The sequence below is a fragment of the Calypte anna genome, chromosome 2 (assembly GCF_003957555.1).
Source record: "Calypte anna isolate BGI_N300 chromosome 2, bCalAnn1_v1.p, whole genome shotgun sequence".
Lineage (NCBI taxonomy): Eukaryota > Metazoa > Chordata > Aves > Apodiformes > Trochilidae > Calypte > Calypte anna.
Window position 1 is genome coordinate 24,866,090 of NC_044245.1, and position 288,358 is coordinate 25,154,447.

Here is a 288,358-nt window from a genome sequence, read left to right on the forward strand (position 1 = left end):
TTTTTACTCCCTTTTTAATATCCGTGGCATAGTCTAATAGCTATGAAGGTGTTTGCTTCTCTGTGAAAATCTCCCTGTGCAAGAAGAAAATTGTCAACTACAGTTTTTGGTGATGTATTTTTTGGTTAGGTGTGTGTAAATGTTATATATAACCACTTAAGACTCAGTACCATGCAGTTAGCAACCTTTTTTTTTTCTGGTGATGTACACTCAGCTTTCCATATTCTGTATATTAGAGTGGTCCCTATACTAGAGCTACATGCAGAACCACATATAGAGCCATGCCTGCTTTTTTGTATTATTTAACTCATTATTTAAACTTGTAATATCTTAAGGCAATTACGCATGGGAGGATAGATTTTTTTTGAAAATATTTTGTAAATTTGTTGCTGTATAGGATAGCATGAAAGTACATTTAAATAGGAACAAGGCTAGGATGGAGAGCTGTGAAATATTTACTTGGAACTGCATAACTTGCAGCTGAAGATTTTGCCTTCCACGACTAAAGCCCGAGCTCAACAAACAAGATATGTTTCTATTTTTCTTTTCTTCTTCTGGTGGGTTGTTGTGTTTGATATTTGCAAATTGCACTAAATCTTCCATTATCCATGGAAATGACCTTCTGTCCTTTGTTCTGTATGGAGAATTTTTGTTTCTTATGAAATGTCATAAGCATTTCCACACTTGTGAGCCAAATGCACTTATGGAAAATAAAAATAATCGTATGCTTTTGAGGTTTGGAAGGAAGAAATGTTATCTGGCTTGCTCAAATTGTATTGACCCCACTGCAGTCTTTGTACGTGCGGGGAAAAAAGCTGTAGAAGACTTTACCCTATCTGGCTTTAGCCTTATTACAGCTTTCAGTTTCTATCAATCCATCTCAGGAAGAGGACTTTGCATAGTAAGAGGCTCTTTAGCATAGAAGTTTTGACTGAGCCCAAGGTGTAAAATACTGTGGTGTTCTAATTGGCTAGTTCATGATCCTAGATAAAGGATTTTTTAAAAATTCTCTTTCCACTGAGGCTCTTTCAGAATATATTCACGTTTTTAATTTGACTAAATAGATACTTAAGACCAGAAATCACAATCCTTCACTTACCTGGGTCTGGAAGTACTCTTCTATTTCATAGCACTTTATAATTTTGAGTTGTCCTTCTTCCATTCTCATGCTGCATGTCATTTTTTGATTCATTCCCTTATGGAAGTGTACAAAGCTGTACAGCTGCAGCTGTGCAATAGCTGCCTCAGATAGCTCTCTCATCCTGTGATGGTAATATTTAGTCTAACAAGTGAGAATACTGGTAGCTTTCCAACATTGTCATCCTAGCAAAATGTCTTATTTTTGTAAACATCTGTTATGTTATCCTTAAAATTTACTTTCCATGTAAAATGATGTTGAAATGTTATTCCTAGAGATGCTATGAAACTGTCTACATTGATTTTTTGGTTTTGTTTTTTTTTTAATGTAGAAGCAGTGTAGTAGTGTTCAGTGCTATGCCACGTCTGCACAAAAAGTAGGATACCTTAATCTAAAACATGCTTGTGAGATTCACTGTCAGAGAAGAAATGGTTATGTGTCATTGATATGTGCCACATGGTCCTTCTTGTCCTGCTGCTTCCTTCATGCCAGGCTCCATGTGGGACTGAGTATCTGGAGGTTTTGTTAGTCATATCTTGAGTCCAAGGCAAATCAAAGGGATTCCATGGCATGCAGCACTGATGCAGCTCTGCAAGACTTGCCTGAGAAACTTAAGGCAATGCTGTGCCCTTCTTAAGAATTCTGTCCTTATGTTCATAAAATTAAGTGATATGAACAAAGCAACTTGTTTAAATCAGCTACAAATTATTTGATATTGGTTAGAAATACTCCCTCTGTGAATATTTCTTTCTCCTAGTACTGTAATTTAACAAGCTGTAACAGAAATAAATGGAAAGGGACGCAGTGATGAGACATTCTTCAAAGAAATTGTTCTGTATTCCATATATAGTGCATTTGCTTTGGTGAGTAGAAGAGCTGACTTTTAACACTTATTACAAGAGTATTTAGCTAAAATATTTTTAATTCCAGAGTGTAAAAACCTCATTTCTTTTAGGGATGCAATCGTGACAGTTACTGCTTCCCCACACATCCTGCAGACTTGGTTCAAAGGTTTATTTTATTCTTCAGACATGTTTTGCAGACCACTCATGTAGAAGGAATACAGCCTAATCTTTTTGCCTCCTTTGTCTTTCACAGCACAGGTGCTTCCAGCTTGATCTTTAGAGATACTGACTGCTTGCAAGTGTTCAGAGCTTCTGAAGATCAGCCCTCCCACACAAAAGAAGAAAGCATAGTCTTTTTTTTTCCTCCTATTTTAGGTACTCTTTTGGGGAAAATACTTGTATACCTGTGTATAACTTTAAGTAGGGTTAGCAACGATTATACCAAGTTATGTAAGACATGAAAAGAACAACCACAATTCTTGGTCTGGTTTGTATGTCCTGAGGAGCTGATAACACCACCTTCCATTACATTCCAAAGATCTTATTTATTTTGTATTTCTGTCTTTCTAATGTTTACTGGAAGCCTTTTGGCATATTAATGTGGTTATTTTTGACTGTAGTATACTACTAGTTTTTATGCAGTATTTATCTATGTTTCACACGCAGGAGTGCTACAGGACACTATGTACAAAATAAATCTTCCAAAATAGGTTTTTAAGAATTTTAATATTACATGAAATGCAGCCAACAGATGCTTATTGAAGCAAAGCACATTATTCAAAATTAACTTCCAGAGTGGAACAGAAAGGGATCTTTACAAGCTGTGGTTTTAGCTGATTTAGCCCCTGTATTTTATCTTTTCCTGGAATTTTAAGTGGTTGAGAGAAACTCAAAGGATTGAATTATATAATATAGTAGTTTCCTCTAGATTTTGGCATGTATTTTGGAAAATACCATGTATTTGGAGAAAGAAAGTTATATTTGCCCAAACATGGAAGTGATAAACAAGAACAAATTGGAAAAAAAAAAAAAGAAAAAAAAAAAAAAGAAAAAAAAGAGGAAAAAAAAGAAAAAAAAAAAGAAAAAAAGAGAAAAAGAAGAAAAGAAAGAAAAGAAAAGAAGAAGAAAAAAGAAAAAAGGGGGGGAAAAAGAAAAGAAAAAGAAAGAAAAGAAAAGAAGAAGAAAAAAAGAAAAAAAAGGGGGGGAAAAAGAAAAGAAAAGAAAAAAAAAAGAGGACTTGCTTGGAGGAAATAAGAAGTTCACTGTAAATTAAAACGGCCCCCAGGCGACTTAAGTTTTCAGAATCAGCACTTGGATAACCTGTGGCCCTGCGTCACTGACTTTGGCCTTATTGGAACAGTTACAATTTCTCATGTCTGAGTAGTTCTGTAGCTTTTCAGACATGCACTTCAGGACCTGAAAAATTGGTTCTTGTCAATGTCATAGAAGAGCTTTCACCCTTTTATATAAATTAATATCCCACATTTGCTCCTCTCTCCTGCTTTAGGGCACTGTCAGGCAGCAGTGAGTGAAATCATATTGGAGTGTGCTTTTCTTTTATGTGAGATTTCAATTTCTAACATGCTTGCTCATGGCTATTAATGGCTAATAGCTTGAAAGAAAAAAAAATTGGCTGTGATATCTGTCAATAGCTGATACTTTCCTGTAGTTTAGAGAGCGTGTTGGTTCAAAGAATGAGTATGTTTCTAACTGCTATTCTTGAAAGATACAAAAATACCTAGATGGTGGTAAGCAGGATTTTTCTCTCCTTGCTCTGCATTGGGAAAGGCTGTGTCTTGTAGAATAACGCTGAGAATACATACTGAACATATAATGATTTATAATGGGGGGGGGGAAATAGTACCAGAACCAATATCTGAATCTTCTAAATGTAGTACAGTAGGATCAGTCCATTATAAGTATCACTAAGTTAATATTTTCCTTATATTATTTGTGACCTCTGTCATTCCTAAATCTCTAGGCTTTAATTTAATTTAAATTTTAATTTAATTCTTGTAAATTCTGCATAGAGAAATTGTTATCATTACTAAACTAGTTCAAAATTCCAAACTAATTTTTGTGTCTTCATTTCTCATTAGTTCTTAAGTTAAGAAAATTCCTTGCTTCAGCCTTTTTTGTTATTCACATCAAGGCAAAACTCCCCCACCTGGGAAGGTAAGAGTGGGTGTCAGCTCAAAAGCATATGTGAAATACATTATCAGAGTTAATGGCTGAAAAATGAGAACTTACAAATTCTGCTAATGTGTGGCTGTGCAAATCTCTGTACCTTTTGTGGATAATGTAAGTAATGTCCTCTGCACTCCAGAGGTTCTGCTTGTGGAAAGGAGAATAGTTCTATTTTGAATTAACTTTTGGGGGTTGTTTTGTTCGGTTGTTTTTTTTTTTTTCTTTTTAGCACAGCATAAGCCCTGGAGTGCAGCTGCATGAAGTTTTTGATAATGCAGAACTTTATTAGTATACATCAACTTTCTGGATTTTTTTTAATTCAAAAAACTGACTATTTTAGATTCTTACAACATCAGGTAAATAAATCTGATTACTAAACATCTTTAGCACCTAACTGTCCTGGTTTCACAAATGCTGTCATGTAGGAGTTCCAGGTAGGATCTCTAATGGATTTCTCTGGTTTTTACAAGAATTCTTTTGAGCATTTGCATATTATTTTCCAGTAGACCCTATCTGTCTTTTGATTTGAAGTAATGTGCAAGAGATTGAAAATAAGCACAGCATTATTACAGGTTTTTAAGTCAAATTGTGGTCGTGATCTGTCAGTTCCATAGTTTTTGTATTGTTGGCAAATTTGGATTTTAAATTAGTTTCAGTTTCATTGTTCTGGGGTGTTGTTCTGCACAATAAAAATCTTGATCTGTGTCATTTTCTCCTACAAAACAAATTCTAAGGTGAAGGTGACAGTCACATTACAGGCTAAAAGTTAATAACTATCAAACAGATAACTTTTCCAATAAAATAATGAGCTGTACACAACCTGTGGAATATTTTGGAAGTCAAGGAAAGCAGTGATTGCAAAACTGTTGATTTCAGTTTTGTTTTACAGGTTTGTAAACGTCATCCTAAAAATAAATGTAGAGGCCTAGATACTCTGAAGCACATCAGTCATTTCTGCAAAGCCCAGGATTTTGCTGCCTATTGTTGTAGTGACCATGTATGCTGAAACCTAAGGAGTGCACACAGCTTAGGAAGCCAGAGCAGTGAAGTACTCAGTGATGTGACTTGCATGAAGTTGCAGTACATGAAGTTGCATGAAGTTGCACCAGTCCCCGACTGGTGGATGAGGGGAGGGCTGTGGATGTGGTCTACCTGGACTTCAGCAAGGCCTTTGACACCGTCTCCCACAGCATCCTCCTGAAAAAGCTGTCAGCCCACAGCTTGGACAGGGGCACTCTGTGCTGGGTTAGGAACTGGCTGGAGGGCCGGGCCCAGAGAGTGGTGCTGAACGGGTCTGCATCCAGTTGGCAGCCGGTCACTAGTGGTGTCCCCCAGGGATCAGTGTTGGGCCCAGTTCTGTTCAATATCTTCATTGATGATTTAGATGAGGGGATTGAGTCCATCATCAGCAAATTCGCAGACAACACTAAGCTGGGGGGGAGTGTGGATCAGCTGGAAGGCAGGAGGGCTCTGCAGAGGGACCTGGACAGACTGGAGAGTTGGGCTGATTCCAATGGGATGAGGTTTAACACAGCCAAGTGCCAGGTCCTGCACTTTGGCCACAACAACCCCATGCAGAGCTACAGGCTGAGGACAGAGTGGCTGGAGAGCAGCCAGACAGAGAGGGACCTTGGAGTTTGGATTGACAGGAAGCTGAACATGAGCCATCAGTGTGCCCAGGTAGCCAAGAAAGCCAATGGCATCCTGGCCTGTATCAGGAACAGCGTTGCCAGCAGGTGATTCTGCCCCTGTACTCAGCGCTGGTGAGGCCACACCTTGAGTCCTGTGTCCAGTTCTGGGCCCCTCAGTTCAGGAAGGAGATTGAGGTGCTGGAGCGGGTCCAAAGGAGGGCAACCAGGCTGGTGAAGGGACTCAAGCACAGATCCTGTGAGGTGAGGCTGGGGGAACTGGGGCTGTTCAGCCTGGAGAAGAGGCGGCTCAGGGCAGACCTCATCAGTCTCTACAACTCCCTGAAAGGAGGGTGTAGCCAGGTGGGGGTTGGTCTCTTTTCCCAGACGACTTTCAACAAGACAAGAGGGCATGGTCTTAGGTTGTGCCAGGGGAAGTTTAGGTTGGATATGAGAAAGAATTTATTTACAGAGAGGGTGATCAGGCATTGGAATACTTCTGCCCTGGGAAGTAGTGGATTCTTCGTCCCTGGAGATATTTCAAAAGAGACTGGATGTGGCACTCAGTGCCATGGTCTAGCAACTGCAACGGTGGTTCAAGGGTTGGACTTGATGATCTCTGAGGTCCCTTCCAACCCAGCCAATTCTATGATTCTATGATACATTGTAAAGGTCCAGGCAGGGAACAGAACCAAAGTATTTTCAACTCCAGTCCCGGTACAAGAAAGTGACTTTGTACACTGAACATTTTTTTTGCCATAGTGCAGGGTAACACTCCTGCTCTTCTTCTCTAAAGTTGTTGGATCCTTGCCAGCCTTTCCAATCATGGCAGTTTTAGGGCAGTGCAATATAAAGAAGATTTTTGGTGTGTGGGTTTGGGTTCTTGTTTGGTTGTGAGGGGTTTTTTGGTTTTTTGTTTTTTTTAAGTAAGGCACAAGTTGCCTAGGTTGCACCTACAAGCTTGGTTAGAATGGAAGAAGATAAATTTATATTTTATGGCATGTACACAATTTTATAAAGGCTAGACCACTTCAAATTGTCTATCTGAAGAACAAATTTGAGTCTTTTCCCTGTAAAAGTAACTTTCCATTTTAAGTATGTATTCGCCTCTGAGTTGTCAAATTATTGCCATCAGGCAAGCTAAAAATTCAAGTCTTTTAATTAGAGGTTTGTCGATTAGCTCCTTTTTATGTTTGGTTAGGTTTTTTGGGTTTTTTTCTTGAAGGGGTAGGGAGGATAGTTTGTATTTTTGGAAGGAAGAGAAAGGCAGGGAGTTATTTTGGTTTTAGAAGGAATAAATGTCCTATATTATATAAACTAAAGACATGTATGTTCTCAGCAAAATGTCAGAACAAAGACAAAATCTCTGCATGAGAGAGCTTACTGTGTAGGAGGACCTTTATGTAGCAGATCAGCTGCATTAAGCTAGAAATTACAGTATTTAATTCACTGTGAAGTTCTAATGTGAGCCTGTCCCACAGGCTCTGTGGAAAGCTGTGTGCAGAAGTTCATGTCATTTGGTTCAGGCATACTTAAAACACAACTTTACTTGGGCAAAAAAAAAATATTTCTAGAAGGATGTTAGTAGAATTAGCATTATTTCTGGTAGTGATACATTTTGGGAAGGAGACTGGAAGTTTGCTGCAGGGGATGGGAAGTGTCTTTGTATTACCAATGCCAGACTGAAGTCAGATTCAGTTCCACTTGAATGTGTAGGATCTAAAGTAAAAATGGAAATATCAGAAAGAATAGGATAAACAACACTGAAAGTATTTGCTTGCTGGGGTGGAGGAAGCCAGTGAAGTGATTCATGGTTTGTAAGAAGGAATGCTTCTGTGGAAAGGGTTTTTAGCAACTGTGGGAGTACCAAGTAGGAATTAAGAAAAGCAACAGAGGAGGTAGGAGTACTTTCAGAGCTTCAGAAGAAGGACAATCAGACAAGGGTTTCAGCCACAGGGAGTAAGAGAAAGGACTTGTTCTTTTTCAAGGACGCACTGCAAAGGGAGTATCACCAGGACTTGGCAAAATAGTCAGAGTGGTGAGAGAGAATGACTACAAAATTATAGATGTGTTGTTCTGAGAAACAGGAGATTGTTGGAGCTGTAAAAGCACAGAAAAGTGATTTTGAATGTGGACAACTGCTGTGATATTATAAGGATAGTCAAGTGGTGAGTGTACTTGAACACAGCTGAATATTCCCATTGGAACTGCCACACTGAAGATTTTGGTATTTAAGTAGGTGTGATATAGCAAATTTTGGCTCTTCAATTGCATTTCTGCCTTTCTCTCTTGTTTACACTTTGAAGCTAGGTACAAAGAACCTTTAACAATCATGTGGTTTTTTAGTATAAGCCAAGTGCACAGTTTTTGTGAAAGCAGAAAGTCTATGAAAGTTGCATAAATGTGACATGACAGCCCCTGCAGTAATAGTAGCATCTTACTTCAGGTATTGGTAGTGTGACTGCTACAATATGGCTGAACTTAATCTGAAATACTGGGATGGGAACACTGACAGAATATGGTGGATTTTCTTTCTAAAAGATCTCATTGTTTCACAGGCCTTTAAAATTACTAAATAAATAAAACGAAGTAATTTTCAGGTTGACTTCAGCTGCCTACTTTGACTAGCTATTATTCATGAGTATATTATGCCTTTTTTCCAGAGATTAAAGACTTCGTATCACCACCTCCTTTTTAATGTCTTTAACTTGAATTCTGTCTTGAAACAGTTTGTTAAAGCTTTATAAAAAGTTCGTATCAAGAAGAACATAACATATTCCAAAATGAGATTCTTTAGAGTAATCTTGAGTAGTGTTCTGCTAGCAAACCTGTCCCCTGATTTTAAGATGATGCTAAATCTTGTATTGATATTTATACTTGAAAGCCTACTTGTTTAGTTTTTCTCCTCTACATTTACTTATGAGGAGTTTTACTCTATTGTAACAACTTAAATGTTAGGATCACTATATTTAGTGAGTAAAGTCGTGCTTAGATATGAGTTAGAGCTGCTGAAACTGAACCTAAATCCCACTTGCCCCTTTTCCCCTCCTCCACCCATTAAAAAAATAATGAGGTATAATCTTTCTCAGTGGTGCAGTTACTTTATTATAAACTTTAAAAAGCATAAAAAAATGAAAAATTAATTCAGTTTCCTTCGAGTAGCCCTGGAGATAACTGTATATCCACATAGGAGTTTTTGCACTGTTTCTACCAAAATTCAAATACAACTTCAAATCTTTTGAGCTCATAACCAAGATTTTGCACATCATTAAGTGAGCAAGCAAGGCTGCCTTGGCAATCATCACAGATGCTTCTTTTTTCTGCGAGAATAGTAAACACTTGTTCTCTCTCTGCATGACTGAATTGCACAACAAAGAAACAAAAAGGTCTCTCTCTCAATCTCTTTTACTCAATATTAGCTGCAATTTTTGTCAGACACTGCACAGCTTTGGCCAGCTTGTTGGGGAAAAACAATCATTTTTCTCACTATCACTGTGTAATTTAAATTGTATTGGAAAGGCAGGATGCATGGCTGTATAAATTGTTAATAACAAATTGTTGGAGTTGAGTATTTTCTCTATCACAACAGTCATTGATTATTCCTTCTAAAAGGCTGTTTCCTCACCCAGATATGTGTCAGAATACCGAGTGCCATTTCCAGGAGCACTTTATTACCAGAACTATTGGATTTACTCTAGTAGTTCTTTTAGAATCCTCAGCAGAATTTTAGGTTATTGGTGCCACTTCAGTCTAAGTTGCGAAGCATTTAAGTATCTTTTAGGAATGCCTAAGCAAGATCTTAAGCATGTTTAATGGAAACTTGAACAGCTCCGTTGAAGGCCTTTTTGTGTTTCATAGCAGCTTTACAGTCTGTAATGAGAAAAATGCTTGTTTTCTAAAAAAACAGGATTAGTGCACAACAAGAAGTAGATGTACACTGGAATATCCTTTTGGCTTTTGGGAAGTAAGCCTGCAAGTAGTAAAGCATAATCTTTTAACTAAATCACATAAATTATGTGTTATAAGAAATCTCTTCCTGCCATTCATTGGGGGAAAGAAAAAAAAAAAAAAGATGGCATTTTGTCCAGGCTATCTTAAACAAACATTTTCAAAGCTAGATGCTTACTGGTGGTATATAGATTCATGTCTAGTCAAAAGATTGTCTTTTTGCATAACCTTAGCTGGCTACATTTTTATCTTTATGGAGAAAGGCAGATCACACCAGGCTGAGGTAAGTTTCTGGAGATAAGCAAGATGAATGTCTTGCTGATGATGCTTATGTGTTTCCTTGAGGTCTCTCATGGTTAAATGCTAAAGTTAAGTGAAATTAGTATCTTCCATGATGAAAGCTTTCTTGAACAAACACCTAAAAATAAAAGTGATAGATAATGTGCTTTCTTAAACTTGTGTCAATAGATCAGTTTTATTACTTTTTGCTTTTACCATAATATCTAGGAACTATAGGTATGCATGAAGTGCTTGAGGATGTATGACCACAGAACAAAAAGCCAGTCCTAACTCCAAGTACAACCTAAGTATGAAACAAGATGACAGAAGAATACAGAAACACAGAAGGCTTAAAAGGGGCAGTGGGAGTGCCTGGGCGGCTGTAGTCACAACCCATCAGCAAACCAAAAATCATGATTTAGTTTTGCAAACATCACAGCAAAAGTGGTTTGCAGAGTGGAGGCTGGATAGCATTGTAACTTTGAGGATGTTTCAGAGGAGTGCCTCTGAGGGGGAAGAGGCATGGAGATGAATGTTTGGAAAGCAAATCCGTGGCCACTGCAAACAGATGGGAAGTTTAGACCATGGTTTAGGGCAAGGTCACCTAGAGTAGGGTGCTTAGGCTGTGTCCAGTTCTGTTTGTAGTATCTGAATTGATGGAGACTTCAGCCTCCGTGGCCAACCAACCTGTTCCAGTATTTGGTTACCCACATAGTCAAGAAGTGTTTTCTTATATCTAAGTGGAATTTCTTATATTTCAACTCATGCTTATTGCCTTTTATCCTCTTTCTGGGTACCACTGAAGAGAGCCTTGCTTCATTGTCTTTACATTCTCCCAACCAGTATTTGTACACACTGCCAAGATCCTCCTGAGCTTTCCATTCTCCAGCCTGGACAGCCCCAGCTCTCCCAGCCTCTCCTGATATGACAGATGCTCCAATCCCTCAATCCCCTTTGTGGCTCTGTATTGGAATTACTTCACTTTGTCCATATTATTCTTTCAGTGGAGAGCCCAGAACTTGACTCAGCTCTCTAAATGTGATTCACTAGGGCTGCGTAGAGGGGAAGGATCAACTCTCTCAGCCTGCTAGTAGTGATCCTCTTAATTGAGCCCAGAAGAATGTGCTCTGTCTTTGCCAACATCTTATGAAGTTTGGCTTGATGAAAGCCAGAAAACTGAATTAAAGGATGAACATAGTTAACTTGGGATGGTACTGTCCCTGTATCCTTCTTATTCCAGTTTTCTCAGTCACCAGCTGTACTAGGCATACCCACCATGAAGTGTTAGTAAGAAAAGTTGCTTTACATAGATATTATTTCCATCACTAAGGTGGTGCATATGGCTTTATATAGTATCTTCAAATGAAAATCTATTTAATCTGCTATCAGTTTGTGGATCTTGAGCTGTAAAGCGGGCATCTTGGCCAGGAGAGGAAAACAGACTGCCTGTTGTCTCATCTGCTACACACTGGATGACAGAGAGCAAAGATGGCACCTTCTTGGGGAGTAATACAAGTTGCACAATTAGGGGAGGCTGGAGTGCAGGGTGGGAAGGGATTAAAGAGGTAGCACGAACCCCATATCAGGAGGGAGATGGAAGAACTGCATGAGTGCTGTGTGAGCTTGCCTCCAGGATGATGATGAGGAGACTTTAAGGGGGCTTGGATGGGCTAACAGGGTGGATGTTAAAATGGAAAGCCTTTCCATATGCTCCCTTCATGAAACAGATGATGTAGCATTTCCATGTAAGGCACAGGCTGATTTGAGGTCCTTCACTCTGACCTGTAGAATCACTATTAAACTTACCTAGGTGATGTAGGTACTAACAACAAGAAAAGCATGGAAATTTATTCTGAAGTTGGGTGCTACTGCTGATTAAAATACTTTGAGGTAAAGACTTTTTAGCAGTAGAAACCATTTGTCTGATCCAAAATTTCTTTCACTAAGTTACTGATGCTTCCTGACCTCGTGCAATGGCACTGTGTGGGAGCAACACACTTCACGTACATTTCCAAAAGATGGCAACCTTAGGCTTCCAAACTGGGGCCTCCACTGAACAGCTCTGCAGCTCTTACCACAGTTCACAGTGGAGGCTGTTAGAAAAATCTGGGTTCTCACAGACTGACCTTAATTTTATCCATCTATCCTATTTCCCATATTTTTCTACATTTAAAATAGAATTTATGTGACTCGGTTGAAAAATGGGCAATTACCCAAATGTATTTCCATGCCTAAAGGAAGGGGAGGATAGGAAACCTCATGATCTCCTATCTCTGGGTTTCATTCTGTGACTTCTTATCTACAGGAGAGAGGCTCTGCTAGCAGTCTGTGCTGAAATGAGCCTCCTGTGGTACACTGATAAAGCAGAGACAAAAGCTTTCAGCAAAAGCATGAGAAAGGAACTGCTTAATTTGATGAACTGTAGTATATTTACCCTTGTCTTACTGAATTACTAAGACTTTATATACACAGCCCACTAGTCTTGTCTGTATCAGTGTACTTTAAATGGCACTTGCTACCATTTTGAAACCCTGTGTAAATCTGGATAGATACAGTCTTTCACTTGAGATGCCATAAGGTACTTGGCATCTTTCTAATGCATTCATTTTTATTTCTTCACAAATCCTTTTTTTTTTCTTTGTTAGTATTTATTTTCTGTTTTGCTTTCTGTTCAGTTAAGCAATTCTTGCTTTTTTTGTGGTTTTGTTTTCATCAGAAATTTTTCTTGTGAGTAGGTAAGGACAGAAACTTCACAGACCATTTCATCAAAAATATAGTTGTTTTAGAATGTTTTGTCAAACTGTGTAGATGTGACTGAAGCTGCATTCATGAAAACAGAAAATTCTCATCCTAAAGACTAAATTCTATGCTTTTATATTACAGGATCATTGCTTGATGGAAAATCAAGCATCTTGCTTTTTTTCCAAAAGTCACGTTTGGAAACCATTAGCTTGGAAAATTCCATCTTGGTTTGGTTTCAAGCCAGATTTTGAAATCCCAGCTTTTGTGAAGCAGAAATGTCTTTCTCCAGGCAACCCTAGCAGCAGGGTCAAAGGCTGAGCCCCACTTCATTTTTATGCCAAAGCTTTTCACTTCTGCAGTTGTTCCTCTTCTTCTTCCCCTTCTCAGTCCCGGGATAAACCTCATTTTGCTTGTTCCTTATGATTTCCTCTTGCATAATTGAGCAGCATCACTGTGGAGGGGTGAGCACTGGCCTAGGCTGCTACAATCTTTCGTGGGCAGCAGAGCTTGGAGAGAATGTTGAGAGTGTTTTTGCTGCTTTTTGCTTTTGTGCAGAAACGTGATTTCAGTGTGGACCGTAAGGATACTTTTCTTCCACAGTGGTCAGTCTTTTTTAACCAACTCATTGTAATCAAATGGTATCACTTCATATTACTCTTTTATTCTTGCTTAGGTTTGTTGCCTGCATAGATGCAATTTCAGACTGGGATCTTATCTCTGTGAAGTTTATCCTGTGCTTCAGCACGCGTCACTGCAGTGTCTTAGCATCTCAGTGTCCAGTATGTTTTTCCTTGCCACCCCTGTGGAATAGAAAATTTATTTTCTATCTGCTTTTAACAATGAAAACCAGGGATCTGAGGAAGCTGAAGGCCAGATGGAATAGAATGGAGAAAGGGAAAGCAGCTCCCATGCATAGTTTTTAGGTGTTTGGCACCCTAATTACCTCTGTTAAACAGTTGGGGTGAAGGATGTTGCATATTGAGAAGGGTGGTCTGAAAGAGCCGGAATTCTCAGCGGGAAGCCACGCTGAGCCAATTAACAGGAACAGGGATGTCTCTGAAATCCTGCCTCCTTATGCAGCTTTGGCATTCAGTTTTCTGTGGGCAATAGGCACCTCCTTCCCTTGGCACTCCTGCCAGTGTATGCAAGGCTTGTTCCCTGAGCTTTGGGCTGTGCTTTTATCTCTTTATGTCTTTTATTTTGGGAAAAAAAAAAAACCAAACCAACACCACCAAACCCGTGGTGTTTTCCATCTTTTTCACAACCCTTATGTGTGAATCAGGAGTTTAAGCATTTAACCTGAGCAGTTTCTGAGGGCTTGCTGCTCACTTGGGCATATTGAAGTAGCATCTCCCAGGTCCTGGGGGAGTGCCCAGCTGAGTGGGCTGCCCAGGAGGCTGGACCTGGGGAGGGAGCGGTTCTGCCAAGGCTGCCTGAGTCTGCTGGGAGGGATGAGGGGAGTTGGAGGAGGGGTAACTTCTGGAGTTGGCTTTCATCTTCCAGACTTGTTCGTGCGTTTTAATGTGACTCCAAAACTAGTCCAAGGGGTGTGTGCAATCTGTATTTTTGCCATTCATGTGACTCAGGGGTAAACAGACTGTCCTTCGCATCTTCTGTTCCACTCCCCCTGCTCAGTCTACATTCCAGACTGGTATTTGAGTGAGTTTTGGAGGCAGAAGATGAACATCCTCTTGCTGAAGAGACCTTTAACCCAGGTGTCTCCTGTTTTTTCCATTGAGTGCTCTAACCAGCAGGATACTGTGTGAAAATGAACACTTGCAACAATTTCTTCCTCTCTGGCTGATTTTAAAAGAAAGTGTTCACCCTTTCATTTTGTGAAGAACTCTGAGCTCCTGCTGTAGGCTGGGTATGTTCCAAGTACAGGTATTAAGCTCCTTGGGGGCCAGAATGAAACCTGAGGAGTTTGAATCTTCAATTACAAGAGGCAAGTGAGATAGCTGCCAAGATGCTTCATTTTCTGCTTATACAGAAGCAGAGTTTTTAGAAAACTTTCAGGTTTAAGTGAGAGGAGTCCCATAGAACAGGCTCTTGCAGCTGCCTGGATTATGGTTTTGGAATTGCTATACAGTTATGTAGGTGTTAAAGTTCCTTGTTGAATGTAGCCTCAACTGAGTAGGGCCCCATGTTAGTGCCCTTGCTTTTTTTCCTATCTTTTCATCTATTCTATTTCCAAACCTGTTAAAAAGAAAAAAAGTTGCTAATCATAATTTCTTTAATACTTTACCTGATAATCATGTCTCTGTATTATTGCTCATCATTCTAACTACTTCTTTCAATCATCTAGCTTGTTTTAAATCCGTATAACTTCTTTCTAGAGAAGATAATTAGATTTAATTTTAAGCATTGGATTTTTTTATAAAGTGCTGTCATTATTGAACCTACTGCTTTTCATTCATCAAGGATCAAAATTTAATGGATTTCTCATACATCATTTTACAAAATTTTGTATTTAAGCAAACACTTTTTTTCCCTCTCACTTTTAACTGTATTTTACCTCTGTATATTACTGTATATTACCTCTGTATTTTTCCTTTGAGGATGCTGGGCCATTGCCAACTACAAGGCATTACTTCTTACTCCATCATATTAATTTATAGTACAGGTTGAGGGAAGCAGTCTCACTGTTCAGGATAGACTGTAGATCTCTGGTGACAGAATTTTATCCATACACTTATATACAAAATATCAGAAAAAATGTCTGTTTTCTGGACTAATTCCAGTCTAATAGTGTATTCTTTATTTGGGCTGATTACATTGGTCACAGTTCAAAGAAAATGCACATGTTTATTCCAATACCTTTTCCCCTGAAAAATCTCGGGAACTAAAAATTATCATGGTAAAATGTTCATTTCTACCTTTGTATTTGGCAAGAAAGAAACTAGAAGATGATTTGCCATTCAAGACCTGAACAAAATTTGAAAATTACTTCAGATTTTCCCAGGCAGAAACTTAATTCTCTCCATTATGACTGGCATTTCAGCTGCACACATAGCCCCTCTCAAACTTCACTGGGGATAGTTTCCATGGGAACCAGAGAATGAGAACTGATGAGTCTTGAAATAATAAATAATAATCTTGCTTTTCACCAGTGGGCAAAGATTTACTTCTCCAGTGTTGAATGGAAGGCACTAAAGCTTATGTTTTGCAGAGTATAAAGGAAAAAAAAAAAAAGAAATTTTTGGGAGGAGGCCAGGGCTGCTTTGTATACATGTAGGGTTCATACTATCTGTAATAAAAGGGAAAACCACTGCGTTCTCCTGTCCTTGGAGACTTTTTGAATGACAGAAAGGGAAACTCTCTGTTAAAACAAAACACTTGTGGTCCCAGAAAGATGAGGGAGCCATGGTCATGAAGAGAGGAACAGTGCTGCATGCACCTTACCATGACTGAGGATCAGTCACAATGGGGTGGTTTATTGTGATTCCATAGCAGGAAGCAGAGTCCCTAAAGAGTGATGTTAGGTAGTGAATAAAGTCACCCTTGGCTTGGACTGACCAAGAAGGTGCTCTGCTAAGTCAGCCATCACTTGGTTGTCAGAGTCATTCGGATTATTTTCCTCAAATACTGAGAAGAGATGGGAACACTGTGTTTCACTCTTGCAGAGAAAAAATATGGAAAGGATAGAGAATATCTGTCCTTTTTTAGATCTGTGATATCTGTTACAAAAGACGACCTTCAAAATGAGAAGAAAAGCAGGTTCCATGAATCTTACAACAAAGTTCCAGTAGTCTGAAAATGCCAGTGCATAGAAAAGACCAGAAATGCATTCCTTACAGAGACTTAAATTTGATCTTGTAGTTTTAATGTAGTGCATGTCACATTTGAATTATAGGAGGGTAAATGGCAAGATTAATTTTAAATAAATGTTTTTTTCTCTTAAACTCATTTTTATATTCTTTACCATCATCTGATTTGCTGGTGATTTTGAGCCTAAGTATTTAATTACACCTTTGTGTAATTATTTTGATCTCTCATCATTACATTGGTGGAAAAACCTTTTTTTTTTCCTTTTTTATTTGCAATTAGTTGAAATAATAGATCCTGAGGGATAATAGCTATTGTTATTTTCGTATTGTATAATATATCAAACATGGATGTGATTAATCATTTAATCCAGTGATTAAATTAAGAAAGCCCATTTCTGTCCCTTACCAGTAATTAGTATAAACACTGAAGACAATTACTGTATTTAAAAATGAGGACTCAAATTTGAACATAATTATCTTGGCTTGTGAATGATACTAAAAAAAATCAGATTCTTGCATTAAAAAGAAAACCTGTAAAAAGGATTTTTGCATTAAAGAAGTATTTTGTTGGGCTTACGACATACAAAACCAGTTATATTACTGACAATACTAAAGAATACCTAATACAGGAGAGGGATGGAGTGGCAGATTAAGCACAGTTATGGCAAATTCTATATTTGGGTCACTTTATTTGGGCACCCTTAGCCATGCACACAGACCCTGGAAGCAAGAAGTAAAGTAGTAAAGTAGTGCTTATTTTGTTCCTGAACTGTAATACCAGATTTACTAGTGTATGGTATAGAAAATGTCTTCATGTTAGATTACTGCCCTGTAAAGGTCTGGTGATCAAAGGTAAGCAAAAGTGAAGAGTATTTCCATGTTTTTAATGTCTGGAAGAGTTTATTCACTTCTTTCTGCTTTACTGAGACAACTGTTTACTCAGTTCTTAAATTTGCTACTACCTCTATACAGGATGCCTGCCTCGACTTCCAGGACATCACCAGGCTTCTTCACTCCTGTGACCAGCTTCCTTAACTGAAGTTATGCTGGGAGAGAGACTGCTCCTTCTTTTCTCTACATTTGGATGTGGAAGACAACAAGCTACCAAATGCTAACATTGGTAGGTTGCTTAACACTCTGTTTCCTACTGTTCTCTGAGCTAGATCCCTAATTGCTGACCACAGACGCTGTGCAAGATGACTGCTGAGAAACTGTGTAGTGAAATGAGGCAACCAGGTGCCACTAATTCCCAGGGAATGGCATGAGCTTGTGTTAAGCCCACCTGTGCCTGATTAGGGCGGGCCCCCACTGCGCATGAGCAGAGAGGTCAGTTGTTCTTGGAGCAACAGCACCAATCCAGGCTAGTCAACCCTGAGGGCTATAGGCTCAGAGTACTACTCGTGAGTCTCTGCTGGAACACCTGGTTGGGCCTTGAAGCGCCATGCCCTAAAAGAGAGAGAGGGTGAGGCTTGAGTCGCGCATCCGCAGTAACAAGACAAACCCGAGCAATGCTGAGGCCGAGGGTCCGAGACTCAGAAGCCTCACCTTGACGGCGATGAGCTCTAGTGGAGCAATAAAGGTAGCGTGGTGCTGAAAGAAGCAGTTAAAGCCAAGCATGCTGAGTTTGTGATTCAGGCCTTACCTTTTATTGGCCCCCTAATCCTGCTCATGCACAGTGGGGGCCCACCCTAATCAGGCACAGGTGGGCTTAACACAAGATCATGCCACTCCCTGGGAATTAGTGGCACCTGGCTGCCTCATATCACTACAGACTGAATCCTGTTACTACTGCTGAATCATAAATCCCAAGCACTTCCTCTTTTGGAGGAAAAGGCATCAGGGCTGCTGCTTAAGCTGAAGGTCTGGGTGGTGCAGTGAGAGTGAATATGGTGATGATCATATAAGAACAGCAGAAATGGTGGTGGTTCCTAAACATCTGATAGGAGACAGTGGAACAAAAGATAAGGCAGATAAAACTGCCATTTCATCACAACGTGCCCAAATCAAACTGTTTCCTGGGAGACTGAACAATGCTGCGTGCTTATTAATCACAAGAGAAGCTCTCTGCTGTTCTTAAAAGTCCTCCAAAACCTGTCTAACTCAAGTGGGCGAGGATCAGCCCACCCATGACAAACTGCTGTGGCTTTATCCTACATACTGTATATTATCAAAAATGTTATGTCTGCTCTGAACAAAACGCCCAAGTGTGATAAATGTGGGCAACACTCCAAGAAAGTGGGCTTTTCTTCATGAGAAAGCTGAGTTAAAATCAAACTTTAAGTTGGTTAATTAATTTTAATTAGACTAATCTAAAGACCTGCATGAGACACTCATTTTTTTCTAAATGTTGCTGTCACGCTCATGGAAATAAATGTTTTGTGCAGCTCAGTGGGCTGCTAACTAAACTGGTCTGAAATCACATCAATCTTGCAGGGACTTTCTCTTGTAGCTATGACTATATGCTGTGGTCTTTTCTATACTGGTCCTTTGATTCTGTTTTTTTGTACGACTGTAGGTACTTTAAGAAGCCTTTCACTGAAGCATCAGATGTCTTCTTCCTCCAAAGAGAGCATGTATTTCTACTAGGTTAGAGAAGAACTTTTGTAGTCCTGACCATTGACTGTACAGCCATACTCTTGAACTGCATGTGGTAGGTCCCACTGCTGGAATTTTTCCTAGTTTGATATAATGCAAGTCAAAGTTATTGATGCAGCCTTTTTTGTTCTTGAAAATCTGGGTAGAATGATACCAATAGAAAATTCACCTTTTTGTAAAGTGTACTGTCCCAGCAGAAGGCAAAACAATCAGATAAACTTTACCCATACAAGGAAGGTTTTCTCAGTAAGGAAATTATGATCTAAGATTCTTTGGAGAAATATAAGCATGAGTTCGAATCACTAGAAGTCTGTTTATTGTGTACTTAGTCATGTATCATGCTTGATTATCAGTCATCTTTGGTTTACTGTGTTTTACTATTTGAACTTCATTATGAGATGAAAAACTTGAAGAAGCTTTTAAAATGTAAACTAGGTTAAAAAAGGCACTCTTCAGAACTTTGCAAGAGTCATTTAGAAACAGCTTTTTACTATGATGCTCACGTCTAACATCAATATACTGGGGCAAGATTTTATCTGCTGGAATAACAGCATTTTAAATGTTAAAAAAAAAAATTATTCTAGTGAAGGACAGAATCATGAAAATAGAATTATTTTAATGATCCAGCCAGACAGGTCTGCCAGCAAAGTCTTCCATAATTTTTATGTAGTCTTGTAGTCTTTATATATTAAAATAAATAATATTTTGTTTATTTAAAGATTGCAATGCATGTTTTATGTTGTCTTTTCTGATTATTCAGGCTGAATATATTTTACCTACACAAACCTTTGATAGAATTATTGATAAATTTGGCAAGAAGTAACTTAATGACTACTAAGAAGTCCTTCAGACAAGTCTGTATTTTTGAAAGTTGTTAAATCTATGAAATGTAAACCTACATGTGTAAGTATAATGCTGAAACAGTTTGATTTCAACTTCGAAAATGGTGGAAGCAGCTCAAGAATGACAACCCATTTATCATTATTCCAGCTAATGCTTGAACTGTTACTTTCCTTTTTCATATCTTAGGTAGATACTACAATGTGTATGACATATACCAGGATTATTTTTAATACATAAGCATCATACTGCTTGTATCTGAAAAAATAACAGGTCCTCTCTTTGCCATACCACTTCTTGAGTTAATCTCGCTGAGGGCTATTTAGAAAAAAAGGAAAAGGAAAAGAGGAGAAGGAGAAAAGGAAAAGAGGAGAAGGAGAAAAGGAAAAGAAAAAAGGAAAAGGAAAAAAAGAAAAGGAAAAGAAAAAAGGAAAAGGAAAAAAAAAAAGAAGGAAAAAGGAAAAGGAAAAAAGGAGAAGGAAAAAAGAAAAAAAAGGAGAAGGAAAAAAGGAAAAGGAAAAGGAAAAAAAGGAAGAGAAAAAAGGAAAAGGAAAAGGAAAATGAAAAAAGGAAAAGGAAAAAAGGAAAAAAGGAAAAGGAGAGGAGAGGAGAGGAGAGGAGAGGAGAGGAGAGGAGAGGAGAGGAGAGGAGAGGAGAGGAGAGGAGAGGAGAGGAGAGGAGAGGAGAGGAGAGGAGAGGAGAGGAGAGGAGAGGAAGAGAAGAGTAAGAGTAAGAGTAAGGGTAAAGGAAGGAAGAACTAGACCAAAACATCTTGGAGCAAGTGGCAAGGAGTTTATTCATGACCAAGTAAAAGCAGCACCCAAGACAGAATTTCCATTCAGTATGCTGGAAGTTTAACCTTCCTCAGGACTGATCTGTTTCTGATTTCACTGAAATTAAGGGTTGTCTTCTGTTCAGTTTTTTTGTAGCAGAAGACTTAGGCTCACAGGAACTTGGCAAATACTCTGGTGATATGGTAGTTAAGCTATTGCAGAGTGATTTGAGCAATGCTAACTTAGCCTGAAAGAGGTAGTCTCATAAGTAGGGTTACATTTTTGTCCTTGGTAACATGTCTGTGTTACACAGCAGTCTGCTAGGGATTTGTACTGTGCTCTTTTAAAGGAGCAGAATGTTCTGACAATGTGTTGGGTTTGTGTGGCAAGGTTTTTTTAGGGGGTGGGGAAGGCTACAGGGGTGGCTTCTGCAGCCCATGGTGAAGACCACAGTGAGGCAGGCTGTTCCCTGCAGCTCGTGGACATCCATGCTGGAATAGATCTCCACCAGCAGCCTGTGGAGGACCCCAGACCACAGCAAATGGAATCCAGATGGATTAAGCCATGGGAAGCCCTTCCTGAAGCAGGCATCTGGCAGGACCTGTGGAGAGAGGGGCCCGTGGTGGAGCAAGTTTGCTGATAGGACTTGTGATCCTGTGGCTGCCCCATGCTGCAGCAGTCTCTTCCTGAAGGAAGAGACCTGTGCTGGAGCAGTTAATGAAGAACTGTAACCTATGGGAAGGAGTCATGTTGGAGAAGTTTATGGAGGACTTACATGGAAGGGACCCCACACTGGAGCAGGAAAAGAGTATGAGGAGTCCTCTCCTGGAGGAGGAAAGTCAGGCAAAGGCAACGTGTGATGAACTGGCTGCAACCCACATTCCCTCTGTGCTACCAGGTCTGGGGAAGGGGTAGAGGATCCAGGAGTGATGTTAAGCCTGGGAAGCAAGAAGGGATGGGAGATGGTGTTTTGAGATTGTTTTTGTTTCTCATTATCCCACTTTGATTTGATTGGGAATACATCAAACCAATTTCCCCAAGTCAAGTGTGTTTTGCCTGTCTCGGTAACTGGTGAATGATCTCTTCCTGCCCTTATCTCAGCCCACAAGCCTCTCATTAGATTTTCTCTCCCATGTCCAGCTGAGGAGGGGGAATGATAGAACAGCTTTGGTGGCCAGCAGTCAGAGTTAACCTGCCACATCCAAGCACTCTCAGAAGAGCTCTAGAGAAACTGAGCCCACGACTGTGTTTTGGGTAACTTGAACCACTATGTGTCAGACTTTCTTGATGTCTCAAAGCAAAGGCCCTGGGGAAGAATGCTCTGCTCACTTCTCCCCTTCATCAGCTCATCCCTCAATGGCCCTGTGTACTTAACCCTTGTCTGTGTGCATGGGCAAAGAGAACAATACTGGGAGCTCTGCACCCTCTTGTATAGGGCAAACACAGCTATAGGCTCTACAGTCAAGGGGTACAGAGGTGACCTCCCCCTTGTTTTCTCTGGATAAACACAGTATCCCAATGTGGGAGATGCAGAAGGTTTTCTCATACTGCTCTCTGCTCTGTAACCATGAAGAGCAACACAGCTGCACCTGCAGTGGAATAAAGATTATGCTTAAGAGGTGCTTAATATTTCACTTTCCCCTCTGGGTCTATTACAAGCTGTGATGAGCTCAACTAAGAGGTAGCAGGGAAAAAAAGGAGAGTTTCTTCACCTGCCTACTGTGAAGATGGTTATGTCTTTTGCTGATGGGGTTTTTGCCATCATACTGTAGCTATCTCCATGGGTACAGCCCCTCAACAGAAGTCCTGATTTTGGTCTATATCCTTTTGCATTCAGTAATTTGAAACGAGTTAAAAATTCACATAGGATTCTGGTCTGGACTTTACTGAAGTTGTTTGTACAGGCTTGGTTAAACAAAGAAATAAGCACCAAAAAATTAGCACCATCTCTGCAATTTCCTACTGCCTGCCATTGGTTAAACATGCAAAATCAGTTTTCAAAGTGTACATTGACATAATTATGGCATAGTCAAATATTTAAGACTTCTGCTTTTTAATAATCTTTTTACTTCATAACTTAATTTTGCACAGGTTTGAAATAAAAGAGTGGACTACACCTAAATAAGGTATGTTACATAAATAAATAAATACAAAATCAGTTCCCTTCTACAAATGCAACAAAGAAAAAGCAGTAGTGCATGAGAGTTGCACACCTCTGTCATTAATGTAAATTTTTACTTTTACAACATTTTAAGGGTATATAGTCTGCAACAATTACTTTAAAAACAGTCTCTGTTCTGTGATGAGTTTATGGTCTGCTCTCAGAAGGCTAAAAGTTAAACATTCTATTAATCATGCTCAAGATTACCACACTAATTTAAAAAATCTAATTTTTCTCTGGGGCGTCTATTTTTCTTCTGCAATTTCAAGCCTTCCATGAAGAACACAAACTATTCTGTCTGTGTCCTCTTTAAAATTTCTTGTGTTACAGATGAATCAGTTAGTGAAGAATTCATGACTCATTCTTACAAAATTTCTTGAACTTCCCCACCTATGTGGCCTGAGGATCATAACCCTACTGACTTACCTCCTAGCAAACTTTCTCATTTCTCCAGGAAAAAGTTAGCTGTATTTTAGAAATGGTCCTTTTCCATGAGGACCTTGTTATTGACATATTGCTGGAATGGAAGGCATGATCAAAATCAAGATTTCCAACATTACAGTCTCTGACTACAAGGATGTCTGGTATGTATTGTGGGTAACCCCATAACTTGTGGTGCACTGTGGCCTCTTCTCTCAAGTAAATAATGACAGGACCAGAGGAAATGGCCCAAAGTTGCACCAGGGGAGGTTTAGACTAGATCTGAGGAAGAGATTTTTTACAGAGAGTAGCTAGGCTTGGAAAGGGGATGCCCAGGAAGGTGGGGGAGTCACCATCCCTGGAATTATTTAAAAAACGTGTAGATGGGGCACTTTGGGACATGCTGTAGTGGGTGATACAGATAAAGATACATCCGTTTTGCTCAGGGTGGATGTTTACAGGTGGATGTGGTGATCCTAGAGGTCTTTTTCAACTGTGACCATTCTGTGACTGTGATTAGAGGTAATCTGAGAAATAGTGCATATCTCAGTAATGGTATTCATTGCACATGGTTAGATATTTGATTTCAAGCTTATGCTTTTCAAGCTCACTACAAATGAAATGGAGAAGCTTGCCTAAAAATAAGTAGTTTGGGCTGTATTGTCCATATTTCTTCCTTTACCATATAGGTCCAGAGTCTTAAACTCAGCTATCAAACACTAGTGCTCTCTGCATTTTGATAGTTTTACAGACATTTCCTTTTCTAGTGATCAGGGTGGTTTGATATAGTCAGACGTTCCACATCTATTTACAAATTCCCAGTGTTTCTGCATGTAGAACATTTTTTGAAACAGAATGAATTCAAGGAAGTTGTAAAATAATTTGATGATTAATAAGCTTAATCCTGATAAAAACCAGAAATTGGTGCCCTGGTACAATGTAAATTTTCAGTAGCTGAGAGAGCAGAATTTCATGAACAGTTTTCTCTTTGCAATGGAAAAGATCTTTTTCTATTATTTTTTTTTCTGATATGTTGTCTCAGTTGCCCTTTTAAACTTAAAACAGTCAATACACCAGGCCAACTTGACACTTAGGTTTTTATAATGAAAAGTCACAACAAGGTCCTTCTTAACAAATAATCCACCCCTGATAATGCCACCATCTGCTGTCCAGGGAGGAAAAGGAGCAATGGAAACCAGAAAAAGCAAAATCTAACTCCCTTACTTGGTGCAGACTCCCTGTAGTAAGCCACAAATCTTATTCAGGCATCTGGCAGGGACTTGGCAGATTTGCAGTTGTGGGAAGTGAAAAATGATTGTAGTTAGACTTGTGCCTATCATTCTCTTATTTTTTTACAAAGATAGTAAAATAGTAACGTGGTACCCGTTTGCAGGCATGCATCTATGTATAGCTTTAGATGGCCTCTCCTAAGCACTTACAAACTACATAGAGCATCATGCCTGGGTGAGCTGTAGTGATAGGGAATTTAGGTTTGAGCTAAACTCCCACTCTATCAGCTGTTTCTGAAGACTTGGTGCACTGTGTTCTTTTTCCTTCTCTGAATGGCACTGTGCATTACTAGTAGTAGCACCAGGAGTTACAACTACCTCAGGCTATATTAAATATCCATGTACTTCTTCCCTATCAGGGAAATACTGAAAGAATTTCTTTACCTGACAAGATTAGTCTCTTGGCTGCTGGTGTCTGCTCTTGTAGAGCATTTTTACAAGGCTGATTGAGCAGGTTCTTAAACACAAGAGGCTAGGAAAACCCCCTTCCCCTTCTGCTACCCCAGTTACTTGCCTGTTGTTTCTGGGATTTTGCCCTTTGTCAGTCCTCTGCAATCTGGGAGGAGCATTGCCATGCAAGCTAATCATTCCCTTGTTGCTCTGCCTGAGCTGCTTCCTTCCTTTTTCTTTTTAAAAGCTTCTTTCCCTGTTCCAATTATGAGACAAGCTGGAGTTCCTGAAGTACAAAACAAAGCTGTTTACTTACAGCTGGGGCTTTGGGGACTGATTAGATGGTGTCTTTACCATACAACCTACACCAAGCAGAGTTGGTGATTTCATGGCTGATGAGAAAGTAAGGCACTGGTAAGAATATTCATGTTCTAGACAAAACTTCTGTAGAGGTATAAACATATGTAACTTGCCTTCTTATTAGTGGAATCTACATAACATCAAAACACTTACCAGGTAGTACATGATGCATTTCAATATTTTATTGTTCATGTGCCATTACTTGCTAGGCTGCTTTTCATGGTCATATAGTCAAGGCATTGGTGGGGCTCTTAAGGCTGCCTGTGTGGAGGCAGACACATGCAGCTACCTTATCTTCTTTTGTTTCCTGTCTGAAAATCCAATTATATCCAAAAGAGATAAATAAAAAGGGTCAAGTTCTTTTGCATACACTTCCCTCTTCTCAAATCTGACATGTTGCTGGTAGTTTTGTACCCATCTGTATTTCCCTTCTGCCTCCACCTCCTCACCATCTATTCCCAAACACTGTTTTCTCTTTCACGTGGCACAGCATGAAACTAATTCAGACTGCTGGGTAGTAGGTCTAAACTAGCTTAAACCCCTGTAATCTCTCTTTCTTTCACCCTTCAGTCCAGCCCTCTCACCCCCCCTTCTTTATGACCATTTTTCTCAGATGACAAGATAGTGCTTAGAAGAGAGGTTGGTCACCTGTAAAAGGTGATTACATAGAGCAATGCCAACACAATACAGAGGAAAAAAATCACTTATATGACCTCATTATAAAGAGTTTTACTGTAACTGTTGAATGTATGCAAAGCACTTAGTAAACCAGTTAAAATTTTGCATCCTAGTTCTTCTTGGTTCTGCATTCACTTGCTTAGACTCCTGATTTTCATGTTTCCTTCTATTAAGCTATTGAGCAGCCTGCCTGTCATACCTGCTTTAGCTGCTCTGACAATAGTTCCGAAAAATATTTAGGTCCAAGCACTATTATATCAGTTTATTTATTACGTGATGTTGTCATTGTGCTGAAGTGTGCATGATGCCATGCCTGAGTGAATGAAAATGGTCACCCCTAACAGGAGGCACCTGAATAGTCAATGCCCCCCTCAGACCTGAGTGCCACTCATCAGATGAATCCTGGAACTACTCAGTCTCTTTGCCATTTCACAGTGAAGTTACAAATGACCAGATCAGACATGTTTGGTGAAAACATATGGGTGGGTTCTGTGTAAATATGCCTTTCCTTGGTAGGAAGAGTCCTGCTTCCCTCTGTTTAGACATAACCAAGGATCTCCTGGAGAACCAAGGATCCACTGCCTAAAACCATTGTGGAGGTCTATTCCAACACTTGATGATACAAGTTATAACTTCTCAAGTTCTTCTACAGATGGGTCACTTCCTTTCTGGGATAGCATGCATCTACTTTGCTGTTACCAGAAATATGTATTGCATCAGAGTTATCATTCCGTAACAGCTTTCCAGAATGCCTCCCTTTTCTTGAAGGACAGGAAGCAGAGCTTCTAAACAATGGAAGTTTTCATTTTCCAGCTGCCTTGCATTTCAGTTTGCTTTGCACCTACTGAGCATGTCAAATGAATTTTTAGTGAAGAAGCAAAGCCCTTTTGTCATTGATCTCAATTTTTATATTTAACCTCCAAATTAAAAGTGAAATGACAAGAGTTTCCCCTTGTGTAACAATGAACCTTTTCATTTGTACTTACAGAGCTAATGGAACATAATTCTTCAAAGCAATAAAAAAACACGTTGGTTTGGGATTTTTTTTCCACTCTAAACTTTCTCAGAAAGGCATTGAAACACCTGCAATGGCAAGTTGCATTGCCAGCAAGGCATTGCCCCTTTCATCCCTTAGGGAGAGCCAAAGAGCTTCTCTTCACTGACCTTGACAGTGATGTTTTGACTTTTTTTATGTATTTCATACCTGACAGTTTAATATTACACATGTTATTTGGCATGTGGAGGTGTGAGCTTTCTTTTCTGTTGTTCTGATGGGTATATGGTGTTGCTTCTGCAAAGTGGGATACCTTATAGCAGCTATTGCTGGGTATTTTTGAGTTGGGCAATGGCCTAGTTCCTTCAAAAGCTTTTCCCTTCTGCCTCATGCAAATGCTTGTTCTGTTTTATGCAAATATTTATGTAATCCTATTCCTTTATAATTCTTTACTGATTAATCTGAGCGTTCCTTTCCTTTCTTAAAGATGTCATTGAAAATGTGTGGACTTTGACTCATTAATTCTTTTGTGTCTCAACATGATGGCAGTATTCTCATTTTTCGTTTTAATGGTGTGAAAAAGTGGTCACCCTTCTTTATTTCTCTTTTTTATACAAGTGGTTTATTATTAACACAGAGATCTTACTTATAGAAATGTCTTACTGGTAACTTGTATTTCTGCAGTGACTGCAACACCACAACATATTTTCTATGCAAAGAGCATAGAAAGAGCATAGAAAGAGCATAGTTCTTCCAAAATAACAATATTTTCAGCTGGCCTATGTTTGTTACTAATGTGATATAGAACACAGTAATTAAGTATTTAATACTTTTGTACTAAATTAAACTGACTACCAAATCTAGCTTTAAGAGAGAATTTTCACTGAGGGTGTATTAGCAAGACAGATACTGTAAGGTAGAGGGAAATGTAATCAAAGTACACAGCAGGTAACCAAGGTTTGGTTCTGTATCCTTTGACAGATTATTGTTTTCAGCTAAACAGCTGTTTTCTCATTTGTATTTATTCTAGTTACTAGAGGTTTGTTTCGGATAAACAAATCCCAGTAATGCAACCGTAACCAGCCCACATTCAAGTTACCAGGAGGGTTTAGGATATAGATTACTACTGATGTGAGCTCAAATAGAGGTATGTGCATCAGCTCCAGGGGGGAGCAATCCAGACAAATATTTTTTCCTCCCTGCCAGTTATTTGTGCACTGCAAGGCAGTTGTGGGCTGTATTTTGGGAACTCTGGCCCCTGTTTTGCTCTTCAAGAAGTCATCTGTTGCTATTTCCAGAATGGAAGTATAGGCTTTGAAATGCCACTGAATTTGAACAGTCAGCTGGAAAAGGTGAAAGCTAAACTTGATGTCTTCTCTTCTTAATGGCACAAAACATTACCTGATTTGGAAACATACTGAGTACTGAACTCAGTAATCAGATTTTCTTGGGTGTTATATCCTGACAGGATCAAGTGTACTTATAAGCTCTGAGCATCAAGTATACTTCTCCCTCTTCTCTAAGTGTTCTTTAAGAATAATATTGGATTTTTACTGCACAAGAACTACTCTTAGATAATTCTTTTGCACAGAATGGAAAAGCCCATTCTTTTCTGTATTCTAGATTCTAACTTTTAGGAAATATTTTATTTTCAATATAATGAATATTGTTATAAGTATTTCCATTAAGAAATACTTATACTTTCCTTTAATTATTATATTATTGTGAGGCTCCCAACCATCTCTTTATTCTGCTTTTCTGGTTTAAAATTAATTGAATTAGTAACATTTCCAAGTCTGAAACTTTCTCACAGATGCTGGATGGTTTTCTATACCATGTATCTAGACATGATACAGATACAATAAATCAAGGTATGTGACAGGTACCATTCACCTGGGAATACTTTACTCATTTTGTCAACTAATCTGGTCTTTGGAATGTTTCCTAATAATTTCCCCACTTGAACTGCTTAATATGAAAGATGTGCTAACAGACCAAACATTAGTCTATTCCTCTCCCATGAGAGGAGTTTCTGGTTTCTGCAACCAGCTGGCATCATTTTAGCTAGGCTGGTAACTAAGAGTTGTCTGTGTTACGCTATAAATTCAGAGTTCAGAGTTTAGGCTGATGAGAGAAATCTGTGTACAACATAGCTCTTTTGGCCACTCTTAAGATTTCTAGCTTTTAACATAGGCAAACCTACTCCTTCAATGGAAATAGTTTTATGCAGTCTATAATTAATATCTTTCCCTTTTGAAAACCGTATTTTATTCTAGCCATATATGTGCATTTCTTAAACAATATGAAAGCAGAATGTTTAAGAATGAATATGACAGTCTCCTCATTATAACTGAGAAAAGGCCATTACTAGTCTGGGTTTAGGGTTTCATAATGCTAATATTTGCCTTTCTGATAAACTGCCAGAACATGCAGTTTTGTTATCATTAGCAGATACTTCCTTCAGCTCTTTCAGGACAAAGTACCTTTTTTGATGCTATTCTTGAGTTTTCAAGTAGTTTGACATGTTCTATGTAGAAACAGCACGATCTTCTGAAATTAGTGATATTAATGAGCTTCCATTTTTAACTATTAATGGCTTCCTATATAAAGGAACTACACTTACTGCAATCACAGACTTCTAATGTTTGGAACTCAATGTTATAAGCTTATTATTACAGCTGTTTGCTGTTTATTTTAGTCCTGTAACACCGCTATGGGGGAACACTAACTTGAACATTCCTTATCTGCAAAAATACATGTATCTTGTTCAGACAAGATATTTTTCTTTAAACTGGATTATGCAATCAAAATTTATGTGTGAGTGTGAAAAAATAGAACTCAATTCTGTTTATGCTGTGTGAGGAAGGAAAACCTCCTCCCCATCAGTGGTTTGGCAGGATAGCAGATTGAGGCTTTCTTAGCCAAAAATCAGAACAGGTAAATAGTTTCCATTTGTACGTGTACATACAGATATTATCTTGCAAGACCTGAAAAACACTGACAGGAGACAGATGATAGAATGACTTTCTTCTTTTGCCTGAGCCATGTGGAAAAACTTGCATTGCTGCTCTGCTGAGCAAATAAATCGCTATCTCAGAAACCTGAGCGGCTGAGAAGCAGAGAAGTGACACAAAACAACCCATCACTGACATCCAAATAGTACTGTTTGTAGGTAAATACAATTCAGGCACCTAGAATAAGCAGAGAACCCATTATTTTCAGTGATGCAGGACTGTAGCAAAACTGTTTTAAAAAGATACCGACTATAATTCAAAGTGATGCTGTCAGGTTAAACATCTTGGGTTTCTCTCCCTATCATATGCACGAATTCAGAAGAGTTTCAACGGAGCTGCTGCTCTGCTGCAACTGTAAAATGAGGATCATGCTCTATCATATGCAAATATTAAGCTGAACAGATATGAAATTCCCATTGGCTGGGAAACAGAGAAACTCCCTAACTTCAGTGAACTTATTCTGAATTTAGACTAACATAATAGGACGCCCTTGGTCTCTTATCTTCCCTAAAGTACGCTGAGCAGCATTTTAATGTTGCTCAGGAATTAACAGAAATGTCAGTCATGCTTTAGCAGAGCCTAAAAATACTCTCTAGTCAAACGGATTGTCACAAATATTGAAAATGTAAAAGGACACACAATTCTGATTTTTACAGTTAGCTGCATGGCCATGCTTATATACAAAGAGCCTGTCTTGAAAAGTGACATACCAACTGAAACAAAATACAAGTTATTATCCTAGAGACTACAGTAATATCCCTTACCATAGGCACTGCATAAATGAGGATGTTGATTGAATTTTTTTTAAGTGATTAATAAGCTTGAATGTCTTAGATGACAATGACTAAAGCTGAACTTCTAAATGAAGCCCAAACTGTCTCTGAGCAGCTAAAATTGACAATAGTTTCTACAGCTTCTTGGATGTTCCTGAGGTGGTATTGAAGGAACATGAAATTGCATAAATTAATTTTGCAGTAGATTCTGAGTCAAAGCTGTGTATTGTCTGCTTGGATGTATATGGTGCTTGCTTGCAACACAATTAAGGAGAAAATAAATGTAATATATTCTCTCATCATAGAAAACCTGAATGTTCTTGTGTGGTACTTCTATCAGAATCAATGAGTTGTCCAATTTCCTTACTTTCTACTAAAGTGTAATATGAAGATAGTTTGTATTCCTCTGCCATGAAATAATACCATTTTTTTCTTGGATACATCAGTTAAAATATATATATTATGGGTCAGAAGTGACCATTTTAGTTGCAAAACTTCTGGTAGAAAAAGGATAATAATATTTTTAGCTCTGGCTATGTGGATATGGTAGTGAACATTTTCCTAATTATTACTACATAATTAGATGCAAATTAGTCTATTTAAAATTGTTTCAGTTGTTTCATAGATTGTTAGTGTTTGCTTGTGTCCTTTTTTTTGCTTACGTATGTGAATTATAAAACTCTTCCAGATACATATCTGGTACATGCTAAGGTCTTTAACCACTCTGCATGCTTAGCCTGAACTGACAAAGGAAATAAAATACTTGAATTTCTGCTTCATGTCCCTATTCTTCTTCAATTACACTTGAAGTTCTGTTAATGTATTTTTGTCTTCAAAAGTCAAGCAGCTCTCCAAGTGTTCTTACAGCTTCATGTCTACAAAACGATACTGATAAAAAAGCACAGCCAGAGAAGTTGGGCCTCAGATCTGGAATGCTATTTGATGTTTAGATTTTAATAAGGAATGTCCTGATTAGCTGCAGGTTTTTTTAGTCATTGTGCAGGGGAACACCTGTAGGACTCCTCATTGCAATCGGCTCTGAAACAGTGGTTCCCTCATTCTTCTTTGGGAAACAGCCTCAGAAGGGGAGCTTTCTGTAACTGCTTTTGATGCTCAGGTGCTGCCTATATCCTCCCTCATTACGTGCCTCCTCTGATCTCCTTTTCTCCCTGCTGTGCTAGCACTGCAATGCTCAGCACCCCGCAGTGCATCCAGGTTCCCCCTCACCTCCTCCTGTGCCCCAGTCCTCAGGCAGCACTGGCCGGAGTGGAGGCCACGAAATGCACCAGGACGGGCATATTGCTGGCAGTGGCAAACCCCTATTGCAGCATCCTCACTGCTCTTTCTGACCTCTTGCATATGTGTGTATATATATATATATATATAATTATCTACACTCTGTTTTTCAGTCTGTGTTACAGGATTGATTGTTTGCCTGTCAATGCGCTGCTTATCTAAACTTTACTGAGGCAAACATTTTGAGCTGCATGTCCTTGGTGCAAATGAAATTAACTGGAGATAGACAACACCTGTGACTGCTTGTAATCGTATAGATTCAGTTTCATTCAAACTAATGAATTAAGTATGTGAACATATATACCTAATGTCTTTATTTTTCAGTCACTGCAGTCTTGATTCTGTATGCAGCTTAGAGCCTCAGGCCATTTTCTGGCTATTTATGTTTAATGAACTTTGCTTAGGAATTCCTATATAATTATCAGCCCTTAGTTTCTCCGATTGCCAATTTTACAAATTACCTAGAGATTTCATGTTCCGCAATTAAGTTTTCTTAGTCACAACATAAAACCAAACACATTTTTGTGGCGAACTGGCTCAGCTAGCGCACAATAAAGGTATGCTGGCTGCGGTTGAACTCTTAATTCACTCATCCTTCCTCCTGTCAGCAATGGCCGGAAGAAGTCACGTTCAGCGAGTTGTGTAGCGGTCTGCCCGGGTGTGTTACCAGCACGCTGCTCTCTCATGTCGCCTGGGTTAAATGGCTTCACACCCAGGGAGAGAGGGAGCACGCTGCTGGGTCTTGATCTGTACCGTTCTCAGTGCGCCCGCTACTACCCGCGCCCCACAGGTCTCCCGGAGCGGTGGAAGCGGGGTTTTCCCGGCTGCGGGCCGCCGGCAGGATCGGGACCCTCCCGCGCGGAGGCGGGCACGCTGCCCACCTCAGGAGCGGGAGCGTGCCGAACCAGCGCGGTCCTCAAGGGCCGGGCTAGAACGAAGCGTTTGTCGAGGAGGAAGGGGGCGACCTGGGGCAGCGGGAACCGGCGGGGCTCAGTGCTGGCACCACGCTAGAGCGGCGCGGGCGAGCCCGCCACCCGGGCGCGGACCGGCGTGGCCGCCGCCAGGCCCGGCCTCCGCCGCTCGGCGGTAACCGCCTGGGGCCGGACTGCAGCGGGAGGGCGGCTCGCTGCCTCCCCCGCCCCCCCGGCGGAGCGAACCACTGCGGCTCGCCGAGGAGGTGAGGCACCTGTCACCCGCCGGCTGTAGCGGCGGGCGGCCCCGTGGCGGGCGGCGGCGGCTGCTCGGGGCGCGTCCCGCGGCGGGGGCGCGGCGGCCGCGCCGTGACGGAGGAGCAGGCGGCGGGCTGGAGCGCGGCTGCGGCGGGGCGCGGCGGCTCTCCTCCCCCGTGCTGCCGCCGCGGGTGTGCGCGCAGAGCCGTGTCGGTGCCCCAGCCGCCGCCGCTGTTGCCTGCAATGGCGTTGAGGCGCCGCGGCGGTTGCTGGCTCCTGTCAGGAGGGTGGCGGCAGCGGCCGTTCCCTGGAGAGGCGCCGAGCCGCCGCGGGCTGGAGTAGGAGCCGGGGCAGCGCTGAGGCGGGAGAGTCCGTCCGCGGCTCTCGGCTGGGTAAGGCAGCGTGCGCGCTGGGCGGGAGAGGCGCCGGGCTCCGCGGGGGAGCAGCCCTGTCACCGGGCTTTTGTTTCCCGGGGATCGGCCGCGCGGGGGCGGCTGCCCGGGCTCTGCCCCGCCGCAAGGTGCTGCCGCGCTGGGCCCCGTGCCTCCAGCTCGCCGGCGCGGTCGCCCGGGGAGGAGCCGCCGCAGGGGCTCCGGCAGTGGCCTCTCGGGTTAAGTTTACTGCCTTCTGCGAGACCGGCAGGACCCGCGGGTCTCGCCGTGAGCCGCTGCCGTCTGGGCCTTTTCCATCGCCCGTGACGATCGGCACCCCTGGTCGAAGCTCAGAGGTGCGCGGAGACGGGCGCGGCTCTCCCGCCGCGGCGATAGGGTTCCCCGCCTCGGCATGAGCCCGAAATGAGGCGTCCCCGTCACGGCGGGAGCGGCAGGGAGCGGGCTGGCGGAGCGAGGGCTGGGGAGGGAGAATGGACGGGAAGGGAGAGAGTGGGACTTGGCTCTCGGTGGGCCCCGTATTGCCTTTCGCAGGGGTTTAGGGAAGGGGCGCATCCGAGGCCGGGGAGCTCCGCTGCTCCGGCACGGCAGCTCCTCCGAGCTCCTGGGCCAGGGAGTGGGAGCGGATTCCCAGGCTCTGGCTCCCTTTCTGCAGCTCATCCTGAGGCATCTCCAAGCTCTTCCAGGTGCTAAAGCCGTTGCCGGTGACAAGAGGCAACCAACTTTTCTCTTAACTGGGTTTCACTTCCTTTCGCCTGTCAACTAAGGATGCTAACTTTGGGTGTTCTTTCTCTTATTCCCTCGAGCTGCTGTTTAATTTGCCTTTCTAAGTGTTTTGTATTGGATGGTGTTTCTATGAGAGAGCAAGGGATGTTTTGCAGTTCCTCAGGGAAGCAGAACCATCATGTTTGTGTGAATTACTTTATAGTTAGATGTAAGTAACTTAGAGGTTTGATTTGGGGAATAATTTTTAGGTTTTTTTTAAGGAAAGCTCAGTAACACACAAGTAGCATTACTTTTTTTGTCACGTTTCTTTACCTTTGCATGCACGCTTGTGGCATGACATGATACTTTGTGAACAGTAAGATGTAATAATCCATTCTTTTACTATGGAACGATATTGTAGATTTCAAATTATACATCGTTTCATTTGAAAAATTTTGTGAAGTTACGTTTTCATTTGTCTGTGCAGTGTTAGGTTGTGGTGGTTGTTTTTTTTTCTTATGAACACCTGAAGAATGAATAGAAATTGTGGCTTAGATTTAAAGAACTGCAAGTACCTTTGACGTGATTCAGAAAACCTTCCTTTCTGTTGCAGGTTAAATCAGCGGTTTTGAGAGTCCTCAGTTGTGCTGCCTTGTCATAGTTGACTGCATGTGCTTAGATATTTGCCTCCAGATCTTCTGTTGAGTATGGCCCTGCTGAAGGGCAGTGCCCCTTGAGGAAAAACACTCCTCAAGCAGAATCTCAGCAGTGACAGACTACTGAGAGAGGTGCTGCAGAAACTATGTAAGCTGTTTTCGCGCTTCTGGAGTAAACATGATGAAAACGGAGTCTTCAGGAGAGAGATCAACCCTGCGAAGTGCCTCTCCTCACAGGAATGCTTACAGAACTGAGTTCCAGGCGCTGAAAAGCACCTTTGACAAACCGAAATCAGATGGAGACCAAAAAACGAAAGAGGAAGGAGAGGCCTCGCAGAGCAGGGGAAGGAAATATGGCTCAAATGTCAATAGGATTAAGAACTTATTTATGCAGATGGGCATGGAGCCCCCTGAAAGTGCTGGAGTTACCCCTAAAACCAGGGGGAAGGGTGGCCCTCCATCGCCCCAAAGGCGAGTTAGGCCCAAGGAATTTGTAGAAAAAGCAGATGGTTCAATTGTGAAATTGGAATCATCTGTCTCAGAAAGGATCAGTAGATTTGATACTATCCATGATGGTCCTTCCTATTCCAAGTTTACTGAAACTCGGAAGATGTTTGAGCGAAACGCTCGTGAAATGGGACATTCCAATCGCTATTCCCCAAAGAAAGAGAAAGTCCTTTCCAATGAGCTTCCGGATGATTGGTGCAGCTCTAAATCTCACAGGGGCAGCACTGATTCACTGGACAGTCTTAGCCCAAGGACAGAGACTGTCTCTCCAACTGTGAGTCAGCTCAGTGCAGTTTTTGAAAACACTGACTCCCACAACGTAATTGTTGTAGAAAAATCAGAAAACAGTGAAGAGTACTCTGTAACTGGTCACTATCCGCTAAACCTCTCTTCTTCTGTTCCAAATATTCCCTCCCCGGGGGCAAACCTTGAGGGTTTCAGTCCTTTGAAAGATGCCAGCACATGGTCTCCTGAAGCCAAACAGAGTACAGGTGTGATGTCTGTGGAGAGCTCTCAGCAGAATAGCACACCTTCCACACCGAGGCAGAAGACATCCACAGGCGTGTCAGCAGGTTCACAGGCCTCTGGAGAGGTAAAGAAGAGTACAGAGGCAAGTTCTGATTGTGTTGAGAGCTCTGCAGTGAGTCAACAGGATTTGGTCAGCGTGCTTGACAATGAGAGATCCGTGGACAGCTGTGCTAGGAGTAAGTCAAAAGCAGAAGTTTTGTTGCAACAAAAGGAACGCTCAGAACCTGCAGAGGGTATCTTTGATAGACCTGAAGCACCAGAATTAAAGAGAAATACAGCTACAGGTGGTGATTTTGCCACAGATGCTGTCTCAGATGCTGCTGAGTCCCATTATGATGAGGCAAGTGAAAAAGAAGTGCATGAAGATGTGAATAACTTGCAGAGTTCCCATGTGTACATGCATTCTGACTACAATGTGTATCGGGTACGATCAAGATATAATTCTGACTGGGGAGAAACAGGTACAGAACAGGACGATCAGGATGATAGTGATGAGAACAACTGTTATGAACCAGATATGGAATATTCTGAAATTAATGGATTGCCAGATGAAGATGAAATCCCACCTAACAGAAAAATACAGTTTAGCCGTGCTCCAATTAAGGTAAAGTTTCCCATGTTCTTTTCTGCAGTTTGGTTCATTTTCCAATGCTACTTCGTTTAGAGTAGATTTTAGCAGCTGATCTTGGCTCTGAAAAGATTGCAGAGGATCTTTTGGTACAAGCCTTTATTACAGTCAGCCAGCAAGTGTAATCTTAAATGAAGTAGGGAAGCTGAGCTCTTGAGATTGCAATTTCCCAGTCTAGTTGATGGCTGACAAACCCAGCAGAAATCAAGAATGACAGCTGGGTTTGTGAAGTTTGAGCATTTTAACATGCATATTTTCACTTATATGACTGAACTGTAATCACATGGTTACGTGTAGAAGTGGGTATTTGGTGGCCTTTGTACTGTTTTTATTTGTATTTTAAATTACAGCTTCTTTAGATCAAATGGCTTTTCTTCAGCTCTCACCAGCTGTTCTTTGAAGTCCCTGTAGTTAAATACTGTGTCATGAAGTACAACATAATTCTGTCTCACTAGCAGAGGACTGCTAATATTCTCCGTCTGAATTTGTGCCATCTTTTCTTGTAGCATTATCACTTTTTAAAAGCTTTAAAACTTTATTATAGGTATGTCTGGTATATCCCACTGCTACAGAAAGGCAGAAGTCGATTTGAAAAATCTAATGAAGGGTGGCTTCCTTGCAGAGCTTTTTAAATTTTTTTTAAGTACCTGGAAATTACAGCTAAGAATGCTGTTTCAAGTGCTTTCAGTTGAGAAGGAAGTAACAAGTCAGGTTTTGTTGTACCAGCTTTTCACTGCTGAGCTGCAGGGTAAATATAGAGGTGTTTTACTTCCAAATTGTTTTTAGTATGTGTGGTCTCCAATGGACAGTTCAAATACATAGCCATTTTTCCAGAAATGGCACCTGAAATAGCCATATGTCAGAAAGTAACTGAAATCTAAAAATTTTAAAATATTTAATTGAAGTGGACTATATTTTATTGTGTGACTTTATCAATGGAAGTTACTAAATCAACAAACAGAAGTTTCATTATCAAACTTGAAGTTACATGATATACCACTTTTGCATTTATGCTACCTGTGGTTTAAGTTAAGTAAGGTTAAGATGTATAGTTGTATTAGGAAATTTCCATCTGAATTCAGCAACCAGGTTTTCACATCTGTTTGCTGGGGAGTGAAGGGAGGGAAATGCCCCTGTGTTTTTCATGCTTTGAAAAGATTTTTTTTTTTTACATTGAAACCAAGTATTCCAAGCCAAGATAATGGATTTTTAAAATTTTGTTTTGTTGGTGTTTTATTCGGTCTTCTGTCATGGAACAAAAATTCTAACAGTGTTTGTGCTCCCTCTAGATTATTACCATAACTAAACTAGCAAGTTTTCTGTGACTTTTGTTTTTGTTTTAGATGAAATAGATAAATGTTTTATGATACAGGGTTATGGAAGCTGTCCCCCCTACAACCTTCCTCCTCAGGCTGTACTAATAGGCAAGATGATGTTTTCTCTTCTGAAAGGTCTACCAATTATCTGCAGAGCTTTGTTTTAACATACTTATGGTTTCAACAGATAAGAATCCAGAAAGTGACTCCTCATTTTACTGTTCAGATGACTGGATTTTTCTGCTGTTTCTGTTTTGAAAGAGCCAACAGTGAAATCTTTATTTCAGAATATTGCTGTCATCTATCTGAATCATTATGTTGTGCCAAGTGCTTTAAGAGTATTCTCTTAATATTTTTCTTTTCCTCTCTGGTTTGTCATGCTATGTTTATTTCAGATTGCGTATCATCAAGTAATAATAACAGGCCATCAGGAAAAGTCATTTGAGTGAATAATAAATGAATACATTTGTCATGGTTTTAAGCATAAAGCACTCCTAACAAGCTCATCCAAAGTAAACGAATTGTTGCTTTAATTATTTTAGCATCTTTATTGTAGGTAGGAAGAAAACAGAATTGTGAGCAAACAGTGATGGAGGGGTTGAGAGGTTTGGGAGATCCCCAGCTTTCTGTCCCGTGTGCTTCCAGTGCCTGGGATCTGTTTAAGTCATGTGGGGAAACAGAAGTGAGACCATGTGCAAGGCTTGCACTAGGAGGAAGAAGTGCAGCTGAAGTTGTGGAAAATTAAAAGCTGTTCTCTGGCCTTCCTCCAGTTTGTGTGTGCAGATTTATCTAAGTTCCTCAGTGGTGTCAAGCAGTGTAATCCTGGGCAGGCTGCCAGCAGCATCAGGTCACTGCCCGGCCACACTGCCAGGGGCAGGGACTGGGGAAGGACAGCTGCAGAGTCCCCTGGTGGGTCCTTGGAGGCTGCTGAGGCTCTGGGCTCCTGGGCTGCCTCTGACAGTGGTGCCAATTCAGCACACTGGTAGGATGTCACCAACTGACTTGGGATGGTGGTTTCTGCCCAGCAGGTCTGTAGCAGTGAGCAGTGCAGACAGCCAGGGAGGACCTGTGTTCTGTCCCCTCACCCAGTGTTAGCATGCAATTTTACCTATTAGGTCCGTTTACCCATTCTTTACTTGAGGATGATGCTTGTGAACTGGGTAGACAACTTAAGAATTTAAGGATTTTCCTATTCTAGGCAATTTTGTGTGTCAGTGGACGTAACTGTTTTTATTAATACTTTCCCTAATGTCACCTCATGCATAATGTAGCCAAGAGAAAAATAAAAAGCAAAGCAGCAGTGTTTTTTTAACTGCTGAAAACTGACTTATCTTTAGTAAAACGAAGCAATTTGTATTGAACTGTTCTGTTAGATAGTGGTGCAACAAGCTCAGTGCTGAATTCACAATGTCATACCTCCACTCTCCTTTTACAGGTGAGCTCTAAAATAATTAATAAAATTGCATTTGAATGTGTAACCTGTGAAATAAGTGGGTAATTATTACCATAAAGTTGTTACTTGAACATCTTAGCAGGTTTAAATAAACATCTCTGAACTGTCTTTCCAAGGGATTTTCCAGGTGCCTGTGTAAGGAGTAAGTAAGAAGTGTGCTGAGACTGACGAGCAAAGAGATTCAGTTGCCTCCAAGGGGAATCCTTTCTGTCCCTTAAGGGGAAATGCATTGGACTGTGAGAAGTAATGAAAACAGGAGGAAGAAATAAAATCTTATTCATCAAACTGAGAAATGTTGAATTCTGCTCATCTCCCAGCAGGAAAAAGACTCAGTTATTGAGAAACTTGCTATAAGGGCTCAAGTCAATGGATGAAGAAAATTCTGCTGTTACAGACTGTAATTTCTCTGTTGCAGCTCCCATGCTGCATGGGCACTCTGCTCTATTTTGAATTATGGGATATGTTTGTGTATCTCATTTCTGTTGAAAATTAGTCCCTTTAGCAGTAGGTGGCTGCCCAAGGGCCATTGCAGGCTTGGAATGTTTCTAAGTATTTGAAGCTTGGCATCACTGATGTGAGCAGTTGTGTGTGTCTGTGGGAGCTTAGGTTGGGTTTGCACTGCTGGATAAAAATTATTCTGAAAGGGCTCAAGAGGCAATGGTGGTACTGGGAGTGGACATGAGTGTGTATGTTGCTAAACAAGACATATGCATATGGATATACCAGGTGTTGTGAGGGTTTATATGGTGATAAAAAGGCCTCCATCAGCAACAGCCCATTCTTGTGTTCAGACATTGTGTTTCTGCTCAGGGGTAGAACTGAAATTCCAAGGCAAGTGTAAGAGGTGAAAAACTAAGTAAAGGTGAAGAAGAATACAAGGAATAAAATAAATACCCATCCTGTGCAGAAACTCCTTGATGTAGAGTTTCTTTTTGGGTTTTTTGTTTGTTTGGTTTTTTGTGTGTTTTTTGTTTGTTTTGTTTGTTTGTTTGTTTGTTTGTTTTTTGGGTTTTTTGTTATTTTTTTAGGGTTTTCTTAAGATTTAGGCTATATGCCTCTTCTAAGACACTGTGAACTAATTTGTCATTTGCTTATAGTGAAAAATTCATCAGCTTGTGGCTTTCCACACTCCAGCAAATGGCAACGTATTGCTTGTCCAAATCATAGTCCTTTCTGAGCCATGTTTTGTCCGTTCTGGGTAGAATTAGAAGAGGTAACATTCTCCTCTCATCTCTCCAAACCCAGTGTCTGGTGTCTTGTTTGCTGATGGCTGCATCTTCAGTTTGTGCCCTACTTCTGGAACATATTAAACCATTTATAGTTGTTAGCAGCAATTGGCATCTCCTGCTGAGCCACCTTTTGCAACCTTCTGCTCCACTGACTTGGCCCCTGCCTGTTTGTGGGGCTGGAGGGGGTTGTGTAGGATGTGGTCAGACCATATGGCAGACAGCAGGTACTGAGGGCTCCCAGCCCAAGCTGCTGCTGCTGCCACTGCTGCTGTTTTCAGGGTGCCATAGAGCTTCCTTAGGATGCAGTGGTGGTGGAGGGATCTCTCTGCAAACCTCTCCAATTTTTAGAGGAGGTGGGAGAGAGTGTAATAGAAATGGAACTGATAGAGCAAATGGATCTGCTATGCTTCAGCTATTTCCATGTGAAGGGATTATCACTGCTACTGCCAGTGCCTCCTATATTGTTCCTCTCTCTTGCCCTGCAGCATGACTGAATCTTTTACCCTACACCATTTCTCTTTCCTAGATTGTGTTTTGTTCAAATGGTCTTCAGGAATTATAATTTTTGTTTCTGTTTTTCTCCCTCACACTCAAAAGTGTGAGCCTTAGACAAGTATTTACAAGAAGTGCTGTGACTTTAGGCTAATATACAAATGATGCTTGTATTTAAGAGTTATTTTGAAATTTCCTATGAACTGTATGGTGATTTTTCTTATTAAAAATCAGCTCTAGCAAGTCTTTTAGTTATTCCTAATTTCTCTCACTAACATGTACCTGGGAATGTAAATAGTGGTGAAGAAAGTATCTGAAGCAATCTCATGCTGCAATTAGTTTGGAAATTTTCAGTCTCTAAAATATTTTTTTTTCTGATAAGCATCAAAACTGTGCTGGAAACATTTTCAAGTTTTAGTGTTGGAAAAGAAACTATTTCTTTGCTTGATTCAATGTCATTTGTATTTATCTGTTGTTAAAATGTTGAGGAACTACTTTGGATCATAGAAAAGTAAGTGAAGTTTACCCATCCACGGTCCCTGGCTCCAAACTTGCCGCTGCCTATATTAATGTTTTAATTAAGTGAATATGATGTTGGATTTAAGGGACCTCCAGATCTCCCAACATCAGTGAGTCTGATTTTTTAAGTGAAGTAATCCCAGGAGGTGTTTGGACACTTGTTGAATGCAGGTGTGGAATGCACAGCTCACAGAAAGATCCTGAGGCTGTATTAGATTTAAAATGATTACAGAAGCTAGGTAATTAATCCACTTTCAGATGGGTTTATTAAGAAATCTTGCAGTTGAAGAGCAATATGTAGCTTACTTTCAAAAGCCCTGAAATGATATTTTTCCTCCTTAAATTTGGTTCTCTAGCTTCTTGGGTCCACGCTTTGTTTACGACCTTGGGAGTGTGTGGTAATTTAGGCTAAAGTATGAAACTAGGTATTAAGTAGGCTTAGGCTCTGTCTCCTGTAATATTGAATAAAGCACTGAACCTTTATGCTGGCATTTGAATTCTGTAAAATGGGCAGCAATTTGGTAATTAATTCCATTAATCTTGACTTGCAAAGTAGTTTGACATGCTGAGCTATTGCTTGGGTAGCTTGAAACCTGTTTCAGATATTGTGAAGCATGGGAAATTCTGCAGACTTAAGTAGTAATAAAATGTGTTGTACTGTAAGGGCTGTGATGCTAAATTACTGTTTCTAGAAGTTCATGATGTAAAATCAAGTTCTTTGGTGTGGTGACACATAGAGAATTTCTGGGACCAAGTCTTTTATTTCAGTTAAATTTGTTAAGAAAGATCTTGTTATAAAAGATAGAAACTTTTATATATATTTATAAGGGAAAGGAACAAGAAAGAAATATTTAGGATTCAAAGACTGGATGCTCTGAGATAAAGAACAACAGTTAAGGGATAAAACATTCCAGAACAAGATGCCAATTTGATTATTAAAGGCAATTGTGTCCAACTTGGTTATTTCACATGTGAAGTATATTATAGTTGGAATTATATACTTTCATTTGAATCTTTGATACCAAATAATTTCAGATGCTTTCTTGTATTAAGAGTACATGGAATTACTGGAATACAGTAAATGGAATAAAGTTTTTTTCCTGCCACAGTATGATGTGGAAACTCTTGGATAGGTCATAATTTCACTGCTAATTCTAGGGACTAGATGCAATCTTCACATGCAGTTGTTGAGCTAAAAAGAAATCATCTTACTTTAAACTGTGTTTTATAAGCATTGAGGACATTCTAGAAGAGCTGTTTGTAGAAACTGAGTTTGGATTGGGTAATTTCCATCAGAGGTTTATGTGGTTTAGATTGAAAGAGGTTTCCAATTAAAGGTTTTGGATTTCAAAAATGCGGGCAGAGAAACTGAAGGGAAATAGTTTCAAATTAATTGAAAGAGCTGAGGGAACTGATGCTGGGATTTCTGGAACCAATTTGACTCGGAATTAGAAAAAATGTGTCGGATTTGCATCCCAAGAAAAAAGCAGAATATACAGGCAGAATAATTGCAGGCCTAAACAGAAGAAAAGCCAGCTAAAGGGAGTATCAGAAGCTTGCCAAGAACTCACAAGGAGCGGCAAGTGTGGTTGTTCAAAAAAATGAAGGCTGTGATAAAGGTCAGAAGTCTTAAGTATGAATAAGATGTTGCCAGAAGTCAAGCTGAGTTTGACCTTGTAAAGAACAATAATCTAAGTAGTTCAAAGATATTTATCTGTTAAAAATAAAATAAGAAAGGAAGTTGGGAGTTATGCAGTGAGCACGAGGTCACAGCTATCATCCCCAGTTTATATTAATATTTCAACTTCATTTTTGGTGCAGCTGGTCATGTTGAACATGAAATTGCAATTAAGAGTGAAATAAATTTATACAGGCGGAATCTCTTAGAGTAAAATGAAGATGAAACCTAGAAGTTCTTAGTGCTCAAGTTTGTGGAGGGCTGGGTGAAGAAAGCTGTATTTAAGAAGTCTCGTAAGGAAACATTTGAAAAACAAACTGGACACTGTCAAAATAGAGAGGGTGTTTATAGAAAATGTGGTAGTATTTTTATTTTTTTTTTTAGGAAGAGTAGAGAAGAGGTGGTTTTGGCAGCTTGAAAATTACTAATATTCTTTTTCCTATAGCAAAGCAATAGAAAAAACTCCAAAAAGAATCAAAGGCAGGGAGGCAGATGGAAAACTGGAATACATGTAAATGGGTTTATAAGAGGTAGCATATGTCAGACTAAATTAGTTCCTGCTTTTGATAAGCTTGAAGACCTTATTAAGAATTTCAGTACTTCTGTCTCAGAAAGTTGGAGCACACTATTGACACTTGCTTTTGAAGGGGAGTGGAAAAGCCTTATCATTGCATAGGATTGCAGTAAAATGCAGGTGACTGTATGAGTAGTGGGGATGGGTTTCTGATTTGAGAAGTCTCGTGGCAAGCTAGGGACTTATTTGTAGGAGATGATAGATAAAGAGAAAGCCAGTCTGTGGCTCACTCACACAGAATGACAGCAGTGGTCCATGGTGCAGTGCAGCTGTGAGGAAGAGAAATGGCATTCTAGATGCATGAAGCAAAATATTTTGGTAGCTGTAGGGAATTGTGTCACAACTAGCTAAGGAGACTTCATCTGGAATGTGTCTGGTGAATTCTACTTCAGGCAAGTGAAGTGAAGCAACTTGCTGCTCTTATCTTTTTCTTGTTTGATTCTATCATAAAACTGGGCATAAGAAAATTATCTTCCTCAGTGCTGCAAAAGATCATAATTGCATCTCTGTTATATTAATAAAGAAAAGGATCTGAAGACTAAGGGGCAGTGATCTGCTTTTAAGGTGAAACTGAGCATTTTGCAACTAAGACTGAAGATTTGCAATAGCAGCTGTATTTCCTGGTGTTCCTAATAGACTAATTCACTATTGTCTGACACAATTAATTCTGTTAAGGGTTGGAATTCCCTTCAGTGCTGTTGAACTCGCAGGCGATAAATAATCTATTAAATAAATACCTGACATTCCTGTAGTTAAACATTAAAGTGATAGCTTTTATTCTGTGGTGTCTTTTATTTATATAGGAAGTATTCTAGTGAGAGCAGACTAATTTTACTCACTGGAGTTGATTGAAGAGACCTGACAGGTCACTCGGATACTTCCCCATGATAAAGTCACTGGAAGGTATGAATGCAGAATGAGACCCATTTCCCTTGCCTTCTTACACATAAAACTCCACTTCTTAGTCTATGCACATATGTAACTTTTTATGTTCCTCTCTGCAGTTTCCATCTGCCTTAGTATTCAGTGCATAATCTCAAGGGCATACAAGGCTGGTTTGCATTGAAAGGATATCTTTTAATGTTCTGGCAATGCTGCATGTAGACTTAGGGCCTTTTATTTGATAAAATACCTGTATTTCAAATTTATTGTTCACATTATTTGCTTAAAGTCTATAAGTTATAGAGGCTTTTAAAAGTCATGCTATCAGACTCCTTGTCTAACTCATCTAGACCATGGCCTTTATGGTAAAAAATACCCACAAGGTTTTATCCAGCTTGTAATCAATCACCTTTACATTTTTATAAGCTTGCAGTCATCTTTACGGTGGACTCTGACATATTTAGATTCTGTAGGTTCTGACATGTTTAAATATCAATCACCTTTACATTTTTATAAGCTTGCAGTCATCTTTACGGTGGACTCTGACATATTTAGATTCTGTAGGTTCTGACATGTTTAAATATTTACCCTGTTAGCTCTGCTTTCTTAGGTGCCCAAAGATACCTGTTCATTAATGTCTAGATTTTATTGTGCATAGATTGCTTAAGCAGAATACAGATAATAATTTAATACTGTATATTTTCACAAGGGCAAACTGGAGGGAACTCATGACTCTAAAAAGTTAGAGGACTTTTGAAAAAGCTGATAATTTAAAAGTGTGGCCAAATGCACTAATGCAGATGAGAATGTTTCATTAGGTGTTTGGGAGTGTGAGGCTACCAAAACAGGTAGCTCTTCATTCCTCCTTGTCCAGTCTTTTTCTCTGAAGTAGTTGCTCAGTTTTAGCTGCTATATATTAATCTGGTAGGCTGGCTAACAACTGACCCCTTGGTATTAGTTTTGCACATTTTTTTCATATTGATATTTGAGATGGGAGTAGGGAAATACCATTAAACAGAGGATTCTTTTCTTTCCTGCCCTAACCCTCTCCCCGCCTCCTCTTCTCTCTGTACGGCCACTAAAGCAATTTCAATCTTCACAGCTGTGGGTGAAAAATAACTGATAAGACACTGTGGTCGACTACAAGTGCCTGACACATTAATTACCAGTAGATGTTGACCATTAAAAATGGGAAGTCATGCTTGACCAACCTCAAAACCTTCTTCAGTGAAATAATTGGCTTGGTACATGAGGGGAGGGCAATGGATCTTGTCTACATTCACTACAGTAGGACTTTTAACTTCCTCAGAGTAGCTGATGAAGTAGGGGCTGGGTGTGCATTGTCAAATATTATTTATAAGGTTAGGTCAATCTGCTTATGCTATAATACTAAGTATGTCCAAAAGGTGAATTGAAACATGGCTGAGCAGAGGGCAGGCAGGAACCTCATGAAGTTCAACAGAGAAAAGTACAGAGTCCTTCACCTTGAGAAGAAAAGCCTCATGCACCAATAGGTGCTGGGGGCCACCCAGCTGAAAAGCAGCTTTGCACAAGAGGATCTGGGGTCCTGGAGAGAACCAGATTGAACAGTTAGGGGGAATTTTGCCAGGGTGGTTGAGGGAGTTGGTCTTTTCCTGCTGCTCAGCACTGGTGAGGCCACAGCTGGGAGTTCTGAGTCCTGTTCTGGGCTCCCCATGTCAAGAGACTTGAAAGAGTCCAGTGAAGGCTGGTGAAGATGATGAGAGGTCTGGAGCATCTCTCCTATGAGCAGAGGCTGAGGGAACTGTTTACCTTAGAGAAGATGAAACTCAAGGGTGATTTTATTAATGCATATAATAATCTGAAGGGAGGATGCAGAGGGTGCCGGGTTTTTTCTAAGGGTGTCCAGTGATAGGACCAGAGACAGTGGACACCAGCTGGAACACAGGAGGTTCCCTCTGAACATCAGGAAATACTTTTTCCTTGTGAGGCTGACTGAGTACTGGCACAGGTTGCTCAAAGAGGTTTTAGAAATTCTATACTGGGAGATATTCAAAAGCTGTCCAGACATGGTCCTGGGCAACCAGTTCTAGGACTCCTTGCTTGAGTAGAAGGGTTGTGCCAGATGATGTCTGTAGGCTTCTTCCAACTTCAACCATCCTGTTGTTTTCTTCTCATTTGAATGGGAAAAAAGAGTATTTTTCTGACCATGACCTTCGGCAAAGAAAGCAGCTAAATTACATCCAAGGTAAATTTATGATTTGTAAAATATACAAAGTCCCCTCTTATTTATCAAATTATAAGAGTGCATGGTTTTGCACTCGGAAGGGGGTGCAGCAACTCCAGTAGGTTCTTCCTGTTTGTAATCATTAACTTTGTGTAAATATATATAAATACACTAACAAGCTTGTATTTTTACATATCATTATAGATGGTTAAGTTTAGTTTAAGGATTAATAGTAGCCTTTGAGTGTTTCCTGATAATAAGAACATAGACCCACAACTGTCAATTGAAGTAGCTATCTAAAAAAAGGATTAAAAAGGTGTTTTTTGGACATACTTTGTATTATAGCATAAGCAGATTGACCTAACCCTATAAACAATATTTGACAATGCAAAAAAAAAAAAAAAAAAAGAAGAAATGTTTAAACAGTATTCATTTGCAGCAGAGGCAAAGCCCACTAACACTTTGTATGCAGCAGCAGCAGTCTGTATGGCTGCTGTTCTGCCACAGCTGGGAAAGCCCTGGTGTGAATGGGAACATGAGCTGAGCCCTTGGTTGAGGCTGAATACTGAAGAGCTGCAGTCACACTGCTAACTAATGTCATGCTGTGCAGTCCACCTTCAATTCAATCTTCAAATTAACTTGCTTTGTAAAATGTACCAAGCTGCTAGCATTGTTTGTTTTATCTATTAAATCCGTATGATAAATAGACATTTTGCTGATTTTGTAAAGTTCAAGAACTCCCAGAGGAGAGGCAAATGTGTATAGCTGAAGCTGACCAACAGTGATCTATAAAGCATGAGAGAGATTAGTGGGAAGTTCTTTGAGTAGCACTTTGAATAAAGGGATAAAAACTGAAAGATAGTGAGTGATATAAAATAATTTTTTCTTTGCTCTTTTGGCTTAAAAGTGGGTCAGTTAAAGCAAGCTGTTTATTTTTGTAGTGCAGAAGGTCACATTTCTGTGAGACCTGGAGAACTTCTGTGATCAATCCATGCCATTAAGAACTGCACATTTCTGAACCTCAGAAAGTTGAATTTAGCCTTCAGCAGTACAGCAGTGGGCACCGCAGGGGCTTGGCTGGGGTGCTGGTGGAGCAATGGGGGTCTCCTACCCCAGTGCTGGAGCACAGGCTGAGTTGGAGCACCCAGCACCCTGCCCTGGCTGGGGCTTGTCCCAGCTTTCATAAGCAGCTGCAGCTGGTACACAGTACCATGACACTTGCAGCATTTGGAACTCAAAGAAGCCGTAGGGCAGCTTTCTGACCTCTATTTAAGAGCTAAAAACTTAACACTGCACCATATTCCCACACTACAGCATTATCTGAAACAGGCAACTTGACCTGTTCTTCACCATTTTGCCTCAACAGACTGTGTGATGTTATCTGATCTGAACATTGTTGCCTCCTCGTGTTGGTTTTTTTTTTTGGTTGTTTTTTTTTTTTAATGTAGTCTCTGATTGCCTTGTTGTCTTTTCTTCCATCTATTGATTCTTGATACTTGTCAGACTGCAGTTATTTTGTTGAAGGTGTCTGACATAATTTTTTTTACCCTCATTTTTCTTGTTTTCTAGGGCTGCATTCTTGATACTTTGCATTACATTAAAAATAGTGATTTTTAATGTAAAAAAAAAGAAACTTCTTTTTTAGTAGTAGTCTTATGAAATTTTGTCATTGTTTTACACAGATCATATTAATCACTTGAAAGATTGAAGAGTGAGGTGCCTTTTTTCATTTGAGTTTCTTTTCCTGCAAAATTACCTGTTGATTGTCCGTTGTGTTTTAGTATTTGTAATAAGGATATAATGTGTGAAAGGTATAGTTTCAAATCCACAGAGGCTTTGCAAATGCTGTTGGTTCTCTGGTTGTTCTAGTTCCCTCCACAGATCTTTCTCTGATCTCATTCTTTTTACTTTTGATAGCTTGCTTCTTTATTGTGTGAGACAAAAAAATCTAAATGTGCCACATGTTTCATCACAGTTTTCCATAAAACTGTGGCTGACAGGAGAGGAAACATCTTTGGGTTATGTTGCGTTGAGTATCTGCTTCCCCTGGCCAACTTACAGGTGGATCTGCTGCCATCCCTTTCTAGAAGATATTCTTGTACATCTAGAAAATGAAAAACTAAAAGAACAAATTAATTTGTGTATGCAGATACTTGACTAATAAAATATTGTAGTGGTAATTTATCAAAAGACTTTGAAAGAGAATTTTTTGTCTCAAAAACTTTAACTTGTATGATGAACATAATGCTCCCAGGTGAGTGGGGCTTACTTTGGCTGCAAGCATTTTTGCAATGCAAGGTAAACCTGCCAGGAGGGTGTAGCAAAAATTTCTGTTAAGGTTAAGCATGGCGTGACTTCTCTGTGGTACAAGGTATTTTTTGTTCTCTCTTTAACAAGAGTGGTACTATAATAATGAAATACTAGATAGAATGCTTTGTCTTTTATTAGCACTGGAATTCTAAGATGCAATATCACTTGGTGACTTGCTGCATAATAGTTGTCTTTTAATGACTGGCTTGGATTACTTTGAAAATGAAGGTCAAAATTTTATCTTTTGTGTCACTACCTGAAAATAACACCAGCAGCAGAAGAAAAGGAATACTGTCCCTTACCCCCCTTTCAAACTTCAGATTTGATTAAGTTCCTAAAGTGAAAAAAATGCAGTTGTAGAATAAATTACATTTACAATATCTTACTTTGGATAAACAGCTTGTGCTAAAATCCCTATCTGTATATTTGATGCAGATCCCAGTGCTACCATTAGAAATAAGATATTTTGGGGACTCCCTGACATTGTGCATCCCTTTTGTCAATGCTGCCTTTGTGAACTTAATCAGTAAACCAGCTTAGTACTGATAGCAGAATTTGAGGAGTTAAACCACCTGCTCTGATTCAGTTCACCGAGCTTGTGTGCAGGAATTCCTGTCAGCATATTATGGGGTGTCAAACCAAACTATACTCTTATACTGCTATATTTTACAAACTGTACTGTACAAGCTTGGCAGATGACAGTTCTGGAAACCATCATTATACCACCACTGAGTCACGGTGTCATCTTCTGCAACACTTGGTTAGCACATAGGCAATAGAAAATCAGGGGGATAACAGGGCATCTGGACAGATACAGTGATCCCAATGAGCAGAAGAAGCACACAGATACTTATTCTTCTGAGCAAGTAATCTCAAAAGAAGAATGTGTGAATGGGAAAGTTTGGAATGCAGAAAACTCGATAGAATGTTTTGAGCTTTTTTTTTTTTTTTTATGTGTGTTATCACAGCATTGTGGATATGTCCGCATTGGTGATTTGGCAATATTTTACCTTAGTCTCACTTTACTGGTAGTCACTACAAACACACTTCTTAATTTCACATCATGGTTAAGGAAAAGAAGTGTAGCTTTGTCTACATCCTGATTCAGTAGCTCATCAGCTAGAAGAGAGTGAACCAAATAAAGAAAGCGACAGCAAACTATCTGTGATGAAAAAACAAAATCTGAGAATACTGGGCTTGACTCTTTCCCTAAAGCAACCACCCATGGGATTGCACTCTGTTCTTCAAGGATGCTAGAATGTGTAATCTGCTGAGTAATGATACTGAATACTCGTGGGATGGTCCCTTCATCCCAATACCAGAATTGTGTCAGAAAATGTCTAATTCAGGTGGATCTCATAATGAAACCATGAACTGATGCTTTTCTGGAAAGTTTCAATATCTGGTAGTTTTTAAAGAAACTATTTTAATAGGTTAAAGAAAGCTATTTTAATATGAAACAAATGGCTCAGTTAACTTTAAGTACTTTTAATGTATAACTAAAAAATTCTTGCCTTTGTGGGTGTTCGCCTATAACAAATGGCATCAGCTTCATCAAAGAGAGTGTTGTGCCCTCAACTGAAAGCAGTTCTGAATTCCTAGTCAGAAGGTCTCCATTATGTGATCATATCACAAGTCTATAAGCTGATCAAGGAGGTGCTCAGAAAACCTTTGCTACTACTTAATAGGGTTTCTTACTGATCTTGAAGTGTGCATGTACATCATTTCATGAGGGCTGGTAGCTTTGTCACATGTGCTGTGGCACAAATTTTATAAATTCAAATTTTATGTTTTCATAATTTCAAATTTTATAGAAAAACTTTGGCTTGTCCATGCAGTTAATGAAAGAGCTTGGAGAAGGAACTGCCTTTGGAACATGTGCCTAGGAAGGGGATTCTGACCTCCCTCCATACTTTTCTAGGAGAGCATCTATCTAAAGAATATGCTGTAGCTTTGTGTGCTTTTACACTCTTTCTGTTGAACATAGCACAGAATAAAAAGCACCATCTATACAGGAAGTATTTGCAGGCCCTGGCATTAAAAAGAATGGAAGGGCAAAACCAGCTGCGTAGCTTAATATTTAGACTGTTTCCCTTTAGCACTGAGGGCAGATTTGGTATTTCAGACATTCCAAAGGACTTGTTAAAATGGAATAGGTAAGGAGCTATTAGATCTAAAAAGAGATTTTTTTGACTTAAAGGGAATGGAATTTTAACTCCTACATGGAAAATGAGGGCTATAGCTACTTGGCCTTTTATATGAAGTGCACCACAGACATCTCTTCCTCTCCTGGATAGGCTTTCAACAGAGAGAGTTAGATCTTTTCTGCTTTTTTGATCAAATGTGGCAGCCTCCTGCCTTCAGGAGGCAGTTGTAGGTTTTGCGCCCTGAGTCAAGGGAGGCATCTGTTTGCAGCTCTTGCTAGGACTGTAAGCTGAAAGAAGTCAGAGAGACTGCAGTACTCAATAAATTGATTCTTGACTCCAGGCATGGTCTTGATCGATGTTTGTGCTTATTTTGTGGAGCATCACCCCTCAGACAACTTAATTTCCCTTTGGATTTTGTGGGGGCTTGAAGTGTTCAACTCTAGGTTTTTAATAGTCAGTACATAAATGTTGTGTTTTCCTTTGATGAGCTGTGATAAGACCATAGATACTTAGAGCTGTGATAAGACCATTAACTGTAGTCCCCAGTTAATGAACAGTATTTGTTTCTCAAATCAGACTCCTCTTCTGGATGCCTTTCCATTCTTTTTTCACAATATCAGTTGAAACCTGTTTATTTTTTTTTCCCCTCCTATTATGCTATTTGAAAATACTGCTGGGAGGTGACAAAGATACTACACTTCACTGCTCTAAAGGAATTTGAAGGTGGAGCAAAATCCCAAGAGAGAAAGAAAGATAAACAAACCATCAATGAATAAAGCAGCTAGAATAATTTAAAAACCAGGATAACCAGGATAGGCTTTCTTACTCACGTCTTGAAGCTGCCCTGGTTTTGAATGCCTTATTGAGGTATTCACACTGTGGCTAGAATGTCTCTTTGTCTGCATAATGAATATAAATAAGCCTAACAGATAAAATAGTAGGGAGAGAAACAGAGGAGAGTGAAATCATGCTCAGTTAACGCAACTGCGATGACTGAAAGAGAGAGGAGTAAAGCTGAGACCTTAAAATTTTAATGGAAATTAAAAATTGTAAAATTTAGATAATTTCTTCTTGAGAATCTTCTGATGAATCTGATGATGTGTCATAATACTACAGTTTAGAAGGAAAAAATTTGCTGTTTATGATGTATGCTCACTGATGTACATGTAAATGAGGTGGAATCTGAGCAAAGACCCAAGAGTTGCAGCTGTGTTGCCTCCTACCTGCACTGCTGCTCTGCCCTTCCCCAATTTGATCTGAGAGAACTTCTGCATGGTCTCCCAACATTTCTGAAACACACCTCCTGCACTGTCATAGCTCTTTACTAACAGTGAAATCAGGTTTCAGAAATTAAAAATGGGTGGGCAGTGCTCTGTGGATAGAGTTGTAACTCACACATAACTCTGGCCGAGGAGAGTGAGTTTGTTGTCAGTGGAATCTTCAGCAGAACTGAAACTGAAATTAATATAGAGGAAGGAAAACAAAACTGCTTCAGCCTGTGCTTTGAATCCTAGTGTTTTTATGATAGTGCTTATTTTCTTCTCTGCTGCAGTCCATTGTGACTTGATATTTCCTTGGAAATATTATCTCTTCTGGATATATTTATATTCTTGGCCAATAGAAGTTGGAAATAAATAACAATTCCCAGACTCTGTACTTCGTTCCTATGTATAATGATACCAAGCTGTGCTCAGGAAAAGAAAAGAGATTTTCAGGTGACAACACTACCATGGGGACTATGTGTATATATTGCTGCAGACAGCAGTATAAATCAGGTATACCTGAATTAAAATTAAACAATTTGGATTGGTACCCAAAGTGGGCTAGTTGTAGCTGTTTGCTACTCAATAAAAGACTAATTCTCTTTACAATGGAGGAATTTATTTATGATAATTTAAGGATGTAGTTTAGAAAGCTTCCAGTTGAAGACAAATTTGATTTCATGATTGAATTGAGTACCTAGGATCCTGCATGCAGCTAAATAAATGTGTGTTCTTCTGCATAAACCAGAGGATGCAGGCACGAATTCATGGTAAACTTTCTTTCCAAAGGCAACATTTGTAGAATCAAAGACTTCTTCTTATGCAGGTGTGGGGGGTGGCTGGTTCATTTTTCTGTTACTCTGTAGAGGCAAGCTGTAGGTTGTTCTGTCTTTTACAGATGACAGTGGCCTTCTGTGGTGTTTTAAAGCTTGTTTATACAGCAAGTACAGTGACACTTGCAGTGCTAACCTATGACTGAAGGTGCTGGGAGGCTTGGTGCAGAGATGCAAGATAACAAATTATTCCATCCCATTGAGAAGCTCTGTTGACTTCCAGTCTTTTAAGTATCTTACAGGATGCTAAGGCTGAGGGATTATGTGCTGTTGTGTGCCACAGACTTCTATTTGATTTTTTTGTTTTGGTAAATTGTGGGCAGATATAGAAGGACAGTAGAAGCCTGTTGTTAGTGAGATGCAAATTAACACCTCCCACCATTGCAATGAATTTTCCTTAGCCAAGCTAAAAGTTTGGGGGTTGGTGCCTTTTTCTTCCGTTCTCTGGATATCTTAAGAAAAAATATTCCTTACTGAGTTCTTTAAGCAATTTTCAGAGTCATTATATAACATGGAGGGTTTTGTGGTTTAATCTGCACTAGATATTGCCATTATGTGGAGTTATGTTGCTGCGGTATCAAACTTTTTTCTGGTACTGCAAATTAAGAAATCAGTACGCAAGGAGTATATGATTTAGGACTATTTGCATTGAGTGAAAAGCTGTGGTAAAGGAACTTCAGCTTATATTTCTACAAAAGCCCCATGAATTTTTGCAGTAGTTGATAGTATTTCTAGCTGAGAAGCAGCTTACAGGATTGACCTCCTAGAAGTATTTCAGGTATCTACTGGGAAGTAGTAGATTCTCCATCCCTGGAGATATTTGAAAAGAGACTGGATGTGGCACTCAGTGCCATGGTCTGGTAACTGCAGCGGTAGTGGATCAAGGGTTGGACTTGATGATCTCTGAGGTCCCTTCCAACCCAGCCAATTCTGTGATTCTATGATTCTCTTATGAGCCAGTCTTTTCTCTCTCAGGTCTTTTCAAAAGCTTTAAAAAGTGCTCTTTGGAGCACTGAAAAAGAAAAATAATGTATTTTCCCACAGTATAGAAGAATAGAAGTTAATCAAATGCATATATATGCTATGATGATGTATTTAAAATAAATCAAATGAATGACCTAATTTAGGCCCTGACACAAGATAGATTTTGTCCCTCCCTCACATGCCCTCTGTCTTGTGGCCTTGAGATCTGACTGCATGTCAGGAGTTTCTGCTCTGTCTTGGAAACAGAAGATTCTTGTCAGGAGCTTACTACATTTTCCAGAAAGCCCTTCTCCCACCTCCACAGAAGAAAATGGTCCCCTTGTCTATGCACTACCAGTGGGCCCAAACTGGGAGGAACTTCTGCTGTTTTGCATACAAAAGCACCTTTTCTTTTTTCCCAGCTGTGTGTGTGTATACGTGTTTGCTGTTAAAAATCTTACCTGCCAATGTATATTGTTCATGTTATGCCTTAAATTCAGATTGCGATGTAGATTGATCTTGCAAACTGATACATGTTGTGCAGTCTTTGCAACACGGAAAAAGCAATACCTAGAAAGCACCATCTAAGGCCAGCTATTTTTATTTTCTCTGTTTAGTTATAATTTGCTCCAAATGATGGGTTTCTGTGTGGCTGAAACACTTGTGCCTTACAGTTTGCAGTCACATTCCAGTCAAATCAAGCATTTGCTAAATCAGGGCATCCAAATAAAAAGTTGCAAATATCAAATACTGTATTTAGTAATACTTAAGTCTGCACATATGAATTAAACAGTTAGATAGGAAAAATATTTTGCTGTGTTGTTATCTAACTGTATTTCCAATGATTGCATTGCCTAACACACTGGAAAAAAGAATGCCTGTTAGGTTTCAGAAGTTCAGTGTTGCAGAGCTCACCTGATTTCAGCAGCATATTTTGTGGAACTTTATAGAGGGTGTGTGAAGGGCAAAAACTCATGCTTCATCTATCTCCATTTTATTAAACACTTATCAGATTTCCAGTTCCTGCTGGGGTCCATGTCCCTGATTTACTGTAACACGTGGCGATGCAGCAGAAACTTGGGGGACAGCTTGGGTTGCATGAGCACTGATGGATTTATCTCCTCTTGGTACTTGTAGTGTCCAGTGGGAAGTGCCCCTCTCCTCTGGCCCCACCTCAGGTTTTCTGGCACAGCTCCTGACTTTGCAGTTTAAGCAGTAGAAACACTGTTCTAAATAATCCTTTTCTACTTTGTGAATAAATAAAATAAGTAAATCTTAGGCTTATCTGAATAGCTACAGTTCAGCAACTTCTGTTTCTGTGTGGTACCTTCTACATTTTTTAAGATACTTATCGCCCTGATGACTTCTCTGTGGTTAGCCTGGTTACCTTGGAAACTAGTTTAACTGAACATCTAATCTTTGAACTGATGAAATAATATGTACTGCTTGCAAATCAATTTGAATAAACCTTTCTCCTGTCTTAATTGAAGAATGTTAATCTCTTTGTTCCAAAACTATCAGAATGTTGCAGAGAGATTTTTAGGTTCAGTTAGAAGCTTATGCTCATTTTTTCATTGTAGTCCTTGAAGACGCAACAAAGAGGATTAACCTTATGGTATATTTTGAAAAAAATATGAATACCTCTTATGACCCACTGCTCACAAATACAAAAATTAAAAAATGCAGACACACACAAAGCTGTTTGCTAATGGTTGAGGCAACAGTTGTTGAATCAGTGTAACAACAGAATTTAACTGCAGAATGGCAGCTCAGAAATGGCTCCTGTGGTTGTGGCATAGCTCTTGCACCATGTCCGAAAGAGAAGTTGAGCAGGTAAAGCTCCTGCCCTGGCATTGGTGAGGAGAATGGGCTCTGCCACTGCTTTGTTATGCACGCCAGTCCAGGCTTCCACAGAATGGACTGTCCTGAAAGCAGTATTTTTCCTCTTTACAATGAGGTGAAAAAAAAACCCCACAGCCCTAGACAAAAAGGTACTGCTTTTTTTCCCCTTTAGCTTTTCCTTTAGTGCTGGGTAATTCCTGGTCTTGTGTTCATCTCTGCACTTACAATTTTGTTTTTTAACTTAGTTGCAGATGGACACCAAAAGTTATTTCCAGTTTTATGGGTATAACATAGAAAGACTGATTTTTCTCTTTATGTTCTGGTACTTTATTTTTTTACAAGATAAAAATTTACTGAACTGTTCTTCAGATTTTGTCTGGAACATGGAAGTTGAATAATGTTATTATGAAAAGCATAATAATTGTTTATTTTCACTGTAAACCTATTTATCTGTTTTTTCTGGGGACCTCTCTTGAAGTTAAAACTATTGATAATAGAAAGCTCTGTCTCCCACCAGACTTCATTGTGTTGTCAGGCTTCTTAATCTAACTATCTATGCTTTTGTCATCCTGTATATATGAGATAATACTTTTTGACAGTTTATATAGCAAAATAATACATTGTGTGACTCAAATGGTTTTTGTGCAGGTAATTCATCAACTGTAAGCATATGCTGAAATGAGGGAAAAATATTTTTTTTTTCAATGGTACAATAAATAGGTAATTACTGTTTTCTCATTCATGTTTCTTTTTAGACTATGGTAATCTGCTTCTCTCACTTTTTGACACATTTGGGTCATTGAAGCATTTCTTGAGGGTGATCAGGCCTTTCAGATGTTGTTAGATATGTTTATTACAGAATTCAGGTAATGAAGTTTCATCCTGAAAATTTATGTTGAGTTTTCAAAGAATTTCTAGAATTTTTAAAAGGATTTTGTGTACCAAAAACTTTATCAAGTTTACAAACTGCTTAATTGGGAGGAATAATATTAGAAAGTAGGATTTATGTACTTAGCTGGAAAGAAATGCAGTTTTTCTTGTTTGATTAGTCTGCTTACGGTTACCCACTAAGATTCTAATAATTAGAAACCAAAGATCTGGGAATAGGATTTAAGAGGGAATTTTGTTAGAGTTCATAGAAAATCTCTTGAAAAATTAAGATGTTGATGGAAAGTGTGTATAGAATCTATTAAGATGAATCACTTCATTTTCCTCATTACTCTGTGAGAAAATCAATATGTGAATTGCATGACTTGTACTTCTTTGTTATTTGAAAAAAGATCAGGATGCCTGAAATCAAGAGAAAACATCCTCTAGATTGAAATGATAGATTCTCAGATGGAGCCAAATTACACTTGAGCAGATTCAACTGTTACATTAGCTGTTATCTACTAAAGCCCTGATTACTTATGTCCAATATTTCATGTTTCAAAGGCATTTAAAATAATTGAGAAGGTGATCAGGAGCAGTCAGCATAGATTCACCAAGGGGAAGTTGTGCTTCACCAACCTGGTGCCACCTACAATGAAATTATTGGCCTGGGTAGACAAGGGGAGATCTTGTCTATCTTGATTTCATTAAGGCTTTCAACACTTCTTCCCAGAATGTCTTCTTAGAGAAGTTGATGAAGTGTGGGCTGGATGAGCAGACAGTGAGGTGGTCTGAAAATTGACTGAAGGGCTGAGCTTAGAGGCACAAAGTCTCTTTAGAGAACCCAACCAGTGGTGTACCCCAGGGGTCAGTACTTGCCTCAGTCATATTCAGCATCTTCCTTAATGATCTGGGTGATGGGTCCAAGTATTCCTGATGACACATATCTGGGAGGAATGACTGATATGCCAGAGGGTCGTGCTGCCATCTGAAGGGACCTCAACAGAAGAAATGTGTGGACAGGAACATCATGAGGTTCAAACAGAAGTGCCAAAATCCTGCACCCAGGGAGGAGCAACCCCACGCACCAGTATATACTGGGGGTTGGAAGTAAAGCTGGAAAGCAGCTTTTGGTGCTAGAAGGCACCAACTTGAGCATGAGCCAGTGATATGTTGTTTGTTTGTACATAAAGAAAATGTGTTTTACTGTGAGAGTCACTGAGCACTGATACAGGATGCCCAGAGAGACTGTGATGTCTCTGTCTGCAGAGGTATTCACAGGCTGTCTGGAAATGGTCCTGGGCAACAGGATCTATGTGGCTGTATGACTGACACCTCCTGGAAGTTCATCAGAAAGGAGGAAGTACCTGGATTCACTGTGCATCATAGGAGGAGCAGAATTAGCCTATTAGGACTATGTAGCATTGTGCAAAGCAAGTGTGTATTTAGAGAGATACAGTGAGGTATTTTTAGTACAGGTAAGTGAAGCTTTGGGAAAACCTACCCTGAGTGACTGTTTACAGTTCCAGTGTTTTAGATTTAAGAACTCAGCACTGGAGTGAACAGCTGGGCAGGGCAGACAATACTGGGAAAGAGACATCAGTTAATTTAAGGTGGAAAGAAGAGGACAGCTGTTAACACCAGACCAGTGTGCCTTGAATCTTCATACTGGGGTAGAAGGTAGACTTCAGTGACTAGTGAAAGAGATTATAAAATCTGAAGCAGGGAGTCTGAGAAACAGAAGGGACCTTCTGGTTTCTGTTCTTGTTACAATGTCCTAAATGAAATGTCTTAGGTTATTTCTATGTGCTGGATCAGGTCAGTGACAGAAAAAAGTAATGTTTGCAGAAGCATGATTTTCCACTTCATTTTGGTAGGTTTATCACCCCAAAGCTATGGGTTTTTCTAATGTGTTAGAATTGACAAACTTCTCTGCTGTAAAATGCCCCTGATATTGAGTAAAGTTCTGTTTGCACAGTGAAGTTAATCCTCTGTGAAAAAAATACAGTAGAGCCATCCTGGCTCCAGCAGAGAAACCTGGAACTGGAGATTGCTGATGTGATTGCACCAGGGGATGCTGCCTCAAAGTACAGGGCTGAATACTTCAGTGGACAGCTGGGCACCTTGCCATCTTCTGCTGCATTCTTCCCCATATGCATTTCTAGGCATCATGAGCCAGCTTTCCATTGTGAACAGCTGATTCACAGTCTTTCCAGGTCACAGACAAGCCTGAATGAGAAGAAGAGACTCTGTTATTAGAGAAGGAAGCTTTTCTTCTTCATTGATATTTCAGAGTTTTCATTTATTTGTGGGTAGAGGTGAGTAAAGTGTCTCTGAAGTTTATCCAGACATAATACCTCAATTTTTGATTGAGATTGTTCTAAGCCTCACCTAGGTTCATATTCTGGATTGAAGTGCAGAAAAAAAGCCTGACAAATTGTTAAACAATCTGGGTGCTACCTCACTAAGCATAGCTACAGTAGAAAAGTAGATAGAAACTATTGTGAGGTAATCCCCTCAAAGTTTATGGTCAGTGACAATGAAGTTGGTATAGTCAGTGCAATTAGTTAATATCCTAAGGGAGATACCTGAAACAGATAGGTGAATTAGTTTGCAAATAAGCCTGTGTCTTCTCTACACTGCCTATGAGGTGTATCTTAGCTATTAAAATAGCTGAAGGTTAAAGAAAACTGAACTGCAGTGGGACAGGTCACCTGAGATAGACTGAAATTACTTTGCAGATAACATTCTGCAAGCCAACCTTCAGATACATCAGGGCTCTGTTTTTAATAGCATTTGTGTCTAAAATGGGTTGCAGACTGTAGCGACACCTTCTTTCTCCAGGGTTATTAGATTCAGTACCTGGATACCTAAGAACTCAAAATTAACATGGACTTTTTCAAATTACATCATCAACAAGACTGAGCCTTGGTTTGGGGTCTTACTTCACAGTTGTGTTGAAAGGGTAGTTTACCTTTCCTTGTTCTTGGTTCTTACCTTTTCTTGTTTTCTTGTTCTTGGAACCTATTAAATTCCTAGGTTCTTGTTGGAAAATTATCTTTTATTATTTCTCTTTCTAATTGATAATCCGGTATGCACAAGGAAATGGAAGTAATTTTCTGCTGGACTTTTCTGAGTGCCAGTTGCTTGTCAGAGCAATCACAACAGTGAAGTTACTGTACATGGTATTTAATGCTGTATTTTTGCACAGCTTCAGAAGTTTGGGGTAATTGGAATAGCTCATCATTTTTATTTCAGCAACACATCAAAGTAGTTGAACAGGTAGTATGTAAATATACATTCTGAAATTAAGAAACAGTATTTGAGAAGATAACCAAAAATATGTAAATCAGTCTTAAAAATTTGGGAGGTTTTTTCTCAAGTATTTCACAAGCCTTTCCTTTTCATCAGAAAATTTAAATTATTTCACTGTACTTTAAGAATGGGAGAGAGAGTTTTTTCACCTATTGGTATCTTCTATTACATTATCGCATACTTGCATTTATTTTTCCTTCTCTTGTAAAATGCTATATGTATGAATAGATTATGTACTGAATTTTCATAGAATCATTATGTACTGAATTTTCGTAGAATCTTGAGATTCCAGGTTGGAAGGGCCTCAAGGGTAATCTCATCCAGTGTTTCTTAGCAAAGTCACTGTCTAAACAAGATTGCCCAGCACACTGTTCAGCTAAGAGTTCCCAGTTCCCTTGGGAAAGTATTTCAATGGCTGATGGTTCTCATTGTGAAAAATTTTCTTCTTGTGTCCAAGGAGTCACTCCCCAGGAGTAACTTCTGCCCATTACCCTTTGTCTTTTCCATGTGATTCCTTGTAAAAAGGAGTCTCCATCTTCTTGATAGCTGCTCTTTAAGTACTGAAACACGGTGATAAGATCTCCCCTAAGCCTTCTATTCTCAAGGTTGAAGAAATCCAGTTCTCTCAGGCCTTCCTCATTTGGCAAGCTTCCCAGTCCTTTGATGATCTTTGTGGCCCTTCTCCAGATCTTCTCCAGCCTGGCCAAAGCATTTTCATATAGTGAGGACCAAAACTGAACACAGTGTTCCAGGTATGGCCTGACAAGTGCAGAGTAGAGTGAGATAATGACTTCTTAATTTTAGGTGGCTCTGAGGTCAAGCACAGGTTTTCACTCAATATAAATAGTATAGGCATTAGAAGAAAAATAAAAGTTACATGAAAATATAACCCAGATTTGGTATATTTAAATTTTTTTTTTCTTCTGCATGCTCAGAAAGGCTAAAAATTCTGCATATAGAACAGTAAAAGCCCTAATACTTCCTAAGCTAAGACTATTCATGCCAGTTAATAACGTGATCAATCTAGAGGCAGTCTGGAATAGTCTGTAAATTGCTTGTAGGTTTGTGAAGTGTCCAGGTTGTGTTCTTTCAACTCTTATCTTCTGGTGGACGACAGATTTCTTCTGACAAAGTCCTCTTTTGCTTATTGATCGTCTTAATCAGTTCTAGTTTTGAAATGATGAAGCATTCATCTCTAGAAGATGTTTGATTTTTTTTTTGAAGTATGCTAAATCTACTTTTAGATTATGATGTAAATGTAACTATTTACTGTGCATAAAAAACCTCATAGTTTTGCATTGTAAAGTGGCATGGATTATCATTCTTATGAAATGTTATATTTTTTTTGCCAGTAGCATTTCCTTTCTTTGAAAAATGGAAACTACTTCTCCTCAAAAAATAACCTCCATTCACTTGGTTTTGGTGAAAACAGTGTACAGCTGAAAAGAACTGTCTGGAAGACATAGAGACATTCAGCTGTGATTTTAAGTATCAGAGTATTTTATTAGTACCAGTTAAAAATCTTTTGCATCAGTTTGGCATTGAATCAGCCTTTTCAGTGTCCCAGGAGAGCTGCAGTTAGATGCTTCATCTCTTCTGTTGCCTTTACGGGTTAGGCTACAAAGCTGAACTACATGTATATTAATTTACCACTGCCAGATGATTCCTAGTTTGGTTGTGTTGAATCAAGAAGAGGAAGACTAAGTGCCATAGGAAATTTTCTGACAAGGAATATTAAATTTCACATGACGTTTTTTGAATTTTTCATTTGAATTGTACGTGGGTGGAAATGAGTATTTTTTTAGCCATGTTTTGCATAATCTTCGCTAAGGAATTTTTGATATTCATCCTTTTTCCCAGAGCTCAAAATCCAAACACTGGAAGTTTAAAATGTTGTTTTGGCTCTACACACCATTGGCTATATTAAATAACTAATAAGGTGCAAAGACATTTCATAAAAATAAAAAATACACTTTCTCCCAGTTCTATAACCCAAACAATCTGACAGTTTCTGTAGCAGCAGGGAAGTAAAACCAACTCAAATCACCAGGAACATTCTTACATTTGCTGTAGACTTAATGGCTTTGTCAATGACATATTTTGAAGCTGTGAATTCATAAACATCGTAATGTCTGCATCTTATTTTACCTCTTTGCAGTTATTTGAAAGGCACGCTCTCCTTTTCAGTGACTGAAAGTTCTGGCCTCAACATCGGAATTCTTGTCATTTTCCTCGTTTAAGCTTTTGTTTGGATCCTTTTCCTGATGGATTAAGCAAGCAGCTGCTCTTTGATCATAGCATCTGTGCACCTTATTTTGACATGAAGTTTCAAAATGTGCAGTTCATGAAAGGTCTTAGCAGATGGATTTCTTTTGTTTGTCTTGTTCAAAAGAAAGCAGTTTGAAGACTATTAAGGATATTACTGTGCTACTCACTACTGTCAATGCTGTTATAGTTTAGAATGTTTCACTGGTTTTCCTTGTCAGGATGTGGATGCAGGGTTCTTGGGAAACAGCAAGAAATATCGCTACCTGAGAGAACTAGTGTTCAGTTGCCTACTAATGAGAGGGCTTTGAAGTAATTTTTCTGGCTAGAATGCCAGTCTAGATTGGTCTGATTGCTAGCTGAGAGTGACAGAAAATACAGGTGAATTGTGATGATACCATTCTTTTGATAAGGACAGAAGAAACAAGAAGGAAAAGAAAAACAGCAGCCAAGTCCAGAAGATGGTGAAACTGAGGACTTTGCAGGCCAACTGTTATCACCATGTATGCCATTACTTTTTAATGTGTTTTTTTTTTATGGTCCAGACTTATGTCTAAGATAGGTACAATTCTGCAGTTTGACACCTTAATTTGTACCCTTAAAAGGTAGACACAAGCAAATGTAGTTGCTGGTGCTTGTATTACACAATGTACTAGCTTTTAGAATAAAGACAGTAGTTCTAACTTCATACTGACATCTAAGGGTTCACATTTGCAAGCTCCTGGGTTTGATTTGTTTGGTATTGTTGCCAAAAGATAGCAGAAGATGCTGAATGTTGGAGCCTTCACTTCTTTCTCATAACAGAACTGTACCTCTCAAGTCCTGACACTTCAAGAGGGTGCTGTCAGTGATCTCTTCATCCATTTTTTGCCTACATCTGAAGAAAGAGGCAGTTAGAGGTTTTTATTCCTTCCAATGTTTTTAATGGGTTTTAGGCACCTGCCTGACAGCTACAGTGGGCAGAACTGGGGAAGGCCCCAGGTACCCAGGAGCTTACAGGAAGCAAGCTGTCCCTCTGGTGTATGCTCTGTGCCTGTAAACCAAACGTTTCCTGCCTTTCTTTTTGTATTCAGTTTGCCTTGGTGGTCACTCCTATTCCTTTAAACATGTTACTAATTGTCCTGCACATTCTACTTGCGCTGCTTCAAAATTCACCATGTAGTTTGTTCGTTAAATATTTTTATTGACAAGTAGAAATTTCTTTTTCTGTTTCTTTCCTTACATCTGTTAAGAGATGACTCTGGAAGCACAGCGAGTAGGAGGAGGAAGTGCATCCAACCATCCACAAAACGGGGCATTTACTTCTACAATGAAGTTTCACATTCACCCTCTCCATTTCTAACCTTGATGCCAGTTCAAGTCAAATCAAGCCTGCATTTATTGACTTGCAGAGTTTACTGACGGGAAACATTACTCTTGGCAAATTACAAAACGGACAGGAGTATCAGACTAAATAACTGACGCTTCACTGCAGTAATATAAATGACCTAAATACCCAGTTCTAGTGGAGTCTTTTTGGTATGTTAAAATGGATCTTTTGTTGAGTACAAATTGCACATAATATAGGAATGCCACCATAAAAAAATACTTAACAATCTTAGAGCACTACTAATTGAAAATGTTGAAATAAACATAAAGCGGTTGCAGTTACTATTTTGTTGACAGTTAGTAGCGTGTTATCTGTGTGACCCCTTTGGAAGAATGTTATCTTTTATCTTTTCAACATGTTGGCACATCCCCCAGGCTATGAAAGATGGAGAGTCTGGGGATACAGGAATGAAATGCATTTGCAAATGTTGCTTTTTCCCCCTACGTTTTCTTTTGAGTTAATATCTTTTTTTATTATTATTAATTTTTGTTTTTTTTAATTCCAAGATCTTTTTTTTTCCCTACATGTTTTCTATAATTGGATAGTACCTCCTAATTGTAAGTGATTCAGTTTTAACATTTTTCCATTGCAAAAGCAGTGCCATGGCTTGCTGAGATGTTGAGCACCCACCTCACTTGCAAGTTTCCACAGGAGCTGGAAATGTTCAGCTCGCATGGAAATAGCACACAATATGTCTCAAGTGGAGGACTTAAAAGCTGTTGCTCCAAAAATGGCAGGAGCTTCTTTTGAAAATACAGTCCTATATTGAAGTGGGTTTTTTTCTGCATCTATTTTCTCCGTTTTAGTTTATGCTGAATTGGCTTCAGCTGAGAGAACTGGGGTTGGGATAGGGAGTGGACTCCAGGCATGGATGCATTAAGGGGGACATGGAGGACAGGGGAAAGATGAAAGCCCAGGGCCAGCACCAGGGGCCACAGCTGCTTTGATGTGCCCCCCCCATGACTCTGTGCCCTTGCAGTAATCTCTGGATGTGGCTGCTCAGATTAATTCAGCACAGAAGGGCTTTAATATTGGTCGTACATTCAGCAGAGATGATCATGAAAATCCTATGTTTAAGATCCCAAATGTTAACGTGGTGATGCGTAGAGGGGAGAAAGGTTCAGATTTGAGTCAGCCTTGGATTTCTTGGTGAATTGGCCTCATTGGAGGCCCTGTGTATATTAGGACTATTTGAAGCAGGTAATTGTGCAGTAGAGCGATTACAGGGATGAGCTCCTTGGGCAGATTGACTCTGTCAATGCAAAGCAATGTTTATTGAGCCCTGCAGTACAGTAACACGCAAGGGAATGACACTGCTTTAAAGCCCTGCCTGGTCTTGCAGTAGCGTGCCTGTGTGAGATGATCTTTTAAGGCAGTTGTTTGAGTTACCAAAAGGAGAGTTTTGGCAATGGAGACAGGGCTGCACCTGTCTCTTAGGAAGGTGGATGAGCAGCTAATGTCTAGGTTGTTGTGTTAATACGTACCACATTTTCAGTAATTAATTGTACTGAAGAGCTACTGAGCAAGAGCATACGTCTGCAAATGTTGTTACTTTGCTACTTAAATAATATGTTTAGATGTCATTTGAAATAGAACATTTTAAGAAAGAAAGGAGGAACAAAGGGAGAGTACTGGATTTAGAATTGAGAAACATGACATTAGGGATGAAGTCGATGCCAGGGAAGTCAGTCTAATATACTTCTGCTTTCCTTCCTGCTTGAAGGTGCAGTGGAGAGGAGGTAATACAACCAGTACGGCATCACTGCTGTTTTTCCCTCAGAACATTTCTGAGTCATAAACTGAAGCGGTAAACATCTGTCAATTTTGAAATAATGGGACAAGAATTTTTACCAAAAAGGTTTCACATGGATATTGCTTTTCAGTTGTACTTCAAATTTCAGGTTTTTCTAAAGAAAATTTTCTGTTCTATTTCTAGGATTAATGTATACCTTTAAAGTCTTATTTGTAACCTCTCTTGATTCCTGTTTAAACCATACATCTTATGGAAATTCCTTTATCTCATTACTTGTGTAGAGTTGCATATATGCCACTCTGACGGGATATTTAATTTGCTTTCCCGTCTGCTCTGCTCAGCCAACCATAATACCATGGAGAAACGTTCTGTCTTGAGGGCAGAAATAAAATTTATGGAAATAAACTTGATATCTGAGAGCTGTTCTTGAAGGTCATCCCTGCTTACATCTGCTCTCTGTTTACTGTAGTGACAGGGATGCGTACCATTAGAAAGGAGGGTGAAATGCCATGATTGCATCTTTTCCTGGCAAATACTATTTAACAGCATCTGTCTGACTTCTAAAGGCCTGCTGAGCTGCAATACTGAAACTACAGGTCACAAGTAACAATTATGCAAGTTAATTACTCTCTCCTCAATTGTGAAAGGCTTATGTAAGGGTTTCTTTTTAAAACATGTATAATTGCCTTGAAGAAAAAATTGCTATTATTTGCAGGAGAACACATCATATAATAGAAGTCAAAGCAGGAATCTACCCTGGAGGTTGCTCTTACAGAGGTGGTTTAGCCTAGGTGCCCTAAAAATAAAGTCCTGAGGGGCAGGTTCATACGTACTTTGAATTCAACAGCTAAAATAGGAACTTGTGCATTTTGAAACATGTACGTTTTATTTACAGAATTTGATGTAAGGAAAAAAAAAAGTTATTTAGATATCTAAAGCACTCCTCTTCAGCCAAAAATGGTATTACATTTGTAGAGCAGTTGGGAATATTCCAGAGTCACTGGAAAAATTCAAAACATGGCTGCTGTTAAGCATCTATTTCAGTATAGCACAAATTGTTTAACATATAGTTGTTTCCGGGCTCATTTTTGAAAATGTAAAGTGATTTAAAAAGCACCACTAAATTCAGTACATAAGCAGTAATTGCATTCCCTCTGGAGCCAAGCTGGTGTGTAACACAGCTCCTTTTGACTCTTACTATCTGTGGGTTTTAATGTAGGTGGAAAACTTGCCACAAAATGATAATCAGATAGTATTCGACATTTCTAAAAAATGTTTTTTTTTTCCCCCACCAGATTTGCAGCCTACACAGTGAAGTTATGTGCTGGTATCATGAGAAAATGTAATTTAGGAAAAGAGGAATTCACTGAATATAAAGTCTCCAATGACAGAGGGTAATACCATTTTTATAAAAGGAAAATGTTTTTAATCTCTTATTCATGGAGTTATGTCTTCAATATTTACAAATTCATGTGAAATAGAATTCAGTACGCAGTTGTATTTTTCAGTAGAAAGAAAGTAGGTACCAAACTCATAAGATGAAGCAGAATAGAAGTAAAAGCTTTTGTGATCTACATAGAGAAAAGTCCTTTTTTATGATAAAAGGGTTCTGAAACAGGCAGCAGTAGAAAATTGGCATAATATCACAAAATGTTTTCATACCCTGCCTTTTAGCTGTAACGACTACAGTGGTAAAGCTACTTTTAAAATCTAAAACAGAAGAGAAGTGTACAGTTTAGAGAAATCCATGCGTATTTAAATATAATGTCTTAGAATCGAACAGAATTTTGAGGGAGTTTTTTTAAAATAAATGGCATTATTTTAGAAAGTGCCTTATTAAGGCTTCATATTTTGGAGTATTCAGCTGCTTTTAGTTTGGTTTGGCACATGTTTGAGTTCAGCTTATCTATTCTTCACAGAGTATATCAAAAACCATTTTATTAAACTTCAGACTGGCTATTCTACTGATAGGGAAATAGGAGATGCAGATTCCTTTAAGCTTGTGCAGGATAAATGCATTCGCTGTGGTCATTATAAACATTTTATTAGGTGTTATAGATGAGGATTCCATGATGATGTTTACTGAACTTTTATGCTTCTATAGAGCTAGTTTACTGGTACCTTTGTCTCATTAGACCAGCATGCTTGCAGGTTGTCTCCATAGAATAGTAAGCAATTTTTGAATTTGGTGTATATGAAAATAAAATAATGGCTCTAAAATGTTGCATCATGATTTTGTTGTTTCAAGGAATTCAGAACAACAGAGACTTTGAGGAGTGAAGTGTGTAGCTGCATCTTGCTGCTCTTTGCATCTGGTAAAGAATGACCCCAGTTATGAGTACAGGTTGGGGTCTGAGCTGTTGGAGAGTGGCACAGGTGAAAGGGACCTGGGGATGCTGGTGACCATGAGCCAGCAATGTGGCCTTGTGGCCAAGAAGTACAATGGCATCCCAGGCTGCATAAGAAGTGGGGTGCTTAGTAGGTCGAGAGAAGTTCTCCTCCCCCTCTACTCTGCCCTGGTGAGGCCACATTTGGAATATTGTGTCCATCTCTGGACCCCTCAGTTCCAGAAGGACAGGGAACTGCTTGAGAGAATCCAGTGCAAAGTGACCAAGATGATGAAGGGAGTGGAACTTCTCCCTTGTGAGGAAAGATTGAGGGAGCTGGGGCTCTTCAGCTTGGAGCAGAGGAGAATTAGGGGTGACCTCATTAACCTTTGACTTGATAAATCTGTAAAGGGTGAGTGCCAGGAGGATGCAGTGAAGCTTTTCTCAGCGGTGACCAACAACAGGACAAGGTGCAATGGTTATAAACTGGAGCACAGGCAGTTCTGTATAAATATAAGGAGGAATGTTTTCACTTTGAGGGTGACAGAGCACTGGCACAGGCTGCCCAGGGAGGTTATGGAGTCTCCTTCCCTGGAGACATTCAAAGCCCACTCTGTGTGACCTGCTGTAGGAGACCCTGCTCTGGCCAGGGGCGGGGGTGGACTGCATGTTCTCTTGAGGTCCCTTCCAACCCCTAACTTTCTGTGATTCTGTGATTCTATGATTCCGTCTTATCTCAAAGGTAAAATGGAGTAAAAGTTCATTAAATTCAAGATAGCTATAAAAAACCTGAAGTTTCATTCATGTCTTGTTGGAGGAAATGCTGCAGGAAGCAACTATATAGCCTCAAGTTTTGTGTACCTATAATTACCATTTAGTATCTATCATATCCCATATGAAATGCCAGCTCTCAGAGCTCTAGAGTGCAGTGACAGCAGCATTTTTTTTCCAAGCACAGGACAGATACCATGGATTTATGTTAGCAGAAAGTAAGTACATCTTCCACTACTGCCAGTAGTATATTCTGGACAATTTGCATGAATTCCACTCCCAGGTGTTGCCAGAAAGAGAAGAGAGTTATACTTTTACAACATTCTTGTGTTTTAGAGCTCAGTTTAAGTTGAGAAGTTAGTTCAAGTTGAGAACTCAACTCCTGTTAACATGCATGTTTTGATGTTTTCAGGTTTATTTGCAATTCAAAGCCATTCTAATAGAATGAGCTTATTTAACAGTAATGTTTCTGGTATATTAGGAAAATTTTGTTCTTTCTAGACATCTTGTTAATTTCTTGGAAGAATGTTTTTAAATACTATCTTAGATGACCACTTAATACTTGAACTGTCACATATGCCACAGCTTTTTTAATTTCTTTGATTTGTTTGGGACTGTGTTGGTATCAGAATCTTGATCAAAGTTGTATGCAGGAGCTGTAAGGCCACGTTTTCTGTCTTGAAACCTCCCTTAGAAGTTTTAAGACGGGTTGGTGACAACTCCTGATGGTAACTGTGCAGCTGTAGTTTGCCAGAAATTATAGTAGGTAAGCTACTTGCACTTGCTCTCTTGTCTCCTAGAGGTGTTAAAGCAATCAGGACTCCAAGAGAGAACTAGAAACATCAGTAACTAAGAAAAATATAAGTATATTTACTATGTCCTGCTTCAAAGGTATTGCCTCTTTCTTGCAGCAAAGTGTGAGGAAGTAACTGAAGGTATTGAAGCCAGCTCAGATTCCTAAACTGCAGTAGTAGATCAAGAGTTTCAAAGGCACCTTGCTGGTTTTCAAGTTCTGTAATTTATCTCCAGGTAAAGTCATACTTCTCTCTGAATCTCTGGTATCTGCTCACATGATTGCATATTTGCCAGTTTGAATGCAAAGGAAAGTGGAGAGAGAGAGAACAGAATCCTTTTGGAAGCAACCTGCAGGTTTCAGCAAATGTTCATCAAGTTTGCCTGGAAGCATCACCCAAGCTTAAGCTTCAATCTTTTGCATAATAAGTTTGGGGAGGAGGTTGCATTCTCTTTGTTGAATGCTATCAGAAGTTCCTTGTGGATTTTGTTGGGGGGGAAAAAAAAAAAAGTGAAATCACAACAAAGTTTTTTTTGTTTTTTTTTTCTTTAAAACTGCCTTCTACTTTCTGTAAATATCTGTTTTAAAAGAAAGGTAGCTCTAAATCAAACTTTCACTTCTAAAAAAAAGGCATTTGCAAGCAATGAGCAGAAAATTGAGGGTAGTTCAGTGTCATCATGGCTTTCAGGAGGTGAAAAAAAGACAAGTGTTATGCAGACTGCAAAACTAATCTCAAAGAGTAAAGTGCAGCTATTCATAATTTTTAAGGTTTTATATCTGGTTTTACTATTGATAATTCAGCTAAATTAAATGAGGTCTGCAGTGTTCTTTTTAACCATTTGGAAAGAAATCCTTTTAGAGTATTTTTTCTTCCAATAATGGGAAAAATAAAAATAGATCTGGCTAGCTATTTTTGTCCAAAGCAGCTCTTTTATTTTAAAATGAAAAGTTGACATCTTTTATTCTTTCTTTGAGAAAATCTTGGATTAATTCTTCAAAATTTATATAAAAAGAAGGAAGAATTCTGAACTTTTTAATTTCTCATGAAGTCTACCCAGCCTATTTTAGAATACTAGAGTGACTCTTGGTATGAATCAGATGTATTTCCCTGGCATTTGCTACTTGACTGCTTCATAATAGCTTCTGGTAGACACTGTAATGATGTACTGTTATCTTGATCTTGATATCTTAATTGTCCTAAAAGGAAAAATACTTTAAATGCTGTGGATGGCACAGCGGGAAGCAGAAGAAACTCCTTCACTGACGTTTTTCCAAATAAGGATTAACATGGCACCAGTTGTACCACATACTCTCCTGAAAGTATGTAATGCTTTTTTCTAAAGCTTCTGGTGGTGAAGAAAGCCTTCAGGGACATCCTCTGTGCTGTGAGGCAGTGCTGAGCCCCCCCTCAGCACCCATGGGTGTGCCAAGGACTGGAGGGAGGTTGATGAGTGGGGTGTTTCTGGCCAGAGTTGTGGCAGTGCCATCTTTGGTGGCTGTGCTCAACTGGTGAGATGCTGGAATGAAGCAAGGGTACATTAGAAATACTATGTCTGATAAGATCCTGTGTTTATTCTCTGTCCCTGATACATTTTCTTAACTGAACATGGAGATACTAACACAAAGAGCCTGTGTTAGAGAAACAGGTATCAAAAGAAAGTGATGCAGTCCTTGAAAAGAGAGGTAAGAGGAGTTTGTTGCTGCAAAGCTTCCAGGCATTTTGGAGAACTGTAAATTTCATCAGATACTTAGGTGTTTAGGAAAAAAAAAAAAAAGCTAAATAACTATTTGAGGCCTTGTGTGTAAGAATATTGCCCGAGACAATGAAAGTTTTCCTCTTTAATGTTGGAAGACTTAATTGAAATGTGAAGAATTACATTGAGAAATTAGCATAGAAAGTATGTGCTTGCTTATGCAGACAAAGAGTTGTATATTATATGTGAATACCTGGAAGGCACTGTAGAAAAAGTGTATTGAAGCATTAAGTAATATTTAAATACGAGAACAATATGTGAGGGCATCCTTCAGGCAAATACAGCTTCTGTTAGAGAACTGTATACAGCTTATGCTTTAAAACAGGTGGAAAAATGATAAAAGGACCTTTCCAGATTCTCTGCATAGCTTTAACAGAATTCTCTGCTTTAAACTCAGGCCTGAATATTTACTGATTTTTATGGTATTCAACCACGATGAATACCATACTAAGAGCTCCTGACTGTTCTGTCCTGAATGACTTTACATGTAAGTGCATGAAGAGAAAATGTGTTTGGGCAAGGCCAATAGCTTCAATACTTAAATAATAAGCTCTAGCTTGAATGAAATGTGACCTGTATGCTCCACATAAATAGTTGTATATACCACAAGATAATTTTAAAATAACTTTCTGTGGGGATGATGAACAGAAAAGGATGTTCATTTTTACTTTATTTCTATTACTTTTCACATTGCTAGTACAGGAGAAAAAGTCATCATATGGAGGAAAATATTTTACATTTTTATTTAAGATATTTCAGTATTGAACTGTAAATCTCATGTTTAGTATTGTGGAAAACCTGTCTTGGATTGTCTGTGAAGACAATATGCTTTTTCTCTCGTTTATTACAAGCAAATTTGTCTTTAAAAGTCTCAGAAGCACATTACTGGTAATTAGGGGAATGGTGCTGTTTAATTTAAGAACTGCTTTTCTGTGATGGTAACCATCTAAAACTAGCATGTGCAGCCTAAACAGGGTTTAGAAGTCACCAGGCATTGAGAATATAGTCAAAAGTGAGAGAAAAAAAATCAAATGTAAGCAAAGACCTTGCTGAAAGGCTCAGGTGCTGTTAGAACTTGGTATTTATGCTGTATTTCATGTCAGGTTTTTCCATTTTAAGTCCTGTCTGGGAGCTATTAATTCAGATGTGAGAATTTTCTTCAAGCAGCAATTTTTAACACAGTATGGCAAGGTAGAAAACCAACAGAAATTGGCTCATCAGCTTTTGAGGAATCTTAAAAAAGCTGCTGAGATAAGGCCTGACTGACACTCAGTAGAATCAGACATTAAATGGATTATAGTTCAAATCTCTTACAAAAGAACAGATGAAAACTGTTTTTGACTAAAAATTAGGTAACATATTTCATAAGATTTCAGCTAAATCTTTGGAGCAAATGCTACACTATAAAAATACTATTCTAAGGTCCAAGTGTGAGGTGCTCCACTGCTTGTTCAGCACGTTCTGACAGAGAAATAAATTGGAAGGCATCATTACCTTTAAATTAGTAGTCCAAGAGTCCAAGTGAACTCATCCAGTGAGCTTTGATGATGGTTTGGAAGAGTCTCAGTTGCTTGTTATGGACTGGACTTAATAGGAACTGTTGTGATTGCTTTATAAATAAGACTTTGAAAGCAGTCTTTTAAGTTGTCCTGAGTAAATTTTGGACTGGTCAGTTATGCAGTCTGGTGCAGAGCTGCCATAATATCCTTCCAGTGTTAATTTGCATGCAGATCTCAGACCATAAGGAAAGGCAGCACTTGTTCAGCCAGCCCCTGTCTGCTTCTGGGCAGTGCAGAGGGGGTGAGGCTGTTGAGTTAGTTCTTCATTGGAAGGGTTATACAGCAGTTAATAATTACTTTCTTTTTCAACAGTATTTCCCTTTTTAGATGTTATTTGTTCGAGAAGATTTAAATACTGCTGGAAGAGTAGGCTTGGAGCGTGGGAGGGAGGGTGCCTGCCTGGCTGCCTGCAGGTATCAGCATTGAGCTCATCTGCTTGCTGGGCTGGGGCTGTGTGACAGCCTCCTCTGGGATGTGGGTTTCCACTGCTGCTCCTCATGAGGTTTCTTTTCTGAGCTGTGGGGTGCAGATGCTGCTGCCATTGTTTAAATAGGAAAGCCAGCTTCCTAACCTGAAATTATGTGGTGTGAAAACTCTGCCTCTGTGGTGCCATGTAAGGAGAACAGGGAAATGTAAGGCAAAAGAGGCACGAGGACTTGAACAGGGTTGACTGGTGGAGGAGTCAGTAAAAGTAATGCAGATGAAAGCAGGAGGGGGAGAAGCAAAGTAAAGTGGTTTTCACAAAGGTCTCCCTTTCTGGGGTCCTGTCACACTAACATCCAAAAATGTTACAGCGAGCCTAGGAGCAGCTTTTAATTTCAAAAGTGATGTTGTAACACTGATTCACTGTTGAAATTTTTAAAAGACAGCTCATCTGAATAATTAGTTGTTTTTTAAATGTCATGATCAAAAAGCTGAGGAAATCAATACTTTCCAAAGGGATTGATATTTTGACTAAAAGTGAGAGGAATAACCTGTGCGTGATTACTGCTGTCAGGAATTTCACGTATTCCTGGGATATTGTCTTGACTTAGATTTTGTGTGGTGTTGATTGTACAGAAGTCAATTTAGCATTGTTCCTCTAAATCCTGTTTATACATGGGTTTGGATAAATGCATCATCATCTCCATGTTATCATTGTCGCTATTATTTTAGGAATCAAACACTGTGTTGAGTTGTGAATGTAGCCTGCTGCAGCATGGCCTCTAAGGCTTAGTCTGTGCTATAAAAAGCATTTTCCCTGGTTCTCCAAGCATGCTGTAGCCCACACCACTGCAGACTCTGAAGCAGATAATGCAACTGATAAGAGTGTTGTGTAAGACTTCAGTAAGTATTCCAAAAATAGCAACTCTTTTAATGGAGCTAGGTCTTCCCAGTGGGAGCCTAGGACTCTGGAGGCACTGCTTGAGTTGCTCTTGTGGATGCAGTGCAGCTGGTATGGTAAAAAGGATCTTCTCCTTTTTTTCCCTTCACTCAGGTAACCATTTCAGTCCACCTTTGCCTGGGCTTCATCTACATCCTGTTACCTACCATCATGAACCTGAGAGACAGGACTGATCTGGCTTAAAGTAGTGCTGGAAAAACAAAAAAACCAAAACCAACAAACTACTAAAGTACTTGGTTATGACAGACATATAGAGATCAGTTTACCTGGTATGAAGTAGCAAATTCCTGATCTCTCAGGCTGTTGAATGGTTCTTAAGATTCAGCTGCAGAAATCAGGTGGTGGCTGTGCTCTATCTGCCGGAAACACACAGGAGCAGATGCTGCCAATATTAAAATCACAGTCCCTTTTCAGGAAATCTGACTTGGTATCCTTCCAGACCACCAAATGCTATTTAAGGCACAAACAGACAGGAAAGAAAAAAAATCAAAATACTACAGTAATGAAGGAAAATATCCTGAGTTAAAAGCAAAGTTAGCAAACTTTAGGCTTGTTCCCATTAAAATAAAACAGTGATTTTGAAAGCTGTGCTAGAATGCATTCCCTGAAGATGTTTCTGTGGCTTTCTTTCTGTAGATGATTTCTTCCTAGTAAGATTCTTCTGCAGCTTTATATTCGTTAATTCCCTCAAAGATTGAAGAGATGGTAGTATAACTGAAGGTGTTGTAGTTATTACTCTGTAGAATTTCTATCTAACCAAGCCCCTTCAGTTTCAGAAGATGAATGTGGCTTGAATTGTTTTCTTTATAAGCTACCATGATACCTGTGGATTTAACAGAACCATTAGAGAAGAGGAATGTTGAGTGCATCTGCTTGCCTGTTTTCTATATGGAGAGTCCTGCTTTGTTTTGCTTTCCTGCAATAACTCCCACTTCTCAAAAACAGAAGAGCAGAAGCCAAATGCAGGAGGATCTACAGGAAGCATTAGAAAGTACTGTTTTTCTGCTAGAGATATGATTGCCATTAGTAAATTGTTGTAGTAAGTTTTCACAGTTGCTTTTGCAATGAAGTTTGACTAATCATTAAGAGATTTAAACTTCAGAACATGAAGAACATTGTATGGCAATTAGCTGGTAAAAAATGTCATTCAAGAACAGCAGCAGAGGCGATGGCACATCTCTGTGCATATTAAGAACAGTCAAATATGTATGAAATCAATTTATTCTTTTCAAATTAGGAAAGAAGTACTCTTGCTTGGGAAAATAAGAGGCTCATGTGCATAGCCAAAGCCAGATATGTAAGATCTTGAAGGTACGTTGTATGGGAAGTAAGCTCCCCAAAATGGTTAAATCTGTTTTCTGCTGGAAATTGATTTTCTAAATTAGCTTCCAAGTGTGCCATTATTATTTCTTTGACATAATGAAAGGTATAGGATTCGCCTGCACCAAAGTAGGCACAACTCAGAATTTTATTTAATTTAGGAATGGACTTAAACAGCACCCAAACCCCCAAATGATATGTTAATTAAAACATTTGAAAAATAAAAGCCATTTTGGCAACTGTTTTCTAGCTCCACTTCTGAGTATCTACAATGCTAATGTGATTGCTATAATCTTGTGACAGCTGTCACAAAGAATTAATTATTATTTGTCTTTTTCAGTATTTACAGTGTGTAAGTTACTTGTTAATATAATTACTCATGTTTATAAATTCTACTTGTCTTCCTGCCAAAGGTTTAGTGGCATATTTTGTTTTGGCAATGATATCTCAGTCTTGCACTTTCTGCATCTAAGTTTATACATGATGGCTTGGTTGTCTTGTCATCTCCTTAAATACAAGTATAGTTCATTGTTAAAGATTTTGAGGTGTCATTGCTGCTTTGCTTCCTTCTGTTGTGCATTATACTTCCTTGTGCTTTTTTTAGCTACCTTAAAAGACCAGTTACATCCTTGTCCTTCTCTGGGATGTATTTCTGGGTTTGAGAATTTTTTTTTTTTTTTTTATTTTTATTTTTTATTTTTAGCCTTTTTTTAATGTCTAACAATAGAAGGAAAGAAAATGTGGGGTGTGTAGCCTCAGCCACCTTTCAGGAGTTCTGCAGCATTTACAGTAATACAAGTGTGGGCTGCTTCTCGATGCTTTCACATGTCTGTCAGTCTGGTTAGTGAGATGTCTATTGCATGACTGTTCTGGCTTCAAACAGCAAAGATGTTAAAAGAAGAACGTGTAGGGAAAATGGTGAGTAAATCTAGGGCTTTTCCCAGCTACTTAAGTTTATTATGATTGTGCCAGTCATCAGACTTTGATAAGCTGGAGCACTCTGCTGATATACTGAACTGCTTGAGAAAACTTAGAGCCTGTAAAGCAACTTTGATGGAATAAAAATAGCTCTTTTCCTGAGTTAAGATATTAGTGATTGTGCAGAGCCCTTCATGGTGGTATCACTAGCTTGCTGAAGTGGAAAGGATGAGCTTGATATGGGCTTTCAGTGAAACAGACATGCAAAAGCTTTTTCTTTCAATCGTATGCTTTCTTGTACCACTAAGATTGAACAACAACTTTTGGAGACATTTAAAAGCAGTTCTTACCCATTGGAGGATGGGTAAGTCTGGTCACTACTGGAAGAGCAGTAGCTCAGATCCATCCTCAGGGTGGCAGCCAGCTGTATGGTGTCCAGGTGTGTTCCCCAGCATATACCTGGTCATCTTCCAGTGCACCAAAAGTCACTACAAGAATTTTGCTAAAAGTCTGATGCTTTGGGGTGGAGGAAAGCATTAAAAGAGAGCAGGTGATGAGAAAATGGAGTGTGAGGAAGAGATGAAAAGAGAAGAAAAATGAAGTGAAAAAAATGGGAAAACTGCAGTTCTCTTGTTGAATTTTTCATCAATTCCATGTAAATGGGGTCCTTCTTACACTGTACTAAGAGACTGCCAAGATCCTCCCAACCTGTGTTGTTATTTCTGGTTTGTAGGATACCACTCTTTGTTGTTCTGATATTCAGTGAAGGTCTCAGTCAAGTGCAGTTAATGTATATGGCAAAAAATACATTTGCAAGGTTTAGTGGTTCAATACATAAGTGAGGATTCTTTTTAACTGTGGTTTGTTTTTTTTTAAATAGTGAACTGTCATTACACCTCTGAGACACAGTATCTACTGCTAGACTTCAAAAACAGTCAATGAACTTCCTTTACTTCTCCATGCTAAAGGGAGCAAAGCATTCTGAACTTGTGATGTAATTTAGAATAAACAGGTTAAAAAAAAACAGAAATCAAGCAACCTTTTCTGAGATGTTTCCCATTGACTTCAAATGGAAGCTGGATTGAATTCCTATCAGAGAAGAAAATGTACTTTACAGGTGTTTTGTCTCTTTCAGTCTTCCTGAATTCTCTTTCATAAGAAGTTATTCTGCCTCCTGTGGCCAGCAGCCCTTCTCCATTGATAGCCTTCCTGCCCAGGAGTATGAGCACTGCTCTCAGCAGTTTGTAAGGATAGGCTTCTTTCTATGAGAAAGAACCAATAATTCATATGGGAATTTTTCATTACAGTTTTGCTTTTTTACAATGTACATGTTGCATAAAGTAAAAGCAGTGCCCTTATTCTTCCTGCTCATTGCACTAATTATTCTGGAAGTCATAACTGGCTATTGTCCTGGATTTGATTGTGATGTGATATAGCCATTTAAAATACCTTGACTGCTGTTTACTTCCGGACTTTGAGTGTTAATTCTTATGTGCAGAGCTTGCTATTGTCCCCTTAGAAGAGGAAATGAGACCATGCAGGCTCTTCTTTGCATTCCAGATGTTTAAAATATCATAGAAAGGGTTCTGGTCAGCCTGACACCACAGAGTAGCAACTCAGACTGGTCTCCCTATGCTCTGCCAGAAAGGATTTTTCATCTGGGCAAAACATATTAGAATTCCATATTAATTTTAGCAGATGTGTTCTTCTTGTCATGGCAGAAACTGTGTAAATGGGTCTACCAAGTGATAGCCACTTTTATTTTGTCATATGAGATCCAGTTGCAAATCAAGTATATGTTTTATTTCTGTCCATGCTAAGTTATGAATGTATTAATTTTAGAATAATTTGGCATCTAGATAGTAGCTCCTGTTACAAGTATCAGGCCAAGTCTTCACCATGTCTCTGCTGATGCCAGTCAGTAATATATTGCCAGGGTGCTATACATGTTGTCTCTTTCATTGTTTTTAATGGGAACTATAGGAAAGATTAATTGAGTATGATGCCAGATGGCATTCCAAGGTGTCCTTCCTTTACATTGGAAGCCTCCAATTAACAGTAGTGGGTTTTTCTGGTGTTGTTACCTTTTGATCGTTCAAGACTGTAAACTGTACTGTTTCATTTAAAACAAAGATTCCTAGGCTTGCCTTAAATGTTACTTCTTGAAGCAAAATCAGAATAACTACTACTGAAACAGGAAGGGGAAAAAATAATCCTGTAGTAACCTACCATTTTCAGATGTTAAAGCATCCCTGGGAAAATACAGCCTTAGGATTACATTTCTTGAGCTCGTTCTAATACTAGTGATCATTTATTTGGGTTTGAGTTCAAAGTGAATTATTTTAACATCTTAAGAACATTAAGAAAATTCCAAATAAATCAATTTTCTTGATTTAAATATCCAAATAACAATTCAGATTTCCAAGAGCGTAGGTACTTTAGTCCATATGCAATGAGAGACAGTTACCTAAAGCCTCTAAATTCGGTTAATATATGCTTGAATAAATGAAAATTTTTTAGGTTTGCTTCCTCTGATGAATTTTAAACATGATTTTAAAGTGTCAGTTAAAAAGTTTTGCAAATAAACCTTTATAAGCCTTAAACATAAAACCAACAAGGCATTTCTGTGTGAATTTCTATATGATGAATCTATCTTAACAACTCTTTCCAAAAAGCATAAAGAAATACCAACACAGTATAAGTGTGCCCTTGCTTTCTTGCAGATTACTCCTGGTTAGGTTCTATTAAAGTAACACAACAAGATAATTTCATAATATTTTTCTCATGGCATCTAAGAAGTTTGCTAAATATAGACTGAAGAAACAGAATTATTTGATTCTGAAGTGCGTGAAAGGGAAAAGGAATGAGAACACTCAGATTCCTCTCATATACAGGAAGTTCATTTTATATTTATTTATTTCAATACTGAAAGTAATGATGTCAGCTCAATAAATTATTTTCATTTATGGTTTCCAGTAAAGTTTTTCATGCAAACTTGAGTTTCTGAAGCACTTCTCCGCTGTCCTCCAGGTAGCACTGGACTGGCACTCAGCACAGACTTGTGTGAAGGAGAGTTCAAAGAACAGCTATTAATCTGTCTAATGAATAAAATCCTTTGTAAGCACCATAACATTTTGAAACAGAGCAAGTTCCTGTGTACTCAACAGATCTGATTACCATGTGACAATTACAGTAGAGTATTGTAGAGGGTGAAAAGGCCTTCAGAGACACCGAGGCATATAATAATGTCCTGGAAGTCAGCTTTAGTTTTTTTGGCAGTATTCAGTTCACTTTAGTTTACTGTCAATCTTCAGTTCAAGGTTATGTTTTATGGCACCTCTTCTGAGTGTGTTCAGCTCTTGTTTTATCTTACAGTGCGAGCTTTTATGAAAGTTAATTATATTTAATTTGACTTTTTGTCCCATCCACTCGTTTTCCTTATAGCAAGTGTTAAACAGACTTCTGATGTCTCTTTGTTTCCTTTAGGTTACTGTAGCCTATTTGATGTTCCTAGGAGCATTTCTCTACAAAGCTATTTCTGCCCTAGAAAACTGAGCAGAGCTGGTGTAGAGGTGCAAGCAGTGATGTGCAGGCATCCATACTGTTAAATTGCTAAGGTTAGTTATATACTGATATAGATACAGCCTTAAATCTCAGCCCTTTTTAGAGTACCTACTCCATCTACCATGTGTGGCAATCACCAGTGGCATCTGAGGTTACTGGCCTATTTTTGTAGTGGTTTTTGGAGATCTGAGAGATAGGAAAAAGGGAATGGGCTTCGTGTGTCTGGCCCAGAAAGAAGTATGGAAGGGTACAAAGAAAGCTTTTTGAGAGCTGTCTTAAAGAAGGAGAGTTGATGTATCTACTCATAAGGTGGAAACTCATGAGGGTAATGGTTTTAAACTGAAAGAAGGTAGATTTATGTTAGACATTATGCAGAAATTCTTTAGAGTGCAGGTGGCAAGACTGAACAGGTTGCCCAGGGAAGTTGTGGATGCCCCTGGTAGTATTCAAGGCCAGGCTGGACAGGGCTTTGAGCAACCTGACCTGATCTAGTGGGAGGTGTCCCTTCAGGGTGATTGGAACTAAATGATCTTTAGGGTCCCATCCAACCCAAACCAGCTATGATTAACAAATTGATGCTGTTCCTTGCCCAAAGATACATTGTCCTATGGAGTGCATCCATATCCTCTCCTGGCATTCTTGTCTTTAGACAGTCTAAATACATCTCCACCTGCTGTCCCCCCAGCCTTGCCTTAAGGTGGAGGTAGTGTAGGAATGCAGCACCAGCCATGCTGGCTGCAACTTCAGCATTGATTCAAGCAGCAAACCTGGACTAGACACAAGTCAGGTAGCTACAAATACATTTTGATTTTAGAATAGGCAGGAGTTTTGAAAAACAGGGGTAGTCTGATTTACTGCTTTCAGACCCCTTTATTAGAGGATTTGGGTGTTCTGCTGGTTCTTCAGGAGATCTGGCACTCGCAGTCAGCATTAAGACTGCCAGGGTACAAAACACTGGGAGGACTTTTGCTGAGACTGCTCCTAACTGTGGCCCAGTGGGAATCTCATTGCAGGACTGCAGATTTACTCCTATCTTTCTGTTATTACTTTAGCAAGAAGAGAATACTACCATCACAAGTATAGGGAATTTTGAATAAAATATAAAACTTCCATTAATGGGTCAGGATCTTAGTTACATCCCATTGCACTCTGGTCTAGTGATGTATTTTTTGCAGGTCTTCATGAGGTCCAAAGAAGCAGCTGTATTAGCTATAACCTGGGTTATTTATGTTGCTTAGTATCTGCATAGGATGGTAGATGCTTCTTTCCATAAAGAGGTTTGGTTTATTCTTCTGAAATTAGGTTTAGGCAGACAATAAACTCTGACTTGCTCCTTTGTTGGATAAGAAAGTATTTGAAATAGGTACTTTTTATAGCCTTGCAAAAATAACTAGGAACACTGTAAATGGAAAAAGTGACAGATACAGTGTGAGGACCTGGGTTTTTTAGGAGCTTTTTGCTCTCCCCATGAGAGGAATTGAGAGGAATCGCTTCTGCAGGTTCTGCATGAGAAGAGGTTTTGCTCTGAGAAATAGTTGGTGAGAAAGCTGTTAACAGTGCAAGGAGCAGAAGCTCCATTCTGAGGGACTTGGGAGACCTGCATGGGAATGTGTATGGGCACTTAGCTAGTGTGTGTGTGTGTGTGCTAATGACTTTTTAAAATGAAATAATATGCAAACATTGGGCAAGTCGAAAATACTGCCTTTGAGCTTTTCTAGCTGCTTGAAGCAGAGAAGTCTGCCTACAAGATCAAAGTATCTTACAGGGAGAATCTTTCCATTACCATACGATCTCAATCTGTTTTTATAAATGCCATACAGTGTATTACTCTGTCTTCATTCATTGTCCAGGTTTTTTTCATAGTTTTCACTTCCCTTTCTACTTCTCAAGAAAAATGCCCCCCACTGCTTACCCTACTATCTACTGTAAGGTGTCTTGCTAACATTTTTCTTTGCCTGTGAGTTATTTTCAGATTAAAGCAGGGAAAGGAACCACTTCAAGCTCATGTTCTTCTTCTGTGTGTCTCAATGACGATGCAAAATAAAAACTTAAAAAACCATAGAATTCTGTGTGAAACACTTGACCCCCCCGAAGGGGCTTTGAGGACAAGCTGTGAGGGGAGCTGCCAGCCGTGATGATGTTTGTAAAGGCACAGTGTTTCTGTGAGCAGTGATAATGTAAAATGCAGATCAGGAGACTGCAGAAGGGTGAGAAAGAATCCTGGCACGGTGCACAACCTCACATAGCCCTGCTCTTCCAAACAGCCAGGGAAGGCACAGAAGTGAGGGAAATACCTGCACTAGGTAATTATATAACAGTGTTCTGAGTTGTTGCTTTTCTTCCTCTTTATATGTGAAGACCAAGAATAAACGTGAGAAAAATCTTTCTTTACATTTGTTGGCAAAACTTGATCTGTAGTTTGGATAACTCTTTACTCAAAATTGTCATAAAGGAATAGTGCTATTTATAAACAGTGTAGTGCTGCCCTTTGTTGAAGGAAGGGAGGCAGAAGCAGGCAATGCTTTCAGTCACTTACTGTCACTGAGCTTTCAGTCTTAATATTCTTGCAGTCTAGTCATCTGTTAGTGTTTAGGAAAGTGCCTCCCAAAGAGATTATCCACTTCTTTCTGTTTTTAGCTGGATTATAGATCATTAGCAATCTTCAGATTCCTGTGTATAAGGCGTTGCAATGAGAGCTGCATACAGACACAATATTTAATACTGAGCTGGTAGAACGAGCTAAGTTGCTAAGCCACTTAGGCACTCAACAGGTGGGGGGAGAATAGGTTAAGTCTTTCCTGATATATCATAGCCTTTCACTGGACACAGGGGGCTCACTTCATTCTAAAGATAGGCTTCTGTTTATTATGTGTCAGATTAGATCACAGTAAATTATGGGACACAAATGCAAATTTTTCTAGTGCTGATCTGATCAGTCTTCTGATTTGGGCAGTATGCTGTCTGTAATTTTGAATGTTCTTTCCTTGAAATGCTAATATGTTGTGTTTTTTTTTTTTAAATACAAGACTATACTCCTCCCTTTTTTAATTTGTCATTTTTAGTAAGTTTAAATTGTTATGCCACTCTCTAAAATGAGTAAATTTTCATTCCAGTAATTTCTATGCAAAAATAAAAAATGTACTCCAAATACTGCTTTCTTTAATAGAATTTCCAGAAAAAATTAAAAATAAAAATACAAAATTAATGGAAGATTGTCTTTTTATCAGTAATCATATTTCTGTCACCTTGAACTTAGAGATGAGGAGGTGAATTTTTATCATAAAATCTTACCAAAGTCTGAATTAAGGTTTCCTGATGCATGATGTTGAAGAGTTGTGCTTGGCTCTTGTGTTTTAAGAACTGCTTGTGTCTTACAGAATGCTGTTTAAAAACAGCTAAGGTACAACATTTCTGTGATTAGGAATCCATAATAATATTACATTTAAAATACAGTATTACCATAAAGGATTGTCCAAGGGAGCTCACAGTTGGAAAAGTGGGTCAAATAGGAAATCCCTATACCTATTCCACTCATCACAGCCTTAAATGTTGTTGAAAGATGTGCATTTTAGGATATCATTGATTATAGTATGAGGACTGTGCATGTTAGCTGGTACATAATAATGGGAAGAGAAAATAAAATACATGAGTAAGTATGAAGTTTCTTAAATTAGAAGCAATAATAACATTTACTTTCATGAGAAATTGTCAGGTAGGAATTGTGCAGTGCAGAGAATGCCACTTTTTTTCTTACTGAAGTCTTTCAGAAACACTTGAAGTTATTCTTATGAAAGGACTTCACGTGTTAAAGGTACAAAATTGTTTTCCAAGTTGCACCAGGATGATACTTACTCTGTTTGCTTTGTTTCCCTCACAATGGGAAAACAGGATACTCCTGTACCTAAATCTGTCTGGTTGTAGCAAATCTATAACAGAGAAGGCCAGCACCAGGGGGTTGAAAATTACCAAGTTCTGGAATAGCCACCATTGCAGAGTGGGGGCCAAAATGCACGTGTGCTTTAGGAAGCAGGACAGAGAATCAAACTGCACCAGATTTCATCATCCTGATGCCAGAAGTAGGAAAGAAGTTGTAGGGACAAGGCCATGGAGGAGGTAGGGAAAACTGCACCATGTGGCCCTGTAGTTTTAGGAAACGCTTAAGAAAAAGGTTTTAAAGTTCTCATTTGGGGATTTATCTCAACCACCAGTGTGCTTAGCCAGGGAGAATCCACAGGCTTTCTGAACACTCTGTTCCTCTGTTAGAACATCCTCATGGGGAAGAACTTTTCCTTATTTCTAACAAAAATTCCCTTGTACAGTCTTGTGTCCGTGGCCTTTTGTCCTTCCCCCTGGGAGCTCTGATCCCTCTTTAATCCCTTCTGTAAAGCAGCTGAAGGCAGTGGTGAGGTTCCCCCTTGCCTGCTCTCAACCATTGCATGGTTCAGCTGTAATCCCACGGTAGGAGGGATGGGGCTCTGGGTGACACCAGCCAAGGTCCTTTCAGCACAGCTCTGTGCCTCTGACCTGCTGGGAATGCACCGTGCTGGCTGAGAGGGATCATTATTGTCCATCTTGGAATTTCCTTGGACTTTCTGGGAAACTCCTTGAACGATCACTCTCTAAGAAAAAAAGTCCAACAAAATGAAAGAACTCAGAAAATCCATCAGGGAGGAGTATGGCATCTTCTATTTTAGATACATTATTGATTTATTAGTGTTTTAGCCAAATGTTCATTTACCTTGAAAGTTTGTTATATTTTATATGTGATGTGTAAATATTTACTACTGACATCTGATATATTAATAGTAAATATAAGGATGTTAAATATTGATACATAATATATACATATACAAAATCTAAATCAAGGCAAAAAAGAATCCATCAATACAAATTATTTAACCATTCCAGGGTTTAATACAATAAACCTTTATTATATTTACATAGATTTGGTAAACTTCATTTGCTGAGGAGGGAGGTTATTTTTATAATTTAACACGTTGAATGTAGTTTTTCTTCTTCCACTTAATAAATATGCTATCTCATGGTTCATAATGTAAGAGAGCTAACTATTGAACATGAAATCAGAGTCAAAAATCGGTCAATGCCATGAAAGAGTTACAGTTTACCAGAGGGTTCTCCCTGGTGATCACACATTTTTAAGATACAAAAAAATACAGTGTATTAGGAAATAATAGGATTAGCTGATGTCTGATGCCTTAGAAAAGGATACAGGTCTTATTCTTGAAGCCCTCTTCAATAAAAATATGGTGGAGGAAGCTTAACCAATGTTCACTGTAGAGAAGAGTGTTGAGGAATGGATAATAGAGCTCTAAACTGTTACCCATATGAAGTCTAAATAAATACCCTATTCACAACAGGAAATGTTGAGAATATTTTCTATAATGTATGATTATGTACTGGTGCCTTGAAAAAAAGATTTTCCTTAAAAGTTTATAGAGACAAAAATGGAGTGGGATGAGATGAGAACTGTATTTTGAAGAACGCTGTGCAATAGAGATCACTTCAGTGTTCAGTTTGCTGTACGGATACATGATACTTTTTAAATAAAGGATTGCCTCACCCACTGGTGTTTTGCATGTTGTCTAAAAGTTCTTGAATAAGGAGTGGGAGTGCAGGGCTCAGGATATGAGGGTTATTTGCTGGTCAGCATTTAAGCTTTTGCTGTCTGAGAACATTTGGGAATTAGTTTCTGCTTATGACTGTGAGTATAATATTATTTACATAGTTGAGAAATTAAGCTTGTTCCATCTGCAATACATAATACATATAAAAGATATAACACATACAAACACAGTGAATTAAATATGATCTCATAAAACATCTTTGCATTTAATTGTTTTTTGAGAATTGGTACTGTTTAAGTCATTCTTTAATTTGTTTCAAAAGTCTTCATGAAAAAAATACAGCCACATAGGTTTTATGGTCAATGTTCCAACGCACCAGAGTAAGTAAAAGCAAAATAACAAAGTAGAAGAGTATGTAATTAAAATATAAAACCAGTTCTGAGAGTGCTGTATGCAGCTATTTAATGAAGGGATTATTTGGATAACTAAAGAACAGAAATAACATCTCTTCTAAAGTGCATAACATTAATATTAACTTATGCTTCTTAAATGTTTGAGAGAATTGTAGCGGGAGGAGCCTTTCTTGCTCCTGAGGCTCGACAAGCTGCTGGCCTCTCCATTGCCTCGCACGAGAGTGAGCTGAGGTGCCTTCTGTAGGTGTGTGTCCCACCTTTATTGGCCCCCTGGTAATAGGGGGCCTGCCCTAACCAGGCACAGGTGGACTCACACCCACTCTTTGGCAACTCGAGGCACCTGGTTTATCTTATTTCTCTACAGAGAATGGTTAAAAAAAAAAAAAAGAGAAAGAAAGAAAAGACAAGGAAGTGTTCCTTTGTCAGACTCTAAAGGTGGAAATCACATGGTTCTTTGTAAAAGAGTAACTTTTCCCCTTTATTTATTGACCTAGATAATGAACAGTCTCATAACCTTAATTACTCTTTGCATTAAAATACAGAAAATAATTTTGAATTGGAAATCGCTAATAATTTCAGGAATATGTTACTTGTTCTGGTCCCTTTGCATGTTTGGGTCAGGTAGGAGGACAGAGCAAAAAGGAGTTTTCAAGGTCTTTGTACCACTCCTGTTCGTATGTTCGTAGATCAACATTATTTCCTCCCCTGAGCATCTGTTGCCTGTTTGCAATTCGTATATTAGCAGCTGGGAAGTTAATGAGCCAGCAAAGCCTGATTGCACTTCAGAAGAGACATTCCCTAAAAAGAGGTACAGCAATGCCCTAGCTGGGAAATTTTGGGGTATTTTCATTTTACCAGGTGATGAAACCCTTGGAAGAGCCTCAGAATTTTCCAATTCAGCCTTTACCTGTGATTCCTGAATAGGAATTTTTTATGCTAGAGTAGTAGACATTTTTAGCCACCGGATATTGGCCTGATATTGATGGTGTGGAATTGAACTGGGGATGTCTCCCTGTTCTGTTTGGAAAGCAGCTCTGAGTGCCTTTGAACTTGCCATGCTGTTAATGGCTTTTCAGCACATTGCACTTGTTTCAGTGTGCTTGCATTAGTACAGTGGTACAAATGTGGTTTGGGTAGGGAAAGAAGTGGTAGTCTGAGTCTCTTCTTACACCCCCATCACTATATCAGCCATAGTTTCTATATTTTACTCAGATATTGAGAGCCCCAAGGGCTGTAAATAGGAGTGATTCAGCAATGTTCAGTCAAATATCTGATTCTCATTTAAATTTCATATGTAGAAAGAAGATGTGGGCCTGGGAGTGCCCTGGTGGAAAATCCATATGGGCTGATCGGGTTTTTTTTAAACCAGTTGCTTGATAGTATCTCAGCTCTCTGGTGTATTGATTCTTCTTTCATTTTGTTTCCTGAAAAGATCAAGTCTGGCTAATGAAAACTCTCCCTCATTTTGTTTCAGTGTTTTTTATACCTCTTCTCATGGTAAGCAGAATGAATTGAGAAGGAGCAAAAAGGCAACAAGTGGAGATTACAGATCCATGAATTCTTGCCTGTTTTATCCATGTCTCCTTGCCTGTGTCCATCCATCACCATACTGCTTAGGGCTCTGATGAGATCCTCTGGAGATCACTCTGGCCCCCTCCAGCTGAGCCTGGAGCTCTTCAATAACTACCAGTTTGTCAGCTGTCCCTCAGCAGAGGTGTGTTGTTTCCAGATACCTATACATTTTTTTAACAAATATGCAACACCTACAATTTGCTTTTAATTTAAATTTGGGTTTTGATTGTTTCTGTTAATTCTGTTGCCTCAAGTTCTAATGGTCTCTCCTTTCTGGGCACCTCACTTACACCCTGTAGTTTCAGGCTGCTTTCATTTATTTAGTAGAGGGATTTTGAGAAATGGGTGATGTGTTCAGTTGCACTGGCTTTTTTATGTTCAGGAGGGCCTGTATAACAAAATGTGGTATTAGGCTATTTGTGTGTATGTTTTTATGTAGTTTAAGCTGTACTTGAGTTTACCTTGGAACATAGCAGATGAGTATCTTCAGTCTCAGTGTGCCTTGGTGACTTCCAAAATCCCTTTTCTCTACTGCTTGTTTTTCTTCAGTTGTCTTTCTGTTGAAAGAGCTTTTAGACAGTCATAGTTTATACCAAAACTTCTTCAACAGGATGTCTGGCACTTGAAATTTTGTTTTTAACCAAGGCAAACTTGTATCAACTATATTCTTCTATTTATATTTATATAAATAAATAAAATTACAATATTAAATTCTTGCTAAGGCTTTCTGATATCATTTTACATTTTTAGGTACTCAGAATAATGACTTGGAAGGGGAAAGGAGAAAAGGAGATTTGAAAAAATCTGATTTTTTTTTTCTTTTTTTCTAAAAATAATTGTTTTGTCAAAAGAAAAGAATCTTTTAAAACATTGGTCTTTTAAAGACTCGAGATATGCCTTCATTTTACAGACCCAGAGATGTAATTCCTTTTTCTACTACACTGTTTGACCAGCAGCCACATTGAAGGCTTTAAAAAGTCATGCTGTTGCAAAGACATGCTGGCATATTTTTTCCTTCTTATGAAGATACACCAGCACGCCATCTACTTTTATTTCTGTTCACAGCAGCATTAGCAGGCAGACATGACTGAGAGAAAAGTTAGGTTATCTTGGAGGTTGTCTTGGGATGGACGTCCAGCAGCCCACCTGCCCGGATCTCTTTCTGTGCAGCACGGGGGTCATTGAGCACATCACATCCCTTGTGGATGCTGGCAAATGCTTCTCTCCAAAAGGGAAAGATATTTGATGTTAACAGCTGTCTCAAAACAGCATCTGAAGTATAGTGCCAGGGTGAGATTTCAGATCCATTTTTTCACCACAGTTCTGGAAGGAGGAAAGTCAGAGCCCCAGCAGCAGGACTGGTCTGTGTCTTCTGTCCCAGTGCAGCTCAGAGGTGAGCTTGATTACCTGGAAACCGTATGCTGGGGAGATAGCAGTTGTATCACACAGGGATCCTTAAAACCAAATGAAACAATAGGTTTTAATATTCTAATGTTAACTGTAAGTTTAATACCTCTCTATTTGGCTTTGTCCTTTCTGGCAGCTGTTGTACCCCTATATGAAGATGCTTCTACATACATACCAGTAAAATCCTGCTAAGAGTTGAAGAAAATATGTGATATTTTATGTTAAGTTTGCTGGCTTTTTTTAGTGTTTTGAAGATATCTATGCAACAATGAAAAAATACAGATGTTTTCATAAATTGCTGAATGTCTCATGAGAGAGAGAATTGCTTTTTGATGTAGAAAGTGCTGTCTTAATTTAGACAAGAAATCACATTTTGGGAAGAAAAATCTTTTTAATAAGGTCTTTTTAATTGATGGCTAAAGGAAACATTTATGTTAATGTAGAATTATATATAATTAATATTCAGACAATTACAGAGGCTTCTTTTTAAATACTACTCTACTGGCTTATTACTGTATAAGTTTTCTTATACATCAGCTGTCAGAGGATATCTACAGAAATGTTTTAAGAAGGATTAATTTGATTTTTCTGTAGGAAAGAAATATCAAAATCAGTTTTGTTACATCCATTATGCAAACACATCACAAATGAGGGGAAACTTCTGATCAGTTCAGTTTGATACAGAAGACAAGAAGGGATATGATAATTTTTCCATCTACATTTCTTTCATCGTGTAGAAAAATAAACTGGTATGTGAAACTTACATCCTAGAAATTGATGCTTTTCATTTCATTACAGTTGCAGGTGATTACAATATAATGTGCAGCTGCTTTAGCACTGAAACTGTTTTTCATAGGTCATGCAGCCAAAATGATGGTGAAAGAAAATGAAATCATGCCTACTTAGCTCTGCAGGTAGTCTCACTGATTGACCAGTTGGAAGCATGAACAAAATGGGTTTCTGCATTGCAGGTGTAATGGATTGCTTGTATGACACTGTGTACCTAACCTTGCTTTCTGAAGTACTTTTATACAATACAAAACTTTGACGGCTCTAATATTTGATCATATTTCAGGTTGACAGAGCTCCTCGCATATTAGCATTTTTTGACACTTATTTAAATAAATACAGTGGATTTGCTTGCCTTCTGTATAAAGTTACTCAGAATCATAGTTTTGATTTTGTTTCTTGGGTGTTAGGGAGGTGAAGTGTCCCCCCTGCACTGCCTGCACTGGGTGCCTGGGGAGGGTCTCCTGCCTGCAGGAGAGGTGGGTGCTGCCAGCTGAGAAGAGCTCCCTGGGGACCTTTGCTTTCCTCTCCCTGCTAGCAGCCTGCTTGCTCTTTCCCTCAGCAAGGGGTGCACTGAGTCCTTCCGCAGCCAAGTACAGGAGTGTCTTTGGGCTTTGTGTGTGCTTGAGCCGTGCCTTAGTTAAACCAAAGCTGTTCTGTACACCTTCTGTAACCAGTGAATTCCTTTCCATGGGTAACAGCCATTAGCACCTTCGCTGGATTTTAAATAACGGCTAATACAATTAATTTAATATTTAATTTGGAAATAATCTTTATGTATTACTTTCCTAAAGCTGCTTTCTTTTATTTGAGCTGTACAATTTTGACTTAGAATACAAATAACCATTGATAACCTTACATCTTTGCATCAAGATGTTTCTGTATCTTTCACTCATTTTGCCCTTAGATAATACTCAGTGTTTTTATCTGCCAGATTAACTTAGCTAGACATATATTTTTTTTCCTACTCCCTTTCTACTATGAGGATTTCTAAATCTCACTAAAAAAACCTCACTGATGTTCTTCTTTTGAAGTTGTGATTTTGGCTTTCAGATTACAAGCCTCATGCAGCAAAGTGAGCCACTACATCCCCTCTGGCCAAAACCAATTTCTGCAGCTACGATCTTCACTTTTCTCTGGTACTCAGCAGTCATGCAAGGTGTACCCTGCAGTTACTGTCAGTCTTCAGTCTTGCTGTTATCTGGTAACCCAGTTACTTATTTGATAGACATGCTGAATCTCTCTTCACTCAAATTTCTTGTGTGGCCAGGCAGAGTTTGGAAGGCCTTTGGAAGTAGGGTTTTTTGGGGGGGTTATTTTTGGTTTGTGTTTTTTTGTATTTTGTTTATTTAAAATATAATTTAAGGCCTTAATGAAGACAAACAAATGGGATTGACTCCACAGAGAATGCTGGTATTTCTCTCTCTGTTAATCAGTACTTGCAAGCTGCTATCTCTTTCACCATAACTTAGTGTGTATTTTATTTGACCTTGTCATTGGTAATAGATTAGAAAGTAGTGAAGAGAAAGGTTTCTTGTAAAATTATTGCTTCGTTTTACTGCCTGATATCATAGAGGGTTTTTTTCATAGCTATTACTTGAAAAGAGCTTTTTCTAGACTTTAGCATTGTTTCTAGCTCTTCAGGATCACACACAGTTGCTATCCTGAGTGCATTAGGGTCACCACATTAATTCTTCTTGAGGTGGCTGCATTACCAGATTTGGGCTCTTGGTTTTGTATGGTGGGATTGTCAAGATTTAAAGAACCTCATGAGGGGCTTCAGCCATAGAAGAGGGGACAGGTAGTCTGGCAGCCTGCATTAAGGCTTTCACACATTAAAGTCTTGCCATGGAGATTTAGGTAAAGGATTTATTTTGTTGTAACTGGTAGTGGTAAGCCCTTATGGAAGTAGGACAGCAGTTTGGGGGTTAAGAAGGATTCAATCATCTGGCATTGCGCACAGAGGGATTTTCAACCATGTGCTTATTATGTGGCTGCAGTCCCTTGCTGACTAATTTCTGGTTCCCTACATAGCTCCCTAGTTAATCAAGCAGTTTTTTGAAAGGCAAAGTGACCACCTTATGTTGTTCTTACTATTCAGTGGAAGCGTTTTTGGCATGATGTGTTTTGGAAGAAATCAATGCAAGGCATGAGACAAAGATTTGGTAGAACAAGGAAAAAGCTTGAGTATGAGGAAAGACTCTTGTATCTCTAAATTGTTGTGTTTGCATGTGATGGAGCCCATTTTGTGCATATATTTTTCAAGCAGCTGTCTTGGAAAAAGCTCAGAGAGAAGTCTGCTGGATTAATAAAATGCAGGTTCTTTCCTAAGGAAAGACAAGATGAATTTTCCATATATCTGCCTCTTGCTAGCTTGGAGTAATAAAGACTTAATAATTACAGTTTGTATTTTTAGTGTGCTTTTTTATTGAGTTACATTATGACATTATCAGAAATAAAATTAGTGTATATTCACCATCCAAAAACTTGAATTTCGGGCAGATTATGACAGTTGCCCTTTTGGCAAAACAGACAGGCTTTCAACCCAAAGGTAGATAAAATAAGATTGCTTTAATACTGCTTTTATGAAGCCTGCCCAATCAGATAAAATAATTTTTAAAACTTGGATTGAAGCAATGTCTCATGACTTTCAGGATACATAAGCAAAGCTATTCATGATATGTTCAAGTTGCTTTTAATTCGAAGTATTGTCAGACAGGTTTTGGCTGACGTAGGATTACCAGTTTTCTGCATCATTTTTTGTGACAGCCACCTACTGTTTATGTTCTCTGTGGTAACAAAACTATTTAGTCATTTCAATTAAAATGTAATTTGGAAAGGTAAAGTAAAACGATAAATGCCCTACACAGTCCAGTGTTACAGTTGCAATTTAAAACTTGACTTTAATACTTAAAACTCCAGTATTTTGGGGGCTACTTTCCTGTCTTTTTGTGGTGACTCCATGCTTTTTGTCATGCTTCTGGAGATTTTTTAATTCTAAAGAGACAAGATTTTCCTTTTTCTTTGAAAAAAAGTGGAGGGAATCAATTTTAGATTTGCAGAATCCTTTTGTCAGAACTGTGTGTTATTTGGTGCAGAAACAGGAGGGGTGCCTGCATGACCTGCATGAGGCTCTTCTGCCCAACTTTCTCACCTGAGTGTGGATGGACTCTTGTGTTCAAGCAACAAGTATGTGATCATGCAGCTGCTTTATAGCTTTGGCTAATCCTGTTGGCCTTGAGCAGTAAATATGTTTGGATAAATTTTCACTTTCTGGTATGCACTTTTAATGGCTTTACTCTTGAATAATCTGTGAAAACATTTTTTTCCTTCAAGATTAAAATGTTTGATAGCATCTTTTTAATCACTGTGGTTTCTAGTCTTACTTTACTGCAAGGACGTGAAAGCTAAATCTTGTGCTGACTTAGAGACATAACTATGTTTGTGGTTCTTCAGTTTACTAGTACCACAGAAAAGACCACTTATAAAAACAGTCATTTCAGGCTATGTTTTCCAAATATTTTAGTTGCAAGCAAAAGATGCTCTTTCCTTACCTTTGTTTTAGAATTTCAGAGTGTTTAATCATTAGTAGTAAGGTTAAAATGAAAGTTTTCAAGATTAAAGTTTTACCAGCTTAGCAGATTGGTTTGATGTGCAACCACATATTTGTTTACCCACACTACCTGTATCTAATGAACTCCCTTCATCCAAGACAATGGTTTTATTCTCAGTTGGTTATTCAGGAGTATAAAGCAGCCAGGAGTTAGGCCCTCCTTGTACCAACCCTCTGTTGTGAATCTCCCAGTGAGTGTTAACATTACTGCTTCTGATTTGCTTGAACCAGCACTACCTTTTTTTAGTAATACTGAAGGAGTTGCAAAGACTGCTTTGAATTGTTTTGTATTTTTTTCTTACGTGTGATCTACAGAAGCTTGATTAAGAATAGTAGTAATTCCCAAAAAAACCAATCTTGCAGTATTGATGGGAATTCTTGAAAACATAACTGTAAAATAATATTGTAGAAGTGCTTCTTAAAAAATTGGATGTGTGTTGTTTGGTTTTTTTCTTAGAGATTCTTAAAAATAGCTAAGGTTGTATGCAAAATGTATTTTAGCAGCATTTTGTAAGATTAGTTTTCAGTCTTCCTCTGATAGTTTATTCACAGCCCTTGGTTTAAGCAAGAGTCACAGCCTTGCTGATTTCTTCAAACAAAGAATAGTAGTTGACTTAATATTTGAATGTCAGGATTTTGAGAGATTTTTGGGGTATGTTCTCTTTCTCATTTATATTAGACAGAGGTAGCTATTAAAGCGATGCTAAGATTACTGAGAGGCTTACTGTGTTGGGTTTATAGTCTGTCATACACAGATTATACCCATTTTAATTTGTTATCTGGAGCATGGCCAGCTTCCACTGAATGGTGTCTGTTTTACTTCTAAAAGAAATGTGCAGCTGTTTGTAACCAGAATACAGTTACTGTGAGTGACAGGGATACCAGCTGTGTGGGCTGCACTTCAGCTGGGGCAGAAACTGACCAGCACTGGGGTAGATAGATGCTCCTGCTCTGTTCAGGACATGGACACAACATACAGAGAATGTATTCTGTAGCTTTTACAGGTGCCTGTATCTCCAGATGATAAACAACACTTTCTCCTTCCCTGCTTGGGCAAACCCAAACAGGAGCTAAGCCTCACATGTCAGTTTCTCTCACAAAGGTGGAATATTTGTGTTTTGCTTAGGTTATTTCTGTCTGAAGAAGGTCTAGAAGTTGTGTGTGGAAGACAGAGAGCTCATAGGACTCAAATCAGGTACAAAGACCAGGGAGTGTATTGGCCATACATCTGCTTCCACGGCCACCACCACTGCCAGGGACAGCACTGGACTCACATCTAACCCCACGCCTGTCTCCATGTCCAGTAAGGGACTCATATGGACATGGTACCTCACTTACCTCTCTGCCCACGTGTGGCCATACATGCTGGGGATATTAAGGACAGGCACAGGAAGATGCTTTGTCAATCCAGAATAGTAAAGCAGGATAATCCTGGGGGGAAAAAAAAACCAAACAAAAACCCTTAAACAAACCACGAAACTTCTTCAAGAAAAATAAAAAACCAGACCCCAAATGGACGTGTACAAGTACATCCTCCTCATTTCCCACAGCAGCCAGGCTGAAACCGATTTCTTTCAGAAGAGAGAGCAGGAAAGCTGTATGTATTTTCCCACTCTAGATTGATTTCACTCCAGTAGCTCACTAAGTTGTATTCCTGCATGTTGAGTGACAGGAGCCCAACGGGATTCAGGGCTGTGCTGTACCATCAAGTGTCACTGGAGAAGTTTAATGTTCACTCTTCAATGTAAGGAGATGGTATTGATGGGGCCAGCAAAAGTCCTCTGCTTTGATTTTTTTTGAGCACAGTAGCATTAGCCCTTCAAGCAGCTTCTCTGAGCCTTACCTCAGTGTCTTTGGCAACTTGTGCCACAGACACAGGTAGGCTGGTGAAGGAAAGGGGGAATCATACTGAAAGCTGGGGAGCTCTGCATAGAGCTACACAGACCCCTTTTTAGCCTGGACAGCAGTGGGTGCTACACAAAGAGTAAAATTTTGTAAACAACTTAATGCAAGCAAAAGTTATTGTAGTTTCGATACTGATTTACTTTTACCATTCTCTGAGAGATAAAGTGCAAAACTGTCATGATATAGACTCCATCTCTTCCTCTTGGAGCTTTACTGTTGATCTCAAGGGAGTAATATCAGACTTTGTGCCTGATGTCACCGCAAACGTTGAAGTTGAAAAATGTCCAAAAGTAGTGTTGACTTGAGTTACTTTAAATGTATTTATCTTGAATCCCCACTTTGTGGCATTATTGCTGTAGTCTCATCCCGAGCTAGCATTATTCATTAATACCAGCTTATCCCCATGATCCTTCTTTCTCTTTGTCTGTCTGTTTGGATATACCGTGCACACACTTTTGCAGCCTCCTGTTTCTTGCTCTGTTAATACAGTATTTCCAATTGCACACAGGGCTGGTGCATTTGAAGCAGTTATGCAGTCAGACCAGGGAACCCCTATCCCTGGTTTGTGTTAGAGTCTCTGTTACCTTGTGTTCCATATTAAAAGGCATTAGGGAAAGTGAATTCCTCTGGAAATACAGACTGTCTGATTTTTGAAGCATTGGTATGATTAATTGTGGCGTAACACGCTAGGCATGAATGTGTAATGGATAAACATTCTTTTGCTTACTCTGGGCAGTTTTACATCTTACTAACATGCCATTCATTGTGCTAAACAATGCAAATGTGAAACTCTCATTAGAAAAAATGCAGTTGGCCAAAATGAATTCTGCCTGCAGGTGCAATTAAGGGATTGGTAAGTCTACAATATGAAGTAATTGAATAGTCATCTGGCACTGCAAACGCTGCATTGCACTTTCTGTTTTAAAGATGTTTACAAAACACAGCAAACCTTTTGCTGTATTACAGAAGCTTTTCCTTTAATCCTCTTAGCCTCTACTTGTTTGTCCATTTTTGTATACAAGCAGTGGCATTAACAGGCTGAACTGATGGGCTTTGGTGGGAGTGGGTACAACGTTCCTGCTATGTCTCTTTTATATCACTACATGGTGATGTTAATGGGAATATAGTAAAAGGCTACCAAAGGCTTCAGAGGCCTTAGAGTCACAAGCATTTTGGTGGATGTAGAAAAATACTGTTTGTGCTACAAATTGTATAAATACCCTCTGTAACATGTGGCACCTTACACTGGGGGATTATGTTTACCCTGTACAAAAGGCCAGTTGAAGGGCTGCCTGGTATACAGTGTCATGCTTAAGCTATGCTTCAACTCCTAAGCTGTGTACTTAAGTAATGAATAGTCTGTGTGCTGGTATTCTACAAAGAAAAATTTTGCAACATCTCTGAGTTTTTCTTAATTAGACTATTTCTTAACAGAATATAATGGAATTTTCCACAGTCATCTTGGACTGTGAAACTGTATTTAATAACTCCATCTCGATTAAAGAATTAAGAATTTTTCATTAAAAAAATCCAAGCACTTATTCAATTAAGTTTTTTATATGAACTTAGTTATTGTGAAAGGTGATGGTGGGGCAACTTTGGAAATTCAGAGAGGCTCCCATCACAGTCTAGTGTGGAAGTGCATTTGCTTATTGGTCCTTGGTCTGAGGCAAGGCTGTAAATTCTTCTGGTTTCTGGTGATGGAGATTCTTCTCCCTGCCTCACTTAGACTTTGCTGCATCTGTAGCAGTATTGGTAAGTCTGCCAATTAGTACCTAATGCAGAAGCTACTAGGAAAGAGACAAGGTATATGAAAACGTCATTAAAAAATAGAGTAGTTGCAACTTTTCACCTCAAAAAAGCAGAATGTTTTGTATTGATGATGTAATAGTGAGAAAATTGGCCATCAAGTCAGGCTGTTGCCACTAATCTCTTCTGCCTCTGCTCTCTTCTCTGTCTTCAATAAAGGTGTAAATAGCAATGGGTACTATTTATAGGGTGTTTATATATATAAAGTATTGCATTAATTTTTGTTGAGTTTATAAAGCGTCATTTGCAATACAACTAATGCTGGATGAATTATCTCTATAATTTTGGGGGCAAACCATCTAAATTGATGCCCATGATCACTTCTTTGTGCCCTTTTAAATCCTTTGGATTATTTTCTTAACAGTTATGAAATCTGCAAATGAATAAAAGGAATTGCCTGTGAAATTTTGGTTTTGTAGATTTCTTTTTAGTGAATATGCCAGTTATACAATTATCTCTACTAAGATTCTTTTTAAATAGAAATAAGAAGTGTTTTGTTCAGGTGGCATTTGTGCCATTTCTACTCTGTTTGGACATCGTGACTTGTGGGATGAAGAAGAGTGGGATTGCTGGGAGAAGGGATATATAACGTGTTGATTCATGGTGCCATTGCTACTGCTGTATGGCACTCTGTACTAATTGGTACCAGAAGCAGCATTTAGTCTTGCCTAGCTCACGTGTCACACTCTTGAAGGCAGAAATAAAATAGTACCCTCAGTTACGATGTAAATTGGCAGCAGTGCAAGGATCTGGATGAAATACTGAAGCAGATTCGCAAATAAAATGTCTAGGGACAGAAATTGCAACTTTGCTTCGTGCTCTCCTGTCAGTTTAAACTTGTTTAGACACCAAAGGTCCAGACTTGAGGTTGTACTGTATTATAATTAATTTGTCAAACCGAGCTCACTGCAAACATTTTCCTTTGCCTACTTATTTTCATGCTCAAAGATACAATGAGTTCTTGAGCATGCTAGTTTGTTACCTTGGCAATAGAAGGGCTTGCCAAAAGAGTGATAAAATAAATCTGCTGTCACACTGGAAACAAGTTTTTTTCTTAAATATTCTTGTTGATATTTTTATAATTTTTTTTCAAAGTGTGACTATTGATGTGCTCGTGTTGCAACTGCTCCTTCGTTCTGCTGGATAGAGGCACGCTCAAGGTTCAGGCAAATGTTTTTGCTTTGCCCTGAAACAGAACTGCAGTTCTAGTTAGCCAGAACCTTTCCAATTTAAAGGTCAGGACTGTACTGCTGTAGGCAGTAACGTGTTACATTGCTGTACCCAGATTTCTGATCTGTCTGGGGTCTGGGAAAGATGTCTGGCGGGAGAGACTGTCTGAGGAACCCTGAGCGTCATGGAATGCAGTAGAGTGGAGCTTCTCTCTTGGCTCTTTTCCCTGCAATTGTCAAGCTACAAGGTTGTTGGGGTTTTTTTCCTGATTTTTTTTCTACGTTGTGGATGACTGACCAAAAATAGACCGCAAAAGATTTAAACAACCGCAAAGTAAGTATTGGTCAGTCACTTCCAGTAATACAAAGCAGAGATTAAAGAAAGGCAAGGTCAGGACAAAGGAATGAATTACCTATGAAGTGTAATTCTAAAGTACACAAAACTTAAAAAGTCTTCTTGGGCTACATATAGGATCAGTAAGGCTCAGGGGAGTCACCTCACTAGTCATTTATTCATGTCATTATACTGTTGCTTCCAAACTGCTACATTATGAAAAAACAACCAACTGCCCAAGAAGTTTTTAGACCTAGGTGTGGAAAACACATCAGACATAATTCAGGGAAAATTAATTTAGCTGTACCATTAATGTAAGAGCAAAGAAGCACAGTTTTGAAGTTCCCATTTGTGATAATGGCTATGACAAAAAAATAGTGAGAAGGATGGAAAGAAAAAAACCTCACAGAATGGTAACCAGTTACTAGATGCAACAAAATAGCAGAAATGTTCAGATAAGACTATTAAGATATCTTTGTCAAATCCAGGTTTCAATGCACCATGCTGTCTTATTCACTTGCTAAGACAAACCCGAGACACAGCAACCTTAATAGATGTGAATTCTGTGCAAGCTGAGTTTCAAAAGCAGTAAATCATTTTAAGTCTGACCAGAGTGACCCTTTCAGGATAAGTTAAGTTGAGTTATTTAGATTGCCTTCCAGCAAAAGGTAAATATAATATTCAGATACTATACAAAGGGTCACACACTAAAAGCTTTGAAAATTAGTTTAGTAAAAACAGAGCAGAGAAATACTTTCAAAATTCTTCATATTAGCCAGTGAGCAAACTGTTTAGGGTTTTAGGGTTGCCATGGGAAAATAGCAGAAATATCTCCAGGATTTGTTAAGAGGCATATTTGCCCCTCAGCGACCTAGAGGCCGTAATTTATTGCCTGTGTAGAAAAGAATGAGAATGTTTCATGTATTCTTTGTTCCTTATGACACGATGTTCCTGAAGTTTCATGTGAGAAGGATTGCTGCTCCCAAGGGCAAGTGCCATCTACAAGCACTCACATCCATGGGAGACATTTCAGTCTCCACTTTTTGTTATTTCACTTGTCATATTTTTCCACTGTGTGCTACAGGTAGTTTGTGAACAAGGACACTAGATGTTGCACAATGAAGATTCCTCAGTGATTATGAGACCACCATTGCTTTTTGTATAGCTTCTTAAGTATATATATATACTTATATATACTTATATATACTTATACTTATATATACTTATATATATAACTATATATAGGTGATAATTTTTTTTCAAAAGAGCTTATCTTGTTCTCAAGACTCTTGAAAAGTATAAGGGATGGTAGTGCAGGACTATGGTCCTATGTAGCAGGCTTTGGACTCTCAGTACACCCTAAGTGGATGCAGAATGGGAAAGTTAATGTTCTTCCACTGCATAGTTTATTTTAGTCAAAGTTACAGCCTACAACAAATTCCCTTTCAACAGTAGTTTGCTTTCACTGAAAGCAATTGAATAACTTATTCTTGAACTGCAGGACACCTCCCTGGTTTTGAACTGCTGTTGGCAGGAGTGATGGGGAAGGCTACATCTTGGATGGCTTTGTTTTGTTACATCTTTATTGAAGTATTGTCCCAGGGCTTGTTGCTTTGCAGAGATCTCATGTTCCAAAGTCTCTGAAAAAAGAGCGTTGCTTGGCAATGAATTAGAGTGTAATTAGCAGCTGACTGGAGATTATCTGTGTTGGGGTAGCCTTAGACTGTGGAGTGAGGAGGCAGAGGCTTTGAAAAATAATACACTACATTAAAAAAGCACAGGTGAAGGCAGAGGGGATATGTGTTGCTCCCTGTAAAGGAGGCAGCTGGTGGAGTCAAAGAAGAGCTACTGGCTGGAGGAGTTTTCCAGAACTCATCTCTTTTTTGTAAGACTTGAACTGCTGTTTGTTTCTTTTTTCTTTTTTTTTTTTTTTTTTTTTTTTTTTTTTTTTTTTTCTTTTCAGGCTGGCTATTTACAGAAGGGAAAGAGTCCCTTCATAAAGAGTGAGGAAAACTAGCCCTAAGAAAAAATCGTCTTTTATCTCCTCATTGATCCTCCTTAAGGTAGCACAGACAATATAGGATGTTTTGAGATGAGAGAGTATTACTTACTATTATACAATTTTTTTACCTAGATAAAAGTTAGACTTGCCTTCAAGGAGAAAAATTTTAGATGACACTAATATGAAAACCTAGTATTTTCAGGAGATCCTAATCTTGTTTGTCATGTAACATTCATCTTTAATGACACGATATAAGCCAAATAATGATCAGGAGGTTTTTTTATGTTCTCAGAAATTACTCTGTAAGAGCAGATCTGTATTAGTTTTGGTTTTTTGCTATGAGGGCTTATTCTTACTTGCTAATGACTTTTACTTCTCAATTAAGAGTAACAGCATGAAGCTTTCACATGGGACACACACCTCCTTTCCAGCAAGCAGTGATTTTGTATTTTTCTGCTATGTGGACAAGTAGCAATGTAAATTGCAACAAAACTAGTACATTAGCAATAAAACAAGTACAAACTGAATAAATAATAAATGTTAGGGTAATTGCCTTTGCTTTTTCTAGGAAATTGCTTCATGAAAACAGGCATTTTGAAGAAATCACACCTGAAACTAAGCCAACTATTAGGAAGCCAGGGTAAAAATCACTTCTGTACACATAAAATATGAGACGACAGGAAAGAGAAATCTGAATATTTGACCTCCTGCTTAATTTAAGGTGCCAGAAGGCCACATTTTTATACCAATATGTCAGTGTTAAGCTACACAGAGTTTGAAGGGCTCAGGCAAGGGATTCATAGTGGCAGAGCAGTTTAGTGCATTGCTATAAGCTGGTGCAGCATTCTTGGAAGGACTCGAGCATTTTAGCTGGGTTGCTTTCAGTGCCCGCAGCCTCTCTGAGCTGAAGCATTCAGACCTGATTTAACACTGATGAATGCAGTGGAAAAGTCAAGGAGAGCAAGCAGGTGTGTCCTTTCATTGTTGCTACCAGGAGATGACCCATCAGTACAACCAAAGCAGTTTTAGTTTCATGCTCTATTGCAGGGTCTGAAACTGAACTGCAGTTTCAGTGAAATGAGCTTAAAATTGAAATCTGGTTGTTTAGCTGATTATACTGAGAAGCAAAACTTACTTGTGTCACAGGCCTAGTGGATGTATTGTGATTAGTCCACACATTTTAATGCATATTTTCCACCAGGCAGGTGACTGTGGCATGGTTTGGTGTTAACATCAGTCGGGCGCTTCTTCCCATAGACAGGCCAGATGCAGGACAAGCTGAGATGTGTTGGTGCTGCTGCAGTCAGAGGCATTGTGGGTTTTTACTAGACATGACATTTATGACTGTTCCAAGAGACAGAAGACTGATAGTGTGTGCTAGTTACCTAAAACAAGAGAATCCAAAAGTAATACTTGCATCTTCTATCAACAAATGGAACAGTTTGGTTGTGCATGGCAGCAGTTGCTCCTGGCTCTGTTGTGTATCAGAAAGGGTCTCTCTGGGATGGATAAATCTAGAGCCCAGGTACTTGTAGTATTTCAGAAACTAAAATCTGCTTCACAGTTCTTTTTGCCAGAGTTTCAGGCCACTTAAAACAGATCTTTCTCCTACAGAGCTTTCTGAGGGAAACCCCAGCCTTCATCTTGGTGTTAGATGATCAGTTTCATTCAATATTGCAACTGTCTCAATTCCCATCTGTATGTCATCCCTGCAATTGCTTCTTGGGAAGATTTGTCTCCGTGGTGCTTCTGCTACTGAAGCATTAGTGACAGCTGATGCCCACGCAGACTTTAGGGGAGTGCAAAGCCAGGAAAGCTGGAGGAAGGCTGTGGTGGCTTCTCCTCACTGACTCACTCTCTTTGAGTGTGACAGTGACCACGGAGCAGGGCAAAGACACTTTAAAAGAGAAATCACCGATTTTCAGATTTTTTTAGAGCTTCCTCTCTTCCCTAAAGCTATACTGTAGGGAGACTTTCAAGCAGTAGATGATGAGTGGTCAAACTGATTTTGTATTTCTTTTTCTGTCAGTCTGCTTCTTGAGCAGAGCTAGAGAGATTATCCTCTCAGGGTATCTCTGCAGGGTGCAGTGCAGTAGTAATAATCACAACTGCGTGTGCTTCAAGTGCAACATTGTAGGTCAGTGTCATGTCCCTAAACATGTCTAATTCTCCTGAGAATTTTTCATAGTGAAGGAAGCCCAGCAATCCATTTTACTATATTCAAAACAAGAGTTGTAAAGCCTTGTTTTACAAGTTAAAAACCTTGGTTTTACCTGTAACAAGATTGTAAAACCTGCTCTGAGTAAATTGACGGCTGACCTGCAAACGTGTCTGTTCCTCCTTACAGAGGAGGAGGGTGTGTGCCAACCTAGGCTTAAAGTCCTGAGAAATTCCTGACGTTGTCATCCACAATTTGCACAATTTGTAATGTTTTCTCTGAATGCCCTATGTCCAAATGACTTAGCCACTATATTTCCTTCTTTGGATTCTGCTTTGGATAGTGCTCTGTCACTGCTCTCTCAAAGAGAAGCAAATAGTCATGTGTCTGGATGTGTTTTTCCTGGGGCTGTGTCATGACCCATGAGGTGGGTGCAGCACTGTCACATCTCACAAGGTGAGAGCAGCTCCCCAGATGTGGGGGGCCAAACCAAATGCCTCATCCCACAGAGTGGGTACAGTGTTATGTCTCATAGAGTGGGCATGGGTAGAGTTCCCCAGAGTGTTGATTGACCCAGGGAGATTCAGACTGAACCCCCTTGCTTTCTGAACTCCTTCAGAGAGGAGCCTGGATGCTGCTGGACCCAATCCTCCTCTATTAATTAGTATCTCTTAACAAAGTATTTGGCAAGATTAAGTTTGGGAATTCTCTGTACGGTACTCTAGGAGTAAGATTATTACCCAGAAAGTTTGTATAATAGCGCAACTTTACTTAAAGGTAAGATTATAAAGCATGTTAGATTAAATTAGAAATGATGATACTTTCAAAGCAATGGATTACAATTTAGCAAAATTTAAGGTAATTGTCAAAACAACAGTATACAACTAAGAAAACTTAGCAAAAGGATGGGTTGTAAAACTTAACAGTTAGAAAATGTGTTACCCTCATGTGCCAAGACAGTGTCCTGCCATCAGAGTGGCAGATGTCAGGGTGGCCACTAAACAGAGCTCCCATTGCAGGGACAGTGTTCAGCTTGCCAGGATGGCCCCTGAAGGAGGGGCTGCTCCTGTGAGAATAGGGCCCTGTCAGTCAGGGTGGTTCCCCAAATGAGGGTCTCTCCTTGAGAGAAGAGTCCAGGTGGCTTATCCAGTGATGCCTCCACTGGAGTGCAATGTCCATTTTGTCAGGGCAGCTGTTCTGAGACAAATATTCTTTTCAGGATAGCTCAGAAGACTTTATTGTAGTGGGTTCTTGGCCAGTGTGAGGGCAAAACTGAATCTCTCAAAACACAGGGAACAGGAGAACTCCTGTAAGTCTGCAGTGCCACCCAAGATCTAGAAAGCACAACAGCTACAGACCTGGTGAAGTAGGTCTACTTAAATCAAGTTGAACATACTTTGAGGAAAAAGTTTGGACTTAATTTTATTTTAAGCAAGATAAAATCTTGAGTGACACTTCTCATAGCTGTACTGAGGAAGCAGTTTGTTACTATGGTGTCCAAACTGCTTCACAAAGAAAATTTCCAAGCACAAATTTTATTTTCTTTCTTCATCTTAACCCCCAGATATTAATTTAATAGAATCAGTCAGCCATTAAATGTGATCGTGCAAAATGAAGAAAATGAAGTATAAGAATATCCTCCTTCTTCCCCTAGTCAAAATGTATGTTGGAGGGAAAATCATGACCAATGTACAAAAGACAGTGGGCTAATGCCAGGTAGGAAGCATCCATTATTTTACTTTGATACCATCAGTGATCCTACAAGCTGAGATTGAATGCTCAGGTAAGATACTACAGAAGAATAGACTAATACCTATGATAACTCAGATTGGACAGGAAAAAAAAAAAACGTCTTCACCTAAAGAGTGGTGAAGCATTGGAATAAGCAGCCCAGGGGGGTTGTGGAGTCACTGTCCCTGTGGGTGTCTAAAAAAAGGGGTAGATGTTCCTCCTTTGGGAGATGGCTTAGTGGTTACAGTGGTGTAGGGCTGATGGTTGGACTTGATGATCTTGAAGATCTTCTCTAACCTTGATGATTCTGTGGTTCTATTATACTATGATTCTGTGATATATAGAGAGATACCATAACTGTGCTCACCACCAATAGTTCCATTCTCATATGCAAATCTAAATATTTCCCAAAAAGTGAGCAAGATCCAAGAAGCCATCAGTTCTGTCTAATCCAGTTCAAGAAGGATCATCCCAAAGAAGTCAGTATGATCTGTAAGCATATCCAGTCCCTTTGCAACAAATCTGAAACTGCTGCCACAATATACTAATACCACTCATTAAACAAAAGGAAAACAATGGGACCAGTTAACGTGATGAAAAGGAATCAAGAGATAAATATCCTCATTTTGTGACATAATTTTTCCTCACGCTCATCTATCTGTCTTCATCAAGCAATATTTATCTTCCTCTCTTCACATCCTTCCACAGCTAGTGATTTGTGTCTCCATTTGCCTTGATTACATCCATCTCTGTTCCACGGTAGAAACACAGGTTTCTCATCATGTTGATAAATGAGACAATCCAAGCTAAATTCACAGATGTTGTTTTTAACCTGTACTTTCTTGCATGGCTGCTGCATTTCAGACCTAAATGTTGGTGGTCAAACCCTAGCTCAGTAATGTTTTAGTTGGGTGTATCTCTACTGATTGATCTTTACTTTGGCTAGTATCAGCATGAATGAGCTTAGGTTTGGCTTTGGAACCCTTAGTGGGCACAATCACTTTGACAGCAAACCAGAGGGAAGGGGAGCTGCCCGGGGAGGTTACCCACCAGCAAGGCCACGTTGGTGCTGCTGTGTGGGCTCTTCTGACTGGTTTGATCTATTCTTCTGTCAGGGTAGAGATGGTTGCTGTCAGCTGTATGTCTCAATCAAAAGATAAATGGGATGGCCTTCTGTTCTGTACCTTCTTTTTCACTATATGAAAGTGTCATTACATCTGCAGGTTGTATTCTAGCTTGATACAGCCTACGTGGAAAATTATTTTCATGGTTCTTAGTATCTTGTGTGTTTTCAGAAGAAGCAGGCAGGGCTCTGTAACATGGAAGTGGCTTTAGCATATGTAAAAGAGGTCTGTGAAAAACATGGATTAACAGAATACTTTTCAGAACTCCTCTGGCAGGCTGTTAAGCAAGTATGGACACGCTCCATTTTGTTTTAGCATTTTAACTGGGAGTTCCACCCAATGGGGTTAACAGCAGCAGCAGAAATTAATTCGCTGTTCAAGGCCTTCAAAATACTTCATGCAAATTCAGTTATGGCATCCAAGAACAGAAGCTTAAGGAAGGAACTGAAGGTGATTCCTTACATTTTGAAGGAGCTATCTGTTGCTGTTGTTGTTTCTTCATTTTTGTCTTGCATGGCCAGAACTTGCACGTAGATATTGCAGATTATTTTAGAACAAGTAAATTGCTACATTTCTTTATGTTTATTTTTGCATCAGAGTCTTTTCTTCAATCTTTCACATACCGAAGCAGCATAAAAAGTTCAGCAGCACTGAACAGCATTTGGTATGTGATCGATTTTAATTAGCTTTTGGACATACTTATGAAGGCTTCTTAAGAACCCGATTTAGATAAAACAGCCCTTTCCTTGCCTCAGTAGCACTTAAAATCAGCATGAGATAGGGTTGTGGATTTTCATGAAATGTTTTATCATCTGAGTCTTCTTGGAAGAGGCAATTTATTTTTTCATGTTTATGTAAAGTACAGGGGTTAGATTCCCAAAGCGACTAACATCTTTTCTTGTTACTTATATTATGCTGGGATGGGGCTTTTTTGTAGTATTTTACTATGTCATGGTTACCACAAATATGCTTCCAATAGTATAATTCAGTATTTTTGTATTGCAACTTTAATATCTTCACTATTTAGAAGAAATTAATCTGGACTAACAGCTTTTTGGGTAGTTGAAAATGAGCCTTGCTCCTGGGACAGACTTCAAGCCAGGCTGTGGGAGAGCAGCCTTCTGAATATACCTGCAGCGTAGGTGTGGTGGTGTGTGTTGTAAGAGAAACAGTGTTATAGAAACATGTGGATACATAGCTCTATCTCCTGTAGTGTGCCTGTAAAAGAGGAAGAGGAGATATGGGAAATTGCTTTCTTTTCTTTGAAGTAATGAACATGATACACGTGTGGGACTGACATTTGGTAAAATTATTAGAATTAATAATGCATGCTCTTTTGTTACTGTCAAATGTGGACTATTAAGTGAGTTAGTTATGGCAAACTGACCTTTAAAATATATTCTTGATTTTTTGAAGTTGCTGAAGGTCTGTATAATCTCTGATGGAAGGCCATGTTTATGTTGGAAATCTGATAGAAATTAACGTAAATAATACAATTAGGTTAATGTAGTCAATGTTAAATTACGGCTTTAAAGCTGAAATAAACCTGAAAAGCTGGTTAGTTTAAAAATACCTATATATATGTATATTACTCTTCTAGAAAGTTCATACATAACATGGAGCATTATTTCTTATGGTATCCATGGGCAGTGTAAATGTAGAGTAGTAATCTTTAGATTTAGCTTTGGTTAGATTAATGTAAACTGGAATTTCATGTGTAGGAAGGACTGGAAGGCTGACAGGAGGAAATCAGAGACTGTGTGCAGATCATGATTTCAATACATTTTTTTTTCATGTATGTGAATCTTTACTTATAGTTCATAATGAGTAGTATTGAGTATTTTGACATGTATAGGCCAATGTAGTCATTCAGGATCACCTTCTGCATTTATAATAGCAAAAACTGCAACTCAGTCATTTTTGCTGAATTGACTTTTTCAACCATATTGTAGCTTACTTTAATGAGGAAACATAAATTTAACAACCTGAAGTTTAAATGAACAGGATAAATGTCTTTGGAAAGCCTTTAAACTCTGCAACATGACAGGACAAAAGCAGCAGCTAATTTAATAAGTCGGAAGTCTTTTTGGAGTAGGTAGCTGAGTGATTTTTGGTTTGTTTCCACAGGTTTTCAACACATATTCCAATGAAGACTATGACAGGAGAAATGATGAAGTTGACCCAGTGGCTGCATCAGCTGAATATGAACTTGAGAAGCGTGTGGAAAAGCTGGAGCTCTTCCCAGTTGAACTAGAAAAAGGTATGGAGCCATTTCCAGTTCCTGTGACACTGATTTGCAAGTCTGAGGAAGTCCATACATGCCTGCAGAAACTATCTTGAATTTCCATTAATCTGCCGTCATAACCTTTGCTTTTTGTGTTTCAATAACTCTTTGATAAAGAATTAAGGAAGCAGTTCAGAGACATGCAGTTTTTTGTTTCCCTAAGATAATTGGTTTGTGTTTCTTCATTAACACATTATTTTACACAGTGCTTGATGATTTTTTTCACTCTCCAGTAAAAATCTGGATTTTTGTTCTGAACTCCTCATAAGGATGAAGGTGATATCTCATAAGAGGGAAAGTGATACTTTTTGTGTGTAATTAAATTGGTAGAATAATACAGTTTTTTAAAGGAAGAAAAAGGATATAAATGTAACTAACATAGAGAAGCAAGAGGAATCAAAGCATAATATTTATCTACTAAATACCTATATAAATCAAATGTAAGAAGTTTCTGCTTTCATTTTCCTTTATCACAGATGAAGATGGACTTGGCATAAGCATTATTGGAATGGGAGTTGGAGCAGATGCAGGCCTTGAAAAACTGGGAATATTTGTCAAAACAGTAACAGAAGGTGGAGCAGCAGAAAGAGATGGCAGGTAAACTAGTATTGGGACTCAGTATTGGGAAATTTTCCCAGCAATAGTTACTATGAATTATGATTTTCATAGGAAAGAGTTGTTTGCTTAGTGCATGTCACAATAACTCCAAGCTGTGAAATTGGGTGACTTCATTGGTAAGGTCCAAATACCTGATACAGTTATGGGAAGGCAGCATTTTGGTGCACTGAGTTTAAACTGTTTAAGGAGAAGAGATTTGCCAAAGGTATGTGTTCATGACTACCTGAAAACCCAGGTGCTTTAGTGTGAGTAAAGCTGGAAATTCCATATTGTGTATCCCTTTTGAAGGTAGTTTAGATTTTAAAGGTGTTGAGCTTCTACCTGTTCTTTTGACTTCAAATGAAATTTTAAAAAGCAGTACTTTTGTTTAAACAGGCAGTTGTTTGTTTTGGTAGTCTTATATGTTGCTTGTATAAAACCTAGTTGCTTCTAGAATTGCTTAATTGGCATGTGGAGGTTAAAGAACTAATTTTGAACATAAAATCTGTCCCCTATCATATGGGATAGAGTCATCTTTCTGTCATGCAATACCTGCCACAATTGAAACAATTTTAATGTTTCTCATTAAAAGTTAGAAAAATGCTTTTCTATGTAATCATTTAATAATAAAATGTATTATTAAACATCTTCCAACTCACAGGTTTTTTGTTCCAGTGCATACACTTTGTAAATTTGCATGCAAATAAAATATTACTTATCTGACACATTAGCAATTAAGTTTACCAATATGCATTCTTTATTTCTATTCTTAATAGTTAGTGGTTTGCTATATTAGTTATATGTAATATCAAACACAATTACAGGAAAATAGAGAGTAAACTCTTAAGAAGTGAATAGTTTTCTAAAAAATGTGTTGCAGTAACATGGTCCATTTTGATGAACACTTTTTACTTTTCAGAAATTATTAAATCAGAAGCCTTTACGTGGCAGGGTGTTGCAACATTTAGTAATCTTGCTCTGAAGCTACTGAAGTGTACTGTCTTCTAAATTGGGCTTGCAGGTATCATTACAGAACTTGGCAATAAGGTATCAGGTTGAAGGCAAAGTGCTGATTTATTATAGCCTTAAAAATTATGAAGAAGCTGACACCTCAAGATATTATGACTTCATCCATTACTTTAAGTGAACTTTTTTTTGAAAGCTATGCTTAAGCTCAGACAGAAGGCATTAAGGTCATGACTGGAATTATGTGTGAAATTGTCTGACTGAAAGTCAGAGTTGCTCACTGCTTCTCTGTGTTTTCTGTTCCACTATTCACGTATTTGAGTGGACTACAGAAGTTAATGTTCAATCACAAGTCTCTTCTTTCATTTCCTAGCTGGCATCTGAAAGGACATCAGCTGAAAAAAAATAGTATCTTTCTTTGACCATTCTAATATTTGTGTTGGTTTTCAACTGGCTGAATGTTCAGTCAGCTGAGAAATAGCCCCCTGGTTTTCTCTGTGAGAAACTGACTGATCATTCACTTGGGAAAGGGAAATGTAATCCTCCCAGTCAGGAGCAGCCAGTTCTGTAATAAAGTGCATCAACTGTAAAGGGTCCTCTTAACTTCATCTTTGTGAAAAGCTGAAGTAATCATTAACACTGATAACAAAACAAAGTCTCCTAACAAAAAATATAACTATATTTTAGCTGCTTCTCTCACATTATTGTGGTGATGAGTCATTCACATTTTAAAGACCTTTGATAGTGTTGAGAACAACAGTTTTGAAACATTGCACAATTTTCAAATGGAAAAATACTCTAAACATTGTCTCTTCACAGCTTAAATTTTCTGCTTCATCATACAAAGTAGTAATTATGCAAGTAATTTGTTCAGCTGCAGTTTGGTCCCTACACTAGTTGCTGCTTCATTGGAAAGCTGCTTCACCTAGGCAAAGATTTAAGTCTGTAACAATTAGAAAATAATTGTCAGAAGAAGTATCTATTTCATTAATGATAAAAGCAGTTAAGCCTCTGTAATTTAGGCTTTGCCAGCTTGGACCTAAGGTTTTGTTCATGTTTGAAATTAGATTTGAGAGACAGAAGAAGCTTAGAGTTCTTAATGCAGGAGGCTCTAAAGGGAAGGCAGCCCATGGCTGGGAGAATATTCTGATGTAGATGGTGCCTGGGTTGGCTGGTCTGGGGGGCTTAGGGTTAAACTACAGAGCTGCAGGGAGAGCTGGGCTGCAGAGGGGAAGCCCAAGGAAGATGGCCAGGAGATTATGGCTGTGAGAGTTTTTTAGTTTGGGCAGTATAGAATGTACATGGCGAAAGCCATGCAATTATCTAATTTGAATAACAGTTATGTTAATTGCATGTTTTTTTATACTTAATGTATTTTTATATATAATTTAAAATATATATATGTAGAAAGAGAGGAGGTTTGGAGAAAAATGGTTATAAAAGTGTTGGAAATGAATGTAGGAGCATTGCAAACATGAAAGAAGGAGATAGGAAATATACCCGAAAGACAAATGGAATCAGATTGAATTGCAGTAGATAGAGCCCTTTATGAAATTGCAGCCAACAGTTCTCTACCATGATGTTTCATTACCTGAAATGCTGCAACTATGTGTCTGTATGAACCCTGCTAGTCCATGTATGTAAAGTATGTAAAGTAAGTGAGAGTAAGCTGCCATCAGAAGGGAAACTTCTTCCACCACTTAGTTCTCAGCCAAGAGGGTGGCAGTTTCCTGCTCAGAGGACTCCCAAGTTTTTTAATTTCTTTCATTTCCTACACCATCTGACTGTACCTCATGTTTGCTAACATGAAAAAAAAATTACTTTTTACAGTATCAAAATACAATAATAATTAATGTTAATGGTGTATTTGTTAAATGCTTCAATGAATACTGAATTAAAATTCTGATATTTGAATGCCTGGTATGATTTTCAAAACAGGAGTTTACAGGCTATTGTGAAGATATTTTCCAGGTTTCTTACACATTGAAGGGAGATCCTGCCCAGAACAGATTGACATTCTGTAGTGTGAGGCTGCCAGAGAATAGAACCTTTATTTCTCACTCATCAGTTGGAGTCCAGAGAACTGCAGATACCACTTGAATACATGTCGAACTGTAAAAAACTGCCTCAGATTTAGCAGACATTAGTGCCCCAAGTCAAACTGCTTCAGCCCTCTTTTGAAACCTCTTCTGTTCTTTGAAAAGAAGAATCACCAAAGTATCCTAAGATACTAAATACCTTAGTTTGGGTATTTTCATATGGTTGAAATGGGATTTTTTTCGTAGCTGTTTCCCGGTTCCTTTGTTAACTGTATTGTTTGGATCAGTAGCATCTTTGAAAATTGTTCCTGTTGATTAGTTCTGAATATTTGGTTTGGTTTTATTTAATTTTGAAACTATAGGAGTTCATGCCTTTCTAGAAGATGTTTTGGTATAGCAGTCCTCCCTCCAAGCATTTGTAATCCAGATGAGTCTATGGCTGATCTAGAGATTTTTATAACAATGCTTACTTCAGATAAAAGCAGCATTTTTTTTTTTTATTCCACTTATCTTTTCCTTCATCAGACAGTATATGAACTGCACACAAGCATTTGGTTTCAGAAAGTCCTCATTAAGGCAGTGGGTACAGCAAGATCACACTTAACACTGGGAATTAATTTTTTTTTTTGAGCAAGTTCGATGAAATATTTTAAGAGAGTAAGTCACAATTAAGTCATATAATCTGCCAAGTTGGAGGGGACCCATGAGGGCCATCAAGTCCAACTCTTGTCCCTGTGTAGGAGACCCCAAGAGTCACACCATGTGCCTAATGTCATCCAAACTCTTTTTTCCACAGATGAGCAGGCTGTTTTAGTTAAATGTCACATTTTTTTTCCATTAGCATGAAATACCAGAGTGATGTCTTATGTTGTTTTTCAAGATTGGCTTAGGAAAGAATGATACAAGAACTGTTCAAGTACCTCATTTAATTTAAGGCATATAAGAAATTCAAGAGTTTGTTTTGCTATGTTTGTATATAAGCAAAGCGTAACTGTAACAGTAACTTTGGTGCTGTATTTATGAAATGTCTGTGGACAAGGAAAGATGCATTTTTCATATTAAACTCCATCATTTTATAGCTGAGTTTTTGTTCAAAATATTGATATTTTTATTTAAACTAAAAAATCTCAGTGTGCTAAGTTTTGCTGAAAATTCACCAATTCCTACAGTAATTTATATATTTGTGTTTTCCCCTGAAAGGATCCAAGTGAATGACCAAATTGTGGAAGTTGATGGCATCAGTCTGGTTGGTGTTACACAAAATTTTGCTGCAACTGTTCTTAGAAACACCAAAGGGAAAGTCAGGTGAGTATTTTAGAAAAAAAAATTGTGATTGAATGCTTAAGGTTACCTGGCTTCTTTCACAGGAGCATCAATATGCCAAGGAGAAGCAGATTTTTTCAGCCTCTTCGTGTCTTATCTGCTTGTATCCCAGGACAGGGATGAGAATTACAGAGTTTTGTTTTGACTTAGACTTTCAAAATATGACTGCTGGAAGAAGCTGTAACTGGACAGGGAAGATGACTCGACACTGGTATGGATTTCTGTGGACCTCAAACTGTTTGTCCAAACTGGAATTAGGAACTGCATGGGTGTTATCAGAAACTGTGCTGCCACTGGTTTCCTCCCCAGTATTGCACTGGTGAGACTCACTACATTCCTGCCTCACTCAGGGTGGGAGGAGAAAGGTAGTGAGCATTTTCGTGCTTGCAACTGCACCTCAGCACAGTGTTGACAGCTTCTAAATTGAGGATCATAGCATCCCAGTATGGAGCTGCCTGAATTTTTGCACCATATCTGTGTTTCTGGCTGTTCCTATGCTGTGGTTCGTTGAAAGGTATTCCTGTAAAATAATGAAAAGGCTAGAAAACATAACATATACTGCAAGTAAAATTCTAAACTAATGCAGACACAAGGTTGTAAATGTTTGTAAGTTTATAAGAACAGTATTTCCCTAGAAATGAACTGTTTTACCATTTAAAAATGGCAAATCATACAGGTTTTGTGCAATCATATAGGTTTTCTGTTTAGTAACTTGTTAAGTTCAGCAAGGATTTAACTGTTCAAAATAAATCCAAAAATATCTTGGGTATATTGCAAAGTAGTCACCCTGTCATCCTCTCTCAATATCCTCTCTAGTGAATACAGACAAATTAATGAGTTCAGGGCTGACTTATTATGAACCATGACTAAACTAGTGGTGGTATATGCAGTCCCCCTCAGACAGTGGTGTTGTATGCTGGCAAGCACAGTTTCTGCAGTGATTCCATACCTGTTCCTGCACAACATAAAGGAATCATGTTGGGATGTGGATTCTACAGTGAATCTCGGGGGTGGTTGCTCAAGGTTTTATTTGAAAGAGGTTATTTAGGGAAAAAAGTTATTAGAAATTTTAGTTTAATTATAGGTGAATATATTTTTGTTTAACATTTACAGCTTTAATTATATCAGTACTACCTCTGCAGACTCACACATGCTGTGAATGTTCCCACTGAGTTAACTATAAAAATGAGTATATACTTTATTAGGTTTTCTGCAGAGTTGGGACCTTTGAACATAAAATCTTATGACAGAGAAAAATGTCTTCCTGTGTTTCGGTACACAAAGCAAATGCAATGTATATTTTGTGTTTGATGTTTTAGCTCAAAAAAAAAAAAAAGAAAAAATAAAGTGCTCACATAAAACGTATATTTTATATACCATTTATAACTGGCTTAGTTGGTGTAATTATTAGTGCATTAAGTTGCAGAACAATACTTTCTGCCATGGAATAATAATGGGTTTGGAGGAAGGAAGAAACATAAAATTATTTTCACACAGAATGTTCCCAGAATCTTCTCTTGAGAAGTAAATTACAGTCAGAATGGTTGCAATCTAGACTCCTTTGTCATAAAATAGTGAACTCTAAAAGGTATTTCTTCATTGCTACTGAGCTCACATTGTCAAGTGTACTGTGTATCCTGTGCACAGGGATCATTGCCTTCTGACAGGTCTCATTTATCAGGGAGCGATGTATAAGCTTCTGCATTTTCCCTTGTATGTAAGCTTAAAATATTGAGCTTTCACAGGAAAAATGACCCAGTGCATTAGTGTCTCAACTAGATTTTAAAAACTCATAAAAGTAATAAATTAAAACAAAATAAATTATAATATAAAGCTATACTATAAAAAAAAATGGATGTGTAACTGTCTATATGCATGGCACCATACGGCATGTTTGCAGCCCCTTGACAACATATATGTCTAATAAGAAGAAAGGAATGGGTAGAATATGGTACAAGAAGCCCTATTTTTGCTTCGTTTAAAACTTTGTATTAAAAAAAAAACCAAACTCAGGAAGACTACTCTTCTTTCCATCAGCCAGCTGAGAGCTGGCATGGTTTTTTTCCTGTTTTGTGTTAAGCTCGGCAAGAGACTTGACAAGATGACTCTGTCAGATTCTGTGCTGGCACTGTTGGACTGTATTGGTTTTAGCTTCTCAAAATCAGTTCAGAAAGCTTTTGTTTTAGAGAAAGGACTTTAGGATGTTTTACTGTAGTTTTAAACAGTTGCTTATAACTTAAGAGAAAGGTAATATTGATGAAATTAGATTAAAGAAAATCGTATATTTATAACTTTCAAATTGTTTTTCTTGTCTGTATGACACCAGAGTTCTGGCTGCTGCTTGTTTTGTAGTGAGAATGATCGTTTTCTGTCATATCCCTTTTCTCACTTACACCTGTGTTAGATCTGGGGTGGAGAAATCCTCAGTCCTTGCTGCCTTTGTCTGGCAGCGTTCACCTATGCACCTGAACTGCTCCAGAACCGTAGGGACAACATAAGACAATCTTATAGGGTAAAATTCCTTGGTTGCCCCCAGCCCTCAGCTTCTGCCTATTGGCAGTGCAGGCTGTGATGCTACTGACCTTTAAGTTCCCCCTTCCATAGCAGCTGCCATCAGTGATCTGTGTCAGTGCAGGAGGCAATAGCAGTGGAAGAGGTTGCTGCAGGACCAATGCCTTCTGCCCTTCTTGCTGCAGGTGTCCCAGCTGGACTGCAAGAGTGCAGGCAATGTACAGTCACACCCCTCACCTCATTCAAGGCAAGGCAACTTCATGAATCCTTCTTTTACAGGAGGAATCACATAACTACTTCCTTCCCTGTCTGCTATTTAATAGCGTCAGTTCAATGGATTTTAGAGAACTGCTTTAATAAACTCTTATCTTTGTAATCATAGCATAAATTGTGTATCTGTCTTCTGCCTGCTGCCCTGTACAGACAGAGAATGGTGTACATTTCACTGGCATTACTTCCTGATTATAACCCACAGCATTACATATACACAATGGTTTTGTCCTTAATCTAGTCCAAGTGCCTGCTAGCTTTTGTGACAGGGTTTGTTACGTGAGAAAGTTGCAAAGAGAGGACACTCATCACCAGTGATAATGAATCTACTCTTTAATTATTTGCAATAAACAGTCAATACCTCGTCAGGACGTTTTCATGATACCAATATTTAATGATTTATTTTTCTCCTCTGAGCCTTCTGAACACTTCGAATGATCCTGACAGTGGAAGTCGTTGACCTAGAATAGATTTTTGCAGTGCTTCTACCAGAAAAATGTATCCAGACTCTCTGTAGCTGACATAGTAAAGAATGTGTGAAAGGAAGGCTTTTACTTTTTGAACTGGTCTAGGCTGGGGAAGGAGTAGAAGAAGAGTAAATATATGCATCCATTTTTTGAAGTATTGGACTATTCAGAAGAATTGTCATACTGTAATGGAATATCATTGACCCAAGCAATTTGGCTTCTCCAGTCATAATAATTCAATTGTTATTGTAAAAATCTTTTATAGGAATATAATCAGCACCCACCAGATGTACTCTGGTAGCCTTTGAGACAAGGGAAAGGGAGGGAATTCTTTCATAATCCCAGCTGGCAATCAGCTTTTGTTTTTAGGGATGAGAATTAGTGTCCTTGTGACTCTAATCTGGCAAATACAGCTATGAATACTATTTCAATCAACGTGAATACCAAGTTGTGTTTATAATTTTGCTTGATTACTTAGTTTACTTATATCTAATAGTAGTGGATTTAAGATTTTGACTATATGCAGGAGGAATTTTCCTTTGAAATACATGTTGTTTTTCAGTATTGTGGAGTGTGGCTCCAGCTCTAAGATTAATGGATCAGTCAGAGGGCAGCTCCAGACTAATATCACTAATTGTTCTGTGCTTCTTCTGACCCCATTAGGATGTAATCCATCAACTTGAGGTTTGTGAATGGTGCCTACAATCAAGACAGGATAAAGAGGCAGCTTGACAATGGGAACACTGTCCTGTCACAGAGCCTCTCCTGTGTTGTTTTGCTTACAGGCTCCTCATGGACTGTGGTGCTGTGAGGTACACCTGGAATTCTTTTAAGTTGCTTGGGTGTTGTTGAGCCTCTTTGACCCCAGTTTTTCCCACTGATCTTCATCATACTGAAAGGATGCTAGAGGACCCTTGTGTCTTCACCAGAGAAAGCTCACTTGGAGAGTTGTATGCCTCCAGGGAGTATTATTTTTTTCTGGAACACACCCACAAAAGAGAAAATCTAGTTCTTTTACAGAGAATATAGTGTCTTTTCACCATTCTTACCTAGTCTCTGTCCATCCTGGGGCAAATTCAGGAGCTTTCAGAAGTGCAGGGCTCTGCACTTCTCTCCCTCACTGGATACAAATATTTGTGCAGCTCTGGGAAAGTAGGACACAGTCCTGGGAAGACTTACTGCAGTAGAAAGGGTCTTCCATGAGAGAGTCATCGGATAACTCCAGTCTCTCTTATGCTGTTTGTATGCTTTTATCGTTATTGCTTTCCTCTGAAAGGTTTCTTTTAAGGAAGATATCCAGATTCTCCCCAAATTTACTAGAGAGGGGAAGTATAGATTTCATGTTCTCTTTCTGTATCTTGTTGTATGAATACAACCAAGCATTTTCTCAGCTTTCCAAACTGTTGCTAGGCACTGAGCAGATGCTCTCGTGGTGCTTTCTGAGTCAATCCTCGAGTTTTCAGGGAACCACACAGAACCCATGCAAAACCTGTTTTGTTTCTCATGATTTGCACCACGTTGAAGGCAGTTAGATGTACTAATTCTAACCTACTAATGAGTTTACCAGTTTTTGTTTGATTAAATTCCTGCTGAAATGTGTTGAAGTCTTCCCATCTTAATAAAGAATCTAAATGATTAGTTAGCAAAACTTGCCTTGTTTAACTGATCTTCTAGATCATTGAAGAGTAGGTTTTAACAATAGCAGTGTTAACTATCAAACCCTGGTGCTTTCCACTATTAACTATTCTCTTTAAATCATCTTTTTAACAAAGAATCATTAATTACTATTTTGGGGTGTTTTTTCTTTCTTGTTATCTGTACAGTTATAACTCAAAGGAGGATTTTGTCTCAACTCCCACTACCAGTTCACAGCATAATTTCTTTATCTCTTACCATTCTACAAATGCAGTTTTTGCTTTTCTTTTTGGTAGCTCTTTTACTAGGAGCAGTTAAGGGGTAAAACCTGAAAATGCTCACTTATTAATTAACACCAATTTGATATAATGCTCACAATTAATTAACAGATAATTCCTCACCTGATACTGAGCTGAGTTTTTTTCTGTCTCAGCAAATAGTATTCGCATGCCTGCTGTTAGTTTTCTTCAACATCACACCATCTGGAAAGATAGTTTATACACTTGTGTCTTTGCAAACACTAAGACAGTGCAGAGGACAGAATAAGTCAGCTGCAGGATGTATTCAGAAGCAGTTTACCCTGGTGGGAATGCTGTTTGCTCAGACACAGTGAGCAATGTTGCTTTAGTTCTGATTCCTTCCCCTAGATAATCATCTTATCTTATTCCAGTGTGCACGTGGATTTTCTCCTGCTCCTTCGTACTTTCCCTATCTGGGCTTTTATCCTATGAAACATCCTTTAAACATTTGCAGGCATTCTCCATACTGTAGATCCATGGTGTGGAAGATGCAGGAGAGATTTGTACTGCTTCTCAGTCTTGGTTGATGAGACAGTGAGACAGGACCCTAAACCAAAAGATAACTCACTCTATGTCGGATTCAGTGAGATGGATTAAGTTGTACTGTATCTCTTTAGGGGTGGTGGTTTTGTTCTTCCTTTCCCTGTCAGTTTCTTTTTCTTGAGTCAAAGTGCCTGAGACAAGGAGGGAGAAAGAAGAGGAAAGAAAAGCCCTTTGCTCTGTGGTGCTGATTGCCAAGGTGGGCGTTTATGAATGGCTGCTGAAGAAGCCATGTGAGCCTGGTGCACATTCTGCTGCTTTGCAAACCTGAATCATGCACACAGCAGAAAACTGACTTGGTACCTTGTATCAAAATAATGTGAATTTCTCATGTTTGTTCCACTATGGTTATATTGAAAATTACATAGTATGAGCTGGTTTCCTCTTTCTGGGCTCCACAAAGAACTTCTACCAGTTCTATAAGTCATTCTATTAGGCTACCAGGAGGAACATACTGAACTTAATGTGAAAAAATCCTTGTGTGTACTGTGACCCGTTAGCACTGATAATGTAAGGCTGCATGAATGCTTTGCTAGTGTATATTCCTTGGCTGTGTTTGTTGTAGTGCCTCAGACTGTTCTTCAGTGCTGATACCAGCTGGCACCAGCATGGTGGTGCTCATCCCATTACACTTTCTTACCATTCAGAGCAGGGTGGCCATATCCAAATTCACCATTAGAAACATCCAAGCTAAACTCCTAACCACTTCTAAGTCTTGGACTGTGTCTGAAATAGAGAATATTGGTTAACTGAGACCAAACCAAAAAATGGGCCACAAAGGTGATCGAAGAACTGGGAATCCTACCATATGAGGAGAAGCTGACAGAGAGGGGTTTGTTTAGCTTTGAGAAAAGAGAGCGTAGGGGAGACATCATCACCATGTTCCATTCCAGTACTTAAGAGGTGGATACCAAGAAGATGCAGACTCTGTTTTTACAAGGAGTCACATGGAAGGTTGAGGGCCAATGGGTACAAATTACTGGTATGGAAATACCAATTGGACACCAGAAAAAAAAAATTCACATGAGGACTGTCAGACATTGAAATAATCTCCCCAGGGAAGTGGTGGATTCCTCACCCCTGTATACTTTAAAGATTCATCTTGACAGAGTGCTGAGCTAAACCATGTTTCCACCCAAAAAGGTTGGACCAGATGGTCCTTGCGATCCCTTCCAACCTTCTATTTTATGATAGATACTGTTTCAGTGATTTAATAGTGTCAATGATCAATTACTAGTGCTTGGGAACATGCCCTGGTACTATTTAATTTATTGGCATAAACATAGCCCTTATGTCCTGACATCTTGCTAATTTGAATGTCATGGCAAGTTATTTCTTGGAATATTTGTGCATTTAGGCAGGAAATTTATTTTTGAGTGTGACATACATAAAGAAGATTAAAAAGATTTTAAAGATTTTAGATGAAATAGAAACCATTTTGCTAGATACCTAGAGAACTGTTTTTAAAATTGTGACATGAATTAATAAGATCCAGTGGGGCTAGATTTTATTAGGAGTGACTTCTGCTGGAAAAAGGAACAGCTTGAAAGGTTTTTAATCACTTCATCCTCAAGTTGGTTGGATCTAAGCGTAAATGAATTTCCATCATAAATGTTTATTTAGCTATTTTTTTTCTATTTCAAAGTCCAACATGCTGTGTTATGGAAGCTCCCACCCAGTTTCTGTGTACCTTGATTACTCTGATACAACACTGTGACAGCTGGTCTTAAATACCATCTATTTGTCTTTGCAGGATAAGTCACCAAGCCACAGGGATGATACTGTAAGGAGCATTTAGCTACCTCTGGACTGTGCTATGAGGGTGGTCCAGCTTGCCAAGAATCTGAATCCCCTAATCATCCAGATTAAGGACATAGTCTGAACTCAGCAGCTTACTTGTAACCCATCTGTATTTCCTTCCTGGATTTCTTTCCCCTGGATGCCAACAAGGTTGAGGGTGAAGGAAAGCAGATCTTGTCTCAAAATTCTCTCACGTTTTAGCAGCATTCTCAGGTAGTATCTGGAATCATAGAATAGCAGGTTGGAAAGAACCTCAAGGATCATCAAGGCAACCTTTCTGTGCCTTTTGAACAGATCTGATATATATACTTCACTTGCATTCAGGTATTTTAAAGCATAGATTTACATATGTGTTTCCTTGAGCTGGCTGTTCCCATAAGAACTATTAGGTGCTATAGAGAATGCTGATTAAATCATCATCAGGTATTCAAGGAAACCTTTTATACAAGCGTTGTGTTGGGATACTGTCAAGCTGTCTGGAAGAGATGGAGGAGATTCACTACTTGTGTTCTCAAAAGAGCAGACCCTGGAGAGGTGCTCAAATGCTAAATCCCTTGGCTGGTTTTGAAGTAATGGTGAATAAAGCTAATGTGTCAGCCTAGATTAGAATTGATTTCTGTGGGAATAATTAATCTAAGTGCATTAATATTAGTGTGTGGGTTTTTTACGTGACTTCCTAATTGTCTAACTTGATATTACTTTAGTGTTGATAGTAGTACAGCTAATGAGGGACTTGTCTCCAAGATGCTCTGGAGGTGCTTCTGAAGCTGTTCTGGTGCTTAAGCTATTTCTTTGCTGCTCATCCACCATAAGCATTGACATTGCTGAGGAAGACCTTGAGTATGTCAGAGGAGATGTCTGGCAGGCAGGGGGGAAGGGCATAAGAGGTATTCTTGATCATGCAGCCAGGTAGGTTTGGATTTTGTGCAGATGATGTTGCAGGGGAGGCACTGGTTTTTTGGACCTTTTTGGAGGAACGAAAAATGCTGGGGTGATAAGGGATCCTCCTGACTTAGTGGCCCAAGAGCATGCTTGCCAACAGGTCCCATAATCTAACTGCGAGGACGGGTGACCAAGCTGTTGCTTTGGAACAAGAGAAAAGTGAGTTCAGATTTTATTATTAGGGTCTTAGAACTTCTTCAGCATCTACTGGAATGTTTTAGCATGAGTAATACAGGAGATTTTTGAAATCTGTGTGAACCTCTGTTATCTCTGTACAGGACAAGAAAACAGGCAGTAAAGAGAAGTTGCAGCAAGGGAAATTCTGACTAGATCTTTTCATTAAAAAACCAACAAAAAACAAACAAAAAAAAACCCAAACAAAAAACCAGGACTATGAGGTTTCTCAAACATTACAACAGGTTGCATCCATCCCATCATTAGAGAGTTTCAAATCTGATCAAGGCCATGATGAAGTTGGCTGTGCTTTGAAGTGGGGGCTTGGGGTGGACCAGGGGTCCTTCCAACCTAAATTATTCCCTGATTCAAAGAGATTTTATGACTGGTAAGTTTCTTATTATTTTATCTGCAAAGGTGCAGTGGAAGCTCCCAGGTTGTGAGTTCCCTATGTCCAGTCAGCGAGCTCCCCATTTGAGGCTGATGGCTTTTAAGAGAGCATGATCTTGTTTGTGCAAAACTTGTGCTGCTTTAACTAAATGAAGCTGTCTTCTTACATGGTTTACACCACTTTTAGCACTTTAGTTTAATTATATGGCTATTATCCTAATGGAAGCAGCCAGGGTAGGTAATTGAAGGCATCTTGAAATAAATTAGATGAATGGTAGCAGAATCAGCTTTGTGCTTTAAAGCTTGGAGGAAAACCTTTTTTAAAATCCAACTGTAAAACTCTACCAAATCAAATGAAATTTATTGTACTTTTTAATTGGCCAAACTGTATTTTAGGAACGGTTATAAGACAAAAAGGTGATTCCTGTTGCAGGAAAAAAAAAACCCAAACAGTATTTATTTCTTAGAATGAGTATGCTATATTCTTACTTGACTTCTGTTGAATTTGAGAAATCCATGCTAAAGTATTTTTAACCAGACACTTAATGCCTGAAGTAATTTTAGGTGAAATCATCAGCTCCTAACACTAAAAATCTATGCTGCAGAACTTCAGCTTTGTGTCTCAGTGTTGGTACCTTCACACATTTTTCTAGTACCAAAGTTCTTTTCAAAATAGAAATATTATTTAATTTAATTAGTTCTTACAACAGTGTTTCTGGTTCCCATGTTTGGTAAAAAATTGTTGAATTATTTTTTTGTTGTTTCAAGAAGCATAGGTCTGCAGATCCTCATTTAATAAAAGCTGTAAATATGCAGAAATCCATATAGTAAGTGTGCTTACTGTGCTTAATGATATTAATATCATTAAATCATGACTGAATTGCAGGAGATGTAGAAGTTACTGCCAGTTTTATTAGAATGCTTTTCATAACCAGCATTACTGTAGTTTAAGTTTCAGTTTACATACTGTATGAATTTAGATCTTCTTAAATCCAAGATAGAGTCAATTATTAATTATATTCCTAGCTCTTCCTGTTTATTTAAACCACAACTGAAGAGGATATTTCACAGCTGGTAATTCAGCTAAATTGTGTGTAACTGAATATCAAGGTCATCACATGCCCTGCTTCTCTGTGATGTTTTCTCCTCTTTCTTTTTTGCAGACAACAGAAATAATCAGTAGTGGCCTGAAATTTAGTACAGTGTCACAGATTCACTGGGTTTTATTTCGCAGTTGTTGGCTTTACTTATGAAGGGGACTATTATTGTGATGAGGTTTAAAAGCTTTAAAACCCTCATTTGTCTCATACCCAGAAACATAACCAGCTTCTTAAACAAGTTACTGCTGACAGAATTTATAGTTCTTTGTTATAATACTTCTGGCCCTTGAGACTAATTAATCAAGTCTGAAATGAATGTGCTTAATTTCAGTGAGCCAGAGTGATGTGAAATACATAATTAGCCACTTTGTTGAAGTGTGCATACTGTGGTTCAATGACTAATTTTCTGGTCAGTGAATCACAACCTTATGTCTCTTTTTCATATTTAAACACTTCAGATTATGATAGTTCTTGTATTTAAAGCCACTCTAGGCATAAAGAGCATTAATTCATGCTTAGCATTTTAATTACTGCCTCTGCTTTATGATTTTCAAAGAGAGAAATATTTATTCTGTTCTCTTTAATTTATAAGTTTATTATTATGCATTATTTACAAATTAAACATAATGGCATACAGCATGCTATTCTAAAGGTCATGGAATGTAACATGATGAAAGGTTTGGCTTAGCTTGTAAAAACTGTAATTGTTGGCAGTATAGTACTCCATTTTACATTTAAAATAAAACACTGCTTGGACATTTCTATTTTGGAAAATGTTTGCTATCATTGAGGAACTTAATTTTGACATAGGATTCAAGCCTTGAAAAGCACATTGGTATAAATTCTGTGTAGCTTTAGCATGAGAAGAAAAATTCAATTAGTAAGCTTTTACATTTTTACATCCTATCTAAACTTGTTTGTCTGTATGAAAATATTACTGCATTACAGTCTAATGTGTCAAAACCACACCTAAATATTCAGGACTTACCACACTTCAGATGCATTATGTATTGTCTGCTTGAAGTTTTCAGTGTAGAAAAATGATTGTACGAAGTATTTTGAGTCTTTTATTCTCCAAGGGAGGTGAAGTATCAGTCAGAGGGCAGGAGGGAATACAATATTTGCATCCCTTTGTGTGGTTCCATAATAACACCCCTCTCTCTGCTGTGTATAAATATTACACCCATGCATAATGTTGCTTACAATGTTTGCTTAAAATATAAGGTGTGTGGGGGTTTTCTGTATTTTCTTTTAATTTTTTTTTACATTAGAGAAGACAAATAAATAGTAAATAAGGGTTGAATAGTTTTTTACTTCATGCAGGAATATCAAAAGTTCAGTGTTCCAGTAGAGACTGAAAACATGGCTCGTTTGGACTTTGTAATACTTGGCTCTAAAATCCAAATTCAGAGAAAACAGGATCTGACTATGAGTCAGTATGCAGAACAAATGAAATATAATAGGGGCCATGAAGAAACATTCTTTTTCCTTTCAGCCCAAGGTCTTTATCATTACTGAGAACAAGTGTGATATTTTGCAATAGTAGCATATGAGTGCCAGACTGTGAACTGTTTTGAGCAGGATTAAAATGCTGGTGTTATTTCCTTGATTTTGTTCTATTTTCTGCTGTGCTTTCTATAGACATTTTTTTAACTATGGCACTTTCTTGCAAATTATTTTGATTGCACCTTGTGTCATTATTTCAAATGAAGTCACTCACTGTTACCTTTCTTATCCTTTTGGAAGTAGTTACTGACTTAGATATTTTGATTGTGTTGAAATAATCTCCAAATAATATTTCTTTCTGTAAAGCCTGACTTCATAGAGTCTGACAAATTTTTTGGCATAGGAAATGGACTCAGGGTCATCCACTCATGGAGAAGTTGGCTTATACATGGATGCCGAATCCCAGATGACTTTAACAGTGATAGGCAGTACAAATGAATATAATTTTCTTACGTGGGATATAATGCACATTTCAGACTCTCATTGCAATAATAATTTAAATTCATCATTTGAGACAAATATGCTGGAAATAATTTACTGTATACAGTATCACAGTGTGTATCAGTATCTCATCTGATCGTGGGTTTTAGCTGGTTTTTTTAGCTCTATTTTTTTCATCTGTAATTACCTAATTGTCTTTCTAGCCTGTTAAGAAAATAGCCCTTCAGCTTGACATCTTTAAATTGTGCTTTTGTTCATTAGTTTACAGGGTGTTGGTACTGTATAATGTGTCTTTTTTATTAATACTACAGATAGCAAAATATCTAATTATGCGTATGCCACTTTGCTGAAAAAAAGTGTTACAATTAAAGCCAGTTCTGAATTTCATCTGCTAAAAGCAGGTTTGGGAAGCAGTCTTGGAAATTTCAGTCAAGAAGGAGGCACTTCCTTTCTCTTTTGTAAGCCAAAGAAGTGTGCATCCAGTGTTCAGCAATATCTAACAGTGAGGAAAAATGCTCCTTAGCAACAGAAGTTCATGAGATACAAGAACTATTAAAATGCAGCTTAAAATTTGAGAAATAGTGTCTGCCAAATTTAAAAATGTGGAAGTAGATTCTCTGTTAGACACAGGAGGAAGGCAAATGTAAAAGGTAAGTCAAGATGGGGAAGAAGTTCCTCTAGTACATGTATTTTTAATGAACAAGCTGCTGGCAGCATGCCCACGCTGTTGCTGTGCATCGGGTCTTCTGCGAGCTTCTTCTATGGTCTTCTTGGCCAAACGTTGTTCTAAAGGGAATGGAAGTGATGAAACATTTTTTTTTAATTGCCCTGCTCCATGTCTGTGTCTGTAAAGTTCTAACTCAGAGAAGCTTTTTTACTGAAATTTGGAGTGAAGCTTCAGTGATCTCTTCTTTTTCCCCCTCTTGTAAATACAGTCATGGTCTGATCACTCCTGGTCTCACGCACAGTACCCTTCTGGCAAATGTCATCCACTGAACACATTTAAAACAATCACAACCATTTATCTTTGGAGAAAAAAGCTACCCTCTATACGAGAAACAGGTAAAAATCTAAAACTTGGGTAATAGGATTAATATTTTTTCACTAATGTTTTGTATAGGTTTGTAATTGGCCGAGAAAAACCAGGACAAGTGAGTGAGGTTGCACAGCTGATCAGCCAAACTCTAGAACAGGAACGGCGCCAGAGAGAGCTGCTGGAGCAGCATTATGCACAGTATGATGCAGATGATGATGAGGTAAGAGACTGCCTAGTGTGTCAGTCACTCTTCAGTGGTTTTTAACATTCAGGTTTCCATTCCTAATTCCTGCTTTTTAATTGTCGCTCAGAGGTCAGTATCTGGGTGTCTTCATTACTTCTGTTGATGTTTTTTACAGATATTAAAGGTGAATCTTATTTGAAGCATAAAGTTTTTGAAAAGCTTTTCAGCATAGTTTAAAATCTGTTTTGTTCCAGAAGAGCAAATAACTAATTAGTCAAGTATTTCTGTAATCATTGCTCTGTCTCTGAAGGCAAATTCTTTGCCTGAAAAAAGGGAACAAAGTTAGTTTGCTTCTGCACTGAAAGATGAATTTTTTGTGAAAACTGGTAAAAGTCACCTCAACTTTTATGAGGTTGAGGAAGTTTTAGACTTTTTTTCTTATTCTTAATTCAAAACTTCACGAAATTTTCTGTAAATTCCAGGTAAGACTCCTTCCACATGCTGCATTTCATTTCTGTGTGAACAGTTATTCCACAAGATGAATAATTAGTTTGCCTTGTCTGATGTATGTACTGGTGTTTGCAATAAGAGCCTGCTGTCCCAATACAAAGGTTTTGAATCTATGAACTTTATGCAGTAAAATTTCTATAATTTGTTTCTATTCTCTCAAAATTCCTAATATGCCTGAATACCAAGGTACTTGGAAAAAGTACTGAGAGAGCTTCTTCAGAGACTGCTGTCTGTCTACTCGCTAAGTTAGCTGCTGGGTTAAGGTAAAAGGCATTTCTAGTAACAAACTATTGCATGTAGCCCAAGCATATCACCTTCAATTCATGCCATCATGAGTGATATTATTTGAAATGCCAGGATCCATGTATTAGTACGTTTTTGTCCCAGGCCTGATTCTTTTGTATTTGCAGAAGGAGACAATCAAGAAGGATAGATTGAGAATTCTTGTTGTGGGTTTTATTTTAGTGCAGTTTTCTTTTGGGTATGGAGACCCTGTTTCTAAACAGGGAAATAGTGATAAAATCAGGATACACTTGGATTTTGAAAAGCTCTTTTAAACTAGGAAAAGTTTATAACAACCAGAAGTGTCCCAGAAGACTAAGTAAAAGATCCTATCTAGCCCCGGTCATACTTTCACTTACTTGGATTTCCATTAATATTAAAATATAAACATATTAAAATATAATAACTGATATTAAAATATAAAAGATTTTTATATACTTTAGAATTAATCTGGTCATAGATGAATATTTACTTCATATAAGTAGAAGCTGTGCTGGTCTGTATTGGGGATGCATGTGTGTGTGCCTGTGTGAGACCAAGATTGCTACAAAATACGTAACCTCTCTCCTCTCAAACCATTGAAATATGAAAGTCTTCTAACTTCAAGATCTTGACTGACTTCTTGAAGGAATAATCTCCAAAACAAGACCCATTTCCTCTAGCCTTGAACAAGAGGTGTGTCACAGAATCATCGTGGTTGGAAAGGACCTTCAAGATCAAGTCCAATCATCAGTCCTACATCATCTTAACCACTAAATCAGCTCCCCAAGTGCCACGTGTACCCATTTTTTGAAGACATCAGAGTTTGAAGAGACATCATGTTATTTTAAACATAGTCCAGTAGCTTTCATATTGACAGGAGAGCTGTGTCTTAAATGCCTGATGTTTAAATCCTTCTCACTGTATACTCATAGGTAGCAGCAGTACAGCTGAAGGCAGAGCTGTATGAGTAATGAGTGCATTACATCTTTCACCAAGAGGATGCATCCACCTGTAAAATATATCAAAGGGTTGCGTTGCTTACCTTCATGCACCACACAGAGGTCATAACTCAAGACTGGCAATAAAAAAGATGTTAAAACCAGATAGATCAATCTTGATCCTGGTGGCACCTCAGCCTTCAGTAGGGATTGTTGCCATGTTGATGCTGACATTGACACTTTGGTGCTGATGACCACACAAGTGTTTCTCAGCACAGTAATGAAAGAGGACAGGAATGACTAGGTATCAGATACTTTGTGATGTGTCTTGGCCTTCATGCAATCAGTGGTTACAAACTCTTAAGCCCTAGTTGCCACAAAAAAAATTGAGAGAAGAAGTAATAACTGCACCAAGAGTTTTCTATTGGTAGTACCTTTGGGTGGTAGAGAGAAATCAAGGTAGGATAATTAATGATCAGAGTTAAAGGCAAATTTTTTTATTTTAAAACTACATTAAGAGTGATGGCCACCTCTGTGACCATGACATGTACTTTTTGGCCATCAGCTTAGGCAGTGCGAAGGAGGCTTCTAAACAGCACGTGAGGATAGGAAGAAGAAAGGAAAAGACATCTACCAGGGGAGATCTGGAGTATCACTGAAGATCTCTTTTGGACAGAGAAGGAATAAGACTTCAGCACAAATGCAATGCTTCAGTTCTCAGACCTAATGGGATAATGGAAGATCATCCTTACTTAGTACATGATGTGATCTATGTATCCAGGAGGAAAGTAATAAAGTTAATTTTAAGAATCAGCTGGGATGTAGTATGCAATGAGGCATATTCCCTTTCTTTATTAACATATTTATCAGAAGTAGATTTTATTTGGAAACAAGCAATCCTGATTTTTTTTATTATTATTATTTTTTTTAATTTTGGTCTCCTGACAGTGCCATCTGAGTAAACTCATGTAACTTGCACCATTCCCAGGCAATGGAAGGTGTGATCTAATGCACATTAGACACAGTTCAGAGGCATTTTTTGTCACCACAAGCACTTCTGCTCTATTTACTATCAAACATGAGCATTACTGCTTTGAGCTCACCTTTCTCTTTTAGGGATAGATTTAGATGTCTAGATGCCATTCTTTGGCTCTGGTAAACAGAGCATCTTTTGGGCAAGAAAATCTCAATTTATACTGTCTGAATGAGTATCAACAAAAGTACCCTTTTTAGTCGATTTCCTGAAGGTCATAGTCATTCTGACTGGGTGAAATTCAGGAATATTTGTATTCCTGAATGATTTTTGTGCTGACATGGCACAGAATTACACAGGAGTTGCTCAGTCTCAGAGCTGTCAAACTGTCCTATTCATTTTCATACCGTTCTTAAAAGACAGTAACACAGAGCTCAGGCTACAATGCTACATAAATAAATAAGAAAGTTATTTTTATTCACCCTTCCATTGCATCTGTCAAATTCTGAGCCTCAGAGACTTAACCACAAGGACAACAATAACAGATCAAGTTTCCACTGCAGGAAATCAGTGATACCTGTTTGAGTCCTGGAGTCACTGCACATGACAGTGCTTGGTAAAGCTGGTCACATCACAAGAAGTGAACACATGCCAGGCATGTGCAATCCTGTTGTTTTATCTGTGCATCCAGCTGGCTGGATTTCCTCTGTTCTGAACTTAGGAAAGGCTTCATCATAGACTAAGCAGCATCTAGCTATTTTAGAAGGATACAGATTCTTTAAAATAGCAGTGTTATTGAGACAATTTTGATTTCTGCCAGCCATTGTGCACTGGACTTTAATCTGATGCTGTATTAGAGAGACACTTAGCCTGTTGTAATTTCTCACTCCATTGCCTTGCAGGAATGTTCCATGACAGTTATTTGTTAGGGATGATTCACACTAATACACATGGTGTTTCCAAAAGATAGGTCACTTACTGTATAGGTAATCCTGAAAGAAACATTTACTCTATAAATATTCTGCATCCCTGCACCTGAAGATTTGCTGTTGTTATGGGCTACAGGCTGGCCCAGGGTTGCAGGATGCTTTCAGGTGCTCCTTCATTTTAGTCTTTATAGAAACAAGAGCATTGTGCAGAACTAACAAACACAAAGCAGTGCCTGCAGTGAGGTCCATGCAAAGATAAGCAGGATAAATGTGCAACAGTTCACAATTTCTTGTAAAGCTCCCACAAGCCAATCAGAGCCTGTCATTATTATTTATTTCTCAAGGACTACGTATTATAGGCAATGTTGGCATTTCCCAATGAGCCCATGCTAGCTATAGTAAAGCTGGGAGAGAGTGTTGCTTCAGGGCTTGCTTCTAGATAGCCTGCTGCAGAGTTTACTCATCTCCATATGCCAGCCTTCCTAAAATCCCACATCCTTTTAATTTGTTGTATCCTGTCAGAAATTAAATCTTCCTAGGATTTGAAGTAGGCATTGTCTTTGTTTCATACTTAGTGTGTTAAATATGAATCATAGAATCATAGAATCATAGAATTGGCTGGGTTGGAAGGGACCTCAGAGATCATCGAATCCAACCCTTGAACCACCGTTGCGGTTGCTAGACTATGGCACTGAGTGCCACATCCAGTCTCTTTTTAAATATCTCCAGGGATGGAAGACCTGACTTCATTGTGTTAACACCATGTCCTGTGCACATTGCAGTCAAATTCTGCCATTTCTTGGAATTTTGCTTTGAGCATGAAATTATCTTTGTCATGTTCTACAATGAATGGCAAAATTCACATAAAGCAGATGAGTTCCCCTGAAGGCTGCATATGGTGCTGCAGGTTGTGAAATCACAAACTTATTGCAGAGTTCTATTCACTGTATGGCCACAGGCAAATTGTTTTATGCAAGTAATGTTTTAATGTGTTTTAATATCACTAATAGTAATGTGGATATTTTTTTTCATTTTTAATTTTCATTTATCAGGACATTCTGAGAAAAAATATCCACACTGGAACCATTGAGGAAAATCTTGAGACACACACAAAAAAAATGTTGCTGTGTTCTTGAGTGTCTAACACCCAAATAATACATTTGTTAGACAAGATCTTTCAGAGAATGTTTTTTTCCACCATCATTCATATGAAGTACTACTGTAAAACTGATGATTGATACTATATCATTATATTTTTCTTTGCCTTTTGGAAAGGATTAAGTATAAATTATGAAAAAAAATCAAATGCAGAGGTGGGTTTGAGTTCTTTATATAGTTCTTTAAATGGCATTCCTTGATTGTGGAAGGGTTTCAGCACAAGCAAAGGATTTCACTTGATTCAGCCTTTGTTGTGGTGATCAGTTCAGTCTCTGAACCAGTCCCTGGCACTCAGGTTTTTTTCTAGCTGCTTTCTTTCTGTGTGAGTGTGACTTTTCTATTGTTAATTTGTTTATAAAGATAAAACCAGTGGATTTTCAAATTCAGCATGGAATATCACTGGGGAACTACTACCTCCAGATGGCTTACAAAAGACTAATGAAGGTCTTGTTTCATTTTGCTTTTGTTTCTGTTTGGAAAAGATTTTGTGTCAAATTTGAGATGAATTTGGAGAAGTCTTCAAGTGGAAAAGAGGGTCTCACTTAGAAAAGGGTGAAAACCATTGAACTATAGTGGCAGTAGTCATTAAGCACTAAATTCTTACTGTTGTATTTCCTGTTGTTCTGAAATATTATGGTGGAGTTTGTTTGTTTTTTTGTCTGGTCTAATTTATAAATTCTGGGGTTACAGCTGAAGAAAAAATAGCCTTTTTTATATGCAGTATTTGCACGGTAGCTTAATTACATTTGGAACAGTTTCTGCTTAACAAGAAAATAACTGGAATTTTTTTAATGCTGTAAAATTAAGACAGGGGAATATGCTACAGATGAAGAGGATGATGACATGGGACCTGTCCTTCCAGGAGGTGACATGGCTATTGAGGTGTTTGATCTCCCTGAAAATGATGACATGTTCTCTCCCAGTGATGTGGACACCAGCAAGCTTGCTCACAAATTCAAAGAGGTAAGTAAAAGATGAGAAAATATTCATTAAATACTTTAAAGGAATTAGGTTTCTTAGTTACCTCACTGGTCAGTGCTTGTTTTTTCTCTTGAATACGGAGAGTTGATTTCTAGCTGTTTGTATGATCAGTATTATTGAATGACTCAAAAGTTCTGCTTAAAATAAATGAAACTGTTCTTTAGAATTGTTTAAACATCAGCTTTCGGGTGACTGTTGCATTGATGGAAGGTAGTAATTTAAGTTTTCAGCACAGAATTTACTCTAAGCTCTTAGTTTTCTTTTCATTTTTTGACCAGGAAGACAAAGTGCAAGTATATAGAAGGATGATGCACTGGGGAAGCAGGCACTTTCCAGCTGGTGTTTTACCAAACCTCTGCAACTGTAGAGTCCATGTAGCATCATCCACTGGTACTAACTGAGGCTTGAATCAGTGATACAGGTTGTCCTCATTCAGTTCATGTAACTTAAGTACTGAGAAACATTTTTTTTTATTTTAGATTGTGCATTGGATGGAGTTTATTTCTGAACTTTACTGAATTCTACTGCAAATAAAGACATGAAACAATTGGATTTATCTAATCCCACAGTCATGGGCTGAGTGACAACAACAGAGAACATTTTTCTTTTTAAATGCATTCAATATAGGAGGGGAGAAGTAGCCAGAACCTCATAGGAGATTTGAGCCTCAGAGCCCTTCTGGGCCCAGAATGGAATTTTAAAATAGAAAGTCTCACTTTTTTTTCTTCTTCTCCTGTCCTCTTCCCTCCCCTTCCTTCCACTCAAACAAAATATTTTAGGTTTTATAAATATGTATTGTTATTACTCTTTAGTGAGAGTAATGTATGAAAAGTAATCAGTCACTGAGTAAGCTGTCTTTCCCTTTTCTGTTGATACTTTTCAGCCTTTGGAAGCCTACTATTACTCACCAGTGTTCCTTAAAAGTTTTTCATTTGCTTAAATGTTAATTTCCTTACACCGTATTTTGAGCTGCAGGCTCTTCTGCAAATCAGCATAATTTTCTAATTTCTAATATTTTCTAACAATTCAAAGTGGTGCCAGTGTACCAAGGCTGTGCAACACACAGATGCAGTGATGGGCAAGACTCTGACCTTAGAATAAATTACCTGTAAAACTCTGCCTGGGTACAGTTCCAATCAGCTTGGGCTATTGCCATCCTTAAGCACGTCCAAGCTGCTTTTAAGCTGTTTGCTGTCCTGTCTGATTAAATGGCCTCAAAACACTGGGTAGAGCAGATCAAGTGAAGGGACTATGAGATCCTCCAGTTTAAGTGTAGGTTAGAGCCTGAGAAGAAAGCATTCAGTGCTCCTGCCTAAGAATGGAGACTTTTTCACTAACCCACACAGTTACCACTGCTAGGAGCTTGCCACTTGGGTTTCACTGATTGTGCTTAACAGTACACAGCTGCATTTTGTTGGCTGCTTCTGAGTGAGTACATGTATTTTTCTTGGTATTTGCCCTGAATTCTTTTAACACTAGAGGACTTGTTCACGATCACACTGCACAAGCCCACACAGTGTTTTCTGGAATTATATTTAAAGAATAACTGTTCTTTCTTGTACTTACTGCAGAGATTAATGAAAGTATTAGACAAGTGGGTTGGGCATAATCTTTAAGCATAATAGTCTGACCTAATTAGTTGAATTCAGTCTTTGCAATGAAAAAATGTGCTCAAATACTTTGAGAGCAGTCTTACTTGAAATGCTGTGCTTTTGGAATGGAAGTCAGATGAGAAATGGGCATTTCTGGATGAATCACTGTACTGCTGCAAGTCTTATTTTCCTGCCTGTAAAAAAAGGAAAACTGGGACTGATTTTCCTTAACTGCTTTGAGAGAAAGAGAAGCTTTAGCTGTGATGATTGAAGAGAGACAGGACCTGTAGGGAGATGGAGCATCTTATGTAAGGATTAGGTGTTATATTTCACATCTTAATTAAATACATGAAAACTGAATTATTGTTGTTATTATATGCAGTGAGTATAATTATTATATTCAAACATCTATACAGATTGTTAGATTCCATTGGGTGCTTTCTTTCCCTCTGTACTCTGGATATGTAACATTTAGTAGTTTTTCATACCAATCTACCTTTTGCTGTCTTAGATTAATTCAAGCTATATTATCTATATTGGGTTTTTTTTTATTTTTATATTATTTATTTTTTAATATAGTTTTGGAGAAAATAATCAGCTTTTCAAGACATCTTTGCAAAGGAAATGTGCCAAAATTACTCCAAATACATTCTCTTAAAATGAAGCCTTCAGGGTTTTATATTGACTTAGAAGTCATAAAAATGCAAAACAGTATCTGCCAAGAATTTGTCTGGCATTATATGAGACATGGAGTAAGGTATTTCCATCCCCTATTAGAAAATTTGCTTTAAAATTTTTAACTGTGGAGGCCAGATTTGCTTGCCAAACAGTTGACCTTGCCTGTTGTTTTATCTAACCCATAAATTTGTTAGTATTTCCATCAATCCTGCAAGCATAATTAGTTCTGTCAAAAAAATAAGAAAAAAAAGACAAAAGTAGATGTCCAGCTACACATTTGCCTGTTCAGCAGGAAAGTGTCTTTTTTCTTCTGCCTTAATGGGATCTGCTGTACCATGCACTGATTCAATGATCTGACTGGGTGCTCAGTATTCTTTTTTTTTTTTAACTTAATAAGAGAACATAAAAATAACTGTTAAAACCATCTGTACCTGAGCAGATTGTCGTTTATGCAACAATTTGGAGTGGTTTTGTATGTAATTATAAGCTGTTTGAGTGCTAATTACCTGTTTATGGGGTTTTTAGAAGATATGGGAATGCAGGTAAGCAGGTAGCCTAAGGCTTTGAGTTCTGGACTGGTGATTTCATTAACTCTGCAAAGGGCACTGTGCTCATCTGTCCTTCTCCTGATTTTATCTCAGTCCAAAACAATGACATAGCAGAACTAGGAAAAGGCCTGGGCACTTCATAAACAGGGTAACATTCTGAGAGGTTTCTTTTGTGATTTTTCACTACTAACAGATGGAATGAAAAGAAAAAAAGTTCTCAGTCTCTGAAATTTGCAGATCAAAGGTTGGATTGAGTGAGCTTAAAAATTCGAAGTAACCTCTTGCAAATGCTAAAGTATCTCCTTAGTTTGGCCTACTATGTATAACTGGAAACATATATATATACATGTATATATATATATATATAGGCTTCTGACTACTGGTTGCTTCTCCAGGACTGCAAGTGTCCTGTTCCCAGCTCCATTGGGACCATTATCCCAACTTTCATGTGTCATCTGCTCAGGACCTCTGTGTGACTGGCAGATTAGATGGGTGCTTGGAGGAGGTTTGGTCTGAACCAATGCATGTTCCACCATCTAGTGCATCTGATGTGCCTCCGCTCCACACTTTGCATGTTTCTGCAAACTGTTCTACTCAGTGATCTGTTTCATTTGAAATGAGATCTTAATATACTTTAATTGAGATCTTGACGATTGGTTACACTTTTCAGTACCGTGTCAAAAAGTGAACATAAGTAACATGATCCTGAGGACGAGAAGTGCTTACAGTGACCAAGAAATGAGCCAAGATTGTGAAACTGTTCCTCAGGTGGTTGCATCAGTGTCTCCTATATTCCTTCCAGCCTAAATTCAGTATTTCTCCACCAGAAAGAACCAGGTTTCTTCACTAGCTCAGTTAAGGCTGATTTGCTAACCTTATGTGCCTTTCCTTATGCCACAAGAAGTGCATTCAAGAGGTCCCATGAAAGGGATCTTCAAAAGTAGTTCAGATTTTCTCAAAGGACTTGTACCAATCAGCTCTGTGATGACTCCATTTGGAAAATTACTCTTCTTCTTTGGAATAGCTTCTCATTTAAATTATTTGTACCTTTTTTTTTTCTTTTTTTTTTTTTTTTCCTGGTGGCCTGGTATTCACGGGTGTAGCCTTTGCTTCACCAGAGATGATCATTTCTGGTTCAATACAACTCCCTTGCGTACTCCATTAGCTCGACATAAACTATTCCTGAAGGCTCCTGTTAGTCTCATAAGCCAATAACCCATGTAAAACATGCTATTCCCTAACTGTTCCTGGTATTCATAAATAATGGACAAAGGCTTTGTTTTTACTGCAGTGCCAGCTCAGGCTGTAATTCAGATTTTGCTCTTGCCCTCATTAACCCAACACACACAGGTCACGGATTTGGATTAAACAGTGCTTTAGATGTAAGGTTTTGGGACCTGTCAGGGGTTTGTACATGCTGCCTGCTTTAAATGATGAAGAGGCAGGGATTCAGATGCAGATCAGTATTGAGTGTGTGGGCACAATCGTTTCCATTTGGAATAGGGTTATGTGTTGAAGCTATGGTCTGATTCATACTCCGGAGTGCTTTTGGAGCCTGCAAAAAGTAGATGTTTGGGGTGAAGTTAAAGATGTTTCAGGACATTGCCACTGAAAGAGCTACTGAGTGTAGTGAGCTAGTGAAGGGTCTGGAGAACAAGCCCTGTGAGGAGAGGCTGAGGCAATTGGGAATGTTTAGTTTGAAGAGAAATCTGAGATGAAACCTTACTGCTCTCTACAGCTACCTGAAAGGAGGTTGGAGAGAGGTGTGTGCTGGGCCCTTCTCTCAAGTGAATAATGACAGGATCAGAGGAAATGGCCTGAAGTTGCACCAGGGGAGGTTTGGAATAGGTCTGAGGAAGAATTTCTTTGCTGAGAGAGTAGTAAGGCATTGGAAGGGGCTGCCCAGGGTGGTGGTGGAGTCATCATCTCTGGAAGTACTTAAAAACTGTGTAAATGAGGCACTTTGGGACATGCTGTGGTGGGTGATACAGATACTGATACATATATTTTACTCGGGGTGGATGTTGACAGTTGGATGTGGTCATCTTCCAACTGCAGCAATTCTGTGATTCTAAGATCACTCCAAAGGATCAGACTAAAGTAGGTTATTGCAAAAGAAGTCCCCCCAAGGAAGTGTGCAGGTGGATGCCAGGTCTCCTTGTGATCATTTTGTGTGCTTGAATGCTGCTTCCTGGGTTTTTATGGTTTCCTGTGTCACTGCTTTTTGCTTGAGATCAGCTAACTGGAGCAGCGTAGCTCCAGCTAATAGTGGGGAAGGATAGCATCAGTTTACCTCTTTTATTGCATTACATAAATGTGTGGAATCTTCCCTCAAGGTTTTCCTGACTTCTGGGGTTGTTGAATCACTTCTTTCCATATTTGTTTTTTTGTAACGTGACTGCTTTAATCAATGCAGTGGGACTTTCTGACAGCACTGGGATGTATTTCACATTCATATTAGAGGAAAGCAAAGCCCAGCAGGATAACAGGATAACATCTCTTTTCTTTCTTTTCTTTTCTTTTCTTTTCTTTTCTTTTCTTTTCTTTTCTTTCTTTTCTTTTCTTTTCTCTTCTTTTCTTTTCTCTTCTTTTCTCTTCTTTTCTCTTCTTTTCTTTCTTTCTTTTTTTTTTTTTTTTTTTTAAGCACAAGACAGTTGGTTTTCTAAACAGATTGGATGTTCTGATTTGAAATTATGAGTGGTTAGACAGCATCCTCCTATCTTTAATTAGGTTGCACAGACTGAGTCATTTTGCAAGCTAGACATTTTAATTTACAATCTACTGCACTGCAGCACTCTTCAAGGCCTTCTGCTATGTAATAAGGTATTCAACTTGCAGCATAGGCTTTAAAAATGCTGGAGAGTACTCTCTGTGACTTCACTTGTTTATTTTGTATTTTCCATTTTAGTTGCAAATCAAACATGCAGTTACCGAAGCTGAAATTCAGAAGCTGAAGACGAAGGTAAGAGCCAATGTCTGGTTTATAAATGCTGTTATTTTCCTCTTGTGCAAAATCAGATCTGAAGACATATATCTGTATGTGGGTGGAGAAGTCAACATCCTTATTAAAGACTGATTAAGAAGCACAGTGGCTCAGCTAAAGCTTGTCTTGGTGTATATTTTCTATTGAAAGGTAAAAGTAAAATCTTTAGGGGAACTGCCAACTTGTGTAGCTTCAGTTAAACAAGCATTTTAAGGGATATCAAAATGACTAACTGGAAGATTTTGGGGTTTACTATCCTAATGCATTTTCTCAGGTTTTAAAAATTCTGTTTTGACTGAATATTAAAATCTAAGTGAGTTTTTATTTACCAGTGATATCAAAGCATCTTGTTTATGTTAGTTGCTTCTTTTGATATTTTTTGTAAACTCATTTATTTAAGTGTATTTTTTTAAATTACTTTTTTATATACATAAGAGAAAAACCTGTTTCATATTGCTGCAGTTCCTTTTAAAAGATACTATCAAAAGGAAAAGGCTTACAGTTGTAACAGAAAACATTATCTGACCATTGGTTGCTATTTGTTAGATTGAATTTGCTATAGCAATAAAAAGAAATGGTATTTTTTGCACTAGGATAACATTTATAGAAGTAAAATCATAATTCATTTTCTGAGTAATATTAGGCTTTATATTGACATCCTTCTCATAGAGTTTGAGTACATTATAAAGGAAATAAAAAGAAGACAGAAAATTGTACTTCAGTAACAGACTAGATTATTATTTCTTTCTAGCAACTACTTGCACTCACTATGTATTTTGCATATTGTTTATCAAATCTGCATAGATTACTGTTAAAAAAGATCAGAGTGCATCTATTTTCTGTATGAACAATTTGCAGATTCGTTCAGAAAGTCAGAAATCTTTTTTCTCTGCTTCCCAGTCCCAATCTAGGAATTTGGAACTGCACAGTCAATCCCTTGGGATTGTGGTGAGCCCCATTGACTTCATGGCAATGATGTGTGGGTGTAAACATTCATCTGTGCAAATCCATTTGCAGGATTAAGGTTAATGTGCCTTTTTGTGTTGAAGTTCTTTACCTAGTGTTTTGAATTGAGCCCAAGAAAATGTGGCTGGTGTAGGAATACTGCTAATAAAACTGCAAGCAAGTTATGTTCTTTCTGTGTGCGTCATCTCTGATGCTAGCAGAACTGCCTACAGCAAATTAAGCATTCTTGATGAGTAAACAGGGGTGTTAAGGCATTTTTTTTTGTTTTCCATAAATTCTGGGAGCTAAAATATTCAAGCTGCTGAATGAACCCTACCCTTACCTAGCACCAAACGTTCAGACCTAGAATTAGCTTTGGCTAGGAACTAAGAAAACCTAACACAAAAAAACCAAACCAAACCAAAACAAAAAACCTCACAAAAAAACTAGCAAAGGAGCTAAGGTTTATTATAAACTCTGCAGTAAAATTTGAATTTCTATAAGGTCACTTGGAAAGAGTCATTGGACTTGGTCGTCGGTGCCAAATAGTGGAGCAGTTCTCAGTGAAACTGCACTGCTCATAGAGTTAACCAATGCTCGTGTCTTTGACAGAATTAGCACCCGAAATCTTCAACAGTGAGGGTGGATTTTTCTTTTCATGTTAGCTAATTACAGCTTGGTAAGCAAGTTTAAAGAAAACAAGAGTAAAATATTTGTAACAGGTTCTTTTCTTTTTGTAGTAGTTTTGGTGTAGTTTCAGTGTTCAGTGAAAAACTCTGCTTAAATGAAAAAAAGGCTTTGGATTATGACCTGATGTTACATCTGAATTATCCTCTGTCCTCTTTTGTTTGGCTTTCTAGATTAAGCAATAGTGTGTCACGAAAGCAGACATTGTAAAAATTCAATAGAATTTATTATTTGGGTAAAAAAGCAGATAGGTTGGATGCAATTGGGTTTTTTCCTATTATTTTGTAAATTGTTCTTAAATCAAATATAGAACATGGAAATCAGATTCCCCCTAAAACAGGAGATTTCTCACTTTATAAACATGTGTGAATTCTTTCTAACACCTGAGCCAGATGCACAGAGCAAAATGCATCCCCAGTGTTTACTGATGGCTGCAGTTTGCCGGAATACGCTGATACTGACCTTTTTAAAGCATGCCAGTATATCCCAGGTATGATAGAGGCTGCACTGGCTGCACAGAGAGATGCTTCTACATCATTTTATGAGGAAGAATAATGCACTTATCAGCCTGTGTTCTTTGTCTTTGAATGCTCTTTTCACTGCTAGCCTATTAAGTTTTATAGCTATTAATTTCACTGTTTATGTGCTTGAATTCATCCTACACGATTGGGCTGCGCTTTGCACGTTTTTACTGACTGGCATCTCTGCTCTTGTTCAGCTGCAGGCTGCTGAGAATGAGAAGGTGAGGTGGGAATTGGAGAAGACCCAACTCCAGCAGAACATTGAGGAGAATAAGGAAAGGATGATGAAATTAGAGAGTTATTGGATTGAGGCACAAACCCTGTGTCACACGGTGAATGAGCACCTCAAGGAGACGCAAAGCCAGTATCAGGCTCTGGAGAAGAAATATAACAAGGCAAAGAAATTAATCAAGGATTTTCAGCAAAAGTAAGCAGCTACACCAGGCTCAGCAAATGACTTAGTGGCCAGATAGGAAACATAAATGTGATATATTTTGAAAGATGAAACCCACTATTAAACACCTGTAAGGTAAACACTATTTTTTTCCCTTTTTGTTGTGTGAAAACATGGGATCTTAATTATGGAATAATTTTATTAGTATTCAAGTATTAGTTTAGTATTGTTGAAAAATAATACTATAAATATATAAAGACTTAGTATGTAGTATTCCAGGTTGGAATGTTTCAGGATTACTAGGCAACTCAGTGTGATTACAAACAACCTAGACTAATCATACAGCATTTGATTAGCAAGGTTTGCAGCAGTTTATATTGATACTGTGTCAGTTGGATTCACTCCTGCTGTGTAGTAATGTAACATCAAAAAGAAAATTGTTTTGTTACATTTTACATTTTTTTTTCTTCTTGTAGATGCCAAGAATGTTTGACCTGAGTTGAGCTAACTGATGATTACCTGGGCCCCTTTTTTTCATGTGGTCCCCTCTCCCTGATGGCTAGCAAGGATAAAAATATCTTACATTTCTATAATAGCTTGTGTTCCCCCAGATTTAGTTTTCTTGCACCAACTTTTTGAAGTATACTCATTAAAAGAAGAAAACTCAAAAATATACAGCAGTGTGAAATGACATCTGGGAGTGCAGAAGTCAATATCCTGTCCCGTTAAAGAGTTTCAGATAGCCAAAGTGTCATTACCCATCTTGGAATTCTCAGACAGTTCCAGAACTAGCTGGTACCCTGTGTGCTTTCTGTCACACACATCTTGGATTTCAAAAATAAAAAGAAATAGGGAAAATAGCTAGAATAAACTTGGGCAGCCTTTCTGTTGTTATTCTACTTTATATTAGTACAAGACCTAGTCAGTTGTTTTTAAGTTTCAGACTCCTAGAGTCACCTAACAGATTTCCTTGTAGTTTACAAGAAAATTGGATTTGCACGTGGCAACTTTGTGTGAAGGCATGCACAGAAATCAGGCACTGATTTTTTTCCCACTTTCTACAACAAAAGACATCATAAACTCAGCTACCATTGTTTTAAATGTAAATATAGATTATGAATTTTTTTTTTCAGGTAAATTCCTCTTGCCATTCACAGACCATATTTACTCAGACTCAGTAGTTGCTTAGGTTTTTATCCTTATTGCATTATCATACTTCTTACTAGGTTAGTAATAAAATACTTGTTATAGACCAATTTTTCTGATGCATAGGTTTAGATATATCAGAACATTTTATTTTCTGTTTGAATCTGATAGCTTTGATGACAGCAAATACATCAATTTTTTTTTTTTTCCTAAGAGAACTTGACTTCATCAAACGCCAGGAAGCTGAACGGAAGAAAATAGAAGATTTGGAGAAAGCACACCTCGCAGAGGTCCAAGGCTTACAAGCTCGTGTGAGTAGCATTTACTCTCATATTTGAAGAATGAGACTACTCTATCTAATATTCTGAAAAAAAACACATTATTTAACAGATGTGTGTGTTTATGAGTAACACTGTGTTGTATTTCTTTCAGATACGAGACTTAGAAGCAGAAGTTTTCAGGCTTATGAAGCAAAACGGGAGCCAGGTTAACAATAACAACAACATTTTTGAAAGGCAGACATCTTTTGGAGAAGTTTCTAGAGGAGATCCAGTGGAAAATCTAGATACTAAGCAAATGTCCTGCTTGGATGGCTTAAGTCAAGGTTTGTTTGAACCAAACCGAAACTTTGGTTAATATGTAGGCAAGTAACACAGTTACCATTTAGGATTTTAACTAAGTATGTGTACAAAAAGAGTTAATCCTGTTGAAATGGTATCTGGGTGATCTGCAGACCTTGAGGAACTGATGTCCACTAATATTCACAGAACTATTTCTTTCTAGCAAGTGCTTATTATTTTGAAATCTCTGAAGTTCAGAAGAGCAGTTGGGATGATGAGTATTTTTACCATAGAAACTAAGTAAGTGTTACAAAATAATTAATACTGACAGTCCTGTCATCAGAAACCCTTTTGGTAGTTTGCATTGGGAGAGGACAGTGTTATCTTTTCCTGACTCACAAATTCAAATTTACTCTTCCTGTTATAGCAATGTCAACACATACACATGGCTGAAGAGCTGAAATCCAAGAATTTCTACTCATTTAAAAAAAAAACCAAAACAAGCCCACATTATTTGTATAATTATTCCTAAAAATTAAAAAACTTTTTACAAAACATTAAAACTCTACTCATCAGTACGTTCAGATGATACTTTTTGATTGGTACTTTTGCATTAAATTTTTCATTTTTCCAAGAGCTGCCACTGTTTTACTTCAAGAACATTTCCCTGGAGAAATGTTACCAGTGTTCAGTACTCGTAGGAGTTAGAATAGACAATCTGTGAATTTAACCTCCCAAGTTTAAGCACCTGAATATGAACACAGTTTATTTGCTAGGAAAAATAGTCAACCAGAATTGATTTTTTGAAAGCAGAGAAAGCACAGTTAGACCTTAGAATCCAGGGTGGATTTTTTCTTTTAACATGAGGGGGAAAAAAAGCTCTTTAAAAAAAAAAAAAGAATTAGATCCCTAAAAAAGCTGCAAGCACTCTCTGACTTCCATATACTTTCCCTGTAAATTCATCTTAAAGTATAGAAATCTGTCTCAGACAGTAATGTTGTGGTACTTTTCTCTCTAGAGAAGGATCCTATGTTTGTATCACTCATGTGTAAACCTTTTAAGAAGAGGACTTGTCATTGTCTAGGGTACTTATCACTAGTGGTACTTATCACTTAGTGTGTTTACTCATCACCCCATGGATATTTGCAGAGGAGCTCTAAAGGGTGAGGGAGATGTCCATGATGTCTGTGAAGTGTGAGCAAAGTTTCTGCAGGTGCAGTGGGTTGTGCACGATGCCTCTGTGACGTTTATGAAAGTGCTTTTGTCTCTTTTCTGTATTCTGTTTGGCAAATATAACACACTCTTCTTCTTTAGCCTCAGCATTAGGTTTGTGGTGTGGGACTGTGTGTACATCACCACATCCCACGATTTTTTTTCTGAAGTTTGCAGGACTGTCTTCCCTCTAAAATCAGGTTGTGTAAAAGTACGTTTTAATTAAAATTATGTTAACCATGCTTTTTGCTTCAGTGTGATCTGAGATGTTTATTGCACCGTAGTGTGGCAGTAGATTTGGGCGTATCTAATGGATGCCCCTAGACAGTGGCATACACAGGAGCAGAGCTGTCCCTGGCCCTGCAGGTGCTCTGTCCATGTCTAGCATCACATGAGACTGTACGACTCCTCAGGCTGTAACATAACCTCCCACTGAGTGTGAGGGGCTGCCAGTAGCATCAGTGGAAGTTAGAAAGAGAAAATCAAAACCAGCAGGCCCCCAGAGTCCCTCTTTTGCTTAGCTAGGGAATACTAGAAGCTTGAGGATTTTCTTTTACAAATCTATGTCTTACTCTGAGAGTCAAAAAAAATAGATAAAGTACATTGTAGCTTTCTGGTTTAGTGGTCATGAGCTGTTTCTGCACAAACTATTTACTGGAGGGAGTCAGTGGTTTGAAATCTAAGCAGTTCAGTGCTGATGCTGAATTTGGCAGTATCTGTTCATCTTTGTCCAAATGCCTATTCCAGACACTTTGATGGCTGCTTTACTTCCTTGGTGTGTTGGGATGCCCAGGGATGCATCAGTTCACAGGAAATTTTGAAATCTTCCAGCCTGTATAATGGAAAAACAGTGGGAGGACAGGTGAACTCTTTCCTGCTCCACAGTGGTTCTGAAATAATTCAGATGGAAGCCTGTTGGAGTCAAGTGGTTCAGTGCCTGCAGAAAGAAAGTCTAATTACATCGTCTCTGAGAGCAAAATAAAACCTGTTACGACTTTTATGTGAGAAATTTGTCAGGCTTCCCAGTGAGTTGTGAGATTCCTAGATAAACAGGTGGGGTGTTTGTTTGTGCCAGGGAGAAGCGAGGGCCAGGGGCTGTCTGCAGAAGAGGGAGCTGGGGCTGAGATTGGCAGAGACCTGTGGCCAAGGCAGAGACCACCCAACAACAGCCCAGTCCTGCTGCACCCAGGTGTGGTGAGTAGAAGGGCAGGTCCAGTGATAGAAAGAGGTCAACTGGGAGCCTGGGCAAGTTCATGGGGTGAGGAAGGTCCCAGGACAAGCCAGGAGGTTCACCCATGGGCTGGGGCTAAGGTCCAGATCCCACAGGGCACATGGCACCAAGCTTAAATACATCCCCTGACAAGGAAGGAGCCCTTATTGATGTTGTGTCTTGATGCTAATTGAAACTATTTTTTGACAGCAGACTCAACCATGGTTAGGTACCTGCAGCACAGCAGAGAGCTGCCACTGAGTGTGGAGCTGCAGGCCCAGGTGGCATTTTGCTTAAACAAAGCCAATATGACCACTTAAGTGAGTGTTTGTAGTGCTGTGCCAATAGTTTGCATCACATCAGCAGTGAAAGGAAGGGCATACACCTGAAAGAACAAGCAGTTCAGGACATGGCAAAAACTCTTCATTTTGGTGTGGCAGTCAGTCACTGAGTTGGTTCTACTCTTGGTGAAATGACATTCTCTGAGATTGAAGGTCAGGATGCGATGGAAAGCAGTGGGAAAAATTTCAGCTTTACTCAGGTTGGTCAGAGTTTCTTCGTTGACTTCAACAAGGCTAAAATGTCTTCATTTATGTTTGTTTAAAGCAAAAATGCAAGGTCAGCTTCTAATTATTAGTATGTTACGAATACAATGCTTAGATAAATTTTAATAGCTTCTGTACTGATTTATAGTATGGGAATTGAAAAAAATAGGTTAAAGCCAGAAAGAATCTAATCTCTTGTAAAATGCAAAAACACCTTTTGAAATGTGTTTTGTCTTACTGCAGCTTTGTAAAAGTTAAATGTATTGAAATACATTTCATTTGAGCAGATGATTGGTAGCTAGGAGAAGTGCAGTTATGATGATTCTGTTTGTAGAGGCAAGCTTTATATATGAAGTGTTTAGTATACTTTGATATATATATTCAGTATAGATAGGTATGATTTGATACCAGACATTCAGGAATAGTGTGGCTTTGAACCTAGGCAAATAAAGATGGTTTCATTGTTCCATTTTTATATGAAAAATTTCTCCAGTTTTTATGTATCACATAGTGAAGTTTGGGCAGTAGATGAAAGGGGAAAGACATGAAAATCTTTTCCCCTCAAAACCAAAGAAATAGGTTTTCATTATTTTTCCAGCATTAAGTATATATACTATGTATCTATATCTATATATAATACTATATCTACACAAAATACTGATTTTTCTAATCAGGGAGAACCAGAATCCCTTTGCTCTTGTACAGATCATGGCCCTCCCATTCCTGCCTGGAACAGCTGTGATTCAGGGTGCCTTTCATGCACCTTCTGGATGGATTACTCTTAATTTCATTTTCACTGTCCTGGTAAACGCTTTGCAATATCACTGACAGGTGGTAGCACTGAAGATTTATTTCAGCATTTGTAGGTTCTTCCTACAGAACTGTAACACTGCTTTGCTAATGATTTTGCCCGAAAATGTTGCTGTTGGAAAGCTGAAACCAGACAACTGCAGTAGATGGTGACACTCACAGTAATAATTGTGTCCTCTACAGAGTCCTCCTTCAGGAAGGGGGCTTGTCAGAGTTCTGAGGTGATCCAAGTGCAAGTGAGGCAAGGCTGTATTTGTGTAAGGTCACTCACACTGTTTGTATGAGGGACCACCATGGTTGGTGCTGAGACAGATGTTTTACTTAAGTTTACTAAGTTTATGTAAATTTTAAGAGTTTGAAGGAACTGAATAAAAGAGAGAGCCAGCTACAAGAAAAGCTAATGGTTCTGAGGACAGTGTGTCAAGGAACGATGTAACAAATGAGACTGCCAGCTGCTAATAAAAAGATGCTTTTACTTGGAAATGGATTTAGGTGAATGACACAGCACCTTATTTGTATTGTTACATAGAACTCTGAAAAACAGATGAGTTCAGAACCCAGAGGAGGATTGGAGTTCCTCTCTGCTGTCTCCCTCCTGAGCAGGATAGTGATAGAGCAATCAACCTGTTCCATTGGTGGTTCAAAGAATGATTTTAACACTTGGGTCATAATCCTGTGAAATGCGGCCTGTAAAGGAGTTCAATCACAGGTCTGATTATTTGGGTGCTCTTAGTTACAAAGATACAGGGAAAACATGCAAAGTGCGTATGTTCACAATGCAGGTCCTGTCTTAGGAAAAAGTATTGAAAGATTCTTCTGTTGAATAGCTTCAAACCATGTTTCCATACAGATTTTAATGAAGCAGTGCCAGAAACAGAGAGACTGGACTCCAAAGCTCTGAAGACTCGAGCGCAGCTTTCAGTGAAGAATAAGCGGCAGAGGCCTTCTAGAACAAGGCTGTATGACAGCATCAGTTCAACGGATGGAGAGGACAGCCTTGAACGAAAGGTGAGAAGGACTCTGACCTCTCTTTCAGGCTTCCTATGGAGTGCTAGATTGCCCCTGTAAGTCACTGTATCCTCTGTCCTTTCATTGTATCACAGGCAATATTTATCCCTCTGTGGTCAGTATGCTATGTATGTCCGTGACTGATGTGTGAGTCCAGTCTCTTGAGTCAACACACCTGTTTTTTTATTTTGTTGTGGATTTTTTTAACAGGAATCCTGGACTTTCTGGTTTATGTGTGCTTTTTAATGCAGAGTAAGTTCTTTCATTTATGCAGGAGGTGGAACAAATTTGAATTGTGCATTCTCTTTGTTAATTTATTAACACAACTGATACAATATTCACTCATTGTTTTGTCCTATTTTGACTTCCCTCTGAAAGCAAATACCGTAAACAACACTGTGTGTGGTGTCAGAAGGTAACAGCATAAATTGCTAAAGCACTTGATACAAATAGAAGGCTAAATAATGAATAAAAGAGTTGCATGTTCAAAGTAAACCTTGCTCTGAATGGTTACTAAATGGTATAACCTGCTTTAAAATCTCTTATACCAACAGCCGTCAAACAGTTACAGTAGTCCCATGCACATTTCAAAATCAGCACTACCCTTATGCATGAGAGCATCCTCACCAGCATCAGATTCTGGTGCTTCTTCCCTCTCCCCTGTGGCTAGCAGTGCAGCAATCTCACTTGACAACCTAACTGCAAACCAAGAAGAAGGACAGCACCGAAAAGGAGGTGTCCTTTCCCCACATGTTCGGGGAGAGACTCCACTTTCCTCTCCTTCAAAATCTGGGCACAGCTCTGAAGCCTCTCCTTTGCATCACCCTGCGGGCAGGCGTATTGTACAGTATAAAGGTATTACTGTTTTTTACAATAAATTGATGCATCACTTTGCTCACTTAAATCTATTTTATGAACATCTGTCTTGTAGTAGGGCTTTAGCAACTAGAAGGCCATCATCTCATAACTTCATTTGTCTGCCTGGTTACAAATGACCTTGTAGGTATAAGAAAACAAAATTTAAAATAAGATCAGGAACTACTTCCTTTCTATGTTTTTTTCTTCTTAGAACTCACTGAAAAAGCTAGCGACAAGTTGCCTTTAAGGAAATCTTGTGTTTTTTTTTTAAAAAACCAAAATTATTGGACTTGAGGACATTTCTGTATTAGAAACATGCTTAACACAGTGTACTTACTTGAATTATGTGATTTTGGCACTGCTTGTTGCTTTTTTTGGAGGGTGGGAAAAGAAGTGTAAAACAGAAATAACAGATTGTAGCTTTTAATTGCTGGGAGGCAGCATGGTCTAGATTAAACAAGAGGTTAGTGTCCATTGAGGAGGTTGCCCACATTGTTATTTGTTTAATTCAGAATTTTAAAATGAAAGCCTGACAAAACATGATGCAATCATTCCTAGGTCAGGTATCTGTCTCAGATAGTTTGTTAAATGCATTAGCAATACAATATAGCCCAGATTACCCAGTCCTCCTTTTTGGATGACTTGTGAAGTCAAAATTAGCATTTTACACAACTTCAGCCATTCTTAGCTATGCACCTTGCATTCTCTAACTGTGACATAAGCTAAAATACATTATAATAATAGTTTAGAAGTGAGGACTGCAGAATTAGGTCTGGTTAGGCTCGTAACAGACTTTGGTTTACTTAAAGTAACTGAAAAGAAAAATTTGTTGAGGATTTTTATTTGATTTTTATTTGTGTGTCTGAAAAGGTGCCACTGATTCACAACCTGTTTTGCCTTCATCTTCTCCCATGGCTTTTACGTAGATTCCTAAATGACTGTTTAATAAATTTTTGTTGAATTTAGGATAGGTTAATATAGGATAGCATTTTTACATGGGTCCTGGAATTGCTAGTCTAATTATATAGCTGCTAATTGTACAGTTTATGAAAGATAAATTCAGTATTTGAATTCTGTAATTAAAGGCACGAGTGTGAACATAAGAATGTGACTTTCAAGCTTCTATTTCAGCTTGAGTGTATGATTGGTTTACCAGTGAGGTTGTAAATCCTGATTTTCCAACTGATGTATGAAAAATATGTTCAGTGGAAACGAGGCCTGCCGTGTAAGGAATAGGGAATTACATTCCACCCACTGTGCCACTCTTTCCAATTTAGATTTGAAAAATAATCTCTGTCTAAATATTGGCATCATGCTTTCCCCACTGTGACCATTAAGCAAACATCCTGTGTTTTTGGGTGTATCCAGATTCTGATCAGTACCTGAAAATTAAACCAACAGCAATTTATTTTCAAATGGAAAAATTGTATTTTAAAAGTCCTACAAAAAAAAAAAAAAAAAAAAAAAGAAATATCCTCAAGCAGATGTTTGGCAGCAAAGCTGTTTAAAGTTATTAATTTTTCTGTCAAATTTACTATTAATTTTAAAGTCAAACTCACAGAGGCTAGGAAATAAAAAGGGACATTGTATTTCTTCCGTGTGTTCAGGTAGGGTTTTAGAGGTAGAAAGAGCACATCTGTGGACACTTGTGTATGCTTTGATTAATTTATCATGGGCAAAATGAGTGTTAGCAAGCACACGCTTTTTTGTTTTGGGTTTTGTGGTTTTTTGGGTTTTGTTTTGTTTTTTAAATTTTTTTTTTATTATTATTATGAGACCCTTCAGTGCTGTGGAAGAGCTGAAGTGGCATAAAATCAGTTTTATTGCAAAATGATAAAATGGTGAGGATTTTTGCTGGTTTGTATTTTAAACACAGCTGTTTCATGTATGTGTATGATTAATTTATTTTCTTCAGTTCTGGCTGCTTAGTGCAGCAGCATCCTTTGACAGGGCAGCCGAGGTGACCCTCACGGGCAATACTCTGCTGATGTGAGGCTGGTTGCAACTGTTTTGTGACCCTGGGGACAAAAGTTAAGTCTTCTTTCACATCCATCAGCCACAGATTATTTACTCCAGCTCCTTAAGGCTGAAAGTGAGAGATTAAACATCTTCCATGTGATTTTTTTCTGAGGAACAGGCTCAGCCTCTCTGAAGAGCTACAAGGAGAGAGGGAAGATGCGCCCATCTAGGGTGGTCAGAGTCGCCTCCTGCCCAGTCAGGGCACCTGCAGCCTTGGTTCATGGCCACTGCCATGTGCCCAGCACTCTGTGTACCTCTGGGTGTGCAAGACTGAAGATTTGAATCTACTCTGAAAACCACTGAAACTGATTTTGGGACCTGGCCCATCCATCCTCCACTATACCCCAGAGCCAGCATATTTTCCCCAGCAAATTGTCATAATTCAGAGGGTGGGAAGCTGGGCTGAGCTGTGTGGGAGTGGGAGCACAGTGGTACAAGAGCCTGAGCAGAAATTTGCTGTTCCAGGGAGCTGCTACATGTTCGTGCTGAGCTCTGCAGATTATTTCCTCTATTGCAACAGCAAACCTCCAGCTGGAAATATTTGCCCACCACAAAAGCAATGTACCTTATAGTTTCATTACTTTCATCAAGAAGTTTCTAAAAAAGCCCTCTACCATCTGGCCCCCAGGCCCCACTTGGCTGCAAATAGCTAGTGTGAAAATAAATATTATGACTTTTATTCTTGAAAGTAGCAATTTGGACAGTGGTTAAATGACAAGGATACATTAAAGGTGGAAGAGGAACCTTAAGAGGAGGCAGGAGAGGACTGTGCCCAATGTGCATGCTCTCCTCACCATCCTTGGGGAATGGGTTTCTTCTCACAAGACTTTGCCTTGCTTTTGTTATTCTTTGTGTTCTTTTTTCTTGTTTGCTTTTTTGGCATAAGGCTACTTGTAAGTTGTTCTTTAATGTGTTGAGGTTTTTTTTAACATAAGGACTTGTGCTGGTGAATACTCTGGGGTTTAGAGTGTGGGTATTGCAAGAGACTTGTTTTGCTGGTTTTCCTTGGATTTATGAACCAGCTGCTTATTGAATTTTTTACTTGAATGAAGACTTGGCCAAGTATAATCCACAAAGCAATGTAAAAAGTTCTGTACACGTAGCTGACTGCCCTGTGATACCACTGTAGTATTATGGGTTAATTCTGAGGGCTTAATATGTGTCAGCTACAGTAGGAGAAATCCACAAACCTAGCAGTGCTTTATTAAAAGTCACTGTATATCTGAGGTCACGTTGTAAAAGTCACCAAACCACAAGTGACATGAATGACTGACCTTCATTTGCTTTGCCAAGAGTATCCGAGGACACTCTTTGTTTAAGAACCACATAATCCTTGTCTGGACTTCTGAGCTACAGCATGGGGTTTTTTTAGCTTCTATATAGATTTGAGAGGATGCTTTGCAGACTCAGATGCATTGTATCAGCTTTAGAGGTCCTGCAGCTCTTTCCTCTTTAGATTTTAACAGTGTTTGTAGAACAGGTCAAAAATGGGTAGATGTTTCAGGGCAAATTTATTAACTAAGCACCTTTTTTTTTTTTTTAAATTCAAAATAGTTGGATTTTAAGTTAAATGTTTGTTTTAACAGGGATGTTCAAGCTAAACAGGTAACTTATTTAGCATTTCCACTGTAAAAGGTACCCTTGGCTCCAAAGTTCAAGAAAGTATTTCAGGAGTAATTTTGGAAGTAAAGCATACGTAAGAAATTAATTATCTAAAAGGAAATTTAAGTGGCTACTGTTGAGTGTAAAAATTGATTCCTTGTAATGTTTATCTGTAAATCTGTTAGACTTACTACACATTCATTAAAACTCAAGCAAAATTAACTATTTTTCTTAAAGTAAGATTTCTTTGTGTGTATTTTCAAATTCTGAAACTACTTATTTTTATCCCTCTTCACATCATCATCTTAAAAATGAGAAGAATTCACATAATTGTGTTCTCATGCGTGCCTACATGTATGCATATCTAATTATGAAAAGATACACAAATTGTTCTGGATGGAAAGTGGAATAGCTATCAGTAGCAACTAAAAATAATAATGTACATTCTTCCATGTACAAATGTATCCTAGATGGTGCCACAGGTGCTCAGGCAGCAAGAACAGCTAGCCCGACTATAGGGCATACAGAAAAACTAAAGCGAAAACTTGCAGATCTTGGGTAAGCATTTTCTTATTTAAAATACTTTCTTTTTTTTCATGAAAGGATTGAAAGTAAAATTTAAAAAGTGTTTCCTGATGTTTTCTAATATTCTTGCAGGGCTCCATTGAGAAGGAGTTCCAGCAAGGGCAAGAAGCGGAAAGAGAAAGAAGCTGTTAGGGTGACCTGTGGCAGTAGGTATGGGTAAAAGATTGAGGATGCAAGAAATGATATACCAGAAACACTAGAAAAACCTAATCATCCTAGGAGATGACATTAACAGCCCTATTCATGTTGTATTAACAAGTGTTTAGCTTTGAGATAACCTTCTGAACTTACAAACCTAGATTTCTGATACTAATGGAAGGCTAACATATAATACAAAAGTAGTTGGAGGCTTGAAATATGGCATCACTGCTACTGTTGCATCCACGTGTGGGATTTGGAGAAATAGGTTATCAGAGCTGGCCTACAGCATGTACACACATTAAGTTCATAACACCCATGAATCAGAAATTTTGACACAGTTCTGCATATTTTTTTTTAAATGCCTCCCGGACTGAGGGTGGGCACATCCTGATTCCCACATCAGGAATCCTTTAAAAAATGTTTGCTCATGAAGGTGAACATTATAAGCTGCAAACAGATAGCAAAAATGCTGACAGTATTTCTCACATCACCAACTCTTGCGGGCAATAGCTGTGGGATCTGATCAGACCACAGCACTTGCATCTGGACTCTGATTAAATAAACCAATGTTCAGAATGGCAGGAAGCAATCTTCTCTGCAAAAGCCAGTGTAAAGTTTTACTTATTTACTCACTCAGGCACATCACACTCAAGTGCAGTGTTCTGTCTCAGCATACATTTATGCATTTGTACCCTGCAAATATCTGGCAGTATATTCAGTGGTCTTAGGCAGCAGTCATTGCCTCCAACTTGGTGTCAGAAGACCTGTTCCAGTTGGTTATATCAGGGTGTCTGCTTGCAGCAGGACCTGGAGTTAAGAGATATTCACTGCTGGATTTCCCTAGGGACAGGGAGGGATTTGTTCAGGCAAATTCTCTGCACCTCTGTGTAGCTGTAAGGCAGATAGTGCCCTTAGCAGGGTAGTTAACATCATGTAGCATTTAATTACCAAGCCACAGGGTGGAGGAGATGAAAGTAGACTTGTTTTAAGAAGTTTCTGTGTTCTTTCTACCAACACAGTGTTTTACAGACATTTGTGAGACCCCCTAGGTGTTTTTCTTAGAGAAAGCAAATCTCGATATAAAGAGATCAGTTGCTTATTAAACCATTTGATAAATCAGTTTGTATTATTTTTTAATATTTCTGAGTTTGGACACAGTTACTAAGAGCAAATTTTAATAATGTTTTCAAAGTCAAAATTCAGAGTGATTTGTAATTCTGACTATTCCTCTGTAAACTGGAATAGTATTACTCAATATAACTTTTTAAATAGCCATTGTCACTTCTTTTATTACTAACTCCAAAGAATATCCTCAAAAGAAATGTGAAGATGTTTTCTCTACAACCCAAAGCTGTATAAGGTCTTGGAAGGAAGGAAGATGATGATCAAAAGACAGCATCCTGTTATAATTGTGTCCATTGCAGCAACTGATTGATGTAGCATTACTTACACTGTCAGATGGATGTTGTATGAATTATTTTGCCATTGCCAAAAAACCAGCAGTCAGGATGCATACATAAAGTCCTAAATTATTTTCTAAGATACCACTAATGTTACATGCATTAAAAATTCCCCACTTAAGTAAGAAGGATATATTCCCCTGCCTGGAGCTAAGTGATTCAGGCAACACAATTTGGTTTTTCCTTTGACTTTCAAGCGAGACAAGAGGGTGAGGGAGAAGCACAGGACTGGGTCAAATGGATCTATATTTAGCTACATTTCCTCATGTAGCTAAAGGGAAGGAGGATTCGTCTGCTGCCTCCCTGGGTGAAGGCTCTTTGACAACTTCAGTTTCATCCGTATAGAGAAGAAGCCTCACAATAAACACAGCCCTAGTGACTGTGTTAATAATGATTTAGAAGCTGCCTGGAAGGTAGAAGTTGAGGGGAGATTTACTTCAATATACTGGTGGCTGCTAAGAGCAGAAGAAATTTAATGATCTGAAATGATACTATATATGTTGGTATAAATAATGTGAGGATATGACATATTCATAGGTTCTTTGAGGCAGACACTTTTCATGGTTATTTTTTATATACATTCTGTACTGTTGACATATTTAGCAAATATTTTGGGTATTTTATTTTATAGCTGCTGCCTTTGCCTCGATCGTATTATCCACTGCAGTCTTGCCTAACTACAAAGAGATGGGCTGATAATATCACATAGGTGTTAGTAATATTTACTAACTTTTAAGTTAAGATAATAATACTATGTCAGTAGGCATATCTCCATAGATGGATACAGATGCACCTGATTCATCCTGCCTGTGCTCAGAATCCAAGCCAGACCTCTGGTAACCAAAGTCCACTTAGGTCAGTGCTGAGTGTTATCTATTTAATCATGATGAGATACCACTGCAGCTCAGAAATGCACCAACACAACACGTGGCTTCTTGTCTGGAGGTGGTTCACATCCAGACAGCAGGAGTACAGGCATTTACAGCTGGCATCTGTCTCCATTTGCTTTGTGTATGTTATCTAAGAGAGCTTGAGTTAGAAAAAAAAACTAAAGAACTGATTTTTTTTCCTCTTTTTCTGAAATAGAAATGTCAGGCATGCCCCTACCAGCTGCACGACACTTGGTTCTTTAGTCACAGTTGCAGGAAATGTCACTCTTGTTACAATGAACTGGTTCTGTAGCATGTTGTTTTTTCTTACTTTATAATCTAACACCTATTCCTGCTCCCTTCTCTTAAACAGGACCGCCAGGGAGATGCTGCAGAAATCAGCAAACACTGAATCTTTAGCAGAGAGATCCTCCTCTCTCCCACACTGTGTACCATTCACATGGTATGGAGAGAGTGGCAAGGGATCCAATTCTTCTAGCAACCTGCCATCACCTACCAGCTCAACTGAACCTTCCTCTGAAAATTTAAGTCCAGCTAAAAAAGGGTCAAAGGTAGAAAATAAAAACTACCTTATTCCCACTGTGTTGAGTGGCATAATTGGCTTCATGTTTCTGGAAAAAGAACAGGCCAATATGTGACTACTACAATAAACAGTGCATGGTGTTCATTGTATGGTAAAAATTCATCCAAACAGAACATCTCTGTCATTGTACCATTCCATGTTCTTCTACCTTTTTGCTCTGTCTTAATGTATATTAATTCAGTAAACTAACTGTGGTGTGCTGTACCATAACCAAAGCAAGTGGTGCCAGTGGAAATTAGCATTTGGATCCACTGAACAAATGCTAGATTTGTGTATTCAATTATAGATATTTTCTGCATTCTTCAGGACTGATTGTGGGAATACCTACCCATGTTCAAACGAGGTGTCTGCAAGTGAAGAAATGCTGTATGCTGTCCATCATCTGCCTTTTTCCCCCAATAATGAAATCTGTTTGTCATGCATGCTGGATGTTGGATTTAATTCTCTGTATGAAGGTGCTTGAACTGTAAATATGAACTATTGCAATTTAATACATCTATGTGATTCCTTTCTATGTGCATGAGTGTTTCAGCATGGTAACTTGTTAAATAACCCCTAGTTATAGCAATATACTTATTTTTTTCATGTTTATTTTCAGTTCTGGAAAATACTCCTCTGCCTGTCTTCTTACAGCTTGTAGCAGCTGACTTTTTATATTGATCTGGTAAAAAGAAATAGATATGGTTCTCCACTTTATTTACAGGAATATGAATCAGAAAAATCTAATTCTTCTGTCTTCTGCAAACATGCATGTGCATAACAGCAGTTTCCAAAATTTCTTTTTCTTTGGTGCCAAAAGCTGGTGATACCTTACTTCTGCTGTGCACGTAGGTGTGCTTGGTACCTGGTAGGGACAGCAACACGAGGCTGACTGGTCCAGATCAGATTGATAGAGAAGACCACAGATGAAAACTCTGCAGATTAAAGAGAAATGAATTGGTTACCCAGTTTCTTTTGAAAACTAAAGATGAGGGTTAGAGATGTAAATCTTATTTGTACCTTTAAAGAAACACTGAATACAAATATTTTTCAAGTGGGGAAAAGAGTACCTCTTTTTTTCACTTAGCATTAGGTTGAGGTTGGAGGGGGCTTTTGTTCCGTCATAATTATTGTCAGGCCTTGGCTATCTTCTCTTTTTCCTGTAAAAAATTAAATTTTGAAGACTTAAATTCCATGACAAGACTGAAGCTTGCACAAAGTAGAGGTGAAAATAAAATCAGAATACTGAAAAAATAAAATTATGTTCTTCACACAACAGGAGGTAAAGCTGTTGAACTCCTGGCTAAACACTCTAGGGGCCAAAAGTCTGCATATTAATGAAGCTGCTTGGATTTCTTCTGCTCTATAAAGAGTTGGGGAAAGTAGAACAGGAATTCTAAACATAGGTGTGAAAACTGATCGCAAAACCATTTTGATGTTCCCTGTAAAATTTGTAAGCTCTTAAATTAGCAGTTTCTGTCCTGTTATTCAGGCTTTTAAAGCACAGCATGATACCAGCAGGACCAACGCTTGGTATTTTTGAAGACTTCTTGTTTTCAGGTCACGTATAAAGTATAAGAGGATAATTTTTTAGTGTAACTTTTAGTTTTGATATTTAGATTTTTTTTAATGCCTAAGTTAAATTAAATTTGACATTGATGTAGTTTTTTGAGTACAGATTAGAGGTATTCATCAACTCTGTATTCAAGTTAAATGGAAGATAATGGTGTCCTTAATTTTTTATGGATTTTGTTTTTTTATGGTTCTCACTATAATGTGAAATACTTGTTATTTTTTTGTCGCCTTCTGATGGTAATTTTGCTGTATTCCTGAGAAATATGTGCACACTTTTGCTATTTTCCCCTGTAAGGTGTGGTCTGTCGTTACACTGTTAAGAAAAAACCAGGTTTGTTTTATGGTTATTAGTTCAGTAAATAACATTCAATATCCAAAGATCTCTTACCTTCAATTTATTTTTTTTCTAAAGGTATAGGCAAAGAGGGAGGATCCTTTCACTTTTCTAGGACATTATTTGGGACTCAGAAATGGACTCACAGGATATTCTTCTTGCTTTTTCAATAGCAGTTTTCACTTTGCTTTGCTAATTAATCCTCTGTCCTATTCTTTGTGCCACTGCCTGTGCTATGCTTGTCCTGAATTTTTTTAGGAAGTGAAATGCTCCTGATTAACCCTCAGAAACAGTAATTTGGCTCCAGGATGAGAGGGACTTAAGAGGGACTCTGGAAATAGCTTTAAGGCCCCTTTGCTATTCATTGAGGCATTAAGCTGACTCTTGAAGTACACAGTGATAAAAATGCTGTGTGTTCTGCAAGTATTAACAATACTAAAAATTCAGTTTCCTCATGTATCTTGCAGCTGGTTTGGTAAATGATTGAAATCACTCCTGAACTATGCCAACCTGGAAGGCAGAAAGCAAGTTCCCCTTTGAGGTGCCCATAGGAGATGGTTTGTTCATCCTGACTCCTCTTTTTCTCCACAGAATTTCACGTTCAACGATGATTTCAGTCCCAGCAGCACCAGTTCAGCAGACCTGAGTGGTTTAGGAGCAGAACCCAAACCCCCAGGCTTCTCACACTCTTTAGCACTGTCGTCAGATGAGGTATGCTGATCAAATTGTTTAAGGTGGGAAATAGTTGTTTTCTTTCTCCCATGGCATTTTGCTTGATAAGTACTCAAATAGTAAGGGGATATTTTTAGCCGGTAGAATGGGAGAAGAAAACTAATTTTGGTTGCTAGATTGTAATTTTTCCTGTTCATACATTAATGACTTGAAATAAAGGTTCTGTGGTATTATTGCAGGAAAGTAGAATACAGTTGGTTTCCTAAGAGGTGCTATATTCTTCCAGATTTCAATACAGTTTTCCTACATTTTAAATAACTACACGTGGTCCCCCGGATACATACCCTTCACTAGACATAATTGAGACAATTTTGAGATAATAAACATAGAGTGTAGTTTAATAAATATAATTGAGATGTAAAGCACATTTACCTAGACTATTTTTTACCCTGATCCATTAAAATAATAATGACTTGTACATACAGTAATTGTGTGTAACTGTACCTGAATGTGTGTATATTGATTAGAACAGATATGTGTTAATCCACTTGGTGTTCTTTGTGCTTGCTCTGCATGGTGGATTTTAATTCAGTTACTTCAAACCAGAGGTTTTTTGAACAATAATAATGCTGGAAAAGCGTTTTTAACCCCGTAAATCAGTGGCATAATTGAGCATGATATAATATGTTGAAAATACTTTTCTTAAGAAACTATTTCTATAGCTTAGTTGTCAGTGAAGATGCACAGTTTAACAGTAGCTGACATGTGTCCTGTGCACTCAGGAAACCTGTGCCTTTGTTCTTTCATCAGCACTCTGTAAAAACTTCACTTTTTTTATGTGGGGCTTCAGCCAGGGTGTCTTTTTCCTAGAGAGGAGAAACTTGAAGTATCTGGGGTTTTTTGTTGGTTGGTTGGTTATTTGGTTGGTTTTGGGGTTTTTTTTATGACAGTTAGGTCAGTTCTGTCCCTGCACGCTTTGAGAATGAGAGCTGTTCCATGCAACCTTATTTACTGAAATGCAAGTCTACAAACCCAACCATTATTTAGAGGTTACTTACTGCAGTTATCATAGGAGAGTGCAGGCAGGTCTGTATGTCCTGTGAATTACTGAAAACAGCAAAATCATAATTTACAGCTTATTTAGTGTTAGTGCTATCTTGATAATATATTTTGTTCTCTTACCATGTTTCATTCCCCTTGGGTTTTATATTTTATTGTGACAATGGCCTGTTCCCAGTAGTATTGAATTAAAAGCTTGAAAACGCTTTCATTTTGCTTGTTCAGCTCTTTGCTTTATCACTTCTAAAACACCAAGCCTGAACAGGTTTATAAAAATGAGTGTGTTTTCTCCATCCTTTGCTGTGTGCCAGACTGCAGCCTGCGAAGCAGGCAGCGTGTTCAGCAAGAGCTGCAGTAGAAACCTCCCCAACCACCCTGGCAGGGGATGAGGCCAGCATTGCCCTTCAGCTTTTCATAGCCTATTGCTCCTTTGCTCAGGCTTCTCTGGCAGATCTGACACGGTTATTCGAGGGAGATGAAAAAAGAGAGTGGTGGTGGGAACCCAGTTATAGCAGTTTGTTCTCCTCTAATTAAAGGAGCTTCTGCTCTTGCAGTTGGAGCCCTCAGGAAGGTCCCACCAGTTCTAGGGTGTTAAGACTAAGAACTCCAAGGGGGGTTAATTTACAAAATCTCAGGTTTAGCTGCCAAATCCTGTGTGTGCTGAGCTTTCAACATAACATCTATGCTTCTGGAAATATTTTTTGGTAAAGAAATCTCTTTGGTTTTGAGTAGCCTTATCTGTTTGCAGATCTCAGTGCTGCCCTTGCCTGAACTTTTACATGCCGTTACACGTTCTGTATTTTGTTTCTATAATGCTTTTCTTTCCCATTTCTTTGTTGCTCCCTCACTCAGAGCCTGGATATGATTGATGATGAGGTGAGATACAAGTGTGCTGTTGTGGTGAACTGTGTGACCATTTTGTGGCAATGTATCCTCTCCTTTGCAGATTCACATTTCTTATTTCTGTTCTGTGGCAAACACCCATGTTCAAGCAGGACACAGAGATGTCACTAGCACCTCTCTGCTCGTCTTGAATTCCCTCTCCTTTGTGCGAAGAGTTTTCAAGGCCATAGATAATTGCAATTCTTGCAGCATGCTGGAAGGGGGAAGAGGGCTGATGTCAGAGTAGATCCACCAGCTCCACTGAGATCCTGCTGGCAACAGGAGAAGGAAAAGACAGTGTTTAATCCATCTTTTACCCAGCCCTGAGAACTGGACAGCCAGAAGCTGAGAGCTCCCAGCATCATCTAACACAGAGTAAAAGCTGCCCTAACAGCAGACAGCTGCTGCAGCCAGCCTGTAGCAGCTGCTTTGCTGACCACAGCTGGGACAGAGTAGCTTTTGTTTCAGGGCCCACTGGCATACCCCTGGGTGTAATAAAGTGGCAGAGCAGGGGCACAGAGCTGGCCCCCCAGCAGCTGACATCCCACCTGCCCCTCCTGGTGCTGTATTTGGGCTCCCCTCCACACCAGCACAAAGTGATGAGAGCAGGGCTAGGGCTGTGGGATCATTGTGTCTTCCTTATCACTCCTCTGTGTCATCTCATAGTCTATCACAGCTAGTATTGGTCTGACTGGCTGCTTGATGTTATCACTTTGAACTTCAGAGTGGTTTTCTGAGGGGTTTTTTTACTCCTGAATTTCTTGTCTTTTAGCTTAACCACATCAAAAAGATCTGTGAATGAGCGTGGGAAACAGCATGCAGAATTCATTGCATCCTTTAGCAACATTCTCATTTGACAGATAAAAATCTTGCAAAGGAATGGGAGCACGCCTGCTTTGAATTGTGCCACTTGGCTATTTCATCCCTTGATTGTTTTAAAAGGAATACCAGTACCTTTTTCATCCTCTGTTTATAGATAGAAGACTTTCTGGGTACCTACCTTGTATCAATTCTTGTACATCTGGTTAGATACAGATGTCAGGTAGTGATGTGAAATTGTTTACATTGTAGTGGAAAGATCTTACATGTACCTCTGCTCTGGTACAGGCAGTTTGTACAGAAAAAATGCTGTTACTCATCCCTGTTACTCTTTTAATAGTAATGCATCATGTTTTTGCCACAGATCCTTGATGATGGACAATCTCCTAAGCACAGTCAGTGTCAGAGTCGTGCCGTTCAGGAGTGGAGCGTGCAGCAGGTTTCCCACTGGTTAATGAGCCTGAACCTTGAGCAGTATGTTTCTGAATTCAGTGCCCAAAACATCAATGGGGAGCATCTCCTTCAGCTGGATGGGAGTAAGCTCAAGGTAAATGACTGGCTGGACTTCAAGACTGTCTGCAGTATTTGTTGTTATTTTAGGTAATCTTGAAGGAAGTAATAATTCATCTAGAAAGCAACAAATCTCTGTGTGTGGCTTGGTGACAGACTAGAATGATAACCACACAATATAAAGCCACAGCAACACTTCTAAGAAATTCCCATATGCAATTGGATTCAGAAGCTTCAGAAGTAGAGAGCATTTGCATTGTGAAAACTCTGCATATGTATAATATACCCATATTTGCATGCATAAATCATAGAGCAGCATGTGGAAGTGGTATTTGTATGCAGGTATTTATCATCTACTCTGTTTTGCAAAATGGTGATCCAGAGACAGTAGTAAATAGAAATACATCAGAAGCAGCAACTGAAAAATAGATTATTTGGATACTGGAGGCATAGGCTGATACCAGTTGTCCTATGTTAGAACAAACACAGTTCTGATGTATAAAGTATGCATTATTTCATGTAGCAAAAATATGAGTATGCGTATTTGTCAAAAAAAATGTAAGAGGAAGTTGTGGAAAGCTCAGGGTATCTGAAATTCAAAGTTTGGTGTTTCTGATTTTTTTTTTTTTTTGCTGGCGTTTCACTAACTCTATGGGTTTTAGAAGAGAGCAAGTGAACTTTTGACTGAGGCATAGCAGTGAGAATTGGGAAATCTTGTTCTATATAGACTTAGAAGACTTCAGGCAAATACTTTCATCTTTATTTGCCTCATTTGATCAATGAAATCAACATTGGTGGTTACAATGAGTTCTAATTCTTCATATTCTTGAAGAGGAAGCCATGGAAGGTAGTACAGAATTTTGCTACTTACACATCACTAACATATCTGAATCTGTCTTAAATTTGCTTAGTTTTTATAATCTTCTACCTAAAAAGAGTTATTACAGGAATAAAAAAGCATCTGTGATAGATTAAAACTTGCATGAAATTATTTTTCTTTTTTAATTTTCTTTTCTCCACCTCAGGCTCTTGGTATAGCATCTTCCCAGGACAGAGCAATCATTAAAAAAAAGCTAAAGGAAATGAAAGCATCCTTGGAGAAAGCTCGCAAAGCTCAAGAGAAAATGGAAAAGCAAAGGGAAAAGCTTCGGAAGAAGGAACAAGAACAACTGCAGAGGAAATCGAAGAAAACAGACAAGTCCTCATTGGATGCAACAGAGGGCACTAACGAGCAGTGATAAGCAGAGGTGCTGCTGTGTTTGAAGAGTGGAGGCACTTCAAGGAAAAAAAAAACTCATACCACTCTGGTGCCCCTTCAGCTTTCTTGCATTCATTACACAAGAGTGTGTACAGAGAAATGGGGCTTTCCATAGAATGAGTAGGGAAATTTATATTGTGTAGTTTTATTTTCCCGCATACCCAGTTCACTCTCGTTGTTGTTGCCATGTGAAACAGCCCCAGCCCCTTGGTTTGTTTTGTTGTTGCTGACAGCTAACAGATTTCATATTTGTGTGGCAGTGTTTTCTTCCAAACTACTCTTCTCTATTGAGCTCTCTGTGTTTGGTCACTTCAGTAACCAGCATGATGCTGAGGAGCATGGTCCACTGCTTCACCTCTTCTAAATAGGATGGCCAGTCAGAACGATTGGTGGATGTTTCTTCAGCTGGGTAAAAGGAGTAGTGCTCTGTCTGATAAGAGCTGACTTAACTTTCAGACTGGAAGTTCAGCTTCTTTACAGTGTCTGGAGATTCAGTTCTGTCTACTGGAATAAGTTTCATCTTGCATCAGTACCTTGAAGTGACACTGCTCTGGAAACACAACTGTTCAGTGACTTCTTATTATACACTGGAGATAAAGACAGGAGAGTTGATATTCCCCTGAGTAAAAGGCAGGAGGTGAAACTCATTCTGTTAACTGTACAATAGTTAATCCAGGAAGGAGGCAAAGCCTTAAATGATTATGTGGGTTTACACAGAAATCTGAGGATAACATTTATCCTTTAGATATCTGAGCAAGGATGAATTTCTAACTAGAGCACAGCTTATAGATCTGTATAAATTTCATTGTGCTCCCAGTGTGTAGGCAACTTTCTTATAGCACACCCTGCTTTCTTTTTTTGTGTGTTTTCAACAAGAAACTGGGTTTACTTTGTGTTAGGTTTTGGGTTTTTTTCCAAGAAAAAATCTACATCTTCAGATTCATTCTCCAGTAAGCATTGGGAGAATAAGCTTTGTGCTGTGCTGTTGTTGGAAACGATTATCAGGCTCAAGTCTGATAAAGATTTTCAGTTTTTACAGAAGTGCACTTTAAGCAGAGAAAGATGAGGGATCCTGGTTGAAATTAAATTGAGTACATTGCTCTTAAGGTCAATGCTGCCATGGAGGTGACAGTTACTAAATCCAAAGCTGCCATATATATATTAACAGTTTTGATTGATGTGTTTAAAGAATACCCCCATCAAAACCTGAAGTTTTGGGCATAGGCTGTAGAGTGTTTTGATGGTTTAGCAATGGTCATATTACATATTACCTGGTCATATTACAATGACAATGACAATGGTCATATTACCTCCTTCAGAGGTTTCTGTTTTCTTGGTATGTGAGGCCATCAGGGAAGCCTGCTGTGTGGTTTTGACTATGACAGAAGCAGCGTGTAGCTCTCCCTGCGTGGTGTTACTGCCTTTTAAGAACCGTATGAAAATATTCAGTATTTCTCCAAAAGAATGGACAGAGAACAGGCAAATACCTGCAATGAGAAGCTAGAGGTCTTTGCTTACAGCTTTATAGTCAAAGCTAACTACATTGCAGCATTTATAGCTGAGAAACATCACTTCCCTTTCCTACATCCTGGAAGTTGCAGTCTTCATCTAGTCATGCCAACCCATAAATTGTTTAAGATGTTGATGCAGAGTTAGAATTTTGAACTTAAAAATTTGCCAGCCTAAAAATTGCAAATATCAAATTCTTTTGAAGAAAACATTTTAGTTTGGCTTGGCTTCTCTTCTGCTTTTGCTTTATGGCATTCAGGTTTGTGTCTGTAAAATTCTCTGCAACTCAGATTTGAAACAGTTGGCATGCAGTGCTGATAGTTAAATTTCTTTTGATCCCAGTAGTTTCTTTTGACAAGTAAAATGGTCTGTAAACTGAGAGAGCCTAATTTATTTCAGACTAATAAACAACACATCTGAATAACATTAGCTTTATGTTTCCTGCCAAATCCAATTGCTACAAGTTTCTGATGTACATTTTACTTAGATCTAAAAATTAATTTGCTGTTAAGATGTTTCCTGATATTTCTAAAGGCTTGTGCTATTTTTCTTGAGATAGACCACTGGCAAAACAAATACACCTGCTAACAAGAATTCCGTATTACAGTGCATCTTTCTGCACTCTGCTGGAGAAAAATTATGCAGATGTTTAACAGCCTTGTAAAACTAGCATTCTGTTCTTTGAGGAGGTTATCACTTTATATGCGAGTAAGAGAAGTTATCTGGAAAAAACTGGAAGTTTAATATTTTAAATACGATGTTTATAAATGCATTTGATGATGATTTTCTTTTTAAATTATGTTTACATTGTAGTAATGATTAAGTGGTTGTATATAGTCATCTTAAGTGGTGTCCCAGTTTTACGTTCTTGTTTTCTTAGAAACCTGAGCAGACTGCTTGGCATTATACATTGAGTTTTCATTCTTGCTGCTTAGAACAGTGCCTAGTTAATCTCTTTGTAAATCAGTCTTATTCTGCAGAACAACTAATTCAACTTGAGTCCTTTAAGTATTCAGGGTTGGTTTTATTGCTTTGTGGTGATGTTATTTTGTTATTCTCCATCTAAAACAAACAAACAAACAAACCCACAAACAAGCAAAAAAAAGCTAACTTAAAAAAAACCTAGTATCTTAAATTTAAAATGAAACCATAAAATGTATTTTGATCAACACATGAAAACTAAGCAAACCAAGCAATGTCAAGAGTTTTGCTCTTATTTCTGTGATGAAAGAGATTTATGTTGTATGTTTTATTAAGTCTGGTAATTCATGATTGGGACATGCAGAAGTGTCGCTGGGTAACATAAAGTTGAAACTTGTGTTATTGTTCTGCAGGACCTTTAAAATTGTGTTGCATTTTTTCCCTGCTGCCATGTAATGGCATATGTGAAGCAGGGGATGTGGGTGTCTCACCACTCTGAACTTAAGCTTCCTGTAAGTCAGACTACTGTGGGGGGTTGTGTGGTAGGAAGAAAAAAATATTTCATGCTAAATGACTGGAAATGCTTTCTCTTTTGGCTCATCTGCAAGTGTAAGTATTGCCTACTTTTTATTTGTGGTCCTAAAGCAATTTTGAATATGCTGACCAGTCTGGCCACCTTTCAACCACAGTGCAGGCAGCGTGGTGTTTCCACACATCTAGCTGTGTGTCTGTGTCATCTTTACACCAAGGTGCTGGCAGCAGGCTGGTGAAGTGAACTTCTCCCTGGTTGTGATAGAAGGCCAGTTCTGTAAATGCTGGTTCTGCACCTTGCTGCAGTGTTGCCAGCTTGTGATTACATCAGGGCTCTGAAATGGTGAGGAAAAGAGGGTTAGCAAAAAAAGGAGCTCTGAAAAACAGAAAATAAAAGATACGACACTGCACATTAGTTCTAAACCCCTTCGTGTTTATACTGAGATTCTTCCGAACCTTCTTGCTCTGCCCACATCAGCCAGGCATACTGGCAGTAATCACTTCCAGCCCATGCCCACCTCTCTGAGCAGGTCTGGTTGTGTCACCGTGAGTGGAGCCTGTTCAAGATTATTGGCTAGATTGCACAATAGAACAAAAGCCAGTAATAAAAAGCTAAACAGAGTTAGGTGATGTTTGTATGTCAGTACTTTTTTTTTTTTTTTTTGCACGAGGCATCTGTTGTACCATGACTCTAGTCTGCTGCTAAGGTACCACAAGAATTAAGATTTTACTGGAAGTACTGAGTAACTTCCCTCTGAAGCTTGCCAGTCCTTGGATTTCATTGACATTCAGAGATGCTTGACACTGAGCATTCAGGTTCTTCATTCTTAATTACTTCCATCAAAGCCTCCTGAGCTGCTCCTGGCTTAAGTGCTGGAGAGTAAGAAGTGGGCAATGTTGTGTGATTTTTGAGAATTAATTTTGTCCTGCTTTTTAAGTCAGAGAAAGAAATTTCACTCTTCTTAACAGTGCAGAATCTAGTTCTACAGAAGAATGAAAGAGGATCAGCATTTAGTTGTTTCTGGCTAAGAAGTACAATTCGATGTACCATTCAACACTGAAATTCAAAGGTCTGCACAGATTCAGCTGTAGTTCTTACAGAATCTGTAGTGCAGTCTGTACTGTTTCTTCTGATGAAGTTTAGGGTAAGTTTGTAAGAATTAAGTCCTGTGTTGATTCCTCAACTGAGTGTTTACAGAGAGAAAATAGATCAAGATAAAAGCAAAATCTGATCTTGCCTTCTTAGGTGTGTCCTCATCCCCTGCATTATCAGCAAACTAAGTAATAGAGGAGCTGGATCATTTAGTAACACCTTCCTCATTCCTTGCTGTCCCTCACTGGAAAACCTCAGGAAACCTATGTCATGGTCCAGAACACTAAAAAACACAAACGTTTGAAAACAGTACATATTTAATTAAGTTTTAAGTCTTTAACAGCCCAAATGGGCAGAGTGCACAGAGCAGTTAGATGGTTTGGGTTCAGTTTTGTTAAATTAGTGGTTGAAAATAATAAAATCAGTCTTCCTAGAAATGTTGAAGCGATTTGTGGCTTGACTCCTCCTTTTAAATGAATATGTATGGATTTGTGCATGTGCATCCATGGATATTCACACAGATTGACACTGCACTAGGAGCAGGTGGCACACGAGGTGCTGTGTATGGTACAGGGCTGTAGGCACATGGTACAGGCAATAGGCAGAGGGTCTGCAAGCTCAAGAGGTGCAAAGTGCTACCCCTTGGTCTCACCAGCATAGGTACCCCTGGCTAGGCTGCTGGCTTTGGTCACTCTTTTCATGTGGAGTTTTATGTATTTTGCAGATCAGAAGATTTTAAAGTTTTGTTAAAACCATATATAGAATGGTTCTCTGCAGGTCCTTCTCTATGTTGTCCTTCGATAGTTTTTTTGGGTAGGGAAGTTGGCAGGACTGATTTACTGGAGTATCAGTGTTCCTGGGAAGGAAACTTTTTTTATATATATTTTGTAATCCTAGCTTTGATTTCTAAAGGAGAGCTCTCAGCAGCTCATTGTTGAGTATGATTGGTGACATCTGAGGTGACTTACCCATTCACCACAGTGGAATGTGGGTCATCTGCAGTTCCCTCTTGTTGATGGGCTGTATGGATTTTACTGTATTTTTCCCACCTGTAGAACTGGCTTTCTGAAGCTGTGACACCTTTGTCATTACATTGAGCCCTCTAAATCCCTCGTTACAAAATGAGCTTTCTCTTACTAACTGGCAGTACTAGCTGTGGTGCTTTTGCTGTCAGCATTAAGTAATTCTTTAAAAGATGTGTGAAACAGCAAGAACTGGAAGGCTTGGGGTTAGTGCCTGGAGCTGCCTGTTTCTTTGGGAAGTTCAGACTGTTCAGAAGGAGCCGTAGGGTTTCTTCTTCCAGGGCAAGGAGAGGTGAGGAGGGCTCGCAGCTCATGAGATTGGATCCAATTCACTTAATCCAGGAGCCCCAGGCTCCTGCTGGGATTTCAGTGGGAGCTTTGTCAGCGACTCCAGTGGAAGCTGATCCAGGCCCTGGTGCAGAAGCCTCCGAAGGAAAGGGGGATCCCAGAGCACCAGGTATACGGAGTAACCACCCCATATGGAAGGGGGGAGTGCACAGTGAACCTCTTCTGACTCTGTACTTTCCCATACACATTTCCTGCCAGAATGACTGTTTTTGTATTTTCCAGTCACATTGCAATGGGAACGCACTGGTCACTGACAAGTTAGACATATTGCTGGTAGACCAGGCAGCTAAAAACCTCAAATGCACTGCGCTCACTGTAAAAATTGACTTCTTACATTGTTTCTTTTCATATGGTCAAAGAGGTGGTTGCGCTTCGGATTTTTTTCCTTTTCGTTTTCTTTTTTACAAGAGGTCAAATGTATATGAAGTGCATGTTATTCTGAACTTTTTGTTTGTACATCTTGGTGTCTGATCATCTGCATGAAAGACACAGTAGTGCCATGTCTGAGCTTGTTCTCTTGTGCTTGGTTGATATGAACTTCTCTAGATCGTTGAGTTTTCCCCAAAATACCTTTGGTTAATATTTAGTTATTGGGAGACATCAAAACAAAACATCATGGTGGCCCTTTGTTTTCTTACAGTTTAAATACAAACAACAAAGCCTTGTGGTTTAAAGTTAATTTGTTATTGTAAATAAATTTCTTGCCAATGAGTATTATTGTTGTTAGACAACGAATGCAATAAAATGAGAAATCCTGAATCTTTATTAGAATTTGTATCGAGTCCTCACTTTCCTGCCCGTTTTGTTGGTCATTACAGAAGAAACAATGAATGATGAGCAGGAGCTGGACAGCTGCTGCAGCTTCAGGCTGGGGGTGGAGGGCCTGGACCTTGCCCTGCTTGTTCTTTCCTTTTTGCTCAGTGCCAAAGATTATTTTAAATCCCAGCTGTTGACCAGATTGGCATGATTCACAGGCCTCCAAGTGGATCTCTTTTACAATCTGTAATTATGTAAAAAGAAGTAAAAAAAAAAAAAAAAAAATATAGAGTAAGGAGAGAGAATGGCCTCTTCAGATGCAGATGAAATGTAGTGTGCAGTGTTTTGCTTCAGCCTGGTGTAAAAATAGGCTCCTGTCACACCAGTGCTGGTCAGTGTTTGATTGAAACACATAGATTAGTTTTGGTATGTAAAAACATTTTACCATTTTACACTCAAGTTTAGGTTAGTTATGACATGCATTTTATACATTCAAAGTACAGTAGCTATTCTGCTGAACTGTTTAGTATGTCTTTACTCTTTATTTATTCAATTTTAGTAAAGCTTTAAATTAGGGAAAAGCAGAGCACAGACTGTCCAATTTGTGTAGTTGTTTCAGTGGATTTATATCTGACAGAATCTAGGCCAGACTTAATCTGTCTGACTCCGCCTGCATTTCCCAGCAGCTCAATCATAAATCTTGCTTTCCACTAATAGGGCCACTACCTGCAAGAATATGAGGTCTTCAATATATAGAATTATCTTAATTAAAATAGCTGTACTAAGAGGCTGTAAATCCACAACTGGCACATAAAACATGTCTGCCCAGAAGTTTCATGAGCCTGGAGCCAATCCATCTCTCCTTGTCATTGGTGCAAGTTGTCTCAGATACCTACAACTTGGTTTCTGAAATGTCCAGAACTACTCCAGACTCCAGGGTTTGCCAAAGATGATGGGTTGTGGCCTCCTGGGAAGCCAGTCCTATAATCTCTGCCCTCTCAAATGCTTCAGAAAAAGATAAGGCCCATCAGTTGCATGTGCTACTCTCTGTGGGCAGACTGCCAGGAACACCTACACTACAGAAATAGTTAAAAGCCAGTGACAAGTGAACTAATTCTTTTATTTTCTGAAAGGCAAAAAAACCAACAAAAAAGTAGAAGTTTGACAAGATCCAACACCGTGTAGATTTGATCACCTGAAGCCATTCTAAACTACTTTAAAACATGAAATTAGTGTTTTGATGGGTTAGTTCTCCCACTGCTGAGGGAAATGCTGGCTCTTGCACTACTACAGCCAGAGTAAATCCCAGGCCAGCAGTAACTGGTTGGTGTTCTGGCTGAGTTAACACCACTGCAGCAAAACCTTAACTCTTCAGAAGGCGCTTATTTTACTCAAGAACACAGAGTGGCACAAAACTGCAACAGTGCGGGAAGTTGATGTCTGATCATGAACAAATTAATACCCCAGCTTCTTATTGTGGGAATTTCCTTCTGAGCAGTTTTTTTCTGCCTTGGCCTCTGGGAAAAACATCTGTTCCTCAAGGCTGAAAAGGGATAACAATTTCCTGTAGGAAAGCACCCAGCTTCCCAGAGAAGTTGAAAATGTCCTGCAGGGAGAGAAATTGCTAAAGAAGGAGGAGCAAAACCAGATTAAGGCAAATTATGTTCTCGAGTGCTTTGAGCAGTCAGCAGATGCTAAAGGCAAGGCCCTTTGTCCAGGGCCAGCTCTGCTCTGTGGAAGGGCTGTCTTCACACCATGGTCAGAAACAACTTGAAGCCATGATTTGAGTGTCTGAGTCCCTGTCACCAAAGCTTCCACAGGCACTTGGTAAGCCCTGGATAGTGCTCAATCCCCCAGATCAGTTGTGGGCATTTTGGAGAGGAGCAACAAACACAGCTTGTGCATAGACCTGCTAATGGGCTGTGCTCCAGAGAGTCAGCTGCCTGGTTAACACTCAAGTTAAGCTCAAATCTCCCTCTCTGGCCACTGCTAAAGCCCTGCAGCGTGTGCTATTTGTATATAAAATGCCTTTCTACCAATGGATGAAAGCCATTAGGCTTGTGTTAGAAAGGAAAGGATCAAGAGCCAAGGTGTCAGGAGACACATTTTCTGTTCAGGGCCACTGCTCACCCCAACCTCAGTCCTCAGCCGGCAGTAACGCTTCCTCTGGGCCACAACAGCAAAATCCAAGGACAGAGGAAGGTTTACACACACTCTGGATACTGTCTCAGTGCTCAGGCTGCTACCGAGTGTGTCCTTTGCTCCATCTTTTAGGCAGAAGCATGCCTGTGGTTTGAAGTACTGAGCTTTCCATGTACTCCCCAAACTGCTGGAGATCACAGGTGGTGGTGGTGAAGCTACTGTAGCAAGAACAGCAAAGCCAGAAGAGCAATGAGCTCCCAGGGCCCAGATCTTTTGACCTTGGGCTTCGTGAGCAGCCTGACCTTCTTCTCCACACAGGGGTGGAAAAACACCAGTGAGGAAATGCTACTACATCAGCTGAAGGACGCAGAGGCCATGGTGGCCCCCAGGCAGCTCTGGTGGCACCATTCAAAGGGGCAGACAAGTGGCTGAGAAATGCCAGTGTGGGCAGGCACTGGCAGCACTGGGGCAATCTGCCACTGGTAACACAAAGCCTGAGGTGGGTGGCAGCATCTCACAAAATTGGAGCTGTGATCAGAGGTGGGAATGCAGAGGATGAGAGCTGCAGGAGCTCCTCTGTAAGCAAGGATGTTTATAATAAGGAAGTAAGAGCTCTCTCTCTCTCCCTGGGCAAGAAACCATATAGTGGCTCAAACAGGGGCTTCTGCAAGACCAGTGTCTTGCTGTAAAGAACAAGGCAAGTTCCCAGCTTCAGTGGACCCTCAATTCAGTTTATTGCAAGGGATTGGTAACCAACAAGAAAAACTAATTAAAAGCAAAGGGACCTGGAGGGCTTGGTCGAGAAGCTCAATATAAGTGAACAGTGTGCTGCAGCAGCAGAGAAAGCCAAGGGGATGCTGGGCTGCATCAACAAGGCCATCACTAGCAGAAATAAAGGACTCATCATCCCACTCAGTGCTTATCAGGCCACAGCTGGAATATTGCATTCAGTTCTGGTCCCTCCTATAAAAAAAGATGGACAGGCTGGAGAGGATCCAGAGAAGGACCATAAAGATGATTAAGGGGATGGGAAGCCTGCAGTAAAAGCGAAGGCTGAGGAGAACTGCTTTTGTTCAGCCTTGAGAAAAGAAGGCTTAGGGGAGAGCTTATCACTATATTCCAGTATTTAAAGAGTGGCTACCAAGAATATGGAAACTGCCTTTTTATAAGTAGTTGCATGAAAAAGATGAAGGGTAATGGGTGCAAATTACTCCTAGGGAGATCCTGATTGGACAAAAGAAAATTTTTCCCTATGAGAACAGTGGGGCATTTGAACAATCTCCCCAGAGAAGTGGTGGATTCCCCAGCACTGGACACTTCTAAGACTTAGGGAAAGCCAACAGTAAGGTTTGGAAGGACAGACCTTAGCAGAGTCCCTGGGAGGGTACAAAGATCACTGCCAAGAAAGCACAGCATACGTGTAATTACCAATTCTCACGTACAAAACCACTTTTCTCTGGGTGGAAAAAACAGAACTGAAAACAACCAGGAATCCAGTGCCAACAGAAATTCCATGTCTGACAGTTTAGTAACTTGTAATCTGAATGTGAGCTTCAAGGTTACCTTTTGTTACTGACATGGGATACTCCACACTACACAAATAAACTAATCTCTCAGTTTCAATTCCATTTCTTTCACTGTTGCTAAAAGCTCTCATCCTGGAGAGAAAGGCTTAAAATACAGTCCCATTACTCTAATCAACCTTTACTGGAACAGTCTCCTTGTTAGCAAATCTAGCGGAAAAGCAAGTCAGTTCCCAAAGAATTAAACCCCTTGCCCTGCAGCAGATCTTACCAGTGAGACAACCTATAGCTCACAGTAGAGAGCTCTGTGGAAGACTGTGCCAATGAGCAGCTTTCCCTCATAGACAGAGGCCACCGAGCTCCCCTGCAGCACGGAGCCGTTGTCGGCGTAGACGCGCGTCACCTCGGGCTTCTCCGAGAGGATGTTCTGGATCCGCAGGACCTGCCGGGAGAGGGGGACACATCTGCTGAAATGGCCTTGGCTGAAAATCCTCCACAGGTGGAGGGAACATCAGTACATTAATTTAAACAAATCAAGTTGATCAGCTGACAATAACTGCATCCCCATCTTGTGATGTGGCCACAAGTTCTGATGCAGTGAATCATCACCAGTGAAGACTGATGCTTTTCTTTTTAAGTATCTGTGCAACAGATAAACAGACCCAAGCCCATTCAGTCAGTAAGGCAGTCACTCAACACCAGGCACCTGCCCAGTTTTTTCCAGCCAAAGAGTTACTGAGTATCTCCTTATTTTCATGCTTTTTTTCACATAGAGTAAACAACTGCCTAGTATCATAAATTTACTGCTGTTGAATGCGATTAATTTGGAAAAGTGTCTTATGGGAAGCTTCAGACAAAGTTGCAGCCAAAATGACACCAACCAGCCACCTGGCACTGGTGGCTGCTGCACTGCTGATGCCAGTTCCTCACCGATTTCAGAAGGAAAGAAGAATTACAGTGGCACCTACTGATGAGCCACACTTGCACAGATAAATAATTTCAGTGAGAATGTTTCTGGTCATGCTTTGAACTTAGTCAATTATTTTTTTTATTTGTCAAAAAGGTGCTGGCTCAGTAATTAACACAGTTCATGAAGATCTGATTGTGTGGCCACAGGTGCACTGAAAGCAGCCTGAGGAGTCCAGAATGAATGAGCTACTGGGTGGAAATGAATCTGTTGTCTCCTCACAAGGATCTGAACAGGTGTTTGTTAGCTGAGTAGACAGTGCTCAGGTTTTCCACTTGAGAGCAGAAGCTACAAGGTGGGAGGCAGCAGGGTCTTTGCTTTCAGAAAGTCTGGCCAGGCACTTCCCTGTGCACTGCAGAGTTAAGTTATAGCAGTGCTTTGAACAGAGCAACTTTCTCACACAGACATAGCCAAGAGAACAGTGATGTCTCCCCAAAAGCACCTCAGAGCCAGGCACATCTTCAGGACTGCTGTACATCAGCTTCAACCCATTCGGATGACATCCTATCCAGATGTCCCCAGTGTGAGCATCAATAGACAAGTTGTCAACCAAAGTGTCCAGCTGCAGTGTCTGTCCCATATGAAGGAAAAACAAGAAAAAGAAGTAAATTAAAGCAATCAGAAGTCCTGGAAGCTAAATATAACACAATCAATTGACTTGTCAGTAACTTAAACTGATTTTTCAGAAAAAAAAATTCTCCCTCAGTGCTGTTTTTCTTTTCCCCCTCTATGCTTCATCACCTCCCCCTATGTCATGAGAAACCTCCTTGCTGCTCCAAGCTTCTCCCATCAGCTCATTCACACCTGTGCTAGTGTTGATGATATCAGTGCTCTGTGGACTGGCCCAGGGGGACTGAGGCTTCCCCTGCAGCTCTGCAGCATGCCTGAGAGGCCCTCTCTGGCTGCTGGCCTGAGGCTGGAAGACCTGAAGCTCCACAACAGGAGGTGCAGCACCTCTGCAAATCCACAGCAGGAGCCATCCAGGACAGAACTTCCCATATGATCAGGTTGAACTCTCAAAAAATTCATAGGGGACTAAGCTGTCCAAATTTCACATAAGCCTCTTTTTCATGGAACAGCAGCACCTTACCTTCACATGGGTTAAATTCCAATTAGCATGTTTTTCCATAACATGGACATTATGATCAAATATATCTGCAACATAGATGTACCTTGAAAAGAAAGCACCTCTTAGCAATGTGTATATGTAAGCAGACAACAAAACCAGTGAATTCCTCTTGTGTAAGCCCAGCTCTTCCCCTGAGGAATGCCAGCTCACACATAGCAACAGATACTGCAAGCAGGCCACAAGGCACTGAACTGAAACCAGTCTGCTGAGATGCTAATGTAGCTTCACACTGTTCCAGTTCCTCCATTACAACACTGAAGCAGGCCTTGGATCATGAGATCTACAAATATGCTTTATTTATCATTTAAGATCACCTGTCTAAACCACATGACTGGTTAATCTAGTCCTACAGAGACTGTAGAGCCCACAGGCAGAAATTCTGCCCCATTAATCCTTGCAAGTACTATACACAAACTTCTGTACTGGCTGCTTAAAAGGCAGCAACATTGGATCTTACTGCATTTAAAACCCCAGGCAAAGCAGCAAACATTGCCTCTAGTTAAAGACTGAGACATGTGATTTCTGTTCTACAAAGCCTTCTTAGCACTTACATTGGCCAAGTAGCAGATTGCCTTAGTGAGCCAACTGAGACACTTTGACAGCAGAGGTACCACATGCACAAATGAGGATTTCAGGATTCTTTTGTGGGACGAAAAAAAACCTGAGGCAAAGAGAAACTTACTTTCTGTCAGGTGAAGTGTTAATTCCATTGGCTGAATAAAACCCAGTTGCTACTTCTTTAACTTCTTTCGGACTGTAGTAAATAACATTTGACCAATTTAAACCCAAGAACATCTCCAAGAACATCAAGATGAAGTCAAAGAAGTAGTGGTCATTGGTAGCATAGAAGCTGTCTGGTCCCATAGCAACTACATCATTCACACTTAAAAGAAAAAGAGAGAGAGGGAGAAAAATAACTAAAAACATGAAATGAGAGATATGAAGGAGCATTGTAGGGCTGCTCAGAATCTAGTCAGGATGTGGTCATCCCAAAACACAGAGGGGCTGAAGTTAGATAGTACTCCAGACACATGCTGTGCTCTTTAGTCCCTTTTTTAAAACTTCTATTCTCTTTCACATGGGCCAGGAGAGAGCAGTGCTGAACAGGACCACAGGGCATCAGCTGGAGATCTGGCTACATCTACAAGCCCATGGAATTGTTTTCTCTCTTTGGATTACATTCAGCTGGAAACCAGAGAACAGGTAGGATTTGTGAATGGTTTTTCCTCCCTTCTTACAATCATTTTGCAACAGAACAAAGAAAATTTTTGTGTGCAAAAGAAAAAAAAGAGAATATAAAACTATGTTTATTTTTCCAGTGCAGCAAATTCAGAATAACAGAATATCTGTAATGAGCTGAGAGTGGGTTACATGAGGGAAAGAGAAATGGATTCCAAGCTAATTTGTTGGCATCAACCACAGTAGAGCTTAACACTGACTTAGTGATACAACTATTAAAAATCTAATTTACAGAAGAGATTGGAGAGACAGAGGTTTTGATTACCCAGATAAGAAGTAATCAATAAGAGAAGCAGGAAAGCTGGTTAAAGATTACCCAGATAAGAAGTAATCAATAAGAGAAACAGGAAAGATGGTTAAAGGGAACTTATACTAATAATACCCTAAAACCAAAAATCCTACTTTGGATGTTACCAAAGCAGCCTGTTTTCTGGGGAAAGATGGTATTTGACTCCAATACCTGTATAGAAGGTCATGTTGAATGGTTTTCAGGTGTACAAGAGAATTGTCATCTTCTACAAATTTAAACAATTCTACTGTACTCTTCTGATGGGGATGATTCACAACAAAGAGGTACACGGTGTCGTCTTTAAAAAAAAGAAAGGGAAAAGCTGAATTTTGCCAGATCTCTGCAACAGTTCACATTGCTGAGCACCCACAGCTCTGAAGCAGCCTCCAGTGAAGAGAACATCTTGGGTTTGGTGCATTTCCTTCATGGCTCTTCTGAGGCAGAAGGACAAGTACTAAAGGATGTCACTGCAACCCAGACCTCCAGATGCTCTTCCCTGGACTCACTCTACATGGAACTGCTGTGTAAATTACTTTTTTGCTATTTCTACCAAGGCAGAAATAACTCATGGCTCCATCCCTGTGCCCAAGCCACTGAATTTTGCAGTCTGCTCACTGTGCTGACTGGTTTCAAGAAAGAGCCACAGTCAGCTGGGAAGGAGGGCTTGTTACCCAGCCAGGTTGGGCTCTTTGGTTTATTTACTGCATCCCCTAAGAAAGCTGAAATCCTGTCCCTGATGTAAGGCTGGAGTCCCTCTGCCCAGCCCTTCTGGTGAGAGCCAAAATTCACCACGAGTGATTTTTCTGACAACTTCTCTTAAAGGGTGATGGTATGGGGATGCAGGTCAAGCTGTTGCAATGGTTCTTTTTCACTTGGCATTTGCAGATTTCTAAGTGCCCAGCTAAAATCCCCAGAGAAAGGACAGGGGAAAAAGAGAAAGGAGAGCTCGAAGCTTATTTTGTTGGTAGTCAGAGCCTGCCATAGGGAGAACATGTCTTGGAGATGAGAACATGGCCACAGAGTACTAGAGAGTTTGATAATTTACAAAGATTTGCTAATTTATGGTTGAGTTACAAACGTTTCTGTCCTGGTCACTACTAGTTGGTGAAGCATACATCTCCTGAAAACCCTTGACTCCAGGGTGAGACAAATGTAAACTGGTAAAATAAACTTTGTGTGGTTTTCAGCTCCTCAGACCTCCCATGCTTGCTTTCCTTTCAACACACTGGGCATCTTTCTGTCTCACACAGTCTGAGATTATGTGCAAAGGCATTTCCTCTAGCAGCTGACAGCAAAGAGCCCAACAAAAATAAAAAGCCCAAAAAACTTCTGCTTTCCCAGAAAGCACAGGGTATTGTGAGTGGAATGCAAAGCCACAAAGTGATTTCTGTTTCTGCCACCACCTCACAGTAAAGGTCTCTTTACCTCTGTCTATGTAGGTGCTGATCCCATGAGGGTTAAATGATGCCAGATCAAACCCTCGACTGATTCTCAGTTCCTTTGCTCTGGGATTGTCTTCATTCAAATCCATCAGTAATATTTCACCTGGCTTGTCTGGTGCACGAGGCTTTATTCCTGGGTATTTCAAGCCCTGTCAAATCAAAACACAAGAAAATAATTCCTGGATAAAAAAGTACAAGGAAGAATCACAAGGTTGAAAACAAGCCCTTGTTCAGACTTGCATCTTGCTTCAGCCCTCTGTGCCATGATTCAGACAGAGGGACTGGCTCCCTGCACCCCAGAAATCCCTTAACCACCCCAGAAATCCCTAAACCACAGGGCAGAGGGAGCACATGCTGTGGGGAGGGCAGGAAGAGCCACCTGGGTGGTGGCACCACTGCTACCCTCTGCAGCCACCACCCATTTGGGTCTTCCCCAGGTGGTGAGACACTCCGTGAACACAGTGGGGACAAACTGGCAGGATGGCAGCACAAAATGCATCAAGTGTGGTAAAAGTCATGGGGAACAGCAGCAGTGACAGCTCAGGATTTCTGGCATGAATTCTGCAATCGGTCCCTGCACATCCCTGGACCATGTAGATGAAAGCATCAGTTTTTGTTTTGAAAAATAATCACTAGCCCACCCGATGGCAAAGAATAGCTTGAAAACCTGTGTCCTAAAAGCCAAATCAGGAACAATCAACATCATAAAAAAAACCAAACCAACAAACAAACAAACAAAAAACCCAAAAAAACCCCCACACCAAATCTGTTATTTTTTTTTTTAATATAGGGAATTAAGACTCTTCTTAGAGGGGGAGAGATTTGACATTTCAACACTTTAAAGAAGCACCATGAAAGAAATTCAGGGCTACATGGGCAGGCAAGCCAGTGCAATAGGATATATGTCTCAGCCACCCCCGCTTCAGTGTCAAGAAGTGCACTTGCTCAAGCAGAAGGAAACATCACTAAGCTGACAAACGTCTGGGCCACTCTTAAGGAACCAGATAGCCAAAAGAGTCCATTCTGCAGCTTTCACCTATGGTTTCTGTAGATTAGGAAGCTGGCAAGGGGAGAGGGAGCAGGCACTCACGGAGCTGATGAAAGCCAGCCCATTGGGAAGTATGTCAATGTCTTCTGAACCAGTTTCTGCAAGACAGAGATGAACAGGCATTTTTCAGATGACATTAAATATTCCCCATCAAAAAACCTCACGTTTTGTACAGATTCATCTCTCATGCACACCCCTTTCTGATAGGACAGCACAAGCAACATGTTCAGTGTAAAAGTTCCTGTCATATTCACAGCTGTAGCAGAAGGCAGCAGCAAGCCAGGTCAGGAAATCGGACTGGGGTTCACCTCTTCCTGAGGGTTTAGGGGTACCCATGTGGTGACCAGGCAGCCTCCCACTCAGCTCTGCACACCTTGGGGTGATGCAGGGTAAATCAACCATTTTTGAGACTAATGATCTACAGCAAGCAATGGGCACCAACCACGAAATTTTCAGGGCAGGATCATACCCTTACGTCCATATGGGTTATGGCACATCACTCAGCCCACATGCTTGCATAAGGCAGCTCTGGGAATTGTGCACAGTAATCCTCCTGGCTGAGCTGGGACACTTCATTAAGATGGATTGCCAAATATTTAGCTAAAGCTCTCAAGTGACAGAGAACCTACTGTATCTTTAACAGCTAAGGGGTTTAATAGTTAGACCACACTTTTAACTGCAGGTAATCATTTTGAATAGTGCCAGTTCCTGTAGTTCCTGCAATATTTCTCCCTGCTAGGAAAATTAAATAAAATAAAAGCCCTTTAGTCAGAACACTACAGCAATTTCAGGCTTTCAGCAAGCACTCTCCATAGAGCTTTTAGTCCAATGCTGAAGCACATTTGCTATCCCACATTTTCACTGCTCCCCTGAGAAGCCTCCTCTCTTCTCCAAACTCACAGCATAAACAACATTCCCCACAAGCCACTTTTCCAGACAATGGGTGCATTAAACCCACCTGGGAACATTTGCTTACAGAAGGAAGTTGTTCTGAGGTATTTCTTTAACGGAGTCATCAATCCAAAGGTTTCCCACTCACTTTGTTCTGTCTCTCTGCACCCCCTCCTGCTTGACCATAGACCATCACGTCACCCTACGTGGGTCACATTACCCCATGCTAGCAAATTTTGGTTGGGTTTGATTGCTTTTCTCTAAATCCTATTTATCCTGGCACTAATTTTGCCAGGCTCCTGAACAGCCCTTGTGGGGAAGAAACCAGACCACTAGAATCACTGATCCAGGCAACTTCCTCCCCAGCACAGGCCTTGGGAAATGCAACGAGAGGACTTCACCAGGTGACTTAAGGGACAGCAACAGGGCCAGTTCCTCCTCAGCCTCAGAAAACCCCAGCTCCACCCCATTACACTAATGAGCAGAGCATCCCTCCCTTCTGAGCCTCTCCAGATCCATTCTGAGAAGAGCCAGCCCATTACCTGACCTGCTGGGCTGTGTAATGAGTTTCTCCTGGGCTGAGGCAGGAGACAGACATCTGCAGTAATGTCCCCAGAGACATTTAGAGCTTTCCAACTAAAATTCTGAATTTGGATTTTTCAGCTCAGCTCACACCTAGGTTTAAGCAACAAGCTCCTCAGTGTCTCCAAGCCTGGGTTCATTTATAAGATGGGGTTAGCAGCAATTCCCCACTTTCTGGGATTGCTGCAAAAATGACAATGTAAATAAACATGGAGAGGCTCGATTACCATGGTGATGTGAGCTGGACAGACAGCTTATGCTGACAAGTGAACAGAGATACAATGATTTATTGCTACTGAATTAGTGAGGCTGCCAAGCAGAAGGATGAGCAGGCCAATTGGGAGCAGATAATTTAAAAGTCCAAGTTTCTGATGGAAGGAGCGTAACAAGGGCACTGGCACCCAACTCCTTTGAAAGAAACTGGAAAAGCAGCAAAATGCTGATTCAGCAAAATCCTGCTGAGCCAGCACCACCAAAGCAGTGTGGAAGGGATGGAGATACACAGCCAGACACAGGGAAACTCCTGGACTGGTCTGCAGGACTCTGGGCTGTTGTCACAGGCACCATATGGGACAGCAGAGTTTGAAACTGATTCACTAGGTAACATCTACCTCACACACCTTAACTGTATCACTGAGCCCATCTTGTCCATGGCATTATCTGAATTATTACCAATTTTTATAAAAAAATTAAAGATACCAAGAAAAATTACTGTCTAACTTTAAACATTCTTTTTTGTCATTCTTTATTTTATCTTAGTATTATGCATCCTGCAGATGAAATCAAGAAGTCCTCTTCCCCCAGCTCCAAGATCAGTTTTGCCTTCATCCCATTAATTGTTCCAAGATGCAAGTATTTCTAGCAATTTCTGCAGTAGTTTCTTGAACTTCAGGCTAGTTTATTACAAACCAGCAACATGAGGAGTAGACACTCATTTAATTTAGAAGACAGTGTTTACATAGCCTTTCCTACATATCTGTGAATGAGGTCATACACAAACAATACTGTAAATTATCAGTCTCATCCTTTGACCTTCTTTGGATCCTGGTATAATCTCCCATTTCCACTCACACCAAACTCTCAATGCGTTTCATTTTGGGGGGGATTAAGATTTTAATTTTTCTCATGTAAGAGTTTTTTTATTGGTTTCTTCAACATTTATGTCTGTGCTTCCATTGCACAATATTTGAAAAGGAGAACAGATCAAAGTCTTTATGAGAGAGACATAAGAAAGGATGAAATTGTGCAGAAAGAAAAATGTCCACGAGTGATTTTTTTCCATTTGCACTGGGTTTGCTTCCTTTACTACATACAGATGCATTGTTTTTAACATCACTACAACAGAATCTGCAAATGCCTATTCTGGGTACAGAAAGAATAGTTTTAGATTATTTTGTTCAGAGCCAATACAGCTCAATGCCTATGTCCCACTAAGGATGTCAGAAGGATTCTTTTAAAGATTAAAATAAAGACAGATATTTTAATTCAACTTTATCATAGCATTTTAAAGAAAAAAGGCCCAGGAGGACCAATATATCCATGTAGAAAGACATCCTGACAAAAGTCACCCACAGGTGCAACCTTACATCTGTGAGTGCAGCAAAACCCTGGTCTGAAGAGTGCAACCCAGGCAGCACCCAGTTCTTAGTGCTCCTTGGTCTCCTTGAGTAATATAACCCCTCCCAGACATATTAGATTAATTTTGGAAAACATTAGTTTTTGAAAGACATTTCTTTAAGTTTGCACCAATCATTTGTTTTTTCTCTTCCTTCTACAGCAGACCTACTGAGTTAATTTTTTGCATTTTCATTTTTCTAATAATTAGCAAAGGATAGAGAGAAGGCAAGGCACCGAGATCCATGCAAAGGGAGTGTTACAGAAGCACAGTGAGAAGCAGAGATGAAGGTCTGTAAATTGATCTGCCACCTCCTCTGAGCAGAGATGGCTTCTCAGAACCCACCTAACCCCTACGTCAATGTCAGGCACCAAAAATGGGATATCATTCAGAAATTACACACAACTGCACTTGTGATTTCCAGCTTCCCTTCTGCTCTCAACAGTATAATCATGTTGCAAAAAAAAAAATCTGGTAAAGACTGCAATAGTGATATGCTTCAAAGAAGTACTCAGGAATTATTTTTATATTAATGATCATCAAACAAGCATTATTCAGTCTTGTATAAATAAATTACAGCTCAATCTAGACTACCTAGAAAGTTTTTTCAAATGCAATTTCTGCTCCACATAACTTTAGGCAAAGTGACTCTGCACATGTTCATTCATGGCACTAATTTGACTTTAGAAAGGTGTTTGATTACTGAGACAAGGAAGAAGCAAGATTTATGCAATCAACACTGCAACTCAGTAAGCTGAAAGGCAAAGCTTTTGAAGTTCATCCAGTGACTTCTTTACATGTATAAATTTCATCAGATTTCAAAAATTTTCTGAAAATACTGAGGAGAAAATGCAGGCTAAATGCTTGGGGGTTAAGTTTCAAATGTATAGTTTGGGGGAAATGGAGACACAAAAAAGCGACCAATTTTAAAGCTCTCCAGTTTGTACCCTGGTTGTCAAAAAGGGAGAGGGAAAAAAACAGGACAGAAACATTGCCATGTGCTCGACACGTATACCCAAAGTACAAAGTCAATATTTCTGCTGCTCTGTTAAATCGCTTTGCAAACCAGGCTGGGATCACAAACATGACCCCTTGCTCTTGGAACCCATGCGGCTCCGTTGCGCAACCGCGCGGAGCTCCTGCCCAAGCTGATGCTCACTCCTCAGCGCCCAGGAAATCAGGTGCTGAGGCAGCCCAGCCTGGATGGCATTTTGCAGCAGCTCCTTTGACACATGCCCATGGCCTTCTCCCAGATCTTCCACCCTTGCAACATGTCCTGCCTTGAGGATGTCACAAACTGACAGTAGCTACCTGCCCAAAAAGCCTGCACGCCCCTCATCTAAAAGCCAAATCGTTTCCTAAGTGTCTGAGCAAAGGAGAAGTGTTGGCAAGGTACTTGTTTTCAAGAAGAGGAACAGAAACATTAAATACCAAAGGCAAAAAGTATCACACCAAACTAGTGAGTTTTGTTCTGTACAACTTTCCTCCTGCAGCTCCTCCCTACCTCAAAGTCCAAGTAACAAACAGAAGTCAAATTAGCACTTTGTTTTCAGGACCAGGCTTGGAAGCTGTCTTTAAGAGGCAGTTTCCAAATAAGTCTGGACAAAAGCAATGCACTCAGTTATTTTGAGCACGTACCAATTCCTTTAATGAGCCGGCAGTTGGGGAGGGTCACGGGGGCTATTTCCCGGGAAGCATTCAGCTTGTTCCTGCAAGAGGAAAGAGGAGGGTTAACAGCACAAAGACAGTTTGAAGACTGATAACATTCCCAGCATAGTTTGATCTTCGTTTTATTGTCTGCCATATTGCAGCAACAGATCAGTCATAAAATCCTGAATAAGCAGAACTCAGAACTGACAACAGCAATTGCTCCAAATCACAGTGATGGTTACACACAACCTGGGATTCAGTGATGCTTCTATACTGAATACTCTTCAAGAACCTGACTTTGTTCTTAAACATGGAACAAACTTTCATGACTGTGCACAGCTCAAACGACAAACTAACACAGCCACACTTTCTTCAGGTTTCAGACACCTAAATACAGTAGCACCCTGCAGTTAGGACCATTTCAGATGAGGAAAAGATGACCTTCTACCCCAAGCCACTGGCTAGTTTTGGTGACCAGGCCACCAGCAGCTGCACTTTCTTCACTTCTTGGTCCACATTCAAAAACAACAATGGCACTGTTGGCAAGGCAGGAATACCCATTTCCTAATGGGACTCAGTAGTACAATTTTCCTCTCCCCTTCCTCTTCTCTCCTGCTGCCCACCCACCACATTATCCTTCAGCAGTGGTTATTTAATTCCTGAATACCCACAACATTTTATTTCTAGCTCACACTTCAATAGACAAACAGATAGAGACTGACACGAGTTTCTATTTCTCCATCTTCTCCATTCCAAGCAGGCTAGAAATAAGGCAGCTCACTACCAGGTCTGCTGTGTTTGGTGCCATAAGCATATGTGGTTTGGGGTTTTTTTGTTTGTTTTGATTTTTTCCCAAAAGGTAGCATTTAAACTAATGCAGTTACTCCTTTGCAAGCCTGTCATACACAAATGCTGAGCCTGTACTTGGTCCAACCGCAGGAAATTCCTAACGCCAAGATCCCATAGGAAAACCTAGGCATGTTTACATTACAGTTTTAGGCATAAACATAACTAAGCAGCAGCAGTATCAGTCTATGGCATGAAAAATATGTGATACAGCTGAGCACTCTATCAGTCCTGCATTTTGCTAATCACTTAATTATGAATTTTAAATTGCTTCAGTTTCATTGACACAGAACGTGAACAAAAGGCCAGGGAAAAAAGAAAAAAAAAAAAGGGAGGGGGGGGGAAAGGCAGATGATAACAAGGGAAAGGAGCCAAGTTAAACTCTCCCAAGCCCTCTCCCCTAGCTCAGGAGTCCTGACGGCAAATTGCAGTGCTCCCAGCCCAGAGGGATATCAGCTCCCCCCTGACCCCATGGCATCCCCAGCATAGCTGAGCCAATTGAGATCCCAAGCCTGGATTGGGACAATCATGCCTAAATTTTGCCCTGCTGCCTGCTGAGGGCTTTTCCCTTTCCTATTCTCATCAGCTTTTCCTGGGCAGACTGCATGCCTCCCAGTGCCAAAAGAACAGCAGGAACTCAGCCAGCAGCCAACAAGAGATGGTGATATCCCAAAAGCATTCCCAGGGAAACACTTCATGGTCTGGAATGAGTAATTCAAAAAGACACTGCTTACAAGCCTGCAGCATATAGAGAGGTTTTTCCAAAATGTGTCAGTTTATCTAGCTCAGACAGCCTTAGCTACTGAGCCAGATGGCCTAGATAACTAGCTGGCCATACTAAAAACACAGTGGACTTGCAAACTACGGAGGATGCAACTTCAAAATATGCAGGAATTTTGCAACTTGGTGCAACCCCAGTACACGGCACCATTCCCACTCAGATCCTCTTTCCAGTTTCGGTCCTCCACCCCGATTCCACTCTGTGGGACACAGATCACAGGCATTTTTTTCCTCCAGCAGCAACCTGTTGCATATCCAAAAACCTCTCTCACTTTCAGTTTTCCTCTTTCATAGATTTTTTTCCTGACAGGACTGAACATCACCTCTCATTTTAGTTTTTGCTCCTAATTATTTTCAAACTGCCAGCATCTTTCTTGAAGCAGGCTGCTATTTTGAATGCAGTATTCAAGCTGAGGACCACCTCAGTACAGAGTGTTAGGAAACGATAATATTGTGTGTGTATATATATATAAATACATGAGGAACAATAATATCATACGCCTATTGTTCTGAGCAAAACAGTAACAGTACAACTCACATTCAAGTTTTACAAATTAACTCAGACCTTTCTTCAGAGAAGAATTAGCAATTCAAAATGTCAATAGGGGAATTGGTGTAATTTCAGTTGGTAACACAAGAACTTCACCTGTTTTCTGCTCCACAAAGCCTACTCAAGTCTATTTGATAGCAATCAACTGCGTACCAGATGCATTTAAAAAACCCTCATGTAAGAAGAACTGAGTGTGTTAGAGATTTTTAATAGTTCTCCAAGCTTTGTATTTTAAGCATTTTCTGGAGTCATATTCCCTAAACACAAAACAGCAAACTCAGAAGGAACTGCAAAAAGCCTTTGCTAGATTCCTGCTGGATTCTGGGTGGGGGATGGATAACAGCGAGACCTGGCAGGCATTAGCACTATCCACAGTTTCTCCTCTTGAGGCTTTTTTGAGTACTTTGTTAGCTTTGTGTGTTTCCAAACTCCGTGACCACCTTAAGTCTGCTGCTATACAACTCACTGAAAATAAGCCACACAGAAAAAACACCAAGAGCTACAGAGGCCGGGGTAAGAACCTGCTTCTATCAGGAGATTCTGCTTTACCAGATCCCCAATATTGCGTTTGTTAATTAGATTTGGGAGGGGGGGGGATGGGTTCTTCACAGTGATCTGGAAAGGTTTGCCCCACTAAACTGTGGGAGTGTTTGCCAGCTGCAGCATCCCAGCTTCTGCAACTCTGGGGTAGATGGGTCCTGTTACCACCATGGTTATCACTAATGCTCATGGTGGATTTAGTGTAAGATGCAGACAGGCCTGTATGAGACACTTGGGTTCTGGGAGCAGAGCCCTCCTTCTGTAATGAGCTACAATTACTGTCTACCAAAAGATCGATTAGCTGGATGTTGTTGCTCTGAAGTCAGGCATTTGGAGTCCTTGTGAACACAAGCAAATTTTTAATGAAGTACCACAGAATGATGGAATATGCCAAGCTGGAAGTGACCCATCAGGATCAACAACCCTGTCCCTGGGTAGGGCATGCCCAGGATCACACCAGAGCCTCATCCAAACGCTTTTTGAACTCAAGCAGGCTTGGTGCTGTGACCACGTCCCTGGGGAGCCTGTTCCACTGCTCAGCTGCCCTCTGGGTGAAAAACCTTTTCCTAATATCTAACCTAACCTTCTCCTGATTCAGCTTCCTACCATTTCCCTGAGTCCTGCCTTTGGTTACAGGAGTGAAGAAATTAGTGCCAGTCACATCTCTTCCCCATGGTGAGGAAACCAGAGACTGCAAATGAGGTCACCCCTAAGCCTCCTTTTCTCTAAACTGAACAATCCAAGAGACCTCAGCCACTCCTCCTTAGTCATCCCTTAAATTACCCCGTGAGTAGGTGCCTTGCAACACAGTAATTGACCATCACTTTTCTGGAACAACCAGTTACATGGTTATTAGTACTTTCCAGGATAGCAGTTGCCAGTGCAACCATTCACACCTCTCAGCCCATCACCATGACATTGGATATGTATTTTAGCTCAGAGCGAGTGAAGTGCTAATTTGTCATCACAGAAGCCCATGAGAAAACATCACATACACAGGGCATATCGTTATTCAGAGGTCAGCTTGGACAGAAAATAATTCTAGAGTTTCTGGAAACCTGATTTCCACTTATTGTTTGATCAACTGGCAAAAGAGGTAGATTCACAGATAACAGTTTTGGCAGATCTCTGTTAGCAGCAGCCTCTGTAAAACCAGAGGTACCAGCCCTCCTGCCCCAGAGTACCCTCTACTTTTGACCCCTAAACCCCAGCATCTTGCCAGCGAGGACTTCATATCCCCTTTACTGCAAAGAAAGAGCCCATGCAGGGGGGCTGGAGCTAGATGATCTTTAAGGTCCTTTCCAATTCTAGTAACTTTATTTCCTCTAGACTAACACTGCTTAAATTGGTTTATCCCCGACGGAGGAGGAGGAGAGGGGCACTGCTGAGCAAGCCAGGGCCTCCTTTTTCTCTGGGGAAAAACGGTTCCCTTGATAACATCGATGATAGTGGTGATAATGATGCTGACGAACCCTTCCCCCCCTTTCCCCGGCCACCGTGCTTGTGCAAAGGGCTGATTCACCGAAGTTACGCCCTAGGTAAGGAGCTGAAGTGACCCCAAGCTGGAAGGGGAGCACCCACACACTCGCCTCTCCCCTGCCCGGCTCTGCCCCGCGGAGGGCACGGCTGCCGCCCCCCACCCGCGGCGCGGGCTCCGCTCCATCCCGCACCCCGGCACCGAGCTTCGCAGCTCCAGGACGCCGCAGTCCACCCCGCCCGAGCCCCCGTTACCCCCCAGCTGCCCGCAGCCCCATTGGCCCCCAGGACTCGGGCATTCCCGAAAGAAGCTCCGCACCCCCGCGCTCCCCGCGCCTGCCCGGGCGGTCCCGCAGGACCCGCGGTCGCGGTGGGGCTCACCGAAGGGCCAGCAGCCGCTCCACCGCTAAAGCTGCCGCTATCCCGACGAGAGCCAACGCCAGCACCTTCCCCATGGCCGCTGCCCGCTGCCGGCCCCGCCGCGCTGGTCCCGTCCCGCCCCGTCCCGTCCCGTTCCGCCCCGTCCCGTTCCGCCCCCGGCGCTGCGCACACCCCCGGCAGCACCGCCCCCGGCAGAGCGCTATGGGGAGGCTGCAGGTGTAAAGAAAATGAAACAAATTCCTTCAGTGGTTCCCACAGCTTTGGAAAGGCTTTGTCTGACTGTACTGAATGGCAAGTTCGACTTTGATAAATGGCTAAAAAGCTCCTGGTACTACAGAAGAAAATGCCGATTTGTCTCTATGTTTTAATCTCCCATCTGTAGGACAGGGACTGAAAATGCTTTCAGACCTGCAGAACCATATTGCTCCTCCCAGTATTTCTCTAGATTTATTTTATTTTATTTTATTTTATTTTATTTTATTTTATTTTATTTTATTTTATTTTATTTTATTTTATTTTATTTATTTCATTTTTAAGCATCCTTTTTTCACACGACTGAACATGCTCTCCTGAAACTGTGGGAGAGTACTGTGTCCAGTTCTGGAGCCCCCAACATAAGAAGGACATGGACCTGCTGAAGCAAATCCAGAGGAGCACCATGAAGATGACGAGAGGGCTGGAGCAGCTCTTCTACAAAGACAGGCTGAGGGAGTTTGGGTTGTTTAGCCTGGAGAAGAGGCAACTCTGGGGAGACCTTACAGTGGCCTTCTAGTAATTGAAGGACTGCAAGAAAGCTGAAGAGGGATGTATTAAAAGAGTCTGTAGTGATACAACAAGGAGGGTAATGGCTTTAAACTGGAAGAGGGTGCACACTGCCATCACTGTGAGCAGAGTGGCCCTCCCCTGCAGACAGGGCCCTCAGAAGGAGCCAGAGCTGCTCTGTAGACTCAGTTTGACAGCAACCATGTGAAAGGGAGGTAGACTAAGTTCCAGCTTCTGTTTTTAAAATAATGTTACGAAAAGATATGTATATTAGGCTGCATGATGTACAACTACTCCATGTATGCCTCTCAGATACACGTTAATACATGTGCACTAAGATAATCATAGAATGGTCTGGGTTGGTAGGAACCTTAAAGATCATCTCATTCCAACCCCTCTGCATGGGCAGGACACCTTCCACTAGGCCATGTTACTCAAAGCACAGTCTAGCCTAGAATGCTTCTAGGGATGGGATATCCACAACTTCACTGGGCAACATGTTCTAGTATCTCACCAACCTCACAGCAAAGAGTTTCTTCCTAACGTGTAGTCTAAATCTACCCTCTTTCAGTTTAAAGACATTACCCCTTGTTCTACCACTACATGTTCTACCAATACATACACCAAAGTTTTAAAAAATTCAAAACCTTTGCTCTCAGTACCATGCTCCTACCAAAGGTTTTCTCCTCCATGCAGGAGAAGGGCTATAGAATCCACCATGGCTGCCTTCCGGGTCTCATTTTTGGCACAAGATGGATGTAATTCATCTGATAGAATGTAAACATCTACAGGGGAGATACAGACATCAGAACTGGCCATGAGATCTTAAGAGTGGCCAGACCTAGGGTTCTCCTGTCTTAATAGCCTATAGAGGAAGAGTAGGGAAATGGGGAGCAAATTGGATGAATCCCCCAGCTTTCTTTCCCAGCTCCTAACTATTTTTAATCTCAGTATGATGAACTTTACTTATTTAGTAATTCTTAACAGACCTATCTTTTGAGTTGCTTTCCTTTCTTACATTGAAGTGAGTTGTGCTTTTGCCATATACTATGCTGATCTCAATCCATCTAAGTCACATTATAGACAGGGCAAGAAAACAGTTACTTTGAGGCAGAGATTTATATGAACAGGATCCAAAATAAACCAAGAAATATTCCCAGAGAAGTGGCTATTTCTCTGCATTCATTGGAAAAGTGCCTACTGTGACTAATCCAAGTGCAGAAATCTGCTCTGTAGATACCTGAAGGTAGATGGAGTGAATCTCCCTTGAAGTCTTTGCTCATCAAATCACCCTTGACTGAAGAAACAGCCTGGTTTTCTCAGCATTTTACTTCCTCAGCATGGTCCCAGCCAGCCCAGGGTCTGCCCATTGACACTGTCAGCATCTGCTGCCATGTGCCCTCCCCAGCGTCCCCCTGCCTGGTCGAGTGGCTGCAGCAATGCTAGAGAACATGTGGCTGCTCCTCAGTCTGTTATGAATCCCTCTGAGCTCTTTGCCTTTGGGACACTCAGGACAGCCCTGGGCATGACCTCTTGGAACATGGCATAATGACTAAAAGCAGCAATGAGTTGTGTGCACATCATCATCTGCAGAGAGATCTGTACCAAACCTAGGGTAAGTCTTATATTCTTTTAGTCATTTCAACTTCAGTATGGGCAAAGAAAGAAAAACAGCTCTCTGTAAACATGCCCAAGGGTTTGTTTATTCTAGCAGTAGAAGCATGGGTGAAGTAGGACAAGTAGCACTCCATAGATGCCTAACGTCCCTCTCTCCACTCATACTAGAGGGAAGTTAGACAACCTGCTAGCAAAATAAAAGGTAAGATTTAGATACATGAAGATAAAGGTAATAAATTCCACCAAAAACTTTGTAAGTCTTAAATCTTTCACTTGTGAAAGATAGGTCCTTCATGTGTGCTTCTCCATCATATATCATGGTTTTTATGAGATAAAATACTGAAGTAACGTACACACAGATTTGGTTTCCACAACAAAATATTTCAAAATACATCATGCTTGAATCATTAATGAAATAAATTATGTCTTGCCAAACCAACTAGAGAACAACCTCAGTGTTTCTTTCATTTAATTGTAATACAAACAGAAGATGTCAACACAAATGTAGAAAGTTTCAAAGAGAGACTAGTGAGATCTTAAAGCCAACTCACCATTTTTGCTGAATGCAGATCTTAGGAGTGGGCTAATGAAAAGGGCACATCGATCAGATTGCTGCTGACATGCAGGTGCTACACCAGCTTCAGGTAAAAAAAAAACTGGCAGGCAAGAAAGCTGCTATGACTGTGAAACTAGGCAGAAATCACAAGCTAAGCATACTGAAAGATAAGGGGGAAAGCTTCAAAAGCTGCCGATCATAGAAATTACAAGATTCTCTATAAAGGCTGTGGCCTCAAACCACTTTAACCCTGTTAGCTTATCAAAGGGGAATTGCAGATGGCTTGCTCAAAGACCGCAGCAATTTTTTTGAAACCCTGCATGCTTCAATTCTAGAGTTAAAAAGCACTTCTTACCTCCCCATTCCAAAGCAGGGAGCAGGGATTCTACCGCTGCTGAGCAGAGCTGCCACAAGGCAAGGCAAAGTCCCTGCTCACACCCACTTTACATAAATACAGTGCCAACAACTAGTTAGAAAACTAGAGTTTACCATAACTACCTAAATGACAGATGATACCTCAAGGGGTTCAAGAATATAGGTGCATAGTGATTTTTACAAAGAAAAAAGGTAAAATTGGTCCTGCAGAAGCACCAAGATACACTGATTTTCTTAACTGTTGAGAAAAAATCATGTCAAAATGACATGAACAAATTTGTTGGTGAAGGTGCTTAAAAGGCTTTTGGAGAAAAAAAATCTGACTTTCAATCTTGCCCTCCTTCAAAGTGTGCAACGCTCTCTACTTGGTCTTCGTGGAGCTCACCAAAGACTCCAGGGCTGTGAAGCCACAAGCAGCCCAGAGGCAGATGCATAAATTTGGATGTCCAAATAAGCTGTGAGCATATTTTGCTTCTTTTATGATGGTGTGAGGAAATGCAAAGGTTCTCAGTGATGACAGGATGTCAGAACATGTCACTGTCAAAAACAGCCCCAGGCAAAGCTGCATCCTAGCCTGACTCCTGTTTACTGTCTTTTATGCGGCAGTGCTCCTTGCTGCATCTGGAAAAACAGCGAAGGGAACTGCTTTAGTTATTGTATAGGTGGCAGAACTGCTAAACTGGAGGGGTGCCAATCCAAATCGAAAGTCAAAGAGGTCATTGCAGGAAATCTGCCCTTTGCTGCTGACAATGTGCTGGGTCTGCAGAATATCCCTGTTGGCCTTGATTGCACTGCCATGGCTCAGCCTTGTCACAAGCCCAAAGCAAATAATGCTGTCTCTTTCCAGGCAGGAGCATGCTGAGCCTGTAGTGTGCTTTGGCAGTACAATGCTTAAGCCTTGCAGGTGAAATTCTGCTGCCTTGCAGCAAGGTCCAATAACAGTGTGGTTGATAGTGGTTGTGCAAAGAAGGGAAGGGCCCATGCAGCTTTTGAAAGATCAAAGCTGTGTATGAAATGAAGGAGGATCCTGACTTCAGAAACAAGTAAAAGAGAGCCACATTCCTGTCATCATCACTTTCTGTATAGCAGGACCTTCAGCCCAGCCTACGTGCACTACTTTCATGCCCTTGTAGATGTCAATAGATAAATAAATAAATACATAAAAGCCAGGATAAGGTCCTGAATGCCAAGAGATTTTAGCTACTGCCAAATATTAACTGTTGTCAAAGGCTCTTGTGGGCTTAGCTACAACAGGCAAAGCATTGCACAGAGTCATGTTCTGGGGCAAAAGGTGAAGCAGAGTACAACACAACGTTACAAGCAAGCATCCAGCACTGATTTTCCATTGTGGCTTTGGTTTTACAGCACAGGAGGCTCACTGCTGGCTGCTGTGGTAGGGATGATGAACTGATGCCATCGAAGGCACTGAACTGAACTGAAACAACCCAATGACACAGGAAAGGACTAAGAGGGAAATGCCTAATCAAGCATTACTCCTCTGCTAACCCTCTTTATTTATGCACTGCAAATGTCAGGGAAATTTCTCAGAAACGAAAACCACAAAAGCTGAATTTTCAGGATTCAGTATCTCAGTAAACAGATACAAAGTGACATTTAGAACTTCAACAGCTTTCAAAAGACCTTAACACAAAGAGAAGGTGAACATAGCCTTGACTCACAAATAGAGTAACAAAGAGCAGAAACTATTATAAACACTATGCTATGAGGTTTTGTGCTGAAACAAAATAGAAGTGTGGTTAAGAGTTTTAGTATATAAATTTTATTTATAAAGTACAGTCTTCTTAGATTGCATTGGCACGATGAAGCATAAAGTAAACAAGGAAATGGGAGCATAGAACAAATGCAGAAGTGGAGATTTCTGTATCAACTATGATTCTGTATCAACTATGACCTGTTTTTTCACTTTCTGGACATCTCTGCATGTAGAGCTCAGCCTACTTTCAGACTTACATCATTGTAAAGACAGTAAAAGAGCACCAAGATTAATTTAATATTTTCTACAGCTTCAAGTCTTTGTATTAGTGTTGTGGGAGTTGCTTCAAATGCATGAGCATATATGTTGGCTATGGAGGCTCTTAAACAAGACAAAGGTAAGGACATCTTCAAACCAAACAGTTTTGGTGGAATAATCATAAATTCTGACACTGTGGAAAGCACTTCATACTTCTTTGTGATAATGGCCACATCCTGAAACTGTTGAAGTGGACAGGGTCTGTATGCAACATGTGGCTGGAATATTTCGGGTCTCAGGAGAGACAGAGAGACCCAAATTAAAGGTGGCCTTTTACAATGGGCTCACAGGCTTTGTGGATAAAGGCAGAGCAACAGATGTCATCTATGCCATCTGTGCAAAGCATTTGACACTGCCCTGTGTGACACTCTGATCTCTAAACTGGAACGATATGGATTTGATGGATGGACCACTTACTGGACAAAAACTTGTCTGGATGGTTGCACCCAAAGAGTTGTGGTCAATGGCTCAGTGTCCAAATGAAGATGTGTGATGAGTGGTGTTCCTCAAGGGTTGGTGCTCAAACCAGGGCTATTTAACATCATTGTTGGAGACATGGGCAGTGGAATCAAATGCACCCTTAACAAGTTTTCTGATCATACCAAACTGTGTGGTGAAGTCAACCCACTGGAGGGCAGGGATGCCATCCAGAGGGACCTTGACAGGCTTCAGAAGCAGGCTTGTGCAAACTGCATGAGGTTCCACAAGGCCAAGTGCAAAGTTCTGCATCTGGGTCAAGGCAACCCCATGTACAAATACAGGCTGAGAGAGGAAAGGATTGCAGACAGCCCTGAGGAGAAGATCTTGGGGGCGGGGGTGTACCACAAGCTTAACATCAATGTGCTTGCTGCCCAGAAAGACAACTGGGTCCTGGGCTGTATCAAAAGAAGCACAGACAGCCAGTTGAGGGAGGTGATTCTCCCCCTCTACTCTGCTCTTGTGAGACCCCACCTGGAGTACTGCATCCAGTTCTGGAGTCCCCAACATAAGGACACAGAGCTCCTGGAACGTGTCCAGAGAGAATGACTAAAATGATTGGAGTGCTGGAGCACCTCCCCTATGAAGACAGGCTGAGGAAGTTGGCTCCCAGGTCACCTTACAGCAACCTTCCAAAATCTGAAGGGGCCTACAAGAAGCTGGGGTGGGGCTTTTTGCACGGGTGTGTAGTGAGAGGACAAAGGGAAATGGTTTAAAAATGGTTGAAAAGGGGAGATTTAGATTAGACATTAGGAAAAAAATTCTTTCTTGTGAGGATGTTGAGACACTGTCACAGGTTGCACAGGGAAGTTGTGGCTGCCCCCTCGCTAGAAGTGTTCAGGGTCAGGTTGGATGGGACCTTGAGCAACCTGGTCTGGTGGGAGGTGTCCCTGCCCATGCAGGGGTGTTGGAACTGGATGATATTTAAGGTTCCTTTCAACCCAAACCTTTCTATGATTCTATGATCATTTTTCTAAACACTTCCTAGAAATCAACTGGTTAACTAAATATTGATTAAATTACTGACTCTGATAAACATCTATAGGTTACTTTTAAAAGAAGCCTCCTACAGGACCTGATTATATTTGGCTTACTCTATACTTAATGGAGGAAAATTAGTATTTCCAGAGTAAGCCTCATCTGTTTTTGATTTCCACCTTAAAAGTGAAATTGCACCCTACAACCACCTTCACAGACCACCCCAGAATATGTGAGAGGCTCAGGAGTCAGATATCTACACTGTAGTTATCTATGTTTGTTATAGGATGAAAAAGCTTTCTTGTCTGATCTGAACATAGTCATGCTTCCAGAGTCACATAATCTTTCCAGATATCTCACTCTGGCTGGCATCTATCTTTGCATAGGCTTTTCACCCTGTTTTGTGCCTATGAAGGAAACAAAAGATTAATCTTGACAAAAGTGATGTCAAAACTGCATCTTCCCTTGCCTACTTAACCTTGCTTCAGAAATGTCCTCAATGCCTCTCCCACTGCAAAAAAACTTCCACCAGCCTCAGAAGGAGAAGATACAGTGATATTCAGGCTCTTTAGCATGTTCTTCTTTTGGAGAAGGTATATATTTCAAGCAGGAATAAAAATACCACCTGAAGTTACAGTTTCTCAGAAGGAGGTGCATTATTGACAAGACATGGGCTTCAACAGAGTGATAAGTGGCTTGAACTTCTCTAGAGGTTTGGGCATAAAGAATCTTCTTGAAACACCAAGGCTTTTCTCCAAGAGCTTTTCAGTTTTAGACGCAATTCAGTCTTTCTTTGACATGATTATTACATTGATACAAGAAGATATCAGATTCCCAAGGCTTTTGATACTTCAGCACTCTGTCTTGTATTAGATCTGGGTGATCTGTTGATAATAAAATAAGCCCATAGTGTTCACCATTGCATTTTCCTGTTTCTTATATCATTATTTAAAAGGAATGCACCAAGCCATGATCTTTATTTTAAACTCGGTCAAAACTCTTACTGACTTAATTGAGAATATGGTTGGAAAAGGACACAATAAAAATGAGTTGAATGAGGACTTGGCACAGAGAATGCAGGAAAAAAAATAAAACAAAGCCTACATCCAATTCCTAAACTAAATTATTGAGAAAGTTGTGATTTGTCACTATGGCAACAGATTTTTAAATAGAAATAAAATGCTTTTATTAATGCAAGCATATTTCTCTATGCTGGTATAGTAAATGAGCTCAGACCTCTTTAAAGTGGATATAATTTTACATATATTTATAATTTTACAATATATATATTGTAAATAATATTATACATTCTAAATAATGTTAGAAACACCAATACACAGAGAATCAAAATACAAATAACTAAGATGTTGTTGTTTTTACAGTACTAATGGTCCAGGCATTCAGACTGAGGAGGTAAATGAGTTATTTTCTTTCCTCAGGGAGTTTTAAAATAATTGGTATAAATCAAAGCAACTGTAAGTGTAAATGAAAAATACTTGATTTTGTTTCCTTGGCTTTTATACTAATGGGCTTGGGTTGGTGAATTAACATACTGAGCTCTATTCCACGCTGTAAGACTTCATTTGTACAGGCTCCACTCTGATGGAGGAGATTCACTGCTCAACCTCTTTGCTCTTCACCCCTCACAAAAGCATCTACTGAGGCCAAGCCAGCCTTGCCTTATTCACACCAGTTCTGGATGCCTATCAATAAGAGCTGGAATTCCTGAAGCTGGAGCAAGATGTATACAGCCCTGTACCAAACAAAAAAACAGCTTTTAATATGTTCATTCTGGTTTAGATTAACATTAATATATCGTCACTTCTTCACCTAAGAGTTGGTCTGTCAGGTTCAGGGAAGGTTGATGGCAATGCTCTGCAGGAGCAAGCTTAACAACTTCTGTTGCTTAGAAATGTAACAAACTACTGTGTATGGGTGACTGTTTTATCAGGATGAGGTGGGAAACACAGGCGATAGCAGACTTTGAAAAGATTGATCAAAAGCACTGGCACAACTGGTGCAGGAGTATTACGGAACCACCACAGACCTGTGCTGTCCCTGTCTGCCACACAGCTGCATCCAGCCTTGTCTGGGATGCCCTTATTATGTTTTGATTCTTTTATCTTTCCTCCCTGCATGTTCCACCCTTTTGGAAGATTTGTCCACATGTTATATTTTGGCATTGCTTCAAACTTAGTCCTTCAGAGCAGGAGTAGGCTGCTTGATGGCAATCTAAAGAAAAACAGTATGGCTTTTGCTAGATGTGCTCATAGTCCTTCAAACACTACTATTGAGAACCAAAAAGAATGGCATTTTAAAGAAATTTTGAAACTGTGGATCCTTTCAAACTTTCACTGTTTTACTGTTTGCCTATCATAAGTCCCCCGTTGCTTCATTTGATGCATATTTAATATATAGGAGACAATTTAATGTATAGGAACCCTCTCACATCGATCAGCTCTGCAGAAATTTCACTTCAGTGGGCAAAGCCAAAGGTGTTGGGAGGAGCCTGATGAAAATGTCTCATCTTTGGGCAGCCACTGTGGGAGCTGAAGCAGCAAGCAGGAGAGAGCAGGAGAGACACAGCTGCCTGGGGTCTCTTTCTGTGGGCTGTGAACTGGTTTTGACTCTCTGCTGACAAGGAACACTTGTCTTTACAGAACTGCTTTCCCCAGCCTTCATTTCAACCCACAGTCCATACCTCACTTCATCAGGAGGAAAGAACTGAAAGGGATTAACTTTTGAAGTTTGGCTGCAAAATCTAACTTCTTAAAAATACTCCTAGATACTACAGCATCAAGCTGCAAAAAATATAAAAGATTTTTTCCACTAAGCATGGATAGGCAAGTTTTGTTTTTTTCCCATGCCTTGAAACTACTGTCTACCTGATCTTAATTTATGTCTATGTACATGCATCCTGTTTACAACACTCATGCCCTTCAAATCAGACAACCTACAAGTGTGATCTCTGGGTAGAGATGGCATTTGTTTTAGCTGTTCTGCAATATAAGTGTATTTTTTGTCTACTTTTTATGGGACAAAAAATTATTAATTATATGATTATAATAATATTTTTTTCTAATTTCTAATTTTTAAACATCCTAAATCCTAACATCAATAGCTAATCCAGCCCTGAGCTTCTGGACATCCTAATAAATACTAATAAATAGCAGGAGTTGAAACAACATGCAGAAACAAAAGAAGCATATCCCTGGACCTGAGGATGGAAATAGCAGGCATGAAAGCCAAAATGATGGATTAATCTTTTGCTATCAGGCACTCAGACATGAAGTTCCATGAGAAAAAAAATCAGCATCGTTGGCATCAGCCTTTGGTTTTGTGACGCTGTGTACCTTAAGGCTTAAGCACCTCACTTGATCCATATTTCTAAATCATGCTTGCTTTACTGAGATCAAAACGAGAAAGCCCAGACTCTCAAAGACACGTAGATTCCCAGCTTCTAGGAATTTGACTTCCAGGTAGTTTGAAGTTTTGTATTTTTATGCCTTTGGGGATCTGGGACTATTTTTCTCCCTCATCCTAGCAAATGAACACAGAAGTGAAATAATACAACAAAGAACAAGAGGAGGATTTTAAATTACTGGAACTCTGGAACTAAGGCAGCTTCACTTAACTAGTCACAAGGATGAATTCACAGAAATGACTTTTCTCAAAACATGATTTACAGCTGACCACCTGGAGAAAATAGTTTGCAGCTGGCACAGCTAAAGAGCTTTTTTCCTACTAAGAAATAAAGTAGATAATCTTCCCACTCACTGTCAGCATCCTGGAAGAAAAAAATCAGGTAAAATACAGCTATTGCTAAAGCAGACAGGAAAATGCACAGCAGTGAAAAAAAAAATCAATATTAATATTAGTAAAAGGATGTGTGATGTAAGTAAGTAAGAGAGCCATGCTTAATCCACCTTGGGAACTGAGAGCTGTCAAGAATAAACAAGGGATATACTTGGCAACACAAGGGATGCACAAGGCAACCCTGCCCACACCATGGGCAGGAGGGTGGCAGACTTAGGCTGATACTGCAGATGCTGTGAGGGCCACAGCAAAGTGAGGGGATTGTGATCATTGTAGCAGCAGTATTTTTACAAGCACACACTATTTGGAAGAGATGAAAGTGTGGGATTAACTCAGGGATCTATTTTTTGCTTCAGGCCCACAGATCTGACGTTCAGTGCGTTTTTCACCTTCCCATGTAAAGCTCCAGAGCAGATTGCTTCTCATGGAGGCTGTGTTACTGCTGCTTACACAACCAGCTTTAGCCAGCAGCCTGCCAAGGGAAGGCATGGGCAAGGCTGAAACCTGGCTATACCCAAGAGTGCCAATGCACTGCTGCAGGGCACAGAGCCAGGGCTGGCTGGGAAGGTTTCAAGGTCTCCTCTCTAAAAGGGGCAGGGGGAAGAACATTTGTAACAACCCTGCTAAAGCTGCAGGTAGATGTCCCTGCATCTGTTGCTGCTTTCCTTACCCACCCCCACCAGCACTGCCCCTGGGACTGGGATGCTGCAGTATAGGCTGGCTGGCAGGGAGCTTTTCTCTATTGCAGCTACAAACAACTCCACTGCTCTGGTTGTGTCACCACTGTTCTTTTAGAGCATTTTTCCTGATGCTGGCTTTCTTCCTGCCCCAGCATAGAGTTCAGGATGTTGGTTCCCATCTCCAAAACTCTGCTCGAGCTATTCCCTGCATCTCTGTGAGTTACGTAGCTGCCAATGGATCATTGCTCTGCATCAGGGAATGCCAGCAGAGGGGCCCTGGCTCTTCAGGAGACACATTCTGCACAGCCTGCCAGGATACCCTTTCCTATTTTCTCCTTATGGCTGGCTTTGTTTTCTGTGAGCAGTCCCAACTCTGACTTTGATGCCAGCTCCCAACCCACCCCACCTATCATCCTCCTCATGATGCCACCCAGATGGTGTTCATGTTCTTACCTCCATGAGCAGCTTTCTCTGGCTCAGCTCTGCTGCTTGGTGCCTCACCTAATAAAAGACAGAGCCCTCTGGGCCCCTTCACACCTGGTTCTTCTGACCTGCTGTACCCACTCGTGAGGGTCCCATGAGGTGCAGGATTTTGTGTGCTTGTCCTGTGAACAGGAGAATGTTGTGGCACTGTGTGGAGCAGAAGGAAAGCTTGGGACAGGAGCTGCCTCCCCAGTAAAAATGCATCTTGGTGTTAGCTGTGTGATTTAAATTCCTGATTCTAAATCTGGGAAACAGATTTTCTTAGTGGTTACCGTGTGTGTGTACACAGTGCCCATCACAGTGGCCCCAAGTCTAGACTATAAATATCTTAAATCCTAGTACCGTCATTTATATTAAACAAGGGATGAACTATTGTTCCACAGTGAGATGTTCAGAATATTTGACAGTCACAGGGCTTGGGTGACATCAACTTTCACTTTCAAAATCAAGCTGCCACCTTGTGGTACGGTGGGGAAGTAGTTATTACATGACTAGCAAAAATCCACATAGTAAAAACTGCTCCCTTTGCCCATCAATGACTCACAGCATTTATGTATTCTTTAATATATTTTTAATATACTTCATGAAATTAATAAAAAATTCGTATGCCTTTCTTTAAAAAGTCAATCTAACTTTTTGTGATTTCTTGTTAATGTGAAACATAAAGCCATTTCCTCATTCTTATATGTAATTGTACTGAAACCACCACTGCACTCACATGAGCAGGTTTTTCAAGATTAGACCCACATGCAGCCTACAGGATAACACTAACTAAAAGGGGTATAATCTATAATTGCTTTCTTTCTCTCTTTTAAGCTCATTAATGTTAAAAAAATCTTCCTTAAGAGTCAGAGCAGTGCCACACAGGTTGCTGAAGGTGAGCAAATTGTAATGTATCATCTGGTCTGGGGTACTGTCTGTGTGCATCCTCTTGGACCATGACAGATGTAAGGTAATTTTAATCAGCTTTCTCTTTCACTGTTGCCCAAGCCATCACAAATTACTTCACCTTGCTTGTCAGGCACAATGGATCAGCAGAAGTGCACTAATCCATTACAGCAACGTGCTGGTGCATCCCAACCTCCAGGTAGCAGACCAGCATGAAGATGTGCTGGCACAATTTTTTCAGTTTACAGCTAGATTGAATGTCCTTGTGTCAGCTAATACTGTTTATGAAAGATGATAGCTGAAAATCTACTCCATTTGGCACTGAAAAGTGGTGCTGATGTGAACAATTGATTGCAGTTACGCATCAGTGCTTTGAGCATCCATGACTTTTCTGGAATATAGTGCTTTTTAAAAAAAAAGAAGATGCAGGTAACAAGAAGTCTGTAAGACCTGGAGTTCCCATCTCATCCTTCTGCTCATGCCAGACAAGCATTAATGCTTTTTTAAAGCACAAAGAGGGGTCATCCACTACTGAAAGTATAAAAGTAAGAGGGAGGCAGTCATGCAGAGAGAATGTAAAGTAGAGCCTGATTCTGATTCTCCTCTTAAGTAAGCCTAGAATGACCCAGATGAGCTGTCTTGGAACTGTAGCACCAGGACAGGCTGTTTTTCATCCCACTGTGTCTGTTACAAAATGTGATACTTGAGGGAAGTAGTTTTTATAAAGTACTCTTCATTCAAAAGTACATAGGTAGAAGGAACTAAAAAATTTCATAGTTCTCCATGAACTGCTGTCCTGTAACAGCTTTGTTGAGCACTGGGTCTAGAAGAGGGCTGGGGAGTATTCCCATGGGCGGGGGTCCTACAGGCCTCCATGGGGCCCTGTGAAGAGCCTGGCCCCTGGAAATCCTGCAGTCACAGAGGCTGCTCCAGCTTTGAAATTCACCTGACTCACATTTGCCCATCAGCCTACTCAGCAGCCAGACTTCCAAGAAGGATAAACATGAAAGTTTCTTCTTAATGGTTGTGATAGGGTTCACTTTGCATAGTTGTTTGAATAAAGGATGGATAGTTTCTTGCTAGCTGTGGTCTCATCCAGCAGCCCAAGTGGGCGTAGGTGTGAGCCACTTCTCCATGATGCATGGCAGCAGGTCATGCTAACTTCAGATGGCTTTGAGTCATCATAGGCTGCTGTCAACACAGGGACAGAACTGTCACAGAGAGAGGAAAAGGGAAGGAGGAAGAAGTGTTCAGTAGGTGATGGGGTTCTGAGGGAGGAGGTCTGAATTTAGATGCAGGGTGATCAAGAAGAAGAGCCTATGGGGCCATGAAGCCTTTTGTCACTCACATGTAAGCTGTCTGCAGTGTGTGAGATCCCCTGCTCTGTAACATGGCTGTACAGCCCTGCAGCCTCCTCATCCCACCATTTCTCCTTCCTAGGAGCACTGTTTGTGGTCCCTGAGGAAATAGGGAAGTCCAGCTGCTCAGGGAACCAGGTTAGATCAACATAGCAATCCCTTAGGGCTTTACACATCAGGGCATTTGTGAGGTCTGTAGTGGGGACTCTTGTGGAGGCCTGCCTGATGCTTGTAGGAATGAGAGCAGGACCAGTATGCCCAATGCTCTCCTGAGGAAGCATGAGTTACCTCCTACAGAGAGACTGCCTAAATTTTTATTTATTTATTTTTAACTGAAAATGACTACTTAAAAGGCATCTGCAGACAGACAGTCACATCTTACTGCAGTAAATAAATCAGCAGTGATAATGATGAGAGGAAAGAAGAGGGTTTGGTTGAGAACACCAACACCTGGGATCAGTGTCTTTTAATCTAAGTGTGTGGCAGGACTGGAGGGTAACCATGTGGTTAATGAAGCTTGATGTGTATAAAGCCCATGGAGATAACACTTATTTTGGTGTTATTGCTAGTGTGTCTGTCTTCGCTTTCATAAAAAGAGTGTGGTGATATCTAAGAGTGGCATTTTGATGCCTGAAATGCTCCTCATATAAATAGAACAAACAGATCAGCATGACTGAGTGATAAAATTACCTTCTGGTCTTCAGGAACTTCAGCATGCAACTGTGCTGTAGGGACCTCAGTCTACCCCTCTGCACAGCACAAACAAATACATTTTGAAATGGATTTGGAGGAAGCATTCAAAGGAGAGAATACAGAGGGGAGAATGACTCGAGCTGCAGCTGCAAAGTTGGTGAAAAAGGCTTTTCTCAAAGCCCTGAAGTCCAATGACTTTGAAACACTGGAAGAGCTTTTGAGCCAGAAGAAAATAGATGTGGACACAGTGTTTGAAGTGGAGGATGAAAACCTGATTCTGGCATCCTACAAACAAGGTAAATGTGGCAGCATCCACCAGCCAGGCAGTAGATGGGTTTGAGTGTTTTTCAAGAAACTGTGGCCTTTTGTCTGTTCTGAAGCTATAGCATGAGCTGATTGATAGGCAGCAACATCTCAGTAAGTTCATGCAGCTGTGGTCACCACAGGAGGGGAGCTTATCAGCTGTACCCACTGGGCTTGGTGGAGGGCAGGCCAGAGAGCAGCCTGAGCCTCTGCTGCTGAGGCAGCTGCTGCAGCTCCAGGGCAGTCCAGAAAGAGCAGTCCTGTGACATTTCCCTGCAGAGAACTCAGCTGCAAAGCCCAAAATAGGCACATGCTGGCTAAGTCTGCTATATACATTTCTTGCATCTACACAGTCACATATACAAACCCTTTAAAAATAAAAAAATATTCAAACTCTTCCATTTTCAGTTTACAGCAGTAGAGAGGTGAACTCTTCCTGGCTGAGGAGAGATAAAGAAATACTGCAGCCTTTGGACGTTTCTGGATGGTAGATTTATTTTTTCAAACTGACAGAAAGTGAGGATGGGCTTGTTTATTAAACCAGAAAAATCATCTGGAAAAACACAACCAGAAAAGGCATCAAATTCGGAGTATAGAAACCCCAACCATTTCTTAGCCAGATACTGACTGAGTTTCCAAAAACTTAAAGCAATAAAACAAGTTTGCTTTCTACTAAAATCAACATACTTCATTTTCTACTTGCTAACGGACTGTGTGTGTGTCTAGAAAACAGTAATGACCAGCCTTTGCCAGAAGTTAGTCCTGTGTGGAGATAAACCTCTGCAGACCCAGCAACTCAGCAAATACCAGTGAGACCCCACCTGGAGTACTGCATCCAGTTCTGGAGCCTCTGTTACAGGAGGGACATGGACATGATGGAGTGTGTCCAGAGAAGGACCATGAGGATGATCAGAGGGCTGGAGCACCTCTCCTGAGAAGAGAGAGTGAGAGAGTTGGGGTTATTCAGTCTGGAGAGGAGAAGGCTCTGAGGAGACCTTATTGTAGCCTTCCAGTATCTGAAGGGGCCTACAAGAAAGCTGGTGAGGGACTTTTTAGAATGTCAGGAAGTGATAGGACATGGGGGAATGGATTCAAACTAGAGGAGGGGAGAGTTAGATAAGATGTCAGGAGGAAGTTCTTCACCATGAGGGTGATGAGGCACTGGAACAGGTTGCCCAGAGAGACTGTGGAAGCCCCATCCCTGGAAATTTCTAAGGCCAGGCTAGGTGGGGCTCTGAGAACCTGGTCTAGTGGGAGGTGTCCCTGCCCATGGCAGGGGGGTTGGAACTGAATGATCTTTAAGGTTCCTTCCAACCCTGAAAATTCTATGATTCTATGATTATTGTAATCACTTCTGACACTATCTGTGTGTAGTCATTAAGCATGTAGTCCTATTTGGGGAACAAATACTCAAGTTTTATTTGGTCTTACACCTGTTCATAAGTTAAAAAACCACAAAACTTGTGAATTTTTCAGCAATCCAAATATTTTGGAGCAAAACTTTAACACTGAAGTGACATTCCTTCTATTTGGTACTTTATCCTAATTTACATCAGCATCCAAACTCCTTACTCCATGTTCATCAGGGGCAGTAGTTGGCAGGAGGTCTGTCATACAGCTGCAGCCACATTGCCAGTGGTCATCCATGTGGAATGCATCACTGGAGGTCTGAATCCAACTCCTAACACACAGGATACTACAATCTCCCACACAGAAACAGCAGGGTGAGGTATCTGTTGAGTCACTGGCCTAAGTAAATATTGCATTCTTATTCCAATGCTACCTTTGATCAGCTATTGCCAGTCAGAAGATACCTTTTCCCCATAATTTTTAGGTGGTGGCATTTCAAACGCTCCAAGCATTTTTATTTTTTTTTTTAATTTTGTCTGCACAGGCCACGTGAAACAAAAAAAAGCTGCCTTCAGAGTACATGGGAAATATCTCTCCAAAAGGCACATTTGTGCTATTCAGCACAAATACTCAAAGTGTTAAATGAAAAAATGATACTTGAGAGAATTTCATGTGCTGTAGCTGGTGAAATTACAATAAATTAAAGCAAAGCTCTAACCTTTCCTTCCACCTCAATTGTTCTCAGTACCTGGATAGTCCAATGAAAAGTCTTTACCAAGGATGGTAACTACATTTTCACTTTGTACAGGGTATTGGCTGCCTAGCTATAAATTAAAAATATCCTGGGCAACTGGACTTCATCTAGCTGTCATGTATGGACACCTGGAGAGTCTTTTGGTCCTGCTCAACCACAAAGCTACAATTAACTGCCGGCCCAATGGAAAAGCTGCAATCCACATAGCATGTGAAACAGCAAACGTCGAGTGCCTGAAGATCCTTTGCAGCCATGGAGCTAAGGTGAACTGCTTTTCCATGAGTGGGCAGGCACCCTTGCACTTCTGCACAACACCAGCCTCCATGTCTTGTGCCCAGCAGCTGGTTTGGAGAGGTAAGACAAAGCTCTGGAGGGTCTCTTGTGGCATGCCCAGACATGGTGGGCATGGTCTGTGGTTACTTTCAGGACGCAGTTTAGCAAAGTACATATGTATGAATCCCTTCCATCCACAGCTGACTTGTGTCTTCATCTCAGACTACTTTTCCCCATCTCTTTGATCAGAGGAAGTTTCTCTGATTCTGATTCCTTCCCTCCCCCTCTCCACCCACCTCTACTCCAGGGTTGTTCCCCATTTCATTGCTTCAAGCCTGCTGCCTGGTCAGTCCCTCAGCAGAAGGGCTCCTCTGAATCAGGGATTTCATATTTCTCTATTCTTATTCTATATTCTTTACCTGAGTTCATTATTGAGATATTTTCACCTGAAAGTACACCCCTTTTCCTCTTTCTTGTTCAAATTTCCTTGATCTCAGTAAAATTCTTCCAACCAGTTACTTTTTTGAGGCCTGGCCTTGAAAAACTGGATGTGTTTTTTTCATACCATCATTTTGTCAGCAGCCAAACTCCAGCATCTATATAGGGGTTGGGGAAAAAAGCTATTGATACAAAGTTTTTTGTTTTCCTGAAGTAACACCCATTATGCTGCTGGTCATCTGTAACAAATGAAGCTATAAGTAGGCATAATTGCTGGATAAATGTATGGGTGTTGCATAGTGTCCCCTTAACAGAACGATGCTGACTCATGGTGCAGTAAAAGACAGACATAAAATGTACAGCAAAGTCAGGAGTTAAGAGTTTTAAATTACAGACTCCTCTATCACACTGTGCCATTGGAAATACAAACTCTTTCAGTTGTTATTGGTTTGTAGGGCTTTTTTTGCTACATATTTGTCATTGAAGGCTTCTCTTGAGATGCAGAGCCCAAGTATGCTTTGTGGGCAAGGCTATCTGCTGTCCTAAATGAATAACCACGCTTGTTTTCTTCTACTGGAAAGATACATATTATTTTGTTCGGTAGAAAGGAAAATAAATGCTGCCAACTGTATCCTGCCTAAAAGCAAAGAGTCCTGACAGCAGGAGTTGAATTTGCTACCACGAAAAGCTCAGAAGTAAAATACAGTCTTCTAAAATGTAGCATAGGATGAATGCAAAAGGAAGGATGCATTCTGTAGGCTTTTTCCACACAGCCATCAGCAACATAATAATAACAGCAATAGTTTGCAAGCCACCCAAAGCACTCAATAAATGCGAATTTCAATATGAACTAAATACTGTGACTCCAAACAAAATGGGAAAGGCCTAGAGCAAAACATGGCAGCTGTGAACCTGCACATCACAGAACCACCTAGCAGACAAAGCCAGGGTTTTGATTAATGTCCCTGCACTAAGTTTTAGCAAGACTGATCTCCCACTCTGCCACCTCCAGTCAGCGGTGTCACACTGGGTTGATTCAGATAAGCGCAGTTTTACGAGTTCTGGTTTCAGCAATTTGACAACCGAGGAAAACTCCTGCCTTGTTCATTTCCCACCCCCAAACTTAGCTTGCTGATACTTTTATGGACATCTAACACAACTAACGCTCAACGTGGCTTGATGGCATTTTCCATCCCAGAGGTAATTTCTGATTCCTGTTCCTCCCTTTCCTTACATCTCAGTTTTAGTGTAAGTTTGGCCACGTAAGGGCTTTCATGAGTCCTGAGAAAGAGGGGTGGCCGTGACTCAGGTACCATAAGTGCATGGTACTCACGCACTTGCTCTTGCATGAGTCATTTATTTAACCTCTAAACCATAGAATGGTTCGGGTTGAAAGGGATCTTAAAGAGCATCTGTTTCCAACTCCCTGCCATGGGCAGGGACACCTCCCACTAGACCAGGTTGCTCAGAGCCCGATCCAGCCTGGCCTTAGAAATTTCCAGGGATGGGGCTTCCCCCATCTCTCTGGGCAACCTGTGCCAGTGTCTCACCACCCTCACACTAAAGAACTTTTTTTCTAATATCTAATATAAACCTAATCTCTTTCAGTTTTAAACCATTACCCTTTCTTCCTATCACAAGGAGCCCTGAAGCCCACCCAGCTCCAGCCTTCGGTACCGGCCCCTTCACCCGTGGAAGGAGCCCTTTACCCCTCCAGCCCGATGGATCCATTTGGCAGAGCCCGCGATTCCGGGGAGCGGGGCCTGGGCCGGGCCGGGCGCTCAGCAGATGGTGCTGTTGCTTCAGCTTCGGCAGCACCGAAGCTCGGCACGGCTCCAGCTGCCGAACCGCCCCCTGAACCGCTGGGAAACAAGATCCAGGCCCTCAGCTGGGGACTTGGGGGGTGGCTGGTTTTTATATCGTCCTACGGATTTGTCGTAAAATATCCTCCCTCCCTTCCTTCCTTCCTTCCTTCCTTCCTTCTTCCTTCCTTCCTTCCTTCCTTCCTTCCTTCCTTCCTTCCTTCCTTCCTTCCTTCCTTCCTTCCTTCCTTCCTTCCTTCCTTCCTTCCTTCCTTCCTTCCTTCCTTCCTTCCTTCCTTCCTTCCTTCCTTCCTCCTCCTTCCTTCCTTCCTTCCTTCCTTCCTTCCTTCCTTCCTTCCTTCCTTCCTTCCTTCCTTCCTTCCTTCCTTCCTTCCTTCCTTCCTTCCTTCCTTCCTCCCTCCCTCCCTCCCTCCCTCCTCCCTCCCTCCCTCCCTTCCTCCCTCCCTTCCTCCTCCCTTCCTCCCTCCCTCCCTTCCTCCCTCCCTTCCTCCTTCCTCCCTCCCTTCCTCCCTCCCTTCCTCCCTCCCTTCCTCCCTCCCTCCCTCCCTCCCTTCCTCCCTCCTGGCAGTGAGGTGCTGCAGGAGGCGTTCTCAGGGTGTAGATTTCAGCAGTAAAGCTCTCCTTTTCCCTTCACTTATTAATTTATAGGGAAAAAGCATCTTAACACAGAGATTTGGACCAGCGTGGTGATCCAAAATACCACTTCAGATAAGACCTTCTCTCAGCTTGAGGCCACATGTGTGTGTTACCACATCCGAACCTGGATCCAAACCCCTGAAGTTTCTAAGGGTTTCCTAGGGACTTCCAAAATGCAGAATCCACATCCCTAGGTGTTTGCATTTCCACTTTTGTCTTTCGAGCCAGTTGCCCACCTTCACCTTCTCCTTGCAGGGCTCAGGCAGAGAGATGGCCAAACCAGGATTTTGCTGCCTTGATTTTTTTTTTTTTTTGCCATCATCTTTTTATTTTGTTTTGGTTTGGTTTTTTTGTGGCAGGAGCAAACGTGAACATAAAAACGAACAATCAAGATGAGGAGACTCCTCTGCACACGGTTGCACGTCTGGGTGTCCCGGAGCTTGTGGCCTTTTACGTGGAACAAGGAGCACACGTTGATGCTCTCAATGCCTACATGGAGACTCCCCTGGCCTGTGCGGCCTACTGGGCCTTGCACTATAAGGATCAGATATACAGCTCAGACCACCACCTCGTCTGTCGGATGCTTTTAGACTGTAAAGCTGAAGTGAATGCTCGTGATGAGGATTTCAAGTCACCGCTCCACAAAGCTGCCTGGAACTGTGATCACATCCTGCTGCACATGCTGCTGGAAGCAGGGGCAGAAGCAAACATCATGGATGTCAATGGCTGTGCACCACTACAGTATATCCTAAAAGTGACATCTGTGCGGCCAGCTGCCCAGCCTGAAATCTGCTACCAACTGCTACTGAATCATGGAGCAGCTAGGATATACCCTCTGCAATTCCACAAGGTTAAGGCTGGTTTTGTATTGTAGGGATATGGATAGAGGTAGTGTCTTGAACAGGAATGGAAAGAGAGGTCCAAACTTCAGGGTTTGGTGGTATTTGGGTTTGCTGGTGTCTTTTAAACCATGGGCTCAAAGTGCCCAAAACCTTGTGGGCCAACCTGATGTAACAGGGGAAAAGTGGTGTCCTTTAACTGAAGTGAAATCATGGTTGCTAATGTCAGAACACAGAGGCAGATCCCATTTTTGTTCTTAACCAACATGAAATCCCAAACTCTAAATGACGGTTCAATCCTTATTTTTCAGAGCTGATTCACTGTCTCACTTCAGAAAACCCACAAACTTTTGTCAAACCTAGCTCTACGTGGGCTTAAATGGGTAATACCAAATGCATATTTCATGGCTTTTACCAAAGACCGGAAATCAGACCAGTTGATTCAATTTGTCTCTTTTGACTTGTAAAAATCTGTTGAAATCTGTTCAAAATTAAATGGATCTTAATAAAGCTTTGGCTAATTCCTAGGAAATGTGAAAAATTAAGGGGAAATGTTTGGCCTGGGCTCATAGTTAATATAAAATATATTAATATAAAAAAAAAAATAAATCACAGTACACCTCCCAAAGAATTTCTAAATGTCTGTAAAGCCCAGAAACTTTACTTTAAAGTTTCAACTCTGAATAAACTTCCAAACCTACAGATGTGCCCTCTTAAGCCCAGAATGAGGTGGCCTTGTCTTAAAAAAAAAAAACAAACAGTTTCCTAGAGAATGTTTGGGAGCTGGGTCTGGGGGTCTGCTCTTTCTGCCTTCACTTCCCTCCTGTTGCATGGGGCAGATCTGCCTTCCAAACCATTGTTTGTCACCTGTAAAATATTCTGGATATTATTTGTTCTAGAGGGGTGTTCTGCAGGTTTTTATCAAAGCCTGTCTACTGTATGGGACAACATTGTACATTGTAAGATATGAATTCGAATTGTTATTCTCACACTATGAGTTGCAGTAGACTTTCATTTTTTTCCTACTAGGCTAAGATTACTGCAGAGTAAGTTACTAGAGAATTACTGCAGAGCAGGTGATTTCAGGGGCCTTGTATGGCTTGGAAGCTTTACTTCTGAGCTATGTTACCTCCTAGTCTTCCTTTCAATTTTCCTTTCACAATTAATTTTTAATTCATATGATGCAATTTTTTCTGTTCCTTTGCTGCATGACCTGGAGCAAGGACTTTGTGCATGTCTTTGCCTGGTGTTAAGACATTCATCCTAGCTATGAAAAGGTTATTTCCAGAATCAGGTGATAAAGCTACCCCCATCAGCAAGCTGCATGGCTCTGGAGATCTAAGCCAGTATTCCTGGGGTTACACAGGGGTCTACACAGCTCACTGAAGCTAGCCTGGGGTTTCTTGCTGCTCTTGCACTGAGCACTGTAGACGTGGCTTGTGATCTGCATCTCCCATGATATCCTTTTGTAATTCTTTGGCTGCATCTGTCTCAGTGCATCAGTGCACAGTGCTAAGAATCCAGGCTAGCCCCAGCTTCTCTTGGTGGTCCTCATGGTCTCTATGCATCCTCATCCTGCTTGCAGGTGCTACAAGCCTGTCATTCCCACCCCAGAGCTGTCGAGATTGTCGTCAATACCTATGAACACATCAAATCAACATCAAAGTGGAAAGCAGCCATACCTGATGATGTCTATGAGGTAAGCTCTTGATTAGTTGCAAGTGAAATCCAAGTTTGTTATTTGCAATCTCTATCTGGCCGACTAAAAGTGAGGATAATGATATCTTTTTTAAAGATAAGAACATCACAGAGGATGTCCTCATTTATTATCATACACTTAATGAAAGCATATCAGTCACTGAAAAAAGACATATTTTTGAAAAATATGCATTGCAACATTATCCTTTGGAGCACCTCCTGTTAGGGATCCTGGAGGAGCTCAGCTGTCCCTGTACTCAGCAAGTGCAAAGACTCTGACTGGTGTTTCTTCAGATCTGTCAATGCGTATATTTATATTTTTTTAAGTCAGCAAATGTTTTAGAAGTACTGTGTTACATGCCAATGACTATTTATCTTTAGGTTCTGTTGCATGGGTTGATTTTCTGTGAGCAGGACTTGTTAGCTGCAATACAAGGGAGAATCTGAATGAAAAAATAAGAGATCAAAAAAGAAAGATATGTCAAAAGGAAAAATTGTGGGACAAACTACATGCTTGAACATAAATATCCCTTTATTTCAGAAATCCTCATAGTAGCAGTCTAACATTCCAGTTTAAACCTAGTTTTTTATTCTGAACTTTTAAAAAATTTTCAAATCTGTGCAGAAGTGCACCAATATCTGCTATGCATTATCAGTGATGTTTCAGTAACCCCATCCGTGTTATAATGCAGTTATACAGACAGAGGAACTGTCAGACTGTTTCTTCAGGTCATCTGTTCAGAACAAAAATTTAAAAGAAACCATTTGGGGTGAACACAAATTAATTTTTAAAGGTCTTTTTCCTGATGCTGCTGCTGATGATGGTGATGATGATAACAATAATATTAATGACAACAGCAACAATAATAACAATAAAGCTTTGCTGAGCTACAAGTGTGATTAGAAAGGAAATAATTAATTCTTTTTTTCCAAACAAAAATTTTAAACTGAAATACTGAAACATTGTTATTTGGAAACGTCTACAGTTGCTCTATTTCTTTGTTGAGACCCTAATTTTTGTTGTTGAAGCTGTTTCCAAATTTGAAATTAAATTGAAGGAAAAGCGTTTTGTTGGCACAAGTTTGTACATTTCAAACTATGAAGTGCATCTGAAAAACAGTGTAACCAGATCTGTCAAGTAAAAAGTATATAAAGTAAGGTTGAGTCACACCTAGTCACTTGTATTTACCATTTGCTTCTTTTATTGCAACATCACTTGTAAACACTTGCACTTCTTTTTCTTGTGAAGCTGAAATTTTATTTATTGTAAAAGGCCACTGGGGCAATGAGGAAGGCTGAAGGTGTTTTGCCATCAGCAGCCCAAGTGAGCTGACTGGTGGTGCTGGCAGGATGCTGCCTCCCTGCCCTGCTGGGAGGCTTAGGGGGTAAGCTTGTCCGTGTGCACTGACCCTGAGCTGGCTGCAGCATCTTTTCAGAGCAGGACTAACACCATGGAGGAACCCCCCCCCTGAAATTGATGGATCTAAGGCACACCAAGCCTTAAGATTTCAGCATCATCTTTTACTTAACAAGGACTATTTGAGGCAAGCATAAGAATTTTGTGAAGGCATTTGGCTAAACCAAGTCCCTGGAGCTTGGTGTGCTTCCAAGGGACAGGACAGCTGTCTGTGCTCTTTACCTTGTTCTGCTAAGGCTGCATGTGGGCAGGGGAAAGGGAAACAGCCTTATTGCCCTAAAACACACTTGTGTCTGTTTTTTTTTTTTTTTACTGTACAGCGGCACCAGGATTTCTATGACTCTTTGTTTGCTGTGTGCAGCAATACACCACGGACACTTATGCACTTATGCAGATGTGCTATTCGGGCAATATTGTCAGAAAGGTGCCACCGAGGAGTCCCTTTGCTCTCCATCCCCTCATCCATGAAGAAGTACTTGCTGCTGGAACCAGAAGGAATCATCTACTGAGCCACAGCAGCATCTCCTTTCCCATATCTGCACGCCTCTGCAGGGTGCTGGAGATCCAGGCAGGACCCTGACACAGCCCTTCACTCTCATATGGTGCACACCAGCATGAAGCTGGGCTGGGACTTACTGGATCTTCCTTGGAGCTACTGTTTTTCCCTGCACTGAGGATTTGCAGCTGCAGGCTCTGGGTCACGCCGGGGGAGGCAGAGCTGGAAAGCCCCCACACCCACCTCCAAAAAAACACAGGGGTGCAGACTTCCATCCTTTGTTCAACATAGCTTACACAATGCTTCTGCTCCCTTTGGTATTTATTCCAATTTCTCCTAGGTAGCATTAGATTCAATCTGAGCAACCTTTGATACGGGTTCACTGTAATTTTCTTCAGCTGTCATTTTCGGACTGAAAGAAAAGATACCATTATTAAAGAAAAAAAAAAAGACATTTATTAGTGTCACAGAAATGCTTTCCCAGAAGAGAAATGTACAAACTGCTTTGAATTGTGACCACAGACAGGATTTCAGTTGTTTCCTTATTTTCCTGTGAACTGACTCTCAATTCAATGTTAATTCACTGTACACTGCACCTCTCTGTATCTTACAAAACTTCGTCATAATAATATCCTTTTTAATTGTAAGAACTTTTTCCACAATCAATCAAAGTCATGAAATCTGCATCACTGAAATTGCTGTACTTTGCTATGCCTGCCCAGGAAGCTTTTAGCACATGCTGTCTCTGTTTCTAGTCTCCCTGTGACCAATGAGGATTTCATGTCCTGGTGTTGAGGAATGCAGGTAGAATGGACTTAGCAATATAAACTGCACAGCAGTTTATCCCTCAGGACCTACGTATCCCTCAGGATTGTGCTGGATGGGATCCAGGAAGAACATGAACTCTTCTCTTGGTTGTCTATAAAAGGAACCTGGTTCAGGAAACCAAACCCAGCCTGCTTACATGGACTATACACCTAATTTTTAGCAACTAAGTGCAGGTGAGAGGAACCTCACCTTAGCCAAAAGGTGTTACCAAGATGAAGATGAGTTGGCTGTGCTGTTACAGACCTCCCCATCTCACTAATTTTCAGGCCCTGTGCTTTGGGCCCTGACAGTGCTGGTTTCTCTTCTTGCAGTAACTTTTTTCTCCTGACAAAGTACTGTCTTCTGTTCAGTAAAATGAAATGCAGGGCAAAGGCAGTTCACACACAAAGTACCCTGCAGCAAGGGCAAGTGTGTGATCTGACCTACAGCTACAGCCCCTATTTCTTCCCATTTTTAGTTTGATGTAATCCATCTGTGCTTTTCCACTTTTTTTAGACCCTGTCAATTCTGGGCTTGGTTAAAAGGGAGGTGAGCCATGCCCACCATTGGGAGCCAGTAACTCCTGAATTCTCCTTGCATCTCTGACAGTGAAACTGTTGGTCCTTAACATTATTATTATCATCTCTTTGCAAGAGAGCCCACAGCACATTAGGCTCTTACCAGCAGGACAGGAGCAGCAAAGCTGGTCACTTTCCCTGTGTCTCAAAAAGTAGCAATAATAGCACTTGAAGAAATGTGCAGATTATTTAGTGTTATAAATCACTTCTCTTTCCTTCCATCTCAATTTTAATGAATAAAAACTTGTACACTGTATTAGGAGAGAATCCAGTTCATAGATCTGTTAATGTATAGTTAGACAGCAAAGGAGGTTGCTTTTTAACTGTTTCCATTTCCTATGGAGAATTTCAAAGACAACACAGACCATGAGAAAATGCCTTCTCATATGAATGAAGTTGTACAATAGTTCCCTTTACTTTACTAAACCAAAGAAAGATTTCTAGAGAGTTGCAGAATTATCTCTATCAAAGACACTACAGTCATTTACAGGAAAGAACAATAAGCATCTGGGGCAGTTTGTCTACAGAAAAATTACCTTGAAGCAATTCCAGGTCAATGAGACCCACTGAATTCTTCTCTGAGGAAAACTAGTGAATCTGGAAAGAGAGAGGAAGCTTAGGTTATCTAAACCCAAGGCTTTTCTAGGCGATGTGTCTATGTGAGTCAGGCATGAGGAAGATTTGCAAAGTGGTCAAGGCATGAAAATGTTTGTTGTTTTCTGTACTGTCTGCCAATGGGATAAGCTGGGTACACCATGAAGAGACAGATGGAAGTAGCTGATTTTATTTGGAACCCATCCCTGCACTGACTGCTTTTGGAAGCAAAATTTTGCATCTGGAGGAGGGAGAACAGAACAATAGCAGCCCTTTTTTGACCTGTCGTGGTGAGGACTCTCTTGCTGAGAAAGAAGAAAAAAGGCTGTTGCCAGTGTTCCTAAATTCCCTCTGATCCTCCCCTTCTGCAGTGAACACACTTAATTTTTATTCCGTGGGCACCCAGCCTTACTTCCAAGCTTTGTACCAAGCAGGTGGCAAATTATAGCCATTGTGGTATCTGACAGGGTGCACAGTGGGATCAGGCTGATTATAGTCATAGGAATTTGCAAGCTGTTAAAAACACTGGAGAACATCCCTATCACAGAAAAAAAAGGATGGATGCACTTTAATTGCCTCTGTTGTTGGAGTTAGAAAGACCAACAGTAAGTAAACATTATTTGTTACTTTTTAGCATTTCTTTCTTTTTTTTCTTGTACTGTATTCTATTTCTATGCACTGGATGGAGTTGTGAGCCATGGGGGTACCTGATAATAAGGTGATCATATACTAAATTCAAAGGATGAATAGTTTTATTTTTCTGACTTAGTGCAGATGCCTTGAAATTTAACAATGTCATATCACTCCTGATCATGCTTTTACATTTTCAAAGCTGCAACAGATGGATAACTGTAGGTGGGAATAATGACATACCAAGTTGTCATCCTTAAATTGCAAATTTGAAAGTTGTCATGACTTAAAATGACAGAAAACTGTTTTCAGAGCTGTTTGGTGTCTCCTGTGAAATGAGTTGCTCTTTGCCATTTGGCTTCTTAGTAGAGATGTAGCCATGTCTAAGATATATCTACTGTATTTCACAGCCTATTAGAATATTTAAAGCACAGATGGACACAAAGAATGAACTATCCTTTCCCATTTGCAAGCCCTTTCCCACAGCTCCCTTAATAACTTCTCAATGGTTAACAGTGGGATTACATGTTTTGACCCTTGTGCTTTTTATGTGTAAATGAAGAGGTGTTCTTAAGCCACATGCATAGCTGACAAATGGTTATCCCATCTATGAACATAAAGACATTCTGCATGTTTTTGTGGGCCAGTACAGAGCCATAATGCAGCTCTTCATGGAAATACAAACATCCTCTTCATGAAGTGCTGTTCCAATAATTTTAAACATGGCTCTTGATGTCTGATTTGACATCTTGAGCTTGACTCGAAATTCCATGGGCTGGAGAGCGTGTTGGTGAAAATCAAAGTCAGAGTCAACCTAACAGTATTCAGTGTAGTGAAATGAGGCAACCAGGTGCCACTAATTGCCAGGTAGTGGGCGTGAGCTTGTGTCAAGCCCACCTGTGCCTGATTAGGGCGGGTCCCAGTGTGCATGAGCAGGACCAGGGGGCCAATAAAAGGTGAGTCCTGAAGCACAGGCTCAGCTCAGTCCTGGAACTCACAACCTTGGCATGCTTGGCTTTAAGTGATGCTTTCAGCACTGCACTACCTTTATTGCTCCACTAGAGCTCATCGCCGTCAGGGTGAGGCTTTGAGGAGCCTCGAACCCGCAGCCTCCAGCATTGCTCAGGTTGTGTCATTACATGCTTAGCCGGCTGCGCCACTCAAGCCTCACCCGCCTTTTATTGGCCCCCTGGTCCTGCTCATGTGCAGTGGAGCCTGCCCTAATCAGGCACAGGTGGGCCTGACACAAGCTCATGCCCACTACCTGGCAATTAGTGGCACCTGGTTGCCTCATTTCACTACAATTCAGGAATGTATTTTCCTTCAAGACCCTTAAATATCTATTTGTATTTAGTCAGCCTCTAGATACAAGAACAATGAGCCTGAAACAGAAGGATTGTGTCAGTTGTCCAACACTGCTTCTTGCCCAGCTGGCTTAATGCCAAGAGGAGCCAGAAGCTGCAAAGCAGAAACTCAGGACATAGGAAGTGGAAGGAGTAAATCTTGACCAGTTTCTGCTTAGCCTCCAGCCAACATGTCCTTAAAATTTTCACCTTTTGTCCTTGAGACAGGCTAGTTTTCCAGTGATGCTGGTGGTAGGAGGGGAAGGATATAACATAGGTGTGTGCAGTGCATATGCATATATGCATATGCATATAACATATCCTGTGTGCAGTGGCATCAAGACCGTATTGTTTGCCTCAGGCTTAGAGCTGGCAGGGAGAAGGGGATGGGTTGCCTGACTCCTTTTCATGCTTTTTACCTGGCATTGTCACTAGGGCTGCATGGAAAGTGACAAGGATGTCTGTATCATCTTGAAAAAATTTGGACCAAAATTCCTGACTACACAAAAGCAGAATGTCCTGAAAATATCTATTTTAATTCTGGCAGCTCTGCATGGGCCTTTGTGAGGACACTTGCACAGAGATCCCGGTCAAAATCTTCAATGTAGTTTCAATCAGAGTTTTTCAATCGAAATCAGGGTATCAGAGCTGAGACCAATAAATTGCCATTAGTGTTTTGGCATCAATGAAATTTTACTTATTCAAAACCACTTACTATCTTGAAAGACCATTTATCCTCTTTCCATGGGCAATATCATACAGCCTATACACCACTTTTCACAGAATCAAGTTAACTGTTGTGATCATGAATTTACATATAATCTCCCAGACTGAGAAAGACTGTAAACTATTTTTGCAATATGTCAGGAAAAAAAAATGTGAGGGGTTAGGGGAAAAGGTGTGATCTGCCCTGAAAGGTGGCAGATTTACTTTTAGCTGAAAGCACTACTGGACCAGAGACTCATTCATATTTGAAGAACATCCTGTGAAAATGTGTTAATGCTTTTGGCAAGAGGTTTTGCTCATGGAGCAAGTACCTCTAAATTAGACACACAAGAGTTCAGTCTTTAAGATTGGAAGGAAGATTGAAACAGCCTGGGGTGGCCTATACTGTTATATACCTTTATTAAACTCTGAGAAGCCAAAGAGGCATACCAGCTTTTCAGTGCTCTGGAAGGTTTGCAGGGCTCTTGAAGGGCTGCTGCTGCTTTTCTGAAATACTACAAGACATAAATGGGTCAGACACAGCAATATTTCCATTTATTTTCAGAATATGGGAGCAGTATTTCCCTGTACTCCCTAGGGTTTGCTCTTCCGCTAAATGACAGTGCAGAACGTGCTATTAGCAGAGATGCCAAAACCTTGCTAGTGTCTGACACCTTAACCTCCACGAGAATTATATTAAAGTAGTGGAAAGATCTACCACAGTCTCTATTTGTAGAATGGCAGGGACCTCCTTTGCAGCAGACAAGTGGGTCAGAAAAGATTGCTATATGCAGCAACTGACAGATGAAATTGGTTGGCTGCTCAGAAATTTGTTTCTGACTATTTCCCCAAATGGATCTTAAGCTTTGTAAGGCACAAAGTGGAAAGGTGACTACGGATAATACGCATTCCAATGACCTGCTTGATTTTAATACAGAGCTAACATTTTCCTAGCACTTGGTAGCTGTGTGTTGCCCTTTACCTTGCACAGGCACCCTAAGGAGTGCTGCTAAATCACCAATAAATCATTGGGAAAAAGGACAGTAGGGCACATGAGGATTTACAACCATTTGTGAACCAGTCAGTTCTTTCAAGCCATGGCTGTCTAGGGATGCTGGTATCAGCCTTTTGCCTAGTGTCAGAACCACATAACATTTTAGCCTTTTAACAGTGCAATTGATCTGGCTGTTTAGGTTCTTTGTACTGTAATTAGCACCTCGTTAGATTATGTCAATATTAACTGTCAGCAGGGAGTTGCCCTGCCCCCATATAGCTATAAGCTTGCTGGTTATTTGTGTTGATCAGGCACTAAGGATTAATAGCTGCTAAAATCTGAGTAAAATACTCACAGAAAGTCTACTTTGTAATAACACTGCAAAGGAGGGGACAGAGCTGTGTGACCTATAAATATAGGGGCACTGCTTCACGCAGTATGGAAACACAGGCACTGCTGCAGGGCAGGGCAGTGTCTGGGCTCACTACAAGAACACAGCATGCAGGAGCCCACAGGTAAAGAGACATCACTGCCATCAGGGCAAAGCCATTTAATGACAAAAAGCAATATAGTTATTTTAACATTCATGCAGAGTAAAACTGACACTAAAGACACAGTTGCAGCGAAGTCTGTTGAATTACATCTACCTCCCAAAGCTGAGCCAGCGCTTTGGTGAGTCTGTCCTGCTGTTTCCAAGTTCACAGCTGGGGGAAAAGTGTGGCTGCCCTGAACTCAAGGGCACGCTGCCTGCCTATGTCTGTGGTGAGCACATCTCTTGGATCCAGCTGCTCTGAACTATACCTTGCTGGAAATAGCTTCCTTCCTTCCTTCCTGTTTGCTCAGCCTGCTGAAACAAAGTCTTCAGTCAAATGCCCTTCGCTCATATGGCAGATGGATGAAACCTGAATGCTGGATGGATGTGGGGATGCAAGAAGTGTGCCTTGCCTCATTCAGCACCAGGTGAGATGAGCTGTGCTCACACATTTCATCTGTCAGTGTGATGGTGGAAGGTTCTTAACCTGTAATCTGAAGCACAAGAGAGAATTATTGCACTGCCAGCTTTGCTCAAAAGCAAATATTGCATCCTCCAGTGGCGTGAGAGCAAGCACAGATGAGTGACCTTGGCTTCCTTGGAATGGGCTGCCCTGGGAAGTAGTGGATTCTCCATCCTGGGAGGTGTTTAAAAAGAGTCTGGATGTGGCACTCAGTGCCATGGTCTGGTAACTGCAGCGGTAGTCGATCAAGGGTTGGACTCGATGATCTCTGAGGTCCCTTCCAACCCAGCCAATTCTATGATTCTAATGACACCAGGTCCTTCTGGAGATCTAAGGCTTACCAGAAACATCCCTCCGCATGAAATCATTTATCTTGAGCAGCTTCTTTTAGTGCTGCTGGAGTGGAGGCTGCATCCTGCCCTGGCCAGGCCATCCTCAATCTGGATGGTGATGAGCAGTAGTGTCAGGAGACTATGCAGGGGAAACAAAGTTGCTCAGCTGATCTGAGTGTTGGCAATGGCAAACTGTGGGAGAAAAGGGAGAATTGGCATTAGAAGTGATGTGGATTTTCACATGGATGTCTCAATAAACCAGGAAGGCTGCTCGTGTACATATGGAGATGAAGTACAACAGCAAATGAGGAAACAAAAAAATTCCAATGTAAACCAAAAAGATGAAACATTGTTTACTAAACAATAAAAATCAGCATTTTGTTGGCTGTGAACTGTAACTTATGATACTTGAAGATGAGAATGTTTTGAATTAAAGAGTCCTCTCTTGGTCACAGTCAATTTCCATGTGCCCAGGCAGGTACACCCAAAGGCTTGTCCCTGGCATGAAGCACTTGTGACCCATAAGCATGGGCTTCAGCCCCTCCATGGAGAGCAGCTTCCCCATTGCAAGTTTCAGAGCAAACATGAACATTTTGTCCTGCACTTGTGTTTGGGGGACAGCTGTGGACTCTCTGGGGGACCTTAACAACAGACAAACAAGTGAACACACAAGTTGATCCCCAGCAAACATGTGGCATTAGCAAGCTTCAGCACCCAAGACACCCTGACACAGTTGTAGGGGGCTTGGTGCCAAAAGCCTCTGTAACCCATCTCTCCTACGTTTCTTTCCAGCTGGCTGAATCTCCACCAGGACCTGGCACCCTCTGCTGCAGGCATCCTGGTTCCCTCTTGTTGGGGCACCTCGGGCAGCACCCACACACCTCTGAGCTTTCACACCCAGTTGTTCCCTTAGCATTGCTGTCCCTTTCCCATCCTCTCAAGAGCTTTGACAGAAGATTGGGTCTGCCTGGATAAGGAGTACATATGGGACAACCAGGACACAGTAACCTGCAGTCTCCTGGCTGTACTGGAAGTATGGGAGAGTTTCAGCCCAGTCACTGGCCCCAAGCCCAGCAAAGGGAGAGCTGTGGAGCATAGAAAGGGGCAGAGAGGCAGCCTGGACTCCCTTTCATTTTCAGGTGACCTAGGTGCACTGGTGAGACTAAAGGGCTCTGTGTAGGCAGAAGCAAGCTGCAGGCAGTGCTTGGAACAGACTCAAACATGAGCTTGAACTTTGACACTGCTCCTTCCAGCCTTGAAAGGCTGGGAGAGCAGTGACGTGACCATCCTGGGGGCTGCTCTTGCTGACTCCACATAAACATGTTTTTAAGATCCTCCTGCAGCAGACCAGGAACACCCTGTCCTGTGGGTTCCCTGCCTCTTGCTCTGGAGGTGCCAGAACAAGGTCAGGAGGCACTGCTGGTTTCTGCAGTCCCCAACCCCAGCAAAGGAGGCTGTGATCTATATTTAGCAAATGTTTGCCTTAAAAAAAAAAAAAAAAAAAAAAAAAAAAAAAAAAAAAAGTTAAAAAGGATGTAAAGCTGGGAAAGCTGCAAGCAGAACAAAAGAGCCAGCAGCTAGCAACAGAATAGCAGCCACACATTTCCTGAAGGGTATTTTTAAGGTTTGTAATTGTTCACTCCTTATTTACAGTACCGTTTTGTGTTCTTTTTATCAAGCACTTGCTGCCCAGTCTGCCCTCTGCTTAAACCAAGCTATTCACATCTGAGTGTCTGGAGCTCCATTGACTATGGGAGGCAAGCTTGCTTTTTCAGTCTCCCAGCCCCAAACAGCTGGAATAATCTTCCAGCCTCATTGAAGCAGGCCCTCACATTGTTTGGAGTTTGGACACTCTTAATCCTTTTTTTTTTTTTTTTTTTTTTTTTTTTTCCCCCAAAAATATCCTCAGCTGTGTGAAATGAGCACAAGCTGTGGTTGGTCACTGTTGTGTGCCATTAATACGAGTGCTGTCCTTCTGTCTCCAGGTGTGGGCAAAGTCCTTTATCCCAGGTGAGCTTTCAGTGGTTGGGGACACAATGACAAACTGCTGGCTTTGCTGAATGGGCACACACACCTCAGAAACAACTGCACCCAGACTTCCCCAGTGTGGACCTGGTTTCACGTGGCTTGAGCAGAAAGAGACCTCAGCTCCCTGTGGGCTGGGATGCTTGGAGCTCAAGGGTTTGCCAGTATAAGGGTTGCCCTGTGCTGGATGAGGGAGGTGGGGCTTTAAGCAAGAGATGTCAGCTGGTTCAGTACCTTTGAATTGGCCATATATGCATACACACATGTTTACATTCAATGCATTGAATGTGTAAATGTATGTCCTTCCCTAGGTGTGTCACTTGATAGTAAATTCCTCCAGCACAGCCCCTGGTATCTTGCAGACTGCATGGCGAGTAACACAGTGACAGACAGACAGTCTTGTCTGGTGTTGCCAACGCTGACCGAAGTTAAAAATTAGTTTGTTTTTGTCTTTCTATAGACTTTCAGAAGGGTATGTGCCTCAGCTGACCAGCAGCTCAAAATATTTTGGCTTTTTCCACACTTCACTGATCTCAGTGGGAAGCTTGTTACAGATTTCAGTGGACATGATGTGAAGTTTAAAGATAAAATTATTACTACTCTTGTATTTATAATTTACATTGGTTATGTGTGGATCACATTATATTAACTTTTTTTATTACTTATAAAAAAGATGGAGGGTTAGCATATCACTGAAGCATGTTAGTGGAAAGAACAATGAATTACATCAGCAAAAAGTTCTTGAACATGTTTGCAGACAACCTATTGATCTATTAGCTGATTTCCATGCTCATACACAATAAGGAATTAGAACAATCGATTAACTGCTTCTGAATCTTATTATTTAAAAAAAAAACACTTTTATAAATGAAAGCTTAACATAATGTACACCAGAATACTGCTATTATGCTAGAAATGCTTACATTATAAATAAGCAACAACCTTCCAGTGTTAACATACTTTAAATGATATGATGAAGAGCATTTATTTTAGCCTTTCACTGTCAACAGCTTTTCTGGAATCTCCTTTCTTTTCTTACAAAATGAAACACCCCACCTCTGAAAAAGCGTGCTGTTGAGGCCAGGACCTTCACCCCCCAAATTCTCATTTCCTACAGCAGTGGGTGTGTTTATTCCTGGAAATAATGAGAGGATCTGAAGTTCTTCTCTGATCTGCTTGGCTGCAATTGTGCAGATTTGAAGACCAGACAGCCTCTCCCTTAACATCAGTACTCACAGGTGGAGAGTAGGATGCTGCTGCAGAGTTAAGGGAGAAAGGATAATTCTTTAGAGAAGGATGGAAACATCTCTTTCAGTTCAGATCTGAATAATACTGATCTCTGTACTATAATTCCCAAGGTCCTGCCTACTTTCAATTTATGGTACTCCAGTGAGTGGTTTTGCCATTTCTCCAGCTGTTCCAAAATGGATGTTGTCATTCAAGAGACAGAAACCTGGTAATATGCAGAAGGTACTATGATTTTTTTTTTAAAATTATTTTTTTGTGTGCTTGAATGAACTGACCACCCAGTGGCATTGAGAAAATCTCAAAAGTTTTGGAAGTGTGACTCTGAAGCACTGTTCCTATCCCTTCAGCTACAGAAGGTATGGTCAGAGTGTGCAAGCACTGGAACCAGCAGCAGGAGTAGGGAGAACAGGAGGGCAAAGCCACAGAGGCAAAGCTCAAGAAGTGATCTGGACCAACAAACAGCATCACCACAAATGACTGAAGGAAATAGTTAAGAGTGTCCCCGTCAGAAATTTGAAAATTATGTTTTCTTTATCATGTACTTCTGTAAAACCTGAAGCAAAGTTGATTAGAAACAAGGGAAAGTTGTTCCAGTGATTACAGGATGTTTTGTAACAGGCCCTAAACTAAGCACAAACAAGTGCTTCTGCGTCAACAAAAAAGTTAAGCTTTTATGCTGAGTAAATAGCTTTCCCTACCTATGGTCTGTAAAAGCAATGAAAAACACTTGTTAATATCCAAGAGTGGTATAAACTCCCTGATCCACTGCTGCACAAAGGTTGAATTCCCTCCAGTAATTACTCTTGGTAAGCAGAAGGGGAGTGGCTTCTTGGTTTCACCAATTACCCTTGCAATGCACATTTATCTCAATCGTGCTGCATGCCACAGTGATTGGAGGAAAGGACAAATATCCCTGCCAGGTATTCCACCCTGTTTCCCAGTTAATTTGTTAAAAATTAAACCAGGGTATTGTGGACAACAGCCACTAGAAAAGAGAAGCCACAAGCATAAACACTCAGAAAAGAGCTTTCTGTGCACTCTGATTTCTTCGGTATGCCTCATGGTATTTGATATTCATCATCACTGTACAGCTAACTTTAATTTGCTGTAAAAATTTCTGCCCTGTAAACATGTTAAGTGGTATTAGGGTAGTGTGCCAGCAGGAGTAGTGTGGCTCAGACAGGGCTCTCAGGTGTTTCTGCTGCTGGTCCTGTGAGGTGTAGAGCCCTGAATGATGAGCCTTCATGCTCTCCTGGGTCATGTGGCACCCTGGCCAGCCCATAACCAGACAGACCTGAGATGCTGGGAAATGCAGGCAGTGGGGATGAGCTGTGCAGTGCCAGTGCCAGGCTGACACAGCTTGTGCTGGCAGCCAGTGGCATTTCCTCTGCAATGTACCCACTGGCATTCACTGCAGAATAAATATTGTCTGGGGATTTTCCATTCTCAATCCACCCTGGCCAGCAATGACAGAGGAGTGAAGTTGTTTTGAACTCTGCATTTCCAGCTTCTCCACAACCACCCCAGAATTACTTAAGAGGACTTGAGTCATTTACCTAAACATAAATCCTTATTGCCAATCGACAAAGCCAAGAGCATCATATAAGGCCATTTGCATGGGATAGCAGAACGTGACAAAGGACCTGTGGAAGGAATGTCTGTTCTTTCTGGAGTGACAGATGAGAAGACAGGCCAGTAGTACTTCAGGCTTCCTATATAGCATCAAGTGTCTATTTTTTAAGGTGACTGAATTAGGTGGGAGTCAGCTCACATCTTAAATCATCTAAAGCAGGGTGCTTACATGTGCCCCCAGTGTCTGGGCTGTCCCCATTGTTGTTAGTTGAACTCTGCCACAGAAGAGCTATTCAGCTGTCCATATTTAGGTGTCTGCTTCAGGAGGAGCTGGTAGCTTTCTGGGATCCTCTGCTTATATCAACTCTGGTCACCAGAGAGGGAGCTCAGATATCCAACTCACACATTGGCACATTCATACAGACACGTACACAGTGTCATGGCAAGGTGTTGTACTTGGTGTGCTGAATCCCATGCCAAGGTCCTTGGTTTTCAGTCCCAGTCCCCTAAGGTGACAATTTACAGAACACACAACGTATAAACAATGTTGGAAAGAATTATATTTTTTACTTTCTTTCTACTTGCCCTTCCATACAGGTCATATCTGGAGGTATCAATTAGTGTAATTTAGAGTGTGGCTGTCTGAAACTTGAAACTCTCTGTGACTTCCCAAAGAGGATGCTCTGCAGCCCCAAATGGCAGGAATGGTGCTCACTCCTCTTGCTGTGTTTCCCAGCATTGAAAGGTCTGTCCGGCCTTTTCAGGACATGACTCCCAGGAAGGCAGCTCTTAAGGCTCACTCACTCACACAGCAGAAAATCAGGTAGATCCTTTCTTTTCTGGCATCTTCTGCTAGAACTAAAAAAACAAGAAGATGACACAAGAAAATCTTGCTAATCTATGGTGGGCATTTCTGTTGTGCTGTTTTGGTTTGCTGTCATGGCTGCAGAAGGACACAGAAGTGAGCTGGTGAGCAGGAGCAGCTCCTGATAGCCCATACATATTTTGCTGCTTACAAAAAAGATTACATAAGGGGGCCTCAGAATATTCTGAAGACAAAGGATTGTGTTCTAGCATTTTGCTCTGCCATCCAGCATTATAGATGGCAGGGAAGGATTCCAGACAGGCCCACAGGGATTTTCTGCACCTTTCCTTCCTTGAGTGAGCAGCATCTGGCCAGTACTGAACAATCATTCTGTCTCAAATGTCCATGCCGGTGCTGGACTTGCAAATGCACTTTAGGGACTGTAATACAGGATCAAGATACAGATGTTTCAGGTTGTGTTGCCAGCTTCTAGGGATTGGCAAACCCAAAGATACTAACCCAGCAGTGGGTCCCATCCTCTTCACCATCCTACCTCTCCCTCAAACTAGCATGAACCTGAGGGATCATGGACTGCCAAGTTCTTCCTCCTGTTGCCAAAACTTCTCCAGAATTGTTAAGGGCAAACAGCTCTCAGGGGTCATGACCTGATCCTTTCAAGTCACCCATCACTTATGAAGGGAAGGGGGGGAAAGCCAATCTATTTTGACAGCTCACTAGTGCTTGTTATCAAGCTTGTTTTGCAATAATCCTATGAGAAGACATCATTGCAGGCTAAGGGCAAAGTCTGGTGGATTTTTAAGGTTGGTTAAGTGATAAGGGAAAAGATGATAATGAACAACGTGCTTATCAAGGCTCCAGGGAGAATAATCTGGATGTGTGCCCAACGGTACCAGTAACAAAATCTGTGTGTTTTAGCTAATGATCTGTAATGGAAAACATAGGGTGCTTTGGCATGGCTTCTGTCACGTTCATTGAACGTTGTAAGGTCCTGATCAGGGGGGCAAAGGAAGTACAGCACCTGCTTAGCTCCTATGCAACCCAGAACTCCTTTTAGCTGTGATAGAACTTGCTGATGTCAGTGAACCTATGACAAGTTAGAAGTGTAGCCAGTACCACACCTCTGGTGTTTGCTGTAATCACAAGCTGGTTGCACCAGTCTCTGTCCACTCCACTGAATTTGTGCCAGGAAGAGAAAAAAAAAAACATTTCAACTTCTATTGCCTTCCAGACTGCAGGATCTTAGCTGAAACTGATGGCCTGAGGGCAGCATGTCACAAGGAGACCACATTGTCTCACGCACACTCCAGTCAGGGCTGTACATCAAGCCAAACTGTGTCTCTGCCACTCTAGGGAATTGTCCCCTTGCTCTAGGATTGCAAGACAATAAAGGTGGATGGAGAACACAGTGAGTGTTTGTGTTGTTGGTTTTGTTTTGGTTTGCTGCAGTAGCTTACTGAAATATGTGGTATGCTTGTAGTTCTGGATTGTTTTTCCCAAAACACCTTAGCAGCCTGATGTATGTCAGAGTGGTACATCTCTGGAAATGCTATTTCTAAAATAAAAAAAACCACCCTTGCTTGCACTAGATTTCTTAGCAGAAAATAAAGATACAAACCAACCAACCATTTAGAAAGAATTTTATTATAAAATTATTTGAACATCTACATCCAAGTAAAAGGCTTAAAACTTTGGTTCTACCTTTCAGAAATAAAAATTTCATTAAATGCTGACAAAAGGTACCGTATATCTAGGTAGACAGCCCTTCAGCAATTTTAATATTACAGATACTCCATGTGGGTTCCCTAAGTGCTATGCAACACCTCTGCCTGGCAATCATGAATGCGTTCTGCAGCTTCTCCCTGTGAGCAGAACTACAGAGATGTTTACAGGCACTCCATCTGCTTCAGCTGCTTTTGAGATAGAAGTTGCAGCTCCTTCAGCTCTGTTACAGATGTACAGTGTTTCATGAGATCATAACATAACGTTTTAAGCATTACCAGGTGCAGACAGAGGGTGTAGTTTGTGTTTACTTGACAACAATGACTAATTGAGTATGTTTTTGTGAACTTGTTTTCAATACAAAATCAACAATATTCAAGTATATTAAGGCAGTGATTGCAGCTTTTTCACACCTGTATGATTCTAGACAATATATTTCATTTTCATTACCTCTTTCATTCACTGAGCTGAGCTCAGATACATGAGTGCAGCTTATTCACAGGGATAAAACCAGCCTTGATGCAGTACTGAAGTCACTATGTTCAAGTAGTTATCACAATACTTAATTTTTTTTAAAGAAATTAAGTGTATCAGAATACTATTTTATTTTTGATTGAGAAATTTGTCCCAACAGGACTCCTAGAACACAAAAGTAGTTCCAGCTTTCTCTTATTCCTATTAAAAAAAAAAAAAGCTTGATATTCACAGTAGAGTAAGGAGTGGCTTTCCATCCAATAAATACAAATCATTGTAGAAAACTGCCATATGACTGAGGAGGATGCTTTAAATACTGTACTTGCAACTTCTGCAAAAGATCACAGGAACTTAAGGTAATGTATTATTAAGAAGAAAATCCAGGTCATAATATATAGCCCTGATTAAGTCTGACTGGACAGTTGGGCAACATTCCACAGTTTGACTGCTATTTCATATTAATTTACCTTGCTTGCAAGGGGGAAAATGCACAAGAAGACAGAAAGGAAGGAGCTTATTGAAAATGGAAAGTTTTCCCACTGGCACTGTTCTTGAGAAATTGCCCATTATTCTGCTGTTCATAAAGCTATTTTATAGCTTTCAGTCCTGTTCATATTTGAAACTTCTCATTTCTAGGCCTTTTCATTGCAATAAAAAGTTCTTAAATAAAATTCTAGTTCCAACACCACTCTTCCTGAAAACCTTCCAAATCACCTACAATGCCATCACAGTTTTAGGGTACAGAATGTCCATATACCTCTATACCTCTTTAAGCTACTGTGGCCCAGTACAAACTGTCAAAGGTAATAGCAGTTTTTTGTTTAGGTTACTGACCACTCATCTCCTAACAGCATGACAAAAAGGAGCAAGATCATGGTTTAAACAGGCTGCTGTTTCCCACATCATGTCTACATGATACAGATCACCAAACTCTTTCCATTCAGCTTGCATTTCTGACTTCATTCTTGGGAAAATCTTATCCTACTTACTTAGAACATGCTTTCTGGAGTGCCAGGGATGTAGGCTAGTAGTAGTCTAACCTGAACAGCTGCTGTCACCAAGCAGCTTCATGTTTCTTTCAGTAGCTTTCAAAAATATCCTGATTTCCCTCTTAGTGACCTTATGCACAGGAGCCTTACTTGGCTAGTTTTTCCATGAACAGCTTAATATTAAAAAAATCTAGCAATCTAACTCAGAGTGCAAAGCAGCATCAGAATTATTACTGGAATTCAGGTGTTGCTTTTTTTAAAATGGGATTTCCCTTAAATATAGAGAACACTTTCTCCCTACCTCCTAGGGCTCCCTCCCTCCCTGTCAGGCTGTATTTGCCTGCTATTATGTATACAAGACTGCTATTTACATGGATCTTTCCAAATGATATAAATACAAGCTTCAAAGTACAAGTTTATCTACCTACCTGAGAAGTTCTGTAATAAGATGAATCTGTGAAACTATTCTAGGAGAAAAAATATACACCAGCATAACTGACATTTATCAGTACTCAGAATTCAAGCATTAAACAGGACTCAAAATTGCACACGTCTGCCACATCAAGTCTTTGATCATAAGAAAAAAACAGTCTGATTTCCCTCTATAGAACATCTTTAAAAGTCATATACACTTCTCTTTTCCTTATCCTGAAGTCCCCAGCAAGATTTCACATTCAGTGCATACAGCCCAGGCTGTAACATCCTTTTCTTCTTTCTCTTCTGCTAGTCCTGCAACTGAAGAGGTTGCTTGTTTGGAGGTAGGTGAATACCTCCAAATTAGTCTTTTGTGAGAAAACCAGCTTGATCCCTGGGTGCCTGCACACCAGCTTCAGACAGCTGCACTCTGCTTTGATAAGTCCTTTGGGTCTTTACTTGGGACACACCAGTCATCTGCCTCTGAGGCAGCTTGGGTAATGCTTGGAAGCCGACTTGTTAAAAAACTGGGAGTTTTTCTTATTGAATCCGTTGATAGGGCCTAAAAAAAAAGTAATGAAGAAGAAAAAAGTTACTTTGGTTTCTACTTCTCAGTGATGCCATTTCGCAAAGAAGTTAATGGAGGTATGTTTTCCAGCCTAAGCCAGTGACACTAACAAAACAAATTCTTTATACAAGTGCTTCTAAAATAGACACAGTCCTTTTCTCTGCTTGAGTATCTATGTTGCATGGGTACAGTGGGCAGACAAATGCAGTAACATCCAAATCACATTTTATAGGCCCTTTGGAGCTACTCTGTAGCCGTTTTCATTGTAGTCCTGGGAACCCTGGGAAAAGAACTTCCCTTATAAAAGTTCAGAGATTTAAGAGATATTACTTTCCATTTCCATATTTGGAAGCTAAAAAAAAATATAATTTATTGGAAAACTGTTAAATATAAGTGCAACGTGTATATAACTGAATGTCCTTCCTTTGTACTATTTGTGTGGTTATGCTTCAGTGTGCTTGAAACTATGTTTTGGTTTTCGAGAATAAATTCAGAGCAAGTTTTTTCTTACAAGAAAGTACAAGAAGTAGAAAATAATATGTAGCCCTTTTTTCCATATTATTTTAAAAAGCAGTAGTAATGTTACATGCCAGGTATTCAGGATTACTGAAAGCTGAATCCCATGTGTGGGCTGTGTGGAAGTTGAAATCGAACCAGATACTAAACTCTTTAAGGGTTAGTTTATACACTTTCTGGTTGTCAGAATAAGAAAGAACAGTGAAGAAACCACGTGTTGCTCACACCTTTTCTGCTTCTGCTACTTCACTTTCTCACAATACTTTGTATTCCATGGACCAGCAGACATGTATCTTAACCACAATCTAAAAATGAATGGGCTAATGGGGTTCTCACTAGTAGTTATTTAAAGTAGTGGTATTTTAATTCTAGAAACCCACTTAAAATCTTACCAGTGTTTCCTTAATAAAAATGAGAGCTTTTCTATTCATGAGCAAATAATTTGTTTACTTTAAAATGATACTGAGTAATCACCTCACTGCATTAATAGTAGTTATCAACACTATCTTTAGTAACACTATTGTATAACAAAATCAAAAATACATACCTTCAAGTAGAATAATAGCATCTGTTCCATAACCACAGATGGATATAGAGATTTAGATCTCCCTTGAAAGTATTTGGCATATAGCCGAGAAATTGGCAAGCCATACCCAAAGCCAGCCTAAAAATAAAGTACAAGACAAATTTAATTATTTTGTTACTAGCCCTTATGACTTAAATAGCTGGGAAAGTGTTCAGATATTTTGAAACTGTTAGAAAGTCCTCTGCACTTCCTCAACTCTTAAAAGAATACAGAAATGTCTAATTGGTTTTCATATATAAGATTAAATTTTCCCTGCCTTCTTTTTATTAGTACAGCTTCATTAGTAATGGAGTTTTGCTACTAGTAGATAAACAACAATAGTCCTAAGCCTATTCCAGTTGTGTTTGCCTCCATAAAGATAATTTATAGCAAGTTTGAGGAATGAGTGGTAGTGAAGACCATGTAAATTACAGTCACTGGAGTATAAGAGTAAAAAAGGGTTAGATTCAGGTTCGAATGTTCTTCATTTCTACCCTTAAATGCGTATTTTTGTCCACTAAATTAGATATTAAAATTGTTTCATAAAGTGCTGATTCATATTTGTAAGGCTCATCTTTGCATACCCCACAAGGCAGTAGGGCAGACATGGTGTTTCATTATTTATTAACTTCTCATCCTGGCTGACATTTGTAACAACCTCGTTACTAACATGAGTATTGAAAATATCTTACAAGAGGGGCATTTCGACCATCATCCATCCTTGGCCGTGGTGCTGTGGAATACATGTAGCTAAAAAGATGCTCAATTTCCTTACTGGAACACCACCTCCTCTGTCTGAGATCTGATAAAAGAAGAGATCAAAGTTAACTACAATAATGTGTTAAGAATATGTGTTTAACATGCTGGTATTTGAACAATCCCTTCCAACAGCAATACATGCAAACATTTATTGCTGTTACTTAGTTTCTTTGTTTTGGTATATATTATTTTTCAGTTAAATAGTTGTGGCTAAATAGAGGCCATCAGCAAAAAGGCTGGTGCATATATCTTTTATCTGCTGCTGAAGGCTGCAGTTCTTCTAATAGAATTTGCTGCAGCTTACGCCATCATAGAGATTACATTAAGCTCTGTTTTAACAAAATACCTTAATTGGCCAGGTCTTCTTTTTCCTAGAACAACTGTCACTTCAATTGGAGAAAGGGAAGGACTGTTTTCCTTGGAATTCAACGGTTGCCCTCATCGAGTTCTATGGAAAAAGGTTACTATTATCAGAAAGTGTTGGATCTCATGCACTTAAAGTATACACTTGAAATCATTCTCCTGTAATGAAGGGGCTGAGCAGTTACCCTCCATCTCTAATCAGTGCCTCGCTTCCAGGGTGCACCAATTAGCAATTTACAAGGAGCAGAGGAAGTCTCACACCTAAAAGTGACTAAGCATAGCCAAGACTCTTCTGTGCCTGAGAGATTACACTGTTCTTGCCTAGCATATAACCTGGCCAATGTAAATTAAAATAAACTAACTCCCTTAAGTGTCCACCAGGTTTCTGGAGAAAAGCAGAGTTTAGCAGTTGCTAATGGCTGTCGAATTCTGCACTCATGTTGGCAGCACATTAGTTCAGCTCTATTTAAAAGGTGCATCACCCACTCCACAAAAAAGGCCCCAGGGCAAACCTGCAGTACAGATGTAATCCCTTAAAGTAGAAGGCTACTGGTGGTCACAAGCCCATGCCCCATTTTACTCTCCCTCCCTTACCATGTCCCATTTACTACCACATGAAAGTGTCCAAATACTCTCCTACAAATTTCAGTCATTCCCTTCTCAACTGCCAAAGCTATTTCCCAAACAAAATTTTAGAAATCTCACTGTCCTATACAGAGCTTTAATTCATTCAGATCTAGTTAGAGATTTTAAATACTGAAGCTAGAGCTCAGACTACTAAGGGAAACAAAGAGCTTATATTGACATACCTTAAAGAGCTCAAAAAGCATGTGAAAAAGATGAGATGGAACATACACATGCTAATTGGCTCTCCTGGATGTTTTCCTAGACAAAAAGAAAAAAAGACAAGCAAAATTTGAAAAGGTGATGGATTTTTCTGCATTGGATCCAGATTTTGCAATAAGCAAGTTGTATACCAGCACGCATAAGAAAATAAATGGTCTCACTTCTGTTTGTTTTTTTTTCCTCCCTCATATGAATAATTTTATGCACTCATAAAAATGTAACACTTTCTTAATACAGTTACTTTTCAAATAAATAGAAAATATCAAGTACTAATTCCATTTTCTAAGTAAAGGACTTTAGAAGATTTTAAGCAGATCAGACACCAAGCTGCAGGCAGCTTGGACCAGAACCAGTTTCTCAGTCAGCCCCACTTCATCACCCCATTTAAGTTGGTAAACAGATCTGTGTCACACTAACTATAGGTTAGCTCTAGTTCTCCTCAAATTTTAAGTATTACCTCAGGAAATCTAATGTTTAAGGTATAAGGACATTTGAGTCTGATACAGGAGATCAAATGAGGTGGTTGGAACAGAAACTAAGAGGGACTAGTCCCAAGACAAATCAGCTGGTACATCCCATTGTGGCTACAGAAATGGGAGCCTCTTCACAAAGCAGCAGTTTGGCTACTGGCTGGAAGAGGGACATAAAAGATCTCATCTTACCATTCACTTGAGTAAGTTTCAGTTCTGGAGATGTCAAGTAATACTGGTCACACAACATCTTGGAAACTTTCAAAAGCATCTGAAATATTAATTTAAATAAATTTAAATTATGTGAAATATAATGTCAAACTGTAGAAATCCGTTTTACATCTTAGTAAAACATTTTTAACTGTATTAGTTGCTAGGGCATTACAGACTGTAAGCCTGTGTTTCAAAGGAAATAATAATAGTTGCATTAAAAACTGAGAATAAATAGGGCCAATCACAGCAGCATGAGTAAATCTCCAGTAAAATTTGATAACTCTGTAAAACAGAATGTGTCTTTTATCTAGCCAGAAAGTAAGACTGATTTAAGCACCACATACAGCTTGAACTTCTGCCTCATCTGTCACTTGGCAGGCCTTATTCCAACACAGTTTTTTACCACGCTTTGTATTTAAATTTTGTCCTATAAAAGCTCATGTTTTGACAGACTGGCTTTCCAGCTGCCAGTCAGCATCTGCCAACAACACATGTTGGTTACTCAAATTGTTTGCAATAAGACAGAAATACTGAGCATGAAGAGAAATGTTAAGGACGTGAGAATACATACCATTCACTACCTCAGCAACATCACAGCAAGGATCAATACTTCCAATGTGCCTTGGGGTTCCCTGAGCGTGATTTCTCATCCAAAAAGAAGGGCTGTTTGAGATGAAAACAATAATACATTTAATTTCAGATACTTTATTTTTTAAAAAGCCTTAAATTTATACTGATACAGTGTGCTCACAGCATATGATCACATAAAATATTCAGTGTTGTATATGCTTTTTGCAAGTTAAAAACTGCTATCTACTGCCAGCAAACACGATGGCTTTTCTGTACATCTAAAGTTTTTTCAAATGTAAGGAATGACATCCCACACAAGACTTAGAATAATTATTCCATAGGGCAGCAAACAAGTTTTCCCATTACTTTTTAAAGTCCTATATGCAGTTTCTAACTTTTTGGTGTCACAAAAAAAGCCATCTGCAGCAGACCTCCAACACTTTAAAGAAATGTTTACATTGAGATGTTCCTCACTAGGTTGAAGTTTTTCCTCAAGTAAAAATTTCTACTTACTGTGTTGGTTCATAAGCATCCGGGTGGAAATACGGCTCATGTAAAAACGATCCAAAAAATACTGAATGTTGTGATTGGTGACAGGATCTACTTTGAAAACGTCTTTGTATTCAATTACTCCTTGTGCCATTGTAGGAACCACATCATGATGTCTGTTTCGGACTCTAACTAACGTATCTATAAATCTAGGTCAAAAAGAGATCTTTTCAGAACATTATTCTAATGCTGCATGAAAGCAAGCTTTGTACAATGTCTATTCCAGAAGCACAGATAAGCACATAATAACCTTAATATTAAAATACAATCTGTTTTTCATGCTTTTAAAATTAAGTTCTCACTGACCTAAATCAGAAGAGTGTGGTATTTTTAATATAAAAGGTGTAGCCTTAATCATTAGCCATGTCAAATTCACTGCCTGCTTACTCATTCATAACTGAACAGAGAAGAATGTGAGAAAGGGGAAGAGATGCCTAACTGAAACCTTGGAAAGAGTTAGGGATATGACATCACAGCTAATTTTTATTGCTATTTCTGTCATGACAGTTCAAGGGAAGTATGCCCCTGAAACCAAGCTGCAACAGGTGTTATAGGCAATAATGTTAAACATATCCAGAGATTTAAACCAGCTTTCTCTATGCACAGCACTTTATGTGAGATTATCAAATTCAGCTCATGACAACAGCCATTCTAACTGACTATATTGTGAAAAGTGGAATGAGATTAAAAGTTCAAAGAAACAAATGAAAATCTTACTCAGATAAGACTTTTTGGTCATCTGGGTTTTTCCGATGGAACTCAACCAGCTCCATTAGGCTTTGGATGTACCTATTGGAAAAGAGCACAAGAAATATATGCTATTCCTCTGATTTTTATGAGGATAGGGACAGGAAAAATAAAAATCATTACTCTTAACAAGTGAGACAAGCCTGAAGTAACCTTTACTGTATCAAAGTTCCATCTGGGCTTGGAATCAAAGATGGACAATTCTTGACTGCCTGAACTCTAGAAACTTTGAAAGTGTTTTCTTGTACCTGTCATTCAGAAAAGAATCTAAACCCTCACTACAGGTACCTAGGATCTTCATACAATTCTTGGGAAGAGAGGTGTTGCAAAGGTTCATCCAAATGATGATGGTGACCAGGAAGCCACCTAAGTGAAATTTTTTCCAAATCCAATCAGCTTTGGCACAAGCTAAGTACTTGAGCCTCTTGTGCTAATACCTGACAGCCCTGACGCATACTGTGAAGGCACAACTGTTTGCTCGTTTAAGAGCAGTTTCTGGGTCTCAATCTAAAACTTCTGCCCTTGCAAATGTGGCAACCGTGCCACTACAGCAAGGTTAAACGAGATTAAACCACTGTGCCAACTGCAGACATGATGTTAACTGAATTCCAAACACTTGCTGCAAAGGCTAAGGCAACATGCTATATAATTGAAGCTCTGACAGTAATTCCATCTGTGAGAGACCCAAACAAGTATACAGCCTGCTTTCCTATTTTTTGTGTAGTTCTGGAGGTCTGCAGTGCTACATGAAAATCAAACATTTTCTTCTGTCCTATCTTAAAGAGTAAGAAGGGAGATTCGCTCTATCAGCGACTACAAACTGTTAGCTTAAGAACACACTGTTTACAAATAACAATATAACCATGATGTTTTTCCACTCAATTTTATTGTGCTAGAAAAGGAGAGCATATAGCAACTTCCAATTCAGCTTTGTCGAAGGACGTGCACTTCTACTGTATTATGTTACTATTGTCTACTATTCAAAAAGGTCAATAACCAACTTGGCAAAGTTCTGTTATTTTGCAGGTTGAATTCAAGTAGATCTTACTTACCAGCCTTTTACTAATTGTACAGATGGAGTGCTTAGTAATTTATCAGGAAGGAGATCGATTTCTCTCAGTATGTTAGCAAACCTCACAGGAAGTTCTTGTCGCAAAAATGCAAAAGAAGTTCTCTCACATCCATTAGTGGAGCCTATGAATAAATAAAAAAAATCTTCTTTAAAAAGTTTCTAGATACAAACTGATGTCTTGCCACAGACTTGTGTACTATAGTCCTTTGCAATCACCATGCTAGTACTGGCTAGTGCTCCTACCAGTATGTGTTTGTGCTGAATGTTGTTTACATGACAGCAAGACACAGCATGTTCCTGGGAGGAATACTTGCACATCTCCTCTTTAGATTTATTTATAATCCACTAGAAGAAGCATTCCTGCCTTTGTAAACATGGCCTTCTTGGAAGTGACGCCTGAAAATGTCGTGTGAGCACGGATTTCACGGCTGCCAAAGCAGTAATCGGATCTGGGTACAGCTTGTTTGCTCCATCAGGACAAGACTAATGACTTATGCCCGATAACGTGTACCGCGGTACACGAAAACACCCATTAGCTGATTAAACTCTTAGCTCCCCCCCCCCCCCCCCCCGGCTCCCCATCCCATTAACACCCCCGACACAGCGCTGTAACGCGTCTTCAGCTTTGATCGAGGCACTCACAGGTGATCATCGCCTGGCAACCGGCCGGCGACTGCCTGAGGCCAGGGTTGGTGGCCTAAGACGACCTCCCCACCGCCGCCACCTCAGGGGCGGGCAGGTACCCGATCGGGGCTCGGTCCCGCCGCTCCAGAGGGCCGCTCCACTCCCGCCGCCTTGGCGCTTGGCAGTCGGTCCGAGGGGCGGCGGTGGACCCGAACCCCTCCAGGAGGGGGATCGCCGCCACCCCCTCCTGCCCCAGCGGCGCCGCTCCCGCACTCCCCTGCCGCGGCAGCCTGCGGGCTCGCCCCTCAGCGGGGAAGCGAGCCTCAGAGCCACGCGTTTCAGCCGTCCCCCGCCGACCGGACCCCCCGCCCCGCCCGTGCCCTCCGCGTCCCTCCGCTCACCGAAGTCCAACAACTGTTTGATGGAGAGCGGGGAGGGAGAGAAGCGGGAAAACTGCTCCACTTCCCGCGGCAGCTGGCACTGGCCGCGGCTGCTGCCGCCGTTGACCCTTGTCAGGGGGGCGGCGGTGCGCAGGGCGATCCGGGCGGCTTTCATGGCTCCCGGGGAGGCGGCCGGTCGGTCGGTCGGTCAGTGGGCCGGTGGGTGGCAGGTAACCCAGCAGCCGGTCAGTCGGGGGATAAGGGGGTGGCAGGCAACCCGGTCGGTCGGTTTGTGTGTGTGTGTCGGTCGGTCTATGTCTGTGTGTCTGTCTGTCTGTCAGGCAGGTGGTGGCTGTCCGCTGTCCCCGCGCTGTCCCCTCGCCTGTGGCGGGTGGCTTCACGTGCTGCCTCTATTTACAGTCCCGGTGGGGCGGGGCTCAGCCAGGCCGCGCCCCCCCGCCCCTAACGGAACGTTCCCGGTGTGTGACCCGGCTCGTGACACCCACGCCCGCTGGCAGGGCCCCCTCGGGTACCCCTCCCCCTCCTTGTCCCCCACTTTGTCACCTCCCGTCCCCGCGGGCAGCGGGCGCCTCGCCAGCCCCAAAGTGCCGCGAAGTGGCCGGGGAGGCCGCGGGGAGGTGCGGGGCCGTGCGCGGGGCCGTGGGGCCGATGCCGCCTCCGGTGACCTTGTTTACCGAGCGGGGACGGGCAATGTCAGCGGCCCGGCCGCCGTGCCAAGATCGACGGAGGCCGCGTTCCTTCCGCTCCTTATCGGCTGCTCGGGGGGACCCGGCCTGGTAGAGGGAGCCGGCGGGGTGCTCTGGGCAGTGGGGGCTGGGAAGTTGTCCTGGGCCACCCTGTCCGGCTCGGCCTGGCCAGGGCAGTGGTTGCATCAGGTGTAATGTAGTGACAGCCTTGGCTGATGCTGCCACCCAGGATTAATCAAAAGGGTAGGAAATGCCTTGAACCGAGCGTGGGAGATGTGATGGAGGCACTGAAAGTTCAGGGTCAACACAGAGAACACACGGAGGTGCAAAGGTAGGAAAATCAGAACCCAGAGGATTCAGGGTGCTTGACATGTAGGTCATCGCTGTGACCTGGATTAATAGTGACCAAAGATATGAAGGCAGCTGCTTCGGTGACGCACTGGTCCCAAACTGACATGGCCCTTATTTACTTGAGACCTGACCTAAGGGGTGACTGCCTGAGCAGCTCCCTCTTAGTCAGATCATCTTCCAGGGTCACAGATGAGTTGGGAAAAGCCTGCACACCATTCCTCTTCACTAGAGAGGCAGCTTCGATCTCCAGCATTGCCTGGCTTTTCCCCAAAATGCCAAGTCCACTTCTCTGAAAGCAGAGTTTGCATAATGCATTGGAGGATGGTATTAATGGCAGCAAATGATTTCCTGACATCCTGAATCTGGGTCAGAAACAACAGGACCACAGAGCAATAAAACAACAATATGAAAAATATAGCCTTAATGCTTAAATTTAACTCCTCAATCCAGTTTTTATATGTTGGTTTGGGTTGTGGTTTTTTTTGTTTCGTTTTTGTTTTTTTTTTTCCCTACACAAATATGTATGCTTTTTTAATGGGGACGAAATACTTTCCTAACAATAAATTAATATTTTAATTCTTAATAGGCTGGGAACACATCATCTTATCATTGGTTATTTTCTTGAACTTTATCTCATTTTGTCTTCCTAGTCATTCTCTGCCTACCACTCTTCTTGCAGAGTAGTTTTATGATTTTATGGCTCACTATTTTATTATTTTATTTGGAGACTGGCTCTGTTATTATTCCACTGGATATGTTACGTTTTACCACAATGATTGAATGTTGACATATGAAATGTGAAATGAAGGCATCCTATAGTAGCAAATTAACCATTTTTATTTGATGCTCTTGCTAGAAGTTAAAAATCAAGAGTAGATTTTAGGGCTTGCTTTTGACTGTTTTAAATGTTTTTTTTTCTTGCAAATTGCAAATCACTCATGAAAATGAAAATATCACACAAATCTGTTTAAATTTTGGAGGAAGCCTGAGATAGCTTTTGTTTTGCTTCCTGTTCTTCCTGAAGCCACTAATCAATGGCAGCCAGGAATCTGGAGATTTACACTTTGCAGTAAATCAAACAAGTCTTCCTTGCAAAGCAGTTATTTTAGTTTATAAGTTTACTATTTCTGTTCCTACTGAGATACTTTGTTTCAATCTGCCGATGGGCTGACCCTGCTTGATAAAAGTAGCTTGAAGAAGTAGTAGTCATATTCTTTGAGTAGGGAAAGAGTCTATTAGGAGTAATTCCCATTCTCTACATACCATTTCTTTACAGCAGCCTGTTTTCTCATAGTTTTTCTGGTTCTTATATACAGTAAGGGATGAACAACCAAATCTTACATATTCAGTTTAGCTCTGAACAAATAGTACCATTTTAGTGGCAGGAAACATAGGAAGTGTGTTGACTTCCCCAATTATTAAAAGGGAAAGGCTCCAGTAAATCCAAACCTGGATGCTTTTCAATTCAAAACAAACTTCTACAAGAAGTTAACACATCACTAGTGCAACAACAAAGTTTTATTACTCCAATGAGCTTCTGGAAGACATGTGTCTCCTTCATGATGCATATTTTCTTCTAATTCTTGGTGTGATGGTGTGTATGGTAGATTCTAAGCAGTATATCTTTCAGTTCCTGTAAACATAAATGATGTATCTGGGAAATAATTGTCAAAGATGTCCTGAATATTGGGCAAGACAGTTTAGGTGAGGCACAAAGGTAACAGTATATCAGGATTCATGGCCATACAAGCTGCCTGTGAAGAAGACTAAGCTGTGGAAACTGGAACCACTTCAAATAATTCCACAATCTGTCCTGACTGCAGTACTGTTTGTTCTCATTTAATTTCCTCTCCAAACCAGCATTTCCCCCCTCCTCCTGAAACCCCAGTGCTTGTGGCAGAAGTGCAGGTGTCAGAGAACAGTGTTTGGATGGGGAGAGTGCCAGATACTGAGCTAAAGCATTTACCACAGGGTGTCTCATTTCTGCTGCTTTAATATTCCAGCTTTCCTCTTCTGAACCCCCTTGGGGCAAGTTCAAAAAAGTTGGTAACAATGCTTTTTGTTGTTCAGGCACAGTTATATTTTGCTGGCTATTCCTAAGAAAATGGAACTGTGTTACCATTCTGCTTTTCTGCACAACATCTGGGTCCAAAAGAGTGGAAAAAAACGAAGCTCAGATTCCTGTCCATTTGTCTCCTAATTGCTATCATCTGCAATCAGCTGTCTCCCTCCTCGATGTTCCTTATGTCCTCCCCGCTGCCAGAGACACAACGTACTGTACTCAGGTCAGAGCCATGCTCCTGGCTAGCCAGAACACATGACAACTGGACGTGTTGATGATGTCTCATAGAAGGTCTCTGGGCTGATTTTGCCCTACCCTTTTCTCTGTGGTGATGCAAATTTAAGGCTATTCTTCCTAACCCACCTGCCAACTAAAGCTGGAATATACAATATACTGTTCTGGTTGATTGCCCTCTCCTGACCACCTGGAATATGTGTGACAACAGCTGGTGGGGGTACTACTCTCCAGTAAAATGATTCTCAGCTCAGTTTCCTTTGCCTTTTCAACCATGTAGACCAAAATTTTAATCTCTCCTGTCTGAACCATCTCCCAGGTTGCATAAAGTTTGTAGGAAGTTGATTACTCAAATCAATTGTTGAAATGATTAGAAGGGATGCTTTAGCAAACAGGTGAACAGGCAACATTATTGAAGTTTTTTCGCTTAGCAAATCACATTAACATTTTCTACTCGGGACAAAGGTAACTTCTAATTCAGCATCTGTTCGGAAGGATAAACTGTGACCCAAGAGAAGCAATAAGCCTAGATGGAAATTAGTGGTAGCAGTAGAAAGTTTTGAATGTAAAGCAGAAGGAATGGTCTGATGACTGAGGGACTCGAGAGTTATTTGCAGTATTTTGTGGAATTTCCAGCAGTACCATGGGGCAAAGAGCTCTCCCTTTGCCTGGAGAGCATGGGTCTGCATTTATATAACTGGATTGATACTTTAATAACACATTTGTTTTCTAAATATTCATGTGGCCCTTTGCATGGAAAAGAAGACAGAAATAGCATTACAAACAAGGGTCATATCTTCCTGTTCTCATCTTTCTATCGCCCGACGCTGCAGCCACAGGAGCTGTTAGTCTGCTGAGGGCTCCCAGTGAGGCCAAAATAGCCAAAGTAGGTGAAAGGTTGTGGAGCAGCACACAAACAGGCTGGCATGTCCAGCCCGGCCACCAGTTCAGTGAGGGAAAGGTCCAGCAGCTGCTCCGGCGCCTGCGCAGTCTCCCCGGTCTGCTCGCAGTCTGCAAAAGTCAAGAGTACAGTAGGTGGATCATTTTACTGCCAGGCCGGCCCACAGCCTGCTTTGAGCTGTAAACACCAGGATGTGCATGGCAACCCAGCAACCCTCAGCAGGAGACGCCCTTTTTCCTCATTCCTCGTTCCCAGATCTGTGTCTGAAAGTGTTTGTCAACTGCTTTCAAATCTGGGAAAAGGAGAACGAACCACTGGTTTCAAAACTGCTTTTCTGGAAAAAAAAACCCCAACATCGAGAGGCTAGCGAAATATTAACTGTGGATATTTCAGATGGGGAGTGTACAGATTGCAAAGGGAGTAATATGTTTTGGAATGTAGCTTGTACCTGTCAGTGAAAAAGCTAAGACTCAAACTGTAGTAAAATAACACTCAAAAGTGTTTATTTTGAAAAGTTTGTCACTAGAGCATGATGAATTCAGGAGGCTGCTAACTAAGTAGGAGAACAGTGACCTTCAGCCTAGGACACTGTTGCAGGGGAAACAGGTGAACTCTCATGGTGGGCTGGCACTGATCTAAAATGTATAGCTAGACAAAAAATGTCCTCCAGATTCAGCTGATTACATAGGAGTTCTTGTGAAAGAGTATGTGCCATCCTTTATGAGAGCTGGTGATGCAGAGGACCTTATAAGATGTCCTCTTACAGATGTCTTCAGGACAGCTGTCATGCTGGGCCTTGGCTGCCTTTACTGTGAATAGTCCTGCTCTGGAGAAGAGCATCTGGGAAAAGGTGGACAATTTGTAAAGAGATAAAAACCCCTAGATGTTTCCAAAAGAATACAACTTTTAAGCCCTAGATATGTTTCAGAAGAATCAGAAAACAGTGATTTTTCTTTTCTGTAAGAATATGGAAAGGGAGTTGGTGGAACAAGATGGATCAATTTAGAAGTTCTTGATTAGACATCATAAGAAATACTTCACCCTGAGAAGAAGGAGCTGCAGCTTCACCTATAACCCTTACATGAGTTGTGGGCTTTGAACTGGTACATATACTGCTTTTCTTTTTCAGTATGGACCACTTTGGGTGAAAATAAAATGCTTTTGCTAAGTCTTTTATATCAGCTGCATTTGATACTGCTGACTGTAGCAGGATGCTTGGTAAAGTGGATTGAGTTTCTGCTCATAATGATAGAGCTGAATTGGTACTCCAGGTTATTTTGTCTGAGGCTGGCCTTAGCACTCCTCCCCCATTTATTCCCTCTCAGCATTTGTTTCATCAGATCTGGAATATTTTTTTTTCTTTTAGTGTCTGACATCATAGCAGTCTGAATGCTAATTTTAGCCCAGGAAACACTAAGTCAAGACAATACACATGATCTAAAAGTGGATTTACTACAGTGTTACGTGGCCACCCTTTCAAAAGTTATGCAGAGCTGGTGGTACCACTGGAATGCCACTTCCCCATAGTGTTTCAGGTTACCCAAGGGAATTTGTTTCCTGTTTGCAATGTTACAACTATTACTGAAGTGTTAACTCATATATTAATAAGTTGATCTCATAAGTTGAGTTTCCATATTGTACTCTAGCGAAGATACCCACACGCTAAGACTATGGGAATTTTCTTGTTTAAAGAAATGTATAACCATAGGCTAAGCCATAATGGCTGCAGTTAAATATGAAAATGAAGCTTGTGTATTAAGGTAGTCCTGATAGAGAAAGCATACAATAAAAAATGTTGCACTGCACTATTTAAATTGTTTGCCCTCAGGTCCAAATAGGTACAGCACTACTTTTGTGTCATATGACTAACAGCATCTAATTATGGATAAATCATCAATGCAACTTTGCTGGAACATTAAGAACAGTTTAAAGAAGGGAAACTCTCCATTAACTACAGAACTGTTTCAATATTGTGATATACTATGAATTTAGCAAAACACAGATTCACTATGTGGTATTAATATGTTTTCTTTTTACTGTAATTCTTTTCATATTCTTAGTGTTTTTTATTACTCTATCCACATTATCCTTTTCAAATTAAATTTTCAATGTAGTGCTCATCTAAGAGTCACTGAACTGAAAAAGAAAATCATAAGAGCTATGGTGTTACTTGGTTTGCAAGACTTCAGTCTACACAAAGTGACATGAAGCCCCATGCTAGTTTAATATTTCTTCATTTAACTGGTTGAAATGGTATCAATATTCTGAAAGAACCATGGAATATGCAGATATTCATGAATATATTTTATTTCATATCTAAATAGGAAAAAACAGCTAGACATTCAAAAATACTGAATTAAGAAAGAATTTTACTTGACATATTTATGTATTTTTTAACAGATCAAAATACGTGCAACTATGTGTCATGGCTCCCTACTATCTGAGGCACAATACCTAGATATAAATAATCAGCAGTATGTTTGCAGGCATTCAAAGTCACCTTTGAAGGACAATACTTTAACATACTAACAGTAGGATACAGTCTGTGAAATAGAGATGAAAAATGTCTTTATCTCTTTTGCGAACAATTGAATTATAAATGTAGATGAAAAAACGTTATCCTATAAACAAGATAGAGTTTCACTGCACAAAAGCAGATTTCACTGAAATCAGTAAGATCTCCATTTACACCTGGTAGGAAACATTTTAATTTCCTCTTATGCACCCACACAGCTACTGTTGAGGTGAGAATTGTCAAGTCTTCCATTTCGTGTCTGGTCAGTATTAATACACATTTTAGTAGAGTTGAATATTTGGGTATTTCCTCATTCCCAGAAAGAAATATAAGCTTACTCTCTCGTTCATTCAGTACTGAAGAAATGTTATGAAATTTTAATATTCAGATCAAGAAATAAATCTAATATAAACCACTAGAACATATTCTAGCCAAACCTGGTAACTGCCTCAAGAGATGTTGCTAGCTTTCAGCCAGTGCTCAGAGGGAGGGCAGTGCTTTCCCCCAGGGTAGCTGCTGGAGAACAAGTTTCATAGAATCATAGAATGTCAGGTTGGAAGGGACCTCAAGGATCATCTGGTCCAACCCTTCTAATATTATTGTTTATATGATATGTCTCAGCACTCCATCCAGCTGAGACTTAAAACTTTCCAAAGTGGGGGAATCCACCACTTCCCCTGGGACACCATTCCAATGTCTGACTATCCTCATAGTGACAAATTTTCCTCTTGTGTTGAATTGGAATCTCCCCAGGAGCAACTTGTGCCCTTTGCCCCTTGTCTTGTCCATGGGACTCCTTGTAAATAGGGGGTCACCATCTTCTTTGTAGCCACCCTTTACTGGAACATGATAATAAGGGTCTCCCCCAAGCCTTCTCTTCTCAAGGCTGAACAAACCCAGTTTTCTCAGCCTCACATCATATGGCAGGTGCTCTAGTCCTCTGATCATCCTCGTGTCTCTTCTCTGGACCCTCTGCAGCCTGCCCACATCCTTTTTGTACAGCAGGGACCAGAACTAAACACAACACTCCAGGTGCATTCTGACAAGCACTGAGTAGAGTGAGATGATGACTTCTTTATCTGCTGGTGATGCTTTTGTTGATGCAGCCCAGCATCCTCCTGGCTTTCTTTGCTGATGCAGTACACTGTTCACTCATGTTAAGCCTGGTGTCCACCAAGACCTCAAGGTCCCTTTACACAGAGGTTTCCCTCTGCTTTCTATTCCAACTGTGCTACATGGAAGCCTGAACACCTGCTACTGATTTGCAACTTTTTCTATGCTGAAGCTTAAGAAACAGTGATAAAAAAGTTATCAAAGAAGCAACCTGGAATTCAGAAAGGCTTCCATCAAGAGCAAGGGAATAATATAAGTAGGATACTTCAACTGATACTGCATGGGTGTGTTCACACTAATTTGAACAAGTATGTCTGTGTTTATTTTTATGGGTATTTTGGGCTGTCTGACAGCGTGCACATCAAGTGGTATTTATGTTAATCTTCTCTCAGATGTGGAAACAGGGTTTTTAAACTGTAAGCATGAAGTTAAAAAGTCAAATCAGTGCCAAGAATCCTAGCTGGGATGTAGAAAAAGAGCTTCTTTAAGGTCTCGGGGAAAATCAGAGACCTTGCAAAAGTGAACCAGTAGTGACATTTATATTGCATTTCCCATTAAGAAATCTTAGTCAAACCTTCATTACATTTTTTACTCTTCTGGTGAAATACAGTAAATGGATATGGTATCTGCCCTTTCCATGAGAAAAGGAGCAGTGGATGGCATTTTGGAAAGCAGCCTGTGATTTCATGTGGGTAGTTTCAGCTGCTTAATAGAGAGTATGAGACTCTGCAGCACTGAGAGGCTTAAGTCAGAGTTGTAAACCCATATCACATGAAAAAATTGGGTGCTAGGTCTCACCAATATCCTGAATTTAATGTTGCTGTTGAAAATATGGGATAAACTTCCATCCCGAATCACTCAAAAAATTATGCATTTTAACTCCCAGAATTTTCTCTTTCAAATAAAAAAGGGTTTGTGCACCCTGTTTAACCATTCCTGGAGAGATCTATCTAAAATTCTACTTTTGTAACATCCAGATTATTCTAGCCCTTTACTGTCAGTTCGTGTTTCAAATCTTGTGCCAAATGCTTGAATGCCTTGCAGAAGACCCAGAGAGCACACATAAAATTACATAGGAAAGGCACCAATTCACTCTCCCTGAGCAGTAATTTGGTTTGGTTTAGTAACCTGTGAAGTGGTTCACTAAAATTATGAACTTTAAGGAAACTGTAAAGGGTGTGATTATTGATATCTGCTGTAGGTGACCTTTATGTGCTGAAAAGATCATGAGGTAGTCAAGACAAAAAAATTACAGCCTCCTTTTCTTCTTCTCTCAAATGGTCTGAAATTGAAAAATTGGGTCTATTGAACCCCAGTTAAAGTCAGGACAGACAAATAAAAGAAGGCTATAACCTGCAACTTGCTGTTTTCCAAGTGTGTTATTTATATACCTTAGAGACTAAATGCTCCTGCTTGAGGGAGTCAGGACTCTCCATCCTCATCTGAACATAAATCACTTCAGTTTATTTCCATCCATTCCCTACCCCTTCTATTAAATTTCCCCTCTATGGTAAAGAAATGTGTTCCAACATTTCAAAGGAATAGATAAAGGCATAGATTCAGATCATCCAAAGCTTTTTCTCCTGATTCATTTTTCAGTGCTGTGGTGAAGACTGTGTGCCTAGGTATCTTCCCTACTTCAGAGTATCTTTCTGGCTCCTTTTTGCCTGCTGTCTGCATTAACATGATCTAAACACCTATCAACATTATCAAATTTATACTGGTATTGATCAGCTTGCAGGTTATGGTTAATGCTTTGGTACCATAGTTCTTGGCATCATGTCATTATATAGCAGGTAACATTTCAAATGCATAAGCCATGGAGGAGACCTTTTAACTCTCCTGAACAGCATCTCTCACAGTTGTACAGAGTCAGAGGGCCAATTACCACAGCATTCTGACTGTGGCATTTAAAGTGTCACTCATCACCCTGATAAGGGACCAAAAATGTAGTAGCATGCCACTGCATATGTCCCATGACTCAGGCATTGCCTGGGTGTGCTAGATGCTGGGAAATGCTGGAGAGACAGAAAAACATTGCTTTCCTTGATGTAAATGGTCTCTCACACTGTCCTCATAATAACATCAGCTAGATTATTTTTTCCACAGCTCCCTTTGGAAGGGGACCCTCTCTGCTCCTGTTTTCATTTTGATTCCAGAAATACATTGAGCAACATGACTTGTGCTTGAAATATGTGATTGCACTATTCTTCCTTTTTTTTTTTTTTTCCTTTTTTTTTCCTCATTGGGAAAATTATTACTGTTTTAGTTTAAAAATTGATTTTATGTCTGATACACTGTTAACAGCATGATCAACAGGATGTGTTTCCCAGTTCTAGTAGAAGTGCATGGACTGTCTGATCCCAACTGCTGAGAGTATTTGTTGTGTAGCCCTGATTTGGCCGAGGAGAAAGTTTATCTTTCACAGAACAGATTGATTTTGTGTTCTGAATGAGAAACTGAACTGTCACCAGCAGTGTTCAAACCAGACTTTCAAATGCTTTTGGAAATATTCAGGGATCTGACAGCTGTGTGTCTGAAAATAGCTTAAGAAGAGGTTGTTTACAGGCAAGGACAGGCTCGGTGTGCTCACTGACTACTGTGTTGCTGAAGTTTCCTGTAATGTTCTGTACTCATCAGAGTTCAGATAACAACTGACAAGTTTGTGTATGAGTAAAGGATGATTTTCAGCAGGACGGTATGAAATCTTCTTGCCATCTGCAAATAGTATTAAGTATATTGCATAGATATTGCAATGTGAGATACTGGAGGGGATCACTGGAACATCCTTGAAATTGCAGGTTAACTTCTCATCAAGAGAGAAGTTGTCTATGTGTTATTTCCAGTTACTGGATAGTGTGTGAATGACTGTTAATGAATCAAATGTCCACTGCATTCAGTTAAATGTTTCCACTCATTTCAGCTGTAGTCTTCAGTTAGAATTGGGTAAAAACTGTAAAAAACGATAGAGAGCAAAATGCCCACTGAAAAGAAGAATGCAGGTTTCGGTTTCACACTTAAAATTTTCCAATAATAAGTCTGGTGGGTTTCAGGCAGACACTGACTCTCAGTCCCAATTCTCACTGCCAGTGGACAATGTTCAGTAGCAGATAGTGTCAGGATAATTGCAGAGTGCATGTTTTGCACACTTCATGTCATGCATCTTCCTCTGAAACACTCTCCTTTCCTCACACCTATGGTCTGTTACACAACTTTACAGCACCAGCGGACCAAGATCCAAGTGTAATTGATGAGGTGGAGCATGTTCTGTTCCGATGAGCATCACCTAATGTTTCCATGTGCAAAGTTAGCATTGACACTTGTTGTGTGGCCCCAGGCTATTGCCTAACTTTTTGGTTCAAGTCTTTAATTAAATCACTATTTATAGTTCCAAGGTGGGAGGGAAAGAACTTCCGTGTCAAGGACTGACTGACATTAAAATCATTTTACTACTCAGATTGCTCAGATTAAACACAGATTGTTCAGTAATTTTAAAGGAAAAAAGTAAAGAATTTTGACTCCTAGTACCAAATTAACCAGATCCATCAGCTCTTCAGAGGTTGCCGCTATGGTGTATCCTCTGGAGATTTTGTCTGCTTATTCTATTTACTTTCTTACTGCTCGAGTGCATATTTTCCATCTTTTTCCTTTCATAATGATCATCCAGTTCATTATCATAGAGAGGCTTCTACAAATATTATTACAAAAAAGTTTCTAACCTGCTTTGGAAATGGTAGAATTGTCACAGAAAATAAGATGTCTGTGAAAGAAGTTTTCTGTTAAGCCTGTGTTGACTATATATGAACTGCACAGTAATTTTTGCTGATAGCAAACAGGAGGATGAAAGGGATGCACTTATGGGCTCTATTTCTGTTTGAATATTTGAGATTCAGAAGGGTCAATGCCTGAGAAAATATAAAGGAAGTGATGGCAAGGAAATAACTGAGTGGAAGAAAGAAAATTGAAAGAATAAGTGGAAATATATTCCTTGATGTGTTCTTCCTTACATCTTTTGGTTTTGTTTATCTTCCCTTATGCTTCTACTGCATTCCACCTATTTAATTTCTCTGCTGTCCTTTGCTCTCAGGGTCCTCAATGTTGCCTTGGCACAATAATTTTTATAAAATGAAGAATTCAGTTTAGAGGTCTTTTTGAATACTAAAAGCCCTAAATGTGAAGCTTAAAAAGCTTAAGAAGCTTACAAAAGCTTAAGAAATAGTTCATTTACTTAATTTTTGTTTGTATTGTTAGAAAAGACACAGTTTAAAAAAAAAAAAAGGTTAAAAGAATGATTTTTACTTTTGCTAATTTTCTTGTCTACTGCACAACTACACTCCTCTACAAAAATATCTTTTGAACATCCAGGCACCTTTCTTTAAAATCTTTTTAAAATTTTTTTTCCCACTTAATTCTACTTAATTCAAGAATACTTGGTTGTCTCCTGGTGAAGCATATTTTATGGTCTCCCCTCTCTGTAATATGGGAACCAAAATTATCCATGTGAAAGGTTGCCTGCATAGATGCTCCTGGGGGTGATCAATAATGTAACCTCCAGGGTGAGGCAGTGCTGCCACCTATTCTCATCCACTCTCCAACAGTTCCAGATCTTTTCTGAACCTTGACTCACAGAGAAAATTTCCCATCCCTTAACAGAACGGTGAAATGGGAAAAAAATGATCTGCTTTGGAAGCAACAGAAAAGTCTCTGTATGGAACATGTTAGTCCTGATACCAACAGTTGTAGAGGGGACAGTTTATCAGCCTGACATTTCCAAGAAACAGGAGTGTTTCATACCCTTGACTACCAACCTTCTTGATTGTGATGTTGACAGAAAGATTCCAATTCCTTTCCAAATTTAATGGTTTAATATTTTTTCTCCCAAAACAATATCTGTTTTCTGAGTCATGTTTCACTATTCTTCATCTCAACAAAAAACCCAAACCAGCAAACCAAATAAATCAACCCAAAAAGCTCTGAATCATTTGTGTGCTGGTGTTTCTGGTGTATTGAATTCTTCTGATGGTCAGAGAAACACAGTCTGTCCTTCTGATCTGGAAAACACTATGGTTAAAAGTTTTTGTGACTTACATTCGTAAATTATGTCAGAATCTCTAGGTAAAGATTGTATTTCTGATAATTTTTACAAAGCAAACTGATACTCTTTATTAGATGAGTATCTTATCATGCAGCATAGCAGGCAGCACTAGAAGAATAATGTCAAAGCCAAATTTCTGAATTTTGATCTACTATGGGTCTGAGCAACCTTTGATATAACAGTATGGTTTCTCCAGTTTGGGTTCTGGTCTGCAAATAGGTAAGGATGCCCAATTGTCCATTCTGGAAACAGAAATGTTTTTGAAAATATAAATTTTCTGGAAGTATTAACTCACACAACTTCTTTTCTTTGACAGAATACTGGTGGGAACTGACCCTATTTCTTCAAGGAACTTCAGTGTAATTTTGCACGAAAGATACAACATGGATAGGACAATAAGCAAGGTGTTATCATCTGGTTTACCAGCAATCAGGCTGTGAGCAGTTCAGATATGCCTACACACTTAGGCCTTGGGTTACATCTGCTGCATGACATAAACCTAAAGCCAGCAGCTGACATAAATTGAAATTTTTTAGTTTAAGAAAGTTACAAGAAAGATATAAGCACAGCTCAGACAAATTAATTCCTGTCAGAAGAATGTCAATTTTAAGTGCTGATTCTTTAGAAACAACCATTTATGAAAACTATGCAGCAATACAATGGCATGGCATTCCCACTTTACTCTGGGAGACAGCACTTAAATATTGCCTTACAACTGAACACAATAAAATGAGTAATAATATTGACTATTCTATGGACCTTTGCCCCTCCTTATATCTGAATTAATTGAAGACATGTTTTTCTCATTCAAAGTTGTCAGCATTTCCATAACACTTAAACCTTTTCCTGCCTTGGAAAGAAGCAGTTCTTGAATCATCTGTGTTTGTCCCAGAGCTTGACACACCTACACGTGACCAAGTGTGCACATGCAGCATGATTTGTGTTCTGGCTCTGAGCAGAGATGGTAAGGCAAAACATGATATAGGTGTACAGAAATAGATGACTTATTTAGGATTCAAAACAAGTAGTTGTCAGATCTAATCTATCTGAGCCTCTGGTCAAGCTATACCTGCATTCTCTCTTTTTTCTTTTTTTTCTTTTTTTTTTTTTTTTCCTAACACAGACAAATTCTGTAATATCTTTTGGGGAAATGCTACAGAGTTGAAAATTAAGACTTCCAAAGGAATTCAAGATTATTTTTCAAGATTATTTTCCATCTAAAATTTTCAAAGCTGTGTCAGTCTTTACTAACTGGAATTATCTTCCTTTTTTTAAAATTGCTACCAGCTAATAACTTAGCAATATCATTGCCACTAAATCTCTGTGTACACTCCTTATGCAAAAAACCCATAAGGAAATGTTTTTAGAACTGACAAACGCCCTTGCTATGGCCAGCTTTCTGGAAGTGCAACTCAAAACCCCTTAAATGGACAATGAATCCTTCTTTCAGAATGTTTACATCTTTACATCCAGGCTTACACTGAGCAACACAGCCACTGTCTCTGGCATAGTGAAAATATCTGCCAGGGAAGCTGCTGCAAAACAGAGATGCTCGTTCTTCCTGGCCCAGAAAAAGGAAACTTCTGCTAAATGCTTTTAACTAGAGTTTATTTCTGAAATGTGGATAATCTTGGTGTGCACTGTGCAAACATGATTTATGTAGATGTTAGAAGAAATGTATGTTGTAGCCATTGTTGATAATAATCAGAGAGAAAACTTGGAATTTAGCTAAATCCACAAATTAATTGTTTTCTGATAAATGAAGAAGAAGCAAAATTTTGTAAAAAGGGTCTTATTTTGTCTAGAGAGGAAAAAGTCTTGAAACAGACATCACACATTATTACAATGGATGAATTCTCACTATGTTCTTCAAGATATCCCACCCCAGCAGATTTTGGTGGCAGGGCAGAATGCCATGACAGTAAACCCAGCCTAGGTTAGATATGCCTGGGGGGACTGTCTAAGCTCAAAGCTGTTGCCTGATGAGGTCCAAAAATGTTTTCTTGTTATGTTGGTCCTTTGTTTTGCCTAGTTGCTTTCAGTCACTCTTAAAACTCCTATTTACAGTTTGTATTTGTATCTGTTTTCAGTGTTTATAGTTGCTTATTTTAGTATCTTTTGCTGTTCCCTGAAGAATCACTACTTTTTTTCATGAGGCTTTAGGTTTCTTGGAATCATAATTGCAGATTTCTGAGCAGAAATAAAAAGAATTTAAGAAATGTTTTCAGGCTGCTTTAGCAGCCCCTAACTTTTTCTTTTTACATTCCTGTACACTGTGTCACTACACATACAAAAAAGCCCCTATCATAGTAATATTATAGCTGACCAACAGGCAGGCACCTGTACAGCATGTGTGAAGTCTGTAATTACTTTGAAGGTTGCTTTATTGCAAATTCTAGAAAAAAAATCTTTCTTTTTCCTGAACTTTTTGTCTACTGTTTTCCTTATTAGTTGCAAGTAAGCTTATGTTTCTGATGATGGCACTGAGGAGTTAAAATGAAACAGGAATCTTAGCTATGGGATATGTAATATTAAAAATAAAGCAGAAAGTGTCTGATATGAAGTCCCAAGTCAAGCCTTCACACACAGATGAACCTAAGGTGATCTGGCAAAGAGAATCTGGGGTAGTTTTGTGGATCCTGCATAAAGGACTGCCAAACCCATGGATATAATTTGATGTCAACAGATAAAACACATTGCATGACAGGTTCAATATACAGCACAAATTTTCATAGTAATATATCTGCAAAATAGTAATGATAGAGTAGGATATAAGCAAACTAGGAAGTTCCTGGAGGGTTCCATCCCAGTGAGTAAGAAACCATGGAAAAATTCCAGATCCTGGCCAAATTCAAACACCAAAAGAAGCATACAGAGGGTGGAAGCAAGGACAACTAACCTTAGAGGAATACGGAAAAGTTGTCCAAGCATCATCTGTAGATGAAGCTGGGAAAGCTAAGGCCCAGAGAGAAATTAATCTGGTCAGGAATGCCAAAGAAAATAAGATAGGTGATAAAAGGAAGGACTAGGGAAAATGTGGGCCCATTGCTCAATTACTTGAGGGACTTGGTTACACAGGACATGGAGAAGACTGGGATAATTAATGTTTTATTTGCTTCCATCTTTACAAGCAAGACCAGCCTTCAAGAATCCCAGAGGGAAAGGCCTGAACAAGGAATATGTACCTTGGTGTAAGAGGATCAGGTCAGGAATAGTTAAGCAAACTGGACGTACCTATGCAACCACAAATGCTGAGAGAATGTCATTGTGAGGCCATTCTCAATAATCTTTGATGGAGCAAGATGACTGGGAAAAATGCCTGAAGCCTAGAGGAAAGGAGATGTCACTATCTTCCAGAAGTGCAAAAGGAGGACCCAGGGAATTACAAGCCAGTCATCCCCACCCTGATCTCTAGGAAGCTGATGGAGCAGCTAATATTGGAAACCTCTCCCAGATGCGTGAACAGTGAGAAAATCACGAGGAGTCAGCATGGCTTGACTAAGAGGAAGTCATGCTTGACTTCATAAGCTTCTATGATGAAATGGCTGGCCTGGTGAATTAAAGGACAGCAGTGGATATTGGTTACCTGGAGTCCAGTAAGAACTTTGGACCTGTCTCACATAAGATCCTTATAGACAAGGTATGATATATGACCTGAATAAGCAGACAGTGAGGTGAGTTAAAATCTGGATGAATGACCAGTTCCAGGGGGTGGTGATAAGTGACACAGTAGCACCAGGTCTCTCTTCTAGTGGGGAGCTTATAACTGGACATGGTACTCCAGTGTAGTTTCAACAGTACTTAGTGTATGGGAAGAAGCTCTTCCTTTGATCTTCTGGCAACATTCCTCCTCACATAGTCCAGGAGATGATCATCCTTCCTTGCTATGAGGGCACACTGCTGGCTCATGTTCAATTTTGCATCCACCAGGACCCCGAATGCTTTTTGCAAAGCTACTTGCCATCTGGGTGGGCTCCAGCATATGCTGACACACAAGGCTCTTCCTTCCAAGATTCAGGACTTTGCATCTTCCCCTTACTGAGGTTCATAAGGTTCCTGTCCACCCACTTCTAGCAAGGTCCCTCTGGATGGCAGCACGACTCTGGTGTATCAGCCACTCCTCCCAGCTCCTAGATTTCTGTCATCTGCACCCTGCCAAGTATACCCTCTGCTCCATCACCCAGATCATCAATGAAGATGTTGAACAGGATTAGGCCCAGCACTGCCCCTTGAGGTACAGTGCTAGGTCCTGGTCTCTGTCAGGACTTCGTGTCACAGATCTCTGCTCTCTGTGCCCAGCTGTTCATCCAGTTTTCAGTATACCTCCCTGTCTGCTCCTCCAGGCCACCCTTCATCCGGTTGTCTATGAGGATCTCAGTAGAGACAGTGTCAAAGGCCCCACTGAAATCCAGGGCAGGCAGTATGGACTGCTCTCCTCTTTCCTCACACTTTCTGTCTACTTTGTCTCCTATTTCCCTTTGGAGCTCCCTCCTGCAGTTACCAGAGCTCAGCGCGCCGGGATACAAAGTTTTCATAAAAGTGGCCCTGTCAAAGGGAGCATTAGCGCCAATGCAGTTTTAAAGCCTCTGACCGAGAAGCATAAGAGAGCAGAGAATGTTTCCACTACACCCTTTGGAGGAGTGAAGTAGGAGTGAAGGCTGCGGCCCCGCTGCCCTGGAGGAGCGCATCGTTGAGCTGCCACCTGGTGGCAATGTGTCCCCGCGTAGCTGCCATTAAACCTATTTATGGCATTATGTATGACAACTACCTGCATGTCAGAGGTTTTGGGACAAGGATAGAATATTCCCCCCCCAAAAATGAAGGAAGCCCCTAAATTATATATTTATATATACTAGAAAAGAATAGAACTATCTCAGCATGTATTGAAATTCATTGAAGTGAGGTTTCTGCTTTATACCTAGAGATACACTCTTCAGGTAAACTGGAAAAATATAATAAAGCCTTTGTTAAAAAGTAGAACATCACCTGTCTTTCTTTAGGATATTCATTAAAAAGCTCAGATATAGGATGAAGCAGTGGAAAGCAGATTATGTGGTTGTGCCCCCCCAAGATGTTTATATTTACTGAAGAGTATTATCTATATGTCACCTAGACACATACAAAGAACTATTTTTATTTTCATCATAGTCATGGTGAGAAACCCATGCTGAGGTAGGAATAGATTAATCTTCCTAGTGAGCAGTATGACACATAGGTAGTAGTTCTTCTGGCACAGTTTGATATTTTTCAGAGATATTTACTTTTCTATTAACTCTATGTATCCTTTGAAGTAATACCACAAAGGTTTTCTTTAGGGGGATAAGGGTAGTGAAGCAGTATGCTTTTATAAATCCATTTACTCTAATTAGAGGTTAGAAACAAAAAACTCCTTCATCATCATAATATACTGTAAAAACAACAGTGCCCTTCTAGTTCTTTATATCATCAGTTGATTTTTTTTCCTGTGTAGCCCCAGAATAAAAATTCTTGGATGTGTAATGGATTGGGGGACCATTACAGCAACTTTGTAAACTTTTTACTCATAAACTGTTTAGAGAGCTTTCAACAAGATTCCAGGTTGCCATAATTTTGCCTTAGTATAGGTGCATTAATAGGACATTAATGAAAGCTGCTGGTGGTGACAGCTTTACATCTATACTGTACTGCAAAGCTGGACAGTTAATTTTCACAAATTAATCCCTACTAATGAATTACTACTCCTGGATTCTTTTGGAGAGGCATTAATAATATGTGCCAGACCTGCCAGCTGTGCTGCTGGGAAGTCCTGAGATCCAGGAAGCACATAGGGACTGCAGGCATCTGACAGGCAATTATGCAAAAGAAGGTATTCTAGAAACACTGCTCAGCAGGTGCAGCCCAAGGAGAAAAAGACAACACCAGTGACTGACACAGAAATGGGAAGGGTTGCTGAGATATGAACTGGTGGCACATCATGGATGCCCTATGAAATACATGGTTCCAAGGCTGCAGAAAACCTCTGTCTTGCTGTCCAGTATGACTGCACAGGAGCAGGCTGTGAGAACTGAGGTGTCTAAAACTGAGTCTCTCACAACATGCATTTAGATCTTTTTCAATGGATGACTGTAGTTGATGCGTAGCTCATCTGACTAAGAAATGTCATCCACATCTAGGCTACAGGCATCTCCTGAGGCTGAGGCCTGAGTTCAGTCATGCTGCAGGTATCTTGTTCGCTGTTCATTCAGGCATGGGAGGCTGCAGGTGGAGCTGAGTGTGCTCCAGCATCCCTGAGCTGTGTGCCAAGGTAGCTGCAGGGCAGCTGCTGAAAGACCCCTCATCATCTACCCTATGTACCATACATAGCTCTCCCCCTTCAAGCCTTGGAAGCTCATACTCTTCACTGACAGATGAGCCCCTCATGTAACACAAAGTCCCAGAAATGCCAGTGTCACTGCAGGGATGGAGGGCAGCAGCATTGTTAGGAACAGGAGATATGCTGCCTCCTGTGCATTTACACACCTCAGCCACATAATTTTCTTCTGCTGATTACCCAAGTGGCAAGAAGAAACACCTTATCTTTGGAACAGCTGAGGTTGAATGGGCTTGCAGTGAGACATGGCAGCACCCTGGGCAAATCCTGAAGAAGAATCAAGAGAACACTTGCAGATTTCTCTGCTGACACACAAGATTTCATGGGCAAAAAATTATGATACTCCTCCTGGATTAAGAAGTCCCTCCTCCCCTGCTTTCCTCAGATTCCTGGCACCCTACAGCCAAGTAGGTTCATGGCAGCTCTGCATCAGCCCTGGTGAATGATCTAAAATAGCCCTGCTATGAGCAGGTCAAACTGCGTGCACAAATAAAATCAGTGCTTGTCTTAGCCACTCCAAAGCATGACTTCTGCCTACTCCACAAGGAAACAGTGCTGCCCCAGAGAACATCAGTGTGGTGTGGGTTTCTGAGGTGACATATTTCTGTCATGAGCTCCCTTTCCCCCTTCATGTTGGGCATCATGAACAGGTTGGGGATCACAACATTCCCTACACTGTCCTCACATGGATCCACAAGGAACATGGATCTATGGCCTTCCAACTGTGGTACCTAATAGGCTGCATTCTGCAGTTGCCTATATACATATAGGCAGGTCCAAGATGTAGCTTTATAGGACAAGAAAAAACTAACTTAATACAACTGGTTTCTTCCAGAATGAACAGTAAGGTATCAATGCAGACACAAGGTGTCCTCTAAGGACTCCTTACTACTGCTCTTCCATCACTCAGACACCACCAAGCCAGCACACACTACTTCTCTTTTGAGCAGATTTTTCCTTTCTCCAGACATCTCACAAGCTACATGGCAACATGGTCTGTGGATGGGCACTTTACATGATTTGGCCATTTTTAATAATCCAAGAGATAAGAGAGACTTATGTATGCAGATCTTGACCTCCCCAGTACTCCCCTACACTCCCCCCTCTCCACTGTGGCTCATCACTCCCAGCACACAGCTTTCCAGCAGAATGAACTTCTCTTCAACCTTGATCTTATCTTCTCAATCACTATATCATATTTTTGGGCTGTCTTACGATGTCCAGTGTGCTCCAGAAAACATTTGCCAGTGACTATTGCACATTGAGATGTGCTGAGGTACTTCAGAACTGCAGAGCATTATTGCAGCAGTATGCTCCCTCATGGATAGATTTCTCACCCTCGTTTACAATCCTTCTTTAAATGAGCTCACAGTGGTGTGCAGAAGGAAAGCCACCACTCAAGTGAGCCCCTGCTGTACTTGATGATCACGGTTCCAGAGGTAAGACAAGTTGCCACTGTTTGGGGCCATGAAATTCAGGCAGATATAACTTTTTTCTTGTGTGGAGACACTGACATAGTGTATCTCCTCCTTCTGTCACTGTCTCAACATCATCTGGGCTGTGTTAAAGGGATGCCTAAACTTGGCATCACAGCAGTAACATCTTTGAATTTTGCCACCTCTCTCTTCACTGCTCAGGGAAAGATTGTGCTGTGACTGCTGTCATTTTGTCACTACCCCTGGAGCTACTGCCACCTCAGTCTCTGCATCTTCCACCAGACACTCACAGGGGTGAACTCCTCCACCATAGTCCCAGGAGACAAGAGAGAGATGCAGCAATCCCTTTCAGACCCTTCTCACTCCTTAGCTTTATTGCTTTTGAACCCTTGCTTTTATATTGCAGAGATGCTTGTTCTGACCCTGACAAACCTCAAGTTCATCGCAGGATTTAACTCTCCCTCATCCCTATTTACTCTAATTGACACTGTCTTTATACCCTATCTAGTGTACAATTTCCTAAACAAACCTTCTGCTTCAATCTCTTCTATGTTCTCCACAAGCCTTTAGGCTAAGCAGTGGGGTGGGAGTTTTTATTATCAGTGAACAAGATTCATTCTTGCCCCCAGCACCTCATTCTAGAGAGATCTTTTTTTTTTGTGCAGCATAGTTCTGTCATGCCTGGAGAGAGCAGGAGGGAAGGTCTTGAGAACGGCAGTGGGTTTAAATCACAGGGGACAGACTAAAGGAGATATGTCAGATGTATATACAAGAGTGGGACACAGGCATTCCCCAAAGCAAAAATGTTGGAACTGCACTGCCGAGCAAGCGTAGACATCTCAGTGCAGCAGATGGGGACATTAAAAAATTGTGGGGAAGTAGTCAAGATGAATCATTGCTATGCACCACAATGTTTAAAATGGCACTAGTTGACTGCCTGCTTTCAGTCTCAAGTCCTAATCTCAGTGTTCCATGGGTTGAGGGATCCCAAATCACATTACCTTCTTTATGCCACAGACCTGCAGCTCTGTTCAGGCATGAAGTGAGGACAGATAGCCCTGTTCAACTCGTGCTAAGCAGTCCTAGTCATTTTGGCTCCTAACTGTACTGAAATGCATAAGTGATTTGCCTTTCCAAAGGCCTGGGTCTGAAGGCCACTTGTCTGCTGAATTTTAATTTTCATTGTCTTGGAAGATCAGTTGGTGCTGCTGTATCTTTTCCCCTAAGCTTCCCCACAAGGATGGTTGCTCTCTCTGAACGCTCATCGCATTCAGTAGTAATTTTCCCCAACCCTTCCACTATATATTTTTTAGATTTCAATGAGAAAAAACCATACCCATTTACAATTCTAGGCCATTACAGCTATTTGGGATCAGAAGCAATGCCAAAATAATCATGCTCAAACACTACAAACAATTCCCTTAACCAAGCAGCAATTCAAAGCAGTGGAACAAGCCCCAGACCAGAACTGTTTTATCATCTATCCTCTTTTAAGAATATTAAACTCTTATATTTCTCTGCTGGCGCTTACATTGTTCCTCTGTGAGTGTCACCCAGGCCTCCAGGCAAGCATAGCAGCTTATCCTCATCTGGAGACTTCGAGTGAGGAAAAACGAGGGAGAGAGAACAAAAAATATAAGCCTATTTGTCAATAAGTAATGGGCATGTATGAGAAGAGCCTGGTGAGAGAATGGAAGCCATGGCCTGGGCTGAAGGTCTTTGGCCCCACAGAAGTGGTCTGGTAAACTGCAGCCCCAGGACACTACCTAGAAATATTTACTGTGCACCAACAAATTGATAGCTGCTTCTGAAGAGATCCACATTCCAGCCTCTAGAGGTGGGACATTAAGGTCATTATTTCCAATAATTTACACCAATTAGTCCATGGTTAAGGCATAATGGAGAGACTGCAAAGATGACCGCCTTGGGTAGAAGTAAGTGTGAAAAGTAAGGAACATTTCAAAGAGACCTTTTAAAGACTTTCTGTTTGGATGTTCTCTCCTTAAGGCATTTCTATTTTCAAGCATATGAATAATTTGCTGTAAGATTCAATTTGTTGTCAGAAATAGTGCTTAGCTGTCTTCACAAATTCTGATACATCTTTATGATGTATTGGAGTCATGGATCACCATGTGTGTACTCCTGATTTTGATTGCTAAAGCTAAGTTTTAAGTCAGGGCTACTGAGTGCTAGTGGTATAAATGACAGGGATGGAACTGAGGCCTTTTGAAAAAACAAAGCCAAAACATTAGATATAAATGGTTGTCTCAATTGCTGCTCTGTTTGAGCAGGGACATATTTTCCCCTCTTGCAAGTACCAGTGTGTTCTTGGTCCCCCTTAATTTCCTTCTCTGTTGCTTGAATAGCAGCAAAAATAAAATATACTGCTGTAGCCTTCCTGGTCCTTCTCTGGACAGCCAAGGAATTGTTGGGGCCACTGCCAACAGACTGATTTCTAAATCCTGAAAACAGTGCACTGTATCTTCTAAGCCCCTAAGTTACCTCCCTGTGGTCCACAGAACTTTGCTGAAACTGTTATTTCCATGTCTTCTAACTAAACCCTTTGGTGCCAAGTTGCAGGAAAGTGAGGAACAAAGGAAGAGAAGAGGCTTAGAAAAGAGCCTGTCACTAAAATTGTTCTTTCTAAGAGCACACAGTTGCAGTATCTTTGAAATTTAACCCAAATATGGAAAAACTTGTCCATCTGCCACAGATCTCCCTTTTCTTTCTGCTTGTATACAGCATCTCTTATTTTTGACATTTTTCTCTGAGAAATAATTTGCCCTTTTTAAAACACATGCTTTTTAAGCTTTGTATGTGTGTTTGTGCAAAGATCTTGGAACTGGCACTCTACTAACAGCAAATCAATTGTCAGAGGAATTAGTAGTGATGGTGTACCAGATACATTTAAACACTTATGTTCATGCCCCTATTGTGGATATTCAGGCTTGCTGAAACTTTAGCTCAGTGATCTGCCTGGAGAATAAACTGTCTTTAGCAACCAGTAAGAAAAGCTTTCCAGTACTTTCTGCTTCACTTTTTAATGACCAGGTAACCATCCATGTATTTCTTCAGAAATTAACCAGTTCATTTAAGAGAAAAAGGTTTCTAAAGCCATGTGGAATAGTGCCTTATGGTGACTTTCATGTCATAACAATAAACTTGACTTTAGAAGCTAATCCACACTTTCTCTAAAGCTTGCTTTCATTCTTCATTCTGCCTTTTGATCCTTTGTTTAAACCATTGCCAAGCTGGAAGACATTTTATAACATTCTCTGTTATTTGCAGAGCCCAGGTGAATCCTATAATGCAAAGTGTCTAAACCAGTGCTGCTATTTCCATTAAGCTTTAAAAATGTCTCCCTTGAAATTAATTTTTAATCTTCCAGTGGCACAGATTTCCAAGAGGGTTTGCTTATTTGTTACTGCTTTCTGTGAAGTAGAAGTTGCTGGTGCCTAAGGCAGGGAAATGCAATGCACTACTAATTATTTGTCTCATGTTGCATCATAAATGTTTTTTGGTTTGTCAGAGTAACTTTTGCCAGTCTTCAATAAAAACTTACATGTTAGCAACTTCATATAAAATAACTTCAAAATGAAATTATGTTGAATTGTTTTTCCTTGAACTTTTCAAGTCTGGTAATCAACCATATACTGCACTTAATATTGTCCACAGAAACCTCTAACTTTTACACGTGTGTCCCCTCTGAGAAGAGGGGAGACACGCAAAAAATCAGTTTTTATAATTTTATCAGTAACCTTTTTTCCGCACTCTCCATGAGCTGTGATGATCCTCAAATTTCCCCTTAACCTTTGATTTCTCTGTAGATGACAGTGTGGTTTCTGTGTGCCCATGTATAGCTGAGCTCTCCTGGAGAGCAGGCACCTTGTCAGATGTGTGCAATTGCTGACTGGTTGGCTCTCTGTTGACATGATCAAGCAACTTGAGGCTACAATAACTACCTTCTGAATTACCAGAGTGGGAACTTGTAATTTTTAAAGTAATCTAACTCCACCCTACTGCACGTCCACCTGGTAATTAAGATGGATAATGTCTACTGGCAGAATATAATGAGTTGGATAATATTATGGATTTGTGTTTAATGGGAAAATATAAAATTAGTACACATCCTGGGGTATACTGAAATAACTGGCTGTTTTTCATGGAATGCTGGTAAAGAGGCATTATTGATCAAAATTAATTTTTTGATGGAAAGATAATATATAATACTGCTCATAATATAAAGATTTTATCCCATATATTTACAGTTTTGATAATGCATTTTGCATCCCCAGAACAAGAAATTGTTCATTCTCACAAAAATGCTGAGAGGTTTTGCTGTGGAAAATGAGGGAAGGCAACAGTGAGAATGAGGTCAAAGAGAACAGAGCACCACTTGTAGTCAAATTACTTATTCCTTCAGAGAACTCTTTAACTGGATTGATTGTACATTTTTCTTGTGTTCCCAAGGTTTGTTGGTCCTATTACCAATACAGAGAAAAGCTTGCTTTTCTCCAAATTTACTTACAGTAGCTTATTCTGATGAGAAATTTTGTATTTTTTATAATATCCTGGCCACTTATCCAGCAACGGTATTTACCAGATCTGTCACCGTGTTTCATTAGGGACTTTTTACAGTTTTTCTTTGACATTTCCATTCTCACTCTTTATTTTTATACTTCGAGAAAAGCAGATCATCTCTGGCAGATGTGAATATAACAAATAACAAAACTGTGTCCCATTGAAATTCGGCTTATACTTCTTTTTTAAAAAGCCCTATATGAGTTATTAGTAGAACATAAAATTCCATTACTTTGTAACAAAAAAATGCAAACCTTAAAAAACTTTGAAGGTTTGTTTACGACATACAACAGTGTGCCTGATATCATCATACAATGTGATTGCATTATATAGTCTATGATACCATGTTGCATGTATATGATACCACAGCATCATGGTTACATGCATGTGATAACTGGTTAGCAATAACAAAACCTCAACAGGCACCATGGAGAACCAGCCTGAGCTGTTGATTCAGGAACACTAAATAAGCCCAAGGCCCTTATTGGTCAGTAACAATTTATAGGAATCTGCTGAGTTTACAGGGAGTTTGCAAATGATGCACAATCCAAAGTAACCTAAACAGTCCCTCTGGGATTTATGCTGAGACTGAGGCCAACACTTCCAAAAGCAAACTGCAGAATCTGAAGTCACTTTTAAATGATTTTAAAAGGGCTTTATCTTAATAAAGACTTGCAAAATGAGTGCCCCAAGCTCAAAACTTTCCAAATCATGCATTAAAAACCACAGGGCTCTTTTCCACATGCTCCAGCCTACACAAGCAGATGTTGCTTTTTAAGAACTCTTACAGGAGAGCAAGATATGAATCTTTCCTAGTTCAACTCCAGTTAAATTGAGAAACTCATTTCATCACTGTGTCCTCACCCACAATGGATGCTCTTATTCTCTTAGGGGTTCTATGTTTCTTGGCCAGGTGCAGTCTGGCTGGGTCTGGCAAGAACTCGTGGTGAATCCTTGTGAACCCGTGATGGCTTTTCAGTGGTCTGGGTATACCTCACTCCTCCCAGGACAGGCCCTGGACCTGGGATAACAGTGCCTGGAGTTAGTGCATTTCAACAAAACAAAACAAAACAAACACGGCTCCAGGGACAAGTTTCAGGAGGGTAACTTTTCTACTCTCTTGGACCAGAGGGCTGGAGAACAGTAAGCACCTGTCATCACCTTTTTGAAGACCAAACTGTGGTACCAAAGGGTGCATGATTTTTTTCTGTGTGTGGTGCCAGACCAGTGTGCAGAACAAGGGAGAGGAGAGCTGAGTTATCTACACCAGAGGTGGATATTACCTGCAGGAATGTGGACTACCTCCAACAGCTCTGCTTGGCTGCTCTCCTTCAGGAGATGTACGTATTTGTGTGGGGACAGGAGCAAGTGTGCTGTCAGAAGGAGTCTGGCCCTCATTGGTACCTGTCCCCACAGGAGTTGTGTGTGAGGAAACAGGGACAAAGCACAAAATTTGAGCAGCCTTGCCCTCGACTAAGCACAAAAGCTGGGGACTGTTCACCTGCTCTGGAGTTCTCCTTGTTCTTCTCCAAAGGGACAGGACATGATCAGTAGCCTGATGCCCTGCAGACAGTTGGCCAGGCTGCTGCGGGAATGATGGCCAGGATGCAGTAGGGGCTGATGGTGAGGCTGGCACTGGGGGGAAGGGGAGGCGGTGTTTTCTAGGCAGGTTTGAGAGTGGTGGCTAAGCCATTGCGGGCTTGGTGACTGCAGCCCCCGTGGAAAGGCTGCTGTGGTGGTGGGTGACAGCTTGCCTGATGGTGACGCGGTTGTCGGGCTGATGGCCAGGCTGCCGTGCAGCTGCCGGCGAGGCTGCTGCAGGGGAGAAACCTGCGCCAATGTGAGGGTGACAGCGAGGGGTGACAGCGAGGGGACCTAGGAGCAGCCGGGGGAGCACAGTTCGAGCCGCAGTTGTAGGGAAGTGGCTGGGGGGAGGGAAAGCAGGTGCGGGGGTCGAGGCCCAGACGAGCACCAACCAGGCAGAGGGTCGCTCCACCACCCCCCTTAGGAGGCCCCGGCATCGCCACCCCCGCTCCCCTCTTCCCAGGCCCGCCGGGAGCTGCCAGGGGGCGGGGGTGCTGCTGCCGGGGGCGCGGGCGGGGGAGGCGGGAGGAGGAAGGCGGCGGCGGCGGCTCTCGGGAGGAGCCTGACCAGCGTGAGACAGCACATTCAGCCGCCGGCGGCGGTCCTGCGGCACGGCACGGCACCGCACGGCACGGCAAGGCACCGCGGGCAGCGGGGCGTCCTCCGCTCCCCCAGCTGCGGGGGCTCGGTGAGGGTTGCACGGCTCCGAGAGCCCCTCCTCATCTCCCGGGCGCCGGCAGAGGTAAGTGGGACGCCGTGCCGCGGCGGAGGGGGCGAGCGGGGGCTCCCCTTGGGAGCCCGGCGTTAGCGGCGGAGGAGCAGGGCGAGGGATGCTCCTGAGGATGCGCATCGGACTCGGCGGGCCGGCCTGAGGCTCTTGCCGAGCACCCGGCCTGAGATGGGTTATGGGGCCTCCCCCGATGCCCCGCAGGAGCCGACCGGCCCTCGCCGGGGATGAGCTTTTCCACCCCGACGGCTCGGCTCCGGGGAGGCAGAGGGCGGGGAGGCAGCGGTTCGCTCCGCCGGGCGCACCGGCACCTGCTGCGGTCCCTAGGGCTCCCCTCGGTACTGGCACCGGCCCCTTCGCCGTCCCGGTCCGCCCCGCGGGGCTTCAGCAGGCTGCGGGGCTTGTGGCTCAGAGCCCAGCAGGGTAAAGCAAAGCGGGGTGGGAAAAAGTTTCTCGTCTTTATTTCTTTGCACTGCGTGAGGAACAGCGGGTTTCCTCAAGTCTACAACGTCAGCAGATGGAAAATTAGATCTTTTCCCCCTCCTAAGGTAATTCCTTAAAAGGGTGAGAGAAGGGGGAAAATCAATAAGAGGCCTTTCTCACTTGTAGTTCACTGAAATACATTTTAGAAAGGATGTTATTATGGTTCCATCGCCCTGGGAATCCCACTGGGTCAGCACAGAGCACCTCGATATTTCCCAGTCAAAGCTCTTCTTTTACTGACCCGGTTAAAGTGTGTTTTTTCTGTCAATATTGACATGGACAGAAAGTACAAATTTAAACTATAAATACATATAAAATAAGGATTCTCAGCAGACCAAGCAATCTAACCTGCTATTAAAGAGGTATGAGATGGGAAGACCTGACATGAATTTGGCACGTGTCTTTGGCACTTGCACCTGGTAATTTATCCTGACACACAGCGTTTTGTCTGCTCTTAGCTTCTGCGTGAGGACATTAAATTACCTTTGAAATGGCTTTAAATATCATGAAGCACAGTGCTGTAAAACCTGTTTCAGAATTGAAATCTAAATCCCAGGACTATCTGTTGGCTGATAGATGGTATTGTCAGACCCAGTGATGAATTTAATTTCTGTTACTAACAACTGCTTTGTTGAAGAGCTTTGTTTTTTCTTGCTAAGTTAATGGGAAGAAGTTACATGTTTTCCTTTCTGGTTCTTTTAAGTTTCACTTTTTACTTTCCATTTGAGAGGACTTGTCTACTAACAGTTTCCACAATTAGTGAGGTAGATAAAATTTTGTCTTTGATTTCTGTGTAGCATTTCTTAGCAAGAATGGCTGTCCTCAACACAAACATTGGGGGTTGTACCCAGGTCTTTGTCCCTGGGAGCACTCACCCTGATAACCAACCTCTGCTTCATTTTGTTTTCCCAAAACCATCCATTTATAGTCCAAAAAAATACAAAATGTGCTACCTCTTATGAAGCTACTTTTCTTGTGCACATACTATTTTGAGGGTTGGGACTTGCTTTCCTTTTCCTTTATGTGTGAAAGACTTCTGAGGGGCAGGTATGGGGAGGTCCAAAAGGTTGTTTTGAGTTGGTTCATCTAGATTCCTCCTAGCTCTTGTTTAGAGACTCTAATTACTCTTTGACTCTAATTTGTCTACCTTAAAAATGCATTAACTGCAGTGCTGCCTTATCCACAGTGCAAAAGAGGAGTTGTTAAATGAGCATCAGTAAACCACACCCTACGCATGCAGTGATTATTAAAGAATTGGAAACCTTGCTACTCAAAGAATAGTCAGGCAAATACTCTTTTGTACCCTGTAGATCTTAATTAAGAAACTGACCTTACAGCTCTTTCTATAGGAGGAGGGGCCATGAGCTGCTCTCCTTTGTGGTGTCTTTCTGTTGCTCTTTTTTTTTTTTTTCATTGAAATGCATTTGTTTGTTGTTCAGTTTGTGTTTTTCCAGCTTCAGGTTCCTTGTTCCTGTTATGTCTCTTATAGATAAAAGCCTTGCTTCAGCAGCTGTCTTCAGTGTAGGTACTCTACATGATACAGCAAGAGCTTACCTGCTTTATTTTCAAATGCATTAACAGATCAAGTCTCTTGGACTCCTTTTCTTTAGTAAGACATGTTTGAAGAATTGACTTTGCTGCCATCAGTTTTCCAGTCTGCAAGAAGAGAGAGAGGGATTATTAGATAGAACTGGACACAATGGGTTGTTGTAGAGGTGTCACCCTTGGACAATAATGGACAATGAGGTGAAATGGGATGGGAGGGAAACAGGTGAGGGATATAAGGGTATAGAAAGGCACTGCTGTTTTTCAAAGCTTCACCTTTTTCTGCTAATGGTTCAGGTAATCATGTGCTATCTTTCAGCTCCTCAAACTTCACTTCTCACAGATGTTCAAATTATGTTCATGGTCTCTCCCTAGCACTACTCAGGCTTATTGACTCTTGGTACGCCTCGAGTGCCCTGCTGAGCTTCTTTGCCATGGTTTTACCAACAACAGAAGTAGTAATTAGGAATCTTTCAGAGTCACTGATGCCTCATGCAGAAACAAGCTATTACTTGGAGGTGGTGGTGGGATATGAACAGAAAGATTCTCTATCCTATCTGTGGTCTTTAATGTTCAGGGGAGTTAGAGGAAAGCTAACACTGAAATGTCCACTGAGGTGCATGGAGAAATTAACACCTAAAGAGATGTGGCCTCAGGCTTTCTGCAGCCTTAGCCAAACATCATGACCTTAGTGCAGTACTCATCCGATACTTTCATATTTTTATTTTTAAAAACCCTAAATGAAACAAATCATGATGACTGTAGACCTAGTCTGAATGTAAAAGTGACATTTTTCAGCAGGAGTACTGATGGAGCATGCTGGCAAAGTGCACGTTGAATTAGTAAAACTGAGCTTTTTGACAGTGCAGCTTATTGTAGTTCATCTGAGCAACACAAGTTACACAGGTGAATACACATTTATGTGTCCATAAGGGCTTGCTTTCCAGGTGAGGGATCATATGGTGTTCTACTCAGCTGACCTATATATGCAGGCAGGAATGGTAATGCAGGAATGATACTGCTCAAAAACCAGAAAATTTGAAAAATCTTTTTAAAATTCTCTAAAAAGCTGCAGTGACAGCCTGAGACCCTGGCTCAGTCTGAATCTCAGATAGACACAATATGTCCCTTTTGCTACTTGGCAATTATCCATCTAAAACCGTGCTGGCTCCTTTTAGTCAGACATAGCATTGGGAACCGTTGTGCACTTGGCCATCTGCAAGCACTCAAAATAAGGCAGTGTACAGTATACATAAGCTTCTTCCCCCAGTACTGTTCATTTCGGGTCCCATCATCTTGCCAACTTCTCTGGGAAATGGCTACTTCCAGGCAGGTGGCAGGAGCTTCAGGAAGCTGGGAAGCAAAGTGATGTGGGAGCTGCTAGATCTCATAGACATAAGACCTCTGATCATCATAAGACCTCTGACATCCCAACTCCTCCTGACCTTTAAAACTATAACCCCTCTTTTTTTTTTCTTTCTTTCTCTTTAATTTTTTTTTCCATTTTATTTTATTTTTACTGTGCTTCTTCATCACTTCTTGTTTTCCCTTTTGAGGCAAAAGCATTTTGGTGAGTGTCCAGGAGCACATTACTGCAGCAGAAGGTGTGGAGCAGAAATGAGAGTTCTGAAAGTGTTTTTTGGGCAGCATACCCCAACTTCATGCTGAAGTTTGAAGGGCAGAGGACTCTGCCCTGTTGCTGCTCTCAGTAATAGGAGATTCTCTGTGACTTCTGTGATGGTGATTCTACCCTCTAGAGTGATGGCAGGAGTCAGCTATGTACATTGTTTGAAAGACATGAGATATCTCCAAGCTCCATTGAAGCCAAAGATAATCTTTGCATTGACTTGACAGACTTGGGAGGCAGTCCTGTGTAACTTCTGCTTTGCCCTCTGTGCACATACCTGTGTAACCTGATGAATGATCACTGTTGAGATGACTCTTGTGATTCTCAGCTGTTAATCTTAAGGTAAAACTACATGTTATCCTATTTTCATATTTAACACTTCTCCCATGGATGTGGATCAGCTTGCCTGACCTGAAGAGATAGGTTACATCAACCTGAGGAAAAATCCACCCTGGAGCCCTTCTGGACCAGTGCAGCTCTACCCTGTGTATTCCCTGGGTGCTGTCTGTCTGCCTCTGCTTGGTCTTAAAGCAATTAATGAGTAATTAGCAGAGGAAGAAGGCTCATTTGCTGCCACTTGGCAGAAAACAATTACAGAGGGAATCTTTTATGGACATAGCTTTTTGTTTCCAGGGATATCTTCTCTTCACATTTCTTTTCCTTTTTGCTATCCTCCTCTGACACCTACCCTTTCTCTCTTCCTCAATTCTAGTCTTAACCCCATATTCCATCCGCACTGGTTTTCTCTTTTGCCTTCTCTCCTTGAGACAGAACTGATTTTAATTTCTTGTTCTTTTCTCCCTTCATCTGTGATGTGATACAAGTAATTCCAAATCCTGTTTTTCAGTTATTAATTTTTCACCTTAGTCCAGCAGAAAGATGTGGTGTGTTTTGTGTTCAGACAATGGGGAGCTATAATAAGGCAAAGATAAAAAACTCCTTAATATGATTAAACATAAATAAGTATAACAGAGGATATATTGTTTATCTATTACTATCAATATCTCCAAGCCTTTTCTAATGCTTGATTTTAATACCTTCAGGATGAATTTGACAGCAAAAGCTATCCCCAAACTATGCTATGTTAGTATTGAGAGTTAATCACTATAGATCCTGGACCACATGCAGGGAAAATACGGATCTCTCTGGCTTCAGACAGTTCAGCCCTTCCGTTCTGTATCCATTAACACAGATCGTAGCTTTTAAAGTGCAAAGGCAGCAGTATTAAATCCATACTATTCAAGGGATGTCATTGTTTTGTGTTTCTCACAGTAGGCCACCACTGTTAGGATCAGAGTGGTTACCAGGTCACTTGGTAATTGGGGCAAAGACATTTCAAATGATTGCTATTGTATTTTTTTTTCCAGAAATTAAAATATTTAACAAAGCAGTGTCACAGGGAAAAAAACAAAACAAAACAAAACAAAAAATCCCAAACAACTCAGACTCCTATTTAATGTGGTTCCTTGTATTTGAACCTGTCTGCCCTGGTTTAAGGACTGTTCCACTGACTGAGTACTTAAAAGAATCTCCTCTCTAATTCTTCTCACAGCACAAACAAGGTTGAGAGACTGAACTCGTGTGGCTTGCTCCATAATACATTTGTCTTCTCTTCAATAATAGAAAAGAATCACCATTTTTCATTAATCACACTATTCAAAGACAAATGACATAGGGTTTTTTTCACCAGTTTGTTTCTAGTTACATTTTGAGCAGTTGCTGAACCAGAAGGTGGTTTGTATTATAATCCTGAAGGATTTCAGATCTCCATTTGCCCCTGAATGAATTCTTGTTTTCTTTGTCCTTTTCTACCTCTGACTGGTCATCAAGCTTTGTTACGTGCTCATAGCAGTTTGTTACAGACTGTCAACTTCTGCCAGTTTTCACTGGCTAGGAACACAAATTAATTCTGAAAAAAAACCAGAGTAAAGATATTTCATGTTAAATATATATATGCATACGTATGGGTGTAAGATATCTGGTGCATTAGGTAATGAATGTGATACAAATCTATAAACTTTTGGAATGAAACAAGAAATTTGACCTAGATCATACCCCCTAGTGTGCAGTTAGCTATTCATGGACATAATCTGTTGCATTTGGCAAAGCCTGTGAATGTTGTATTCCTGCCTTTCACTATCTCCATAGCAGTAATAATAATACAAAAAAAAATTGTGCTGATGGGATAGGAGGGTATTGTACTGGAGACAAAAAAAACCAAACCAGTGATGCCATTCTCTGTTTGTACTGAATGAGCCCGTGGGAAAACTGTTCCATTATTTCCCACAATATTTTCTTTTTCACAGAAAGTTAATTAATAGCAGAAAATAAAGGAAAGTATGGTTTCTCAGCCTTTAAGGACCTCTTCAAATATATTCAAAACACCCTGTTCAAATTCAGTACTATCTTAATCTGATATTTATAAATCATGGAACTGCAGGGTTTTTTCTCTGTAATGTTTAAAGTGTAGAACTCAGAAGGTGTTAGTATGTTACAGTCTCTGGAAGATGGAAAAAAAGATGCTGCAGCCTTACTACTGATGTTCTCCATATCTCTTAGAGCAGCCCTTTTTTATGTACACTGTTTCAATGAATCAGAGGACAGGGAAGCAGAAAAGTATGGATAACCATGTTGACATACAACCATGCTGACATACATTCTTGAATAAATTATAAGATAATGCAATATTAATAGTAGTCAGTTTTAAGTTTTAGTATTGATTTTGAAGTCTTTAAATGAAGATCATATCTCCTCAGTGTTAATTCAGTAAACTTTTTATTAAATTTTTTATTTTCCTAGGTAAGTGAGCTGCAGCTTGAGGATTAGGTTCTGTCATCTCTCTCACATTATCCATTCTAAAATATTACCTATTTTTAGCTTGCATTTAGTTATTTTTGAATGTCAGAAAACTTTCTTAAACTATCTTGCTAAGTCCTGTGCTTCCTCTCTGAAGCAAGTTGGGAAATTGACAGAAGATAACATAATACAACTAATGAGACCACTTAATATATGGGGAATGTAGAGTCACAGAGTTTCAGAATTGTGATAAGCCCATTCCCAGCCATATGCCCCATGTGGATACCTGTGTTTTACTGCTACCAGACAGTAAAAGGTAAAAAAAAAAACAGAATCTGAGAGAGAGGGAACTGACCAAGAATACCCAGAGATCTTGTATTCCACAAGATGAAAATGTTGTCAGGCATGCAGTTGACTGTTCTAATAAAATCATCCACTCTTCCTAACTGAGGCATGATTGCTGGGTAGGATCCTGAGGAGATACAAATCAGACCTGGCTGCATTGTTGAGGACATCACCCAGCCCCACACCTGAGACCACTGTGCAGTTATAATTATGCTCATTAATGCTTGTTGAGGGAAAATCTAAGAGGCTGTGAAAGATCTGTTTTACAATCTACTTCACTTCGAGGGGATACATACAATCAGTTATGTAGAACTCAATAGAAAGAGAGGATTTTTGGTGAGAAAAGTGATCTGATAGTAGTATGCAGTATTTAAATTCATTCTAATCCTAGCTGGAATGTTGTGTTCTTCTTAAATACATCCAGAAAGTTGTTGCTAACAGCTTGTTCCCTTTAACCTTGATGGCTCTTCCATGGAACTGTGCTTGATGGAATTGGGAAGGTCATGGTAAATTTAAGAGGCTAAGGTGGGGTGAGAGAATGGGATGCTGAGAAGGAGATGCTTCACTGACACTGTGCCTGGTGCTGGAAGAATGGGCAATAGTGGAGCTTTCCTCATATGCTGCTGTAGGGACCTTGTAATTCTGCTGTAACTGAGTTCATTTTGTTGAAGGGCTGCTATGGAAGAACAGGAGTGAAAAGATTAAATGGTAATAGATTGTAAGGGATGTATAATTGAGCAGTTGTGGGTACATATCTCACACCCTGTCAGCCTCAGAATCAATAGGCTAGAGATGTACTGACCTGTTGCATAGCAACCAGGAGGAAGCACAGAACCAAATCTGTGGATGCTGTGAGTTGTAAACCTTTATAGAACACACTACAAGACCTTTGCCCATCTGCTAGAAATGTTCGGAAGTTTAAGGATAAAAATGGTATGTTGCCTGAAATCTAACTCTTAACAACCATATTTATTTATAGATAAATACACATATGCAATGTAAAAAAATTCTGACTGTTGTGCCTCAGGGCTATGTAGAAAAAAATACTTAGTCTCTCCAGTTTTACTTAGTGATTCCCTGAATTCATCACACAGAGGATTCCTTGAAATACTGCAAATGCTAAGTTTTTGCAGCTGCAAATATTTGGCTGGGGTTGTGATCTTGTAAACATAGATACACCTATTTAGCAAAAGTATTTCTCTTATTCAGGTGAAGTCAAGTAAAAAATCTGATGCATGTTGAAAAAAGCTACTCATATGTTTACTTGAAAATTACTGTCAAGAAGATGATTCTAGTCCCTCTTGCCCATTTGAAGTGTGTTTCAAACATTATTTTCAAATGAATACCATGGATTAGAATGCATATATGCAAGGGTAAAGCTCTCCCTGCTTTGTTGCAGACCAAAGATGTTTATCTGCTTTGTACAATTTCAGACTTTGCATGCCCACTTTACACTCGTAAAAATCATAGTTATTGCCTATGGGAATTTTTTCTGTTGTAAAGATGTATAATATTACCAGCTGCAGGGAATGTGTTAGTTTGTACAAAATAGAGACAAATATAGTACAGAATAGAAATGGATTTTTTTTCTAGTAGAAAACTCCATATGTACTAGTTCCAATAGTAATAGTACTCCCACTCTGTAAACCCATTCTTAAAAACCAAAAAAAAAAAAAAAAAAAAAAAAAGGGGGCAAGGTATTTTATTGTGCAACTGTGTTTGTCTTTCAAACTGAAGACATTTTGAAGTTTTGGACTCACGAGTAGCTGACTCTTTATGAAGACATAAATAATACATTTACAGCATCTACAAGTACTAGATACTGTCTATTTAATTTGGAAAAGTATTCTAATGAATCAATTATTTATAATTAGTTATATAGGATGACTAATGCCACATGTAGCAGTATTTAATGAACCCCCTTGGTAATAGCAATGGAGATTATAGTGAAAAGAACAACATAATAAGTCTTAAAATGTGAGTTTCAGGCTCATGAAGTGGTGAATAGAGTTCTAGTCTGGTGCAGCCTTCTTAGTAAACAGCAGGTAAAACCCCCCCAAACACCAAAAAGAAATGAAATCTGTAGGCTTGTTTATCTCCTACCATATTTGAAATTTGGGTTTATTTTCAGATAAGCCTACAGGGAAGATGATTTTCTATAAGATATAAAGAACAGGCTTTAAGAGGAGGGGAATATATTATCTTCTTTTTCCACTTATAAATATTGTGCACCGTCATGGTTTTCTTTGGTTTTATTTTATTCATTGTGCATTGAGCACTTCATGGTTAATTTTTTTATAGAATCATGTAATTGTTTGGTTTGAAAAGACCTTTAATATCACTGAGTCCCACCATTAACCTAACTATCAAATCAGGTGCTAAACGAAGTCCTTAAGCACCCCATCTATACATCTTTTAAACACCTCCAGGGATGGCGATTCAACCACCTCCCTAAGCAGCCTCTTTCAGTGTTTGGTAACCCTTTTGGGGAAGAAGTTTCTTCTAACATCCAATCTAAACCTCTTTTGGTGCAATTTGAGGCTGTTTTCTCATGTCATGTCCCTTGTTACTTGGTAGAAGAGATTGAGCCCACCCTGCAACAATCTCAGGTAGCTGAGAGAAGAGGTAGAGAGAAATAAGACTGGAGAAGATTAGGTTGTAAGTAAGCCTGGGACTGTCATTCAGCACTGCAGAGAAAGTTAACAGTAAATCTTTTTTAATGTTTGCCTTTATCTCTTTTGGTGTGACATCCCTTTTAGTGCTCAGAAGGGCAGTTATTAAAAATTTGTTCTCAGTAATGAATACAGTATTAAGTGCATGGCTAATGCCAAGTGGAAGACAAGCAGATTTGCCTTATTTCTCACTGCTGAGTTGATGACATCTGAAAAAGATGCTTACATACCCTTGGTGTTCAGTTTCTACTAAAATTGTGAGTAGCCAATCTGAAGGTTGGTGAGCTGCTTGAGTTGGGAGGGAGGAGGGGAGCTAAGGCATGAGTATAATAAATGCAGGATGAAAGTAATGGGAGATTAATTTCTTTCTATAACTCAGTTCTGGCAGCATTCTTTGATGGAGATTTAATACATCATCTTTGTTGTATGTTTTCTTAAAAATAGGGCAAGGTTATAATAGGATTTGATTGCCCTGACTGAAGCATTGTAAAGAAGGGGGCCAGGCACTAAACCATTGATGCTCAAATTGGAAAAAGCTATCTGACTTCCCTGACATTACGGGAACGAATTTTTAGAAAGCCATTCATTGATATCTGACAAACAGCTTGAAAGGGATGCTAAACCCTCCAGGTTTCTATCATGAGCCTTAAAATGCATTTGCATATTTTTTACATAGAAACAGGAGCTCGCGCTCTGTTGCCAAATGGCAGAACTAAAAGGATGCAAAAACTCCATCTAGTCTGCAGGATTCTGAGGGGAAACTTCATAATAAGAATTCAAATGTGTGCAACAGATTAGGAAAATGAATTTGAATGGGATTTCAGCCCTATCTGAGAGAGACCCATGAATTCTGAGGAAACTGGTAGGCAAAATACTATCTGCACTGCCATTAAAAAGCTTATCTTGTTTTCTGGGCATTTTTCATGCAAACAATAGCTCACTGACGTCAGCTGATCACACAGATTACTGTTGTTAAAGCACTACTGATTAGTTTTCTTGATATTATACGCAGTATTTCTGATTGTTTTTATTTCTCTTTCTCTAACTGAAAACAGTGTTATCATGAGTAGTCCCAGAGTGAGGGAGGAATAAAGAAATGGTGTTCCTCCACATCAAGGCAGTGGTGCAGTTTACTGGCAGTTTAATGTCCTTCCTAGCTGTACCATTTATTAGTTAGTTGTAGTGGATTGAACCAGGCATCCCTGGGCCTTGAATTACTGCAGGGTACCTCACCAGGATGGGCAGCTCTGCTGAAGTAAGTGCAGAATCTTACAGTGATTACAGTTACAGTCTGATGGTGTGAGCCAGACTGGTGTAACTCCAGCTGGTAATTTGAGTGGGAATTGTTAGCATCCCTGGTGTGATCCACACACAGAGGCAGGTGTGCTGGCCCCTCTGGCATCCCTCATGCTGCTCTTATGCTGCCATGTACATTGGATAGTTTTCTGTTATGGTTCCACATTTTATTCTTTCCCTTCATTAAAGGAAAATTCTTGCAAAGACAGCAAAGCATTTGGGGATGAGGTTGCACTTAATGTGCAGATGATGTTTTATTGACAATATCCTCCACATCATGGGCTAACTATGCTTTTATCATTTTGAGGAGGAAGCTGATGACAGCTGTGCAATTTATGATGGGTGAAAGTTTCATATAATTTTTAGCATATAGATTTAGTCTCCAGCTGCCCATTCATCCAGGCAGTAAAATGGGTGGAGTTCTTGTTACTGTTAAGGGAGAGTTGCTGTTTAAATTTCCTATGCATCAAATAAACAACAGACTCCTTTGCATATACATGGCTGATCTGATTGATTCTGGGTTGCACAGGTGGATGTGGTCAGTGATGTGTGAATTGATAGGAGAGGCACAATTAACTCTTTTCATGAATGCCTATATTAGTGAGGACTGTCTTTGAAGTAAGGTGATAATAAGAAAATGAGTATTGATACAGACAGCCCATAATAATGATGATATCAGAAAATAAATCATCTGTGACTTATGGTACAGATTTGTGCAACACTGGTGGGATTTAAAAACTGTATAAAAGAGATTAGTATCCTGTGTTCTTTAGAGATCTGGCTCTGTTTCTATTTGATGTGACTTTATATCTCTTTATCCTTCATTTTCAAGACTCACATGAAAACAGCATATGTTGAGAGAGATTTGAAACACAGAGTGGCTTGACTGTCCTACAGAGACTTATGTTTAACTAAATGACAGCGTGGTCTTTTAGTAGCTAAGAAGAAAAACTTCTGCCAAATTTGCTTGATTGGAGTTGAATCAGGAATATTATGCATGTCTCCTGCCTCTTGGAAAGATGGTCTGAACACGAGACTGCCATGGAGCAATGTGTTGCTTCATTGAAGAGGAACTTGGGTGTTCTGGGTTGCCTGATTTTGTACCTTGTCTGCACGCAGGTTTTTGAGGGGAATGACCCAGCTTTCCCTGGGAAGGGTGGGGGAGATTTCTGAGCAGAATTGCCCATAGCTTGATGAGGGTGTTCCTGGTGTGGTGAGTCTGTGAAGGATGCTGAGATGGAGGCAGTGGTCTCTGTGGGGCTGCACCCGTGGGAGGGGATCCTGGGATGGCCCCCAAGGCAGCAGCCCAAAAGCTCTCATATTTCCAGTTTGTGTGAGTAAAATTGTTACTTGTCTAACATGCCTAGGGCTTGTTGGGGCAGATGTAGTTCTTGTACTTAAAATTGAAATCCAGTTGTGGATCTGGGACCTACAGTCTGGCAGGGCTGCTGAAAGAAGGACTGTGTAACCAATATCCTGCTCTCTCCAGTGTAGTCCAAGGGACAGTGTTAATAGAGAAATATACTTGTAGCTATTTTAGAAACACTTTTTTTGTATAATTAAGTTGGTTTTTTTCAGTAAATAGGGAAAACTTTTAATTTTGTTTTCACCTTGGTTTTCATGATTTTGTTTCCAGCAGAGTCAAAATGTCAGACAAAAGTGATTTAAAAGCAGAACTTGAGCGCAAAAAGCAGCGTTTGGCTCAGATAAGAGAAGAAAAGAAACGGAAGGAGGAAGAAAGGAAGAAGAAAGAGGTAAATATGCAGAAGCACCCATGAGAAGGCTCATGCCTGCAGAAGGGTCTTGCTGATGTCTGACATCTTGGTACCTCAAGGTGTCCATCATGTGAGCCCACATCAGTCTAACCTTAAAATCAAAATGCTTATTTGTAGTAAAAAAATTGGGATGAGGAAATTGCTTTTAAAACCAGTGCACTGTCAGATGACAACAATTTGGACATCATGATGTGTATGTGTGTGTAGAAAGAAAAATTGATTTGCCACAGTGCTTTTTCCTGGGCTCTCCTTCAATGGAAGGGAAAGGAGTGAAAGAGGGGAAAGACAGAAAGGGGCTTGCATTGTTTTTCAAGCCATTACAATCTAAATATGTACTTTTGTGCTCTGAAGACTAGTTTGATTGCTAACTAAGGGAACAGATTTACGATTATTATTCTCCAGTAAAGTAAAACATAATTGCAATTGCATTTCCATCTTCTGGCATGGGTGCACCTATCAGTTCTGTTGAAGTTTGATTGACATATTAGTTTATTTGTCCTTGGCAATATGCATTAGGTTTTTCATTAAGGGATTTGTACTTCTTTTTATTCAGTCACTTAGTAGAATAGAGGTGAGAATTGACAGGGAGTGGATATTCATTTTCATGCAAAGTCAGGGAAGCATTAAGTGATTATGTTTCCTTTCCTTCAAATGTCAACACTTACCATAGTTTAAAGCACCTGTTATCCTTTACTAATAACTGGTTTCCTTTTAAACTGACACTTTAATATTGTACATGAATTTCATGGAATTACTGTGGAAATGTGATGTGATCCAAGAATTCATCATTCCTGTTTTGGCTGTCTTTTTAATCTTTTTCTCATTTGAGCCAGTTTTGGGCAGTTACCAGCACACACACACACACACACACCCAGCGAGGCTCCTGCAGTCACTAGGAGAGTCCTCTGTAAGCAGAACTTTAAAGGTTAACATTTTCAGTCTTCATTACTAGCCTGTTAATGAATAAGAGGGAAGGGAGCCAGCTGAATGGCTCAAGGAAGCTATTGAGTCCTTTCCTTTGTCCCCAGCCTCTGTTTTTATGCCTGGTGGAGATCTTGTGGTAGTTGGAACTTTCCACTGGCCTCAATAGCCAGATTCAGCTCAGGGAACTCATCTCTCCAGGTTACTTTGCTGTGCCTGACAGTGGCACTGTAAATGAGGTGTACTGGTGCTTATCCATGTACACTGGTGCAGAAGGGTTGTCTTCAACCCTGTGTCCTGTGATATACTTCAGGCTAGCTCATGGGAAGAGCTGAGCACAGGAATATGCCTGAGCTTTATTGTTATCTGCAAAACATTGGTTTTTGCATCCTGGCTATATGCAAATGGGAGAACATGAGGATGCTTCTAAACTTCAAGGTTTTCTGTTGTGCTTGCACCAGCATCAACGCCAGGCTGAGGCACTTTGCACATCCCCTGTGTCCCACACCCTGATTTAGGAAGGAAGGAAAACCTCACAGTGTGGAGCTTAAATAGGATCAATTTAGAAGCAACTTTAGGATCCAAAGTATAAAGGCAGATGCCACCAGACATTCTCTATAAGAACTATGCTGGGATTTCTGTATTTAAGTCATGATAAGGTGATGGACATGGCCACTTGCGTTTTGTTTTACTTGCATTACTGGTTACTGCACAAAGTGGGACACAGGTTTGGTTCCCTCATCTGCTTGGGAGGAGGGCTGGAAGCCTATTTCTTTCAAGAGACTGCTCTAACCACTGAGATGGGGTATTGGTGTTTTCCTTCAACGTTACTAAACCAGGGAACAATGGGCCAAATGTAAGGGATTCTGACTAATTCAGATGTTGCTCCTCCTGTTTCAAGGTCACTGTAGACCCGATGAGGAGGAGGCTAATGTGTGGAAGCCCCACATAGGTGTAGATATACATATCTAAGCAATGAGGGAGGGGGTTTTTTTGGACCTGTTAATGCCCAAGGCTGTCAAAATCCTATTTTAGGTATGTTAGTACTTTCCTTTGCTCCCGATAGATGTTGATGTTTATGAGGAAGTATTTTAATTACCATCAGATGCTTGGGACCAAATGCAGGCTCTTAGGCTACATCACTAATGCCCAGTAGAATTTTATTTCTTGATCCTTGAATAAGTAGGAAGGGTCATTTTTATTCAGGGCAATGATACATGTTATTATCTGATTAGCTTTTGCGTTAGCTGAACAAGTTGCATTTGATGAGAGAGAGACAGAAGATGTTAACCAGTGTACTATAAAAACCCTTGCACATATATTTGCAAATCAATTTTTCTAAGCATTCAGGGAAAAATAATGTTACTGATCAATAGGGTGTAAATTATCTAAATTATAAATTATCTAAATATATCTAAGTGAACGTCAAAGTGTGCCTAAGCAGTGGTGCATATAAATATTTTCTACACAATTGCTAGAGCTCATTATATGTGGATGAAACTTCTCTGTTTGGTTTTGGTTTAACCCAGGCTGATCTACAGCAGAAGAAGGAGCCAGCTCAGGAAGATTCTGACCTAGACCGCAAAAGAAGAGAGACAGAAGCTTTGTTACAGAGCATTGGTATATCCCCAGAACCACCTCTAGGTATTTAAGAGAAGCACACTCTGAAGCATTCAGCTCTGCCAAAATGAATGCATTCTTTCTATTAAAGCATGCTTGGCTTTTTGATTTTTGGCTGTATTAGTGAAGTGAACTCTTCTGTTTGGATGCCTGCCATACCATTCACATATACCAGCTCATGGCATTTTGAGTACTTGTCATTGCCAAAAACATCTGTTTCATTTCTTCAGGAAGTTTTTGTGAATGTAATGCAAGTTGGGTTTGCATACAAACAGTGATTTCTTTTCTGATGGACTGTTTTATCTTTTCTCATATCTATCCGAGAACCTACAAAATAATATAAATTCATTAGCCCCAAGTTTTGTTTCATCTTTCTCTCAGGAAGGAGGAGTATGGCCATGTGGGAACTCTCACTTATTTTCTCTTAAAATAAAGTAAAACTGGAGAAGGGAAATAAAAAGACAAGACATAGCGAGCAAAAAGCTTTTGTAAATTTTAGATTTGGTTTCATGTGCTTGCCCTCTGTTTTGTTTTTTATATTTCAGTTCTAGAATCTGATATCCCCAGTTTAAAAATATATACGGAAAAGTTTATAGAATCCAAATATTGGCTACTTTATTTAAGTTCTGTCTTGCTAGTTGGCCCTTGAGTGAGAAATTCCCTTCCCTTCCCTTTTCTTCCCTTGAATTATATATACAAATAGATTGTGACATTATAAATAGGGATTTAAATTCATAACTTACATCAACCAACATTTATTGAGAAAAGTTAGTATTTTTATAAGTTGTGATATAGTGACTGAAGCTTTTAAACACCACTTCTCAAAAGAATTCTCTGACAAGTAACAGTGAGGTTATTTTTATATGTCATAAAATATGTAAGGAATAATTCTGTTTATGATCACGTTGGTGAAGCACTGGCACAGGTTGCCCAAAGAGGTGGTAGAAGCCCCATCCCTGGGAACGTTCAAGATCAGGTTGGATGGGGCTCTGAGCAACCTGATCTAACTGAAGCTGTCCCTGCTTACTGCAGGACAGTTGGACAAGATGACCTTTAAGTATTCCTTCCAACCCAACCTGTTCTATGACTCCATGGTTTGTAAATTATATCATTATATTATAAAATCAGATCAATTTTGATCTTCTAGAATTTTAAATACTCATTTTTATCTAAAATTAGGATATATTTCCTTATCGTATTAACTAAACATATATATTCACATTGCAAATTATAAATTCCTATCTGTTCTTGTAGTTAAACAATAATATTTTGTACTCTTTCATTCCCTGTATGTGCACTCACAATCAATAAATAAAGGAGGCTTTAATTCTGCCTTCACATAGGGATATGACACCCGGATTCAACTGGGAATTTGGAATACATAAAGATCCACAACACACCCATAACCTGCCAAAGGGCTATGCTGAAAAAGACTTCGCTTTTCATGCTGCAGTTACTTCTGTGACAGCCTCTAGTGAGAATCTGTATTAAATGTTTGACCACATGGAAAATCCAAATCTCTTGTACTGGTCTGTCATTATGCATTATAGACCATAACAAAATAGTTTAAAGTTTTACTACATTAAACTTATAAAAGGAAATGCACTTTATTTAAACCAAATAAGAAATTTTGCTCTTGCATTAAACACCTTTTTGTGGTTTATTCAATGTGCTTGCTTTGAGGAACACTTGCATTAAATCTTGACAGGAGCCAGCTCTGCATTTGAAATATTTTCAAGAAACCATTTAAAAAGAAATCAGGATATATTTACTTTTTAATTTTTATCATATCTTCTTGCTGAAGAACTTTAATTCAGGCTGATCTTGAGCTGTGAATTTCCTTTCGTTTTTCAGGAAACAAATCTGCCTTTGCATGAAACTTGCTTCAAAAGAGAAATTAATTTCTAGAACTTGAGCAAATAGCATCTAACCCAAGGGAATATTTTCCTTGAGTGTTGAAATCATGTCCCACCCAAAATGAAAACTTCATGTGACCTGAATTACTTAAGAAAACGTGACCACTGAGCAAACTACTATGTATTCTCACTGTCTTTGGGAAATGATTTTAACTTAGCTGGATTTCTTTATTTAGCTTTTATTTTTTATGTCCAAGGCTGTCAAACTGCAGCCTTAGACCATATTAGTGAACACTGGCTTTTGATTTAAATCCAAAATTTTAAAAATATGCTTGTTCTATTGCTGATTTGACTTTAGCAGAAGAGTTCACTTAGTTTTTTGACAAGACGAGCCCTTGATATTTCTTCATACTTTTAAAATCTTTTGCAAGTCAGCTTTAAAGTATACCCAAGAAAACAAGTGCTGTTTTATTTCCACAGCTACCTTCTCCACTGATTAGCTGTAGATTCCCATTGGGCTTTCAGTCCTGTCTAAATTCATGTCAGTTTTAACACTTCCACAAGACTTAAAATTCACTTGACTCTCTTCCTTTTCTTTTTCTTTCCTTCCTTATTTGCTTTCACCATTTCAAACTCTCCTACTCATTCATCCACTATCGTTTTGGTCCATTGGTTTTGATTTGTCTGACACTGCTCTTCATCAGTGCAGTCGCTGCATGTGTTAACATGGGATACCTGTTATTTTCATTATTTAGTCCCAACCCCTATGTCTCCCTCTTCGAAATCAGTGAGCACACCCAGTGATGCAGGCAGCCAGGACTCGGGAGATCTGGGACCCATAGGAAGGTAAGACACACAGTCAATACCCTTGTGTAAATATTTTGGGTTTTTTTTCACTTTACTCTCACTTTCCCATTTTTACCTTTGCATCTGTAACGGGGAATGTGCTGTATCTAATGTGTACTTTTGATTCTGCATTTTCCACTATGTATTACCATCCAGTAAGGCTGATCTTGGAGGTAAATAAATGCATGCAGCAAACAGATCTTAAGCTATGAGCCCCATACACCATACTGGAAGGAAGAGTTGAACTTAGACTTCTAAGCTGGTCCACAGAAAGTCCTTAATATATAGTTATATAACTGATAATAACTTATAATATATAATTTATATAACTGGATATATTCTAAAAACAGAGGCAAGTGCTCAGTGGTAGAACCTGCTATTCATGTGGGTTACCTTTGTTCACATAACCAGTCCTCTTTGGAGTCCTCCCGGTCATAAGGCCGGGCTGCCATTGGTTCTTGTGTGGCTGCTTACCACAGTGTGTGCCTTGGACAGTGGCAGGGAAAAGCTTGTAGAAAAACAGGCTGAAATACTCCAGGACCCACTGGCAATTCTGCCTTGGAATCAGAGTTTTGGGCAGAATAGGAGGGAAGCAGCTCTTTTCCTGTTGGAAAAGTGTCGTGGGGCGTGTGTAAGGGATGGACGTAAGAGCAACCTTCTTATCTTTGTTAGTACAGCTGAAATGGGAAATGAAGTGGCAATACCAAAATAATTCCTGCTCTGAAATAGAAAAGGAAGAAGGAGGATGCTGGTAAAGTAGCATATGTTCAATTTAGGAGGTGTCCAAGGAACTACACTGTATATTTTGAGAAATGCAAAATGTGGGTTGTAGTAGCTCTCTTCTTCTCACAGTGATTCAACATGAAGCTGAGCTTCTGGCTTATCCAAATCCTTGAGCCAAGACTCTGCTAATGGCTTGAAAACACAGTGGTTTCTGTCTGCAGTTAACAGTTGTCAGGAGCAGACACCATGCCTCTGCAGACATCAACACCAGTGTCACCAGATTTCATACCACACCAGTCTTCTGCTCAGAAATGTCACACTTCTGTAAGCTGAACTTAAACTGTGCCCCTTCAGCCTGCTGCAGACATTGCCCATTGTGGTGTGCAGGTTCCACAGATGCTGCTGAAATCTGCTCAGCCCTTCTCTCACATCTACCTGCTAGAAGAAATGGAAGTTGTTTGGTAGAAATGACCTAACCTGTAAGATATCGGTTCAAAATACAGAAAATAGTGTAATGCTACATTCATAAATAAGTTTATGAATAGATTTTAGCAAACCAAAATAGTTTGAGCAGAAAAAAATTGGTTTTAAGCAAAACACAGCCTGCTGTTCAGGATAAATTTATTTCCCACAATCCTGCATACAACTATGACAATATGGGCTGGGGAGATCAAAATTCCTGGTTTTCTTCTGAACCTTAATGGTGTGAATTTTTTTTGATGTTAAGATTGTGAAATGACCTTGGAAGAATTTATTTACTAGTGCTAGTACTGCTGATCCCTGTCTGCAGCAAGAGATGAAAGCAAGTTACCACATACCCTAAGGGAGGAGGATGGACTTTGTCCTCCCCCTCAAAGCTCATGACATACTGCTTTGTGGGCTTTCATTTTGGATTCACTTTCTGGCTTCTTGTGGCCATCCTAGGAATTCAGTGGGCATCCCAAGACCTAGTTTATAGTCCACCAGTTTGCTTGCCATCCTCTCTGGTGTTGAAGGGGCCGTATTTTGTCCTGGGAAGGCCACTTGCAGGTGCTTGCCTGGAGTGGTTGGTTTCTGGTAATTCAAATTTCGTGATGTCTTGTCCAGGCCTCAGGGAATATCTGTGGCCTGTGGATACTACTGGGTGGCAATTGGTTTCTCATTGGGTGCAGTAGATGTGCTCAGGGTGTGTTTGTGTGAACAAGTACACTCAAACATGCATGTGCTATGGAGAAGTCAAACCTGGAAAGCAAAATGTTGGTAGATCTCTCATCATAGCAAGTAAAAAGCATGAAATCACCTTTGATGTATCCTCTCTAAGAAACGTCAAGACCATATATCTGACTTATTTTGACTGCTGCATATATTAATGGCTGTTTATCTCTATAAGCCAGGTTACTCTGCTTCATTTTAATGTATCATTCTGTTTTACTCTCTGTGATGGAGGGCACTTTTGCTGGATCCCCTCTCATAATGTCTTCCCCTTTCCTCCGTTCTGCTGCAAATTTGCTGTAGAACACTAGGCTGAGCACAGGCATTAGATGAGAGCAGATTAGTTCCAAAGCTGCTAATGCCCCAGTCTTGGCAATCAGGGTCTCTCTTTTTTGCTGCTAACAGCAGCAGAGATAACGAGCTCACCCAGGCTGGCAGAAATCCTGCCTGCAGCCTGATTATTTGTTGCTGAAGTGTTCTCCAGAGAAAGATATGGGTATTAAAAACTAAATAAATCAAATAAAAGCTGTGAAGTCATAGATTTTGGTTCACTATAGTACAGTGGGCCTACTGAAAACTTTGAAAAAAGCAAGAGACCATCACATGTTCCCATTTGAGGCAGCAGTTTCTGGTGCAGAATAAGGTTGGGTTCATAATTCTGTGAGTTGCTGACATTTCTGATAGTTGTCACACTTAATTGGTCACAATATCATCAAGTGTATCTGAGGTATGTTTTTATTGGCAGGCACCTGTATTTTCTTAGAGAATGGTGAACACAGTTTAGTCAGAAATCCAGGTTTCTGACATCCACTTTTCAGGAAGGACAATTGATAAACCAGAGAGTCTTAACAATGTTGAGTTGTTATCCTGGAACCACAGACCTCAGTCAGTCTTACCTTGCAAGATGAAGACAAACTGATAACTTAGTCTCTAGATGTAATAGTTACATGGGGAGCAAAAGGACTCCAGCAGGAAAAGTGTAAGGGCAGCAGATTGTTTGGCATTGAAGCTGGACAAATATAAAACCAGAAAACCTGTGTAAAATTTTAATGGAGATACAGATTGATCAAGGAAGCAATTTACCTAAAGACTCCATTAGATCTTCTATCACTGGATATTGCTCATTCAGGATAATGTGCCTGCCCAATGGGCAGAGGATTAGTCAAGCAGTAATTCATTAGGAAACGTCACACAGCTTTTTTCTTGCATGGGAAGAAAAGCTGCATGGTCAGAAGGGTCCCTTTGGACCACTGTCCATTATCTCATCCACAACTGTTAAAGCAACTCTCTCTTTTCTCTGATGCCATTAAGCTTATTAGGTAAGGAGCAAACTTGTAATAGCACTAAATTATGGAACCTTTTCTGGCCCTGGGTTGCTTGCTGCTTGGTCTTTAGTACCACGTTGCTATTTGTCATAGCCTTTTCACTAGGGATAACACTGTTTCAGAAGCATTTTATCTTCCACCAGAGCCATGACAGTAACTGGAAGAACTGAGCAGATGTTAGATGAATAACACTGCTAGAAACTACTGAGAGTTTTGCTCTCAGTGGGACAGGAGAGCCAATTTTTTTTTCTTCTTCTTCTTTTTTCTTTTTTCTTCTTCTTTTTTTAGTTTTTCCTTTTTTTTTTTTTTTTTTTTTTTTTTTTTTTTTTTTGTGGTCTTGGTGATCAGTTCTGAGTAGGCAGAGGCATGTTATGCTTTGATTCTGGAAAATCTTACCATAACTGCGGGGTTAAGAAACAGGTTTGGTGTGTGGTGCTGTTATTTATCAGACTGCTCTGAACAATTCTTTGGAACACTGGTTGCACAGTGAGCACCTTGCCACTCTCTACATTGCTTTGCACATCCCACTTCACTTTTCTGATGGCTGTGTTGCTTATGCTACAGAACAGAAACATTACATCACAGCCTGAAGGACACCTATTCTGGATAGATGGGTTATTATTTCACCAGGCTTTCTGTTATGATGCATTCAGACATGACTCATTTTCCACAAGACAATGTTACAGGATTCCATGAAGATTCCAGAGTATGCTTGGCTCTTTCAGGATAAGTATTATGGTTTTTTTGAGTATTTTGTAAGCATTTTGTTGATGTCCAGTGTCCCATTGTTGATGGTTAGATTCTACAGACATGCACACCTGAAATGTAGATTTCAGCTAACTAGACTTCAGTAAATGTGAAAAAAAAAGGGGGGCTGAGGTAACAGCTTTTACCACGAGCTGCTTGGCAACATAAATTTGCCTATTCTGGGCCATTAATATGGAGCTTCTTTCTGATAACTGTTTCCATCCTTTGAAGATACTCCAAACCTTTGCTACCTTAATGTGCCAGAGAGTTTCTAGCTGTTTTAGCACAACTGCTATGAAACAGGGCTCATGGAGAGGCATGTTTTACTGCTCAGCATACCTTAGCCATTCATAAATCTCATCTTCTCAGCATTCAGAGCCATGAACTGCATGTTTGTGTCACCTGGGAGAGTACACAGGGACAGACCTTGCACAGTGCTCCAGAGCCAGGCAGTTCAATACCAGGTCTTGTGGGCTGAGCCAGCTCTCTGGAAGAGCCCCAGTCTTCTGTCACAGGTCAAGCCAGAGCAATAAGGTCAGTCTATGCTTTGCATGTCAGCTCAGCATAAAACAGCAGAAATGTATCTGTGCTGGAAGGATGCTCCTGTGTGACTGGGCAGCTTTCACATGCTAAGATCCTGCATGGGTGTGTGTTCTGTTCTTGTATTACCTGCAGGGTGTCAGCGTTGCACGCTTGAAAGAGCTGCATTTGTGGTCCAAGGTGTGATTTATCCATGTGGCCCATTTTCCGCCCGTATTCTTCAGTGCTTCTGTGTGTTCCCAGCTAGCTTCACTACCCTACATTGCTCTGTGTGATCAGTAGCATCCCATTTGCTGGGTGGGGCTGTGTGTGTGTTTGTGCGTGCAGTGAAGTGCCATGCATGGGGCACTTCCCTGTGTGCATTCTGTATGGGAACATGAGAATCTCATTAGGCTGCATATAAGGTTTCCCACCTTCCATCTGCTCAGTAAAGTGCACCAGGCTCAGCTGCCACGGATGTATAAAGGTTAATGGTTGCCATTCTTTCTGCAACAGCTTCATCTGTGATCTTTTGCTTTCTCACTTGCATATTTTCGATATATTTAATTACCTGATAGTTTTATGGACACCCTGTAAAGACAAAGATGGTAGGAAGCATTCCTCATCTTCTGGTAGCTTATTTCAGAGAATGGTTACTTCAAAGTGGTGTTTTATCTGCTGCAGAACAACGCAAGGTTGATTATTTTGCACTAATTCTCTCACAATCCATTGGTTTTGGTGGGTTTGTGTGGCTGCAGATACTCCTTCTATAATTACTGTTCTTAACTTGCATTAGGGCACTACCTATATTTTACTTAAGTGATTCTTCTCTGAATTATGTTGTTATTCCACTGATACTGCATGGTTTAGATGTGTTTGATGCACTGAAATTTGTTAGCTTCCTTCAGTGTGTGAAGTTTACTTGTAATAAAGCAGGGCTAATCCGTATTTAGATGAAGCTGTAAATATTTAATGAAAATTCCAGTGAGAATGAGTTTGAGCATAGCATTAGATAACATAGAGAAGAAGAAATAAAGGGAAATCAGATCTCATAGAGGCTTTGTAGCAGTAATATGCTGTTAGACCACTGTTGAATCCTGATTGCCTCATCACTGTATATATATATATGATCACTATAGTGTTTTATTTCTAGATGTGGTACATGAGCAATCCTAGAAATAGAACAGCTGTCTGTAATGCTGGAGGACTTTTCTCTGTGGAGCAGAATCACCTTTGGCTTTGGCTGTTGGCATAGTTTTTTGTCCACTGTGTCAGTTCATCTTGCAGTTACTGTGACCTCTGAATGTGCTCCCAGTGGTATTCCAGACAACACAGTAGCATCTGTCACATTAGATTGGATGTCCTTAGTGGTAGAGAGTCAAGAGTGTGTCTTCTTTCTCATTTTCTTTTGAGGCTTGCTGACAGCATTAGTCTGCACTCATGTATGTTTTCATCAGAGGTGATTCTGAGTTGCTTCCATCTACTTTGAGTCAATTATAAAAAAGAATATATAAAGTATAAAAAGAAATAAATTTGAGTAAGTTTTCTTTCGCTATGTTGATGTCCACCCACAGTTTATATTGGCCTGGTGCAAGGGGAAACAGAGGTAATTCTAGT

At 40.1% G+C, this 288,358-nt stretch overlaps 6 protein-coding genes and 1 long non-coding RNA gene across 9 annotated transcripts in view; 4 read left to right on the forward strand and 3 right to left on the reverse strand.

Annotated features, from left to right (window-relative positions):
* The first annotated feature begins 33,618 nt into the window (after nt 1–33,618).
* Nucleotides 33,619–168,492, forward strand: PPP1R9A (protein phosphatase 1 regulatory subunit 9A). The gene is made up of 19 exons (XM_030444153.1): nt 33,619–33,678; nt 34,994–36,675; nt 108,106–108,238; nt 108,739–108,859; nt 113,065–113,169; nt 126,383–126,518; nt 132,062–132,217; nt 137,962–138,015; nt 140,387–140,616; nt 141,944–142,040; nt 142,162–142,333; nt 146,917–147,074; nt 147,629–147,929; nt 152,024–152,111; nt 152,211–152,288; nt 154,982–155,180; nt 157,692–157,811; nt 160,897–161,079; nt 162,068–168,492. The coding sequence occupies exons 2-19, from the start codon at nt 35,215–35,217 to the stop codon at nt 162,278–162,280; spliced, it is 4,005 nt and encodes a 1,334-aa protein (XP_030300013.1). The 5' UTR covers nt 33,619–33,678; nt 34,994–35,214; the 3' UTR covers nt 162,281–168,492.
* On the reverse strand, nt 168,387–187,693 carry LOC103528861 (serum paraoxonase/arylesterase 2). Of its 2 annotated transcripts, none has more exons than XM_030444154.1 (10): nt 187,571–187,693; nt 182,986–183,056; nt 178,302–178,357; nt 177,195–177,360; nt 175,941–176,067; nt 174,924–175,124; nt 174,203–174,284; nt 173,555–173,683; nt 172,417–172,587; nt 168,387–168,724 (listed from the first exon to the last, which is right to left on the reverse strand). In XM_030444154.1, exons 1-9 carry the CDS (start codon nt 187,642–187,644, stop codon nt 172,429–172,431), a joined length of 1,065 nt encoding a protein of 354 aa, XP_030300014.1. In that variant the 5' UTR covers nt 187,645–187,693; the 3' UTR covers nt 168,387–168,724; nt 172,417–172,428. The 2 variants fall into 2 exon arrangements, with proteins under 2 accessions (XP_030300014.1, XP_030300015.1); XM_030444155.1 differs by lacking the exon at nt 168,387–168,724 and adding an exon at nt 169,605–171,585.
* Nucleotides 187,694–202,302: 14,609 nt separating this feature from the next.
* Nucleotides 202,303–215,052, forward strand: ASB4 (ankyrin repeat and SOCS box containing 4). The gene is made up of 5 exons (XM_008494155.2): nt 202,303–202,581; nt 204,747–205,046; nt 208,222–208,712; nt 210,287–210,400; nt 212,137–215,052. The coding sequence occupies exons 1-5, from the start codon at nt 202,371–202,373 to the stop codon at nt 212,323–212,325; spliced, it is 1,305 nt and encodes a 434-aa protein (XP_008492377.1). The 5' UTR covers nt 202,303–202,370; the 3' UTR covers nt 212,326–215,052.
* A 3,687-nt stretch (nt 215,053–218,739) lies between these two features.
* Nucleotides 218,740–220,454, reverse strand: LOC115597881. The gene is made up of 3 exons (XR_003987227.1): nt 220,299–220,454; nt 219,300–219,482; nt 218,740–218,989 (listed from the first exon to the last, which is right to left on the reverse strand). It is a non-coding gene; the product is annotated as an uncharacterized LOC115597881 (long non-coding RNA).
* A 6,127-nt stretch (nt 220,455–226,581) lies between these two features.
* PDK4 (pyruvate dehydrogenase kinase 4) lies at nt 226,582–237,188 on the reverse strand. Its single transcript, XM_030444620.1, is given in 20 exon segments — nt 226,582–229,053; nt 229,055–229,119; nt 230,189–230,231; nt 230,233–230,250; nt 230,252–230,305; nt 230,899–230,972; nt 230,975–231,008; nt 231,305–231,382; nt 231,384–231,413; nt 232,138–232,187; nt 232,190–232,213; nt 232,837–232,900; nt 232,902–232,915; nt 233,429–233,483; nt 233,485–233,508; nt 233,510–233,520; nt 233,941–234,125; nt 234,694–234,765; nt 235,776–235,917; nt 236,821–237,188. Coding segments are annotated over 20 exon segments (1,272 nt in total). The 5' UTR covers nt 236,975–237,188; the 3' UTR covers nt 226,582–228,972.
* On the forward strand, nt 236,973–237,958 carry LOC115597805. Its single transcript, XM_030444621.1, has 2 exons — nt 236,973–237,099; nt 237,130–237,958. Exons 1-2 carry the CDS (start codon nt 236,973–236,975, stop codon nt 237,699–237,701), a joined length of 699 nt encoding a protein of 232 aa, XP_030300481.1. The 3' UTR covers nt 237,702–237,958.
* Nucleotides 237,959–264,241: 26,283 nt separating this feature from the next.
* DYNC1I1 (dynein cytoplasmic 1 intermediate chain 1) overlaps nt 264,242–288,358 on the forward strand; it is a 186,813-nt gene continuing 162,696 nt past the window's right edge. Inside the window, exons 1-4 of one of the 2 annotated variants that reach the window (XM_030444777.1) lie at nt 264,242–264,469; nt 276,855–276,972; nt 279,444–279,558; nt 282,146–282,236. In XM_030444777.1, the coding sequence (XP_030300637.1) occupies nt 276,865–276,972; nt 279,444–279,558; nt 282,146–282,236 (314 nt within the window). In that variant the 5' untranslated portion in view covers nt 264,242–264,469; nt 276,855–276,864. The remainder of the gene's footprint in view (nt 264,470–276,854; nt 276,973–279,443; nt 279,559–282,145; nt 282,237–288,358) is intronic. The other variant, XM_030444778.1, reaches the window with a different exon arrangement.

Excerpts from the sequence above, each read along its gene's own strand:
- PPP1R9A (XM_030444153.1), top strand. The coding sequence starts at position 35,215 with ATGATGAAAACGGAGTCTTCAGGAGAGAGATCAACCCTGCGAAGTGCC. Across the intron at positions 140,617-141,943 it reads ATCAAGGATTTTCAGCAAAA|AGAACTTGACTTCATCAAAC; the intron begins GTAAGCAGCTAC and ends TTTTTTCCTAAG. Across the intron at positions 142,041-142,161 it reads TCCAAGGCTTACAAGCTCGT|ATACGAGACTTAGAAGCAGA; the intron begins GTGAGTAGCATT and ends TATTTCTTTCAG.
- LOC103528861 (XM_030444154.1), bottom strand. The coding sequence starts at position 187,644 with ATGGGGAAGGTGCTGGCGTTGGCTCTCGTCGGGATAGCGGCAGCTTTA. Across the intron at positions 178,358-182,985 it reads CCGGCTCATTAAAGGAATTG|AAACTGGTTCAGAAGACATT; the intron begins GTACGTGCTCAA and ends TCTGTCTTGCAG. Across the intron at positions 172,588-173,554 it reads AAGATGTGCCTGGCTCTGAG|GTCCTGCGGATCCAGAACAT; the intron begins GTGCTTTTGGGG and ends CTCTCCCGGCAG.
- ASB4 (XM_008494155.2), top strand. The coding sequence starts at position 202,371 with ATGGATTTGGAGGAAGCATTCAAAGGAGAGAATACAGAGGGGAGAATG. Across the intron at positions 202,582-204,746 it reads TCTGGCATCCTACAAACAAG|GGTATTGGCTGCCTAGCTAT; the intron begins GTAAATGTGGCA and ends CACTTTGTACAG. Across the intron at positions 210,401-212,136 it reads TACCTGATGATGTCTATGAG|CGGCACCAGGATTTCTATGA; the intron begins GTAAGCTCTTGA and ends TTTACTGTACAG.
- LOC115597805 (XM_030444621.1), top strand. The coding sequence starts at position 236,973 with ATGGCTCCCGGGGAGGCGGCCGGTCGGTCGGTCGGTCAGTGGGCCGGT. Across the intron at positions 237,100-237,129 it reads GTCGGTCGGTTTGTGTGTGT|CTGTCTGTCAGGCAGGTGGT; the intron begins GTGTCGGTCGGT and ends CTGTGTGTCTGT.